The 213,435-nt window shown below is 38.9% G+C and overlaps 1 protein-coding gene across 1 annotated transcript; it reads right to left on the bottom strand.

Moving 5' to 3' along the window:
• Positions 1-3,145: 3,145 nt before the first annotated feature.
• Positions 3,146-172,553, bottom strand: ESR1 (estrogen receptor 1). Its single transcript, XM_074580420.1, is given in 10 exon segments — positions 3,146-8,201; positions 8,204-8,415; positions 9,836-10,019; positions 15,316-15,449; positions 34,226-34,364; positions 60,006-60,341; positions 77,587-77,703; positions 91,503-91,693; positions 117,324-117,828; positions 172,515-172,553. Coding segments are annotated over 10 exon segments (1,884 nt in total). The 5' UTR covers positions 172,540-172,553; the 3' UTR covers positions 3,146-8,160.
• Positions 172,554-213,435: the final 40,882 nt, after the last annotated feature.

Here is a 213,435-nt window from a genome sequence, read left to right as displayed (position 1 = left end):
ACTTCCTTCTTGAAAAATGTCCAGCCTTCTTGTACACCTTTGCCCTTCAAGACTGCCTCCCAAGGGACTCTGTCAAGCAAGTTCCTAAAAAGACAAAAGGCTGCCCTCCAGAAGTACAAGGTGGCAGGTCTGCTGCCTTGCTTCTCTAAGAATTCAAAACACTGTAATTTTGTTATCACTATGCCCAAAATGGCCTTCAACTATCACATCCCCCCCAAGTCCTTCTCTGCTTACAAACAACAAGTCCAGAAGGGCTCCTTCCCTAGTCAGTTCCCTCACCAGCTGTGTCAGGAAGTTATCCTCAACACGCTCCAAAACCTCCTAGACAGTTCCCTTTCAGCTGTATTGTATTCCCAGCAGATAATCTGCTAGGTTGAAGTCTCCCACGAGGACAAGGGCTAGTGATCTTGAGACTTCTCCCACCTGCTTGTAAAATATTTCACCTAGCTCTACAGCCTGGTTGGGTGGTCTATAACAGACTCCCACCATGATATCTGCCTTGTTGGCCCTCCCCCTGATTTTTGCCCATAAACACTCAATGCTACTGTCACAATCATTAAGTTCTTGACAGTCATAACACTCCCTAACATACAGAGCCACCCCACCTCCTCTCTTTCCTTGCCTGTCCCATCTGAAGAGTTTGTAGCCATCTAATTGCAGAACTCCGGTCATGTGAGTCATCCCACCACGTTTCTGTGACGGTGACTACATCATGGTTTTCCTGATGCACAATGGCTTGCAGCTCCTCGTGTTTGTTGCCCATGCCACGCGCATTAGCGTAGAAGCACTTCAGTTGGGCTCCTCGTCCTGCCACCTTTTTGCTGGGAGAAGCCTTAATTCTACCTGTCCGTTCCCAGGCACAGCCATAGTTTCTAACCCATCAATGAGCCTCGCATCTCTGCTGCTGCATGAATCTCCATCCCCTGCCTTCACTGAGTCAGCAGACCAAGGGACCTCACTAGCATCTCGTCCCACAGACATTGGCTCACCACCACCAGGCTTACCTCTAAGGAACCTGGTTTCATCCCTTTCTCCCTTCAACACTAGTGTAACGCCCGCTCAATTTAATGCCCTGCCAACTCCTGTGCAAATATCCTTTTCCCCTTTGAGACAGGTGTACCCCGTCTTTCTCCAGCAGGCCTGTCATGTAAACTAACCCATGATCAAAAAAACCAAAAAGTCCTGCGACTGACACGAGGCTCAGAGCCAGGTATTGATCTCCTGTCTCTTTCTGTTGCTTCCCTCATCCTTCCCTGCAACTGGAATGACAGAGGAGAGCACTACTTGCACTCCTGACCCCTTAACCAGTCGTCCCAAGGCCTGGAACTCTCTTTTGTTTGCCCTTGGGTTTCTTACGATCAGTTCATCACTACCTGTCTGAAAAATTAGTAGTGGGTAGTAATCTGGAGGGCTTACCAGGGAGGGAAGTTTTCTTTTTATATCTTTAGCCCGGGCCCCAGGGAGGTAGCAGACTTCCCTGAGAAGTGGGTCTGGTCTGCGTATTGAACCTTCCACTCCCTTCAGGATGGAGTCACCTATGACAATGACCTGTCTTTTTTTCTTAACTGAAGACATTCTGATGCAGGGTGTAGTTTGACTTAACCTTGGCAACACCTCTGTGGACATTGAATCATCTTCCTTGGCATGACAGGGTTCCTCTTGCAAAGCATCATACCTATTTTTTAAGGGTACCTGGGAAGGTGGGGGAGTCACTGGGGAGACACGCCTGCTTCACCAGGCAGGAATATGTTCCCATAGCCCCCTATCCTCTAAGTTACCTTGTTCAGCTAGACAGGGAGAGGACAGGGAATCCTCTGTATCATGTGGCCTTTCTGCCTGCGGGGCCTGGTTCAGGGAAGGCGGGGTGTGACTCCAGCAGTCTATCTCCCTCTCTCACTCCTTGGTGATTCTCAACCTCCTCCTGGAGCTCCATCACTAGGCAGAGGAGTTCCTCTACCTGCACAGATGTCCCGCAGGCGTGCAAACTGCTGCCATAAGGGTAGGGCACACCCTGCAGCCTGACGCCTGGGTGGCAGCGTGCTCCCACCAGAGCTCCATCTGGGAAGCTGCCTCAGTCCTGCTGGATTCAGAGCCTGGGGAGGCCAAGGCTTCCTGCTGGGTGGATATCATAGCTCCCTGGTCAAGCTGGTACAGCCCTTCATAGTCAGTCAGATGATTGGGAACCATTGCTCAGTTCTACTCTGCACTCACAAATCCCAACAGTCCCCAACTTTCTTTTGGAGTCTGCATAGGCTATTCACTTTCATGTTTCACAAGCTATTGAGTGAGGTTTCACATGGACAAAGTATGTAGCCTGTCTTGTCTTAATCATTAACATGATAGTTAGAATTAAGGTAATAATCACCTTACCGTTTTTTCTTTATATATTACGTACAGTGAAACATCACAAAAAACCAAAGAGCTTTTACATATATATTCATGTCAGGAAAGAGAAGAACCTATGAGCCAACAGTCCCACTCAGAACCAGCACAGCATAGCAAATAGATCAAAAAAATCAATATAGGGACTATATTCTCTCCATATAACTGACAGATATATATGTATCTACAGTTATCGAAATACCTACATACGTATGTCAATGCTATAGATTATTGGTTTGATTCTTCGCAAAGACCAAATATAACTTTGAGAGGATTTTACAGAGTAGAGCTAAGTTTAAAGTGTTTTTATGTCAATAAAAGTATCTCTCATTTCCTTTTCATCCCCTTCCTGACAGCTTAGCCAAGACAACTTTTTTCCCTGAGGACTGACTAGCTTTCACTTGGGAAAGCAGTGCTATTTTACTTGGTATTAGCTAACTCACGGTAAGAGGAAGTCAACTACAGAAGGCTAAATTCACACATTTTGTTTTTTCCACCATAATCTGTTTCACAAACCAAAATAAGAAACTTAAAGCATATAAAATACTAGGCATATTAAAGTGTCATTAGGTCACCAGACCTAACACATTGTCACTGATGATTTTTGGGAAAGGCGAAGAAACAGTTTTCACTTAGATGCACAGAAACAGACACATTCTGTTTCTGTAAAAAATAGTGTACCATTTTGCTGGCTACTGGAAAAAAATAAGCAGAGAAGCATATTTTTAAAGCTATGCAAAAGATAACTAATGAAACAAAGTGCTCTGGTTAATTCTTTATTTTCAACATCAAATACATTGATAAAAATCTTGCACCAATCAGGTAGCCTACCAGATTTTTCATTTAGACTTTTTTAGAACTTTTTTAGGTGCAAAACAAAGGGAAAAAAAAACACCTCACCAAAACAAAGACATCAATAATTTTATATTCATCAGTGAAAGAACAGAATACTTCAACAAATACATTTTGGCAGCTGAGCCTATATCAAAGAAAGGACTTTCCATTGACAGACTACATAGTGCACACAAAAGCATTAGTTTTGTCGTATATACAATAAGGTGATACATAAAGTGGCTTAATGCGAGTCTCGTGACCAGCGGTCTATCCCTTCATTTTCCGATGGGCACTTTCTGAAGAAACAGACTTCTAATTATAGGCACACAGGAGTACAGAGCATACTAATTTGCAAGATGGCAGCATATACATTTTCTTAATTTTTTTTGTTTGTTTCTTTAGGCACATTTGAATGCAAAGGATAATTATTTTTTTTAGATTTTTTTTTTTTTAAGACAGTGCAAAACCAAATACCCTTATGGGCAACAACCACTTCGAAAACAACTTTTGGGATATAAGGCTATCTACATTTGAAAGATGAAAGGGAATTGTGAGTAGAAATGGTAGGACATTAATATTAGAGAAATTTAATTTAAGATTCTCAGATCAAGTTGAGATTATTCTATAATTGCAGGTGACAGCCAAGACTGTTTTGTATTACAATACCGTCATTAACATGACTCTTCTTTTACATGTGTTGAATTTCTATCTGTAAAGCTATATTACAGTTGTGGATAGCATCGAAAATAGCCATCTCTTTGTTGAAAGTAAGAAATGCACTTCACATAAGTTCAGCTGAGAACACCTTATATACAAAATCCCATTAGCTTTAGGTTGGGCTGCATTCTAATTTTAAAGCAGGATATTATATACACAAGAGAGGCTTGCTGTGTTCCTATCAAAGCCTGTGATAAGACTAAGGCCCTAGTGAGGCAGAATTTTTACTTTGCTGGTAGTTTGTTTCATTTTAAACATTTGGCACAACTCCTAAGGAATCAGTCGGCATCAGAATGGATGGAGGCTCTAACACAAGCCCTGGCTTGGATGAAGGGAGTCGTTTGCGTTTTCTTTTGTTTTCTTTCTTTACAATTTAAAAGTGGTAAATGTCAGGTACCAGTGACCTGCTGACAGTCCTTGCAATATCCTTGGGAGCTAGGTTCAGATATTTCTTTAATTACGTTTTTAAATTATTAAACCCATCAGTGTACAGAAGGAGAAAAATCATCAGGAGACGTCACTGAAGCATAATAGTAAATTTACCACAAACACACACCAAGAAACTGTCATTAAATTATTTTACCCCAGCACAAATCTCACTGCCCCAACTGGGAGTTTTACCTGAGACAAAGTCTGCAACATCGAGACGTGGCTCGAACCACTACAAACCAGAGCAGCTTTCACGTACTGTTGGAAACGCAGACACCGCTAAGTGCTACACGTCACCCTGTCTCCTCTCCTGTCTCCCAAGCTTTTTGTAACAACTCAGTAACAACCATATTCTCAAGCAAAGCAAGTTCATCTGATCTGTTTCTGTTTGGCTTGTTGCTGGTATTACATTGCCTGTGTTTCTAGAGGGGTTTTTGGTTTTTTTATTTTTTTTTTTTTTTTTAAAAATCCACATATAAACATTATAAAATAATTCTTTCATTAGCTGTCCAGAGACAGCTGAAGGTTTTGGTAAAAGCATAATTAGCTGCCTTGAATAGTTTTCTTTTGTTTTTTTTTTTTTTACATGCTATATATTTTTATTTAATATCCAGCACCAGGTATTCAGGTAGTACTGGTTTGTCAGCTGCAAATATAAAGTATATATGTATATATATGTATATATATACACACACATAAAATAGCATCCTGTGAAATAAAAATTACCAAATGTCAGGCACAATTGTTTGCATACGTGAGAGCATAATTCAGAATTACATATGAAAAAGTTGCCATTTTTGTGTCATAGAACTTTGTTGAATCAATTGAATAGCTACATTCAGCTGTCTGATATGTGGACAATCATCTTTATAGATAACTATGGGAAGGTTACTATATTCATTAAGGTGCTGCTTCATTTAAAATCTCATGAACAAGTTAATGACACAGATCCTAAAACTGACCCAAGGTAAATGAATGTATTACTGGGAACCACTGTTTTTCTTTCTTGGGTGCCCTCCACTGTTGCCACCACAAACATGGGAGGACTGGTTGAATCTAAATTACTTCCTTGCAAGGGCTGAGCTAGGAAAGCATTCGTAATTAAGATCGTGAGCTGACTGATTCTTCCTTATGTTCCCAGACATATTACGATACCCCGCTGTCTGCTGCATACCACTTCAAATCACACTAATCCAGCTTCACCGGGAAAATCTGTAGAGTGTAGTGGTACTTGACCTATGTAAGTACCATCAGAATATGACCCTCTGTTGTGAATTGCTCTCCATGAACTACTTTTACCTTCTAGGCCAAATTTACACTTGAATCGATGTAATGAACTGTTCTGGGATGTAGGAAGGCAGGCATTCATTTAAAACAATTTGCCTTGCAGCTTATGAGCTTGATCGGTGTGTTCCATCGTAGAGAACAGCCAGTCGCATGCACAGTATTTAAAGAGCAGCTCTAACGCTCACTGGGCTACAAGTGAATGATCACGGTGTAAGCACATAAATGTAACTGCAGGGATTCCTGTGCTCCATTCAGATCTTAGCCTGCACTCACTTCAGGGCATTCATGATTTTTCTAACACATTTGAAAACCAGCTACTAAACAAAACAAAAAAAAATGTGCACTTTCTTTCAAGGCATTTAGGAGCCCCCCAAAAACCTTCAGGTACCAAATTTGCACACACACATACACACACGCACACTCTTACTGAATACACAAAAAGACAAATCCTTCAACACATTCAGAAAAAAAATGACATTATAATATGCATCAATAAAAGGCCTATTAACTTACAGTGACTGCTTCACATGTTTAGGCTTGCACAGTTTTTGAGGAATCTTCTCAAACGTAGGTAGCATCTAGCTTCTAAGCTGCGCATATCCTCGGATATGTACATGAAACTGTTATAGACATCATTATGTACATTCACTAAAGAATCAAATCCTTGACTCGAGGAGCACAAACTCGTCCTATTCCTTGCTGCTTCACAATTGCTATGCAACTCGGTCTCACTGCACACAGACTCTGCTGGTGTAACAGGGAGCATGATTAGACATAGGCACTCCTGTACGGCATTAGTTGCCCTGTTTCCTATATTTAGTTGCTACAGGATATTCCAATCAGCATAATCTAACATAAAGGTTTCAACTATAGCAGTAAAAGAAGCATCCCTGAACCCTCCTCTAGCAGTGTGCCCAGCTGCTGTGGAGCTGCCAACGCGCGTGCTACGAAACGTCCTTACTGGCAGGGTGGTCGCTTCCAACCAGCTATTGGAATAGTCCCTGGTCCGTGCTAACTCCCAAACTGCACCTGTAAACCAGAAGTGCAGATAGCACAGGCAAAGTTTATCATTAGACTAATAAAATATCCCTGGCACATGTAATAACCACATTCCAGTACCCAGCAACGTTCCCTGACACATGGAATCTTCTAGCATACAGGCAGTCAAACAGCAGCACCGACTCCTACTTTGAATAGCACATAGTATGGATTTCTTCAGTCTCTCTCCTTCAAGTCTTGCTGAAACTCTTGATGTCAGTGGACCTTTTGTATATTTACAGTTGGTCTGAAGAATCTGACTAACCCTTATGCGAAACAGTTACACATGTGCATGGAGAAAGCCAGGCTGATCTTCCTGGACGTGCAGTCCCAGAGTCTTCACCATGTCTGAGGCTTATTGCCAGTTCCGGTGTCACAAGTGAGGTGGCTCTTAACAGTGATTTCTGAGCATGCCCCAACAAGAGCCAAAGAAAGCCAAGGCGATGCACAGCCTCCTGCCCTGGCTGGGCCGCCAGCTCTCCCATGCGCAGCTTGGCCACGCTCTGCTGAGTGGGACGGGACCATCCCACCCTGCTGTGCCAGTCTTGCACTGGCATCATCACCCCTTGGTTTGTAGCACAACAAAGCAAAGGACAAGGGGATGACTTTTATAAACTAGTGCTGGATCATGTATTTGTGTGAACACTTTTGGGTTTTTTTAAGACCTGATGATTTTTGTAATCATCTGGTCTGATTTAAGAGTAATTATCTATGTTATCACTGTTTGCTGTGTTGCCCTTGATTTATGCACTGCCAAGCAACAGAACAATTCAGCTTTGCAGGATCAGACAAGATAGAATGCAATTCGGCTAGAGGATATGGCAAGGGGACCTAAATTTTGGTCAGTATGATCTCGAGAGGGAGTTGTCTGCTGATGTAAGCCAGCAAGGTAAAACTCTTATTATTCTCAGACAGGGGTTCCTTTCTACTGTAGGAAGAAGAGAGACGGGAATCTACCTAAACTACCAAGGCAGCCACTAGCACTACAGTTTCACTGTGGCACACTAAGATGCTGATCAACTTTCCATTTACCCACCCAAAAAAGTAATCCAGAATCTCTACCAAACTGCTGCAAAGTTTCGAGCAAGTAAAGCACTAAGCAAGCACAGAATTTGGGGTGGATATCAACAAAGGCTACCACTCATGAAGATACCAGTATGCATGGGTGGTACGGTCTATTAATTTATAGTAAAATGAATGTTCGGTTTAGATTAGGACTTACCCAACTTACTTACATGCAAAATTAAATAAAAACACTGCAAATTACAAATCAAACTAGCCTGACAATCCTTGCTGGCTGTCCATAGCGATGAAACGTCACCCGTTAGGATAAGTAATCAATTTGGGCAAGTGCTTGACAAACACTCAAATGGAAAATGCAGGTGACTGTTGTCATTGGAGTGTTTACACAGGTGGCACTATAGACAAAATGAAGCATGAGCTAGGTAGTACGCTGCTGGGTTTCTCATACCATTATACATGCCGACTTTTGTTTATATTGTATTCTGCATATTCTCCTCTTCTTTACTGTTTATATAAAAAGACTGCAAGGAATGAGATGAAGCTGATGCAGTTGTCAGCTGGCTCCGGTTTTCCTCTTCCATCGGCCCAGCGCTCCTTGCTGCCGGGGCATGCAGCCGGTGAGCGTCCAGCATCTCCAGCAAGAGATCATAGAGTGGAACTACGTTTTTACACTTCATATTGTACAGGTGCTCCATTCCTTTGTTGCTGTGGGTTGTAACAAAACAACAGTTACTTCCCAAATATGTTAGGGGAAAAAAAAAAACCCAACCTAATAGCTAATAATATTTGTTAGTTCACATAAGTTCCACCTTGTAAAAAACAACTGACTGTACACTCTTGCTACAGTTAGCAGAAGGCAGCACCTTCAAAGAACCCTTCAGACTGCCCATGAGCAAGTTGCCTTCTAAAGGTGGCTCTTTCGCTCTCCTTTGCCTAAAAGGCAGCCTAGAGCCCACGGACTCCTAATTCAGGCACTGTGACAAAGTGGATGGGATGAATCTTGGCTTTCTCATAATAAAACCTAAAATATCATTATTCTTTTTTCCTAGAAAATAACCTCAGCCAATTAGTTAGCAAATGCTTGCCTGTAATAGCAACCATTCACAAAACTATGAAACTATGGAAACAATAATTAACTTCACTGTGCATCTGGAACTTCCTTAATTGTACAAATTCTTCTTAAGGAAATAAAAAAAAAAAAAAGAAAAAAATGGATGATTAACATGAAGACAACGAAACTTAAGAAAATTCACAAAAAGACAAAAGTGAAAAAAACCCCACATGCACACACCCCTCGACTTTTTCCTGAGGACCTGTATATCAGCCCAGGAGGTAAAATCTGTATGATTCAGCTTTAGTAGCTATGATGTGCTGTGTACTCTAATTTTATTAACTGAAATAATGAAAATTAAAATCTGTGTAACAACATCTCTTGTTCCTTCATAAAAATAAGATCTATACTGTATCTTTCTATAGACTTGTTATGCTGTTAGCACTCCAGCCACTGAGCAGCTACCTTAAGAGTTAATTACATTTGGGAGAATCTTTGCTGCGAGTACTAACAGAGTGCCTCAGACACCTCACCTCTAGTTAGCAAAGGACACAGTCCTCTAGATGGGGATTCAGCAGATCTGCATTTATCCTCACCCATAAAATACACATAATGATCCTAATCTCTTCTCTAAATTGGTTTGCAATCAAGCCACTTGTGGAAAGCGGCTACATAAAAGCGATAGTTTTATTAAATCTTATCTTATAGGAGACTAAAGTTTGCAGAACTAGGCTACTGCTACGTTAGTATTCTACTTGTTACTTTTCAAACCACATACAAGATGCAGTAACATTAAAAGTAGGTACTGCTTACAGCACTATCAGAACAAGAAGCAAAGGAAAAGAGAACTAGAAGAAACAAACGGGGAAAACGTTTACTCCTTTCACACCATAATCCAACGGACTGTTTAGCGCTTATGTTTAATACATCTTTATGTAAAGTAGCCTTTTTTTTTTTTTGTAACAACTCTACGCACAGTTTGCACTCCCACCTGTGAAACGCGTGTGTGTGCATTTGTGCAACCTCCCTTGCACGGGAGCCGTGCAGGGGGGCTGACTGCCCGCTTGCTCTCACCTCATGTGTCTGATGTGAGAGAGGATGAGGAGGAGCTGAGCCAGCCGTCTGTGTTGCTGCTGCAGAGAAAGACCCGACTTAGCCATTAAGTGTATCAGAGTGTCTGTGATTTTGTCCAGAACACGGTGAATATAGTCTCTCTCTTCCAGAGATTTCAAGGTGCTGGAAAGAAAAGTGTACACACCTGGAGTAGGAAGGAGAAAGAAAACAAACAAACCACAGACAAAAATTACTTTGATGGAGTCAGACACTTGCCCAAGGTACGCCTTGTGGCTGGCCTCTTTGGCTTTGGTGTTAAACCATGGGAGCTGATTGTGTGCGAACCCTCCTGCTTGCCAGGCAGGCCTCTGGTTTGAATGACCCTGGAGCTTGGATTTGGTCACTGTAGGCAAAGCAGGAGGAGGAAGACGATGTCTCTTCCCCTCCTGGGTCCATCCAAGGTCTGGGCCAGGTGGCAGGTGACACCTACAGCCTGCAGCTAGACCTACCGGCGGGCTGCACTCTTCTCTCAGTCACTCGGCTCCGAAACTTTGAGGAGATGCTGTCACCTCGCGAGAGCTCTGCAATACTGACCAGCCCAGGCCTTCGGAAGTTTTTGCCATTTTCTCTGCTGTTTAATGTTTGATTTTTGGTGATTTGCTAGTCAGTCTAGAACTGAATGTGTTATCACAAAACACGTAAACAAAATCAGGGTTTATTTACACACACTCGCCTCAACAAAACCCTCCCAACCAGGCAAGAGCCTCAAAAGGTGTGCTCCTTCACTCGCAAACCTGACTCTCCTTTAAAAACCATGTCCAGAGCAACCTGTGTAAATTTAGCCATCTTACATTGCTTACTGCTGAAAGTGAGCAACCTGAAGATTTGGACCAGAAGGAAATTTTCCAGAGATCAAAAAACCTCCAAACTCCCCCTCCAACAGCCCCTCTACGTCTCCTATAAAACACTCTAACCCAGGCACGAGAGCTTTTGCCAGCAGTAATTCTTGCGTGCATGAAGCACATCAGCTCTCTAAATGGGAAATTCTAAACTATTTTGCACATTTTTATCTTGAATTTGTTCTGGACAACACCACACAGCCAATGTGAATCAGGTCACAAGAGCACTGTGCTTCCGAAAGGCAGCTGTTGCATTCAGCAACAGTTTTTTAATCTTCTGGATTAAGCCAATAACTCTAAACAGGTTGTATTACTATAATCCAGTCCCGAGGCAGCAAAAGCTTAAGATGTGTGTACAGTATCTAACTAACTGGCTTAATCATGGTGTGTTCGCTGCCCTGTGTCTGTAATGTACTTGGCAAATCCTGTGCTTTAGCCGTTCTACATCAGCTCACAGAGACAAGAAGAAATATGGATTTTGTCCTTGGAAAAAATTGGTTCCTGGAACTACTTCTCATTTTGTTTTTCTTTAACGCTTCATATACAGCACAATACGCAGTGCATATTGTGAATATGCAATATTAAGAAAAAAAGACACACATACACTAACATGCACACGTACACAGGCATATATACTCTAGCTTGTTTGTATTGCTTGCAGCCTGAGGAGCTACACCATCAGATTTGAAGATAAGACTATTTTGCCATGCATCTGAGCAGTCAGGGAAATTGAGATTATTTTTTTTCTGTCTTCTTGGCATACCTCACCTCCTCATAATCACCTTGGTAGTCCAAGGGCCTGACACCTAGAACTACTGTAACCTGCAAGTAGGTTTTATGACTCTGGGTGTTCTGTACTAAAAAGAAATAGAAATTTGTGGGTTTGAATGTCAGAGTGAGTGTCTCTGAGAGACAGAGTGAGTGAGTGAGTGAGTGAGAGACTGCTTTAAAAAAACAAAAGGATAACTCAAAGAAAGCACAACTTCTGAAAACCATCAGTCAGAGCGCTTAATTTTGGTAATGAATATTGCTTCAAATTTTATATAGCTAGATAATACAATGGCCTCTTCTCACAAAGCTTTTTATGATTATTATTATTTTTACTGAAATCAATTCATCAAAGAGAAACAGTTCCTGGGGCTTCTCTCAGCTGAATGACTCAACCACCCACACATATGCCTACTGACAATACCAAGCTTTACAGCTTAGCAGGTACCTGTAGGGGCAAGATTCTTAAATATTAGTGATAAAACAGAGTCCATTAGAAGGAAACATTAGTCTCATAAACCCACAGTGCCTCCAGAGCAGCTTCTTCCAGCCCGAGGATGCTATTGTGCCCTTGCAGCAATGCCCCTTAGTTTCATAACTTTGAAACCAGAAAAAGAAAAACATCTGTTAGGAGGAATTGTTTCTCACCCAGGTCTAGTCCAGAAGCTATTAAAAAGTATAAATCAAAAAAAGCACTCCCCTAAAAATGTAGAGACTTCAGGCAATTGCGAGTCAATAACTGCCAAGAAAAATGACATTTGTTTTCCCTTTCTGCCCCTCCGGTGATTGCTCCTGCCCCAGACCAATGACCAGAAATTTCCCCAGAAGAAATGCCAGCTATTTATCACACACATACACACATGAGCAACAAGCATAGTTTGGAACAAGAGTGCAGAAAATTGTCTTAGCAAAGTGAAATTTAACAGTCTCAAGGGTCTTTCCGAGCCCTGAAGCTGAAAGTAAGCCTAAACTGAATAGCTACCAGGTTGTTTTCCAGCTCTTTCTGTAGGTCAGTACTGTAAAACATAATCGGCGCAAGAACAGAGAAAGCACCACTCTGCAAAGAAGTCTATTGGTCTGAGCCCATGAGACACAGCACAGGGTCCCTCGGGGACTGCAGTGCTACCGTGTCAGCTGTTTGCATAAAGTGATATAATTTTATACGTGTCACTATACATAGTGATATATTTTTGCGTATTACTGTAGAGGAGAACGCCCTCTACATCTTTTCTGTCACAATAAACGCCAGTTTAAAATATCTTTACATTTAGCGTTCAGGCTCACAAAGCAATACCCAAGGCTCTTCTTCCCCTTCCATCCTGCCCCACTGCTCTGGATCTGTAGCAAGTCAGGCTGAGCTACGAGCAAATTCAGCTCTGGGCCATGTGCTCCTGTGATCATCAAGCCCCCGAAGTAAGTAAAAAACACAATTCAACAGGAGATGGAAATTCAGGAGAAAAGAATAACAAACAGTCACATGGAACCATGTATCAGGATCCATAAAATCAGCTAAATCTTTCCACCTCAATGGACTAACCAGCTAAGTAATTAGGCAAATCAGCTGCTAAGGCAGACGTGACCTACATCATCATCTCCAAAACAAAACCCTGTTGCTTTGCCACATCGCACCACTCCTCTTTTCACACTCAAAACTAAAACATCTGGCATCATGTTGCCCTTTCATGTTTCTAATATTTATGTTCCAGTATTAAGAAACAGCCCTTTATTATTGAACTGAATGTGTTTTTCAAAAATATAATTTTGCTTTTTAGTCAAAAGACTTATTGCTGCAGCTTTAGAGGGGCACCTTCTGGTTTGTTATTTAGTTAGAGACAATTCTGTCCTTGTTGTTACAGACATGCTGTCTCCTTGATATCTCAGGAAAAATTTGGAAGTAGCATAAACGTATATTTTGCTTTACAAACAAAACCTTCCATCTTTTCCACATGCAGTGAGAGCAAATAAAAAAAAAAAATCACTTGCATTTTGCCCAAGACCACACAGAAAAGGAGTGTAAAGATATTAAACAGCCTTGAAAGATGTTGCAAAAAAAAAAAGAGAAAATAAATGTCCAACAAAAGCAATAAACAGCACTTCCTCATGTGAAGAGACTAACAGATGTCCAAGGATTTAATAAAGAAATGTTTGTGTACACTCAGTGAATTAAACCCACACAAAGCTTTAGAATCCAAAAGCAGACTGCTTTTAAATATGAAATGTAGCATAACTAGTCCAATTTGTTTAATTAGTCCACTTGATTAAATCATTTTTAATCGTATGCATGTATAGTACAGATAGCATAAGGGCCAAAAATTCATTGTGTATTTATCTGCTGTTTCTTTAGCAGAAGACTTGCGTATATTTACATGTGCAATTATAGAAAAAAATCAGGTTAAAGGAGGCTTGGAGGTCATCTAGTTTAACCTCCTTCTCAAATAGCAGTAACTTCAGGGTTAGGTCAATCTGCCCAGAGCTTTGTCCAGCTGAGTTTTTAGTATCTCCAATGATGGAGATCCTACCATCTTTCTGACCAACTTGTTCCAGTACTTAACCTCGCACTGGGAGGATTTTTTGTTCTGTTCATCTAGTCGGGATCTGCCTTGCTGTGGTTTGTCCCCATTGCAGCTTGTCCTGTCCTCTTGCACCTCTGAGAAGAGTCTGGCCCTGAGAAGAGTCTCCATAACCTGTTCATCAGCCGCCTGAGGATTGCTGTTAGACCTTCCCTTAGTCTTCCCTTTTACAGGATGAGCAAACCCAGCTCTCTCAGCCTCCCCTCATACATCACGTGTGCCGTGTGCTTCAGAGCACATAATATTTCATGTGTGTCCCAACACTTCACCTAAGGAGGCTGGCTGTATTCTGTGAAGAAAAGCATCTCCAGACGACATTTTAGAGTATCTATGCCAAACAACACTTACACAACTATTACAAATACCCCAAATTATGTTACTTATCTCTGTAATGCAGTCTAGCCTCCTAATTTGGGCATCTAAAGGGCCTGACAGTCAGAAACTCATGTCCACATTCTCATCACCTAGTAGTTAACTCCTCAGACAGTTATAAAATTAGTTGGTTATAGGAATGCAAAAACTGAAATGTAAATTTCATTACCTTTATGCATAAAGGCAATTACAAGCAATACAGACTTACATTCTGTGGCCATATATACATACACATTCAGGTTACAGTGTACTCAGATACACTGCGTAAGTGCAGTATGCAAGCCAGAGTAATACATGACGCTCTGCACAGCAACGGTGTAAACTGCTTTCATCGTGAACCTGTAACATCTCAACCCAAACCATGCCCTCTGATCTATCACCGTCAAGAGTCTTGTAAAAACGCCAGACTTCCCAGCAGCTATAAACTTTCATTTAATGTAAAATAAAACTCCACACCCAAAACCAGACCACTCATCCAGATTATCAGATCAACTCTGACCTTCTACCGCACAAAGCACCACTGATTCGAACCTGCTGAATATGAGCCTTGAAGAAATGAAGATTTAATATCTCCTAGCCTCAGTCAGTGCTCCCATCTCTCTTATGTGCAGAAGGAGATTTGCCTCTGATTATCACTGACTTCACTTGCTGTATTTTTTCTTTTACAGTCTTTCCTTAGGGGAACTCTCCAAACACTGCGTTAATTGCTGGGTCCCACCTACACCACTGAACAGGTTTGCCCACTTCCATCCCTGCCTGCATCTGTGTTGACAGCCCCCTTTTGATTGCTGCGGTCTCAAAATGAAAGCCTCAATTGGTGACAACAAGCAACGTTCAACCACATGCAGAAGCAATGACAATTACCCGCGCGAGGGCAAAGCACACCACTTACCGGAGTTGAGCAGGATGATGGACTTAAGGCACACAAATTCCTCCCCTTGAAGGTTCATCATGCGAAACCGAGCAGCAGTAGCCAGCAGCATGTCAAAGATTTCCACCATGCCCTCTACACATTTTCCTTGATTCCTGTGTGAATACCATCAAGGGGGAGATATTCACAGCTTTAACGTGGTGGCAGTGTGAGCTTTTCATCCCCCTGGATCATTCTCCTCCAATTTGATTTCCCCAGTGCACTAGCTGGCCTGTGACTTCCTACTCTATGCTCATTTGGTGTATGCGCGATTACAAAATCATAGTTCTCAGTACTCCACATAAAATGAATAAATAATTAAATACTATATTCCGCCCCCCCCCAAATGTCGATTTCATAAACTCATCACCAGGGAATTACTGTGTTGGAACATAAGAGATTGACACAACCACACTTTTACATTGAGGAAAAGATTTATTTAAAACTACATTTTGATTTTTTTTCCTGTTCCGTTTGTATTGCTTTGTTTCCTCGTTCTTTATTTTTTCCTTTAACTGAATGAGTCCCCGTTCTTTGCATTTCTCCCTCCCTAATGTTTTGTACTTGTTTCTACCTGGCCTTGCAATCTGTAATGTTCCGACACGCTTCTCCCATTTTTCTTATATCAGCATAATGCCTCCTTAAAGAATAAGCTTATTCACGAGCTCAAGAAGGACTTATGAGGCCAAAATATCGTCTGTATGACTGACTCTGATTAAAACTATCACTTCACTCCACAAATCAGATAACTTTTTACATTACAGCATTAAACAAAGCTAAAGTTTGGGAAATCTCAAAGTGTTCATTAGTAAGGGCAATTAACCGCCTCCCTCTGCTCACAATACTATACAATAAGAGTACAATACGTATACAAAGAATACAATAAGTATTCTTACTCACTTTTTTTTTTCATCTTGCACGCCGAACCCGGAGTTCAAGAATTAATGCAGATTCTAGTTAATTTTTATGGAAGTTTAGTCTGCAGATTTCCAGGTCATGGATTTTTAGATCATTTATATTGCTACCTTTTACCAAAAACTACCTACTTGCAATTTTATTAGGTCTTTCTGAGTGAAACCATAACATGTAAGACTTAACGAGTGATCAGATCTGCTGTCTAAAAATATAGTATTTTTTAGATATGGCTTTTATGAACAAAATTTTTAAGATCATTTCCTTCCAAGTTCAAATCCCAATTCAGTTTAATTCGGTGCTTGAACCTAAATCTACATCTCCCTTATCCCAGAGCAGTGCCTATGAGCCAGTGACTATGGCATATGACAGAACGTGTGCCATCTGCTTTCTGAGACATTTAAACAAAGCAGGACAATGCCAAGAAAATAGAGGTACTTCCTTAAAACAGCCAATAGGGTGTTGGTTAAAATACAGTAATGTTTGAAAATGTGGGATCCCAAGCAACTTTTCTAGTCACTGTTACAACAGCGCATGTTCTCTGATTTTTCTGTAAGACAGAGATGATCCAGCCTTGGGAATGGAAATAGTAGAAAGGCATAAGGAGGACTGGTTGCTCCTTCTCGCCTCTGTCCCTATGGGCTACCACGCAGCTGCACACTGAGCACTCCTAAGAAGTGCCTAATTTGCCCCATACATTTCACTAGCACTTAACTCAGAATTTGATTCCAGCAGGCACGCGGTACTGAGCTGCAACATTTGTCAATGCAAATTGTTTGGCCTTTTCTGGCTCTTTAAATTTTGCTAAAGTCATGGTGGTTTAAGCTCTAGCAGCTTCTCTGGTATGACCAGCAACATTCATAATTTCATCTTAGGTTCCCACAGCCTATGGTAACAAGTGCAGTGTAAAAGGTCACGGACAAAAGTCTAAGTCTTAAGCTTAGCAGGCAGGCTCAATGCCATCTTCCATGTAAAGTGTGCGATGCCTTTTGCACCCTCATTTACAATGCCTTGACTGAGGAGCTGAACTAAAGGACTGATCTCAGCCTGGTATATCTGAACTTTGCTGAAATTCACATTCTGTCTCTTTAGCCTGAAGGCTGAATCTGAACTCAGACAGTGAGTTTTCAATGATTTGATGACCAATCAGTTACACTGTTCAGAGCTGGATGCAGAGAGCTCTTCAGCAACGACCATGTTGCTGCCCTGCTTAGGTAGAATAAAGCTGCAAAACTGAACTGGTTGGATTCAAGTATATTCCTCCTCTGCTCAGACACCAAAAAAATAAACAAAGGAAAAGTAGTATTTAATAGCGCCATTGTCAAACAAAAAACAAACAGAAATCAGGCACTCAAGGCATGAGAATACGAACAACTACTATTACCTCAAAATCTATTTTGCGTGCTAAAATTTAAATCCTATGGAAGTAAAATAAACACGAATTTTTACAGTGGGAATAGTTCCACTGCTTCTGATACAATATTTTTGTCTACAACTAGAGAAACATTAACTTTGCGTATATAGAGTTAAGCACAGTTTCAGAGGTCTAAAAGCCTTTAATAGTTTTGCATTAACTTAAATAATTCCCCAATTATGAAATGCCTTATGGAGACTCATAAAATGGAAAAGACATTTGATAGCAAGTAAGAATAATTCTCAGGTACTTTTTACCAAAATAGTTCAATGGACTGTAGTTTACAAGATCAATATTCCAATCCAGATCCTCTTGCTGACAAATACAACCTCTGGATAAAAATCTCTAGTCCTCCAACACATAGTCCATGTGCCTAAATCTCTGTGCACGTCTATTTCACACCAACTGAACTTATATGGTAGATGATAAATAAAAATTATGTAGATTTAAGAGATTCTAAAAACTTTCTAATCCCATTTGCTTTGCTATCTGCAGTGGGTGAAATACCAGGCTACTTCCTAAGAAAAAGAAGACTATCTCTTTACTAGATAGATAGACAGATACCTAAAGCTAGGTATCTAACTTAATCTAAAGTATTTTACCTGTGTGCAAGAAACAATTTAGAAATTTCTGCTTTATTTTCAGAGTTAGGCAGCAGATCCAACTCCACTGAAATCAGTGGGAACTGCAGGAGCTTAGTGTTTTTGAAATGCAGGCTTCTAATCAAATTTTTTTATTATCTAGGCTACAATACCGATTTTCTTTGTTAACCAACAGAAACTATCTGAAATAGGATCTCCAATTCTCTTGAACTGCCTTCTAACTTTCTAACATAAGCTGATAGTATTATCACATCTTCACAGCTATATGTCCAGTTGATAGGAAGGCCTATCTAGGAAGGCCTAGATAACTTTCCTGGAGGACAAATTAAGCAATAGATCTGAAAATTATCCTTATACCACCATCATGCTGTTGTCTTCGTGTACTCTCAGCTTACTGAAAACAAAACAATAAAAACTTGTTTACTGCAAAGCATCAGAGTGTATTCTCAGAAGAATCCTTAAAACTTGGCTATTGGGAAATGTTTAGGAAAGTTAAAGCGTGTGAATTAAAAGTCTTAAGTTACTGCATAAAAGTTCTATGTGCATTAACTTTAGGAAGTCTACAGTATCACAGCATCTTCCAGGCATCAGGACGTCTTTAGTCCAACCTCCCACTCAAAGCAGGGTCAGCTAACTCAAGGCTTTATGCAAGTCTGGTTTTGAAACACTCCAAGAATGAAGACTGCATAACCTCTCTCAGCTTAATTATTTTCATCATCATGGGTTTTTTTCTCCCCTATATCCAGTCAGAACCTCCTCTGCCTCAAATTATGACTCCTGTTTCTCAGTCTGCCATCAGGCATCTTAATAAAGAGCCTTGATAACCTCCTTGTAGATTTTAGATTAGGCATGCTCAAAAGCCATTTCTTCTCCAGGCTGAAGAAATCCACTTCTCCCAGCCACAAGGCATGTGCTCCCACCTTGATGTCTCATCAGTAGGTTTACTAAAGTTCCTTAACATCTTTCCTGTAATGAGAGGTGAAAAGCTGAATGCGATATTCCAGACGTGGTCTAATGAGTGCCAAATAAAAGTGGAATAATCACTTCCCTTGCTCTGCTGCCTACACTGACACTGATACAGCTGTGGATACTGTTGGCCTTCATTGCTGCCATGTTGCAGTGCGGGCACACGCACAGGTTGCTGTTCACCAGCATCCCAGGTCCTTTCCAGCAGAGCTGTTCCCCAGCTTGAACAGTAGCAGTGGATTAAGTCCATCACAGGTGGACTTAACACTTCGCATTTCTCCCGGCTGAATTTCATGAGGTTCCTGTCAGCACATTCCTCCAGCCTGTCTGTGTCCACCTGTATGGCAGCTCTGCCCTTGAGCATATCAACTGCACCCCTGCTTTGGTGTCATCTGGTGTTATCAGATTTGAAGACAGCGCACTCCATTTCTTCCTCCAGGTCATTGTCAAAGACATTTAACAGGACGCATCCTAGGATAGACCCCTGAGGAACTCCAACTGTAACTAGTATCAGGGTAGAGTGTGAACCATTAACAAGAGGCCTAGTCATCTTATCACAGAAGGCAATCAGATTGGTCAAGCACAATACACCCTAAATCTGTGCTAATTCACACTCACCATTTTCTCCTTCCTATTCACACAAACAACTTCCCAGAGAACTTGCTCTATGATATTCCTTGTGATAGAAGTGATGCTGACTGGCCAACCTGTAGTTCCCAGACTGTTTTTCTTTCTTCTTTTGGAGATGGGTGCGACACATGCCTTTCTTCAATAACTGAGGACCTCTCCTGGTCTCCACAGCCTTTCAAAGATGACAGAGAACAACCTCACAATGACATCATCCAACACTCTGGGATGCAGTCCATCCCATGGACTTGTACGTGACAAGACTTCTTGAGAGATTCATGTCTCAGTCCTCTTTTACTAACTCAATCGTCTCCTCCTCAAACCCAGTATGTAGGAATAAGAACTTAGATTTTTATTTCAGTCTTGGAAAACCCCTGGATCTCGGAAATGTCTTTTACAGAAACACAGGATCACATGACAGACAAGTAAATATTAACAGTGAAGGGTGTTTAGGTGAGGGGAACAGGGACTTGGGGGATATTCTTATCAAACTTTCCATTCAAAGGAAAAAGCCCAAGTAGGCACAGATGCACCCATCAAACCAAAGCCGGACTGTATATTTGTTGTCTCTCTGGCTTCTTTGATCATGGTACTTCATTTGATGACGAGGGACTGGCAAGAGCAGATGGGATCCACCAGACTAGGAGAAGGAAGGTCGTCTTCACAAATGGACTTAGTAACTTGGTGAGGAAGCCTCCAGGCAAGGCTTGTCACAGGATGTGTTCCTAAGACTAAAGGTAGGTTAGGAAATAGGGGAGGCATGATTGAGAGAAAGCTGCAGGGATAACATTCACATCCCCATTTAGATGGAAGGGTATTCACAGACTTAAATCAAATGCCTGTGCTCTTACACAGAAGGAGAATTGGCAGTCTGTACACAGTCAGACAGCTGTGATGAGACTGGAAACACAAAGGCTTGGTGGGATAGGGCACAGATCAGACCAGAAAGCACATATGATTGGAGAATTGTCATGGATGGGCACAACTTCATTAGGAAAGACAAGCATGGAAGAAGAGAGGAAGAACTTGAGGTCTACATAAAGGGAGAGCTAGATTGCACAAACCATAAGAAACCAGAACCACACATGTCAGGAGACTGTATAGGTCAGATCAGAAATTAACACCAACGACACAGGGGCAAGAGGGCGGGGATTGTTACAAACTGTCTGACAAAGAGTATAAAGTCTTTCTATAAATAGCTCATAGAAGTCTCCCAATCTACAGTCTTGTGGACGATTTCTACATGGATAGACTGCAGTCATTGGCTGGAAGGTCAACATAACATTGTGCAAGTAATCCAGGGAGTTTCTGGACTGTGTTGATCATAACTTCCCAACACAAACAGCACAGTGGCCAACCAAGGGCAATGCTCTATTGACTCACTCCTCATTGCTGGTGAATGTGGACACAGATAGGAAATTTGGCTGCAGCAACCATGAGATGTGATTTAGCTCAGGATCAAGAGGTAAGCTGGGAATGCAAACAACGGAACTATGACTCCGGGTGTCAGAAGAACAGATTTATTTCGTGAATTTCTAGGCAGAATATTCTTGGAGACATGATGGGGAAAGTGTCAATGGAACAAGACGATATTTTAAGGAAAACTTATTGAGAGGTCAGGAACAAGCCCATCCCAAAGTAGAGGAAGACCAGGTATTTCAACAGAAGATCCACCTGGCTAAGCAAGGAGCCCCTTAATGAACTAAAATGCAAAAGAACATATAAGAAATATAAATAAAAGCAGTCAGCAAAGGAGGAGTACCAAAGCACTGTTTGAGCATTTATGTCTAAAACTAGTGAAGGACACAGGGTAACGAGGAGTGATTTTACAAGTATGGCAGCAACAAATGGAATTTCAGTGAGAATGAAGAGTTGACAAATGGGGGAGAAAACCTCATGAATGACTACATGGAATAGATGGAAACACTCAACAGCTTTTCTTTTTTGTGTGTGTCAGATTTCACTGTCAAAGCCAACAGAAGCATATTGACAGGTTAAGGAATTACTTAGAGAATTAGTAATTACTTTGAAGAGTAATACCAATCTTTGAGGCCAAATGGGGTTCAGGGTGCTGAAATAGTTGGTCAATGTATTCATTAGGTTACTATCTGTCACTTAGAAAAAATCAACAGAAATTGAAAGAGGTCACAGGCAAATAGTAGAAGGATAACACAACTTTGACAAAAACAAGGAGGATCCAGGAAACCAGATTGTGCTTGACCAACCTGATTGACTCTATAATAAAACAATTAGTTAAATGATCAAAGGGAAGCTGGTGGATGCAATATAATTCAACCATAGTAAGGCTTTTGGTTTACAGCATTCTTATCTGTAAGCCAGGGAAGTACAGGCTGACCAGACAGACAGATATATGGGTGGAAAATGGGCTGGATCAGCAGACTGAAAGTATACATTGATAGCTCAACACCTAGTTTGTGATAGGTAAAAAGTACTTCGAGGTTGACTCTGGAGCCAATGCTGTTCAATATATTTATCAATAATCTAAATGATGATAAAAAATTAATCTTCAAATTTGCGGATGATACTAAATTGGGGCTGGAGGGAGGCTGATATACTATGTAGCACAACTTCAGTGTTAGTGTCATCCTGGAGGAATGAACCAACAGAAACCTCATAAAGTTCAACAAGGGGAAGTACAAAATTCTGCACCCAGGGCCAGATAAACCTGTGCATCAGTACAAGTTGGAGAACACTGGGCTGTGCAGCAGCCCTCCTGGAAAATGGAAATAAAAAAAAATATAAGCCAACAGCATTCTCTCTTTGTGGATAAGGCAAATTGCATGCAAATTATGTTAGGAAGAATGTGTCCAGAAGCACAAGAGAAATTATTTTTTCCCCCACCTCTACTTGGTCCTGCTGAGGTTTTGCCTGTGTCCAGTTTCAGGCCCCTCAGCTCAAGAAGGATGTTGGATGTCTCCTCCTGTTGTGGAGTTGATCAGAGGCATGCAGTGCATGGCCTGCTAGGAGAGGTTGGGTGACTGGGTCTGTTCAGTCTGGTGAGAAGGAAGCAAAGTACGTAGGGAAAGGGACAAAAAAACCTGCAGTCTACAACTGCTTGAAGAGGCATTACAAACAGGGCGTAACCAAAGTCTTCTCAGGAGCAGTGAACGTTAAATCAAAAGGTAATTAACAGCTGTAAGCTACAGCTTGGAAGGTTTGGGCTGGATTGTAGGAGGGTGGTGCAACCCTGAAACAGGTACCCAGAAAGGTTGTGTGTTCTCCATCCTTAGAGACTTTCAAGAAAGCTACACGAAGTCACAGCTGGCCTAAGCTGGTGCTTCAAGAAGCAGGTTGGACAAAACGATCTGCAATCAAAATTTTTGTTTCTAAAGTAAATTGTTGGACAAGTTCCTGGAAGAGTTTAGTTTCAAAGGGTACCATTAGAAGCAAGGATTTATTACTGGTGTGGAGCTTTTTAACCAAGAATCCAAACATGCAGTCAGCACCTGAGTAAAGAATAAAAGCAATCCTTAAATCATATAAATAAGGTTTGATGTACTAATGCAGTTGTAAAGAAACACCACCACCATATTACAGCCCTCTGGCCTCAGTTTATGCATAAATCTGGCACAGAATATAAAATAGAGAAGAAAAAATAAAATTTAAAAGTTAACCCAACTTTCTAATACTTCAAAATCTCTTAATCCGTGTAAACTTGGATTGTGTTTTGGAGAAAGTTTTGGAAGGAGGACAATCCTTTCTATTCATTATAGTCTTTTCATTCTCAATGCATATCTTCTTGGCGTTTTATCCTCCTTACATCTCATTCTCATACTTCTGTTATAATTGGTTAGGATTTATTTCTAATTCATTAACTTATTCAGTCGTGGCATAGGCAAGGAAGAATGTCTACCTGTCCAGAGGCAAGAACACAAATTCAAGTGAGAGAACGTACTTTTTTTAGAAAGTTACCTTCAAGTATTAATTTTCCTTTCTTTTTTTTTTTTTTCTTTTTTTGGGGGGGTGAGGGGTAGCTCACTAAAATCTTTTTCAGTTGATTTACAACCCTGTTGCAATAATTATTTCTTGTTGTTTAAACAAATACAATATTTTTGGCTACTTACTCAAAAATATGTGCCATTAGTGTCAATGCATGAATCACAGTCTGAGAATCACTCACAGCTGGGCAACTGGAGAATAATTCAACATAATTCAACATGAAATCACAATTTTTTCCCTTCAAGAGTTTCTTGAAACAGACTTCTGCCAAATAAGAAATGAAACTGAAATATCAGTTCCAAACATAATTTTGAGGGAGGAAAAGAGGTAGAAGGAAAAGGGACCCCTAAGTGCAAGGCTCTCTTTTCCTCCACCGAGCTGAGCAGTTATGTTTATACCTTTTCACATAACCCACCCTTTGAGTTACTTCTGTTGGCCTCATCACTTCCCCAAAACAGGTTGAAAAAAGTGGTTGCCCACGCATAGCAGCAGTTTTCACCCAGCACCCATGTTTCCATAGCAACAAAGCAACAATTAGGATTGAGCCTGAGGCCCAATTAGGCAATTCCTACCTCTTCCAGTGCTGACAAAATTACCAGCCCACAAATTTTTTATGGTCTGTCCATTAGAATGTTATTGCAGGCTTTATGCCTTTCATCACCTTTCATCAAGACGAGATGATTTTTATATACATTAATGTGTTTTATATATATTACTTCTATTAATAGACACTGATAAACACTTACTATTTGTATGCAAAGTCATACACTAAAACAGCTTAAGGAAGAGGGGTGTCAGGAAAGCTCCATCTCCAAGGTTTTAAGACCAAATCAAGAACATCCACCGGCATGCCTTAAGTACTGCCAGATGGGCGTTGGAGGGCTACTGAAGTACTTGAGGATTCCCCCTTTTCTACAATGCTATCCTTTATCAATAATTGAAAGATGAGGAAATTGTTATCAGCAGTGAAATTTTACTTCAGACCATCCTGCATTTAACCAGTAACTCTGGAGATTGTGGAAAAGGGTAGGGAATAAGTAAGCAGAGAAAAAAATAAATCTGAAAAAAATTAGCCCCCCAAGTTCTGGAACAAAACAACAATCTCCAAAGACATTCTCCAATCTGCATGGCCTGCTGATGAAGAGAAATGCCTAGCTTATTTATTGTTCTGTGTCATTGCTCATGAGGTTAAATAGCAGTTTGCTTTAAAAAATGGCTCTTTTGATCACAACAACTAGGTTTGTACTGTCACAAAAATTGACCAGTAAGTGGTAGGTGGGCATGAAGGTGAGAGTTTCAGAAAGAAATAAATTAAAAATACAAGCCTTGCTCTGTAGTGGTTCTGTTGTGTTGCTTTCTGTGTGATTTTTCTTTTTTTAAATTGACTTGTTCATGAGCCTTTGTTACTAAAGGTGGTAGCAAATTCATTTAGAGGTAGCAACATCTTTTACTCATCCCATTTCTCCCTGAATGCTGTCTTTCAAATGACACACCCTGAAGAACTTAATCGACTACAGTCGATTAGTGGTATTACAGCCTGCTCTTCCTGGAGCATACTATTAAGAGCCCTTTTTTCTTTTTCAATATAAGCTTATCAGAACAGAGGTTTGGATAAATTGCTGGCTAAAACATACTCAAAAGTTTTAAAGTCCAAGCTTTAAAAGTCATCACTGACACATTTTTGCAATAAATATGGACTAGCACATTTATAAATTAAAAAAGAAATAAAAATCTAGTTTAAAGTTGTTTTCACCTACAGTTTGTCACCAAATACTGGAATTGCTGAAGTTGGGAAGGCTGTCTAGAGATCATCTAGTTCGATGCCCCTGCTCAGAGCAGGGCCACCTACAGCAGGTTGCTCAGGACCATTGGGAGGCAGCATTGCTGGCTAGAGAGCATCCAGCTGTGCTGACTTCACAGATGTATGGAGCTTCCCCCATCACGCTGTCCTGTAGGTGCTTCCATTTTTATGTGCCTTACGCACACTTAAGGGAGTCTCCTACTACTACATTTCGTTGATTACAACATCTCTCCTGTCCACATCACCCTGAACCCTTTCCTTGCCAGCCCAGACTACCACCTTCCTCACTTGATTGTGGGCCATCATCTCCCTCCCCTGTAGTTCCTAGTTTAAATTTCCTCTACCAGGTTGGCCAGCCTGTGGAAACTGTGCTTTTGTTATGCTTGGTGAGGTTGATCCCATCTCCTCCTAACAATCCTTGACCCTCAGAGCAGGTTCCATGATCATAAAAGTTGTATTCCCGTTGTTAACACCAGCTATGCAACCAGTTGTTGACCTGCAGGATCTATCCACTCTTCCCCAAGCCGTTTCTCCTCAGCCACCCCAGTGGATTGCCCACCTGGGCTCCCATGCCCTTAACCCTTGCCCTCAGAGCCATATAGTCGGGACAAAGTGTCTTTTCTGACTAGATCAACAGAGGATTCTCTACCTAGGCAGATAAAGCAAGAATACACTACATATTTCAGCAGTGGTGAATCAGGTCTGAAATATATAGACAATTAACTTTTAGGTACCTTTTAATTATTTTTTTTCTTGATAAAATACAATGTGAAATGGATCCACAAATATTCAGATAGGAAAAATCTCTAAAATGGTGCTATAATAATTCTAAGAAAACTGATATTTAATTTTTTTGTCACATTTGAGACATTTAGATTAGAAAATTATTATGAAGGCTATCCATTTGGGAATAACAAAGTTACAATAATTGGCTGAAAAAAATGTTATTCTTGTTGACAGGATGCCCTTTTTCAGTTTAATTCATATTCAGTCTGAACCACCTTAAAGCCAAAAAATATTTCAAAATTCTCTTCATATCATAAATGCAAAGAAAGTTTAATTTTGGAAAGATCAGCATCGCAATTCAACATGACCTAGAACTGGTGCCTGAGCTTCCAAGGTCAGAGCGACTAGATGAACAAGCAATCTTAGAATTTGTGTAGGGGCTATGTTGAATCCAGAAATGATTTCATTCTCTCTGAAAAATTCTGTTCTGTGCCTACAAACCCACACAGGGAGCCTCTTTTTCTAACAGCTGAAAATTGGGAAGATCATAATGAAAGGAATTTTTTTTCTTTTTTTTTTTTTTTAAAGAGTTCATCACTTTGAGCACCACCAACCACTTCCGCAAACTCTGGAAGGGCCCTCATAATTTATGTTTAGGTTGTTTGAATTACAAAATCAGGTAGTCTCTGACTGTTGCTCCAAGGCACAGAAAAGACTGATTTACAATAAATAGAAATTATTGCTTTTGCATTATTTTAAGATGTATAATTCTTTCTCTTGTAACATTTTTTTTCATTCTCTAGGGTCTAACAATATAATAATGCATCTCAAAATCCAACAATAAAGTGAAACATGAAAGAGAAATTCAATTATTTCAAGAGATTCCATAACTCTCTACAAGTTGATCTATTTAGCTCTATCAGGTAAGTAGCCTGATGACAGGGTGATTGTTTGAGTTGGGTTTCCAGCATGGAATCTATTACTATTAAAGATGTGATGAAAATGAAATGCACAATCGTTTTTCAAATTTATTTTGAAGTGCAAATTTAGATATACTTGTTGCCTATGCGTTTTTTCCCTTTGAAATAAGTAAGAGCAGCAGGTCACTAATGAAGCATTCTGAATCAAGCATAGGAATCTGGGCAGGCTGGATCAATGGGACAAGGCCAGCTGTATGAGGTTCAACACGGCCAAGTGACGGGTCCTGCACTTGGGGCACAACAACCCATGCAGTGCTACAGGCTTGGGGAAGAGTGGCTGGAGAGCTGCCTGGCAGAAAAGGACCTGGGGGTGTTGGCCAACTGCCAGCTGAATATGAGACAGCAGTGTGCCCAGGTGGCCAAGAAGGCCAACAGCATCCTGGCCTGTATCAGGAACAGTGCAGTGAGTAGAACTCAGGAAGTGATCATCCCCCTGTACTCGGCACTGGTGAGGCCCCATCTCGAGTACTGTGTTCAGTTCTGGGCCCCTCACCATAAAAAGACATTGAGGTGCTGAAGCGGGTCCAGAGAAGGGCAACAAAGCTGGTGAGGGGTCTGGAGAATAAGTCTTAGGAGGAGCGGCTGAGGAAACTGCGATTGTTCAGCCTGGAGAAAAGCAGGCTGAGGGGAGACCTTATCACTCTCTACAACTACCTGAAAGGAGGATGTAGAGAGGTGGGGGTCGGTCTCTTCTCCCAAGTAACAGGCGATAGGACAAGAGGAAATGGCCTCAAGTTGCACCAGGGGAGGCTTAGACTGGATATTAGGAAAAATTTTTACACTGAAAGGGTTCTCAAGCATTGGAAGAGGCTGCCCAGGGAAGCGGTGGAATTGTCATCCCTGGAGGTATTTAGAAGATGGTAGACATAGTGCTTAGCGATATGGTTTAGTGATGGTTTTTGTCAGTGTTAGGGTGATGGTTGGACTCAATGATCTTAAAGGTCCCTTCCAACCTAGACAATTCTATGAGTCTGTGATTATTTGATCTGAGATCACTTTGCTTCCATTTTTCTAATAAGTCAATGATAATTAATGCAGCCACAATTACATAGTGCCAAAAAAAATGTTGTGCATTTACTCAAGTAAAGTGTACTCAAGTACAAGTGTGATGTCCTTAGGCATTTGGAACGCTTTACAAGGTGAGGGACTAGCAAAACATACTTGGATTTCATCCTGATGCTCTTCTATTCTATCTAATCTTCTCTCTATCAAAACACTGGAAAGCACTATCTGCACAGAAAACTTAAAAGATTCTTTTCAGATGTGGTGAGAAACTTTCAGACCAAAGCCATAAAAGCAGTAAATTCTTCAGCTGCCATTCACTATTATTACAGCGAACGCTGTCTTTATGCTATTCATGCTAGCTGCTGTTTAAAGATATCCGTGGCCTCCTGCCATTACTCAGTATTAAAGTCAATCAAGGGAAAATTCTTCAATTTCTTCCAAAAGAATGAAAAAGTTCCATCAAGCACTGGAAGAGGAAGTGAACAAGAGTTTCCAAATTAAAAAAAAACAACAACTGAATAGCAGACTAGATTTCTCCACAGAAACAAGGAAATAACCTGGTAGAAACATGGAAATACTGATGACGTTTAACTGAAATTTTATAAGTCCCTACACTGATTTTTTGCTGCTAGACATTTTTTGCAGTCAAGATAAGAAAATAACATTAGAACATAACATGAGAACAACCATAGTGGCTCATATCAAAGGTATATTTATCCCTGGGCTAAGCATATATGCATTTGGATCTGCTGATTTCAAGTGATTACCTCTAGTGCTAGATTGGAAGAGATAGTAACTTGTGAATTACCATCTTCTCAATGCATTCATGACCTTATGCAATTTCTATCATCTCTATTTTGTTTTCCTTCTTCTATTGAGCATCGCAGGCAGACAAGTCAGTGTATTTAGTTATTCTTTGTACCAAAGCTTGTCTCTCCTTGAATGCCTATGCAACCCCTCTGGGTACATTTCCTCTTTTTTCAATATTCCTGTTAAGATAAGGAAAATCAGAATGGCAGAGTTTTCCAAGCACAGATGCCGCACAGATTTAAGCAGTGGAATAACAATGGTCTGTACTTTTTCCTCTTGTAACGACTCTTGGGGGAAAAGCTGTAGTCTATTTACTTTTCAACTGCTAGCGAGCAAAGAACTGCTGGTTTCACAGAACTGGCTACTGTTAACAGCAAGATGGCAAGATCAACTCAGGATTATTCTTCTCCTGTATGCATCAGTTCACATTTGTCCACATAAAATTTGGATATCGTTTAATACTTTTTGGAAATCAAACAAGATCTCCTTCGTCCATTTGCTTGTTAATTTCATCAAAGAACTCCAATGTATTGATGAGGCATGGCTTCCCCTTACAAAATGCATGGTGACTCTTTACTCCTGTGTCATGGTTATTCACACCTCAGCCAGTTCTCTTCTTTAGATGGTATCCCATCAGTTTCCTTACACTGGTCACCAGGCTTACTGGGCAGAAGTTCAAGGATGTTTCAGGTGAGAAGTCATCCACCTCAGTCAGCAATTCAACTATTTCTACCATGAGCTTCTCTACAATTATGTTTCAAACCTTTAAGTAACCTCCGATCAGCATGATATTTGAATGCAACAAATCCTTTACAAATATAATAAAATATGACTTTCTCATTCCTGAGGAAACATTACATTTTCTTCAAAATTATAAACAGCCTATTGTCAGGCCTGACAAATTTCAGTCCTGGTCTAATGACATTTTTAAGGTCTAGTTTCTTGGGAACCCTCCAGACAGGAAACATCTGGTTTGTGCCATTAGAAACATAAGCCTTTTCTTCTAGATTTGCCTTATGCAAGATACTAATTTTCAAACACAGAATATAAAAGATTTGCATTTATTCTGGTCCTTCTTTGACTGTATCAGACACTGTGAGTGTGCAATTGTATTTCCTATTTAAGTGTATTTTTCTAATCTATAATTATTGTCATTTGAGCTTTTTTAATAGCATCAGGTGTACACTGTAAAAACGTGCCAGTTATGTAACTGGCAGACTGCTACAAGTCCTGATTTTACACCAAGACTCAAGTGTTTAGGTAGTGTGTTAACTAAGATAGGGTGCATTATCACACAGAATACCCTAATTACAAGGCAGAGTGGGAACAGAAAGGGATAATGTGATGATACTCATCCATACAGAAGGCAGTAGTCTACACATACTGGCAGCTAAATTGTTGTATAATTATTTCTATAGGCAAAGCAAAATTTAAGAAGGAACTTAAAATGAATAACAAAGGGATGCTTTTTTGAAGGCGTCTTCCAAGTGTGAATTGCTACATAGGAAAATTATAGAGTTATTTATTCGAAAATGTAACAAGTAGACTCTCACAGAATGAGAAAAGACAGTCTCTAAAAGATCTTCAGAGACAAGACAAGTTCATGTTTAATATGACACAAGTAGGAGGAATGAGCTGGGAGAAGAAAAAATGGATTTGTTCAAAAAGGAGCAAAGTTGGAATGTTATTTTTATGGCATTTTGGACAGATATGAACAAGACAAGACTATTTTATCTAGCCAAAAGGTAAAATAGTTGCACAATAAAACTCAACGTGACCTGAGCTTTATGTAGAGATGTATACAAATGACTATCTATCTCCAAGATTCTAGACAGAAAGAATCTGTTAGAGACAGGAGAAGTCTGAATGTGAAAAATTAAAGGGAAGTACAAATCAGAGAGGATGTCTGCCACAGAAATGATCAGAGAGAAGTAGAGGCGTATGCAAATTGTGGTAAAGCTCCATACTAACAGTACTGAATTTGCACTAAGCCCAGAAGATGACAGGTTAGAGACAGATCTAGGTTTTACCACCTGTAGTTGGTGATTCTGGATTATAGACAGTAGCTAAATTAATACTTGTTAATGCTGTTAACCCCACAGATCAGGTAACAGGGAAAATGTGATGGGGATTCAGGACAGAAGGCTGTGGATGAAAATACTGAAAAGGAGTATCCTGTAAAGAACATGCTGAAGGGTAAGGAGAGAAGAACAGATGAAAGGAACTTGTACTACAGCATCCATCTTTTCCATTATTTTAGCCATCCAGTCACATGATTTAATTATTTAGATCAACAACAATAATGCACCAAACAATTTTTGCACGCTTGTGGTATTTGCCCAAATACTTGATCCAGCGGAAGGACTCCATAGGGTTAAACAGGCTTTGAAGTGGTCTCTGTCCTGCCCTCTCAAATGTGACAAACAATATACTTTTCCCCTATATGATTTTCAAAAGGCAACTTGCCTAAATCAAATTAGCACATCAAACTATTGTTAGTGCTACTTAACTAGGAAATCAACAGTTAGTTAACTAATTAGCATATCAGTGCTCCCCAGAGTACTCTGTCCAGTTCTGGAGTCCCTACTACAAAAGAGATATGGACGTGCTGGACCGTGTCCAGAGAAGGGCCACGAGGATGACCAGAGGGCTGGAGCATCTCTCCTATGAGGACAGACTGAGAGAGCTGGGGTTGTTCAGTCTGGAGAAAAGAAGGCTCCGAGGAGACCTTATAGTGCCCTACCAGTATCTTAAGGGGGCCTGCAAGAAAGCTGGTGAGGGACTTTTTAGGATGTCGGGTAATGGTAGGACTAGAGGGAATGGATTAAAACTAGAGATGGGTCAATTCAGATTGGATGTTAGGAAGAAGTTCTTCACCATGAGGGTGGTGAGACACCAGAACAGGTTGTCCAGAGAGGTGGTGGAAGCCCCATCCCTGGAAATGTTTAAGGCCAGGCTGGATGGGGCTCTGAGCAGCTTGATCTAGTGGGAGGTGTCCCTGCCCATGGCAGAGGGGTTGGAACTGGATGATCTTTAAGGTCCCTTCCAACCCTGACAATTCTGTGATTGTATGATTCTATTATTTTAGTTTTAGCAATTATCCCTATCAAGCAGAGGTATACGATGCCTTAGAAACATGTTTCTTATTATTTGAAGATGAGAAGATGTAATAGTTCTACAGTTTTAAAAACAGTCTTGTTTGAAATCAGAAAACAAAGAGCCTGTTTTGATTACGAAGTTAATTCATTTTTGAGCCCTAAAGAAATATGCGGTTCCAGTTGCATGCAATTGTTTTCTTTAATCCAGCAGAGTTGGTTTAAACTGTATGAATCAACTGCTCAGACTCCATTTTTATTCAGAGCACGGGCATTTTTATCTGAAGTAGACCAAAGTTTCAAGTGTTTCCCTAGCTGTTTTTCTTAGCTAAGAGGAGAAAAAATGGTACTCTGTCTCTGCTCTTCAGTTTTCAATTTTTTCTCACAACCTGTATTATGGAATGTGGAAGAGATGGAAGGTCTTTGGAACCTATATTGCAATTTATAGTAGTTTCAATATTATGCTATACTTACTTCCCTACAGTAGTAAATTTTACTTCTTATGTGCACTAAGAAATTATTTTAAAACTTTTGTTCTTATGAGAAGACTATACTTACATTTAGGCAAACATATTTTCTGTACACAAAATGAGAATGTGTTTTATATGTATCTAGTTCCATAGCTCACAGATCATATGCTTACACAAGTGGAATGGGTTTTTTTCTAAGGCAATAAATACTTCTCTATTCCTATGAAACATTATATTTTACACTGTTAGGCATTATCATTTATGTTTTACTAAAATACGGAAAGTAAACCAATAAAGGGGGAAAAAAAATCGAAGGATAAACACTGCACAAATGCAAACATGAAAACTCAGTACCCCATAGTTAACAGAGAAAGTTGCTCAAAAGACGTTTTTCTGCTAATACGAGTTTTGACTCATTCACCAGCTAATGGTTGCAGTAGCTGGAGGCGCTGCCCTTGACCTTTTGTTGCCACCCCTCTGCTGTAGCTTACTGCCCCCGCAGCTATGAGGTGAGATCAGAAGCATGCCCAGCTCTCAACTGCCTCACCACATCCTCAGCTCAGCTCTTCCTCCACCTTCAATTTACACCAAGAAGCCAAACTGCACTGAAGTGACCAGTGTGCACATGTAAGCTTCTCCAGCCAACTCTGGTATGTGGGCTGTGGTCTTCAACAAAAGAGGACTACTAATAGCTAGGGTGACTCTTTAACCAACCGTTTCTGGATTTGCCACAGTCATTTGCCAAAACCCCTGCTCACTGGTTATTCGCTCTTAATGCTCTTTCCCAAGGCTGAAATTTTTTGTGACTGGGAAAAAAGAGAACCTGAGTTTGCATTAAGATAAATAGAATACATCTTAAAAAATCTATCAATCTTCCTGCTTTTATTTGTGAAGACTGCCAGATAAAGTACAGGATATTGCATGGCAGAGATGCATATTTTTCTCTCTCACTTAGAAACACCTACTGCATATTAGCAAGTCTTAAGGCAGCAAGCAGGTATGTTTTACATATTTGACTCCAGATTTCAGGAGGAAAAAAACAAAACAAAACAAAACACTCTAATGTATTCTCTGCAAATAAGAGACTCCACCAGGATTTGCTTCCAAAATTTTGTCTGCTTGGATAAACCAATTCTAACTAAGACTAACTAGGAGTATTTTACGTAAGCAGAAATAATTATTTGAACAAAAGTGACTATGGTTCTGTATTTAATTTTAATTTAATTTAGGTTTGCAACAAACTACAGATTATAAGAGAAATTTTCTGCTGCCTTTGAAAGAAAGCACTTCCAGCAGCAGGCAACTTTCACATGTGTTACTTCTCTAATAAATGACCAGCATCTCTTTCCAGAGCATTTCTACATTTCTGATAGTTCCTTTTCCAGTCCAACCTACTATAATTCTGTTTAACTTGTGATCTACTGTCAAACTGTAGTATCGGTGGGATGACTACAAGCTAAAAATTAATCTCATAGCAGTAGAAATACATTCAATTAAATAATTCACAGCAACATGCAGACTCACCTGTCCAGTAATAGGTTAGGTGCAAATAAAAGCTTTCCTGGGTGTTCCATGGAGCGCCAGACTAAGCCAATCATCAATATCTCTAACCAGGCACATTCCAGTAGGTGGACCTGATCATGGAGTGTTAAATCCACAAATCCTGAAAGAACAAATAGGAGACAGAAAAACACTCCAGGTTAGTAAGTGGAACAACATTGTTCGGAGAATCAGGTTAAGAAGTGCACCACAGCTGGATAACCGACAAGAAAAAGCAATAAAAGATACTCGTCCTCTTTACGTTTTGGGCTGAGTTTTGTCCATTATTAGGTCCACCATGGCTCCATTCTACAGAAGTCAGCACTTTCTAGCCCCTGGTTGTCTCCTGGCTGCACCCTGCCCCAAGGGCAGGGCAAGAGCCAGGTGAACATCTCCATCCCCACGCCTGTTGTTAGTGGCCTGGGAAGCCAGGGGCATGCTGAGGAAAGGAGCAGATGGAGCGGTGGTCATGATGGAGGGAAAATGGAAACATGCCTTTTATAAAATAGCTCTGATTGGCTACTCCCAGACCACTTCTGGTGGAATGCTGTTTTACAGACTCCTGAACAAATCACCTTACTGTAAGTGCCATACCGATGTGGAAGAGGGCCCAATACAGCATTTCAAATAAACTAGCAAGCAAATGCTGACCAGTGCACAATTAGAATTCGCTGATGAACCACTTGCTTTTATTTCTATTGGACTACAGCACCTGGAGGAAGGAGGTGACTTGTCTTACTCTGTATTTAAACAATGCTAGAAGCAATACATGCAAAATTGTTTATAACAATACTAAAATATGAATATGAAAGAATAACAATGAAGGCAGACATTAAAGTATAATGACAGTGGTCATTCCTGTTTCCATTTCATGGAACAGATTATATCATTCTCTATTTGAGAGTCTCACTTTTCATGAGCGTTACTTTCAATCCAAAGACATAAGTGAAGAGGAGATTGCGTAATACAATTTGTTAGATCCTAGTGTAAGTTATGCTTTGAAAATAGCATGAATTTGCTAAAATGAAATGTGTAGAAGTTCCCTTAAAACAGATCTTATTTATCTTTTACTCAGTGTTATATGTGAAACACATTACTGAACTTTGGCATATTTTTTTCAATAGTAATTTATTCAAATTGGTCTTCAGAATACAAGTTACAGGGTAAACTACCTTACCAGCCCAGTAAATGGCATTGATTTTGCTTCTGTATTTTGTCCTTACTAAAGGTGTATATACTGAGTCAGTTTCAAGTAATATACCTGACATTCTCTCAAGTACTATCTTCAGAAAAAAAAAACAAACCAACACATATTTTTAAAGTTAAATGTTGTGCTATGAAATATATTCTAAAATAACAAAGAGGAAAAAAGGAACAAAATATAGTTCACAATAACTTAGAAATTATCACCTTCTTCTATTAATAAATTAATCTTCTATCACCAAAAGAGTTGTTGATATAATTATTTTTAATGAAAACATCTGAGCGAGCTTGTCAGTCTATTCATAAAGAATCATTCAAAAGAAGGAAACAGCTTTGACACATTTGAAATTAAACACATCTATCAATCATTAGGAGTGAATTTAGGCAGCTGTATTAACTGCTATTTTCATGAAAGAGGTGAACTATTTAAAAAAAAAAAAGTGTCTTCTCCTTTATTTTTTCTTTATTACCAAAATATGACCCTCAGGCTTCACAGACTGATGGAATGGCATTTGCCTGAGTCACCAAACAGCCTGAAACAATAGAGCTGAAACTTAAAAGAGCAACATTCTGAACTACAAAGCATTGATTACAGCACTCAAGAATGAAACTGGCAGAAAGAAACTGCTGTATATTTATGGAGAACAAACAATAAACACTATGTTTCCTATTAAGTATTGCCTTAGTATGACAACACATAATAATATAGTGTTTTTATCTATGCTTGAAGAATACCACAGCAATGCAGGGACGCAAGTCCCCATGTGGTGTCTGAGGTTTGCATTACAAGTCAGTTATATTGCCATCATTTCATGTGGCTGCACGCTATGATACAGCAGATTGGATTGCTTTGATTGTTTCAGAAAAACTGAGCTTGTTACAACTGTGGCAATTCACTGTCCTATAAAACTCTGCAGATTCTACAATATTCTGGATGCTAAAGTGTTTTGCTTTGTTCTCCACACTGTCTTGGTCTTTTTTTTACCACACCTATTCTCAAACCCCTTTGAAGCCCTGTCTCTTTATTAGCTCTGTTTTTCCCCAACTCCACATACGAAAATTCAGATTGCACCAAGGCTAAGTAATCTGCACAAAAAACTAAAAAGAGAAAGCAAAAAAGAAAGCTAATAAATAACCTCCCTAGCATTATAGAGGGGGGATATTTTGTTAGCCTGCTCTGAGAACACAAATATACTGTTCAACAACCCTAACATCTTTTAAAGTGCCTGAATGTGACTACTTTGCCTTAAAAAACTTAACAGGTTTGGCCAACAATATTATTGCTGTCTGGAATATTAACTTTTATTTCAGTGAAGCTAAGGAAATTGCAAAAAACTAGGATGAAAAAGAAACCTGATTGTGAGTCCATCGTTTAAAGCATTAAATGATCTGTCAACCTGACATCTACTTTGGGTTCTGTAACAAAACAGCTAAGACAAACCTTGATTACTGCAGGTTTAAAAGTATGTGAAATAATAATACACATCAACTGTAATTCATAGAAAACCTTATCAAATTAACTTGATGGCTTTTTAGGTGACACTATAAATTTAGTTGATAAAAATTATAGTTTTGATGAAACTGGCTTCTACAGAACATTTGATTTTGTAAAAACACGCAACACATTAACCAAATTAAAATATTTTAAATGACACATATTAGTATGGAATGGTAATGAACTGAACTGAAGTGTTTCTAGAGGAACACCATACAGTTTTCTTCTTTACCCTAGACTTTTTTTTAATGATGACATGGAAAAAAAAAAAATGGAAATCACGATTCAGATGTCATCCAGATGGCAGGTGGGAAATAATGCAAAAACTCAGGTTGACAATGTAAGCCATCTAAATCACTCACTAGCTTCATCATAAAAGATATAAAGGCATAAGTTTGAAACCAAGCACATTATGCATATATACCAGATGGAAACAGTAGCAGCAGTGAAGAGGACTTTGAAATGACGGAGAAAATTCATCCCAGTTTGAACTTCCAGAGGGAAGCTGCATCTAATAAAGATGAAAGCCAGGGAAACTCTGAGAGAGTAAGGAAGTTAAATTACCTCTGTGTCACCTGAATCTGGTAACCATTCTTCAAGCAGGATGAGAAGTGGGACAGAATGATAGAACAACGTGAAAATGAATTGAAAAACATTGAAAAACATGTCTTCTAGTGAGGAATAAGAGGAATTTAGTTACTCTTTGTGAAGCTAAACAGGCTAGAGGCCTTAAGGGACTGCAATGGGTAAATATCTAGAGAAAACGAGAAAGACATTATAAAAGGAAATGTCATAACACGCAGAAGCCCATGCTGGAAGCTAAACCTGCTCCAAGCCAGACTACAAATGAGAGGCCATTGTTAACAACAAAAGTAGTTATTATCTAAGCAACATACTAAGGTTCCATGAATTTGCTATCATTAGAAATGTTAATCAAGATTTAATTATTATTTTTAAGACATACTCTTGTTCAAGCAAGCTAATTCAGAATAATGTTACAGAAGGTTAAATTGATGAATAAATCATTAGTCACTTCATCACTCAGAGCATGCTGCACTTTAATGTCACTAAAATTATGTTTAGATGTGCACTGCATTCTCGAATATCAGTGTTCTTTTAATGCTGACAAGTTCTGAAAGAAAAGATATTTTTGAATTCTAAATGTTTTGTTATTGTGCTTTAAGGAAAAAGGAAGACCTTCACTTCACTGTTGATAAATTAATTAGGTGCAGTTTATGGATATAACCTACAGCTGACTCCTTATACCAGACTGACCAACTGTATGACCTCATGAGACATATCAACATCCTTGTGTGGCCAAAACCCACAAGACCTAAACTGCCATTAAACCATTCATATGTCATATGCTCGGCAGGAGAAAGTCACTTATGGAATAAAAGCCATGGCTGGACCATCCCTTTATCATATACAGAAAAATTAACAGAATTTTTGAGTGACTGCCAACACAGAACGCAATAATTGTTCCATGAACTCTGTATAAATACGGAAATCTGAACTTCTGAAAAGCCAGAAAGGTCTTCTGAGCACTAAGCTAAGAGTAGGTGGCAATTAAATTTGTTATATGCAGAATACCGAACAGTGATATTCAAACTAAACTGATTATCCTTTCTAATATAAAGCAGCAGTATGTGCCGCGTCAGTGACAATACGATACAAATATCTTTCTTCCAGACAATAAGACACCCTGAAGCAGCAGTGGATCCACGGAGGAAAAGCTATAAAAAAACTACTTCAGCAAGCATGACTTTCTAAAGGTGACATTACACTTGGGGATCCAAAAGTGCATGATCTTACCATCCTAAACAAGGAAGGCAGCAACCATCTACAAAAGGTATGAGCAAATCTCTTTGTACACTGGGAATTTGGGCCATTGCTCGAAGGGAAGTGTTGCCGTCAAAGACTCTGGAAGTAGAATTAAGTAAAACATGTACCCCTGACAACAACAGAGAAGTTGTTTATGCACAAGATTGTTTGGTTGCAGTAAGGAACAACATAAAGCTCAGATGGTTCTCATCTATTGCTACTGTAACATACATTGTGAACCCTGCAGTCTGAAATAACCAGCAACAACATACATATATATATGTCAAATTTTGCCAATCAAATATTTTGAAACTCATAAATTCATCATTTGCTTTAGTGACTTTTGACCTAATAAGCAGTATTTTTATCAGAAAAAATTTCTTCAGCAATTAACATTTTCTCTGAGACCCAATATCCAGTGTCCTTGCAGATTTAATCCTACAATAATAAATCCTCCACTGGGTACGTACTATCATTTGGGGATTATTTAATTATGATCATTTTGCAGCTTCTACTAAAATTCTTAAGACACAACTACAAGGTGCCCAAGATGTCCAGACTATTCCTCTTCCCACAACAAATGATAAAGCAATCTTCTTTGTAATCCTACCTATATGTTTATACCATACGTCTTAATTACCATGATGGGTACCTTAAATATAAATTTCATCCAATTTTTGCACAACAATAAACAACATTCCATAAAGAATGACTCTTTCTCCAGATGCTTTGAAGGAAAGCAAAGCAAAAGCAGTAAAAAGATTTAAAAGCAATAGCAAAGGTCCATCTAGCAAAGTACCCCATTTACAATATCAATTGTTACCAGATGCTTACAGCAAAGCATACAGCAGGACAAACACATGCTTCTACAGAAAGCTTTCTCAGGCTCCAGTGGTATGTGGCTCAGGGACTTCCAGAACCAAAGATGGTCTTTTTGTGCTTAATGTCCCTTGACAACTTTTTCCACCAGATGCTTTTTGAATCCACGTAGGCATTTAATCTACTTCAGAATTTTTATATACTCTGGAAGTAGTACTCTCTGCTAAGAAGTTTCACACTCGGAAAATAATAATCTGCTGTTCTGAAAAAAAGAAAAAACAACTTACTTTCATTTGATGCATCTAATTATTTTATTGGAAGATACCATTATTCCATAGGTCATCTCACTGATAATCTTCTCTTTTCCACAGTTTTAGTATATTCAGTCATTCCTCACATAGAATCAAAAGCATAGAATTGCCTAGGTTGGAAGCAACCTTTCAGATCATCTAGTCCAACCATCAACCTAACTCGGACAAAAAACATCACTATCCTATTCACCTGTGAACTCACCTTGTCCTTGGAGCATTTTCCAGTTCAACTATATTCTTTCAGAGACAGTGAGACTAGGACTGCACAGTTTTTCAGTCTGCCCTTGTCTTCATCACCTTAGTCAATTTAATATCATCCATATTTTTTAACACCACTATTCACTCCTTTTTTCCAGCTAACTTATGAATATGCTGAACAGCATAGCCCTAACTATTGCACTCCAAAGGTTATCTCTTTTCTAAATGTCCTGTCTGCTTTTATGGAAAGTCTTTACGTTGATAGCAACAGGAATTTCTGTAATGTCTCAGATAGATAGCAAAAAATATAGGATGTTATACTACATAAAAATGTTGTGGGAAATCAGAACATTCCTACATCGTGTGTCTTAAGTTTGCACAGATGAACCAGTATTTTTTTCTATCTTAATGCAGTGTTTTGAAAAGAGGCAACAACCACAGAAAAAGGCTGTTATTTACAACTCAATACAGTATCTCAGCTATGCAATGGTCATGTAATAGGCTACATTTGGAATAAAAGACCAATTAGGTTGGCAAAGACAGCAGGAAAATAGTGGTGAGTACTGCAACCTAATAGCTAGCAACCATTCAATAAAGCAACCAAATTAAGAGAGGTTTATATAGACAAATATATCTAAGCAGACGAAACAGACAAACAGAAAAATAATTCCTCCGACAAGTTCTATTCTCAAGAAACAGCCAAGAAGAGGAAAAAGAGCATCTGTTTCTCCTAACCCAGAGCAATTGGAGGACCAATAGCTCAGTCACCACAGTTTGACAAAGACATGAAATCTGTGCTTGTTGTAGTGCCACCAGCTCAGTGCCCAACCTCTCCACTTCAAGCAGAGAGAGGTGAGACCACGTCTACACATTTATCTAGCACATAAGGTGACATTTTGGTCTGAACTTGCATGGATCACTCAGCCTCTTCAACCCTTAAGGCTGAGCCCTGAAACTTCTTAGTTAAGAGGTGGCTAAAAGCTAAGAAGTGGCTAAAACTTGCACCTTGACTCTAGCATTGTCTGTACACAATGACAGCAGGGCAAAACAGAGTCCAAGGACAAGTGAATTGGAGAATCACAAACACTATTTTCCACGAGTCTCAGTATTCACACAGCTTTTTCTATAATGCTACCTATTCCTACTTCTTTCCACAGACCTTCAGGCCAAAATTGTAAGAAACATTCCAGTGTTTGAAATCACAACCTATTTTGAGGACTGAAAATCAAAAAGCTCTAAATCCAACATTTTCAGTCTAAATATTTTGCTAAAAAAAGTAGTCTTGTAATTTCAAATTTTTTTAAAGGGACATTACTTCTGTTTCTGTAAGTGGGGTCATAAAAAAATTAACTACAATTTGTTGAGTTCCAGGGAGGAAAGTCTGAAAGGCAAACACAGAGCAAGCGGCACAATTGTTAGAGCCTCTGAATACTTTGTCTGCTCTTTCAGAATTCTGTATTTTCACTGCCTGTATAATTATAATATAGCAGAAAAGCAATCCAAATTTATATACTGTCTCCCCTAAGCCTAAACAGTCTGTCAGAAACGAATCGAGATGAGATCAGAGAGAAGAGCATCTGCTCTTAATTACTGTTAATTCCTTTTAAAAAATTTACTTCACATTTGCCATTTTTGGCTCTGATGTTTCTAAACCTCTTTCTGAAAAATAACAATTACAATTTACAGGCGTAAACATAATATGAGTTAGGGATGTTTGGGGGTTTGGGCAAAACCCAAAAAGTCAGAAGGATCACGAGGCCCCTCTTTCACAGTCTGTATTCGTACTGAAAGTCAAGACCGAACAAGCGTTTGCGCTTCTCCTCTGCGGGATGTTTCCATCCTCCCTGAGCTCACCTTAGGAGACCTGCGTTACAGTCTGACGGGTGTACCACCCCAGCCAAACTCCACCCTGAAGCTCTCCCCAAAGCAGGATCCTGCAGGGATGTCACATTTGTCGCTTTTATTTCAGATCCCATTTCTAGGAGCTGATCTGTTCTTCTTCCACCTAAAAGCTGCACCGTGACAGTTCCAAAACGCATTCCTCAAGTGAATGAGAACAGTTTCAACCATTTTCCAGGAATCTGTAAAGTTATCACGACTTCACTCAATGCTTTCTGGTTGCACAAAAAGTGCATACTTTTTTCAGACCTGTCCAGTCCATATCTTTTCAGGATGAGGAGACTAAAAAGTTTCTGAGGCCATTCCTGGTCCAAACGGCCAATGCCTCGTTTGGGACAAGAATCTCTCCATCCCTCTTCAGATACACACCAGTCTAAACTACATCCGAATGTACTCTGCATACATCAGATCTAATAAATTCTGTCCTATTTCAAATTTCCTATGCCAAAGCAAGCTTGCAAAGAAGCTAGCCAAGTGGAAGCTGATCTACTCAAAGTCAGTACTTTGCACCAAGCACAATCTGGATTTAGGGCTGTGGAAACACTTCAAGGGTAGTGACCAATAATCGATGCTGGTCAGACATACATTCTCTTCTCCTGACAAACCGTTGCCACATTTTTATGAAATACTGCTGTCTTGCCTGAGAGAAACATCAGAAGCCCACAGCACAGCACCAGCTTGGCCGACACCGCTCCTGGGGAGATGGACCGTGGGCTGGACCAGCGGGGCTGTGGGAACAACCAGCCTGGGGAGCCAGCCACTCACTTTGGAGTGCTCCTGTGAGTTTTGGGGACAGTGAGTTCTCACTGAACAGCAGCCCGAGCAAATTATTCCACAGGATTTGATTGCCTGGGAAAATCTGTCCTGTGCTGGCGGATGGTCAGGCTGCGCGTCCAAAGCTTGAGGTTTCTTCCACGCTGTGCTCTCCCTGGCAGCTTGGAGAGAAGACAAGCTGGGTTGCGTTGTAGCTCAAGCCCATGGCTGACACACATCACAAACATACCCAGAGAAATTAAGTGCTTTCACGTCCTGACTTTCCTTGCATGTGTCACTGTGTCTGCCTTGTCTAAAACACAGTTTTTATTTTGCAACTGTTTCACTTCGTTAACCAAAGATTATTCCAGAAAGTGCATTAGCAGAACCAGTTAACAGAAATACATTGAGAACTTCCATCAGGGAACATAATAAAAGTAATCGGCACTCACATAGCACTTTACATTTTCAAAGGACAGTAAAGCCATTAAGTATTATTAAATGTATTTTATAGATAGAACACAGAGAGCTTAAGTGCCTCATCCAGGAGGAGGCAGGATTAGGCCGGAGGCATGGCAGGCTCTTGACCACTCTCTAGTCCTTTCAGCCACAAAAATCTTTGAGAGGGAGAAGCCTCCTCGAACTCAAGTGCAAGCTCTCTTTCTTGCAAATCAGTAAAAAAGGTAAAAAACAAAGAAAAAAAAAAAAAGAGACGCAACTGAACTTGTCTCAAAGAGAAAAAGGAAAGAAAGCCTTACCAAGTTAGACTTGGGGAGGAAATTGTTTAGAGTGTGAGCAGAAAACCTGGAGGCAGAGAACTAAACAAACATTAACTCTAAACTGCTTTTAAAACGCTCACTAATCTAGGCAAGGTAACTGCCTATATAAAAAATCCTAGGCCTAAGCCTTCTTCCCCCTCTAAACAAGCAGTTTTGAAAGTTATTAAAAAAATAACAAATCTTAATAATAATAATTATTACTATTATTATTATTATAACAACAACAACTACCGTATAACATTATTGCTAGTAAAAGCTGCCTGTCAGTTTCCTAGTGAAAATTTATCATACTGTTTTTATAAAGCAGGAAGGGAGACATATATATATTTTCTGTACAAAAAACGAGCACTTCAAATGATCACAGCCCAGTGACGTTCATTATTACATGACAAATTGCTGCAGCACTGTATGGCATTTATTTAAAGCATGTTGATTATCATTCATCCCTGGACTGTAATCCAGACATCCCAGACTCAGGCTGCGCTTTGACAACAGTAAGATGCTACTTTATGGTTCTTTCAGTGGTGAGAGCTGTGCTATTTCTCGGGGAGGTCAGGCTTGCAAATAAAATGCACAGGACATTGTCTGCATACTTAGAATGGGACAATGGCAGCCCTTCCCAGTGATTTTAAGTGTAGGAACAGACCATCAGCTGCACGTGAAGGCTTTTCTTTTGAAGGGTGTCCTCTGAATCTTTCCCTGCACAGGTGAAGAAGGATACCACGCAAAATTTATTAGCTGCTGACTAAATTACACAGTATGAAGTAATACATCTTTTCTCTATTGTCTCTGCAACAGTTAATTACATCACGCTAAATTTATACTAGTACTCAGGCCAGTTGCAAGTAGGTTTGAGGGTTTGTTTTTTTTTTTACATTTGTCATTTTTGTAAGAAGTCGCTGATATGCAAAATGTTTTCCATCAAAAGCAGATCCAGCTAAAATAATTCGTGGGGCTGGTTATGCATTCTTGCCTGACTTTTATGAACTCAAAAGACATGCTCATAAATACAAGCTGTCCTCTCTGCCTCATTCTTCCCCCTCCTCCTCCTCCTCCTCCCTGCCCCACCGGGGCTGCTGCTCTCTGCTGCCCTGTTCTGCTGGTTCAAGTGTTCAGCCAGCTGATGAAATAACCCGGCAAGAAGGAGCAGCGTGAAAGGTGAGTGACGGGCAGCTAGGGAGGCACCAACCACCTCGGATGGTTTACGCTTTATGTAAACCTGCCCCGAGACCTGAGGTCACGTCCAGCATGACTTGGAGGTTTTTTGTGTGTTCAGCTGCACCCGAGAGAGCATGAGGTTTTCAGCGTTTGTTTGACCTCCTTACTAAAGTACCAGGCTGTGCTCCAATCATAACCCAAATTTTGGGGTTTGTGGCTGTCAAGAAACATCATTTGAGGCAAAAGGTCTCTCTAAGCAATCATTCTTTAAGCAATCTCTTTAAGCAATCAGAGTTTTGAAGCAAACATAGAGTCGCTGGAAGGGGAAAAAGGAAGCAGAGTGAAGTGGACTCTTTCACAGCTTTTTTAATGACCCCAGCATGCCCCTGTGAGGATTCAAATGGTCATTTCAATATACAGGTATCAGGGGAGAAGTTTAAAAGCAAAGATCGGCCTCTGAGACTTGCCGGTTGTTTTCCTCTTTTGCGGAGTGCACCCACATGCTTTCGCTACATCCTTTTGCTAATTCCATAAGCGCTTGAGTTGGCAAAGGCGCTTTGGATGGGGCAGTGCTTTGACAGCAGCAGCGAGTGCAGCAGGGTGGGCTCTGCGCAGCGCTGGCTCGGGCAGCGTCCTACGCCTGCCCTTCATTGCCACCCCGGGAGACGGACCTGGCTAGAGGAAGAGGGCTCTGGAAAGCCTCAGGATGGACAAAGGCAATGCAGATACATCGCACGGTCTAATGGCCATGTGGGCAGCAGGATAGGGGTGACACGCGTACAGAACTCGGTTAAAGTGAGCCTGGAGACCTACTCTACCACAGACAGCTCACTTGTACCTCTCTACGCCTCATTTTTTCCACAGAAGTTAGGGTATAAAAATATCTTTGTTGTTCCATTTCTTATCCTTTTTGTTCCATTAATTATAAGAGCTATATGAAAGACCTGAAGGTCATCATAACATAATCAAGAACATTTTGGAAAAGAGATAAAATTACCTTTGCAAGGTAACACAATGATCTGCTTCAGCCACTCTTCTAAACTAACATTATTTATTTACTGAAGGAAGTAGAAGCTGAAATTAATTACTATTAACCCTGTTGTTTCTGAATCTCCCCAAAATCCTGTTTTTGTATTTTGATTATTTCCAATAATTTTGTTTAAGTCTTTAAGAATTAAAGTTTCACCATTTCAATTCATATCTCCACCCAAGCCTGGATGCTCGAGAAATGTCACTTCTGGATTTAACACCATTTTTGACTACAGCAACTTCCACATGATGAAATTGGGAGGGCTACCCTCTCCCCTTCTTCAGTCATAAAATCCAGTGAACGAAGCACTTAACTTTCTGCTCCACAGCCTATTCCACCCCAGGATCTACTGTACTCACCACTGAACCAATTAACATTCATTGCAGCAGCATCTGGAACTAGCAGAAAAGAGGATTATTTTGCAACCCAAGGAAAAGAAGGGAAAACTGTCAAGTCTGTAGTGAACTTGAAGATTAAAACTGCTTCAAGACTACAAATAGAAATTGCTCAGAACATAATGTGCTGTACCCAAGAAATGAAGCATAACCTCTGAGTTCATGGTCTGGTCATTCTTTATAGTCATTAGGAAATAAAACTAGCTTGACTAAAGCACCTGCATCCATTTTATTTCTTCAGATTGTTCACTTTTGGAGAAGTCATATTTTTGTCTATTGCACTTGTATGCGAGTAACCGAAGCTAGGTACGTATATGTAGTTTTATGTTCATTACATGGGCTGGCACCTACACCAGAACAGAAACACAAACGTATATACATAAGGCTCAAATGTTTATTTTCCCTCCTTTTCTTTTCACCCCTACGTGACTGGTTTTGAACAGAACCCAATCTCTGAAAAATAATCCAAGAAATTGTAATGACACATCAAAGAGAAGAAAGACAGCAAAATTAATTGCAGCAATTTCCTTTAACCACTACAACAACAAGAGCATTTTAGCAGCTGCGTGGGAGTGTCATCATATGACAGAGCAAAGGAATACGTTACAGGGAAAGCAAGACACTGGAATGCATCTGGCCATTTATACTCTTTTTCTTGCCCAGGGAAACCTAGTAAGTTAGCAAGCCGCATGTTTCCAGAAAACACATCATTCACTTAAGCCCCTTTTCTTGCACACTCTCCTTCAATGGATAACAAATGCAAGGTACATTTCAGCATCTGCAAAGCCTCAGGCAACCTCAGAAAACTGTTGCATGTTGGATGAACAAGGCTTAGGTGTATATATAAAAGACAGGTGTTGCTCTTGGAGAACCACCACGTTGTACTCAGGCTCCTATACTGGCTGCTGAGACATATGCTGAAGCTAGAGGTGGTTGGAAGCACTCTGTCAGAGCGTTTTACATTGGGAAGCGACAGGTTGAAAAGCTTAAAATACTCCGGAGAACATGTCAGATTTCAAAAAATAAAAATAAACTAATAAAACCAGACTGGTTTCTATCAGAGAACACAGAGTGTCCCTCTCTGCTACCTCATCTTAGTTTTCCGCATTCTACCAGGCACCTATTCCTAGTCAGCGTAGTGAAAGGTACCTAAACTTTTATGAGACCTAAGATCTTTTTTTCTAAAGTTATCTTCTTTCCATTTTAAGCGGGTAACTAAAATATTCAAAATCTTAATAAAGTGTATTCATTCATATTGAATAAAACATTTCATTTCACCTGAAACAGTTATTATCTAGCAAAAAGGTCAAAAAATGACATCTTGTATTAAGTGAAAATGATGTTTTTTTTATTGTTCGGATCTGCCAGGAAACAAGAAATTAATTACTCACACAACTGACGGAGACATCTGGAAAAGCTCTGGAACAGCATACGAGCTCATACAAACTAACTGGACCTATAAATCCTATTTGCCATCCTGTGTCAGGACTGGAAAGTTGCATGGAGTTCCATTACGTTAAGAAAAATCACAGTAGTATCTTCTAATAAGTACAATAGCAGAAATTAAAGATTAGGAGAAAAATGTGTAACTTAAAATTCAGCAGGTTTCTCCTGGAATTAGAATTTGATTTTTTTTTCAAACTTTTTAAGAAGTGGTAGTTTTCATCTTTCTCATTTATGGAGAAAATTTGATTTATTTTTATTTTCTTTCATCTGCATAGGTAATGTGAGTTTGATAGATTCCTCATGGATGAAAAAAACCCTTTAGCTTGGATCAGGAAATAGAGATGCTTCACACACTTCAGACACAGACTAGGAAATCATTTTATGAACAGTATCGCCACACTGATCCTCAAGGCATCACATACAGAAGACTTTTTCAGGGGGAAGGCTCCCATCCTCACAGGCAGAAGAACTGTGTTTAGTGTAGGATCCCTGAAGCAGTAAATACCATCTGATTGCTACCCAATGATGTTGCCCACATTTGATGGCATACAGAAGGTTCTTGGGTTCTTGTTATATACTTCCACAGCTCATATATATTTATAAGCATCTATAAACACACTTAAATATATTCCTACCCTTATGAACATTGGTTATTTTCAATCTGCTCAGAGACTCGGACCAAGGGACGCAGTGTCAGGCTGGCAGCTTGTTAAGAAGGGGAAAAGCAGCCTGTCGGCAGTATACTGAACTACTTCTGACATCCCATCATTGAATTATTTCAGAGCAGTTTCTGACATGCTAATACCTCTGTCTCCCACCTACTTGAAATCAGCACTTAAACGTTATTCCACAGCGTTACTCGTAAATAAAATATCTTCTGGGAAAGCTGGTAGCAATTATTCACTGTCAGCTAAAGAAGAGCAGATCTGAATTCATCAGACTCCAATGACGGAGTTTTACCAAAATCTCTCAGAAGCCCTACTACTGATAAAGAAGGCAAAAAAAAAGCCTCGTCTGGAATTTAAAGAAAAGAGCACACTGCCTGAACTGTCTGCTGAAATAAGACAGTAAGGGAAATGTATTTATAATGTCTGGCAGTGTTTCATTCAAATGTCAGGATCTTTCTCAAACAGTTGATTAGAAGTGGCCCCTTCAAAAAAAAATGCATAGGGTGGAACAAAGGTATAGAAACAGAGAAAAAAGAGAGCTGAGAAACATAACTGATTCCAAATAAATTATGTATTTTAATACACGACATTATTTCAGACCTACATGTAATTAATTTTCCTTAGATATACGTAGCAGTATCAAAGATCACTTCTCAAGATAGTGATAAAGTAGCATGTAAAACTCCTGCAAGATGTAAGCCACATTGTTGGGAAGAGAGGCATACTGGCGAAGCATAAAGCAGGAGCGTAATGAGCATTAAAAAAAAAATAGCAGATTTAAATAATATTTATACCTGTAGGACGAGAATCTTCAAATTAGTGTTCTGGTTTGGTTTGGTTTTTTTCTTTCACAACAGGGATATTTAGCATGCATCTCAGCTTTCCCATGCAGCAGATAAAGTCCTGAGATAGCAATTTAGGGATGGATACACTATGGCATATTATAAGAGAGTTATACCAAACCAACACAGGGAGGAATTGGCACATTCAGGAGCAAAATTGGTGTTTCCCAGTGGTAAGGCAACATTCTTCCCAAAAGGCCCAGTGTAAAAGAATACAATCATTCATGTATGCTTGGGGAAGAAAAAAAAAAAAAAAAAGTGCATTTGGTATTCATATCAGAGTCAATGATTCTCCATAGCCGTGTTTATATGAATACCACACGGAAAAACAAAAAAATGAAGTCATTGGTACCAGCATTAGTAAATACGTCAGGTTTTCATGGGCAGCTCTCCTCTGTCAGCTGAGAACCTGCCTATGCTTTTAAAATGTGCAAGACATTAACCAATCAATACCACTGGTTTATTCCACCATCACTGAATAAAATACACTAGAGCTTTCCTTTTCCACAGACCTTGCAAAATCCCACCCTGCAGGAGAAGAATAGAAGTCAGCTGCTGATTCCAAAAAGTCTACCACATGCTTCTCTTGCTTTGGGTCACTATTTACTACCTGTACAGGGCAATCTCAGCCCAAGGAACTTACAGAAGAATTTGCTGCCTTCCTGGAAGACAAAGACAGAAGAACAGCTTACAAAAAATACGCGCTAGAATAAGCAACGAACCACAAGGTAACTCAGCAAAAAGAAAGCCCCAGGGTTCCTCTGTCTTCCAAATGAGCAGCCAGTCTTTGCCTCCCAGGGAGGCAAGTCTCTTGTACCCCAGCAATGGAGGCAAACTTAGGAACTATGACTGTCTATGAACTAGGATGCACCTTGATGCAACTGTTCGGGGTCTTCCTGAACCTTTTAAAGCAGGGAATGAGGGGAAAATTACCGTGCTTCCTCTTTGACTCTCCAACCCTTCATAGCTCTTGCATCACATTACAGAAGATATTACAGATCAGGCAGAAATATGCAAAGTAGAACCTATACAACATATACTTCAGCAAACTGGATGGAGACTGTAAATGGTGCCAGTAACTGGAAGATTTTTGCCTTTTGTACAGGAGAGATTGGAAAAAAACTCTCTGTTGAAGCAGAAATAAAGAGACAGTAAATTAGAAAAAGGATTGAGCTAGAGCTGTATGTTACTATTGACGGTACTGATACATGAATATTTCTTTCCAGCACCCTCATATTAACACTTGCCTGCTCGTTCCTGGTGTACTGTCACCCTCACATTTCAACTGGCTTAACTGTTTTGCAAGGAACTGAACTGGGGAACTCACACAAGCTATAGACAACCCAAAACACACACAAAAAAAGAGGTTTATTTTTAACCCAGATCAATCCCCCTACTTGCACAGCCACTTCAACCCAGGAGGAAGGCGAAGGGTAGGAACCGCTCTAGCCAGCGTTGCAACTGGAAGAAATGCTTGTGAAACTACAATCCCACAAAGTACTCCCTACAAATGTATGTGAAACTCATACAAAATATTACCTTTGTAGCAATCAAAGGAGATTTCTGAAATAGGTCAGACATGCAAGACTACTATATTCATTTGTATGAGTATGTCAATATTACGATTTTTGCTTTCATCTGGTCAGTTGTTTCTAATACAACAAACATACCCAGTTAGAGACTGTTCAATGTTTTAGTAAACACTTGGCTCACTTGCCAGCAGCCCATAACCACTTCTCTATTTCCAGAAGTGTCTTCTGAGGTTCGGCAGCTGTTGCAGAAGATGCTTCATTATTAGGCTATTCATAACATTTAATATTCTCTGGAAAATGTCAAATTAACCAAGTATGCCATCTTTACCAATCAAGTAAAATGAGATTTCTTTAACTTTAATTTTCTAAATCACCTCAAACACTCCAGAATGTAATTTAACAGGGAACACAAAACATTTTGTCTAGAGTCTAAGCGAGATTTTGAATGGTACTTTTCCCCCTGTCTGTATATTACCCTTGCTTCTGGGTCTCATGAGTTCCTACTGGATCAACTAAACAAACTCCAAACCAAAAATCTCAAGCTGAAGAGACAAAAAATCACTGAAATTTCTGCCAAAGTGCATTTTCTTTTTCTGAGGTCAGCCTGCTCACAAGGAATACCAGATCATAGATACCCGGGAGAATCGCTGGGTACCTCCTGACATCCTGGGCAGTGCCCTTCTCGGGTGGGGAAAGAGAGCAGGACACAGAGCCAAAGTCAAGATCTTGAGTCCTCCCTCCTGTTTCCAGGACTACTCTTTTCAAGACACTTAACAAGCCTTAGGTCTAGACCCAGAGTCTATCTGCAGTGATAAATAATTCATCTTCATCTCCCTGCTGAGGACTGTGATGGGCAGCTACGTTTCATAGAAGGAACACAACTTTCCATAAGGAAGAGAGAAGGTTATATTTTTTTATGGACGCTCTTAGCTGAGAACAAACTCCTGGAGGGACAAGGCAATTACAGATTTCTCATTCCCCATCCCACTGTGGGATATGCTTTAACTTGCTTTCACTAGCTTAAATTCGCAGCAGTCCATAACTAACACACAGACAAAACAAAGCGCTCTTTACACACAAAGTTCATTTCCTGGAGAGATAATTAAAGAAAATAAATGAGCTGCATAACAGATGTGTCATATAATGCACCATTGCAGCGATACAGACAGGGTAAGAGCCCATCCAGGAGAAGTCTGCAATAAATCTCTCCTAATTATTTCTGTAGGTCTTAAAAACTCCTATATATCTAATGTTAGATTTTAGTGAATGACTCACTTGAACTGAAAACTAATACAGATGATATTAAAATAACCTCTAAACTGGAATTACAGTTGATTATGCTCAGAGATGTAGTACTGGAAAGAAAATAAAAGAATTAGGCTGAAGTTATTAAACATCAAGTAAAAAGGGCCAATTTATATGAATTATGTGAACAGGGAACAATGGATATGTGCGCATGCACATACATATCGCATCAGTGCTTTCCAACAATCACATATTCTTTTTGTAAATTATTTTAAGAAATAAATAAATCAGGAGGGATCATTACTTACTGTTTACTTAGACTGGAAATTAACGAGCGTTTCTTGGAAAGCTCCAGGGTTCAGCATAGCTGAAGACTCTAAGACAGATATGTTCATCCAAGAGTGTAAATTACTTATCAGCTAAAGAAAAATAGCAGGAAATGTTTTTATAAAAGGATCATTTCTTTTAGAAATAAAATATTACAGTTTAAGTATTTAATTTCCTTACGTTTTGGCTAAAAATATAAAAAAAATTACTGATGCTCATTTTTGCCTCTTTGTTTGCCAAGACCAATAGAATTTCATCTTCAAACATCTATTACAAAATGAACTAGTATGTTGTTGAATGCCCAATGAACTCCAATATGTAAGCAGTTCTTGTTAAAAGCTCCTTCTTACATGATGGGTGTTAAAATTACTTACACTAAGTCAATTTTGGTTACCGAAGAAATTTGTTCTTTGACACAGCTTGCTGGTAAGCCCCAAAATCCAAAACATTGAAATTCAAATATTTCTTACTCTGGAAAGTTCTGAACAGAGTCCACCTTATGGTTCATATACAAGGCTCTTTGGGTCTTGATTTTAAAACCACTGTGTACATAAGGAACTTTACATAATCTTAATAAATGTATCTGGATATGTGCATACTTGTAGAAACAGATTTACAGGCTGTTTGTCTTCAGATTTAAATTTAAACTTCAGCATAAACTCCAGGCAGGGATATTTAGATGGAGAGATGTGTTTGAGGTTCAGCACTCTGAAGAAGGGTGTTTCTTTGAAAAAATCACCTAGAGTAGAACATAGTTATTGTGCTGAGCTAGTAAATGGATAGCTTTGGATGCCTGTATTAATTGTTTTTCAAACTATTCACTTCCACAAACAAAGATGGGAACTAAGACATCTCTGGGAGAACAAATATTATAGCAGTTAAAAAGAAATATTGGGGTTCCAACTGTTATTGATTTATTGGACAAATGTTATGAAGAATGTAGTTAGCTATATCTCCTTTTGTCTAAATATACAAAACACACTTTATCTGAAAAAAAGTGAATTTTCATAGCATGTTACACACATTTACCTCCATCTTAACAGAAACTCATTTTCTTAAAAGAAAGCCACAGCCATTTTTTGATCCTGTGCACAGAAAACAACTACAGTTATGAAGCATAAGGAAAAGACAGTCACTGTCATTCTCTATTTGTTTATAAACTTGTATCTTACTACAGCTTTCCTAAATTCATGGAGGCTAGAAGGTTGGATAACATGCTTGATTCAATAGCTTTTGGCAGTCACCTTTCTATGCAAAGTAACTACAGCTGTGAACGAGAGGACAATATAGCACTCTCTATGAATTTCTCTAATGTTGGATTTTTGTAATATTAGAAAGAATTACTGATGTTTATCATGCTTTTGAATGAAATATCACCTGACATACGAAGTAGAGCTTTTAATTGTGGCCACAGAATGTTGCTAAAAGGGATATAGGCAGATGCACTCTCGTAACAGCACCAACACCCAACTTACTCTTCAGAATCTCTTTCTTCTGGACAAAGAAATAAAATCTGGAAACCTACATAATTAGCTTTAGGAGTTTGTAAAAAAAGCTAGTAAAAATAAAAAAAAAATTAATTATTAAATGTTGCAAGATATGTATTAGAAAACCCTCAAGGATATACTTCTGAGCTCATTCAAAGGTTCTCTGAAGAAAGATGTAAAGTGGTTCTCTAGCTACTTTTCCTTTCCTGACTCTGTTTCCCTTGACTGAAAATTTATGCAAATGAAGTGACCCTGTTTGAATAGATTCTTGTAAATCCCCACTGCCAGGAAACTCCTGGTGAAAAAATGGGGTGCGAAGCTCAAAGACTATGGCTGAGAAGAGGAAATACGACAGGGCTAGTAAGCAGACAACATCACAGGCTCTTCCTGTGGCAGGGGGAACAGGCGACAACCAGATCCTTCTGCTTTGAAGATCCCCTGAACAAATTACTGTCCTCCAGCAGGAGCCCTCGGAATGAGTAAGAGGCCCAGGACTGAGCTGCTGAAGTTACTCTTGGCTCATCTGACTGATTTCCAGTATCCTCTTCCTCTGGTTCTCTTGCATGTGCCCTCTACTTTTTCTCACAGTTGGACTCTCCTTGATGCTGGTCAGCTCGCTAACCCTAGTCATGATGCATTTATCTCCCCTTCTACATCCCCAACTCTAGGGACTCCCTAGGCTTTCAAAACCATTGCATTAGGATACCTCTTAAATTTCCAATCTCACAGTTGACCCTGATCCTTTTTCCTCCTACTATCTTTTTCTTCCAGTCTTCAGCTAGTTAAAGCACTCCCTGTATTTTTGTTCCCACAGATACCTGCAGCCAAAGTTTATATTCCTTTCCAAGCACTTCTGCTGAACTGTTCCTTCTCGCCTTTTGGCTTTTCCCTGTCTGACACAAGCTCCCGGTGCATATCGCTCTGGCAGATGTCTCCCTGTCCTTTAGAATCAGAGTCTTCCCCTCAGTTTCTTGCCAACAAACCATTGTGTCACATGGTCTTGTCCTCTTCCTCTCATTTAAATTTCTCCACAGGAGGAAATACACCTCACTGAGTTTCAAAAGCATTAAAAGACAATTCTATTTATAATAAAAATAAAAGCTACTTGCAAGAGTAGGTTTGTCTCATACAGCACCCAGAAGCTGGGGGAGGAGGATGGAAAGGGGGGTTGTTTGGTTTTACACAATATAGACATGAAAGACTAAAGATGCTTCCCAGACTAAGAAAATACAGGGACGGAAAGCTTTTATTTCATATTCAAAATTTATAACTCCACTGCCTTGCATAATCATGCTATTTCATGAGATACCTCTCAGTCTGATGTTCAAAGTCAAATGGTAACTGATTACCTTATTCCACTATAAGGATTGATTTTTATCTCTCACATTCATGGTAATGAATTGAAACTTCACAGAAATTAAATTAGCAAAAAGCAGCCGTAAAGTAAGATCCAGATGCTTGTTATCGTTTCTCTCTTGCTTGCAGATCTATTTGCTTCCTCTGTTTTTCCCCTATGAAGTCAGGGCAGCAGTTACGAGTATCACTTCAACAGATTAAACAGATAAGCAGAGGGCTGGTTTTTGAAATAACATTCTACAAATCTTCACAGCAAGCCCATTAGTCAAAGGAGGAGAGACTATAAAGGAGACATTTTGGAAGGTTTATTAAAAATTATTACAGGGATTGCAAGCCATTCCTTTTTTTAAGCTTTGAAGCTCTGTAAAACTGCCCTGTACCTAAAGGGTTATTAACACACACCACTCTTCTATAAAGACTTCTTTCCTTCCACTGCAAGCTGACTTTTTTTTTTTTTTCCAAGGTTTGGTGTCACTGAAGTGCAGTGTAAAATTGTGGCTATTGTTGGCCTCTTTACACACTGTTCCTAATTTAACAAACAGAGCAGTTTAGAAGGTCAAATAGGAAAACAATATCTTAAGAAAATAGCAACTTCTGTGGCTTTGAAATAAAAAAAAAATCAGTGCCAAAATGTTTATCTCCTCGGTTCACGAAGCCATAAAATAAGTACAGCACCGTGAATCATCTCAAAACTTCAAAGCCTGTATGCCCAGTGTACCATTTTAGGGCTATTAAGTTGTACAGCTACTGTACTTCTAGTAAATAGTTACACAAAACTGTAGCAGCAGTGCCAAAGGTTTCACCCTTGCAGCAAAATTTCCTTAAAGCTACACTCTTTACCATGAGCTCACTGTATAAGCTCATAATGTCTCTTACCATCTCAAGAGTTTCTGCACAAAAACGTTATTGATGATTACATTGAAAATACCAGCTTCTTTTAGAGAATACAGTACTCCAAATACAGATATTAAATGATATACATAGTAAGTGAATAATTAAACACAGTGAGTTGATTCCTTTGACGTATCAGCATTTCTGTAGAAAAGCAAAGTAATGGTTTTTGCTCATTGCATCAAAGACCACGGTGGAAATTCACTAAACTAAAAAACCTCATTCTATGTGACTGAAGGTGGTACCATAACCCCAAGATGTTATGTAAACTAAGAAGAAAATAGAAAGCCATATCTTTCAGGAATACGTGATTCAGAAGCGAGCAGAACATTTCTCCATTTACACTGATATCTTGCCTACATGTGATTTTTAGTGATTTGTCCCAATGAAATGGTAAAAGGCTCAGTTTACATGTGTATGTAAAGTCTAGCCCATCACAGGCTTGTTTGCACCCGCCTTATTCCAGCTGGCTGGGCTAATCAGAAGGCACCACTGGTGTCTTACAGAGGCCATCTGGGAGGACTTAAGCCAAAATGCCCATTAGGCCATGTACGGAGCAGGTCCTGTGGGGCATCCTGAATTTTTTGTATACGTCATAGGACACTGTACAAGATATTTGTTAATGTAATCTGGCAAACCCACTTGTATCAGTTGCCAAGGTTTCAAAGGAAAATTAAAAGAAGCTTTTATGCACTTGGCATATTATGAGTTGCATCGTCATGGGAGAACTTTGTTATGACCTCAGTTAACAATCATGTTATATATTGCAGATCATTTTTTAAAGTTATGCTGAAGAAGCTGCCACAAGTTCTCTTTCCCCAGCAGTTTTTAACACCACCAAGACTGCAGAGTCAATTTAAGCAAGTTTGAACTACTGCTGAACAAGTTACAATAAAGATTTAGACCATGTCAGGTCTGCAAGGGCTCACCTCATTTTGGAGATTATTCTCAGCATGTGTTTATAGCAGATCTCTGCCTGCATTATACTACACAGGCCATCATAAATTAATTTTAATTACTCCTTTTTGTAGAACAGATTCACTTGTATCCAGTACCTCTTCTAATTAGCTGTTTATTCTTCCATGCTCACCTATGCACATCATCATCAGACTGTCTGACCAAAACAATGTCTTTACAGGTTGCTTTGACACATTCCCTCTTCTTTAAAGCCTATGCAGCAAAATAAACTCCAAACATGTCCCTGAAAACCCTTATGCTTACTTGTAAGCTGTATCTTTATTCCATTTCTGCTCTGTTAATATCAATTTCTTCCTTCCTCAAGAAATATGCCACCCAGCCACTGGTATTGACTTTGCTCCTTGCTTTCTGTCAGCTAAGTGCCTGCATTCAGGTAAATGAACTTGTGCAATGCTTCCAAGGCTTGAGAGATGTGCATAGGAGAGGCTGTTTTCTGTGACTGCTTTTTAATACTGGTAAAAAGCACATCCACTTTTTAGAAAAAAGCTGGTTTTACCCTTGATTCTGAAGCTTGAGATCTTAGTAAATCGGCTGAGAAAATAACTGAGTGGAATCCCACAATGCTGTTGCACAAAATACTTCACCTAACAGAAAGAAGTTATTCAGTTCCTCTGTTCATGTGTAAAGTATACAAAAATCCTCTTTAATTAAGCAGTATTGCATAATTCCTAGTAATAATGGAGTATTCAAAGGCAACATACTGTGGAGGTGAAAATACGACCTATATTGCCAGACACACTTCTCTTAATATATATTGCCAGTACATTCCAGCAGAAGGAAACAGGCAAACAGTCCAAGCAAATGCCCTGTCTTTGAAAGGTGTTCAGTACTTCTAAGATTTAATATCAGCAACTAAGAACACTCAACCTTTTCTAGGGACCAAATGAGAGATTTAAAAAAAAAAAAAAAAAAAAAGGATTTAAGCACCTAGCTCCAAAATTCCTAGTCTAGGAGGACAGAATTTTAGAGGCAGGTAAACAATTGGTCCTGAATTCTTTTAAATCAACTTTCTAAAATACTTTAATTTCTGCTTTTTTGTCATGCATCCAAGACGCAACAAAAAGAGCCAGCTAGGTGTCCAGGACTTTCAGAATCCCCAAACTATTCATATTCTACCTCTCTTGCTTTAGGAGTTTCCTTTGGTACGATTGTTTGTGCGGTACCTAATAAGTTAAGCTCTGACTGGGAAGGAATTTATTTATTTTTTTAACCAAAGTTCACTAGTTTTATAATAAACCTCACCTGTTAGAGTACTTATTAATGCAGATACATAGAGTCATTTGGCCTAGTTTCTTCTTGGGAGCTATTTTGACAATTAACAGACACATATATTTCCATGTAAAATACATCAAATATACACAAATAGTTGACGAACTTATACATTTGATTTTACAATTTCAGAAGCTTGCTTGGGAAATAAAGCATATATTTGGTAAACCAGGCAGTTTTTTGATCTTCACCAGATGCAATCATCTTGCGGCAAGCAGTTTTAGAGAGATTTATGAATAAAAAATGTATCTGAGTTCCCTAACAGTGTTGCTTTTTATCTAAACACATTTTCATTAATTACACTATCAGAATCAAATGTCATAGAAGACAAATGTTTCCAGTTGGACAACATAATGAATTTAGAGTGTGGTAGATTCATTTTGAATGTAAATTAATGAATTTTAGCAGACTTAGACTAATTGCGTCTCTAAAATCAGTCGAAAGGTCATTTGAATTTAGCTGTTTTGATAGTGAATCGCTTTAACACTATGGACATACGTTCATTTTTCAAAAGCATTTTCTAAAAGCATGATCCAAGGCATACCTAAATGACCAGGAAAACCCACCCTTGACTTGAACAGACTGTGGATCATGTCTTAACCACTGCGATTTTGTCAAGAATGAAATTCTCAGGTGATTTCTTATAAGATACGATGAGAAATGAAACACACACAGGTTCTCATTGATCATAGCTGGAGCCCACAAAGTGACATGTGAAAAGTGGTAAAAAGGGAACCCATGAGGACTGGAAAAGACTCAGATTTTATGGGTTATTGATTTACCAGGAAGAGTCTTGCCAAGTTTAAATGCAGGAAACCAGAAAAATGGGACAACCCGTCTGTAATGCTGTTGAGGTAATACACTATGTGAGTGAGAGCTGTGGTAGTGTTCTCTAACATCCCTTCATAGAGCAGCTACATAATTTTAATGAAATAAATGGCTACAGTAAAAATTTAAGAGATCAGAATCCCAGTGAATTATAAAGTATAAATTACCATGTATGCCGGTATTTTTACAAAGCTAAAAGTACAGTATGTGCAATAAATTTCTAATAAATATTTAAATGTTAACTTATGAAAAGTAGTCTTGTAGACTGAAATTTTAAAAGATGATGAATTTTAATTGCAAAACTACTCTCTTGTTTCGTTGGTATAAATTAATTAAGCCACATGAATGAATGTGTAACATACGTGCAAACAAAAATGTTACATACTTCCCACAATTCTGTAATTCCCTTCCAGAAAAGAGGGGCAACCATGATGCACCAAAATGATAGAGATAAAAACACATAGTTCCAGAAGGAAAAAATTTTCATACAAAAATTGCTATTCTGGATCTGGTTTTCAGACCCAAAACTCATGGAAGATCTGTAATTTATGGTCAAGAAGATAAACTGGTAATTAAATAATAATACAAATTCTTATGGGCTCAGTAGTGATGCTGAATTTATGGCTTACATTACAGACATGAGAATAACCCTTGTTTGAAAAGGGATCTAAATAATTAACATAATTTAATTAGATCAAATTGATTAGATTTGTCTTTTAGCAATCTGTTTTTACCTTTAATTTTGCTGGGTCTTATCCAAAAAAAAATGATTTGCAATCAAAAAACATCAAACATTCTACAGTGTGGGGCAGTATCTTTTCTTGAATAAATTTTTCTTCAAAAGTCACTTACATTGCACTATAGTTTTTTATCAGCCAATATAACATAAAATTTGTGATTTTTTTATGTATTTATACTTAGGTAAACAATTTGCCCTAAATTAGAATATGCAGTGTGAAAACCGGTGTCTTTTTTCTGTTGTTTTGCCATGTAGAGGCCTTTATAGTCCACTGGGGCATTTTTTTTCCTTACCTGGAACTCTCTTTGCCCAGTTGATCATATGCACTAATTCTCTGTCTGCAAGGTTGGTCAACAGCGTCATCATGGAGGCTTCGTTGAATGGTCTATTTGGGTCATATTCAGAGTAAACTATGGGTGGCTCAGCTTCCAGCAAGGCACTGACCATCTGTTCTGCCGTCAGGGACAGGGCTGGACTGTTCTTCTTGTTATGTTTAACCACCAGTGGACTTGTCCAAAGGGTGGGAGCTCGCAGCTCTGTAGAAGAAGCCTCCCCGTTTCGGGAATCCTGCTCTTCTCTTTGACGTTTTTGTTTCATCATTCGCCCACCTCTGCGGTCTTTCCGGATTCCTGGAGACACACAAGAATATAATGAACTCCTTTGCTTGAACATGTGTATTGTGTACACATGGCTTTAGCCAACCAGCAGCTGCTATTGATAGTCCCAGGTAGCATTAAATCTTGGTTTATCTTCTGAAGAATTCTTCCTATATATGGAATTTTACATGAGCAGTTGGAGAGAAAAACTATTTTTAAAAGTATAGTGTCAGTAATAGTGCACTCCTTCATAAACTTTAGATCAGTTGGGCTTACACAGGATTCTACACTAGTGACACTGTATAGCTGCCTTAGCCCTGCAAAAGGAAGTCAGTAATTAGGAATAAATATTTCTTCACAGCACAAACTTCAAAGTATGTCCCAACAGCTACAGACATCTATTCTACAAATGATCAATGATAACTTAATGATCTGGGTGGGCCAGATGGATCACAGAAGTAGCTCTCAAAAATTATACATGAAAGTTTTGCTCAAGTTCACCAATTATTTTAATTAAACATCATTGTATTACTGAGCCTGTGATCTTTATAATTACATAAAAAACATTGCAAAAAGTTCCCATTTTAAGATGAGCTTATACAGCCATAAAGAATGCCATCTAAGTAGATAAACAGAAGAAAAGGAAAGATAATTGTAACCTCAGAATCTAATGTGGGAGACCTACTGTCAAAAGGCTGTAATAACTGCAACAGAAACTGTCTTTGTCATTACTGCACATTTCTGCAATATGCTTAGCACTGTATGACCCTGAACCTTGGGATATTATCAAGTCAGCCATACCAATTAGAACAACAACATAAGACCTTACAGTGGAACAAAATCTCCCTTTGTGGAAAGGTTACAAGAAAAACATAACGATAAAGCCCACGTTGACTCCAACCATAAAGGGAAGATTAAGTCTGACTTAGAGTGGAGGAGGCACAGGCACTTTGAAGCTGAGTTAAAAACTTAAATCGATCATCAACTGGGGTGAGGGACAAGCAAGTAATAAGGGAAGCACACAAGGAACTGAGCCATGAGAAGGCAGCTTATGATGGGATTTATTCTGGAGTTCTCATGCAACATGGAAAAGCAGCACTAGTCCCAGTTTGAAAATCAAAAGAAGTATCTGTAGAGGAGGAGGCAAAGTATTCAAGAAACAGAGATGAGAGAACAATTAAAAAAAAAAATAAAGCTTTGAGAACTGCTGGCACTTGCAATCAATCGATACAAATCTTTCTGATCAGTGGGGGAGTGGGAAACACAATTTTTGCTCAGCTTTTTTCACACCACAAAAGTTTAAATCTTTAGATTCCCAGGCTTTATTAGCAGCATGTTCATTTCACATCCAATGTTCCTTCATATAAATGTTGGATCATATCAGCAGGTGTCCTTTCCCAAACTCAAAGGAACATAAGAAGATCTTTAGATCTGTTTGCCTCTTTCTTTGAATATGGTGATATTTTCCATGAATTAGTACTTGAGGATTAAGCACTTTTAAATCTAATTCATTCAAAATCTAGGAGGCTTCGGATTCAATTCTATTAATCTTTCCAGATAAAGCAAGTTCAATAAATCTTTCATCGCTCCTACTACTTAACCTCTCTGCGTTTTCCCATTCTTTCAACTCGTTGTAAGCCAAAAGTCTCAAGTGCATTGCTGCTCCCATTTTTCATTCAGCAATACCAATTTTTCCTACTACTGAACTGTTTCTGTTTAGAAGAGGAGGAGGAGACTCTTACTACTAAGGAGAAATGCAAGACTTACTTTGGCAAAACATCATCCTAGAGTTATTCTCATTGTAGCTTACTTCATTGCGATACTCAATAGCATACATGCTCTATCTGATATTTTTGTTGTATGCTTTCTATCAGTGTAATGTTTTTGAATTAATATTGCCCCGTGAAGCGTGCAGACATAATCATGTGAATAAAACCACATGATTCCTATACACTAAAGCATTTGTTAACTTTCTCACATCCCAAATTCTACAGCTGCTCATCTATCAGTTTCCTTTTGCGGAGTTAAAAGTATTATTTGGCCCTGTACTCTTCAACATACTCAGATGGACTCAGAACTGACATAATTCAGAAACAAGATCTTGGGGCTAAAATATTACTATAAAAACATCAGATAAGTTAGTTTAAAAAGTAAATAGAAGGCTAGAAATTACTAGGAGAGGAAGGGAGGACAGAGCATCTTCGTAAATCACAGATTTTATTAACTCATGAGGCACACTACAATGAACACTGTGTGTAGTTCTGTTCTTCCCATTTAAAAAAAAAAAAGATACAAAAGAAATGAAAAGAGGATAAGAGAAAGACAAGTGAGATGATTCTAAGTGTGAACCAAGTCTGGTGCAAGAAACAGCTAAATTGACTATGTCCGCTCGGCCTGCAAGCCAGATACAAGACTACAACATCAGGAGTAGCAAGAAGATGAATAAGGTATGAACACTCACGCTTCTCTTCTAACACAAGATGGCATGAAATGAAACTCCCCCATGCAAGGTTCAGGACAGACAAGAAGAGGCTCTTTTTCACACCATGCAGAAACAAAGCTGAATGTGTGAATATAAGTTGGTATATGTTAGACAACTGTAGGCCAAATTTAATGGAGAAAATAATCCATTAATGGTTAATAAACACAAATAGGGCACCTTTGACTTAAGTCTCCATGGCATAGATTACTGGAAGATCAAAAAGGATTTTTTTTGTTTTTCTTTTTACTTTTTACAGGCATTCCTTGTTAAGTAACAGCAGAATGTATGAGAATTTGACATAACAGAGGAAGGTGGCAAATGTAAGTACATTTAGCTGCTTACAAACCAACTCGATTCTAAATAAGAACAATAGCTTTATTTTTAATTTGTCTGCAAGATTCCCCCTGTCTTTTCCTCACCTTGAAAAAAAGTAGTGCATTGATCAGAGTTGAACATAACTGGTTTGGAGATGTCCCACACAAATTTATTTTTACATTTTTATTTTGGGATTAAAAAAACCCAACCAATCAGGCAAACATAGTAAGCTTACACTAGATTTTGTAAAGACCAGATCTGAGAAAAAAAAGTCACTAATAGTATGCATTCCTCCTGCATCACATCAGCAGCTTTTATGATCACAGACAGAAAGGTCTTTGAATCTGTATAAGCATCATACTCATCAGAGATTTTCAGAAATTACTACTAACTCTTCACCTAACCCCTTGATGGACAAGCAACACAGTGATTTTATTAGTCATTTTCTTGGACCAAACAGGAGTGATATCTCTCTGAAAAATGCAAGTGCCTTCAAATCTTCTTCAGCTTAGTCAATTTTTATCTCTGTTAAAAAGAGATAATAGTGATGCATAGTCACTAATTCCAAAAAAGACAACTCTATCAAGCTACAATTTTGTTGCCAAAAGTGCAATGATCCTATAAGGTTTTTTTAAATACATGAATGCATTAAATCTGATTCCACAGTTCAGCCAATAAAGGAATCTGAATTGCCAAATGTTACAAAAAACAATATTCTACCAAAAATGGAAGTACTATGTATCTTGCAAAAGCTCTAAAACAATTTCCACTTGAGTTTTAAAGCTACACGAGCCAAGATTTTCAAAGGCAGTTTTGTAAAGCTTCATATGTAAACTCAGTCAGCTTTTTAGATATGGAAGCAGGTTTCAAAACTGCTCAGTAATTATATATTCCAGTCAGTAGCACCTGATCAGCAATAAAACTGCATATGGACCGTGGAGGTAATGTTAACCAAATTAATCATTTCACTAGTGTTTTCCAACACGTGATTAAAACAAAACAAAAAATAAATACCATGTTATTAAAAAAAAGTAAAATCATTAATTAGGAATGTGTTGGATAAATATTGAATCTCAGTCACCCAACAGCCAGCTTCTTCCTACCTACTGCTAAGAACAAACTTCCACATTTATATCTTCAGTACTATATAAAACATTCAGGAATATTTTCAGGAAGAAGAGAAGGAGAACAGGTAGAATAAAATTTGCTTTTCTCTGTGTGAGCCACGGAATTATGCGTTTTAGATTTAAAGGTATATGTATAATCTCAAATTCTATTCTACTTAAATATATTTCCTATGAACTCCTTTATATAATATTCTTCAATTTCTTTATTATTAGAAATTTCGTAGGAATACTTGTCAAGTAAAGAATGCTTATTTTTTGTAATAAATGGGAACAGATTTGATAAAACCCAATAAACTTTTCTTGTCACTAACACTGAAAAAATTCTGGTTATTTGATAAAGCTGAAACAGCCAAGATATTTTTATGTCCTTCCTATTGTTCACTATTCTGGAAATCTGAAACACAACAGCTATTGCTTTTTGTCATGTTTGAAACACCCACCTGCTGTCTGGAACACATATTGTGCTATTTTCATTAATATGATAGAAAAAAAATGCAAAAGACCTTCACCTTCCCTTTCTCCCATAGGCACAACATTCACTGTGCTTGCTCACAGGAGGGGTGGGTATTAATATGGAAATTGCATCTGCCTGTCACTGTAACGCCTGTATTAACCCATCTCGTCACGCTCCATTTCAGTTGTGCTGGAGTTCCAAACAGCTTTCCAATAGCTGTACGCAAAAACTACAATAAAGTTACTTACTATGAATATTCGTTTTCTTTGACGGCTAAAACTCTCAGGTGAGTTGTATATTTAACCCATTCCCCAATATTTTTGGAATGAAACCTACCCCAAAATTCTACAGAGGTCTAGTCCTCTAACTGCATTTTAGCATACAGATTTTCAGCTAATCGTTTTTTGATTGTCTGTATCAGCGGTCATCAATCATTGTGAAGGCTCCAGGCACTTTACGTGTGGAGCCCAGCCTCAGGAAGACAAACTGTCCCTGAGATCTTCGATCTCCTGGATCACCTCAAAAAAGGTGAGACATTGGCCCTGAGCAACATCCACAACCTAAAAAACTCTGGACTTTCTTTAAGTTTCTGTTTCAAATGCATCTCTGTGCTTCACCTTGTAAACGATCTGCAAAATCAATTACTACATATTTAACTGTGGCAATAGAAACAAAGGTTTGCAATTTTCTGGAGGGCAAATGATACTAGTAAGATCATACCATAAGGTGGCTGAATATAGGTCACACCAATAATTCCTGTATTTTCTGACATTTGAGAATTTAACTTTGCAACTTTAACCAACTATGAATATACTTTATGAATATACATCATGACTGTACATATCATACACAGAAATTGATTTGCCATCAATTTAAGTGCAGCTGTCACTATGTGGCACACACAAGACACCTGACAATACTGTTCTAGTTTGGGAGAGGACATAACTACTTCATTTTACAGAAAAATGTAAGTAGGAAGAATGCAATTACACAATTTGTGAATTTAGGCAGAAACACTCTCTCTTGTATTGTGATAACTGGTACAGATGTTGCAGCTGTGGTATTTTTCTCAGAATATCCCATTCAGTATAATTGGCTTGGTCCAATGCTGTTTATCTGAGAAGAACCATACAACAACATGAAAATAAGATTATTTAAAATCATCACCTTCTTTCAAGAAATCTAAAAGTTCATTGTCATTTTCTCACCGGACCATAAAAGCATATTCACTTCTGAGTCAATTCCTTTCTTTAACTCTCTGTCAATAAACGTGCAAAAGCACATCAATCTCTCCAAGATGGGTGCAGGAAGCACATGTTGCACAACCAGAAATGGTGGCACATTTGACTTCAGAATTCCAGGTCCATACAGCAGGATGAGACAGTATTATATCCTAGAAATTAATATATAATGACTATTGGAAATAGGATGGTTTATTTCACATTTTTTAAACAAAGAAGTTTACCTGTTACTACATATGCTTTCTATGTGTATAATTAAGTAAGATTTTGGGTTGCTTCCTGAGGCACTATTTGGGAAAAGAAAGATGACTGGTGAAAAGTCCTCACTCAACCTCAGGAGCTGATATTTGCAGAAGAAAGGGAGAAGAAGAAAAACTTTTTTTTTTTTTTTGGTTACTCTTCCGTAATTAACACTCAGCTTTCAAGGAACTCCTCTGCTGCTTCTCCTTCTAGCCCTGGAAGATAGGGTTCTAGCACCTAAGAATTCACCAGGAAAGCAGAAAAGATATGAAGAAAAACTGAAACAATTAGAAAGAGAATTGTTGGAGATCTGCAGAGGGGAAGACAACTGATTTGATGTGGGAATGGGATTAATGAATGCTTCTAGTATATATTTAATAAGCATGACAATTACTGGATTGGGAAGTAATTCTAATCGCTGCCTGCATAATTTTTCAGCCCTTTATACACTTGCAGAGGTGATGTACTCCATTCAGGTTAATTACTAACACCTTTTTTTTTTCAGTGTATCTTTCTTGTTTCAGAAGGAAAATATGGTTATTATATTTTCTTTTTATGCAACGACTGAAACAAATAAGTCTATCTTCATAAAATATTTGCTTTATGATATAGTAACCAGTTATCCATGTGTCTTTTCCCTCAAAAAATTTTAACTGCATCCTTTTCTTGCACTTCCTGCATTTATCCTGCACTACAGATTTTTAAAAGTACTAAAAGAATAACTTTCTAATCTTTATCTGCTTTCGTGGGCAATACCTTGACGGAAAGAACTAGTCACTTGTCTCTCTTTATAGAAACACAAATTAGGGGCATATTATTTATTTGGGGCTTTTTTTATATATACGTATATGATCTACAGTAAAATTCATACAATTTTTTCATTGATCTACAGTAAAATTCTGCTTTTAGTAGTTTCTGTAGTTTTCATATCATATATCATCATAAATATCATGTGAATAGAAAAAAAATGTAATTGGTCATAGGCTGTAACTCTGATAAATCTGTGAGATCTCAGGTACTCTGTTATTAGAACAGATTTTAATATCTTTCACCTGATGATCTCGGGGCTTTTTTATGGATAATGGTTTTAGCTTCCCAAAAACCCCAGAACATTAAAATCAATGTACAAAGACTTAAAATCACCCAGTGAGCAAGCAAGAAAATTAAAAGCAATGTCCCAATCACCACTTACCCACCTCATGTTGGTACGCATGTGTGTATTACTTAACAAATATTTCAATCTAAAACTTTGGGCACACAAAAAGTTTTCTTTTTCTCGCATGTGCTAGCCCTGATGCATGCAAACACCCAAGTTATCTGTAGATACAATCTTGGCTTCCACACTGTGATTCAGTGACAACAGAAAGGCTCTTTAACAAAACAGCAGAAGATGATTTTAATATTAGTGTTTACACACAGTCACAATTTGAGTAATGGCATGGTAGTTTTCTACTGCTGGAAGGAAAACTTATATTCACTCCAATTGCATTTTAGCTTCTCTACTTCCTGAGGTTACCAGAAGGTATCAGATTGAGAGGGGGATGCCAGGGAAATGACAAATACACGAATTGTTAAACCCCATGCCCCCTTTTTGACAAAGTACCATCAGAGAAGCAGCGCACTGTTGGACTAAATGTTAATTTGTCAGGGCATTTCAAATCATAGACAAAAATAATCTCTGTCACAATATCTGGCTTTTTTTGTCCCCTAACTGCTTAGAAACCCCATAAATGTCACGGAAAATGTTTCACTATTGTTCACTCTCTTTCCATTACTATTGGTGCCTTGCCATCCTACAGTTCCCAGAGTCAGTTCATTCAAGTGATGGTAACGGTTACTGCTCCAGCCCTGGGCACAAGAATGCAATTAGTGCTCAGAAGTCATTGGCACATAACTTCGAGCTCTACCACTAACAGTCCACGGGCAGCACTCTGCAAATCCTTGCAATAGTCACTGCTCTACAAATTAACCTCCACTGTATACATGACAGACATTCAGATGGCATTTCAAGCATTTAAACTAGTGGAAACAAAGTAGATTCGGAAACTTGACAAGTCAGAACATAAAGGCAAGCTAAGTGCCAGAACTGGTGAACCAGAGTTCAGTTTCCAGGCAGCAAGCATATAAGCAATAGCTTTTAATTCACATCAGCGTTGTTTCATGTCTTACTGGAACTATTTTGCAAAATAAGTAACTTTTAACCCAGGGAATAAGCTCCTACTTAAAAACTGTTTGCTCAGAAATGAGATTTTAACTTTGAAGATTTTCTTCCCTATTTGTGGCTTCCTGATAATGCAGACGCTTCCATTTCAGCAACACAACTGCTGCGGCTCCTAGGAGGAAGAGGTTTAGAAGAGGGCTGGTGGAAACGTTATGGGAAAGGACAGCCTTATGCACAGGAAAAGACTGCAACACTATCCTGTTAACTAGGTTAAACAGGATTACAAAATTAAGACATCTGGCTCATAAATAAATTGGAGGAAAATAGTCAGAGTGTGAGGATGGCGTGGGAACTCTGCTGAAACCCCCTGTAGCAATCAACAGTTTGTGCCCACACCCTGAGGAGAAAAAAAAAATCATGGCAGAAAGGAAAAGGAATGACTTTGGGGGGTTTTGTAAAAGGACAATAAAAAGATGGATCTATGATTGGTTTTGGAAACAGTGGTTGGTAAATGCTTACCAGCTAACCTCCCAGTCTGGAGCAACCTTTGAACCTGAGACACTTTGTCCATAGTTCTGCTCCTCTTCAGCAGACTCCAGATGATGTTTGACACTTCTATATACACACACAGCCTTCAAACATTACCAGCCTATAATTTTGTCAGTTTGTCAAAGGAATATTTCAAAAGTGCTTGGAAACACCTTCTCTTCTAAACAATTTTGTTACTCTTCAAGACTGCCTCATCAGAATTATGTTGAGAATTGCCAGAGAAAAGGAATATCTGTTGTTTTGTCAAACAAACCCTGCTTGAGAATAAAAGACTAAACGTATGTGGTAAGTAAAAGACATTATAAATAAGAAAGCATCCTTCAGATAGCCAGAGAGTCTACAGCCCAGTTGACGATCAGAGTATTAAAGGAGCATGCAAAGAAGCCACACAAATCCTACACCAGTGTTCACAAATTTTCTAGGCCAGAAACTCTTTATGTGGGGAGTAGGGGAGCCTTGCTGAAGCTGAAGTGAGAGTTGAAGAGGCTAGAAATCCAAAAGCCTCTCTCAAATGTCCTAACACAGGAGGGATTCTGCTGCAGAAGAGCTCTGGGACTCAGTCCAGACTCACTTTGGTGCCGCTGCTGCTGTTGGCCAAAGTAAGTGATTGCAAAAGGAAAACAGTGTGAACAAGCTGCCAGTTCCCTTATGGACACAAACCCCAGTGTCATCTAAGCACAACTGGCTTTAGAGTCTAAAAGGTGGATGCAAGCAAGGTAGCTGTCTCCTAATGACCTCTTAGAGTAATTTTTCTTTGCAGATAGAGCTCATTAGGCACACCTCCACTGAAATCAACAGTTTTTTAATGCTTCATTGGAAATAAAATCCTACTGCTTCCTTTAAAACATGCTGTACATAAGCAGAGGTCAGGAATATAACTACATTCTGGATAGATTTATGAGATGGAGATTGCTGAAGCTATGGCTGAAATGTAGGTCCTAATATTGTAACGTATCTCAGCATGATGGCCCTTCCAAAGTGATTTTGAGAGCTTTTCTGCTTAGTTCTCTCTAGATAAATACATTATTTGGTCACAGGAAGGTAACACTACTTTCCAAATTCAAATTTTATAGGCTTAATAAATTACTTCTTTTGAATATGATTCAGACAATCAGCCCCTTTATTTCATATCCATTTCTCTTTTTAGAAAATCAAGCATAAATGTAAATTGTGCTGAAACCCCAGGTGGATTGACAATTACTTTAAATGAGAAACATTGTCTGAAACCTGCTAAAAAAAATAGTCAGAATTTAGTGTCTAATCTTGAACAGGCCTGCCTCAAGTGACAGTGCTTAATACCCTGGTTTCTGACCAGGATATCTAGACACTCAGTAGTATCAATAAATAACAGATTTGAATTTGGTCTGTGCACCTGGCTGTTGCGATTTTTCTACTCCTGAGTGGTTGATGGATGCTGTATGTCTGTCTATGTGGGTGTTTTTTTCAAAAAATGTCTCTCCTCCTTTTTCAAACTGGGGCTTTTTTTTTCTTCTGTAATCAGGACTACTTTCTACTGAAGGAGAACGAGAGAAGCCACAGTGGGGAGATGCAGGGCCTAGAGCTTGCATTCAGATATTCTGGTTCAACTCCCAGCTCTGCCACCAGTTTTCTCAGTCCTCAAGTCACATTACATATCACAGTGTCCCCGCATTCCTACCAGCTACAATGCAGACCATAAAACTGGTCTTCCCTGTAAAGTTTTTAAAGACCTAGTGACAAAAAAATGCTGTTAACAAGGAGGCAAATGTCATTTGGGGTCTGTAATGACAATTCATAACTCACGGTTTTAGAACCAATGATCTACTAATTAAAGACGAAGGTGCAAGACATCATTCATCCTAATCTGTATTTTGGCATTCAGTCTTTGGGATTCATAGCACATGTTTTAAAGAGCATCAGAGGACACATAGAAGAGAAGCAAGAAGTGTTCAATTAATCCATCATTCAACTGAATCCCTTTCAGTGCTGACACAAATCATACTAAGTTTTGGCTACAGAAAGTACAGCAACAGCTCCATTTCTAGGCAATATTTACAGTGAAGCCATATGCATTTCAGGGGTCACAATAAAGTTTTTACAGGAATCATACATCAACCATGATCTGGAAAAGCCAAGAAGCTTTAAGAGTAGGGCTCCATTAGTATAATTCTCAAAGACAGTGAGAAATTCTAACTGCTACGTTTTAGAAATTGTGTAGATTAATTAGAGTACTGAAGCTATTTGGTCTGATAGATCAGGACTGAGAGTGCTAGAATTGAACTGTAAATGCCTAACAAAGTAAAGAACCAGAAGCTCTGGTAGTCTAGATAGATAGAAATTTCCCAAGCTCAGCAAGGAGAAGACACCAGCTGTTCTGACCTGCATGGGTTTCCTCAAAACCAGTGAATGCACAGTAGCACCCTGAGGTACCCGTGGTAGGAACAAGTGGCAGACAGAGGTGGAGACACAGCAAGGATCCTAGACTTCATTTAAAATTAATCAGCAATTTAAACGGGGACTCTCTCATTGCTGTATCTATTCCCAAGTAATATCACAACAGAAATAATTACTAATTAGGAATTTTTAAGTATGTAAAGGACAAAATGCAAATGTAAACAAATATACAATTAGCTTTACAATCTCAAACAAGTGTTCCAGTAAAACGTCAAAAATTCTGCACTATTAACAAAAAATTTATATAACTTGTTATAGCATATAAATAAGCATAAAACAGGTTGTCCTTTTCCACCTGACTGTAAAAGGTCTTAAACAACCTTGTCTAAATTCAGTGTTGAACCTACTTTGAGCAGCTGGCCCGACAACAGACCTCCTGGAGTTCCTCCTAGCCCAGATCATTCTGTGAAGTGTAATAGGAAGATAAAGTATTTTTGGCAAAAGTGTTCAAAACAATGGTCTCTCTCTCTTATTTTGGGGGCAAAACTGTGGAATATTATATTTTGGGACAATTCAATGACAATAATACATTTTGCATGCATACAAATGGGAAAAAGAAACATTTCACTAAAAAGTCTGCTTTCAATTCCACCTTCTTTTCCAGGAGGCTGTCCTAAACTCACAAAACCTTGCTTCAAGTGCTGTTTGAGTACATGCTTTCAGCCCATCAACTACATCTTAAAAATGTGCATTTCCTCAAACATTTATCAGGCCCCACTTACACAGTTATTTGGCTGAGTACAGAACAGTATGTCTAATAAAAATCATAAAGGTTCTCCTCAAACAATGTATTTTCACGTTGTTAATCTATTTTACTTCATTCACTAATTTCTATTTTTAATATAACATTTCATTAAAGATAATTACATGGAAAACTAGGAAGTCTGGAGCCCTTCCAGTGGTTGCATCAGACACCGATTTACCTCTGCTTTTGAGAATGATTTTAATAACTCTCTGGACTTTCAGCATGAACAAATATAGCATTCAGCAAGAAAGCATAGCTCTGTCCATTTAAAGACAAAAATCAGCAAGGTTCTTCTCTAAAAGGATGGCAAATTTGCAAAATGTTTATTTCTTTTCCGTGTAAAAATTTGTCTTAAACTTCAGTAACATCATCACACTGAACCAGACTGAACAGAGTCTGGTTCTATGAGAACCAGAAAATGTAAGAGAAAAACTGAAAGCCTCCAGTCTCCAGACTCCAACCTTCAGACTCTGATCTCTAGGAGTTAATGAACATTTCTACAGGCACCTGGCACGTGGTTATGGCACACTGTTATGGCAAACATAAGCTTTTATTCCCTGGGCTGTACCACAGTAATCTCTGAAGGGTTCTCAGATACTTTGTGAGGGAAGCACTGAAGGATGTGGGCTTCAACTGCACCGTAATGCTGTAATTTCTTAATCACAAGAAACAACACTCAGAATCTTCTCTCTACAACATGAAATTTCAGACTGCTTAAAGACAGTAAATACCCCTGGTTACATCACCATCTGGATCTAGCCCATGAGCACTCAAATCCTTGATCACCCCATTTCCTACGACTTGAGGTTGGGAAGCCATCAACATTCGACAAGTGACAGAAGGTCTCAGGGTGGCTAAAAATGGACTATGTGGCAAATAACTGATTTTTCATTAAAGATCTAACATTTAACTTCACTGAAAATTTTTGCCATAGTCACTGATTCCACTACCAGTCTGTTGCTCTGATCCCACACGGCACTTGACGTTAAATCTGCCTTGTGGCATGTGAACAGAGGGGAAGAACGTAGCCTGCTAATAACTAGAAATCCCCATTCACTCACCACACTATAAAAATACTTCATTAATAAATAACAATAAAAATAAGGTACTTGTAATTTCAGAGAATGAGGTCCTTCGGAGCCAAGTCATCAGAAATCCATTAAAGCAATGAAGAAGTGGAAAACTACATCTGTATCAGAGCAGAGACCACCTGGACCATACACGTGGTTGGAGCTTCAGGATTGCAACTGCTGCAAAAACTCCATTTGGAAGCTGGGAACCCCCATCGCATGAAATAGTAACCTGGAATATACTTCTCAAAACCAGAACAGAAACTATCTTCAAGAAAGCATTAGTGGATCATAAACAAAAACAAGGCTACTCTTCTCTGCTACTCAACCAGAAGAAAGAGGGACATGACAAGGAGCTTATTCTGTGTGAGCGCTTTATCCACACGTACAAACAAGGGCGGACAGACTCAAATTAATAATAAAATATAATATAATAAGGTGCTTTTAGCTTATTCAGAAAGAGAGAGTGAAGCATTTGGACAAAATATAAGAGCCGTAAATTCTGTCTCAGATGCTGATTACATCAGCAGAGATTCTGGCAGTCTAATCGTCTGTTGTAGCGGCACGGTAACAGATGCAGAAGGAAACACTTGCAAACATAAGAGGAGAGAGAAAATAACTCTTCAGTACTGAAAGAAGTTTTTAAAAGATGAAAGAACAGTGGGATGAAAAAAATGATTAAATTTCCACAGAAACTCATAAATAAATGTTCCTACAGCATAGCTCAAGAGTCACTTGAAGCCTGCATTTTTTCTGAATGATGCCGCAAAACCATATTTCAGTTGTTACCACTCTATTAAAAATATATATGATATTTTTAATGCTGCATCAAGTGACCTTCTATGAGAAAAACACCAACAACCATAGCTTGTAACCTAAGTTTAAAATTAAACAGAGATATTTAATCAAGATTTTATCTAGCTTCCTCCATATTTACTGAAACTCAATAGTTAATAGCAGGTATTGCTCAGAAGTTAAACGATAGATAAAAGTCACGAGTTAGCAGTTTTGACAATTTGTTAAGAAACCTCAGCTAACTCAGTGCAGGAGGAAAACTGAGATTACATTTAGAGAAAAAGAAGAATACAGGTGTTTTCCATTATGTCTGAAAGGTATATCATCATAAGCAAATTGTGGAGACAGATATAGAAGTGGGATATGACACAACTGAATATTTTTCAAATGTATGATAGAATTAATGCCTTTAAACAAGTCAAATCCTTCAATATGAACAAAAGGAGATTACTTAAATTAAAATATTCAATCAAGACAACTATGAATTATTAGAGAAAAATGTGGACCTTGAGTTAACCACAGGACTACACGATTCAAGTATGCTGAAGGAAATTGCTATTCTAAGACACCTATTTAAATAGAAAATCTTAAGAGATCTTCTCAGAGAAAACAAAACAAACAAAAAAACCCAACCAAAAATATTTAAAAACATTAAAAAGTTAACACTTTAAAAGTTAACCACATGACTTACCAAGAATATTCACTTAACCTTTATCTTCATCTGAAAGAAATGTGACAATTATCAAGTACTACTTAAAGAAAAGGATTTCTCTCTCCCACAGCTACGTGGACAATACAGGATCAGTAATGACTCCAGCAGAACCTTAAACGCTTTACTTCATCCTACATTAACTTTTCTTTTTTTGACTACTTCATGTGCAGGCATGCCAGATTTATAGCCTGCAACTGAAGGATCTCGAGAAATTTTTCCCAGACTTCATAAAATAAATGTTCTTAAATTCTTGCATACGAACCAGTGAGGGACTTCAGTGCATTATCAGCAGTCTTTTAGGGGCACAAAGAGAAACCAAAACCCATAACATTGACTATTTTTGAACTACTGGTTGCTGTAGTGACTATAGAAATCTTACAGCGTTGTAAAAAGAAAGGATGAAACCCACAGGACTTTACCCAAGTGAGGGCCACTGTATGAAATGAAAATTCCAGTACATCTATATTAGAAAGAAAATTTGAAGAAAATTGCAATCTTATTTTGGACTTCTTTAATCTACAGAATACTAGTTGAGACTTCTGTGCACTTTTTTATGTGATTAAAACAATTACGTACAGAACAGTGAAAAACCTATTACAACACGTATCTTAGAGAAAAGATATGAAAAATGTCCAACTGGTACAGTGGGTCATTAATTAAATACATGCAAGTATAAATGGATGGAATAGTGCCAAATGAAAGACATAGCATCAACATAAAACATAATGATATATCTTAACTATGATCTGGCATATGTGCAAGGGTTAAAGCTAAAGCTGCGTGGTAAATTTATGTGTGGGATTTTCTGATTTTAGTTTGCCTTATCTGAAACTTTAACTTCTCCAGACCATAGTTGTGATACTAATTACATACATTTTACTTTAAAGACGTCTAGCCATATACACCAGGATGTTAAGGCAGAAACAAAAAACCTCTGGATCAATAACTAAATTTTACAAAAAAAATCAGCTACTGGCTTAAGTGTTAGAACCTTCTCCCTGCTTGTATTCCAAAACTGAGATTAACAAAATCAGTCTCAGCTGTCCCTTTATCCTTGTGTTGAGAAAAATGCAGATTCAACCTCAAAGTGCAGCAACGACTGACTAGTGTTTCTTTACTCTTTCCTCTCTACTCTTTCTCCCAGGTTTCCCAGACTTGGCCTACCTTGACCACACAGGCTGCGCTTATAAACAATCCTTTGTTGTGGGATGGATAAACAAAAATAAACGTAAAAGCTACTCCTCTCTCTTGCCCCAGATTTTTTATGGAATAAGTAAGCTTTAGGTGTGCCAGAGAAAGGAAGAACTGATCTGTAATATAACAACTAGTTCCTTTCACATGCAAGACATGGGTTCTACTCCTTTCTCTTATAGAATCATAGAATGGTTTGGATCAGAAGGGACCTTAAAGATGATCTAGTTCCAACCCCTGTGCCATGGGCAGGGACACCTCCCACTAGATCAGGTTGCTCAAAGCCCCATCCAGCCTGGCTTTGAACACTTCCAGGGAAGAGGCATTCGCAACCTCCCTGGGCAACCTGTTCCAGTGTCTCACCACCCTCACTGTAAAGAATTTCTTCCTGATATCCAATCTAAATCTCCCCTCTTTCAGATTAAAACCATTACCCCTCGTCCTATCGCTACACTCCCTGATAAAGAGTCCCTCCCTATCTTTCCCGCAGGCCCCCTTTAGGTACTGGAAAGCTGCTATAAGGTCTCCCTGGAGCCTTCTCTTCTCCAGGCTGAACAACCCCAATTCTCTCAGCCTGTTCCCACAGGAGAGGTACTCCAGCCCTCTGATCACCTTCATCGCCCTCCTCTGGACTTGCTCCAACAGGTCCATGTCCTTCCTGTGCTGAGGACTCCAGAGCTGGATGCAGTACTCCAGGTGGGGTCTCATGAGAGCAGAGTACTCTTCTAAGCACTTACTAGTTAGCTAAATTTTCCTACAAATACACGCTTCAATAAAGCTAGTGATTACTCTTCATTAATAAAAGCAATGTAAAATTTTTAGTAGGCTACAACATGGTTTTCTTCTGCTTTAGAGCAAATATGAAACTTTATAATTTCTTGTTCTTAAATATTCGTAATTCTTAGGAGCACAGCTTTTCCAAAAGGATTAAAAATAGCTAACTTCTGTCTGCTTTTGACAAACATAAGGTACTGTAACACAGAGGAGAAAGGCAGGTATCATAATCAATCCAAAACTATGTTACAAAAGAACTCTTCCATCTACGTACACACCGTAGCAATTGTTCAGTATTGTCATATATTTCTAATTTTGCCTCCAAAAGTTAAACACTGTATATATAAATAAAGTAATTTAGTGGTATTCCACTTCAGCCTCACCATTCAGTGTCTGATTTTTCTTTTCTGACATCATTATTACATATGTATGTTCCAAGAAAGTGGCATTTATCTCAGTTTTTATAAAATAAGTGAGCCTTTAATATTGTTGGGTGAAATTAAATTGCATACAAAATATGTTTACAGTACTGGAATAGAAGGGATTTGCTTTCCCTTCCAGAATTCACACAACAAGTATTACATATTCAGAAGTTTATTTCAATGAGTATGGACCGATCTGAGAGTATCAGTGCTTTTCACACTGAACTGCAAAATGCTACAAAACCTTGGGTTAAGTTTCATTCACCGTTATCTGGAGTCTCTCACGAGAGACCAAAAAAATACTGAATTAAAAATATTAACAGAAGAATACTAACTCCATTGAAGTCAATGTTCCTATTGATTTTGATGCAAATTTGGGCAAGAATAATACCATGGTATTTGGGAGGTTTTTTTTATTTTTTATTTAATTGCTCTTTGATTTAATACACTTCAGCTCAGTAGAATTAGTTGCATCCTCCTTTGGGAACCATATCAGCTGTCCAATGAACGTAAAAGACAGGAAGGCAGACACCAATGTTGAGGATTTGTTGATTGCTGTGTACATACCACCTTTCATCATTCCCACTTCATAGCATTTTCTTAGTCGGCAAGCCTGGCAACTCTTTCTTCTGTTCTTGTCAATGGTGCACTGGTTAGTAGCAGGACACATGTAGTCATTGTGCCCTGCAAAACCAGAAGGAAAGTAAGGACACAGTTATAACAGACCTAACAAAACTGCCTATAGTTCTCTCTTATTCTTCATTGAGTATTTAGTACAGCACCTAACATTTCAGGAAGAAGGTAGGGTTACCACCATAATCTATGACAAAAGTACTGATACAGACAGTGAAACTAACATCTATTCACAACATATTTATTCATGAGTTCTTTAAAAGTACTATTAAAAACACTAATTACAGCTTCTGTAGAATAATTAAAATAATGAACAATTAAAGCATTCACAAAAGAATATAGATTAATATGAACAAGTCCCTTGATTTCCGTGCTCTTAGCCTGAGAAATGTGGTGCCATCTGGTCCATGTGCCTGTGTTAATGTTTAACCAATAGACTGCACAAAATGGTTCAAGGTTTATAGAATTAAAAGGGCCTATGTACAGAAGATTTTTTAGTATCTATCACAACCTGGGGCAGTTAAGAAACAAACAACAACATAAAATAGAAGCAACAACCATTCATTAATTGTATCTCAGGGCTAAATCAATATCTAATTCCAATTGTATGTCTACTGATAGATGCAAAGGCTTTTTGTCATGACAAATTCTTAAATTACCATATGCTGCAACCAAGTTTGGTACTGATACCTTTTCCTTCAGAGCTCCACTTCCTCATTTACTACCCTCTGCATCTCAATTCTCATTGTAAACATTTACAGGGTACCATAATTTTTTACTGCCAACAAGCCTCTATTCCAATTTTCTCTTAAAATATGTGTGCTTAAGCATGCTATAAAATTATTTTCCAACCATAGACAAAGTTTATCAAGGATAAAAAAGACTATCCAAAATGATCCTATTGGTGCTGTGTCTTCATCTAAACACAACTAAGGTACAGCACACAACGAAACCGTTTTACTGCAGAACTGTTTGTTCTTTCTTTCAAGCCAAGGGATCAGCTTGAGGTAGAGTAGGGTGGAGGTTTGACAGAGGCCTTGGTCTCATCAAATCATCTATCCTTGACTAGAAATTAGAAAATAGAGTGAAAATTACTATCAGATTACACGAGGAACATCTGCTCTCTAATGCTACATAACTGGGATCCAATCAAAATAAGCAGCCAAACCATAAACTCGTTATTATAGTGACAGCTGACTACACGCTCTCTCAAATAGACAATAATAGGATTTTTTAGCTCTACTTGACAGAACAGTACAATACTGGAAAAATTTGAATCCATAGGCTTTGCTCTAGGACTGAGGTAAAGAGGTGAAACAGAAACACTACCTCAACCTCAGCATGAAAGACAGTTTTAATTTTCAGTTCCTCTGGTAGGATACAGACTGTTCTATATCTGATTCAAAACATTTCACATGTAGGGAAAAAAAAAAAATGAGTCAGCCTCATATAAAAACAGCCTCGACCATACAAAAAAGCATTATCTACAGGGAAAAGGAGCAAAAAGGGAAAGCCATGTTTTTAAGAAAATGCCCATTTATTAGGTTACACTAAATCACAGCAAAAGATTGTAGCACCTAACCTCAATCACCAGCCTTGTTTTATAAGCCAAGCTCTGAAATAGCATGAGAAAGACAGAAAACTTTAATTACTCTTTTTGACACAAAGACAGACTTTGACTATCTCATCTTCCTCCTAGTGAAGTTAAAAGGTAAATTGACAAGAGGAATGAACACAGGCTCTGAATTCGGCAAATAATTCAGAACAACATTTAGTGCTCTGTAAAATAAGGAGGTAACTGTTCTCACGTGGTCAAAGCTGAACACATGCTTCCCACCTTTGCTGGACTGGCTGATGCTCTTAAGGTTCAGCTCTCAAAAAGAAAAAAAGTAACAACACGCAAAAATCAGAAATCAAGTAGAATCAATATCAGCAGGGCAGCCACGCTTTTTCGCAGTGCTTATGTGGGTGATAACCTTTTCTTCTGCTCTGAACCTAGATTTCCTTACACAAACTGCAAGCATTTGGGAACAGGCATTTAGTTAGTAGAATAGTACATCAAATAATCCTATTTGTGATAGAGCTAGAAATTAACATGATTCATATTATCATATTTTTACATCTGTCCTGGGTTTATCTTAAATATATGCTTTAAAGGTTAGCATCATTAGTCCTTTTTCATGCACATGGCCTGTATCTTAGACAATCCACTCTTCTTTCAAAGACTTCACAGAATAAAACCTGTAAAATTGTGAATGCAAAAAAAGAAAGAACTGTATGTGAGTGGCATAGTTTTTCAGATTGCGAGTGCCATAGTGTCTTTGTTTAGACTTCATATTTGCTGTAAATCTAGGAAGAAGATAATACATTTAATATTTCACGTAATTTTTGGTTTAGTTTAACCAGTATGCCTTCAGGAGACTGGAAAAGATGTAAGCAACCAGAAGAAAATGTTTGATCATTAGAGCATACATTCGATATGATTATGAAATAAATTAGCAAAGAAGAAAGAAACAAAGGGAAGAAGGACAGCAGGAACCTTTCCTGCTTCTCCACAATACCAGCTGATTTCAAACACTCCGTCACAGGAAGTGAGGAAGGAAGTTTCCTTCGCAAGGCACAGACACAGACTAGGGCAGTCTAGCTTGTGGTGGCATGGAAGGGAAAAAGGTAGAAGAACACAATTAAGGAATAGGTAATATGTAAATACAAGTTTTATTTTAAAATGAAATAGTATAACTCAATAACTCTGCTGTGAAGTGTATTATCTTTTAAATATTCTACCCTTTATTTTGTCCTTAAAGCTCATCTCTTGCCAAAGCTGATTCTGGACAATCTGATTTATTAGAGAGGATTTCTCACTGTTGGGAATTGTCAACATTAAAGTGGCACACATCAACAGGTGCCTAGCTGCCCTACACTTTGCTTTCACGGCATCCGAAGAGTAATACATGCTAGAAGAGAGGCTAGTTAGGCCATTTTGATAGTTGGTAGCACATGCCACTTGGACTCTGTGGTCTTATTGTTGGGTTTTCAAAATAAATTATCAGATAACCTGCACAAAATTAAAGGCAGTGAGTTTAATAGGGTAGAGCCTCTAGTTTTAATCCCCCCATATCTATGAATTGCATTGTTATGAGCTACTAAAGAAGAGTTTAAGGTAGCTATTGGAGGAGCTTGAGGAGGGGTGGTTTGTTTTTCTTATGGTATCTCACACATTGTACATTTTAAAACTGTAAAAATAACATTAAGTATTTTTATAGCACATATTTGTTATATGCCGAAGTCTTTCCAGAACAGGGTGCAAAGATCTGCCTCTTTTCTCACAGCACTACCTTTAGATGTGACCATCTGTATGAAAATGACCAACAATGGGGCGGGGGGTGAAGGTTGAGGAAGCAAAGTGTCAACAAGAAGATAATGGCTGAAATTTGGATGATTTTGAGTTTATTCTAACCCAGCCTGTCATAATCAGAGCTTTTTCATACTGCACATGCAGTCTGACTTTCTCTCGTCGCCGTGAGTCACGTGGCTAATATTTATGTTCAGAGACTCATTGCTGTCATTGCTGAGGGTTCTCAAGGTATCTGTGGTGTATGCAACAGCGGTGTATGCAACAGCAGTGCGTACTTGAATCAGAGTGGGCAGATGAGTTATCTGTGAGGTCTTCAGTCAGCAAAACACTCCTTATTTTGTTAAAGTTAAGTGTTACTACATTCAGCAGAACATTTAAGCATCTGTGTACTTCTGGCAAGTACTGCCAGCATAGTATACATGGTTAAATTAAGTACATGCTTAAGTGTTTGTTTCACTGAATTGCAGCTTTGAAGAGCCGAATTCATTTTGTCCTTGACCAGCAAGGATGAAAACTGGGGTCATATTAATATATCAATGGCAATTAACATAACATAGAAATATTTTTTTCTTAAATGTGTAAACATTTGCCATATTATATTCCAATAACCATCAAGATGGAATAATTAGTTTAAGCAGTGCAAAAGTTTTACCAAAAAATGAACTTAAGAAACCAACATGTCAGCATGCCAGCTTAAGAATGCTCGATGACAATTCCACAAAGACAATAAAGGAACGTTTTTGTCAAGTGAATTTTGTATAACAGCTAAACTGATGTAGTTGAACTGACTCATCATAGATTTCAGACAGAGCCAGTAATAATTATTATCCTTTTACTGTAATTATTCTTTTATTTTCAATCCTCAAGTCACATAAATTTCTTAAACTATTCTTCATCTATCTGCATAAAGCATCTGCCAGGTTAGCCATAACCTGTGAAAGCACCAGGTCCCTCTATGATCTTATTCTGACTGAAATTGGCAGAATTTTATCCATGTAGGTGAAGGAAAGGCTCGAGTGTACACTTTATCCACATCTTAAGGTGCCAAGCAAGTGAGGAGTGGGAAGACTGCAGATGAGAAGCCAAACTTTGGAAAGAATAGGCTCAATAGCAAGTGGAAAGTTTTCATAAACAGTAAAAAGAAAAAAAAACAGCACCTGGGCATTGCATATGCTAACCCAGTATGAACAAATGTTGAATGTAAAATAAAAACTTACACCACTTTTAAGTTAAAGTGACCCAGTAAAACCTCACTGATTGGTTTTAAAATCTCACTCTTTCTTAACAGGCTTCACAAAAGAACAGAAGGTTACATCTGATTACTTTATAAGCACAGACACTCAAATTCACAGCTTAATTACTCTCAGACAAGGTCTTTGGATTTGAAATTTGAGTTCTGTTAGCAGCTACCCAGCACTGCTGAGAAGATTCATCATTTTCTGATTTTAAACTAGCAAGACATTACCACACGTGACAGCAAGGAAAAAGGCCTAGAAGATTGTAAAACATACTTCCTTACATCCAGTGAGGAAGCCCTCCTTCTACGCATACCTCAGAAAGAAGGATCACAGAACCACTGAAGAATGAGAAAGGAGGAAAGGCTAAAATCTGTACTCTGCATTATGTCCTTCAGCTGTGTCCTGTAGCTCCTACACTGAGTGTTCACCTCCTAGTGGAATCTTCTTGCCTTCACATATGTGTAGCACTGTTCACAATAGCAGTTAATTCAAGCCAAGTTATTACGATACCAACCTTTCCTTTAACCTTTCCATATACTATTTCAGCTAATAGGAAAAATTAAGAAAGAAGAATGAGAATGGGCATTGCATGAAGATACCAAACTTGCTGCCAACTCACCAGTTTAATAATGCATGAACATATACATTAAGAAAGGGTGACATGTAAGAAGTAAAACACTATTTAACTGTATAAATATATAAATATAAAATTATATTTTCTACTCCAGCAGATAATTTCAAAGTTTTTGTTATTGGCTTTAGTCCTAAAATTTCAATTGGTCTTTCACCTACTATTTCAGGAGTATGATATCACGTGCAAAGTCTACGTCTACGTCAATTCCATTCCCATCTTTTTTAATTTTAGACAAGATAACAAAGTAGGAAGTATATTTTTTCCTCATGGCAAATAAAAAAAGACGCCAATCCAGATCCCAATCTCTACAAAATCTGGCAAGGAGTGTGACATCTAGTTTCTGTTTCCCTATCTGATAAATCACAATTGTTTTAAATCCTTGGCACATGATTAAACCAACAGCTGTGTTAAAGGAAAACCTCCCACAATGTATTACTCACAACCACCTCAATATGATCCCTCCAGAGACAAAAAGCATTTTCAGAGAAAGTCGTAGGCAAGCCATGGCCATCTTATTCCCATCAACTTTGAATGAAATCTCATGTATTTTTAGCTTCCCAGTTTGAGCTTGAGCTAAAATGGGAAGGGGTGGAATTCTACTACAGAAAACTCCCACAACTGACATAAAGAGACCAAAACATTAAAAATATTGCAAATTACTCTTGTGCACTTAAAATCCAATCAATTGTTAGCAACAAGAAAATTAATATAATTCTATTTTTATTCCTGGTATAACATCAGGTTTTGGACTGTGGTGGGACCTATTGAATAAGCTTAGCTACTCTTATTTTGTATTAGGATCTTTGGTACTTGAATGGTTTCTGGAATCATAAAGTTTGCAAGGAGCTGCAATGCATTTATCCTCACAGTACTCCTGTAAAGGAGTGCTGGTATTTGTATTCTACTGGGGCAGGGGGGGGGACACAGGATTCTCACTGCACAGACCATCCTGTGGATGTGGGCATTTCTAAGCACAGTGAGTTTTCTGCATTGAAGTTTGTGAAACTGAAACTGCAGTACAGTCAACTCCTGGTTTGTTAAATTATAATATTAGTCTTTAACATCGGTATTTGACAAAAAGCCCCTTCTCTGCCCTATGTATCACCCTCTTATGCAAAGTAAAACCTAGTTATGCTCTTCTTTCATTTACTGCTATATATCTGTGCTCCTTGGTTTTCTCACTTACACCCTAATATCATCCATGCCCTATAGAAGATTCATCCATTTTACAATCCGAGAGGTCAGCAAAGATAATTTCATCTGTTGTCCTAGCCATATTTTCAAGTGGGGAATAACTGTGTTATTTATAGCAATGGAAGTCCAACTATTTCAACAATTTGTAACTAAATTAAATCAAATCTTTGAGAGAAATACATAATCTTATTCAAAGAATTACGACACTGAGATATTTGCTACCTCTGTTACTAAATTATACCAGCAGTTAATTGCCGTGTTAGTTCTTTTACAGTAACCCTGAACTAGTATGCATACTTCAATGAAGTTTGTGAATAGTCTCCTTTTGGAAATAAATTATGTCAAAGATCACTTGATGCACTTGCAATAAATTTATCGGTTTAGTCATCTTACGTAGTTCTCTCCAGTTTGATTTCCACTTCTTAAAAGTGCCTGCAAAGGACAACTTAACCTACAGAAAATCTGAAAGTTCATGGGAGTGAAACTTATGGAGCCAGTTTAAATAAATAAACCTACCTGACTTAAATGAGATTACAGAAACGTATTTCCCTCACAGTTCTAAAACCAAGTGGAACAGTTAAGCACTTTCCTGCTGGACAAACAAACGTTCTCTTGTCATTTGTAAATGTAAAGCTTTTTTTGCCTTTTTTTTTTTCCTTTTTTTTTCTTTGTGAATATTTTGAACTGCTGAAGGCTCAGTCCTGAGCTAGGAACAATGTGAGTTTCCAAATATTAATTAAATACTTACAAGAAGAAATACTGTTCAGGGTTTTTTTTGTTGCTTGATATGGCACAACAATCATATTCCAGAGGAAGTAAAACACCATTAAGGCTAATAATACAGGACACATTAAGTACGGCTTCTAAGGGCTAGGGATTTTGTCTAGGAGGTGTGAAAAGCTTTGGACTTGGCAGAGGAAGAAGCAGTGACCATTTGTAAAATTAGATAACAATCAGTGAGTGTTCTCTACTTTCTGGTAAAGTATGTTGCCCAACTTCAGAAAGTCTTTCAGCGTTGCTTGGGGTGACATTTCATATGTAAGCTAGAAAAATATAGTTTAGCTGATTTCAGAAAACCAGTTTCAGGGAAGAACTATCAGAGTTCACTGTTACAATGGAAGCTGATATTGAATGAGGCTCCATAGTGTCTGTCCTGGATCCAGTTCTATACAGTATTTTCCTCACTGATGGGAAATGGACTGGAGTATTTATTTTATTAAATATTATTCACTTGTAGATGACATTTATATGTGTTAGAAGAACAGAGAAAAGACCAGACTATTCTGCTAGTCAGACAGAAATAAATCTGAAATAAACGGCAGGAGGCTACAGGATGAGAATTCTAAATTATCTTGGCAAACCGGAGATAGCACATGGGGAAAAACATCACAAAAGTAAGGATCAGTACAAACCCCTACATTAAAACAGGAATAATCAGATGCACAAAATAAGATGGGAAAGAAGTGGTTTCTTCTACAGAAAAGTGTGCTTGAGTTTATTCCGCATTAAACACTGATTATGAGTGAACACTGTCATGTTTCTATAAATAAGGCAAACATTACACTGTGATGGATCTAGATAAATACCACCGGCTGGGCCTGTAAGGTAATCCTATTGCTCTGTTCAGTACTCGTAAAGCATGTTATAGAAGGAAATCATGCTTCAAGAAAAATAGAAAACAGGACCAAGTGGAGAATCTCCAAAGCAAAATAACTAGAAGATTAGAAGTCTAGAAAACAAAGCCCATGTGTTTCTTCAGGTTAGGTAAAACAGAATAATTCATTTTTTTAAAAAATGTCATAGCAATCTTCCATGTTTTAAAGGCTGTTGCAGAATGAAAGAGAACAATTTGTTTCCTGTGGCATGACAGACAGGAAAATAAGTGATGAGCTTAACCTGCAGGAAGAAAGATTCAAATTTCATAGTAACCTTCAGAGATAAGGAGAATAAAACATTGGATCAGGCTACAGGTTTTTAAGAAGCAGTTCAATAAACATATGTAAGGAATTGGCAACAGTTGATCCTGTCGCAGGACAGAAGGATGGACTAGGGCTCAAGGTCCACTGCAGCCCTATGATTTGCTTAGACCATGAAAAATAGGGAAGTATCTTGGATGCGAATATCTTCGGTCACTTCCACATCCATGCTGAACGCAGTACTTAATACTCACTGGAAAAGTACCACATTCAAAATTGCCTTACTAGGAAAAAAGAGATACTGACTCTTGCCTTTCAATAACACCCTAGTTTCTGAAACAATATCAACATCAATTAGACTGCTGCATTCCAAATGTTTTTTAGGGGACAAGGATCAGAGCATGTGTTAACTCAAGGGGCTCTAGAGAAAAATTACTAAAAACACAAAAATAAATCAAAAGAATTTTCAGAAGAACCCGGCTGACCACAGGCTGTTAGAGCAGTTCCAGTGATGGCTAAACCCTGGTGGACTTCCCAAACACAGTCTCTAGACTTTAAACTTCCAGCAGTCACCTACCTCTGTGTTTTCCACTTTGAGACTGAACACCTGTCTGCAGTCCCCTATTTATTGGCTGTGATTACCAGTGCTAGTCTCACTTAGGTTCATGTTTTGTAGTTTTGCTCTTTCTGCTGACAACGTAGAATCAGTGTACAAGCAGTCTTATTAGGGAGTTTCTGTCTTCTTGGCTGCAGGATCTGTGCAGCATTTGCAGCTGTTATCAAACAGATTACAAAAATACCATGAAAACAAAAGGCAATAATGGAAAGTTAAAGGGAAGATCGCAGAAACCTCCCAAACTGACAATATTGAAATTGCTGCACTGCAGCACTACCTAAACACTCACTTATTAAGCATGTTTTACCAGTGAAATTCTCTCCAACTCAAAAGAAAGTATTACCAAAAGAATGTACTACCACCACTCCTAGCATTAAAGTTTGAACTACATACTTTCAACAAAGTACAGCACTATCACTGTGAAATTAAAACAATTGATAACACTTAAAGTCTACTGCCAAAACTCTCCTACTTGATGGTCAGAACACATAACTGTTAAATAAAATCCATGTTAAGCCACACAATTAAAATACTTCCCAGCTTGAAGAATTCCTGGACTTCAGAGGCCACTATATCTCTGTGATCAAGACATTAATGGCAGGCCTCTGGAATGCCTCAGCATGCCTATTCATCCATTCTCAGATGCCAACCTATTCTTGCTGGGCTGGTACTGCCTTGCATCATGTAGTAATTCTTTACTGAATATTTGTGAAATATCCCAGATTTTTGTCTGAGCATACAGCTGTGAGAAAAGGCAGAGAAGGTGCACTTGAAAAACATCAGAAGGGCATATGAAGGAGGCAGAGAAATAGAAGTGTGGATTTCTAAAATACTTAGCAATTCTGAGATCAAGATATCCTCCAGTGTATGGAGTTACCCCTCATTTGTTCTGAATCCCTTGAGCTCTCACTGGGGGTTCTCAGCCCCACATACGTAGGCATTTGTTGGATGCTTGTCAGAGATGGTAAGAGTTATTCCCATACCCTTTGGTGGCTATCCAAAAAACATGAGAAGTAGACGGAGGGGGAAAGAATGTGTGAGTCACAAGGGGATTTTTAATTTGTAAATGGCATTTGTAAGGCTGATGTTGAAATACTTCATCTAACTCTGACATCCAAATTTTAAAGAAGCTCTTATGGGTGTGGGGGGATCAGAAAATGTGCAAAGAGAAACGACTCAGAAGATAGAAATATATACAGCAGGAAATTGAAACATTTTAGATCACTTAAGATATCAAGGTGATTTAACAAGTTATAAGAACTTCTCATAGGAGAGAGATACTAGATACTAAGTCTGCTTTGTGGATGTGATATAAAAGACAAAGTAATTCAAATTAGAAAGGCTATTTTTTTTAGCAGATGGGAGGAAAAATCATTAGAATAAGCAATCATTGTAAGAAAGCTCTTGAGCACACAGATCAAGGCTGAGCATCTTCTAAAAGATTTACCTCCATCACGTTACCAGGCTTTGTACGCGGATAGCACATAAAGTTTATATTGAGAAGACGACCAGACTTAATGACCTAATGGCCCTTCCTGATCTTAAAATCCATAAATATTTTAGTAGAGAAGTACAGAGTGCTGTGATGTGACTGCTTGTTATGCTTCTGGACTCAAGTTAGTTGACCAAGTACACTCCTGAAGGCTACATATGCTGGGCAAAGAATAAAGCACTCTTCTATCACCAAGCAACACAGTGTTCTTGGTGTTATGTGATTTTTTCTCTCCTATGAAACATTATACATTAATAGCAGTCTGCACAGAGTTCTCTCAAAACAAGGTCCCAAATCACTTTTGCGACATTAACAAAATAGACTGACATGGGGATTTTCAGGAGGCAGTTGTGATTTCCCACCAAACATCTGTTGTTTAAACAAAATTGAGCAGTTGCATATATTGAGATACAGTTACTAATTCAGGTTGCCTTTTGAGCTTTAATTGTTTGACAGCAAAGAAAAACAACTTAGCATTTAAAATTCACAAAATATTTCCAGAACCATTTCAGCTCCCCTGGATAAAAATGAAGCTACCCATCTCCACCTTGGGTTAAGTTCCAATGCAGATGTGAGTTTTCAAAAACTTTAAGTATATACTTACACAAGTGAGCATAAATACCTCAGATATTACTGAGAATAACAGATACACAGGGAGGAAATGGATTACCCTGTACAGCTTGTTCATTGTTCATGTCTGTACTCATCTTTTCCTGTGGTTCTATTAAGAACCATATAGAATGTTTCGCTACAGTCCATTAAGAACATCAAACTTCACTACAGTAATTCTCCTACGAAATCTCTGATGAGTAGTATTAAAATGACCAATCACCTCTGCATCTATATATGTATTAGAAATACAGGACAGCAAAGCAAAAAAGTTATCTTGCATTTAAAGAAAGACACAGAAGACACATTATAAACAATAATAAAAAACTCTGCCAAAAGCACTCTGTGTTACTTTTGTTCATACAAACAAGTCCTGTGTGCCTCAATACAGTTTAATCATATGATTCCCAGGAAATTGTCATCCCTGTTTTAGGAATGCATATCATATATACAATGCAAATTCAATAATATTTAGTCCATGTATTCTTCTACACATATACCTAATACTTTAGCAGTATTCATTCCTAGATATCCAACCACAACCCATTTAAAATTATTACCCTCTGCAAGGTAAATTGCATGTTTTCTCATGTATTCACAGTCTAAAAATCATTGTCATTTTCATAAATTGGACACATGTCCAATGAGAACATGAAATTGCTGAGGTAGACACCTCTTCCAGATCCAGTAGGTAATTCAAAAAGTCCTTCAGCAGACTTTTCATACCATCTGTGATCAACTGATCACAATTCTCTCATAAGTACTCATATTCTTGAATTACTCACTTGATACTAGCGTATGTCATTTTTTAATGTTAACCACAAAAGAGCTGGATCAATGGGAGAAAGCACAGAGGAGTTTAACAAATGGGATCAGAAGACTAGAAAGCATGTTCTACTGAAAGAAGTGCGTTTGTTTAGTCTAAAAAAGAGAAGACTGAGGAAAGATATGATAACAGTCTTCAACTATGTAAAAGGTTGTTTTAATATGCCTTCTTCATGCCCACAAGGGTACAGGGCAAGAAGCAATGGGCTCTAGATTAGAGCAAACATGACTTAAAGATCAAGAAAGGCATTTTACTGGACACTGGAAACTTAAGCTTTAAATTTTTAAAGCTTACCTACATAAAAATTATGTTAAGTGTATAAATGTAGCAAGAACTAAATTTACTAATTAGCATGTACTGTAGCACAAATAGATAAGAGATAGATCCACATGCAGACTAGGGCAAAACCACCCAAGTGCTGACACAGAACCATGGAACTCAATGAAAGAGTCAGATTCATTTCTTCTTCCATAGTGACCAAAAGCTGAAGAGCTGTGCTGTACAGTTACTTGTCAACTAATTCTTACTTTTGCTTAAGAATATTTCAATTTTCACTTGTTGCTGATTTAGTTCAGTTCGACAATGAGGACAGAATTTCAAAATTATAAGAATAATTCTGATCAGGTCAGGGGAACTCAAAACAAAAAATAATGGAAAACTCTCAATAAGGGAGTTGTTCTACCTACATCACAAGTTTAAGTAAACTATTCTGATGTTAAGAGTCAGGCATTTCACCCTTTCTCCCTCCAGTGTTGCTTATTATTGACCTCTGGCTGTAACCACTCTCTTTTCTAAAAATCATTTTGATGAGTCTGGAAAAGTAAAAATACAGCTATTAACTAATCACTGACATTCAAATCATTTCATCAATGTCCACCCCACAGCCAATCTTTCACTTTTTTCTTTAAGGCGGGCAAAATTCTGAGCTGAATGCTGGAAGTCTTATTTAACTCACTTCAGTGGTAGTCATGCAACAAAGCAGGCAATAATCACACTTTGTGATATGCGGTAAAACCTGTTCCTCACTATGTTTACTTCAAAAAAGGAGCAACAGGAATTTCTGTGCCTATATATCCCCTGGAGAACTAAAAAAAACTACAGAAACATAATTAAGCATAGTGCTTTGCTAGTTTTCTGTTTGGAAAGGAAGAAATCTGTTTTATTTTCTTTTACAAAATAAGACTTAGATATTGAACAGTACCTGAATTTTCAGTGGAATCATACTTTCTTCTTACTCAGTTTAAGAGATGTTGAACAAAGCAAAAAGCTATCCATTCCACAGAGTGGCATTTAAATCAAGAATTTTCTGGTCACAGTAATTAACATTGTTTCTGTTAGATGCTCCACTGGACACCCTTCACAGTGTACTTTTAGCCATGAAAAGACAGTGAACTAAAACATTCTGTCTATAGTTCAAAGCCCTGCTTTGCTGACAGAGACAAATACTATCAAGGAAACATTCCTTTTCAATATTGGTAGGTACTCAAAAGACATCTCACATCTTCAAGGACTTGGGATTTGAATTGAACCATCGTGCTAATGGAGCACTAAATTAAGATTAATAAATCAATCACTGTGAATTAATCTTCATCTGACAGGGAATTCTCAAAAAAAAAAATGATTGGATAAGAACTTAATTGCCGAAAAGAGATATACATAGCCTGAAAGAGTGGTCATCTTGATCCAATACAGATTTTTCAATTAGATTTCTCACTGCCTCCATGGTCAGACATACCTAAACCAAGGAGAACATGGAGAAGCTTTTCTTCCCCTCATTAATCACAGAATAAATAACATCTTATTATATACCTGCTAGAAGCATTCACCAAATACAGAGATGGGTGAGTGCAGCAGCTGCTAATGAAAACTTAATAGATGTCATTGTCCTGGTCTCAGTCAGCAATCTCAAGTAGCTTCACAGTTTCCTCAAGAATAAAGAGTAAAGGTGATTCACTTGAACAACTTATTACCTTGAATACTCCTTTTGAAAAAAGCTTTGCAGCCCTCACAAGACCAGACCCCATAATGGTAGCCTGAAGCATAGTCGTTGCAGACAGCACAGTACCGGGTCTCCTTGGTCGACTCCATGGACAGGCTCCCTTTCTCATTGGTACTGGACATCCTCTCCCGGATGCTGTGGCGCCTGTTATCAGAGCTTGCCCTGTTAATAGCAAAAAAGAAGCATAATTCTTTTAGCAGGGTTAAGTCTCATCCACTCCTGCAGATAGTAAGAAAGAAAAGCCGATCTAGTTTTGAAATGACAGATGGACCAAAAAATAATGTTATTTAGGCATTTTACCTTGAAAAATTAAAAAGCTATTTGATAAATTAATCAATTTTTCTCAAGCCGTCACACAGGAACACAGAAAATCAGCATTTTTTTGTGTACCTGCTCCTGTCCAAAGGGTTCAGAATGACTGCAGCATCAGTAGGTAGTTTGAGAACCTGAGGCGAAAATCACTTAATGTTTGTATTTGAATTTGCAAGTCACTTAAATTATTAACCAGGCTATTTTCAATTAATATTGCCCAATTAGAAGTGCGAACTCTTCTCACATTGTCAAAGATATAATACTGCATATAACAGTCTCTATTCTCATTACAGTACCACTTTCATAAAAATTAAGAAGTGGTTTTAACATAAGAAGAAAAGTCAGAAGGCATTAAAAATTGTTGCCAAAGAATTTTAGTTCTAGTAATGAGCTTGTTACTAGACATGCACTAGACATACTAGACGTGCACGTGACCCACACGTGCAGTATGTTGCTGAATGAAAACCGAACAAATCTGTAGTGTAAATGGCAATGAATTCACATCTAGTGGATGCGGCAAGAAGTTGTTATGGGTAGCTCCTACAGGCATGGTAAATAATATTCAAAAAGATGAGAGGATGTGAAATTACCAAGAGAACCAGCATTGAACTCTGGGATTGCTCCTGGAAGGCAAACAGCTCTTGCAAAACATGCTTTCCAGTAACAGTTTGAACTACAAGTTGTCCAGGAGACAAATACAACTGTGTGTGACAGCATCAGACAAGCTAAAGCATGAAGAATCCTACTGTTTACAGTAATTATCCACTTAACATGTATGTTTTAATTGATGGCTAACAAACAGGTGGCTCTTATCTCGCCAGAGTTCCAACATTTTCTCAAACAAACATATCCTGGCTTTGAGCCTAGAAGAATGTTGGCGCTCTCTTTCAGATTTCTTCCTACATAATTAATTTTGCCTTATTCCCTTCTTCACCGCAGCAAAATTTCCTTTGTTTTGATGAACTGAGGCACCTGGCACCAACAGCACCTTCCGGCACCAGCAGCAGCTTCCGGCTCCAAACCAATACCCCCCAGCCACTTTCCGAGTACTCTACGTACCCTTAACTATCCTCTTTCATCTAGCCAGTGTTCCCTGACATCTCCGGTTACAATCCGTTTCAATGCCCAAAAGCTTTCTACCCGACAAAGTCACCTGGACAGTCTCACATGTGGTGCCAGTGATCCCCTTGAGACCTTTCACATATATCATTTCTGTCCCCGAATAAGATACATTTTCATTGAACAGCTTTGAATGAACATCAGTTATTAGAGAAACATGAGGCTTCACCATATCAGATTGCAGAAACTGCTACTGGCATCATTCAGGAAGACTGCACTTTTTAAACCCAAAGTTCATTACCAAACCTTATATACCAGCTAATTTTGAACACTTATTTAAATTTATTTTTGTTTCCCTGGGACTTGGGCAAGACAGAACGAACTGCAAATGGTGAAGTGCTGACATGGCACAACTCTGGCTTTTTAGTGAGATGAGAAAACTGGAGAATGTCACAATGTGACAACATGAGTTTAACAAACTAAGCAGGGGAAAAAAGAAATCCTTGCATATTTTAGATGTTAAAATGTGAAAAAGTGAAAACAATATCATTAATAAATTGTGGATACAACACATACATTGTTCACGCAAGTACCTTTTCCAGCCCACCAAACCTAGGTAGTTTTTTTATTCTTCTCCAGGTCCTGAATCTTCCTTTGAATTTGCTTTTTCCCAGTGCCTCATTTAATTGACTTCTTTTTTTTTATGCTAAGTACTGACCAAAGCTGTTGCTTCTTATCTTCTCCACCCCATTCTCCCCTGCCTGCAGCTAGATCACCTAATCCATCTTCTCAGTATAACTGTAAATTAACCACAATGTGGCTTTTTTTAAAAAAATAGACCTGTAGGTGTATGTAACTACAAGAATGTTTTAAATATTTGAAGTAAAACAGCAAGCAAGCAAATAACTGACAATATAATTTTAACAGCAATAGACTAGCCTGTTAGGTATATGTGACCACCTGATAGGTATTCATAATTTTTGGTCTTTTTTTTTTTCAAAACTGTTACAAATATGCATGGTATACAAGATAAAAGTTCCCCAAATCATCTTCATACCAATATGAAGTACTAATAAATTACAAATTTATAAAGTCTAAATTTTAAGTTACCTTTTCCAAAAAACAGTGAAAGGGAAAAAAAAACAAGTTCCAAAACAATTACATATTTTTTCTGGTGTGTAGTAATTTTCCAACACACACACACACAATTACTAAAGCAATCCTAGTTTCCTGGTTGCATACAAAAGGACACACATTAACTAATAGGTAAAATTGAAACAGAGTAAAGAAATACCAAAAGGTATCAGCCATCATTCAGTCCAGATAATTTAATTTTTCAGCTTTTCCGAATATTTATCTTCACTCAGATCAAGGCTAGGTTCACAAATAATTTTTATTCAAATTATATTTAAGAATAATAAAAATGGCTGAAAAATAGCCTGAAACGAAAAAAAAAAATTCTAGGTTTTCTATCTAGAAGAGATAAGAAATCTTATGAAAACGTACACTCCAAAGAAAATAAGGTGCATAATCACAAACAAGAAAGATGTAGTAAAGACAGACATATTCTGCGACGCTGCTTGCGGGGAGTCTGTCCCACAGGTTCTGGCCATCCTCAGTGACACGAGGCCACTTTTTCAGAGGGAGTCTGGGGCTGAAGCAATGAGGCAGCATGCTCCCTGCAAGCACCCACAGGATCCGTGGTACAAAGGACAGGGGAGCAACGCCACTGCTCACCCCTGCCCATAATGCCCATGCACTTCACATTTGACTTAGACCTCTGTTGTTTTCCTGCATACAAACTCGTTACATTGAAAGAGCACCGTAAATCTGGTAACGCAGACCTTCACAAAGCAAAATGAATCTAAAGATGGCCTTACTGGCTTCCCATCCCCACCCCCAAAATCAGTGCCACTTGAGCAAGGTTTTGCAAACTGGCCTTGCAGAGTCTTCACATTCAGGTTCTCGTGAACCACAGTGGCAAGCACACTGAAATACCCCTAGCCCCATGCTCCCCAGAAATAACATCTTGCCACCCCTTTCCATTTATACAGTGGAAATGAAAGCTGATAATAAATAAACTCCAGAACTTATTAAAGGAGGTGAGGAGGAAATCCTTTTGGGAAAAGAGTATCCCAATAACACAGAACTTGCTCAATCCACATAACATCTCAAATTTTGTCCAGAAATCAGCTGCTTGTTAGTGCACATCACAGACCACTGATGCTGTGTCCCAACAAAAAAAATAACAGTCTGCTCTTCATCCAGTTTTCACCTAGGTTTCAAGGGTTAGCCTCCTGGAGAACATAGTGCAACAACCTAACCCCACTTTAATAACTTTGGCGAGATCATCATTCCCAAAATACAATAGCAGAACCTTTTCAACAATTTCCTTTGTAATCTACACAAACAATAACAACAAAAAAAACCCCAAAAGTTCTTGTCAACTATATTTACCAAAGAGAAACGCAAATCAAAAAGAAAGAAAACCCCAGATAAAGCCCTCCCTCCAAGACCCCCACCAAAACAGAATAGATTAGAAAGCAAAAAACCTCAGACCTTACTGCTTGTTTCCAAATGTAATAACAAAGCAGACATAAAATGGAGTGAGAGGCGTCATGGTGGTGTTTGCACACATGCCCTGGCCTTGTTTAGGTAACTAATATACATGGAGGCCTTTCTTGCCCCACCATCCTCAGTTTATTCCCTGATTGTCAGCACATTAATGTCTCTGTCTGCAGCATCAAAAATGGGAGTAATAAGCGTTTCCCTTGGACGACGATGATGCCCCTTCCAGCTTATTGGCCACCTCACTAAATGTTACATTTAAGTTCATCTACAATTTCTACACGGGATAAATATAGCCATGAAATTTTGACACTCCTGGGTGAAAATAAGCTGTAGGATGTGCGGGGGTTCCCTGCAATTCAGATCTCTATGTGGACTGCATGGCCAGCCCCTTCTCTTCGCTCTTCCACAGCCTTGCAAAGCTCCCTGTGCCTTCACAAGTCTTTACACTAGAGGAAATAGAGAGTGCAACCAGGAAGGCCACCAGAGCAGACTTGCACAGCAGCTCCCTTGCCACCGGTGACAACAATGCAGGAGGAAACCTTCATGCTGGAGAAATGCTCCTCTGGTCGCTTCATCTCACTTGTTTCATGGATTTGGCTCACATAACCTCTTCTCCTTCAGGGTGAGTGCAGGGACACCTTAACAGGACTACCTGTGTAGCAGACCCTAAGCTGGTGTAGTGAATGGATGACGTGAAGAAATAACTGACATAAAGGAATGAGGAGAGACAATATGAAGAACGACTTCATATTGTCTTCACTTCACTACTTCACTTCATGTGAAGGCCAACTAAGAAAAAAAATGGCAAGGAAACCAACTGAAAAAAGGACAGGCCTTAGTGCAGGAAAAAGAAAAAAATAAAGATAACTGACAGGAGAGAAATTTAGGAAAAAAAAATGAAAAGAAATTAAGTTATATGAAAGTTGAATAATAAAATAATCTTAAAATATTAACAGTATTTCTCGATGTATCAGAAAATATATTTCACAGTCAGAAGACATTGGAAAGTTTGCTTTGGAACTAGAATAAAATACAGTTTTATTTAGTAAATAAAGTAAAATAATTTAGGAAAAACAGCTCAGTATTGACCAAAAAACTGTAGTGTTGAGAACAGGCTCTGTCAACATGAAAACAAAAGCCTATCTTTTCAGGTCATCAAAACTTCTTATTCAACATGAAATTAAACATTTCCTTTGGCATTAGTTTTATCATCTTCCTTCATCCTTAACTCTGGTTAATTTTAAAATGAGTGATTGAATTACTATATTTGGATATGCCAAAATTAAACCATGCCACGTGTGAAGAAAAATCTCCTCTAAAGCTATTCGCTAAAGCCAGTATAAATTTGCACATCCTTTCAGTTCCTTAAAACTTCATTTTTGTCAAATTTAATTTTTTTCTCAGATCTGTCACTAATATTTGCAGGCTGGATTAAAGTCTAGAGAGGTGTGTCTATGCACAGTCACTGTGCAGTCGGTGGCATCTCCACCCACGTTCCCTGGAAGTTCTATTGAGGGGAGGGGATGGGAGCCCAGGCTTCTCGTTCATGTGCTTAATACCTGAATTTGGACGTTTTCAATATTTCCCTCTCCCACACTTCCACTCCTGGGATTGGTTTTCAATGGTTTATAAATGTGAGCTAATCATTTTGCAGCTGATCTCCTTGACAACACAGAAGTTTGCCCAACTTTCTGAAAAATGTGGAAGCTTTTTTGGGGGATGGCAGGAGGGTTGGGGATGGAGGGTGGGTTTAAAAGAGGAAAGAGCTCAATTTATTTGTCAGTTCAACAGTTCTGAAATTTAAATTAATACCAAAAAATCTTTGGAGTAAATACTGAGAAATTGGTTCTGTTTCATTCTATTTCTCAGTGTTGCTGGAATCTAAACTACAACTCACTGACAGGGTCATTTTCATTAGTCTGAAGTGAAACGTGGTGGTGTAGCTGTACCTCACAGAGTAGCCCAGAATTCAAACACCTCTGAAGCAATGGCAATTTTCTGATTTTTTTCTTATGTGCAGGAGGTTAATAATTTCTTTCTGTACATGAGGTGAATGCAGAAACACCCACACACATGCTTTATATGAATATACATTAAAAGAAGATTAAGATTTTAAATATAGCGTATGGCTGAACTGCACCTTGCAAATGTAACTGAAACCTTCATTTATTCCTCCTGTGCATATGTTCTCTTTAATTATATGGCCATACTTTTCACAGGGAAACAGCTCATCAGTGCAAAGAATAGAAAAAAAAAATTATTAAATGAGCAGCTATTCTGCCTTTTTTTCTTCCTGACAGTTCAGTGTCTGGTGCCTTACTATCAGCACACTATCCAAATTCAGCTATAACACCAGAGCTAATTTCCTTCCAGTATTTCCATGCCACTATAGCATTTTAGCAGTTGACAGGTGCTAATGAATGTATTTTTCCAATACTCCTGTGAGTTGAAAGGATAAAAAATGAGGCTGAGAGAGATTAAAGTCAAAAGTATATACTGAGCTATGTGCAACCAGAGTTTTTTAAGTACCCACCATTAAATAGCACTTTGAATGCTCAGAGTGCTAGTTTCCTTGTCTGCAATTGCAAGGGTAAATGTTCAACACTTACATAAATCAGACTGTAGGACTTCCATTCAGCACAAAGAAAATTACAATACACCACAAGACTACTTGTGAGGAGTTTGATTTAAATGATTTCTGAACTTCACAGAAGCATTTGTGGTAGAATTAGACAGAGAATTTAGTTCTTCAGGCCAGCAATCAGCTGCCTTCACATAACACCTCTTGAAATTTTTGCCTCAATCCTTTTTTCAGTTACGAGTCTTTGCGAGAAATGAATAGAGAATTTACAGTGACGTATATGAGCATGACATGTTCCAGAGTTGATCCTTTTCATATGTTGAAACAGCAGTCCACTTACGATTACCTCATAATTATGTAAATAATTATTATAATAATAATCACAAAGGCACAAAGGGACCAAATAAGACTTGCACAGGTGGCCTTAATTTGGGCTTATTAAAAATACAAGTTTGCAAATAACATTTTTTTTCCTGTGTGTAGCTTCTCACCTTTTAAAGAGGACATCTAGAAAAAACAAAAATGTTACCCTTCTGCCTCATATTTATAGTCACAGGGCTAGGAGATGTCGGTGCACCTCTCGCCCTAATGTAGCAGGCACTGGCAGGAGACCATTCTTGTTCCCAAGCAGCAGAGGATCTTGGTGATGCTTGCTAACAGCTGTAAATACTGACACTACAAGTCCTCTATTCTAGGGACAGGGACAACGGGCAGGATAAGGGACAATGGGAACAAACTGGAATACAGGAAATCACATCTCAATGTTAGGAAAAACTTATTTTCTTTGAGGGTGGCAGAGCACTGGAACAGGCTGCCCAGGGAGGTCGTAGAATCCCCTTCTCTGGAGACATTCAAAACCCACCTGGATGCGTTCCTGTCCAGCCTGCTCTAGGTGAACCTGCTTTGGCAGGAGGGTTGAACTAGATGATCTCCAAAGGTCCCTTCCAACCCCTACCATCCTGTGATTCTGGGATTTCCAGTTAGTGTTCCTACTATGCCACCTCTCAGCCTCCAGCCCTCCTTCCAGTCTCCTCTTTAATACTCCCATGCTCTTGCTGCTCTCATAACGACTTCTCTTGCCACTTAGTGGGCATAACACTCTGAAAGAGGCCTTGCCAGTCTCTCGTAAAACAGCATATTGACCTATTCATCTCTTTTTCTGCTCACAGAATAAAATCTGCCTTTTCTGCAAAAGATTACTTGCATTTAGCTTATGATTTTCTCTACCCCTTAGATTTTTTTATTATTATTATGCACTCCTTTTCCATACTTAGTAATTCCCCAGCTGGTGTACTTATGCATTAGATTTTTCCTTCCCAAAGGCTGGGCACTGCACTGACTCTTAGTGAATTTGAGAAATATTTAATATTTCAGATTATGTTGTGGTAAGCAGCACTAGAAAAATGTTCTCTTACATACTTATATTTCAAGTGGCCCATTTGCCGATGTCTGCTGCTTTTAACAACTGACAGATACCATTTGCTTATTTAAAAATTAATGGTACTATTGAATCTTTGGAGTAAAATCTCTGCAAATTATTGCTTTGATGTGTCTTTTGAATCCCTGATCACTGGATGATCCTCCTACTCTTTAAGGAACAACACCAGTGAAACAAATATTTTGATCCAATTCCCCAGGAACCAAAATAATGACAAGCCAACTTGCTCAGGGTTTCTCTGCCCATTTCTACCTCCTGCCAGGCAGTTTTGCCTGGGCACTATCTCTCTCTGACACTGTCTCTCCCGTTCAGTTAGGCAATCCCACATGCTCTGGTGTATGAAGAGTCATATGATCTGAGGAAACATCTTAATCCACTCTCTAAAAGTGTGCCAAATTTGATGAAAAAGCTGCTGACAGACAAAGTGTCTCTGGGCACTGCATAGATATGACTTCCTGGCAGCAAGACCGAGTTGGTGGGTGGCTGTGTGGCTCTGGGGAGAGCAGCAACAGGGGCCTGAGTGTGGCAATCAGCTGCGCCCACAAGTGTGTCAAAGTGGAGGGCCCGGGAGGCAAACACTCTGGAAGCATGGACACAGGACATCTCAATTTTATCTGGAGAATAAAATAAGTTTGAAAAGCTGAAAGCATGAAAAAAGCCAAAAGGCCAGCTTCAGCTGACAATCTCTGGTATGTATCCTCTACGGCTTTCACACTTTTAGAAAAAGTCAGCCTTGTTTCCATTAAAGTTATGCTAAGCCTCACAGACTAAGCTGAAAAGTTGTACCACTGTATTTCTTACATAAGTCTTAGAATTAAAATGTGGCTTTCGTGAAAAAGCTGAAGTTCAGCCTTTCATTTAACAATATAACACATCCAGAAGTCGTCCTTTGTCCAGGTTTCACTGTTCCTAGCAAACTTGCTTCAGAATTACTCAGTCACTAGGCTTTTTTTTTTTTCCCTAACGTTCAGATAAACTAGCACAATCCTACCATCTGAAAGGAAAAGGTTAAATGCACTCAGTAGATCAGAAAAGGGTGTTTAAGGAAGTGCTGTCAGATTCTTACACTTACCTCCAGATTATTTCAAAGGTAAATGCCAGCAAAAACACAGGAATCAGTCATAAATCTTCCTTCACGATGCCTTTATAGGAATTTTATGGGCTCATGTGTTCCTTTTATTCTTGGAGAAGCCCTCTTTCCAAATATTTCAGATGCACACTTTAAGACCACAGTTTAACCAATTACCTAAAGCTTCATTAAATTCCTAAGAAAATCTTTCAATGACCAACATTAAACTAGACATTTTTCAAGAATGCTTGAAAGACATAAATGTTCTCCTTCACACTAACCTCAAAAAAAAGGTTAAATAGGAATGCAGATTGTATAACACAACATTACAATTTAGATAACATTGTCTCAAAAATTCCAATCTAAACCAATCTATCATTTCAAATGGCTATTTTTCTTTAAAATTACATTTTAAACTGAAAGTGTAACTTTAAGGGGTACACTGCATTTGAAAATGAACATCTGAAACAAAACACTGGTACAGCCACATATGGTCCCAACAAGGAAATCAGAGGCCTCTAGGCCACAGGAAAATAAACCCTGGTGAAATTAAAGACTTCTTAAAGTAGTGCTTTTAAGTTCATCAAAGTGCACGCAGATCCCTTGAAGCAACTGATATAAAGCATCGAGAAGAGAAAAAAACCCTTTCCCAAGGAGCCTACCACCAAGGCCATCTACAAGCCACCCTACGCCAGCTCCTAGCAAGAATACAGGAAAAGGACTAGGCAGAGGCGCCAAGCCCAAAGACATGATATGGGCAGCAGGAAAGGAACTAGGCACTTGGGAAAATTTGACACCTGCACGTAAAAATCCTTCTATACTTGCCCTAGAAAATGTGATTTATCTGCAGCTCCTTGTTCTTGCCCCAAAACAGTAAACCCTAGGAACATAGCCTCTGCAGTTCTTGGACTAACAGCGCACAGTCTATCGCCCAGTGAACGAAATAAAGTTTCTAAACCATTTGCGTTTAAGTCAGTTTCTGCAAACAAAACTACTGGTACGTGGGACCCCCGTAATCCCAGTAATATGAGCAGATTAACTTCCTTGCAAGCCACAGCTAGCCTGCAGCATCAGCAGCAGATGAAAGCCAGTCCAAGAGTGGTACACGGCATGCTGTGGTGCGACACTTGATTGACAGCTGAAAAGACAGAGGCACCAGGCCTAGCTGATGCCCGTGTACAAGGAACATGCATCCCAGAAATTTAAATATGACTTGAAAGCATAAGAAGGGTAACAGATGGGACAAAAGCACATGGCTGAGTGTTACCAATCAAAGGACAGGTGACAAAAGCATGACAGAAGGCAAACAAATAGCTGGTCTGAAAACATGTCACACTGACCAGTCACTGCATAGAAGAAGGGCTGCCTTTCACCCGCAGAGTTAGGCTGCTAAAAGTGTTCAGAGCACTCTAGTGCTGTCAGGCCAACAGAATACCTGCTGTGCTTTGTAGCTTGTTATACACCCTTCTTCCTCTGTTAAGAAAAATTAATAACATATTATGTCAAGTTTCAGTCTTGAGAGGTCTGGACCCTAGTACGGAAGATGCAGACCTCAAAATAACATGCTTTAGTTTGTCCTTTCAGTCAAAATGGAGGCAAGACGCATACACAGAAATATGATGACTCACAAAATCTGGGTAGTTTGTGGGGAAATCTTGCTCCAGCTGAGGTGCTTGACTCATACTTGTTCTCTGGAAAGTGCTGGATTCAACTCTGCATGCCAATTCATTCTTTGACTATTAATGAACAGTAAACCATGTGATAAACATGTGAGAGTTTGAAACAGAGCAGTGAAGTCTGGCAACGCCAGACTAGGCCAATGGAGCCTAGTTGTTAGGTGTATGCTAGCCTTATAAGCCCAGGCCCCGTTGACTTCCAGTGAAATAAAATATAACTTATCTATTACATTTGTCATAGAGGATCTCCAGAAACAGAAAATTACATATTCTAAAAATATAGTTGAAAGTGTAAGAAATAGAAAATAAAATTAATCAGAAATAGAACCTGAACAGATTGCTATATAAAGGATACAATTTGAGACATCCTTGCCAAACTGATTTTCAAACTGATTTTAAATTTCTTGGATCCTACAGCTCTGCTTCCCTTCAAGGAGAGCCATAACTGCTCAGCATCTCTCTAAGTAAGCCCTACACATCACTTCTGAAAATTTAGTGTCAAAGGCTACAAAGGCTGTCATTTTTCTTTATGTCCAAGACGTAGTAACTTCAAACTTCTGCCAGACTGGGCAGTCTTGTTCTTCCTTCATTTCTGGTCATAGGCACTGAGGCCCAGAGTACCAAATTAATGCTGTTCAACACACAGTCACAAGACTTGAAGCAAGGGAGAAGGCCAGAAAATACCCAACTGTGTGGCCACATTGGCTTACTAATGCAGCCACAGGAACGGTGACCATAAATGTGACTGGGGAAAAACTCTTTCAGTGGCAGCTTTCAGTTGATCAGACTAATGGCTACATTACAACAGTATAAAGTAGTAAACTAGCAGATTGAAAAACTGGACTGTGTTCTTTTCCTCATTCCTCTGTATCTTCTCTTCCCTGACTGTAGTCTGCAGATCTTTCTGTCTTTCTTCATGGGCAGGTGTCTCAATCATCAGTACTAACCAAATAGTAAATAGCAAGTTTTACATATCTACATTATCTAAATTATCCCAAAGCAGCTAAATTACTCATTCAGATAATGTCCACAGATAAATTTACATATGCTGACTATGCAATCAATAGTAAGCAAAGAGAACATGGCTCATGAAAGGTAGGAAATACATTCATGTAGCCAACTGCATGTAATATGTGTTTGCAAAACTGCTTGACATATTTTTAGGGTAACCTATGTAGCAAAGAAATTAGGTCTGTGAGAAATGCATGCACTTGCCTTTTGTGTTGGTGATAATTTTGTTTAAAGACATTAAGAAGTTTCATTTTGTTTTGGCAAATCTATGTCATCTATTTGTGTAATTTCTTAATCCTCGTAGCAACAGAGAATAAGCTCAAATGCTTCGGAGGTGCCACAATATAGCACCTCATTAATCTTCTCACTTTTTATTGTTGGTAGACAGTAATTGCTCCCTGCCCTATAAATTACAAAGGAAGGAAAAAGTCTATTAGATAGACAAATTCACGCAGAACTAAATGGACGGTATTATGGGCACAGTAGCCGCACTTCTGTCATGACATTTAAAACCATATTATTACCTGTTAACATGGGACACACGTAATACCAGTGTACTAGACACAAGGAGCCCCTGCTGAATCTTACGGTTTTTTTCTTTTTGAGGTATGCATGCTTCTTATAAATGACGGGGGGGGGGCGGGAGCTCTTGTCCTAAGAGCTTAAGCAATTGTTACTACTATTTTGAAAAAAAAAAAAATAAAAAATTAAAAAATGGTAATTTCAAGTTTAGCCGCTATATTCCTAATGCAGTATTTTATGTCTCCTTTAAATCCATCAATTCCCCTCAAAGAAACTCTGTAGTAACTGCAAGGATGTAATAAGGTAACCTTGCTAAATGAATGAATCACAATAGTTCAATCTTTTGTTATGGAAGCAGTATGCTCTCGTCATTAAAAATTTATTTGGTCAGAAAATACAGTTGAAATGGGCTTATTGATTAGATCTATGAAAAATCATATTCAATAGGAATTAATTTTCTCTAGTGGGGTGCTAATTCAGTTCAGTATTAGACTTCAGCTAACAATATGAAGATTAATATCTGATTTTCTGTGTATCTGAATCTGTACTGAACTTCAAACTTATCTCAGAACCTCTGATTGCAAGTATAAATTAACTTTTTTACTGCATCATCTTGTACAAGGCTTCCTTCTTCCTTCTATACAGCAGCTGTGCACGTGTCTAAGGTAGAAACATAGCACCTCACATCCTCAGAACATCCAAGGATTAAACAGGCAAAGAAAACAATTTGAGAGTGCTGACAGTACCAAAATGGGAATCTAAGGAATAAAAGTAGCTCTTCAATTTAGTGTTCCCCGTGACAATTTCAGTGTAGAGCCTAACACAAACCAAAAACCTGGAAAGCACACTCCATTCATTTCCCAGTTACAGAATTACCTGTTCTAAACACTTCTGTAGTGATTCCCACGCAATGATTTACACCACGCAGTAAATAAAACCTTCATTCCTTGACTATGCTGAGATGACTGAGGTGTAAAGCTAGTGATTTCAAATTTATTAGGCACTGAAATACTTTAGTTCCTTTCCATTAGATACATATTTCTTCTTTTATCTCTACTTGGCATAATTTAGTTGGACTAACTTATGTCTAGCATTACACTTTTTAAGGAGTCTCAATTCTCAGAAAAAGTCTTGTATATCTCTCACCCTCAGAGAGGTAAAGTTGCAATGAAAATTCTGATTCTGAATCTGGGATTCAGAATCGGCCATGGGACACAAACTTTGTCCTTATTTTTTAAAATTTACCCCTTGATGTCATCAGAAAAGGACCGAGTAGTCAGCAGACAAAGACCTGAGGAATTTCTCGGGGAAAGGAGACTTTCCCCAAGTAATCTGGTGTCAAGTCTACCCTACAAAGACCACCTCCAGACTCCATTAGGCTGCTACATGACTTAAACGTGGGTCTCATCAGGAGTCATGAAGAGGAGCTTTTGGAAACCCGTTCTCACTTGTTTTTCACCGTATCTCCCCTCTAACAAACAAGACAACTCATTTTGCTCTGCTTTCCTGGGTTTTAGTTCTGGAACAACCTGGAGGGACAGCACAGAAGCAGGGCCAGTCTCTTAGGCAATGCAGCTGTCAGGTTGCTTGCTATTTCCAGACAGATCCACATTTGTTGACAATAGAGTGAGTTAGCGAGAGAGGAAACAAGGCATGTATGAGTCAGAAAATGGGTCATACATGAAAACAGCTTGAAGCTATTAATACCTAATACTGCCATTTAACAAATAATAAAGATGCTGGTGCTAGCCATACGGCAAAGTTTTAGATCTTCTTGTAAAGGCAGTCTTTGCCTCGTTAATTCTCTTAAATGCTTTTGGGGAAAAAAAAAAAAAAGGTACAGACAGCATTTAATATTTGCTTATGCATTGATTTTTGTACTGAACCGCATCGCTCCCTCTGAGGAGTAAGATCTTCAGCACTTTGCTGAAATGAAACCAGCAAAATCCTTCGTCTTAAGCAAGGAATACAATGAACTGAAGGTCGTATCTCAGAGTTCATGTCAGAAGCAAATTAGAGAACATGAAAAATTGGTGCATTAACCCCTTTCTTCTGTGCAGTTATCCCTTACCTACCTAAGAAATAAATAAATGCAAGGTAGCTGAACATAGAATTCCATATAAGGACTGAAATGGCAATATATTTATGCTGTATTTTTTCCAAGAAAAATGCTAGGTTATTTGTGTTTAACAAGCCTGTAAACCATTTTTGTTCCACTTCAGATACTGTGTTTAGTAATACCATTGTCAGTTTCCAAAATCATACTCACTGACTGAGCACCTACTCAATATTTTGGATGTTTTCAGTCTTGCTCATATGTAGCCTCATGTCTTCTTTCTTATTCAAGCCTGCCCTGAAAACAGTCTTGTCGATTTTCCCCCAGTGATGTTCAACAGCACTCTTCATTATAACTGTTGGGGACTTCACTGACACCAATGAATGTTTATTTACAGGGGTCCTGTGTCGTAAAGCAGCAGTATCTTCATTTCACATGTTAGGACTTAAGGCAGAGAAAGAGAAAGATATATGCACAGCAGTTTAGTGCTGTCATGTTTCAGCTTTGGGAAGGCTGATGTTACAATCTTATTGATGTAACTTTATTGTATTTTTTGTATGTGCATGAGAAATAACAAGGCTTTAAAGAAATTAAACAATCAACACCCAAACCAGGATCTCATTGAGTCCTGAGTGGCAGCTGGTGTTTCAGGAGTGATGGAAGCTCATATCTACAGCACTGACCTCTGCCACCTGGGCTACTGAATGAACCAACAGCCATGCTAATCCACTACCTTCTGGGTAAATCTGTAATAGAATAGAATAAAATGCCAGAGTTGCACACACCTGTTGGGAGGAAGACTGTTCTATGTAGACCCTGCTCCATGTTCCCTGTTTCTCCCTGTCAGCCTTTTTATTTCCCCATGCTCTCCAACATGCACTTGCTCTGTTTCGGTCCTGTTTAGAGCCCCTGTCCCCAAGCCAAGTCTCAATCCCTAAGTACCTTTAAATTCCCTCTTTATCTCCAGCTCACTCTTTTTCTGGAGTTTCTCCTTCAACTTTACTTTTTTGGCCCCCCCCAAACTCTTCCAAGTCCTTATACAGTATCTGCTTTCTCCTATTAGACCACTCCCTCTTTTCTTCATCTGTGTTCTATCTGCCAGTTCACAACAGCCTGCTACAGCACTTCACCAGAGATTCAAAGTTTCTACCTTACCAGACCCACCAGATTTCTCCACTGGTCCCATTCTGTTCTTCAGCAAGACCACTGTGATTTACTCCTTGTCCCATCTTCCCATACTGCAAGCTTAGTTTTTTACCGCATTTTGCTGGTGGGACTTTTGCCAAACCCTTTAGAACTCACAGATGAAACAGAAGGACACTAAAAGCAGAAGAGAGGCCACTTTTCTCACTCCCAGTGTAGTGAGATATGGGCTGCACAAACAAACTATAAGGTGGGTAGAAAATGCCTGGACTGACTGACAGGTTTTTGTCAGCAGTTCAAATCTGGCCAGGTTCTAGCAGCATTCCTGCGCAATCAATACTGAGGTGAATATTGCATTAACAACAGGGATGAAGGGAGAAATTGCACTCCTAGCAAATTAATGACCAATACCAAACTGGGGGGAGGGGGGAGCATGCAGAGTGGTGGATACACTGCAAAGCAAAGCTGCCAGTCAGAGGGACCTCAACAAGCTGGAGAAATGGCTCAACAAGAATCTTTGAAGTTCCACACTGGACAATGCAGACCCATGCACCTGAGATGGCATAACCCCCTGCAGAAATGGAGAAGGGGGTGGAAAGCAGCTCTGCAGAGAATGGTCTGTGGATGCTGGTGGACAATTTGAACAGGAGTCGGCAGCGTGCCCCGGCGGCAAGGAACGCCAAACACATCCTAGGCTGTACTCATATAAACACAGACAGGAGGCTTAGAGCAGAGCTTGTTTCCCTCTCCTTGGCACTTGCAAGACTGCTTCCAGTTTAGGGCTTGCACACTGAAGACAGTCTTTGACAAACTGGAGCAAGTCCAGTGGGCAGCCACCAAGATGAGGAAGGCGCTGGAACAAATTTTGTATGAGGAGATGCTAAAAGAACTGAATTTATTTAGTATTCAGAAGAGAAGGCTAAGGCAGGATTTTATTGCTGCCTTCACCTCTATCATGGGATACTTTAAAGGACGCAGAGCCAGACTCTTCTTGGAGGCTTAGAGGCACACAGTGAAAGGATAAGAGACATCTGACACAATTTTGGGCAAAGAATGTTGTGGTTATACATTAGGAAAGAGTTTTTCACAGTGAGAGCGGTATAGCACTGTAACAGATTGTCCAGCCTCCATTTCTGGACATCTACAAAACTCCATTGAATAAGGGCCTGAGCAACCTGATCTAACTTTGAAGTTAGCCCTACTTTGAGCAGGATGTTGACCAGATAATCTCCAGAGGCACCAAACTCACAGTAAGTTGCCTCAGCCCACAGTAATAATTGCAGGAAAAGTCCTGTTCAAAAGCCATGCAGCTGTGTGATGAAGCAACCTCACACATTTTGTCACATAAGGATGCCTTTGCAATCAAGTCAATATAAAATCAATGAGAGAGAATGACAATATGCATGACACATGAAATTTCATATAATTTAGCTACCAAATGCAAACAAATTCCCACTGTGAATAGTGAGATGCTTCAAGAGTTTGTAGCTTAAATTTCAGTAGGTTTTCTGGGGAAAATCAAACAAAAATAAACCTAATTTGACAGCATCCCAACACTACCAAATATCACAACTATATCTATAATACAATGGTGTCTAGGCTGCCCAATGAAAAAGTTTTGGTGTGTTTTTGCATGACTATAGCAAAATATTATTTTCCTTTTATGATACTTAGAAAGTTGAGTCCTTTTTTGTCATAATGTTAAAAAAAAAAAATTACTTGAAACAATCATGTAACGCTAAAAGTACGACCCAAAACTGGACAACATAAGTAACCATAAAAGAGAGGAACCTAGGCATACTTAATAATAAGCAGTGTTACTAGAGCTGTCTACAACTAAAGTGGAGTTTTGCTCCAGGGTGTTTCAAAATTTCTCTGCAGAATCGGATTTATTTCCACGTTGTTTGGGTTTTTTATTGCTTCCATCAAAAAGAAATAGTAATCCTAACAACTTACCAATGTGCAGCCTGCTTTAGCAATGTTTCACTTCTTAAGTTGCAATATCCCTGGCAGATATTCTTAATAAATGCCTCTTACAATTGTACTCATAGCATGGCAAGACAAAGCTATAAATACTTGTCAACCCATATGTTCTAAATAATCCAAACCATGCAAAACTATTGCAAGGTAAAAAATGTGCTACAGTGGCTCATACGTTGGCAGCACACACATTTTTCCTTGCTTGTGTTTATCAATCTGGTTGAAGGAGGAGTATCATTTTACTGCAGAATGGGAGCAAGTAGACAAAGCTGTTTTTTGACATACTAGCTCCCCAAAGATATCTAGATTTGGTGCACGCTCTCAGCCATAGTATTCTTCGCCAACGCTACAGTTTCCTGGATACAAGGATTCTGTAATATGTAATTTGAAACGGGGATCTTACTGTCAAGTTCAAGTTGTAACTAATAACCAAAGCAGGGAACACTTATTTGAATTAATTTTCTTTAGATAGCAGCTGATACAACTTACTGAATAATAACTAGATAGGACTTGATCAAGATAGCTCAGCAAAACAAATGTTTTAAGAATGCTTACTAACTTTATAAACTGAAACCACAGATGACAAGGTATTACGTGGCATTTTATTTTTGCCAAAGATCAGATTTTATGGTACATGTCTTCAGTAATAAAACTAAATGATGATTTTTAGAGTTAGCACCTTTGAAGCGTCCATCTGTTTACAGATCAACTTGAAGAGGAAAAAAAAAGTAAGTTGCTAAAAACTTGAATATTTTCCATGGATTTATGAATGAAAAGATCTTGTCTCACAAACTTGAATTACATTTAAACTGAAAAAAAATTAAAAGGAAAAAGGGAAATAGAAAAAAAGCAGTAGGTATTATATATTCCGATTTTAACAGGGCTATATGTAAAAATCGCAGGGGAGGCTATCTGCAAAGCATATTATGAGTTTCCCAGTCTTATGATTTATGATTTGGGGTCTAAATTTTATGCCACATCTTCTGCTGCAGCCGCTGCTTTCTGCGCAGCATCTTCCTAACTAATTTTATTTAGCATGAGCTCAGACTTTTCCTGTGTTGCCATAAATTTCCCTTCCCTTTTCTTCTTAGCTTTGACGCCCTCTTTGTAGCATCCTAGCAAGTTTTCCGTAGTCATGTCTTTGCAGCACAAATCAGTACCTAAGTAGGCTGTGGTGATCAAAGCAGTGTTTCTGCGTGATAGTAAGTAATAAAATAAGAGGAAAGACTGGAAATAGCAATCCAATTGGACATTCGCACCACAGATGATGAGACGCTGAAAAAATCTTCGAAGGAGAAATACTGCTTCTCCCTAGAAAATCAGTTAAAAGCAGTTTCCCTATTTGGATGAGAAGATCCTAACAGAAAAATACACTGCTTACTCGCATATCTTATGAATGGGAAGTGAAATGCATGGGCAATAAAGGCAGCCCAGTGCTACCTAGATGCTCACTGGTGTGTCATCCTCAAAGGGAGGGGAAGGCTGTCCCCTGACTCTACACAGATGATGCTGCCTGGGTCCTAGGGAGGTAGATTTTGACAGCTGGCAGCATTGTGAGACGGCAGCACATGGAAACAGCATGTGACATATTCCACCCGTGTCGTCTGATTGGAGATGGACTGCACTCCATCTGAACAGTTGTTGTGGACTGAAATTCCACCCACTGGACATGAAGTGGTTACATGCATGACTGTTTATGGTTAGTCACCAACCGTTTGTTGAAGAAGTCCTCTGAGTTACTTCTGCCTTTCAACCTTTACTGTTATTTTTCACTTTTACTAATGGCTTCCATGCAGTGAAGACAAGGGAAGCATCTTTTCTTACTTATATAAATGCTGGTTGTTGTATCATTAGTTAAGACTGTCACTGCAGTGGTTGGAAGACCGCTGGAGGAGTTATGCACGTCTATCAAATAGGATTTACGTTTATGACAGTCATACTAAAGCTCCATGTTTTGTGAGGTCCATATTTCCGTTTTCTAGTAAAAGGTTAAAATAAAATACCCAGATCACTCCTGAATCCAATATTGTTATCAATATCTTGTCAAGGAAGAAGATTATCCTGCAGATTTATGATCATCTTGTCTCTAACGGGTATCATTGTAAGTATGTGGTAGGTTAAATCTGGCAAGCAGTATCTCACACGTTTAGTCTTGCACCAGAAGAAGAAATGTCTTGAGTCAGATGATGTAAGAACCCTCCTAGCAACTGGAATCTGAGCTTGGCAGAAAAGCCTTGCCTTGCCCAGTGTCACATCGATCAGGGTTCCTAATGAGCTGTGGTAAATTATGACCTTTTGCAATTCCCTGGAAAGGCCATCCAAATACATAGGGACAGTGTACAACCTTAGATGTGACTTCTCTCTGTACAGCAAATTTTACAAACAGTCCCCGTAATGGATGCAATGAAAAGCAACACTTTAAATGAGAATGTTGAAGGACAACATCTCCACTCTAATCTCAGTTCTGATGTCTGAATAGACAACAGAAAACTGCCTGCAGACAAACCAGTGAGCTCATGATTAGTTTCAGTGTTTCGTTGTCAACAATATCAAGTTATCAGAATTATTAAAATCTTAATTTGTTAGAAGAAGTGGAAGCAATTCAGTTGCAGGACTCTTCGCCGCCACATTTGTTTGGAGCTACACCTTAGCTCTGGTTGGCCTTTCTTGTTGGTTTAATAAAAAATGCTGGCATTTGATGTTCACTTTGCAATTGCTGAAGGAACCGGTGCCAGCAACTAATGCTTTCCCTATCAGAGCAGATATGGCCAGCAGTGTTTGTTGTTTCAATAGCCTCAGAGCGAGAGTGATCAAGGCCAATGACACAGAGTCAATTCCCCATTTTCCTCCCAAGGGACATAGTGCAGCATCTATCTGAAGGGAGATTACAGGTGGTGACCACTTTGAGTCTTTAGAAACAGGAGACATATGGGTGGGATTAATTTCATGTAACTTTGGACATCACTGGGCATCCATCTTCAACCAGTAGATATCTATACCAGAATGAGTCATTTTAGCCATCTTTTATAGTACAGAAAGAGAAACTTGCACTTTTAGAGCCTCACACACCTGGTCTATTTTAACCAGGTACCTTAGAAAGAGAGAATGTGTGTGTGTGTTTGCAATGCCTCTTTCTCTCTGTCTCCACAGACTAAGAAGGGAGTCCATACGAAGGTTCAATGCTGTTGTCAATGCCACGTGCCATTTGAGGTGTTGTAGGTGATGACACTCACTGACACCCACCTCCTACTCCAAAAAGATACAGCTACACAGTAGGTCCTGTGTCACATCTGTTAGACCCATCTGACCCTACAGCCTCTCAAACAGCACCAGATGCATAAGGAATGGAAAAGTGAATAAAGACCTAGGTGTCTGCATTTAATCAGACGAACCCCATCCACACGGGCTGCCTGAACAGCCATGTTTTTAGCCACAAGTTTCAAATCCACATGGAAAGGATTTGGTATATGGCATATTTCCTGGGTCTGTGGTGTATGCAAAAAAATACATCTGCTAAAGGTGCGAAGAAAGTTTTCTTCAATAAGTAGAAAATTTGAAAAGGAAGCTTATAGAGAGCAGATGAGATCCATCTCCCTGCCTTGGCAGAAAGGAGGATAATGAGGAAGCATCACAGGTCCTTTACCCCTTTCCACCACTGCCTGGCCTTATGCAGGGGCACAAGGAGACACAGAACACATGTGCTCCTCAACAATATGGGTTGGTGACTTCATGGTGCAAGCACACTTGCAGCAGGATCCACACCAGCGCATTCTCTAAGAGCTGCAGAATCAGCAAAGTCGGTTTGTACAAGTCCCTCATAATTGTAATGTGTGAGTATCTCAGAACATTCAACAGGTTTACCTTTACGACATTTCCATGAGATAGGAAAACTCCATGTTTTCCTGTCTCTTTCATTACAGTCAACTATTGATGTAAAATTGTGAGAGATACCAGTACAAGCTCTGAAAACAGGAACACTCCGCGTGTTCAAGGAACTGCCAAGGAACTCGAATTGTTCAAGAGAGGACCTTAGAACAGACTGATGCTTTAGAAAAAAATAAAGAAAAACAAAAAAAAACCCCAAACAAACAACAAAAAAACTCCAAAATATTACATTACATAGCACTCCTTCATGTTATGGAACACCTCATACTACATAAAAAAAGAAAAAATATCTTTTAATTTTGCATTCATTTAACATTCTTTTAATTTTAAAATTTGGAAAAATCCTCTTTGTTTAGAACTCAACATGAGCAGCTAGAAAGATTCATAATGAATCAGATGGTAAAAAAAAAATACATATTAGGTTAAGTAACTGTTTTTCAGACTGATGGATTTATGAGTTACAGCAGGAGAGGGATGGATCCACATGTGTAATCTTTCTCAATTTTAGCAAGAGTTAAAAATTAAAGCTCTGATCATACTGATTGGAACAGCAGGTTTAAAATGTTTCAGTGTCAATTTCAGTATGATAATTGGGACTAAAGCTAAATAAATACTTATTTATATATTAGGCTAATAAATATATTAGCCTGAACCCAGAGCCTGAGGTACTAGAAGGTACTCACAAACTAGATACTAAAAGTGAGGGTGCGATGGCTGATTTTTCATTTCATATTTCTGTTTGTACACTCATTTACGCTGCCTCTGTCACTCACTGCAGACTGACAAAAAACGCTATCATCAGGTAGCTGGTAGATGCAGTCCATTTTTACATGGGTTTTGGCCAAATTTGGAAGCAGCACTAAGCGCAGGCTGCAGAGAGCCTGAAATACAAGCACGATTTTGCTTCAGATCTGAGAAGTGCAAACTCAGTGGGATGACACTGAAACACCACACAGGGGCAGAACAAAAAGGATTCATCTTTCATGTTGCTTAGAAGAATTTACTGAGGTAAATTAGCTACTGAAAGGCTTCTTGTTTTTTCCCCTGAATGAACAAAAACCATCCAAAAAGTACAAGGAAATAACCAGAAATGGCCAGAACTCAAATTTAATAGTTAAGAACAAAAGAAATCTTTCAATTAGTTTACCCTGATGTCCCTGAGCACTGGATTTCCTGTGATAATAAACCACTAGTCAGCATTTAATAAAAAAACCTACTATAAAATTGTTTGAGAAAATAAAATGTATTTTACATTTGAAGAGAATTAAAAACATAACTAGCACTATGCCTTCTCCCTCTAACTTGAACACACGGGAAAGGTATTTTAGTTTGGCTCCCTATAGAAACAGCCACAAGGTCAGACATAAAATGGGCCAAGTTAGAGACAGCACAATTTGAATTAATTACGTCCCTTCTTTTTTCTCAAATTCTGATGTCGTATGATTTAGAAACTCCAGAAAGGAGGAGATTGGTATATTTGTTGTATACTTTACAAAATCATTCTTTTATCTATCTATTGGTCGGTTCTTCAGATAGGTACAGAAGCCTGTCATTATCCTGCAATAGGAGACAAAGCCTTTTGGAAAAGGAAACACAATTTTAAAGAAATAAAATACAGCTTCAGAATTAATAGGCATGTAGCTATATATGTGGCTATAGTCAGCATGATTTCGAATACTTATTAACAAAATCAAATGACATTACATGCTTTTCTTATCACATATGGTAAGTTTTGAGTTTTGTGACTGGAGATTTTTAACATTCTATCCAAGTATCAACAGAATATAATTTCAGCTCCGATCCACACTGATTATTTATTGCCCTGGCCACTTGTATCACATAATGCATTATTTGCATCTCAAATCCACCGTATAATAGGATGATACAAAGCAAATATTTCAATCTTACAAGCAAAGCACCACAATTCTGTTACACAGAAAGGTAAATAAGAACTGCAGAGGAGCCTTTCTGGGTCTTAGGTTACATTACTTACTATAGAAACAAGCAGACATATTGTAAACTGATAGTGATCCATTTAAAATTTTATTGAGGCTTTTGGTTTGAGAATTTTTGCCTTTACAACTCCTACTGGTAGGCTGTTCCAGAAACTCACCATTTTGGTAGTTAGACATCTTCCAATCTCCAGCATCAATTTATTAATTGTCAGATTACACTGCCCCACGCTCTCTTTTCTCCCATAATCCAGTTGAAAGTTATTACATGAGCCAAATGATTTAAGAAAATTGCAGATTCATGCATTACAATATTTTTTAAAGAACTTATTCTTAAACCCTGTGATTAGATACTTAATTATTTCCCAGACACTGAATACCTATTCAAATTATTTTCACACACTATTGGTGATTGGATTTCTGCCAAAACACAAGAATAAAGACCTACTATTTAACGATGTGAGGATGATAACTTTGTAAATAAAATCTTGCAAAAATGAAAAAAAAAATAAAGCAATGCTTTTCTCAATTTAATTCCAACGGCATGCGCCTGTTAACAAGAGATAATCATAACAAGCACTTTGATGCACATTTCTTATTACCACATAGGATGCGCTTTACAGAATTACGTCTGGAAGGGGCCATTAAGTCATTTTTTCCACACTGCACGCCGGTAAACCACTTGCATATCCAGCATCATAAATTCACCTAATTACTGCCCCATCAATTGCATACGGCTAAAGCACATCTCCAAAGGAGACACCCATCCTTGATCAGAGATGTCAGGAAACGGGTAATCCAGCACTGCCCTTACATGCTTGCTCCAGCAGTTAAAATTTAAAAGTACATTAATTTTATTTTGAAGTGTCTCACCTCAATTCACTGTTTAAAAACAAAGGGACATTACTTCCATAGTTTGACTTCTATTTCCAGGTGATTCTCGGCTTTGATTCCTCCTGAAGTAAAATACCCCAACTATAGCACATTTTCTGCCTGTGTATTTCAACCTCACAAACTCACTATTCTGCTGTTTACATATCTAAGGTCGCTTACACACTTTTCACGATAGGTTTGCACTGGACGTTCGTGGAAGAAAAAAGAAAAAAAAGCTTTAATCTAGTGCAAAGGGCAGTTTCACTCTCAAGTCACTGGTAATCATTCAAGATCTTTATGCTCTGACATGTATTCACTCTTCCTAGAGGTATTGTATCTGGTTGCACTAAAACACATTTTGCTTGAACCAATTCAGTTAACAGATCAATGTATTGGACAGGCTGACATAACCGTTATCTATCATTTCACCAGTCTTTATTCCATCTGCTCCCCAAAACTGATTAATCACTTGCGAAAAGTGCAATCACATCATCTGTTTTTTTGGACCACATTCTGCTACCAGATTCCTAGCCGGACTGTTAGACTGTCTTTAAGAACATACGTTGCTGTTCCCAGCAACATGCTGCATTGTGCAAATAAGTCTGGCAGAGTCTGTCCCTCGACAGGGAAAGAATAACTTGCTTTTCTTTTTTCAGTCATTCCATTTCTAGCAAACTCACCTCTATCTCACAAATAAACAGATACAGACAGAGTTTAGGAAAAAAAAAAAATGCCTCTAACTGTTCGCTTTGATTCACTGAAGCCCAGTATAATGCAAAACTATGCTATTAATACTGCACAAACGCTAACAGTGCGGGCATTGGTGTATATTACTATATTTTCTTGGAAGCTACAGTTCTATCAATTTCTACGACTTACTTCAGAAATTATGTAAATGTTTACACAACTGACAACAAATATTTAAACCAAGGAAAATTATTCCCCCCTTCAAAGATACTTTTATCCTTCTGCTCCAGACAAAAAAATAACCCTTCTATTGAGGGATAAAAATACAAAAACAACCGCAAAAATCTTATATTTTGAAATGCATCATGCCTTATTTATGGTTAATATGTATCACCCTGCAATGAAAAAATGCAGATTAATATGTACACAGCTCTTAGGATAGCTCACAAAGTTGGTTACTGACAGAAATACTGTCACCGAGTCAGCTCCAACACTCTGATTAGGAAGGATATTGTGCTTCTGGACTACTTCCTATATAAGTCACTTCTCACACTATAAAGAAAGCCACAGGAGAAAAATACTCTTACTCCAGCTAAGAGCTGAACAACCAACCACTCACACCCAGAAGTGTGTGATGGTGGAAGTCTTTTTAGTATTTCTAATACATTACACAACAGGGAGGTTGTTTGCCATTCCTTAATCAATTATGGTTACAGGAAACATTTGTACCCATTATCCAATTTGTTTCTCATTTATGTACAGTTTTCAAAATTTACAGCTTACAGTCACAATGAGCTGTTAATTACAGTTTTGCTTTATTCTATGGTGTTTTTTATGGTCTAGGTATCGTGGATGATTCAATTACATCAGATGGTCCTTTACACAAAAACAAAAGATCAGGGCATGCAGATTTTCGCATCCTAATTTTCTCAGTTCAGCTGCTTAAAGGAGAAAGAAAAATTAGCTGTAGCATTTACCTGTAGAAGGCTGGAGGAGCAGGTTCCCTCATCCCAAAGCTGCCCTGTTCGTTTTCAAGGTAGTAGGGTACCTGTTGGCTGTGATGATGGATGAAGGGTGAGAGCTGGGGCGCCGTTTGCAAGAACACCACTGGGCTTGGTGGCACATTGTTCAGTGAGTGAAATCCTGCCAGGCTGCTGGACCCAAAGGATTCAGAAGTAGGGGCATAACTGAGAGTAGTAGAGCTGTACACTGGAGCCGTAGTACCGAAATCATAAGTGGCCCCTTCTGGGTAGTTAAAAACTCCTGTCTTGTTGCTCTCCACGTACATGTCGCTGAGCGATCTTTCCAGGGGAATCTTCAGCTGAGGTCTGCTCAGCGTCTCCAGCTCAGTGCCTTGAATCTGGTGCAGCAGGGTAACTCCAGAGGTTTTGGTGTGAAGGGTCATGGTCAGTGCTAATGGCAGTAAGCGAGGAACATATCTGCTTTTACTGTCAACAGCGAGATCGGCAGCTGGCAGTCCACCTAAAAAAAATACCAGAACCTATTCTGAGGCTCAGCAGAAATCATAATAAAGCAGCACTACACAGGTATTCCTCTAATCTCGGCAAGGAGGACGATACAAACAAATGCAGAGCGAGCACTGAAAACGCACATTCTCTCTCTCCCTCCCTCTCCCTAACTTTTGGGAACTCCTCATCTGCGCTAATATGCACTACAAGGTGCTGGCCGCGAGCCAGGAGCTCTTGCCTTGTGCCGACGTTGGTTTAAACATCACTTCAGAAACAATTAGTTTTGGAGTTATACCAAATAATTGTCCCACTGAATGTTACTTCATTCTTATTAGTCGTTTAATTTTTCACTTCAGGGTAGCCAGCGCTCTGCAGCAACTAACGGGAAAGAACACTTAAATCCAACCAGGAAGAGTAGTCCAGTGGTCAGGCAGATTACTGCCTTTTATTTCCTCAGCAGGCTCCGATCTATCTGCGCTTATCTCTCCCCCTGTTTGATTCATTTTCATGTTTGCTAGAAATATGTAATGTGTACATTGTAATGACCCTGGGTAGGACTATGCTGTAACCAAGATAGGGCAAAGCAGAATGTGTGTGTGTGTGTGTGTGTGTGTGTCGAGCCTCCATCAATAAAACCAAAATTAAGGAGTGTATGATATCTACGTAGTAAAAAAGGCTTATAATACACTTCCCTCCGAAATAGCAACCTGAAGTTACTAGAGTGTGAAAGTGACATTAAAAAGTGAGGAAAAGCTTTAGATTTGCCTAGAAATTTCTGTCTGCTTCTTTTCAGGCTGTGAGATGATGAAACAAAGCATCATTCAGACTTTGTCATAGGAAGATCCTAAAAGTTAGGAAAAAGTTATTGGATTGCACGACACATGAATTGAATACAGGAAATTCTTTTTTCCTAGTCCTGTGAACAAAATCTCAGCAAACCTGAATTTTTAAATCAGAATAGAAAATTGAGTAATCTAAAACAATCAAACGGGATCGGCTTCAAAATAAACTGAAATGCCTTTCGAAGTTATATTTAGAAGAAACAAAAAAAAGGGGGAAGAGAGAGAACATAATGAAAAGGTGTGGCATGCATGCTTCATCTTGCAATCTCCTTCCATATAATTTTAACTTTGCACAAACCAGTTGTCCTGAACCAGCTAAATGAAAACCTCCAGAAACCGTTTCAAGCTCGCTAGCTTTATTGCTGCGGTCTGTGGTTCAGTCAGTGAAATAGGTTAATGCCAACCCTAAACGCATTAATATATGGGCTCCAGTTACTGTGCTTTGAATACTAGCAAAGTCTACGCTATACTTAACTCCACAGTTATTCAGCTCAACCTTCAAAAACCCGAGAAACCGAAAAACTGAATATGCAGGTCACTAATAGCTTCAAGAAAAGTTTACTAAAAACGGTCTTATTTTAGTAATAATACAATGTTTTCAGAACTTCTATTAAAATGGCCGAAGTTATTTAAATTTGCAACATTACTCTGAAGCAACATACATTTGTGCCTCCGCAGGCACACAGCTAGGACAGCAGCACACACATAAATATGTACTTGATAGATTTCCTCACCCACCCAACCACCCTCCCCTACCCCGTTCAAATTTCAGATTGTAGACTTTGATCAGAGAGATAAGCTTGTTTAAATAACACCGGACTAAACATGTTTCCCAGTTTAAAAAAAAAAAAAAAAAAAAGATAATAATCAGACAATCATACCCAGCAGTTCAGAAAGTCTTCGAAGAGTTATTCTGAAAAGATGCCAGACAGTGTGAGAGGAAAAAAAGAGAGTGTGTGCGTGTTTGCATAGAGTGGGCGAACGTGCATCTGCAGAGACTCACAGAACAGCAAGCAAGCGTAGCTCTCAGCAGCCAGTCTGCTGGGCTACACAGACTGAAATGAATGGCAGTTACGAGTTTCAGGTCCGTCACACTTACAGATTTCATCCCCGCTTCAGCAATACATAAGAAAAAGCATTATCTCATATTAAACGGCATAATCTGAGAATTAACGTGAATCTGCCTGCCACAAGAAGTACCCACTTCTATAGCGTACTGCAAAATGGACTTTAAAATTTTATTTAAAGCATTATTCAAGATGTATGCTATGTTAGAATTACTATATTGACATGCAATAAAATGCTGCAGCGTAATAGTTATGCAGAAGACGGAAGATATAAGTGTGCACATAGAGACTTGACATCTGAGCGCACCCTGTGCAACCTCAGTGCTCCTTACATGCAGTTTTTAAAAACCTCATTAATTCTTTTGGGAGGGTTGTGTGTTTTCAGGGAGGCAAATATTTAAAATTACCCCTGTGTACAAACAGCATTGAAACACACTGCAGGCTTAAGTCAAAGCACGGTCACTTCTGCTCCGTACCATTTAAACTAGGGGCCCTGGGAGCAGCTTTCCTCAAGCCAGGGTGGAAAGTTACAGTCCTGCCCCCTAAAAGGGCTCAGCAATAGAGAGCGGCATTATTCCTGCAGCACACAGCCTGGTGCACATCTCGGAAGGAAAGATGTGAGTGCCACCAGCAAGATCTTAGGGACTGGTTGGGAACCCCTGCGAGAGCATCCTGTAATGTTTGGCTCATTTTTCCAGTGGAAGGGAGAGAGAGAGCAAGAGAACGCAAGGGTGAGGTGGGGGGTTAGTCAAGTCAAATCCCAGGAAGAAGGGGAACTTTTTGGTTTGTGTATACTGCATAAAATCAATTTTTGATTCTGCAGGCTGTGGGTTTTTTAGATATTTAAAAAAAAAAAAAAAAAAAGCTGTGAAATGCAACAGATTATCAGAGGGGGTTATTTTTCCTGTCCTGCATGGTGATGACTACCCTGCTTGCTCCAATTTAACACCTTGCAAATTCACCCTGCTTTAGATGCATCTCCTTGTGTGCTCACCCTCCAGAAAAATGAGATCTAAGTTTCTAAAACCAGGTCTTTGTGCCGACAGGCCAGGAATTACTCCACCACCCAGTTTAACCACTCTGATCTGTTAGATGTCAGGTTTTACATGTTATGAGCACAATATGGAAATAAGTACAGGATATAGCAATAATATTTGGTCCTTTTGACCAGTGCACACAAGATCTATGCAAAAACTTGGTTTTGCTTAATCCCACTTCATGTCTGTCTTTAAAAATACGCAGATCTCATACAGAACGGCTTGCCTCACTCACTGTGCATTTAAAAAAAAAAAAATCACATTTAGTAACAACAGAGAGTAAATAAAAACATTAATTGGCTGCAGCATCTTCATTTCCAGTGCTAGGCAGAGGGGTTCAAAAAATACTTAGTCAATGGGAAACCTACTTTTTCAGATTTGGTAATTTCTCCGCTATTGTGTATTCAACTGCAATTAAGCTGCCCTATGTATTTCTCTCACCTTAATGAAGGCCCAATATTGTTTTGGAGTTCCTGAGCACATACTACAGGAGAAAGTCATCTATCCCAGTCTTCCTCAGACACTCATAAAAAATAGAGGGAAAATGGTTCTACAAAATCTAAAGATTTGCTAAATATATCAGGTATAGATTGGGGTTTTCTCCTATATTTCTGAGGTTTGGGAATATACAAATAAAATTAATGTTGTCTTTGATCCATCCATATTGATGCATACACGGTATTTATGCATATGTAAAAATAGGGAAGAAAGAGAAGGAAAGCAAGAATAGCAATTAACAAATACGGAAGAAACAGGAGGGGACAGTCCATTGTGACTGAGTAGCACTACGGACACGTTGGCAAGGAAGGACAAAGCAGAAATTACTTCTTCGTACAGAGTGATTTTTAGAGAGAGTGAGTCAAGAGTTGAGTTTCTGAAACAGTGAAGATGCAGACACTATCCACCTCATGGAAATGAGAAATTAATTGACTAAATGAATGGAGGTGAGTGATTAAATCCTGTGTTCCTGTTTTTAAAATGTCAGCTCTTCTATCTTCCTTTTGTAGACACGTCACAGTTCCAGTGCCCAACTCGTATTTTCCAGAGTGAGGAATTTACTCTAAATTACACTAATAAAATACCAAATGTAGCAACATTAAAACTAAATCACATTTCTGTGGCTCTGTGGTTAAATTAGCATCATTTACAACTGAAGAATATTTAGATAAGTTTCTAAAGGCAAATTCTGCTCATTTCAGTTACTGATGAATAGTTTGCTTCTAGTTTTTACATTTTTGTCTTTTTTCTTTTTCTTTTTTTTTTTTTTGTTGACAAATGACTAGAGTGATCAGATTAAACTAGCAGAGTCGTGCACAGTGCAGTTTGGCACAGCTGGACCATCAGTCCAACACCTTTACCAGCTACAAACAGGAGGGTACTGAATCAAATTCAGGATTCTTACCGTAACATAAAACATGAATGTATCTTTCACTTCAAAAATGGAATATAGCTTAAAAAAAAAAAAAAAAGAGAGAGAAGTGGCTTCCTTCCACTGATTGCAAATAATGTGGCACCAGCAAAATGGAATCAGAAACAGGAAAACAAAAAAGCTAGATAACAAAAATTGTAGAAAATACTACTCTAACTTATCTAAATAACCAAAAGAAGGCTTAGGGATTTCCAGTGCCATCAGCCATTTTCTGTTAACTAAAAGTCCTGAAAGCCAGTCAGGGAATGGTATCAAAATAAGTTCTGTTCATAGGGAGAAAAAAAGAAAAAGAAAAGGAGGAAGAAACAGCTTCTTGATTCTGGACAAGATAAAACTGCAGTTTCAGGGAAAACGAGATGAAAGTAAAAACACTACACAAAGACTATTCGAATTACAGGAATCTTTAAAGACAGCAAAACTCCTGATCCTATAACGAGCCTTTTTCAGCACTAGTTTTAGTAAGTATTCTGCCAAAAAAATGGTAAACTCAGAACTGAGAACGCATACTATAAATTTTCCATAAACCTGCTGACAGTGAGAGACCATAAACTTCATCGCTTTGGTTCCACAGCTATAAAGATAGAAGCTTTTTTTAGCTGCTGCAATTAAAGAAGAATCTATTGCACATAACAGGAGGAACATTATGTTTTTCCAAGATTCCACTGTAACATTACAGAGAAATTATGTTGTCTTTAGTCCAGTGAGGAAACTCCTCAACATAGACAGCTGGAGAACAGCACCATCTACCCCACTGCTTTATAAATCTCTGGGAAAAAAAAAAAAAATTAAAGCCCTTGATACCACTAGGCAAAGCAAGAGGTATGCTTAAAAATTCCTTAGGCTCTTAGCAGAGATAAGTGCTTCGCCCTGTTATTGGGAGTTTTTAACTTTTAAAACTTTGTAAGTGGATACAAAGATGTATATCTTTTTTTCCCCCCCAGCCTCAAGCAATTTACCAAAACCAGCCATGGCACCAAAAGGCTGGACCCAAGATTTTTAATTTTAAATGTATGGTTTAGGTTGGTTTTACTGTTAAAAGGGAAGCTTCTGCTTTCACATGTCAAATGTAAGTAGAGAATTTGAGAACATTTGCTCAAAGTCGTTCTCATTCCAAACCGGGAACTGTGGAATACAATTATTCCACACATATATTTATTAATTTACAACATTTAAATACACATTCAGTTTAACCCATACTTTGTGTGAAGAGATCTGTTACGTACTTTGAAATTATCTGTGTAATCAACAGAAAAATTAGGCTGGGATGTCAGCATAGCTTTGTGGTAAACCCTTCTGATGCTTTAAATTTTAAGACTTCATTTACAGCTATTTACGATACTGTCAGATTTTAGCCATTCAGGTGGAAATTTTATATGCCAGCGATGAGCTCAGAGAGAATAATTTGGAATAATCTGAGCCAAAGAATTTTTTTGCTTTTCCCTCCTTAACTATTTCTAGAAACCCTTTTCTGAAACGAGAAACCCTTTTTGCTGTACCAAACGAGGGGTTTGGAGCAGAAACTTTGAATCTGGCAGGGAGCTGAAACAGCGTGTCACAAAACTGCCTTTTGCCGTTCCTCTGAAACTCCGTCCACATTTGGCCAATTTTTCAGCCCTTGAAAAATTGCAAGTTTTTAGGAGTCAAGATTTCTAAAACCTGCCTCTTGACGGAGCCTGCTCTCTCCTCGCTCAGATCTTAGTCCTGACTGCACTATGCACAAAACTTCCCAGAAGAGTGAATGACATGCTACCGTCCAGACTCGTATAGACACAAGACGTTTCCCCCTTTCATTACTCTTCTGTAGCAGAGTAAGAGTCTTGGCTTAAAGGGAGATTATTGTGTCAGTTATAAGACTGAATTTCAGCTCCTGGATGTACAGTCTGAATTTCCTGACACCAAAATGGGGCACCATCTGCCTTTTCAATGCAGCATTGGAAAACAGCATGCAGTAATGTATCCTTTCCTAAAAGAGTAGGAGACATGAGAAGACATGCTGTAATACAACTAGCTTGTGCATTTCTTCAGTTTTTTTGTACCTAAGAAAGATGGGAGAGGATAAGACTAAATAATTGTGCCCAACTCATACAGAATAAATTACTTACTACATATATAGAATGGGCCAAAATACCTGAGTACTCTGGACAAACTCAAAAGATATTAGCAAATACTGATATTTCAGAGAGTTAGCAGATGTTTTCACGGAGGAAGAAAAACGGAATAAAAAAGACATTTCTCTGCTTTCCTACACAAAATGTTAACCGCTTGTGACCAAAGATGTCCGCTGGTAGAAAAGCAACAATACTGTGATGTAACGTTAAGCAACATTTCCTGCTTAATTACAAACACAACATCTTAACAGACCATTTCTCATGGATGCAGCTTCATCTAAGAACAAGAATGAGCTCTGTAATGCAAAGCTGGAGTTTAGTATCCCATGTTCATGTTCATTTGTTGTGTTTATATCAAAGACAAATTGAATGGAGTGACTGATCACCACAACTTAGCGTTCTGAAAACAGCTTAGCAGGAAAACTTTGAAAGTCTTCAGAAGGACGACAGCTTTGTATCTATTGAGATTGGCTTAGAGGGCCAGGCTTTTTCAAAATGATCAAATATTACCATATCTGGGCTTCCAAAAATCATCAGAAATGAGCCAAATGCTTAATCCCATTTATGTGGTGACAGTAACCAAACTGAGTAGTTTTGTTTATGAGGTTCGAGGCATGAAAACTGAGCACAGAATTTCAACATTGCACAGCCAGGTAAGGCAACCGCTGTACAACTTATTTCTAGTTGCCAGAGGACAGTTTGAGGAAACAAGTGCTGAAACAAGCTCCTTAAATCTAGAAGTAGGGTATCCTGGAGGAGAGATGTGGGAACGGTGTGGGTAGAGGGAGAGGTTTGTATCTGAAGGAACTCTTAGGAAACCCTTAAAAAGACTGCTTATAAAAGCAAGCTTGCTTCCCCAACTTGAGAGCATAACCTTTGCACACGAACTGACCCTTTAGGCATGGGTTAAGTGTGTGTCTTAACTAGAACACGGCATGAAGAAGCCTCTCAGATACCATTATAAGTTTGTAACTGTGATACCTGTATTCCACATTTGTAAATTCTTTATTTATTTAACCTTGAGTACCCTGGGGTGATGGCAGGCTAACTGGCACACAGCCCAGTACACCATCCCTACAGAAGAGTAAATCTTTAAACAGATGAAGTACCACAAGTGTAACACATAACACAGTTCTTCAGATCACTTAAGCATTAGGTTGTACCTCTGTTTGAACTACACAGACCAATTTGGATGATAGTAATACAGGAATCTGTGTGGAAAAGACATCTTCCAAATAACAGGATTAATCCAAAAAATCACCTTTTTGACATGGAAAAATGGCAAATTTAACACATATAAGCATTTTTCTTCCCCCTTCCTTTTCCCCCACCCCTTCCCCCAGGGTCTTCCATTGTTTCAGCAGGTTTGCTTAGGGGATGTCAGCTCCATTTGCTAATCAGTCATATTTCATAATTAATTGGCCTCACTCACAGTATTATTTCTCAAGACTCATTTTCCTGCCAAACACTTGACTGTTTACTGAGCAACAAGAGGCACCCAGACTTCAGGTTTAAACATGTGTATGCAAGTGCTCTTGTGCAAGTGCACCCATGAGCATGCAAAATATGCATGATGACGTTCTCCTCAGGTAAACTCTCTCAGCCATCTCCTCTCAACTACTGCAATATAAGACTACTTTTTTCATATCTCTTGCTGTAGTTTCAAGTTACACTGCAACTGATACCCAAAACAGGTCCAGCTCTATTTTATTCAAAAGGCACATTTGCTAACAGATGAAGAAATAAAAACAAACACAAGTGCTTGGCCATTTTATAATGTCCACACTTATAGAAGAGGCCTCAGATTAGGCCTATCAGTGTAAGACTTGCTGTTACCCTTACTCTCTTTTGGGTGTCCCGGTGTTCCAGTCCAAGAAGCAAGCCCAGAGGCCCCAAGTTGGTCAGGATATATAGCAACAGCCTCAGGTAGCAGGGCCTGCTCAAACTGTAGTAAAAAAGCCTCAGGGAGACCTTATTGCTATCTACAACAATCGGATCAGAGAATACAGAAAACACAGAGCCAGGCTCTTCTTGGACGTACACAGTGACAGCCCAAGGGGCAACAGGACACAAGTTGGACTATAGGAAATTCCAGTTAGATATTAAGTATAAATTTTTACCATGAGAATGGTCAAAAACTGGAACAGGCTGTCCAGAGATGCTGGTAACTCCCTGCCATTTGAGAATGAGACTCAACTTTGAGTTCAAGACTCAATTACGCAAGTGCCTGAGCAACCTGATCTAAAAATACCTTCTTTGAGCAGGGGTTTGGATTAGATGACATCTTCACATCCCTTCCAATTTCATAGAATCATAGAATCTTCATGGTTGGAAAGGACCTTTGAGATCATCGAGTCCAACCAAACAATCTACAATCTCTGCCACTAGAGCATGCCCTGAAGTGCCACATCTAGACATTTCTTAAATACCTCTAGGGATGGTGACTCAACCACCTCCCTGGGCAGCCTGTTCCAGTGCCTGACCACCCTTTCAGTAAAGTAATTCCTCCTAATATCTAATCTAAACCTCCCCTGCTGCAACTTCAGACCATTTCCTCTGGTCCTGTCATTATTCACTTGGGAGAAGAGGCCAACACCCACCTCACTACAACCTCCTTTCAGGTAGTTGTAGAGGGCAATGAGGTCTCCCCTCAGCCTCCTCTTCTCCAAGCTAAACATGCCCAGCTCCCTCAGCCTCTCCTCATATGACTTGGTCTCCAGACCCCTCACCAGCCTGGTAGCTCTCCTCTGGACACGCTCCAGCACTTCAATGTCCCTCTTGTACAGTGGGGCCCAGAACTGAACACAGTACTCGAGGTGAGGCCTCACCAGTGCTGAGTACAGAGGCACGATCACTTCCCTACTCCTGCTGGCCACGCTATTCCTGATACAAGCCAGAATGCTGTTGGCCTTCTTGGCCCCAATTTATTCTATGATTCTATGTATCTAAGACACAGATCTGCAACAAAATACTCAGAAGATCCTAATTACTTTGATGATGGTATCTCCACATCATTCTCCATAGATGCCTTATTTCAAGATCCCATTTCATGGTTTCAACCTTTCTGCTGCTCTTTCATCAAGACATATGCCTTTTTTTTTTAATTGGCCTGCTGTGTTCCCTAAATTAGACAGGAATTCAGGAAGCTCCATGGCCAAATTCACCCTTTCCCTCAATTCGTCTATTCACTAACCTGATCAATGTATTAGAGTCTCAATTCCCTATCATAATCTGAGTTAGGAAAAAAGAAAATAATCCATTGCCCTCACTGTACCTCCTCAGCTTTTCTGTAAACTGCTCCAAAATACCTTTGCTGCCCATCGCCCCAGTAATGGGCTTACCTGTTCTCAGTAGTCAATGGCATACACACATTTGAACACCCATCAAAACTGAGGCAGTAAGTCATCAGCTATGTTTTGTGGCTTCCACAAAACAAAACCAGCTGCCTCTTTTGATGGAGATGACTGTCTTCATTAAAAGACACATTCTGAAGTGTCATTCCATGGGTTTAGTTCCTTCTTGTCAATGTTTTTCCATACATACATATGATGCAGGGACGTGTAGAGTGTCCAACTGTTTTGAAGGTAGAGCCTAACCTCAAACCAGAAGACAGTGTAGAATCAATCTTGTGGCATGACCTAGGTTTTTCACTCTGTTTCTCTCCAGTAATGGCATTCAAATGTACTACCTTTGATTTTAACACCTCTCACATTCACATTTCCTTCCTAGAAATTGATCCTCCAATTGAAACGTCCTTGTGGTGAGGCTAACCCTATCACCTCAAGAAATTATACTTACTATGACCATAAGGCAAGATAACTCTTCACCCAAATGGCCTGGAAAAGTCTTGGTGCTTCAGCATCCCATTCTTGTCTACTAGGAGTATTGGTCTTCAGCTACTGGTAGCAGAAGTACTTCATTTTCTGGGCATCTTTGGAGCATTGGATTTTCTTTACTTATTCCACTAATCATTGTCAATCAACCTTAGAATCATAGAATTTCCGAGGTTGGAAGGGACCTTTCAGATCATCTAGTCCAACCATCAACCTAACACTGACAAAAACCATCAGTAACCATATCTATAAGCACTACGTTTACCCGTCTTTTAAATACCTCCAGGGATGACGATTCCACCACTTCCCTGGGCAGCCTGTTCCAATGCTTAATAACCCTTTCAGTGTAAAAATCCTATCTAAACCTCCCCCAGTGCAACTTGAGGCCATTTCTTCTTGTCTTATCACCTGTTACTTGACAGAAGAGACCAGTCTCCCCTCAGCCTCCTTTTCCCTAGGCTAAACAACTCCAGTTCCCTCAGCCGCTCCTCCTAAGACTTGTGCTCTAGACCCTTCACCAACTTTGTTGCCCTTCTCTGGACACACTCCAGCACCTCTGCTGTTGCATGCATGGCTACATGTACCTGTGAATAATCTGCAGCCAGCGCATCAAATCCTGTTGCGTACCTTAGCTTCTCTCTATCCAATTAGAGATTATCACAGAGTCACTGGACTGTTGGCAGTGCCAGACAAGGAAGCTGTGGCAATTTACCTCTGGGCCTATTCACACAAACCTCAATTCCAAAAGGAAAAGTCCACAAGGGGTATAATTTGTTGAACTAATCAGTGTTGCTATACATTTTTCTGTATTCTCTTCTTGATGTCAAGAACTGGCTTGCTATTGCCACTACCAGTCCAGCAACAACTACAGCCACATCTGAGAGGCTCGATGCTGCCACTGGTCATCCATCTGGCACATACTCTAGAAAAGCACAGTCAGACAGTAAATATTCATTAAAAATGATAATGTCCAGCAGGGAAGGTACTAGCTGCAGCCATCCTGTGCAGACACCAAGTGAAACAACAAACTCAATATTCTCGACCAAAAAAAAGTGTGGTAGGTCTTATAGGGAAAGATGGCACGAGTTAATATTTCGTCAGGCCTTTGTAACTGGGAGCTGTGTCTTCTGTTCTGGTGTACTTTTTAAAATTCTCAATCACCAATTAACAAAATGTTTCTTAATTCTAACAAAAATTCAGCCCTTCTAGAAAAGAACCTCAGTAAGAGGTTCTCTCTGAAGATATGATTCCATTGAAGTATCAGGAATGTGCCATCTATATTAAAAGATGGATTTGGGAGCTAATTATCAGCTTCTTCCATAATAGTTATAGTGAAGACATGCAGGACCAGGAAGATCTTGAAATGAATCCTTATAAGATATTTTCTGATACTTTTACATTTTTTCATTTGAAAAGAAAATTATAGAGATTGTATTAAATATAAAGTCCTAAGTAAGATTCGGCTATATCATCTGTGATAATATGAATCAGTCACTGTCTCCAGTGGAACTGATCATGATGAGCTAAGTTAAAAATGAGTTTAAGTGCTCTGCTGGATCAGGGCCTAAGTCTCTGATCCTCACACACACATCATCTCCAGCCATCAGAGAAATCCAAAATTAACAGCCACAGAGGTTATATCTCATTCTTTTGGAATAACTTGCAAGTTTTCCAAAATTCTGTTTCTGTGATATAGCATACACTCCTTACTCCAGAGGATAAGTCCAATTTTAAAACTGACTTAACAAGCCTAAGCATGGCCAATGGAATCTGAACCAAAAAGCAATGTGAAACACTCAGTTCTATAGTGATTGTTATGTGTACTCAGGAGCACCTAAGATCACCATCAGAAATTAGGTTCTTGTTGTGCTAAGTACAACGTATACTGGGAACAAAGAACGTTTACTTAATAGCCCAGATTTAAATATCCAGGCTTATACTAGCGACTGAAAACAGCACCCTTAAAGAAAGAGTTTCTCCATTTCTTCACAGAATTCAAATAGACCTGATACATGTCTCCTGCCTATGAGGTTGCATTGTTTAATAAAACTGAAGTCTGCTTTCTAAACTCTAAATATAGAATCTCTTAATCAAACTATCAAACAATTCAACAACTGCAAATACAAGAAACCTATACAGACCTAAAAAATTAGCATTAACAGCAATTGCTTAAAAAAACAGGAAGTTACAAAGTAGGCAAGTGCAAATGACACTCACAAACTAGTCATAATGTACTGAAGTACCAATATATGTTACAGATGCTGAAGACTTCAATTCTTGCCAGAACAATCATGAGCAACAGCAAAATCATACAACTTCAGTGTTGTCTAACCAGCATCAAACACAAAATACAAAAACCACAATCATCTGCAGTATACTCTGTCTCCAGGAGATGACAAAAAAAACCCACCCACCCACCCCACCCCCCCGCCAAAAAAAAAAAAAGGGAAAGAAAAGAAAAGAAAAGCAGGGCAGGATAAAACCTAGGCTTCTGGTTGGTGAAAGGTTTCAAAGTCACTTCCATGCTTCTGTAGAAAGACAAAAATGCATTGTCATCTGTCGAGCGGAACAAATAGGACCTTAGTGATTCAGTAACAGTTGCACTCTCTTGGCAGATATTAGCTTGTTTAAGGCAGGGAAGATCAAAGGAAGGAACTGGATGCCAACAGAAAAAAAAAAAAAAGAAAGAAAAAAAAAAAGGTCAGAGTTATTTATTATTTCAGCATTCCCCTATCTTTATTTGTTCTTCTACCATTTTCATTGTTTTGTGCAACAAGATGGAGGTCTTCCTGAAACAGAGCAGTCAATAATTTAATGCAATGGTTCTTTTGCAATACAAGCTCTCCAGTAAGTTCAGAAACCCATCAGAGCATAGAATCATAGAATCATTTAGGTTGGAAAAGACGTTTAAGATCATAGAGTCCAACCATCAACCTAACACTGCCAAGTCTACCACTAAACCAGGTCCCTAAGTGCCACATCTACCCATCTTTTAAATACCTCCAGGGATGGTGATTCAACCACTTCCCTGGGCAGCCTGTTCCAATGCTCGACAACCCTTTCAGTGAAAAAAATTTTCCTAACATCCAGTGTAAACCTCCCCTGGTGCAACTTGAGGCCATTTCCTCTTGTCCTATCACCTGTGACTTGGAGAAGAGACCAATACCTACTTCACTACAGCCTCCTTTCAGGCAGTTGTAGAGAGCGATAAGGTCTCCCCTGAGCCTCCTCTTCTCCAGGCTAAACCACCCCAGTTCCCTCAGCCACTCCTCACAAGACTTGTTCTCTAGACCCTTCACCAGTTTCGTTGCTCTTCTTTGGACACGCTCCAGCACCTCAGTGTCTTTCTTGTAGTGAGGGGCCCAAAACCAAACACAGCACTCGAGGTGGGGCCTCACCAGTTCTGAGAACAGGGGGACAATCACTTCCTTACTCCTGCTGGCCACCCTATTTCTGATACAACCCAGGATGCTGTTGGCCCTCTTGGCCACCTGAGCACACTGCTGGCTCATATTCAGTCAGCTTCAACCAACACCCCCACGTCCTCTTCTGCCAGACAGCTCTCCAGCCACTCTTCCCCAAGCCTGTAGCGCTGCATGGGGTTCCTATTCTTAAGGGTGTGTGAAATGCACAGTTTCACCTACTCATTTAGCACAATGGTCTACAAGCCACAGAAGAAGCTATTAGCTATTAGTAATTAATGATAAATTATAAAAGCATAAAGAATGAACAGCAATCATTGACATTAGAGATGTCTAATATAAGAATATTGACATTTGATTTGAAACTATAGGAAAACCAGACTTAATATTAACTAGTTGCCATTTTTCCAAGGAAGTGAGGTTACAGCTGCAAAAGCTTTAAAAGTTGCAAATACTGCTATCACAGACTTCTTAAACCTGTGGTAAATTAATTTAAATTTTTGAAGTAATTTTTCTTGCCTGGAGAAATATCAAGAAAATTAAGTTTTTATTGTGTAACTAACGGATAGGCTTATTCCTAATAATTCCTGAATGAGATCTTGCCTTAATCATAATTTCAGTAACGCAGAGAGAAAGGGCAGATCATACGGTACTATGACAACTGGTACATAGACGCCCAAGCCATCTTTACATGTCTCAGCTCTGGAATGTGAAGAAAGACTGCTGCTGGCATGGTGCCATCCTCTGGATGATTAACCCCTATCTATCTCACAGATGGCGTAACACTAATATGGTTATATTGCTTTGAATACCCAGTTACTATATCTGTACTGCATAATATATGAACTAATTCAGGCAGTAATACTGCACAATTCTTTCTGCCACACTTCTTCAAATAGGATAGGTATGCTTCCTGCTTCTTGACAGGAAATAAAAATTCTTGATAGTATAGACTCTCCACTGTATTGACTCTGAGTACAAATAGTCCTGCCATCATTAGAGCTACATGGGCTGGTGACACATTACAGCCCAGAACCAACATGGTGACATCGCCAACAGCAGCCGGAAGGCTGGAACCCCTACAAGGAGGTTAGCATGCAGAGGCCATTGCCAGCCACCCTCATCAGAGGTGGCTGAGCAATGAAGAAGTGACAGTGAAGATTCTGAAAGCGTCTTCCTTAGGGAAGTACTGCCTTTAGTAAGCTACAGGTAGATGAAACTCCAGGCTGCTTCTATTCTAGTGAAAATATGACATACCTGCAGACTGTCTGCAATTAAAAAATTACAGGACCATTCCTATTATTTAGTTTGCATCAATCCACCACTTCATGGAAACTATTAGCACAGATGCAAGCTATTCCAGGATAATGGGTCCAACTGCCTGGGAGTAATCTCGTGTGTATTTGATTTACGTTTATAGCTAAAACCTCTGGCTTTTAAGTTTAATCCAAAAGATTGGTTTGCAACCTGCTTGTTAGGTGCCAAAGTTCAAGAGCAACGCAGACTGTTAAAGCCTGGGGATGCCTCACTCCAGCAGTTCAGCCTGACTTGAGCACGCACAGTGAGTGTCGCTGGGCACTTCTGACCTGAAATAGCCAAGGGAGCATTTGCAAGGCACAGAGGAAACACATCCTTGCTTCAGTGTTCAGGGAATTCAACTTCCTGAAAGCCAGCCCGGAAAGTCACTCTTTCCTGCTTGTCAGGGTTTTAAAAAGAATGGTATCGCAATACAGCTCAAGTGATTTAGCAGTGAACCGTTGACAAAAATGGTGGTATCCCTCCTCCTGCCGTTGCATTCCTGCCTCTTTCCACGCTTCCAGTCTGGAGACTGACATTAGCAAAAATGTTTGGTTGTTTTCTGAAAGGTAAATATCATGCTGCTGCAGCTCTTGAGCCAGCTCAGGAGAAGCTGCAGGAGCACACGGCCAGAGTGAAGAGGGAGACCACTTTGTTCAGTGGCAGCTAGCCCCTAGATTTATTTAAAAGGGCACTCAAAGAGAAGAAGCCAAAGGAGTAAGGATGCAAACTGCCAAAGGGACATTTGTCCACCACACATTCACACTGGGTATGATGAAACTGAATCAAATACATTACGGATTATATATACCTATTACATGGCTTATTTATTTTCTATTATCTGAATTATACTACTTACTTTCTAATAAATAATTTTCTTTTATCTAAAGATTCAATATTGGCAAAAGAAAAAAATCCTGTATGCCTATGTTTCTGTTTTTCAAAGACTGAATATGAGTAGATCAAATGACAAGAACATTAATTACCATATCACTGAAAGTCTGCATCTGCTCCTGAAGTAGAGAAATACTTGTATTTGCTTTCCACCATCACATGGTCACTGTTCGTTACCAGAAGAGCTCCAAAGCCGTAGTATGAACTCCAGTCTGCAAAATCTGCGCCACCCAGAAAGCGTGTACATAACACCCAGGACTACTCACTGAGGACCACTTCTATACTTTTACCAGCAATCCCTGCAATATATTTTAGTATTTCAAATAACAGAATGGGTATTACATAGCATTCTACCTAAATAACAGCTTGTGCACCAAAATGTACCCCAGATAAAATCCCCATATTTCAGTCTTCAGGGATAAAAACCTTCTAGAATGTCTTTCCTGATGTAGTCTTATGTAGTCTGTGTCCTGACACACGGTACACATCGATAAATCATTTGGAATCAGAGGTAAAAGTTACTCTTTCCATGCAAAACTTTATCCTACAATATTCACAATTCTAGTTTGGATGAAAATTAGTTTGTATTCTTTTACAAATGTTTCAGTGAACCATTTTTGAGAGACTGATCCACGGAATGTCTGTGTGTGGTTCTGAAATATATTTACCAAGATAAGCATTTTAGGGCAAGTACCTGGAATTTACTCAAACAGGTGTTTTCCTTGAGCTGATATCATAAATCAGTTTTATCACTTTTAGAAATGAGACATGAGTTAAATTAATTCATATTTTGTAATTTGACTATGGTTAACAATATTATATCAGTTTCAAGTCAAGAGTGGACGCTATGAATACTCAGAGACTGCAATGGAGCACCTCTCCTATGAGGACAGGCTGAGAGAGTCAGGGTTGTTGAGCCTGGAGAAGAGAAGGCTCCGGGGAGACCTTATAGCAGCCTTCCAGTACCTAAAGGGGGCCTGCAGGAAAGATGGGGAGGGACTCTTTATCAGGGAGTTTAGCGACAGAACAAGGGGTAATGGTTTTAAACTGAAAGAGGGGAGATTTAGATTAGATATTAGAAAGAAATTCTTTACTGTGAGGGTGGTGAGAGACCAGAACAGGCTGCCCAGGGAGGTTATGGATGCCCCATCCCTGGAAGTGTTCAAGGCCAGGCTGGATGGGGCTTTGAGCAGCCTGGTCTAGTGGGAGGTGTCCCTGCCCATGGCAGAGGGGTTGGAACTAGGTGATCTTTAAGGTCCCTTCCAACCTGAATCATTCTGTGATTCTATGAATGGTTGTCAGGTTGCATTTTGTGTAATATACAAAAATGGTTGTTCATCAGTCCACAATGTACATTGAACATTGATGACTTGTAAAGATACCTCCAACTGCACTGTGTGGGATCCATGCTCCAAAAATTTCCAGCATATAGTTTTACCAGTGGAAATTTCTGTTTCATGACTTCAGACACAACTTATTTTCCCAGGCAGTTTAACACACTCTTCCCCATGTAGTAATTCTTAACTTGCTGTTTACTGTTCATGATCAAATAACATAAAACATACTCTTATATGAAAAATAAAAGCACAGTTAAAAAATCTACGTCTTCTCTGTGACAAAACAGAAATGTATGCTGAATGCAGATGGCTGTTTATTTTATCTGAGGTATCCAAACAGCATAAAACTGCCCTTGATAAAACTGAATGGACTTTATCTAAACTTAAGAAGTAACTGACAAATTTGCATGATGAGCATGACCGTGTCTTCACTTAAAATCAATAAATAATCCCTGTAAAATTAGCAGAATTATTCATGAATAAATTTTCAACAAGGCTATGTTAAAATAATATGGCCCGTATTATTAAAAGAAAAAAAAATCCACTGCGAGGTAGTATTATTTTGCACTATTTCTGCTTTGAAATGTTGGTTATGAGAAAATACAGAAACAAATGTTGTTACAGAGCCTCTCTGACAGAATTAGCAGTTGATTTTGTGACAAGAATCTCTCACTGATTGCTTACATTCTACAAATATAAGCAAAAAACCCCATGAAAGATACTGTAGCAGCAATGTCTGAACTCCAGCAAAGCTGAATGACTTTTATTTTTACAAGTGCTCAGTTTTTCTGCTTTGAAGGAATAAACTGTCATTTATTTTAATTTCCACTATATTGTCAGTACTGGCTAGGGATATGGTATAACACCTCTATCCAAGAATGTGTGACTTCTTTCACTCTCATGGATCTAAGTCCTTGGAGGAAAACAGAAAAATCTTACCATTTTAAACATATTCTAGGCAAACTTGTTCGTTTTATGGAGTAGTGACAAAATTTTTTCATTCACACTTCATGCTCTCTTCCTTTAATAGGTGCAGCAACTTTAAAATAATATTTGGCAAAAATAAAACAGGCTTTCTATAAAAATGCATCATATTTCAAGAAAAGATTTAGAGGCAAGAAATCCCTGATCCTATAGTATTTTATTTATTTCTATCTAAATATATTAAAAAACATCGACATGGAGTTGAGTGCTTAAAAAAATTTACAGCTACAAACATTGTAATGAATAAAACCGGTCCTGAACTTTAGTTAGCACTCTACAAATATCCTGAAAATAACAAAAGCCTTTTAACATACTATTTTTTCAGCCTTTCTAAAAAACACCAAACATGCCTATCTTGCATTAGAGTTTGCGAGTCAATACATCTGGCCTACACAGGACCAATATGAGGGCATGAGATCGAAATAGTTGAGCCATTTACTTCATATTTTATCTAAGTTACTTAATTGCTTCATGTCACCATCTTCCTTTGTCCTAAGTCAAAGCAGCTCCATGAACACATCCTTCCTGGTTGAAACTACAGAACAACCAGCTTGAAGTGTGAAGTATTTTCTCAAATAAAGTTCCCTAGGTTCACAGTGAGAACAATCCCAGTGTGAAACTTTAGATACTATAATCTCATCTCAAAGACACAGAAGAACATGTAGCATCACAGAAACCAGCCTCTAGAAGATGTTACTGCCTTCAAGGCAGAAATGGAAGGAACATTAATTTTGATTAAAATTGAGGTCTGATCACCTCCCCAAAGCCAAAGGCTTGCAAACACTACCAAAGTTATCATCTCTTCAAAGGAACAGAAAGATGCCTATCTGCAGCTAAGTGGATAGTAGTAATGCCTGTCACTGCATTATCTCATTTGCTCTCCAGAACCTGAATTCCACACAAATTTCTTTTTTCATTTTAGATATATACTCAGATCTTGCTCCATTTACAGCCTGTCACTAGGTAATTACATGTTATGTCAACAGAAAAATTAATTCATTTAATGACCCATATTTTAAAGGATGCACAAGAAGTCAGCATTTTCAGATGTAAACAGAATCACAAAACATCACAAAAAAAACCTTTTATATTTGTAACACAACAAGAACACTTTGAAAATGCTAAAATGTTGTTCAATAGTCTTGAATTTACATATCTAAGTGTTTACAAACTCTTAGTTTTTATTTTCTTCAAAATTCTGAATCAGCTTGTAGCGCGAAAGATAGACTTCTGAATCCATGAGTTTTGGGGCTTCTACCATACAGTCCATAGAGTTAACAATCTGCTATAAGCAACAGTCCTTTTGAGTGCAGTTCGCAGACATTTCATGTCATTTGGCTCACTCTAGGATGCCCAAGACACTGCATGAGGCTGGCATATATAACCAAGTAGTCAGAGGAGGTCTATGATCTCTGGAACAGCTGTGTGCGGGCAACTGGCAGTTACATCTCATGCGCCATTGTGTTTCTATTGATAGATATACATACACAGTACCTATCCACCTTTTTAAAAAAAAGATATTAACACTTCAGTATTTTTTTAAATGCTTTTGTTTCTGAAATAGATATATCCATTATTAACTTTCCAAATGGAATCTATTTTCTTCTTGTATTATCAAAATATTTTACTTTAAAAATAGCAAATTTTGATAATTTTCAAATTGAAATTTGGTATAGAGTTCTCCTCTGTGGTCTTTCCATTTCATGAATCAAAGGCATAATAGAAGCATTCATTTTCCTTTTCCAAGTTGCTGTCAATGTTTTGCATTACATCATTCACATTGATTCATATGTCCTTTGGACACTTACGGATCTACAACTGACTGAAAGATATGCTATTCAAACCAAACTACAAGATATTTTAATCACCCTACTAGTTCTCCAAAATAAACACAAGTGTAGTGTTAGAGACACCAAGGAGGCTACTAAACTTACATGATTTGAATTCACTATATGAAGCAATGTGATTATCGGATATACAACTGATTAGCTGAAAACTGATACTTATATTTGAAACCTTTACTCAATAATGTTGTCTCAATGGGTCTGCAGAACTAATTGCAAGAGCACAACTAGCTAGACACAAAATGGACTGAGGGGACTGGAAGCGGACTGGAGGAGATGCAAAAAGATATCTAAGAACAGCCACATCACTTCAGACCCAGGATCCCTATAGCTCTGTAATTCCAGTTTCAGCAATAGCTGCTACAAATGGATGCTCAGCAAAGAGAAAAAACAGGACAAGTATATGGGATATTTCTCCTATACATTCTCCTAGCTTTTATTTTCTGCTCACAGGATTTGCTGAGCCCAATTCAGTTATCTATTCAACAGTCCTCGACAGAACTATCTTGCAAGTTGTTTTCATTCTCCCTTCAGCCTGCAACTATTTACATCCATAACAACCTTTCTCAAGGAATCTCACAAATCCCTCCTGTGTGTGAAATTACCTCCTTTTGCTTGTTTTGAACCTGGCTTCTTGAAGCTTCACTGCATGCTCTAGGGGTCATTCTCTTTTTGGAAAAACGACATGACACTCAGTCCCTACCCATTCTCTTCATTAAATCCAAAACTGGGATCCAAAAAGACCCTTCAAACCAACTCTGGAGAAAGAGACGCCTGGAGGAACCTAAAGTCATTGAACATCTCCCTTCTTGATCTGGAAGTCCTGGATATGGTAGCTTTTCTCCTTTGGCAGAGCACGGAGGATGTCCTCCCTTAGCAGCTGGCTGCTTAGTTTCATGACTAAGACAGGCTGGGACATGAAAAGGAGGCAGAAGAGCACTACAGTTCTCTATGGACAGTTTGGAAGGAGCATTCTGAGTATGTCTAACACATATAGCAAAACACTAAAGGAAAGCTTAACAAAATTTGTTGCTTATTTTATTTTATTTTTAAGTATGAGTAGAAGCAAGACTGTAGCTTTGAAGTTAGAAATTTCACTGGGGAAAAGGAAAATTTGCATTTTGGTCCTGCTCCCAGAACTATTTGTGTTTTATTCAAAGTCTGCTTTCATATAAAACTCACCAAATAAGTTTTAGATGAACAGCATAGTATGCAACCTCAAAAAAGACGGGAAGACATGATTTCTCTTGGGGTCTATTTGAACCAAACAGCTTCATGCAAAGTTTACATGCTATGGAGAACCCATAGCACCAAGACAGAAAAGCAGGTTCAGAAACCTACTGGGACAGGGTATGTAACCATCCCTTGCCAGCATTAAGGTAAAGCTGCTGTCTGTGAAAGAGACGGAGTCTGGAAAATGCTCATTAGATCATTAGATCAAAATCGTTAGGTACAAAACAAGATTTATACATCTGATAACCCTCTTTGGACCCGTCCTTCCTTGAAAACATATCTAAATGTGAGGTCAAAGAAACAGTTTCCACATTCTCATTATAGCCCTAGATGACAATGATACTAACACATATAACTCTTCCATTCCAAACATAGGAAGGCAATTATAAAGTGTTCTTTTATTTTCGGGGCAGAGGGGTTAAAGTACTACATTTACATGAATTACAGTGTTCCAACTAAAAAACAGAAACTTTTTTTCACCGGAATCTTTATCCTCTCTACTGACTACCTTCCTGACAAATTTTCAACTGATACTTATTTTTATGCCTAAATCACCAAGATAACTTTAATATTTTAGTGAGTGATAAAACCAGAGGAATTCACAAGTGAACCTGCCACATCACTCAGAGCTTAGCTTAGTTTTATATTTGTATGTGCAATTGCAGACCTTGGTTGATATATCATAAGAGCAGTGCTCTACTTCTATAATACCACGAAAAACAATGGCCAGCTTGCCCTTAGTTTGTTTACTTATCATCACTAAACTACACTGCAGTAATTCATAAAAAACATTAATCTATGACGCTTTTGTGCCTGACACAGCCAAAATTTTTCACTTCCCCTATGTCCCAATCTCATATACATCCTGTAAGCACATAACACCCCGCCCAATCTCACCGTACAATTCACACGCTAGCACTTAACTGTTTTCAGAGCTGTTTATCAACACCAAATGTTATGAATTTTTTTCCTTACACAACACAGGGAATTTGCAGGGTTTGTCCAACACGTACCAATTTAGTAATAGAGCAGGCTGAAACCTAGAAAAGAGATAATGGTTTATAGTTTCTTCATCTAACTATGTGTGTTTCCTCATTGAGTATCATCCACCAACAAAGTGTATGGCTGCTACTACGTACAATGTCAGTTTGCAGGATCTGAACTTCTGAAAAAAACTAAGAAACCTGGAGCTGAAATAAGACAACTTTTGAAAACAAAAAAATATTCGATTGACATTCCTGCCAGCCAGCTGTGCAATCTTATCTTTGCTGCTCAAAGGTGGTAAATATCAAAGGAAATGCTTCCTGTTAAACAGAGATGAAAGCATAGGAGGAGAGATACCACCGTACTATATAGCCCAGTCTGTCTCAGCATTTCACTGGAGGATCTGCAGCTGAACTGTATGAAACCGCACTGAGAAGTGGTAGGATTAGTCAAAATAGTCTGAGAGCCACTCCAAGTGGTTTAATAAATAAATAAAAAATATTTTTCCTTAAGACATATTTTCCAATTGTGCCATTTTCTTCTTGTAGCTACTTAGCAACAGCAGTCATTTTCTATACAGGAATCTTCCTGGTACAGTGAAAGAGCCCCAGGCAAACTACCCTATGCAATATTCATTATTCTTAATGCACAAGTGGAAAAAAGAAAAAAAAAAGAGAAAAAAATAGTACTGAGTTCAAAATAACACTGTATTGTTTGGTAATTGTTACAAAATATCTTTTGCCTATATTCCAGGCACAATTTTAAATTATTACTCATAATTGGCTTTTCTCAATATAAAAAAAAAGAAATTCTAAAAATCTGCAAATCACTGTCATCAGCCCATTGCCACAGCATTCAGCCACGTTGGGAGCCACTCTGCAGTTCAATAGCTCTGCAACCATTTCAGTCAACGTATTCTACAATCCTAGTTGGAATAAGTGATTCAACATCAAAAATGCTGGACACTTGCCTACCCTAGTGGGTCTAAGGATATCAGCAGCAATAGTATTTGGGAACAAAAATGGAATGTTTAGAAAACAATGTAGACAGAACCATACCACTTGATCATCAAAATATAACTATTGCAAGATCAAATCCATTTCTAGTTCATTATAATCTAGTAGCATTGTGATTACTCAAAGATACTAATTAAAATCTGGCTGTAATGTTTAAGGTCCATCTGTTCTCTCTTCCTTTCTTACCCTGTTGGGAGATTGGTTGGAATATTCATATCCACGAGAGTAAATCATGTCCTGTAAAGATGGGTATCTGATTAATACAAGGGACACAGAAAAAAAGAAAGATGTATTGCTACTGTGTAATGACTATGAACACTGTTCAGCAAAATCTTTAAGCATGTCTTACGCTTCTGTGAAAATTCTTTAAGGCTGTTACTAAGGTTTGAAACTTTGCTAAAACAGAGATCCTACACTCTCTTAGACTTTCCAGATTTCAAGTAATTTTTGTCTCTGTTTTTCAACTTTTCAACATCCTTTTAAAATCATAGACAAATGAAACTATTTTCTGTGCCAGTATACTTAGAGCACTCTTCTCAATCTTCATGTTGTTTTCCTGTTTCAACATCCAAGGACTACATTAGCTCTTTTTGTCACAATATTGCACAGGCAGATCACGGTTGCTTGGTTCCCTAAATACTCTTTCCAGAACCATTGTTTCCTGAGACACAGAATAAGACTGTAATAATTGTGCAAATACAACATTAGCTTGGCTCACTCTGTGATACACGCTCAAGGTCTGGCTTCCCTGATTGGCTTCAGTGCCGTACTTCTAAGCTCATTCCTGAGATCTCTGCTGGAGTCATCCAACCAGCTCAGGGCAAGGACTGCAAATTCTGCTGAGTTTCCCAAGAAACTCAAGCACAGCTGACAGCCCCAATTGTTGTAGGGTTCCCTTTAGATAGACAGTATGTATCCATACTCAGTTTAGTTCTCCCCTTCCAGAGCAGCTCTATTGCCCCAAACCCAGTCTTCTTCACCTGCAACCAGCTACAAAAATGCATGTCATCACTCAGGTACACTGGTACAACTCCCTCATTAGTCAGGACATAAAATATATTAAGAATTGTGCCTCAGCACCACACGGGTGCCATGACTCCCAACACTACGTAGGATGGATGCAATCAGCCACTCTAGAGAGAGCTAACTTTGAGTTAGTTCATTGGTGTGGTCCGCAAAGACAATATGAGAACAACCTAGAGGGCTTATGTACTTTGGTGCAGATGGATCATTGTACAGTCCAGTACAAATAAACAAATTTACATGGAGGAATACTGCTGCTACTCCAAAACATCTGATGATGATGATGTTTGAAATGAGATGAATGAAAACTTTCTTGGATGCAAATTAAAGCTTACTGAAAAAGGGATAAAAACAGCATTTGCAATCAGATTGAACAAACTTCTCTACAAATACGTTTGCCTCTACTTGATTATGAGTCACTATAGATAGGCAAATTGATTATCATACTCCTTTCCTGGCTTAACTCACTAAACCTCTGAAAGGTTTACAGGTTTTTACTTTGAAGACAATTCTAAAGTACTATTGTCACAATGATACCTCAATGACCACAAGATAATGAATTGAAATATGCAAAAAATTGCCCAGAATTAATGCTTTCAGCAGACGAAGTAGTACATCACTGCTACAATGCCCCTGCCATCAGCATTTATGACAGAGCATTATGACTAGTGCTAAAAGTCAATGTTGACATTGGAAAGCATACATGAAATGGGACATTGCTCGGAGTTGATTCATTCTGACCCCTTTGAAGACAGCCATAGTTTGGCTTCAAACTAAAATTAAACTTTTTAAGACCTTAAAAATGAAAACTAGGAAACAGCTCTGGAGCTTGTTTATAAAAGTAGTCCATTTGAACTGGAAAAAGAACATTCTCTAGAAAAACTGCAAAAGAGGAATTTCTATAACGGCAGGTAAAAGCTGACACTCACTGAAAGTACATCATAATCACTACCATTTGAAATACAAATTCAGGGGGGATAAAAACCCAAAACAAACAAACAAACAAAAAACCCCTCAGGCACATTTAATTATCCACTCAGAATAACTGTGGAACAGTTATTCCCATGTTATTTAAGCCACATCAGAATAAGGTAATTTTACTTGGGTGGAGAGGATTTAAGTGGGGAAAACCACCCATTAAAAAGCTTTAATGAAATGGCCAAAGATGGAAACAACTATTTCAGTAAGATTTCCTAGAGTAGACAGATTTGCAGAAAATACAACATAGTAGACTGTTCTGTTTCCACTGTAGGAAAGCAATGAAGCAGAAAGTGGTATGCCCTGGAGCAGCAGGGTTACAAAATTTAAAAAAAAAAAAAAAAGGCAATAAGCTGAGCTATTTTGTATAGGAAAATGGGCAGCTGTCCAAATTAGGACTAGGTAGATGCAATTTACCTCTGCTTACCTTTGATTTCATGACTGGAAAAGCTGTCTTGGAGTATTTAGTTTTAGGATATTCTTTTCACGGTGTATTGCAGGAAATTTAAATGTCCTAAAGATGTATTTTAAAATCAATATAAGGACAGAAAATGTTATAAAATTTGAGAAATCATTTCAGGACTTCACTATCAAACTCTAATTGCTATGGCTCTGCTAGTTGTATATTCTAATGACAATGGATGTTAACCTTCACTTGGACAGGGCAGGGAGGGGCTAAGTGATAGATAACCACTTATTAACCGCACGTCTGGTTTATAGAAAGAACCTTCTACATGCAGAAGAAATAAACCTCAACCTGTAAGAATATTGGTCTGAAACGACAGCAAATTTGAAGTTAAAAAACCTTAGTGAACACATTATACAATGTACCCTTTTCCAGTGCTTCCAAAAGAGAAAGCAAACATTAACAAGCATAAAAATATAGGCTTCATAGAGGAGGGTAGTCAGCCAACATATTTGGATATGTGCCAAGAATCAGAGATGAAAAAAGGAACGATGAGTGAGAATTTGTACAGATTCAGAGTTGTTGAGTGAGCAATGAAATCAGAAAGCTTTATGTTTTCTGCATTAGATGACCGCTGGTCCAAAATTAACTGAAGCATATGCTTTTTTCTCACTCAGCACTCTCAGTGGGTTTTGGCAGATACTTCGGCCCAATGTTGAATTAATACCATTTGGAAGAGTGTTTTTTAACCAGTGAACACCATTTTTAAACTGCCTCTTTAATGGAAATAAACTTCTGAATTCTGGAGCACAGTAGTAATAACAGTCGTTAGCAGAAATGTCAACCTTATGGGTTAGAGGGAAACAGGGTAGCCATCTTAAGGCTCTTAAGAGAAAGAAAATTGGCCTCTGACAAATAAGGCCTGTCAGATAAAAACTGCCATGGGAGACCCTGGAACTTCCCTCTTCTGAAACAAGATGCTACCTTCATTCTCACAGTTCAAGAGTAAGTTCATTAAGGCAGGAGAAAAAAAAAACCAATAAATAAATAAAAAACATGTACTCTGCTCCCAGATAGCTGCACATAGTACCCTTTCCATACTAATACTGTTATGCTCATTTGCAAAGCTATAGCATTTCAGAGTGTTTTAAGAACAGTATTACAAAGCATACACAGAGAGAGGTCTAGTCTGGCAAGACAATTTGTTTCTCTTGCAACCATGTTTTGGACAGCAGAGTGTATTGACATCTTTTCCTTTATTTCAAAATCAGGCAGTTCTGCCATCTTCTACCTTCCTTGAATACCAGTCACTAAAACTCAGCATACAGCTTTTCATTACCCTATTTGTGCTCCAGGCCACCCCTTATTCACGCTGCTATTAATACGTTGGAAAAGAAAGATACTGCCACTAACCAAGGAAGCCTCAGAGCAGTGAACTGATGGATACTGGAGGATTATTCTTGGGGAAATACTACCATGAATCAATTCTATTCTTACATCTTTAAATATGCATCCGCCTTTACCACTGCTGGAGACAAGACCTCATGCTACATAAACATTTGATCTGACCCAGTGTAGCCATTCTTTTGTTCTTGGAGCTCATTCGAATCAAACTGTTTGCTTAGCCTAATACACTACTTAACTTCTGTTCCAGAGATGAAATCAAATGTCTTTGATCTCATGGATTATAGGACAGCAAGGTATAAACAGACTGCATCTTACATATGTAAGAAAAGTACCTTAGAAATGTTCCCCATCCATTGATGAAAACACGTGGGAGAACAGCGCTTTTTAAAAGCCAAGTATATGGGCAAGACTTATCAGCTTAGAAATGCTCTACATCCGTTGATGAAAACGCATAGCGGAATAGCATTTTTATAAAGCCAAGTATGGGCAAGAATTAGCAAGCCTATATGATATATCTTTAACCAGTTTATCAAAATCAGAGAAATCTCAAACTAGAGGGAAACATGCCATAAAGTCTGTGTATCATCCACAGAATTCAGTCTGGCAGCTATACCCTTGTAACGGGTTGTAACCAACCTGTGCTCCTTGGGGCACAGGAAGAGTCTTCCCTCTAGCTTCTTCTTTTGTAGAAACCAGACACAATAGCTCAAGGTCCTGAACCATTCCCTAGAGAGAATCTTCTCTAAAGCAAGTGTAAAGAAATTCTTCTGGACACCTTTTAAGGGTAGCTGCAAACTATTTCTAAGTGATTATTACCAGGAGTTTAAAATTTTCAAAACTTGCATGGGATCCTAAAGGGCAGAAACAACGCCACAAAAGCAAGAGTATCGCTCAATGCAGGCTCGATTTCTGAGGGCCCAGCTAAACCCAGTCTTGATTACAGTAACTCATTTCCACAGCTACAGGTGACAGGCAGCCCAAAGTGACCCACGGTCATAATGACATTCTCACATTCAAGAGGACAGAAGACATAACCGCTTCACGTTTGCAAACAGTGCTGAACGTTATGATTAAAATTAAACAAGGGCAAGTGCTAAGTTAAGAGAAGTGAAATCAGGGGCATAACAATACACAGCTATATGAGCCCTTGAGCACAGAAAAGCAAAATGGCAACGCATCGTAAGAGTTCCCTTTATACAGCTAGCAGGACAGACTCAGATCCAAACTGGGGTCTGCTCAGCTGTGAGCATACGGTGGGGCAGGAGCACAAACACCTCACAACTAGAAGAGCTGATCTAGCCCACAAGAGGTCCTGCAAAATCCACACCTGCTTGTCCCTTTGGACTTACCTAAATAAGTTTTTGTGTTATATTCACTACCATGATGTCTGGACATCTTTTAAAACGTCAGTGTTGACCCAAGCCGTATTTTACTTCTCTCTCATCTAGTCTCTGTCCTAAATTTCTCTTCCTGTGTCTGATAACTCGGTCTTTCACATTACTTTTTTCCCAAGTGTTCAGCAGTATGTTCCTCGCCCACAATTAAAAAAGGGGGGAAGGGACCAAAGGATGAGAGTTAGCAAAAGAGTTATACCTTCTCCCTGGAAAACAGGAAGTAACTGCATCGCTTAAATGAAAGCAAAGAAAAGGGACTGGATTGACAAAAATGACAGACCACAGATACCCCTCCTGGGGGATAACTCTGCAGGGCACCCAGGAGCACACAGCAAACTTTCCATTATCCCACAGATTCTCACAAGATCAGCCCACATGGATTCTTCCCCATTACTCAGGGAGTCCTGCAGATTACCCTAAAACCAGGAATGTACACGTGCTATTTGCATTGCTTTAGAACCATGAGTAAGACACAGTTTTGGAAATGGAGCTAAAAATATATCCATCTTTCCGTCTATCGATGCAGAATATCTAGTTATATAATTGGCTGTAATGCAGAAAGAAGCCTGGACAAATTATTTTCACATATGACATCTAGGAGCCATGAAAACAGTCAGTGTGTATCAGGAGGCATTGAAGTGTTAAGAAGAATAGGCTGTAGGCAGTACTGGTAATATTATTGGGAAGGCAGCTGATAGGATTTTAGTCACTATTTGGTTACCAAGCCTTAGCAAAGGAAAACAACAGTTGTATTTTCATTTCTATATCTAAAATGGATCAAGATTAATTAAAGAAATAAGAAAAGTTAGATAGAAGTCAAGTTACCTTTTAGTGATGTAATTCCATTTTCTCTCTATAGGTGTTCTAACCTCATTTAGCTAAGTAGCAAGCTTTCCCTTTGTCCTTGAGGCCCTTTGCCAGCATCTTCTCTTTTCTAAATTATCATAATCCTTTGTGAACTGTAGTAAAATCTCAGACATTTGCACAACAATAGGATGATACCACTAAGAAGAAGTTTCTAGGAGTATACATGTAGGAAAAGATTATTTCAGAATGAGAAGACCCATGCTCAATAGCGTGTTATCACTTTCCTGCAAGATACAAAAAGGTGACTGGAAATTCACTGTACCTGCATGTTGGAAAAGCACAGGAGAAGAGAGAAGAAAAAAAAAAGAAAAAAAAAATTCACGTTTCATTTTCTTAAAGACCATCCCTTCTAAGCCAGGGATGCAGGGAAAATCAGAGAAATGTTCCTGAGACATAAGGTGATTCGGGAACATTCGCATATATATTTATGCACTTAAATAGCATCCTCCTTAAATATCTGAGAATTTCCCTAGAAATTAACTGGATTTGATCCTTTCTTTTTCCCCTTACCATTTTCCACATGCAAAATGGTGATGTTAAAGAGAGCCTAATCAAAACAAATAGATGAGCTAAGCACCTCAAAACGTAGCATAGGCTCTATCAGGTCTGAACAGAAGGGATGAGTATGAGTCTACCAACTGGATTGATGACATACCTTCTGATATGCTTAGGCACATGAGGTGACACATGCAGAAAATGTGATAATAATGTCAGATTTTAGCTATCTCTATGTAAATAAATAAAAACATATCAGGGTATAATACAATGACCAAATAAAAGACACTGTTAATTATTGTTTCATGAAGTAGATATTTAGATAGTCCACAATAAAAGATGTAGTGCATGACTTGGTTCAAAAAATCTCGCAGAGTGGAAAAGCCCTTCTGTAACAGCAACCATAACATTCCCAGATTCAAGATCTCTGCAGAGGTATGAAAATCTAAACACCCAGCACAAAAAGGACTTAAAATACAGGTTCATATTAAAAATCCACAGGGGGAGCTGAGAGAATTAAAGTCTTTGAAGTAGGTACTTGAAGACACACCATCACAGGAACACAGAACCACTTAGGGAAAGCTTGAGAAGGGCAATGGCAGGTCAGCAGGGAAGGGGAAGCAGATGAGAAGCAAGAAGGCAATCTTCAAAAAGCTGAAGTTGTGTCTAAAGGAAGAAAACAGAAAGGCTGATAAATTCTGGGAGATTAAATGTAAGCACACAATAAGACAGGCCAAAAAAGTGTTTGAGGAACAACTAAAGAAGCAAAATTAAAGCTACGCTTTTATTGAAACACATCAGGAGCAGAAGACTGCTAAGGTATCTGTAGGGCCAACTGAAGATCAGGGCAAAAAAGAGCAAGCAGAGCAAAAAGAACAATCCTTTGCAGTATTATGTAGAAGTAACTGGAAAGTTTTTAAAGGAAACCTGAATTTGCTTTGTGAGGAACTTGGAAAAAAATCTGTCTGAAATTCAGGTGAGTGTAGAATAGGCTATAGAAAGACTTGACAAACAAATTGCCAGGTGGCATTCACCCAAGATATCTAAAGGAATATGTAACTAAATTATAATAATGAGTGGTAGGCTCTCAAACCTGCCTTTGTAGATTATGATTGGTGAATGGCAAATACGGCAACTTTTATAAAACGTTGCAGGATAGGTCTGTGAAGCTGCAGGCTGACTGGCAATTTAATAAACATACGAGAACAAAATTACGAGACACCTGCATAAACATGATGTAGTCAAAAAAGTCAACACAGCTTTTGCTAAGGAAGACCTGTCTTATTATACAGCTGACACAATCTAGTTCAGTTTTCAAAAGCCTTTTACTGAAGTCTCTTGCCAAAACTGTGAGGAACTCCTGGAGGCCTTTACAAAACTGTAGGACTGGCCACAAGTTAGCAGATGAAGTTCAGAGTAAGTAAAGTTGAACGCACATGAGGAAAAATGATCCTAAATTTATATTTATGATGGCCCAATGATACGCACTGAGCTGACCATTACCATGAAGGTGCGATCCTCGAGTCATGATGGATGTTCCATGAAAACATCAACCCAGCGCTCAGTTTAGGTCAAAAAAAGGCAAATCAAATGTTGAGACTTCTTAAGGAAGGGACAGAGAACAGAACAGTGAACTCTACCAAAAATCTATGTATAAATCTATGTTTTGCAACTGGAATACCAGTTGCAGTTCTGATCACTTCCTCCTAAGCAGGATATAGCAGGACACAAAGGGCTCAAGACAACTAGGATGACCAAAGGTCTGGAATAGATGCAGAATGTTCCCTTTGTATGAGGGATGAAGGATAATGTAAACTGGGATTGCACTCTGAAAAAGATGCTAACTTAGAGAGAGTACGATAGAGGTCAACTGCATCATAAATGACATGGAGAAAATGGGTGTGCTTTGACTGCTTACTCTCTACCAGTAGAAGAATTGCAGGGAATCAAATGAAGCCATTAGGAATCAGGTTCAAAACAAGCAGAGATTATTCTTCATATGACAGAGAGCTCATTACTAAAGGATTTTGCAGATGATGTAAATTCACTTGGTTTCAGAGGGACACAGAGCAAACTTAAGAGGAGAAATCCACTAAATAACAGAAGATCCATCTGGATCAGGAAACCCCTAAACTAACTGAAGGCAGGGAGAGCATTACACTGAGATTATGCATTTATTTTTCCCTCTTGCATGGTTCTTACCTTTCTCCCTGCTAGCAGCAGATGCTGGGCTAAAGGGAAGGGGAAGTGCATTCTCATCATCAGCCTTTGAGCTTTTTCAGAATCATAACCTTCCCACGGTGCCTGAAGCAAGGGTTCCAGCGCACGTGTAGGAAGGTGCCACAACACATCTTTCACCTATTCAAGAGGTCTTTTCCCATAGGCCTCTAATAACTGCTGCATGCCCTAATTAGGCTGTGCTGTTAATCATGTGCAAACCAAATAATGTGCAGCCAAGGTCTGTCCAGATGCTGCGTAGACACACTAGAAAATGAGAAAGGCGAAAGAGGGTAGAAGTGCCTTTTTCTTTTCAGCAGCACTTCGTTAAAGTGCACCAGAACAGACCCTAGATTCAGCACATTGTCTTAGAACATTAGCATGCAAATATTATCATGTGCAGAGAACCATTCTAAATCCATATCTGTTTATGAAAATTCTGTCAAGTACAAGTGTTTAGATAATCAAAAGTCCTTCTAATAAACCTGGTTATCTTCCTTAAGTGCTCTGAAAAGCAGTGATACACATAAAATAGTTCTGTCCTGCTGCATACTGTAATTCTTACCACCTCACATATTTATGCATCTGGCTATAACAAAACATTATTATTTGATTTAAGATACATTATAGGACTGCATTATAGGCAGTAATTAAGGTTATGCAACAATTCTTTTCATGTTTTCAGATTCTTATAACACTTAGGGCTGAAATTTATCGCAGTGATTTGCTGTGCTGTACAGAGACTAATTTTTTCCTTGAATAATCTGCCATGCTCCCAAGGACAGTGCATCACTTTGCCTGCATTAAAAAATTCATTGTCCCTTTGTTGACCATCTCACACACTTCTGTATTTTGAAGCAGAGATCAGAAACATAGCAGGGTCTGACCTGTATGTCAGGAGGGTCTTCGGCTTCTTTGTGAAATTCTAATTCAGTTTGGCCAAATGAGATAGTTCTTATCAGCTAAAGTCTCTCAGGCTAAGAGAAAAATTATTCTAGAATCTCATTCCACATGTTTTAAAAATATCATCTACTTTTGTATCAACTTTCAGCTCAGTTATTCTAGCACTGCCTTTTAGCTTAAATAGCACTATCCATTACCTGAAGATTATGGTCCTTGACTCACAGAGTTCTGTTATATCCCATGAACCTCTTCCTTTCAAATTACAGTGTATACATTTTTTTGCTCATGCTCTAGTTCAAACCAATTTTCTGGCACACATGTGATGTGAACAAGGCTAACCAGGATTATATAAAATACAATTCAGAACTTTCTAAAATTGCACAGGTATTTCCCTGTATCACAGGATATAAGAATCACTGAGGTGGGAAGGGACCTCTGGAGATTGCTTAGTCAAGCAGGGTCAGCCACAGCATGTTGCTTAGGACCATGCCCAGACAGATTTTGAATATCTCCAAAGGTGAAGACTCCACAATCTCTCTGAGGAGCCTGCTCCAGTGTTTGTCCACCCTGAAAGTAAAAAAGCTTTTTTCCTATGTTTACGTAGAATTTCCTGTACTTCAGTTTGTGCCCATTGCCTCTTGTCCTCTCACTGGGCACCACTGAGAAGAATCTGGCTCCATCTTCTTTATTCCCTCCCATCAGGTATTTATACATATTGATACGATCCCTCTGAGACTTCTCTCCTCCAATTTGAACGGTCCTAGTTCTTTCTGCCCCTCGGATACCGCAGTCCCTTAGTCATCTTTGTAGTCCTGTGCTGGACCAACTCCAGTATGTCTATATCTTTTTTGGACTCTGAAATATCCACTGAAACACCTGAGCATCTCACCTTGATTACAGCTGCATTAATAGTATCAATTCAAAACCATCCAATTAACAACATATATTGACATATGCCTGCATACATCTAAACTTACCTAAGTCTACCTAAATTGAAGTATGCTTTAGTTGCTTTCAGGTGGGGTGATCTAAATTGACAATATTTCTTGCTAAGTATGTGATCTTTCAGTTTATACCATTACAATTAAGTTTTCCATTTCAGCAAACTCTACAGTTCAGTTACTACAGACTATGTTTTGGGGAGTTTAATCTTCTCCAATTTAGTTAATGCTGTGATTTCCCCCCAAATGCTTCAATTAATGTTGATCCTACTGATTGGGTTTTCTTCGTCTGGAAAATCTGTCATCAAAGAAATAATCAGGTCACCGTGTCACAATTAACTTTTGATAGATTAGTGTTTCATTTTAATTCATTTTCTCTTTACCACCTAGTTTTTAATCCCTCTTTCCTTCAAAATGTGGTCTAAAGCTTAGCATATAACTGAAGTCAGACTCTAGTTAACCACTCACCATTTTCCTATTCAAATAACAGATACTGTCTTTGCCAGCATATAATCAAAGTATTTACAACTTGACACATTATAAAAATATTGGGATTTGGAATCTCAAGAATAATTTCTTTCAAATTATTTCATCATCCTAATTTAAATATACTCAACTGTAAATTTTAATTTCACCTTCATTTGAATAGAATAGACCATTTCAATTGGAAAGGACCTAACAAAGGTCATCTGGACCTACAATGATCATCGAGTCCAACTGCCTGACCAACTCAGGGCTGACCAAGTTAAAGCATGTTATTAAGGACATTGTCCAAAAGCCTCTTAAACACTGACAGGCTTGGGGCATTGACCACCTCTCTAGGAAGCCTGTTCCAATGTTTGACCACCCTCCCGGTAAAGAAATGCTTCCTAATGTCCAGTCAGAACCTCCCCTGGCGCAGCTTTGAACCATTCCCATGTGTCCTATCACTGGATCCCAGGGAGAAGAGCTCAGCACCTCCCTCTCCACTTCCCCTCCTCAGGAAACTGCAGAGAGCGATGAGGTCGTCCCTCAGCCTCCTCTTCTCCAAACTAGACTATTGAATATTTAAAGTGCTTTATAAGGCTAGGTTCTGAGAAAAAGAAGGTCTCAAAAGTCTCTAAATTCTACTAATCTAATTTTTATCCCTTCCACAATCTCTAAAATAGAAATAATACTGCCCTCTTGGCCTCAGTGATTTTGAAATGATGTCTTATAGTAAACTTCCAAAAGACTTATAAGGAAAATAATAAACTTACTATGTCTCCATGATATTTTCATATCAACATTTAAAATAAGGACTTTACCATACATTACACAATGATGAAGAAACATAGAATAGTTGTTCATCAATTACGTAACTTCTACTTTGTGCCTGAAGAAGAGATTTTATAAGAAATATCATGCAATCACATAATTACAAGTCCATCATATGTTATGCATACACAATAAAGCTGAATTAAGAATGAAATTGCAGTTCTTAAAAATTTTGCAATCTTCATATTTTTTCCTTTGATGTTCAACATTTATCTGATGAACACATCTCAAAAAAAGTAATTAAAAGCATTTTTCTCATTAGGAGTAAGGCATCAGCTATAACAATCTAGGCATACTTTGCTTTTGATTTCCTAAAATACAGTTTCACAATGGAGGGAATACTTTAGCGTAAATGGAGAAAACACGTTGTTTCCCAGGCAACATGCTGGAACTTGTGCCAACAGACATTGTCTGATAAGCTAAGGAGTGTTGTGATATCTGCCGTTAAATATCAAACTGGATGTCAAAAAACATCTTTCCTTATTCTCATACAAAACAGCATTCCAAAAATAAATGGAAAGATGAAGGCAAGCAAGTTTATAGAGTAACCAAAACAAGCACACTGTTCTTTTTAAAATGTCTTCAAAATTTTCTCTTGACTTGTAGTTGAAAAAAAACCTACAGTCACCAAGAATTTATTTCAAACTATTTTGTCTACTTCCCCTCTTCTTTTCCTTGGTCAAAAAAGGAGAAAAAAAAAATGCCTCCAAAACACTAAGATGATGCAGTTCAGTTCTCCATGAAATTACTGCATATGTATGCATGTTCAGATACATAGAGAAAACAGAAAGAGAAGCTTTTAGATAACCTGGTGGTGACTTAAAGTCAAGGCTTTAAAGAAAAATCATTTTGGATATATTAAAAATGATATATTTTGTCTACAGAGCATCTTTAGGAAGTAATTCGCACTCAGACCAAAGACAGTTAAGTTGTGGCACGGAATGTAGCTAATACAGACTGCCTCCAGGGAAAAGGGACACCCACAGTCATCACAGGTCAGAGCTGAGTTTCCACACTAGAAACCCCTTTTATGCCAGTGTGACCAGTAAAATCAGACACAAATCATTTCTGTACAGATCAACAGGGAAAATTGCCTGATCTTGGGTTACGGCTTCATGTCAAAACGCTTCCATGACCAGTCGCACAGTGCATAACCAGATGCAACAGTCATCAGCCTAGGACTCTACTCGTGCAAGGATGGCACCTTTGTTTTCTCTTTCCTAAGGTTAAAAAAGAAACAGGGAGACTAAAGGCAAACCCCTATGTGAAGAAAATACGTGTGTTAGACTTACAAATCCAGCACGCAACATTAACTGTGACTTTCTTGCTGCCTGTTTTAAACCTGCAAGGCCAGGGTCAGCACCTTCCAACACCCCGAGAGGCCCACTGTCTTCAATGGGACTTTATGTTGCTCATCTGGCCCGGAGCACGAGGTGTTATTTAGACAATGTGTCTCCTTTTCTTAATGCTTATTTTCTGATTTACAGAATTCCTGACCTTCCATTTTCTGGTAGCTTCTTCCTAAACCTAAGCCACACCGTCAGCAGGACCAGAAGAACCATTTGCGAATTGCATGGTTTTCTGATCCAAAATTAAAATGAACATATACACACACTTCACACACTTTAACTCGGTGTCTTTAGGGAATGGATCTAATCTGAATTACAGTACAGTTCAACAGACAGTGGAGCCTGCGCTGCTGGAGGGGTGATAGAGTAACTCTGTGAGAATCACCAGCAGGAGGGCAGGAATATCTCAAGTCAGCATTGCTATCAGACTCTTCATAATGTGAAGCCACTGCCTTACTTATTTTCATGTAATGTCAACATTCATGTACTGTGCCTATAGCCTTTTTGGTTGAGTCCACTCATTTTTAAACAGGTAAATTAATTTTAGTACATGAAAGGATATTTTTACTAGCAACTAATTTTTATTATTTTTTAAATATAAAGTCAACTCCAAAACCCTCCACACCTGAAATGATTTTCAAATGCACATGAAAGACATGGAAGTCTGTCAAGATCCTCTGGAAACAAACCAAAACACTGGAAAAACCTCTGTGTAAATACACACATACACACACAAGCATATACAGACAAAACTAGCAGGTATTAGTCATGTCTGCAGAACATGTTCATGTGCTACCTTGAGGACAGGAATGAGATATACATTTAATCCTGCACTGTTGGCAGTGGGAAATAAATAAATTATTGTTTTAATAGCCGCCTTTTCAAATCAGATGTATTGTTTTCCAGTTGTAAGTAACACAATGTAGCATATTAAAACAGGCAATCAGAAATTATGATAAAAAGGTAATTAAAACCTAGAGTCCAGGATTTTATTTGTGCAGTCTCAAATAACCACTTCTGGGAAAAACATCGTGGTCTTGAAAAAAAATTGGCCTAGGGCTTACTACCCACAAACCATCTGTCCGATCAATTATTAGTTCATCAGAGACTCTAACACACAAGCAAAACCAGACAGGATATATCCTCTGTGTGAATTTACTGATGTTTCCTTTGCACTCAGGCTATATGAACATCCATTTATACTATATTATCACTTTATGAGAAACTGATTAGACTTGTAACACTTCCTTGCTGCTTACACATGTCTGAATGATTAGAAAGGGTAACCGGTAACAGGGTAACAGGTATTGGATGAACTAAACTGGTTTTGAGAATACAAAATTAAAATAATTTAGTCTTGCCAAATACTTAAATGTAGTAAAACTTATTTTCAAACAGTAGAGATTTTATTAAGGAAATTGGTTTTTTCAAAATTTCCCCACCATGAAAACAATGTAAAAATACACATAAGCATATACATATATATACATATACACACACACATATATACATTTATATATACACACACATATACGTATATATACACACATATATAAAACACATTTATATATGTGGGTTGTATCTGGGAAATAAAATATTTCTCTCCCATTTCATTCCATGCCACAAGTTCTCTCTTCTTAACAAAAGAAATCATTTTATCAGTATAAGGGTCATAATTTCCCAGGGCTGAAATCCCAGGCCTGAGCCCCATTTATCCATTCCTTCCTTCAGATAAAATGCATATATATACAAATTATAATAGAAAACTGAGAACCTGTCTAAAGCCAAATCGGGACATGCACACATACACATCCCTTCTGCTGTTGAAATAATTTCTTTAAGAAACAAAACACTCAGAATTCAGAACAGCAAGAAAATAAAAAATACAGCAGGTTTCATGAGCCCTCTATATTGACTACTAAACCTACATCGATTATAATGCATATAGCTATAGCACCCCCTGGCCTTCAGAATTAAGGGAGTTGATGCAAAAATTGAGACTGCAGTTCTTACAGAGAATTCCTCAGGAGTAAAATGAGAGAACAGTGAATTTCTGTTGTGTGACTCTTTTGTCTCTATAGAGGAACTCTGCAAAGTGACTCCTCTGGAGATTGCAATCCATAATATGCAATTGTACAAAATATAAGGGGGAAGATTTTCTCCATCCAATCCAGAGGCAGAGATCCTACTATACACAGTTGACTGTTTTTCCACTTCTTAATTCCAGGTAAAATTGCAATACCAACTATGAAAAACACAAATTAAGAATCTGTAGATCTCGGTGATACACAATATTAAATGTTCATGGTAATAGAAGGAACGGTGGGACTGAAAACTTAGATGCTCTGTCAAGTAGATTCTGTTTCTGATTCAATCACAGTGAGGCTACAGAAAGCCTTGCTATTTTTCCATTAGTAAAAGATGTTGCTAAGGGTACCCAGACAAGCGAACATGCAAGAGAATAGAGAAAGAAAAGGAAAAAAAAAAGCAAGCAAGGATGTCTGGAAATGAAAAAATTCACAACGGGTATAGAGAGTGCTTTCATCTGTGGAGGAGTTTGATACAGAAGCTGTTTTCCAAACAACTAGGTATCTTTTAAAAAGTAGATGGCCTTTTAAAGATAAAAATAAACTGAAAACATAAGGTTAAAACATTCAAGGATGTGTATGTGACTAGAACAACTGTGGCCAGTAATACTCAGACAACAAGATTTCACATCACTATAGCACTGCCAGCATGAAGATTTCAAGAAATCTGGCAATACTCATTAATTAAAGGCATATCACAGCTGTCTAGTGCTACCCCTGCCTAAGTAAGAAATGGCAACAGGGAAGGCTCCCAGGAGCAGCCAGAATTAGAGTGAGGGAGCAGTGGGTCAGGAGTAGTAAAGAACAAGACACAGGCACCACCTCTGCACGTGAAACGGACTCAGGAAAATTCAGTTCCGAGTCCTGTACTGCCAGCATCGATCTTCTTCCCGTACACAGCCCATTTTCATAACCTATAACCCAATACAATGACTTGTGTATCTGAATGGATTTTCTAAAAGATAATCTCTGCCTTGAAAATTAATTAGGGAATTGCATCTTTTCCAATGGTTAATTATTCCCTTCTTAAACATTTGCACCTTTTCCCCCAAACTTTTGACCATACTACATTTTCACCTTCTATCTCAGGGAAATTTCTATTATGAAAATATTGTTCATATACAGAAATTAATAAACCACCACCATTTATAATAGTTATTCCCTTTGGTTGGAACTAAATCAGATGTTCTCCTGGAGGTCTCCTACAAATTAAGGGTGAGGTTAGTCCACCAGCCTACAGCAAAATCCCCTGGACCACATCCAGTGTGGAGGTGAGGTTCCTCAGCACCAGCGGTCTTGCTTTCTAGGCCTGTTTCTATGCCGCTCCACTACTTGCTAATGTGGGCACATCCATAACATGTCAGGACAAGTGCAGTCTTTATTTCCAGACCAATCACCCTGTATGTGGCCCAAATAAAACATGAATTGTTTGTTTCAACTAAACTAACCAAACTGTCCAGATCATCCTAAACCAAGGTCCTCTTTTTTCACCAGTATTTTGTCTTCTGCAAACTTTGAGCAATGCTTTGGCATTCCTTCCCAAACACAACAACTTTTATTTTGTCCCTTGTTGAAATACTTCCTCTACTCTCCATAGTGAAGAGGAGGTGCTTCCATTTATCTACTTTTGCATTCTCATTATTTCCAATTTTTCAGCTGTGGTGTAGCAGGCTCACTTCAAAGTAAGAAATATATAAAGACAGCATGTGTCTCTCTTACTGATGTTATAAGTACTTTGGCTCTTTATAGCCAACAACGTTCAGCCTTCAATCACCTTCACAAGAAACAAGTTGTTATGGAATGAAAAAGGTAATTCAGGTAAAATATGAAACCCTCTGCCTATGCAAAAGAATAATCTGAAGAGACTCACATGTTCATGAATCCAACTGTCTTCACTGCTCGCCTAACTCATATGGCTTTGCAGGACAAGCCATATTGAAAGCCATACTGAACCTACGTAAAACACACAGAAATCTGCACTGAATGCATATTTGAGAAACCTGATAATTTGAGTATAGCAATGCTTTTCAGAGCAAAAGCAAAATATACTTTCAGACCTGAAAGATGTTGGGGGGATGGTAAAAGAGGCAGAGCGAAGCAGCCCCTCTCCAAAATTAAATTCTTGATATATAATTTTATCTCTGTGCTAATGACATATTAATTATAAGCATTAATATATAAATACGTATGTGTGTACAGACACACACATATATATGAATATATACATTATAGAATGAAGCTTAAATTTTTCACAATACTTGTTGAGACTCAAAGAAGGAAGTAGATATTCTCCAAAAGGGAAAAAAAAAATTACTTCAAAGGTAATTACAAAAATTGCAGCTTTGTGCTTCGCTTCTTTCACATAGAGTTTGTGGCAGTTTGACTGACTTTGAAGTGAGAATAAGCTGCGGAAATTGAAGGCTTTCCCTTCAGTTTCCCTTTTGACTTCTTTGTACTATCTGAAAACACTTTTGCAACCACACCCAACTTTGAACCATGAAATTAATCAAAGTTCCCTAATCCATTCTAGACTGAGGGGGAAAAAAAAAAAGTCAGATGCTTCTTCAACGCCTGAGCCATTTGAACATTTCACTGTCCTGGTGATGCTTCTCCTCCCTGCTCAAGACAACACGTGCAAACCTTTCTGCCACTCAGATCAGCTGCAGAGTGGTGGAGCTGGTAGCTGCAGGCTCTAGGGAGAGCTCCATATGGTCTCTGCCTTCAGCAGGCCCTGTTGTCGGGAGGAGTGAGGGCCATCCATGAAGGAATCAGGGAGCAGCAGGCACGCCAGGAGCTACCACGCGGGGCAGAGCAGACAGTGAGGTCTTGGTCAGCAGTGTCACCAGCTGAGAAAGTGCAGAGAGAATGGAGGGACAGTGCAGAGGCTAAAGCCTGGAGGAAAGGAGAAAGGGAGCAAAAAAAGAAAACAGACCGTGACAATGAGACGGAGATGAGCGAGAGGAAAAAAGTGGTGACTGTCAGGCAGTAGAAAGTTCATCAAAGGGACTACAGAGTTTCCTCCTGAACCGGGCATCGACTGGTAACTACAACCTTATGTTGAAGAGAAATAGCATGGAAACTAACAATACTTCAGCTAGTGCATTACAACTTGCAACAGCAAAGCTGAACACACCTCCAGCCTGAGCCCAGCCAGAGTGCTTAACACCAGGGGACCCTGACAGCAGCATTAGGAGCAGTTCAGCCGAGCCGGTGGTGAATTCTTCCTTCATTGCTCCCTGCTTCCAGGACAAAGAAAGCTACAAAGACAAAGGCAATATTACTTCACCTTTTCTTTACAAGAATTTGCTTTGTTACATTCTGCAGAAAGGGTGGTCTTGCCAGCAGACTGCAAGAAATCCTCCACTGGGATGGAGACGGCCCGTGCGTCTTGTTTGGGCTGTGCATCACATTACCTTATAAACTGACCCACAGGTCAAAGCCAAAACAAAAGATAACACAGACAAGGGAGATTTCTTTACTTCACAGTCTGAAACATCTGGATCAACTAAGACAACCAAGTTGTTGGTTCAAATACACACCATCATCGGAACAGAAAATCAACGTTCCTGTTCAGGTTGCCAAGAAACAGTGAATAAAATTGCTGAAATCAAACCCCCATGTTCTTTTGCAACTATTTTATTTTAATTAGTGACACCCAGAACAGGCTAACATCCTCTGAAGTTAGCAGGCAACTTTTAGAGAGGTGACTTATTTTGCTATTTAAATTTAACAGCCATTCTAGTACCAACAGAACAACTCTTACAAGGAAGAGAGGGAAGAAGGCGTCATGGGGGAGTAAAAGGTAAGGGAGGAAGAAAAGAAGGAGAAACAGAAAGAAAAAAAGCTGTCCTCAAGTAGGAAATAACGTCAATGTTCTCATGTACCAAACGGGGGTAAGGTTCATGGCTTAAAGTTCGAGTCTCAATGATTTTGCAAGAACCTATGAACTCTGACAACGCAGAACAGTGATTGCATTTTGTATTAGCTCTTCATTTCACCCATAGTATATCTTCATGTCCCCACTGACTGCTTTTTTAGGATAGCAGCATCAACAGTTCCATGAAGGGAAAGGGAACAGGTCATGAAAACGTTATCAATCACTGTATCCACAGAGTTTTCTTAATTCCAATATTATAATCCCAAAGTTATACTAGAAATAAGAAAAAAGAAAAAAAGTTGGATGTTAATAACTACATCCCTAATATTTCTAGACATTCATATCACTTCAGAAGTACAGATATTTTCTCAAGGTAGGCTGTTTTAATACTAGTATGACACTGGAAACGAATACAGTGCCAAGAGTAGTAACTTTGATAATGTAAATCATTCTTTGGAGCCATAAACTGTGTGGAGAGATGGAAAAGACTGAAAAAGGAGGGCTGGGGAGCAGAGCAGCCAAGAAAGGAAATTGCATGAGAGATGTGGGATGTGTAGACAAGGTAAGGAAATAATATAAAAAGAAGAACGGCTGATAAGAAAGTGAAAAACAAGATTAAAGTGGTCATAAAAATGAAAGCAGAGACAAGGGCCTAGATCCAGAAAAGCTCTTATGTTCTTAACTTCCAGTATGTTATTAAATATAAGAAGCACAGTACAAATAAAGTTAATGACATATTTTGCAAGACAGAGGAATTAACAATCAAAGAAAGAAAAGTAACAAATCAAAGAGCAATGATATCTAAAGAAAGAAATAAAAGGCTCAGCAGAAGACCAGAATGAGACTAAACACAGAATGTGAGCCATCCTTGTCGCAGGGGGCTGTCTTAGGACTTCTCAATATTATAGCATCTTTGGATAGCCTAAAAATCTAAAATATTTAGGGAATAAAAAGGAATCTTAATATTGGCATCAGACAATTCTTAGAACAAAACATTGGTATTCTCAGTAACAGCAATGCAAAAAAACCACAGCAGTGTTCAGCAAATGTGTTCTGATCTGGGGGGGAGAAGCCAGATGATGCTGTACCACCTTCCATCCTTGCAACAATTCACAAGAATGTTAGGCTGCAGTTACTGACATCACATTTTTTCAGCTAGTACGTCTTAAAAAATTGCTAGAAGACTTACGAGAGCTGGCCAGTGACTTCTCTGCACTTGAACTATAATATTCAATAAATCCTGAAACACTGAAAACTCGTAAGACTCAGGGGAAAAAAAGCCAGTATTATACTAGAATTTTGAAGAGATAAACAGGATGAACCAATTAGCTTGGGCCCAATATCTGATTTTACTCTCAAGGGAAATCAGGGTTTTAATTAAGAATTAGAGACTAATACAATATCAACCAATAAGGTTATATACGTGTGCAGTGATTTATCTGAAACTGAACAACTATTAATTCAAGATATTTGGCCAATGAAAGCAACAGCATTGTGAAATATAAGCATTTGATACAGACATCTGACAATTTGATTAAGGTAAAAGTTAGAAACAAAAACAAATTGTCATATGTTAAAATAAAAGAAAACTGTTTATTAGACTTTAAAAAAAGGCAACTGTGAATGGAGGAACATCACAGGGATGGAGGAACCAACTGCAGTTCACAGGCTGGGTATGGCAGCTATTTTGTATTTTCCTCAGTGTCACGTATGCAAGAATAATAGTATTACTAACCAGACGTACAGAAAAATACAATATTTGTAATAATGATAAATAAATACTTTTAACAATGAAAACCAACATGGATTGTTTTATAACCTTCTTTCAGGGAAACAATATGATTTCCATAATAGTTAAATATAAAAGCACATATCTAAGGTGAGGGGAGGGGGCGGAAATGTAAGCCAGTTGCTAGACACAGTGCTCTGTCCTAAGGAGAAGTGACTGACAGAAATTTGGAGTACTAGCAGGCAGCTGAACAGGAGCTGCCAATATCACCCTGTGCCCATAGGGTTACAGTAATCCTCGTCTACGGAAAGACAGAATAGCAATAAGAGTCACATTTGACTATTTGCCACAGACAAATCTACTGGGATAACACATATGAAGGCCAGAAACAAACAGCACTTTTTAACAGTACACATAATTATCCATTGGAAAAGTACTCTGTGCTTGTCCAGACTGATTTAAAGTAGTCTTACAACAAAGCAAAGAGTTTCCTTCCTAAACTATCTATCATTTCAAAAAGAAAATAATTCAGAGAGCTCCTACAGGTTGTGCTACCCAGCAAGTCAGCCAGGATGGTCAGAGCAGATTTCTTCAGCCATGCAAGCTGAAAACAGGACTGTAAAAATCCTGAAAACAGGACTGTAAAAGCCCAGTGTTCATACCGTGGGAATTATCCATAGGGCAAACTCTACACCAAAGAGGTGTTTTCCCCAAGGACCAAGGCCTTGCAAATCCTCACAGCATCCAGATGCCAAGAGCAATCAGAGCCAAGAGAAGAACAACATGTTTGGAACAGACTGAACAAACTTGAGCATAGGAAGTTCCATCTAAACACGAGGAGGAACTTCTTTACTTTGAGGGTGGCAGAGCACTGGCACAGGCTGCCCAGAGAGGTGGTGGAGTCTCCGTCTCTGGAGACATTCAAAACCCGCCTGGATGCATTCCTGTGCAGCCTGCTCTAGGTGACCCTGCTCTGGCAGGGGGTTGGACTAGATGATCTCCAGAGGTCCCTTCCAACCCTACCATTCTGTGATTCTGTGTGACTGCGCTCAGGGTTGCCTACCTCTGCTAGGGCTTCTCCAGCTCCTTCAGGTGGCTGTGAGCGCACAAGGAGGAAGGTGGCTTCTTTTTATTTTGACTACACATTCTTCAAATACACAGAATCCCCATCCCAGCATATCAAATTCAGTAACTTGGCCATCACACAAATCAGAAAGGTATTGTCAGATTGGAGGGGTTTCAGAAAAGAAAAACATCTGAATTAATAACCTATCAGTTTATAAAGTCACTAGGGTATACTCACCTGGCATATTTTAGAACATAACATATTGAGAATAAGTACAGGGGACACATGATACATCACAACTTATGAAGACACTTTCAGAATGAATAGCAAGAAACAAAACGTAGCTGTCAAAAAACATCCTTAGTAGAGGAAGATACACAGCTGCATGACACTATTGGGGGGGCAGGAGGGAGGGAAAACTCACTGATGGTATTTTTACAAAGCTAGAAAATTAAAAGAAACTTGCACTGAGAGGAACATGAAAAGGGAACACCCAGTATGCTTTTACTATACCTGACTTTTCCAACTCCGCCGTAGCTGATGACTGGCTATATATTCTAAAAACTTCAGAGACTAGACAAACTAGGCTGGTAGACAGAAAATGCTCCTATACAATCAAATAAATATCAAGTTTGTGCATGACTGCAAAGCAAAACCTTTAGACACTAGTGATGAACATCTCAGGGAGCAGCTAAACACCTAACCCACAAGATATGCAAATATTCATTTGAAAAGGCCCAGTATATAGGAATTTTGCTATCAAAGAGTCAGTTTGTAATAGCAATCATAAAGCTCTTAAATTAAGAATCTATGTAGGAGCAAGCCAAGAAATCCCCTAAAATACTGCTTGCTTGGAAAAATAGGAATTGCATAGAAATAAAGAAGTTGCTATAAAGGAACTAACAAGTGAACAATAGAAGAGCAAAATGTTTTTAGGTACAACACAGAACACTGAGGGACACAAACATATGGAAAACCAACACAGCTAGCTACCAATTTATGAGGTTATTTGAAGCAGCTCTTCAAAAAACTGAAGTTGGTGTCTTAACAATAGAAGAGAAGATAAAACTCTGCAGACTAAATGTAAAAATGCAATAAGGCAAGCCAAAAAAGGTTTGAGAAATATCTTGCAAGGTTGTGGGGGTTTTTGTGTGTAAAAGGAGCACCAAGAGAAAAAAGTCTATAGCATAAAAGCTAAATGAAGTTTTTGCATCCGTGATCATAGCAAGGACCTTAAGGGAAATTCAAGTAACAGAACCTTTCCTAAGAAGGCGGGGTCATTGAAGGATCTGTCTGAAAGGTAAAGTCTCAGTGAAAAAGGCTATAGAAAAATCCATAAAGAGAACAATAAGAAGTCACCAGGACCAGCTGGTGAGTTTTAATGGAATTCTAGGGTGAAATTCTCAGTATCAGAGGACAGGGGAAAAGACAAAATGGGATGTCAATTCTTAAAAGAATTTGGGGAAGGAGGAAGACAGAGGTAAACCTAAGGTAGCTGAGAACAGGTGGCCAGACTTCTCTACTGGGTAAATTAACAGAAAATGCTACAAAGACCACAACTGGAGCATCCAAAAATACAATATCTGGAGAAATGTCATCATGGGAGCCTCTCTAAAAGGATTTTTGTTTTGGAGACAATACAAATGTAAAAAGGAATTAAATTAATTGGATTTCTATAAGCAAATACAACAAGCTCTGTCTCCAAGAGCTCTCAGAGAAATGGAGGTGCCGCAGACAGACCCCATGGGGCTAAATAATTGCCTAAAAGGTGGGACACAAATAAAAATACTAATGTTTAGGCTTTTTTTCAATAGAGAGAGGTCACAAGGGAAGTCTTCCTATTAGTGCCTCTATTATTTAATATTTTAATAAGAGACCTGGAAAAGAGGTCTCTTTGCTGATGATACTATATTAGGGTAGTAAGGGTGAGAGCCAACAGCAATGAGTTGGAACAGGATTTCACAACATAAAGTAAGTGATGAAATGGCAGCTGGAATTCAATAAAGATCTGAAGGCTTAAGAGTATATTAAACAAATGATGGCTAAAAATTTGGCTTATTTAGACTAAAAACCAAAAACAACCAAAAAAAAAATAAAGAGAGAGGAAATCTGACTACTCTGTAAATAAAACACTAGGCATAACCATCAAGACCTAAAAGGTATTTAAGCCAAAGAAAGAAAGTCAGCATGGCAAACAAATTTAGTATGGAAATTACAGAGGGGTGAAGCTCTAGATCAGCCTGTCCACGAGAGGAAAAACAGCCTAACTGGGCTTTAAAATAAATGTGGATAAGCACTGTGAACAAATTACACAATCTGGTTGCTATGACAGCTCAGTACTGGGTTAGCTGCCCAACTTAGGCTGGATTCAACAGATGAAACTAAAGCAAAAACTTACCAGCAGGAAGCAGATGCACTATGACTTGTGGCTATGCAGAAGTAAATCCTAGTGCGTTATCTATGCAGAAATCAGCTTCTGCTTAATGACACGGTATGTTTCTGCGTCTCTTTAGATTAAGAGAGGTGAGCTGCTTTGCGTGCAAGAAGCCTTGGAGGTAACCAGCAATAACTCAGCCACGTGCACAAGACTTCTATCACTAGAGATGTAATTTGATTTAAGGTATTTTTGAGAGGGAAAGTATGTTCCACTTTCATCCAGAATGTCTGCTTTTCCCTTTTACTATGTTTCTATGACAGCAAAGGTAACTTTAAGTATAGAAAGAGAGAGGCTCGTAGGAAGGTCCAGTCTTTCGCAAGCGGCTGCCTTGCCAGAGCTGATCCAGTGCTGAGACAAATGAGTGACAGGTTAGTTAGTTAGCACAGAGAAGGCAAATAGTTAATACAAATAAGGTGTGTCTATGTTACCAGCTTTGTTCACAGCAGAGAGATTTTGTACTGATCTCCTCCAGTCTTGCAGTGGCTTGGTTTGCAGAGCAGCTGGGGTGTGCATAAAACGGATTCCTTTTGGGGTAAAAATAAACGGAAATCTCTGCTCCAAAAGGTGTATCAAATGCACCCTGGCCCCTCATGGGAACATTAGGGTCTGAACACAAGACTGGTTCTTTGGGCAGTCTCCAGCCACGTGTCTGGCATCATATGCCACCCGGGACATCAGGCCCTCACTGTCCCAACACAGCACTGCCGTAGATTCACAGGGATGGACACAGGTGGCTGGAAACCTGCCAGGAAAGTCGTGCCGGGAGAGCAGGGCACAAGGGGCATGGTCCTACCCCAACCCTGGCACTCAAGTGAGAGGATCTAAACCAGCCCGGCATTTACTAGAACTAGAAGACCCTGGTTGTTTTACAATGACAACAGGTTGTGTTCGAGGGTTGTATAACACCAGGCAGGTGATATGGGCTCATTTCATAACATATACATTTCCCAAGCACAAAAATTTTGCCTTAAACGAAATTAGTTGTCCAACGTTTTGTCTAGTTTGCAATCACTTAAGTTACCAAAGATCAAATTTGATAAATGGTTTGTCTTACTTGTCTTAGTTTAATCCCTGAGGGATGGAAGATCAGTTGCTTGTGCTTTTTCCTCATTTAAAAAAAAAAATAAAAATATCATAACTGACTCACCATCTAATTCATAAAGTTTCTTGAGTCTCTCTTGACTCAGCTTTCTCTAGCTTTTTCTGTTTTATTTTTAAAGGCATTTCTTCAAGTACATCATTCATGTTGCTAGGTTTCAAGAGAAAAGAAATAAAGGAAGAAGACAAATCCATTTATTTTTTTTCTTAAAGACAGATCTTTGTCAAAAGTCCAAAAGGAAGTATGAAAGTAATCTTCTCCTTTTTTCCTAAATTTACTGTTTCATTGTTTGTGATGGACACTTTGCATGTAAAAACGTGCCAGTGAGCAACAGCAAATGCTTTGTTAAGAGGAAGACTACCCAAGAAAAAGAAGTGTTAAGGAAATAATTATGAAGTCATACAATTCATCTGTCATAAGATTACAAAATTTCATTTAAGCGGTGCCTTTGGTGTCCTCCTGCTTTAAAGTGTGCGCATGTGCAAGCCCTTCTGTGTCTAGTATGCCAACATAGACAGGAACATTATTGAAACGTCATCACGTTTGGTGCAAAGCAACTGCTCAACGGGCCATAGCAACATATATAACATATATAGGACAAAAAGCAAATCCACAAGAAGCATGCCCAATTTAAACTACAGGAAGAGTTTAGGTTGACCAAACAGAACAAATTCGCTGGGACAGAATTATTATTACTCCTTATTCTTGTGAAATGTGCCATCAGCTTTCTCATGATCCCATGAAACCAAGGCCTCAGGGTTGCTTTCACATCCAAAAGCGCCCAGGCAAGCTATCAATGGCTGCACAGAAAGTGCCCTTCAGACAGAGCCGGAGGCAGTCAACACAAGCAGAAACTGAGTCATTTCTTAGGGTGGTAAGGGCACAGCTTGGCATCAGTTGAGGATATATTTGCATACTGGGCACCAGCACTATCTGAGATCAATGGTATTTTGGAATGAATAAGCAGATTGTTGATTTATAACAATATAGCAAGATGAGCCCACAAATACCATTTGAGACCATTACCTCAAAATTGGTGACACCAATAAAATGAGACCCGGCTATGAAATGCTGTATCTCTGCAAATCAAAATCTCAATGATCTTATTTGTAAAGACACAACCAGTTTATCTCCAGTTGAAGAACGTACAAGGCAAAATGATACGCAGTTACACTAAAGTTACCCACAAACTTTCAGAGAACAAACAAAATCTAAAGAAGATTTTAGGTCTCTGTTGGCTTGTATTTACAACAAAGTGCTTTGAAAAAATTGCCAAAATTCAAATCTGACCAATTTTGGCTTCACAGTGTTTATGTTAAACTGCCATAGGTGATACAAAGACTGAACAGACAGTTACAATAGTTCACAAGCTATCTGGCAGATCTAACCCGTAACTGCTGTGCTATTGAAAACTATAAAAATTGTAAACAAACGCTGTTGAGAACTGAATAGACACAAAACTAGTAGCTCTATATAGAAATGTAACTGGACTCTTCAAAAGCAAAATATTTGAAACATATCTGCATAATTCCATACTTATTTCTTTGTAGACTATTCTCCTTTAACTATTCCATTTCTTAAGATAATCAAACACAAGATAGATGGTATTTTTATTACCGGTAAGTCCTTGCACTGAAACAATTAGTTATATTTGCCCATTAATAAAGATACAGAAAAATTATTTTCAAAACCAAAGATTATTTTCACTTTAAAAAATAAACCAAGTTTTATCATTTAGACCCTAGAACATACTTAAATGGTGAACTGGCAAAATTCTCTCCTTTCGTCTGTTAATCTACCTTCTGCACCTTCTGGTTAACAACAGAAATTATTAAAAAAAAGAAAAAAAGAAATTGGAGAGACAATCCAAATTACAGATCTGGAAAATTATAAATTAAATTTACTTTTAATGTCCAATACAAAAAAGGACTTTTTTCAGATCAAAGAGATCTGCAAATTCCGAAAGCTGTAATACATAAATGCTAGCCACTGAAAAAGCAAAAGAAATAAATATATCTTGTAGAGCTAGCAAATTGTTCAGTATTGGGTAATTATTTAGAAATCTTTTCCTCCAGTTTTATCTTCTTCCTCAAACTAGTTACTAAGCATCAGCTGAATGCTGCCAGACTGAGTTGCTACAGCTACTGGCTCCTTGGAACGTGGGACTTTTTCCTAAAATTAATAAAGAGGATTAATTTACTCTTGCAAAGCCAAATTCTCATTTCCATCCACAATAAAGCATCGCCCAAGTTTCTTCCGCATTCATTTGCGGTGTTGCCCTCCAAAAAGTAAGAAGGAAAATGAGGGGGGGGGCGGGGGGAAGAATAATTGGGTGAGAAAATATATGGTCATATTTTTAAACTGTGTCATCTTCAGGGGAAAATACTGCGTTTAAATTCCAATTACGCTATTTAGCCAGAAATGGAAATGGCCGCCTGAGTCACTGAGTGTAATCCTTCCTACCAAGCCTTCACCTCCCGCAGCCAGCTCACCGTGCCTCTTATAAACAGGGACACGTCCTGGCCTGCCCTTCCCCTGGAAGGCTGAACCTGCCTGCGTTTCCAGCTCCAGCCTGCATTTATTCACCGTCATACCTGCTTGGTTTTGTGTCATCAGCAGTCTTCAGGACAAGTCTTCACGTCTCATCAAGATAAACAATATTTAAGCAAAATCAGCACCTAGAGCGTTGTGGCAGAAAGATTTAAAATCATCTTCCCTAAGCACAAGTCAAGTTATTACCTTTTGCCACTTGTATTTAAAATTTATAGTCATACGCTTGTGTGAAAGGTATTAAATGAACTCGCTACACTTTAATGTCTGGCAAGTGCATTTTATGGTTTTATACATATATATATATATATGTATATAAACAATTTTAAAAACTTTTGTTTTCACTTTTCAGTATTGTTGTACTCTAATTTACTACCAAATAATCTCATGTTTCCCTGCACCACTCACCAAGCCTCTAGAGTACCACTCCATGTACAGTATAAGGATTAATTTTTTTTCCGTAGCTTCCGAGGGCTCCCACGAGGCTTGCTTCTTCCTCCCTTCCTTCCACACCCTCTGGCGTGGCTTTTGCAAGCTCCTGTGCCCCTTCCTCAGCTTCTGGAGATTCCACAGTGAGATCTGAGTACAGCAGCGGGACACGTGTAGGAACCCAGCGCACACTGGCTCTGCACCTTCGCTTTCTACTTATGCCTTTCCCACGGCACTCTCATTAATTTTACACTCAGTTTTCTCATTCTCTTCCCACCAGGGTCTCCCCCCACCACTGCGGTGCCCGAGGAAGCGGCGCAAAAAAAAGACAATGGGATAAGAAGCTGCTGCCAGAAGTAACTCTGGATAGCTGTGAGGAGGAGGTGTACGAGGAGCCCTGCCCACTGGCCGCAGCCGTTTGCTTGTCAGTGACATTTCAGGTGGCGGTGCCAGCGAGACGTGCACGGCCGTCACTCCAAATCAATGATTAACGACTGAACCAAGGCAGCAAAATGACAAGGTCTAAAATATGAGAGTGACAGCCCAAGATTAAAATCCACATGTAACATTGCTCTCTGCCTCTCCAAATCGCAGGGGGAAATTCTCCGAGACTCACCGGATCCCTGTGGCTGGGAAGGACCTCGGGGCCCCCCTCACGTAGCACAACCCCCATGCACAAGCAGGGTCACCCACAGCAAGTCGCTTGGGGCCGTGTCCAGTTGGGATCCGAATATCTCCAAGCACAGAGACTCCACAACCTCTCTGGGCAACCTGTGACACTCTTTGACTCACAGTTAAAAAACACTTTTTTTTTTTTTTTTTTTTAACATTTTCTTGTGTTCCTTTTCAGAAACAAAGACAACAGATGAGCATGAATGAAGCTAAGTAAATAAACCACTAGGTAAAACAAACAAAAAAAAACCCAAACAGGAAAAGAAGTGATAATACAGATCCTTTGACTTAACTAGTTGTATTTTACCAACTGCAATTTCTCTGGTTACCAGAGAGATGGACGCATTTCTTAAGCTGGGGACCCATGTTCACAAGCACTAGCATTCAGTTGTGGGACACATCAGGGAATCCAGCTCTGAGGCAAGCTCTCAAAATTCCCGTTATGTCCCCGCCGGTACTGTGCAAACTTATGAAGCAAAGGCAAATAGGCAACACTGGATTAGAACTCGCTTTATCATCTAATGAACATACATAGTCTCTTTTTAAAACCATTATAAACACTCTCCTCTCCTGCCCACGCAACACTTTAGCAACAAACCCAGCAAAGCAACAAAACTTTTGAACAAAAATGGCTGTAAGGTCGGCTCCTAAGTTTCATCCAGTTTGCATAATAAGGATGGGTTTTTTTAAATTGTTTTCAGTTTCCGAGTCAGGTATTTACACACAGAGCTGTCGTGCTTCTGACACTGCAGCAATCCAACCAACACAGAATTTGGGACACCAGTTTCTGTCGGCACCTATGATGAGGAGAGGAACTGCACTGAAAAACTAGACTACGGCTCCTTGTACTTCGGTGTAATCACTAAGTGAAATGTCTCTGTTCACAATGGATTTTTAGAACAAAAAACACCCAAACTATTTCAAACAGGTCTTTCATGTAATGCCTGGTCATTAGCGTATAGATCAGCAACACACAGAAAATAAAGAAATGTGTGGTAATGGCCTCTGCACCTCCAAGTGATTCAATATGGGGTACAGACAGAAGGCCACAAAGGGAAATCGGGAGATTCCAGCTTATTTCATTACATCTTTTTCACAAACACTTGTTCTTAAACTTTTATAAGTTATCAAGACATACCACTTAGGCATCCAAATTTAAAATAAGCCTTTGAAACTGCAAAGTAAACTCCAAAGAAAGCACAGGTAATTTGGAAGAAACAAAAATAAAAGAAAACTAAACCAAAACAAAACCAACAAAAAACCCCAGTATTAAATCGAAAATAAGTAAAACATGCGTATACCCTGCTATGGAGGAGAAGGATTTTTGGAAAATCATATTTATCCAAGGAAAAAAAAATATAGTTAAATTAGGCAAAAGCAATACTTAGTAGTAATTACCAGCTAAATTTTACCTACTGAGTTTAGACACTGTCTTAAAAAATGGATAGGCGAGACTCTCACTTTGTACAAGGAAGAGCCTCTATGATAAAAAGAAAATTACAAATCTCACCAAATATGATTTCAATATCATGTAAAATAAGCAAGGCTCAGCATCGGCCTAGATCAAAATACAGTATTTCATTCATACCAGAAAAATTATCCACTGCCTCACGTACATGACTGCCCTTTAACTGAATTAAGTCCTTTCACCATTACGTCTCAGCCAATTGGCCAAGGCACCAGCATGTGATTTCAGATTATTTTGTTAACCATTGTTCTTCTAACTAAATGATCAATTTTGGCTATGGGGAGCGGGGGGGAGGTCACATCATTCTTTCTCGAGTGCAGCACAGGATTTTTGACACCACCTATAGCACACGTTAAACGAAGTACTGGTACACCTGAAATATTCCTTATTAAACTTAAAACGCATTTCAGGCGATATTTGGAATGCATTTGGTTTGTTTTCTGTTGCTTTTCTAGTCTTCTCAACTACATCGCAGGACACAGGAAAAAAAGAGCATAGTAAGAAAAAGTAACATTGGAAAGCGTAAAACATAAATCAAACAAACAAACAAAAAAACCCTAACATCTAAGCATTCCCATAGGTATTACTAGGGGTGCCCAGCAAAGGTTCAGCGTAAAAGCAGCGTTTAAAATTGAGTGTGAGGGGCAGAAACTGCAAAAAACCAAGAGTTTTTTCTGACTTACATTGCTCCCAGAAGGCTGTTGCCATTCCCTGTGCGGGGCTCTCACTGGCCGGGGGGATCACATGACACGGGGAACCAAAATAGAAAAGTCTCGGGAGCGAGGAAGCTGAACCAGAAGCACATTTGCAAGAAAAGACCTATCGCAGGCACAATAACACGCCCTTAGCAGCAAAAGGTGATAAATTCGGACGGGAACCTAGCCTCTCCTGAAAAACAGGCAATGCCTTGAACCTTGCAGCCTGGCATCAGCCACCTTTTCAACACATGGGAAACGTTTTCTGGTATAAATCTCAGTTCGTGTCTCCACATACCTAAACCTGGTAACTGCTCTAATAAATCTCAACAAATTACCAGACCTTAAAAGCAAATAGGATCTATTACATTCAAAAATAAATCTATTATTGTTTAAAAATAAACTTCCACTGCTGGAACCTTTTTCATCTCCAGGCTGAGGTTTTTACTAGTTTGTATCTAGAGAGGAAGCAATTTTTTTAAAAGCATATGCTCTTAAGATAATTGGGAGAGCTGTAAACACATTTGGAAGATTGCTTTCAATTCTTTTACAAGTAAAAAATACAGTTCCAGACCTATAGAGCAGTAAAACATGCACCGTAAATCTGCAATTATAAATAGAGAGAAGGTTCAAACAATCCGAGGCAAAAGCTGAGCAGATGAATTAGTGTCCAAATGCAAGTTCTATACAACGATAAAATCTGGTCTGATTTCAAGGCTGCTGTTTAATTATCCCAGTCAGAAGAGCAGCCCTTCCAGTTTCGTAAAGCTTTTAGAAAATAAGTTCCAGCAAAATACTGTTGTTTGGATTACAGGAAATACATGTTTACTACTTCATTTGAAATTAGATTATTATAGTTTTACGTTCAATAAAATGTCAGGCATTTCCTTGTTTCTAGTGCATGTTGGGACAGTTATTGTAGAAGGAAGCTTTACTGAAAGATGTAAACAGCAGTACAAAGGAGACCATGATCAAGGAGAAGGGAGATAATGCTGCATATGTTAACAGGACAAGGGCAGGAAGTAATTTCTTGTTCTAATGCTTAAATGCAATCACCCTCACCTTGCAGTTAGTTATAAGGCAAAAATATTGAAATGCCCACCCTTTCAATGCAAATGGCTCACAAGGACTTTTGAATAAACAGAGGAGTAGAGTATGCAGTACAAAATCCTGCATGTCAGACCCCCCCTGCACAAGAAAAATGGAAATAATAAGAGGAGGAGTCAAGAAAACGAATTATTCTCCTTTCATTAAAAAAAAAAACCTCCGCAAAGGTAATTTTTCTTAATAGTAAAATCTCAGATTAGGTTTCCCAAAAAAAATTGTACATACGTATCAAAATATACACAGAATTAGAAAATACCTTCAATCAAGACAGATACTTTGAGATTACAAAACCAAGACCTATTTTATTCTACAGGATACCCCAGTACTTACACTGAATTTTTCACAAAGTGAGGTACTAGTCCATGTAAACATGGTAGCATAAAAAGGGTCTTTGTATCTTCCCTGTTCTTATTTTCAGTTGTGAAAGGAAAAATGAACATTGGCTCAAAGTAGTAGAATAGAAGAATACACCAGAGCTGTTGACGTTGATTACTTAAACATAAAGGAAATCTTTCCAAAACTACTAAGTCTGAAAGATTTGAAGCTTATGTTTTTCCGGAAAAAATGCTATTTTAGATCCTTAGTGCATATTGCTGTGTACATACTTCTAAGTATTCTACCAGGTACACAATTTTTATCACCGTGTTCTTAGAAAAAGCTTTGCATCACTTAAATTGTACCATTTTGCAGATAATGTGACAGAACTGAAGCCAATGGAAACCACCCATTGATCACAATAAGGAACATATTGGGGCACTGAAGTAAGTACACAAAACAGTGGATTCTGTTGTAGCTCTCAAAAAAGTGAGTAAAGAAAATTGGCTTCAGCTACGTACTGTTCATTGATTTAAGAAGCCTGGATGAAAAATCATCTCTTGGATCTATTTTAAATGTAACAATGGCATTCTTTGCCGTATTTCAGAGGAGGCCTAGGTAAGTGCTTATACCTTTCTCAGAGGATTGTCACTGTATTATCCAAACACACTGCAAATCATCTCCACAGCCCCTCTGTGGCTGAGTATATAGCTTATTTTATACAGTTTGTGTTATATTTTCCCATGCTTCATTTTTCAGTTTGAAATTATGAAAGCTGCTGCAAAACACGCGGGGTGGGGGCAATGTTACAATATTCCACTACAGACAACTCAGCGGGGCAGAAATGTAATCAGATGGAAAACAAACCTACGGGCAAAGACAGTGAATTGAATGGCCAGAGGGATGTCAAAGTTGGGAAAGAAACGCAGCCTTGTGGGGAAGGGGAATGGCAAGGAAGAAGTACACCATCTACCAGACAGAGTAAAGAGCCTTGGGTAAAAACAGAAAGAGTGTCAGTAAATCCTGGAGCTTAATGAGAGTGAGCAATACTTGGAACAGAGTACAACATCTGTTTACACGGCTGGAACCAGAGCATCAGGTCTCTGTTATTCTGCATACCTGCTTTTTCGCCCATTTTTCTTAACACAGATGTATATGCACAGTCATGCAGTGATTGAATAGGCATTCATCAAATGAGCAATTTGACAAATGCTGCGTTTCAATACTCAAGTTATTTAGTCAAATACTGTCCAATAATATATCTATTTCTATTTTATAAAATTTCTACTGAAAGTATAATAGGGACAAACATTAATATATTGATCTGCCCTGATAGTACATTATGATTTTCCAAAAAAAAAAAAAAAAAAAAAATCATAGATGGTTAAAGAATGCTGTTAGAAGTAGCGTGCAGAACAGTTTTACCGATTTAAATTGCTAGAAACATGTGTCCCTATTTCACCTTCTTGGTAGGAAGCTTAATTCTTGAGCCAGAAGAAACCAAGTGATTTTTTTCAAGCATGGGGCTCACTTATTTCCCAGAGGCGTGACTAGGTTGGACCAATTTTCTGAGAGAGTCTCTTCATAAATTGATAGAATACTTAAGCAAAATATCAGGGCCAGCAGGTTATTCCCCTTTCTCTTCACAATTCTAATACTTCCTCAAACAAGTTTTCTTCACCACCCGCAAAAAATTTAAATCTTACTGCTATCACCAAATTCCCATATGTCCTAAAGTGACATTTTTCTGTAAAGTTAATGGGAATTTTCAGTATAAATATACAGAAATAGATTCATAACATGTTCATCCTTCCTTATGCACTTAGTGCATAAGGCTGTTTATTTCCAAAAAAAACAAAGTGCAAAAAATCTACTACCCATTTCAGTCTTAACTGACATAAAAACAGGAGTAAATTATATCACTCTTTTTTAATCTCTCTTGTGTATAACTGTAATCCACAGCCATTTGAACAAACTGTAGTTATCCCGGTGCTAAAATTGGCCTTTAAGAGCCTAAAGATAATCCTCTGTAACAGATGGCTCCCCTAATTTATTTAAATTCACCACACACATCCCTGCAAATTTGCTAGTATCTGGTGATACGTCTGATCTAAACGCTAACATGCATGTTACTCACAAACTGTTCCCCTGGAAAACACTATCCTCATGTAAGATATTTAAAGCCATTTAGTGACCTTCTATGATTGAAGATACCAAGTAGCAATATAAAACTAAAAAAAAAAAATCATACTCCATCCCTCCTGGAAAAAAATTAACCATTCTGTTGTAATGGAATAATAAAACATAACCCTCCTACTCTAGGGATGACTGCTTCTACTGAAGACTTTTTTTTCCTCCTTGTTTAAAATTCATTCTAAATTCTCATCCCTACCAGATAAAACAATCCCTAATAGAAACACAAACACTAATTGAGTAATTTTGTGTGGTAAGTAAGAAGAAAATGGAAATCAGTGGCATTTCTTAATCTGTTTACATACATAATAATACTTCACACATTGAAGACAATAGCTTTGCCACCACCTTTCCACTAGTATTCTCAATAGACAAGGTAGTTTTATGCAGTTCTTATTTCTGCTCAGAGAAACAGCAAAAAGCTGGGAAATGTCAGGTGATGTAGTATTATTCACTGCCTGCTACGTCAGCCGTCAGTATGTCACAGCTACAGTCCATTCCACTGAACTACTGCAGAGACTAGAGATCCACAATTCATGTCATTTTTGAAGACTGCTACCAGGTTAATTTTTAATTAAAAAAAAAAAAATAAAGTAAAAAGATAAATATGCCATAAGTATTTTAAATGTAACTGAGACTTTAACTTTGGGTGATTTTGATACAGCGCAATTGCACGAGATATTTTGCTGGAGTAACTCATGCAAATTCAGTTTTTTTAATAAGGAAGGTCCTTACCCACTTCTTTTCTGTCATATTACTAATCAATTTAGCATCTGTACAACTAGAATTTAGCGTTTAATACAGCACTAAAAACATATCTTCAGAAAAACATAATCAGAAGAGTATGCACCAAGCAACTACATATCTAAGAGACTAGTTGGGGTCAAGAGCATTGAAACTTCCACAAAAATCTTCAGGTTGCAACAGACTTATTCAAATGAAATGTCTTTGTGATCAAATTAGGTTCTTGCTTGATCACCAGCAAGCAGATATATTATTGGGGCCTCACATTTCCCATACGCTATTCAATAACAATCTCATTGTCATCGTTATCACCATCTGTTCAAGAAAGGTCAGGATTTATACGAACAAATTAATTCCTAGAAACATAATATTAGAAATGGTTTAAATCAAAAGGTTAAACAAATTAATTTTCTTGTTACAGCTGTTGAGCATTAAGAGACACAAAGTCCATTCAAGTGAGTGGACAGATTCCCTTCTCCTTCAATGGGCTTTATAATGGGCTTAAGAGTACCCAGAAGCTCTTGACACATATTTTTCTGTCCCCTAACACCAAGATTGTGAGTGCCTAATAGCAAATCAGAAATACACATTGGTTTTAGCAGAGATATCTTAAGCAGGCCAGTCATCATGATTTACATTCTTTGGGTTTAACTTCTGAAGTGTCCAGCTACAGTGTATTTTTTTTCCTTAGTGCCAAAACTTTAATTCAAACCCGAATCAACTTCATTACCTTCCACCGAAAGGTGATGGGCATAAACTGTGAAAACTTTTCCTCGCTTTAAACTGATGTTCCAGGAAATACAGTCCTATTTGATTTAGCAAATCTAGAAATCACTTTACCACTAATGGAAAAATCCCGGAGGCCTACCCAGTAAGACAGTAGACATTTGTGATTTTTTTAGTACTTCAAAATCTGTGTGTGATTTAGCAGGGAATTCCACCATTTCTAAAAGATTTTTTTTTTTTAAATAGAGAATATGTTCATAAGAAACTGCCTACTGTTGCAGGAAAAGAGACCAGTTTAAAATTTTAGACAAATATGATCTACCTTCATTAAATTCTCTATCATCTTTGAGTACATCTGTCTTTCTAATATTAGGAACTGTCTGAAGTCATGAAGCTCAAACCCACATTGTTGACCTCCTGCCAAAACCAGATATTGTTTGAGTGACAGGCTAGTAATAAATCGAGGCCTTTTCAGCTGTTTCAATACCTCCATGTTAATAAAATCTTTAATCAAAAGAACATTTTTCAGATATTCACTGGTAAATAAAATAAAGGAATTGCAGACATTAAAGAACATAGATATTACAGGTGCATTTGTAGAGATGGAGAACACGTATAAGCGAAAAAATCTTGGAAGAACATAGAATATGAGAGAAACAAAGGAATAGATAAAAGTTCACAGGGATGTATTAAAAAACTACTGCTTTCTGGTAGTCTTTATGGTTCCTATATTATTACCTATGCAAGGCTGAGTTTTCCTGACGGTCACTACAGCTGTGTAGACGTGCTCAAAGCAGTAATATTCAGGTCATGTTTGATAGACAAGTAGACACAGTAACAAAAGACATTCAGCACAAATTACAAAATCTACTTTGGGGCCTGGATATACACTAGATGTGTAATTCCAAGTAGGCTACATGCTGCCGTGGCTGCACGAGGTTCAGCAGTTTGAAGTTATTGCAGATACATCAACATAGTCTTCAATCCCAACTTCCCATACGGTGCAGAACCACCCTAAGAGAGCTACTCGCTCACACAGCTTATTTGTCTGTAGTGAAGAACCTAAAGAGCTTTACAGAAAGACCCCCATTGAAAATCCAATGTATGTGACCGTGCAATTTTCTAAGATCTATTAGATAGGCTAAGCAAAGCCAATTTGCAAAGAATATGCAAAGAATATCACTGGTGGAGATTAGATCGTAATTTTTTATCTTAAAAAATTTCTTCCTTAGACATAGAAGATGCAATTTGCAGGCCTACTTATTATGATTAAACTATATAGTTTTGGTTTTCTTAACAAAATACATGAACAAATGTATTTTTCCTCTAAATTTCTAACAAGAAAGGAAGAAAGAAAATCGAGAAGTCATCTGTTCCTAGGCATCAAATAGAGGAAATTTCCAGCTAAAAAGTGAAAGGTTTGTACAGTGATAAGAAAATTATAAAAAGGTGTTATAAGATATATATAATAACAAATCTTAATTAGAGCAGGCATCAGAATTCCCAGATAAACAACAGGGACATTAATTCAGTGGCTTATATGGGTCAGTAAGGGAAAAACAAGGTTTGTTGTTAAGTATTTTTCAGTTGAAACTCACATAATGATCACATTTGATTACCTGCCCTTTTATACTAGTAGCACAATCTAATAACAGAGTTAGTTTCAATTGCGTAGATACTTCTTTAAAAAGGCTTAGCGAAGTCAAGGCAAAACAGACCTGTACAAGTAATTATTTCTTTTTATGATTCGGTGGGGGGGGGAGGTGAACAAAAGAGAGAGAAGAGGGAAGATCAAGAGATATGGAAGAGGTATGGACTACATGTTTGGTAGGAGAATATTAAAAAGACGCAAAAGAAATTTCCCTTTACACTTCTGTCCTGATTCTTCCAATTTTTCATTTAAATATGACCACCGCAAGTAAATGTTGAAAATGTTAGGATGCAAAAAGAAACTATCAACAAATCATCAAAACCATTTTGATTGACAGAAAGGAAGTAGCTACTGTCAAATATTTGAAAAAGGAAAGCATTTACTGTTAAATATCATTAAAGAAATTTCAAAATGAAAGCTGATTTTCTGTCAAAACATCAGAATATTTTATCATAAAATAATAAACCAGAAAGTTTCTGATTTTTCAAAATGTTTTTTCATGTTTTAATTTTAACTGGAGAAAAAATTGGTGGAACTGTGATGAATCTGTAAATATTTTTTGAGAAGCACAAGGGGTGCTTTTTTTTTTTTTGCCATGAATTTCATCCCTCTCTAAATGCTAGCTAATTCTAGGTACCATGTGCCCGTAAATCAGAATTAAAGCATTGCATACTCCACGCAGACTATTCCAACACACAGGCAGTTAGCCCAGAACAATATACAGCAAGATGATGATCCTTGCATAAGTTCACTGTCTTGCAGAATTAAAACAAACACAAATTACTTCAGAACTACAGCAGCACAATAGTAGTAAAGCACTTTCGACTCAGGTTGCATATTTAGGAAAAGGAAATTGTCACTAGCTATTACTGTCAACAGTTAGGTCAAAAGTAATTTTATTACTGTGATCATTATTTAGCTTAGCCTCTCCTGGATCAATATTTAGAGGACAGGATCTGATTAAAATGATTGATAGCTTGAGGTTCCAAAATAATTTGATCAAAATAAATGCACCAACATGCAGCACAACCTCCAACACGTAGCAGAAAAAACTTTGGGTTTAATTATTTTGGTTGTGACAGAACTATAGGCATTTGTAAAACATATATTTACCTGCTTATGGATTGTATGGCAGTCTCCAAACTCTTTCCCAGCATCACTGGTAGTGTTACCAGCACTTCTGCCCTTACAGTCAGGGCAGGATGGGTGCAGCAGGACAGACACCTCACCCACCTGGGTCTTTCCTCTGCAAGGATGAGTTTTCAACAGCAGCCCGTGCCTTCTTTCACTGGCATGAGGCACGTACTGCCTCTCCCACTTCAGACCCACACCCTTTTCAGCCCTACTACTGTTATAGAAGTGGGGTGTTAAAGGAGAAGAATGGGTCCGCAGATAAAGAACAGTAAGAGGATTCATGGAAAAAAAACGTGTTGCCCGAGTTTTTAGTGGAAGAGCTGAGAAAACAGTGAAAAAGGAAAGCTCTCATCCCTCTCTAGTTCCTCTTCTCCTTCCAAAACTTTGTCCATATGCGCTGAATGTAAATCTGACCAGTTGATATATTGTTGTTGCCTGTCACTCTTTGCTTATGTCCTCTTCAAAAGGAGGGGACGAGCTGTGATGCACACTGCCGCGGGTGTGCGCAGTACGCAGGTTAACCTGCGACTTGCCAACCCGAACAACCAAACTCCACCCCACCCCTGAACATGGAGATTCCTGTGACTTCTGTGAGGGAAAAGAGGAAATATAGACTATCACCCAGAAACACAGCTGAGGCAGCAACCTCCTAAGCGGGATGAGGAGCCAAACGCGCACAGGGAGCCAGGAACCAGGAAACACCCACATTTGTGAATCTCCAGATGACACGGCATTGCCAGCTTCCGCTGCACTGCGTCAGTTTGCTAACACAGGCAGCCATGAACATCAGTAAAGCTCTGAGTCTCTACCTGTAGCTTCCACAGCCCAGCGCTCCATGCCCTGGGTATCAAACAATATCTAAACCTTTGGGGGACAGGTGAGAAAAACTAAAAGCGCAAGAGGTCAAGTTTCTCTGTAGCCGGTTGAAGACTGCAGAATAAATTCCTAAGAATATGCTCTTGTTGCTTGAGCCAAACCGTATTTGTAACGATTAGATCTGGCCAATGTACTGGCAGTCAGATGATGCCGTGAAATGCTTCAGTCGCACCCTTCCTCTTGATAGATTGAAGCTATCATAGCTATTGAAGCTCTTTAATTCATTTTCCCTTTGATGATCAGAAAAAATTAATTGCCAACAGCTGAGCCTCACGCACACACCTTGGTGCCTGGTTCCCAAGGAAGTGGGTTTCCAGTTGGACACCAGGGATATGCTGCTGCAACCCTCACATGTGAGTCACCTCTGGAAGCAGTGCCGGGGACCAAACCCTGTCCTCCATATTCAGAGAAATAAAGGCCAGTAGATAGGGCAGGCCATGCTGGGTCAGGCAACTGCCCAGTAGCCAGTCTCCAACACCATCCATAAGCAGATGTCTAGGGAAGAGTAGGAACAGGTAAGCACCCGTGACATTTCTCCCTATACTTGCCCAATCTCCAGCTGTTTACATTTATGAAGGTTTCCTGAGCCAGATGCAGCTTCCGTAAACCAGAAGCAGCATATGTGTATGTCTTTGGGAAAGGTTATTCAAGGAAAAAGAACAGGAACACAGGGACTTCCGTCTTAGCTCTAGCTTAACATGCTGTATTTTCTGTGATCGCACTCTGGAGAAAAAACGACAAAAAAGCCATAACCTAACAGAGAAACAAGAAAGATAAATTAAACAAGGATCTTCTGTCCTATTCTCAGTTCTACTTTGCAAAAGAAATCATCAGCAAATTTATCCTTAAAAGCACTCTATATTTTAATACATATTTAAACCACATTTTCTATTAAGAAGCGGGAAAAAAATCAGATACCTCCATACACATAAAACAGGAAATAAGAAAATTAACTGCTTTTCATTTCTACTATTGCTGGTTTTTAAAAAAAAAAAAATACCATCTTCTCATTTTGAGATTCCATAAAAACCCGAATCAGAAAAAAAAATCATTTTGAGACTTCAAAAAAATAAAACTTAACATACTGACAAATTCATGAGGACATGCAAACTGATTTCTAAACTTGTGGGACTGTGCACTCTTTAAGTGGTAAGAAGCAGTCAGTGCAACGAAGCAATGAATGTTTCTTTAACACACAAGCCAAGAACATTCCCTGAATCCTGTGCCCTAAGTAGTCATTGCTGATGGAAAAGAAGCAATCCTTGTTCTTCATTTGTACTTCTGGGCCTGAAATAAAGGTGAATTGAGAGGGGGGAATAAGCTTATTACGTACTAATAGGTTAATTCACAGTACATTAATGTAATAGCCATGTTGCTCTGGGTTTGTTACACATCTCTGTCCATGCAGCAATCCCACCGGGCTGCTGAGTGGTAAACTGATCCAACGAAGCACAACTCAGGCAAATTTCCTCAATCAGCAGCGACCCTGACACACTTATCTTTACAAGGGAATCTATCAGAGGTAGTGAATCCTTTGATGGCATGCTACCTCAACCATAACACTGTCTTTTCTCAAATTCAGGGGTTTTCTTCTATTTTTTTTTTTCTCATACTCAGCTATCTGCCTTTCACACCTAATCCTGTAACAAAATTGCCTGAAGGCTTCACAGAAACACAGGCGAGTGGGCTCTGCAAGGGGGAGGATAAGCGAGTGGGTAGAAGTGCAGGGAGAGAGGGAGGGAAAAGAAAGGATAAGGCAGAGAGAGAGAGGCTGAAGTAGAGCCCTAAATAACCAGCCTTGCTGCTCCTTGGCTGACAAAATATCCAGGTGAGCCTCGCCAGCAACAGCTGCTGCCCGCTCAGGTGTTCCTTCCCTTGTGGGTGGGCAGCAAAAACAGCAGTGTGATTTGGTTTTGCTCTTGTAGGTCTGCACTGAAATCTGTGGCTAAATTCTACCTGAAGTATAGGAAAGGCCTAAAAAATTAAACTCGAAAACTGGGAAAAATTGATAAAAGGGAGCTATTAAGTCAGCCCTAATGTGAATTGTTTTTAAGTGTGTCCTTACAGGTTAAAGTCAGGTATGGAGTTCAGGCAGGCTGCAGTTAGTGGGCTATAAACACAGAGCTCCTGACTTATTTATTTAGACAAACCGTTCGTTACTCTACAGATCAGCAAGCTGCCCAGCCTTATGATCTAACTCATACAGAATTCAGAAATGCTGCCTTTGAAATCTTAATTAATGTAGTGGTAGTAGGTTCTTTCTCCAGTAGTACCGTACCATGCAGGTCAAAGAGCTTAATGAAGAACAAGGTGCGTGCATCTCAGCAAGCACGGTAAGATGATGTAACTCTGTCCTTGTGCCCCGTGTCCTTCCCTTCAAGCATATTTCTGACCTCAAAAGCCACCTCAAAACAAACTCTTCATTCTTCTTGTTCCTGGTCTTCGGGTGTTTTTCCCCCAGAGCAGTCATTCCACATGACTGCCAGTCCTAAACATCCAAAAGTCGTGTCTTATTTCAGAAAAGGTATGGCTTGGGTTTGGAGTGGTTTGGTGGGTTTTTTTAACTTATCTTCACTTTTTTTTTTACCTTTGGGACAAAAATTTCTAACTTTTCTCTGCATTTGTGAAGAACAGAAGCTCATCTTAAACAAAAAAGGAACATAATGTAATCATATGACTCTGCTTTTTTAAGTCTCCATATTATGTACCCTGCAATAAAAGCCGGAGGTAGCTCACCACAGAGCCCACTCCCTGTGTCTGCCACTTGCCAGAAGTCCTGTCCTTCCAGTCCCTCCGCCCCGCAGCAGCCCATCTCAAGCTTATTCCCAAATCACGCTCTTCAAGCCCCTCATCCACATGCTTCCCTCTTCCTCACCTTTCCAATTCAGCGCTTGCTCACTGTCACATGTGGGTTAACACCCCAGAGCAGAGTGCATTTCAAGGCAGATACCAAAGCACTGTAGCAGAGTGCTTTTCTGGATTTCACTGGGAAGAAGAAACTCATCCTGCATGGAAGCGATGCTCTCGGTGGGGAGAAAGCACAAAACATCATCTGCCTGAAAATTTAGTGACCACGCAGTACAGTCTAGTGTCAGAGCCAAGATAAGATTAGAGATTCATTTGAATGTACTTAATTATTTTTATTAATTTAATTTTAGTTAAAGGATTTGATTTCAATCAGTGATTCAACAGGGATGTCCGAACCAAAGCTGACACTCAGGCCTGAGCACCACAAAGGATGAGCGCTTTCTGCACCATGATCAAAAAAAGAAGTAAGGGTGATGCAGGGACATGGAAGAGGAAAAGGAAGAAGAATGAAAAGGATGAAAAGAATTCTGTTTACTTAGAGCTGATGGTCGAACTTCTATGAGAAATGTGCCAGGATTTTAGATTAAGCGGAAAGGAGAAAGAGCTGAAATAGAAAAAAAATATATCAGGGCTTGTTCTGTGCTCCTCCCCTTCCTTCCACTCCTCCCAGGAGCACTAGAAAATAGTGACAAAGAGGAAAGAATTAATTGCGTGGAGAGGAAAGTGCAGAGAAGCGCTAAAAAAAGTTGAAAACTTCAGGGGAAAACCTATGGATTATTGCCAGATTTAAGGACTTTTTTTTTTGTTTGTTTGCTTTCCAAACATAATTGGAAATGATAAAATTGATAACTGGGAAGAAAAGAACAGCTTAGGAGAAAAAGCATAATGATGTGCTTGCATAAATTGTAACAACAATGAATTTTTAAATCCATTAGTCATTGAGGATAATGTTAAACAGCAACTATTAGAGATAAACACTTCATAGGTTGTACCCTAGGGCACGGTTTGAGCAGTCGAAGCAATCTTTGGCTTGCTAATGCAGCAGCAGAGCAGTTCCAAAAGGCACTTGGCACTTCTTGGCAGTTCTCAGAAAATTTCCACCATGATCTGTGCACATCGCCGTGGCCTGCTCACACCCTTATTCATCAGAGATGGGGAAGTAAAATCTCAGAGGACAACACTTGCAGAGGATTTAAAGATTGGTCATCGTACAGAGATTTGGATCACTTCACACATGTTAGTGCTTTAGGCTTATTGAAAGCAAATGTATCTAGGAATGTAGGTCAACTGTGATTGAAGAGAGGGCTTTATCCCGTAAAATAATGACTCTGAAAAGGTTCAAGACACTCGGCGTAACTGTCGCCAGCCGTATATAAACACCCAGGCCAATATCCTAGACAAGCTTGCTCTTCAGCTCACCCAGCCTGAGCAGCATGAAGACACTACTTATGCTTCTGGCCATTTAGCTACAACCTCGGGGATAATGACCCAGCACAGCAGCTGAGTGATTGGCTACACCGATACCAAAACTTATGCTGGATCTCAGCTTCTGCAAGAGCATGGGACCGCTTTGTTTCCAAGATTATGGACTCTTTGGTTCTCTGCTTCTACAGTGAGAAAGAAAGGCCTGCTGGAAAGTAGGAGATAAACGGAAATTTTATAACATCTGTACATGAGTGCAGGCAATGAACCCCATAGCAAATTCTGAGAATTATCTCGTAGGGAAGAGCTGCCAGTCTTTCTGAAAAGTTATTAATATCCAGGGAGATACTGAAAGAAAGGATAAAAAGAAGGAAAGTGCTCCTTGCCAAAAAAAGAAAAAAGGCAAGACAGTGTTTCTGGTGATCTTCCTGTAAATTTATCTTTACTGTTAAACAAAAAATGGAACAAATACTGAAAAAATATTTACTGGCTAGCAATAGGTTTGTGTGAATCAAACAGTATTAAATTATAAAAGAAAAAGCTCGCCAGAAATCCATGACTCTTTCCAAAAAAACAATTATAAAATTAATGAAAGGAGTGAATTACCATGTGACAGTAAGAAAGGCATTTGATATATTACAAAAATCATAACTTAAAAATTAAATCCAGCTGACCTGGAAAGCAACATTGCCAAATCAGTGAAGTTATCTATAGTTACATTGTTGTGACCATTTAACATTTGTAAAGAACAGAGAATGCAATCTATAATCAGGTAAGTTTTGAGACATGTTTTACTTAACATCCACAAGACAGAGAAGACGGCATATTTGTTTAATTATTTCATTAATACTCTTCCAACCTTAGAAACATTTTTCTTTAAACCTTGTGTGAATGGACATAACTCAATCTCACGCTGCAGTTTTCCCACTGCATAGTGGTGTTCTTCCTTGGACCCGTAAGCCATGCACTAACCTCTTGACACACTAACCTCTCGCTGGCGAAAATATCTTGAATTCCCCAGTCACCTTCCCTTCGCCTTTGGTTTTGGGATGATTCAGCCCAGCTTGTCCATAGTTACCACCTGCTCACCACAAACTGTGTCAATGCTCCCAGTAGAAAACAATAGGGGAGGAAAAGGAAAAAAAGAAAAAAGAAACAAAGAAAGAAACAAAGAAAACAAAAACAAAAACAAAATCAGGACAGCGTCCTGTACAACCTCTAGAGGGGACAGCGTGTGCCTGACAACACTGGCTGCACCCTGCACAGGGTGCCCTGGCCCACAGAGGGGTGGAAGGAGGGAGGAACTGGCTGCTGAGGCATAATGAGAATATTTTGTTGAGAGTACATCTTTTGGATCACCTGGATAATGTCCACCGGAAGTCCATGCCACTGTGACACCTATAAGAAATTCGCTAACCCAAGAATTGCCAAATCAAGAGGCAGACAGTAAAGAGAGGCCTTCACTGCATGGTCTGAGCTGCCTCCTGTTCAGCTCAAGCATTGCTCCTCTGACAAACTGTGAGCCTGTACGGGGAAGGATTCGATCTTTTCAAACGCGTAGCAACAAACTGAAGAAATGCTGCATTATATTGCAGACATCTGTAATGGGACAGTATTCTCCTAAGGGCTTTGGGACATTGAGACATTATATGAATTCAAGGGAACCCTTTTTGCCATAAAGATGTTGGCAAGGAAAACTCCTCGGTGGAAGAAAAAGAAAAACAAAAAGGTGCTGGCATGGATGACCTACAAGGAAAGATATAAAAAGTCACATAATCTGTTTTGGCTAAGTGAAGTTTAAGACCAATTCAGTGGTCTTCAGAAATTTAAAAGGTACCAAGAAAGAAGAAATCATCATGCAAAGAAGCATAAAAATAAAGGGTGGGGTGATATTAAAAGGAAAAGGTAGGAATAATCCTTGTTGATTAATGAAGTATTCCTGGCTCTGAAGAAGTCTCCCAAAGCAGTCAGTCAGCAGCTAATGTCCTGGGGTTTCCAAATCTTGTGCAGGTCAGACACTTAAGAACAATCAAACCTATGGAAAATATGCCTGAAGATACTGAAAACCATCCAAAATAGCTTTTCTTCTCTCAATTTTTTGTTTTGTTCAAAACAGTACTCTCTAATCCTGAACTAAACAGTGGCCTAGGAACACCTTTTTATTATGAACTTAAATATTTTGAATTCTGTTATAGGCAGGATTATAACATAACTTGCACTGAATCTCTGTAGAGCAGCTTTGCTATTTCTAGGACCTTGGGTTCTAAATTTGAAAGCTCCCACAACCTCCGTATGACCAGGAACAGTCTCCCTCTTATCTGATTGCTGAGGAGTAGCCATCCTGAGCTCTGCTTTCTGTCCCAAATTTAAAAATACACTCTTTTCCAAAAATTCGGTGTGAGTATTCTACCTTGTGCTGTATGACAGGCCCAACCTGTTTGTCCTTTATGCCAGACAGAAAAAAAGCTGCTCCTTTGAAAGATTTACTGCCCTCTCTGAGTTTTCACTGACACAAAAATTACTTTCTTTGGATTTTTTTAAAGAATCTTTATATGCAACTCCTCCATACCCATGAACAAGCTTAACGAGCGCAGACAAATGCTTTAAAGTGCTATCTCCTTTCCAAGGTCTGAAACACAGATGTCTCTTTTTGGTAATGCTGCATGCCATTGACCTCACTGCAAATTTGATGTCTTCCATTGGTGCGCCGTCCAGGCATGATTCGCTAGGTAAAGGAGGTTTTTTAGAAGCTAGTTTCAATTCCCAGCCTTCATTTAGAGGGTTTATCTTAATATTGTTTCACTTTTCAACAAGTGATTTATACACAAAGATACAGCCTCCTGTCAGATTATAAAGGATATTAACTAGTGAAGAGGGAAACATTATTTTAAATTTTCTTTTCAGCTTCAGTCTTTCTAAGTTTTCTGATTCAAGCAGGAGTTTCTTTCCCTTGCCTTCCCTTCTTTCCTGTCCCTTCCTTTGTCATTGTATCCATATTTTGCAGAGAAAATCTGGGAGAACAGGTTAGGTCCTACATGTACGATATGTATATCACAGTTACACCTAACTCTGAAACGCTGACCTTTGTTTGAATAAAGCTTGCACTGAATAAACTGGTATGTTTGGGGTTTTATCCTCTTCAGTTTCTCTTAATTTTTAGCGTATACTTCTTGTTACCTCTTAAACCGCAATACTAATTCTATTTCTGAAGGAGGGACCATTTTCTTTCCTGTTCCACTAAATCATAATGGTATTTAATGTATTTGATTTAATTCTATGCCACTCATAGTTTGCCCAAAAACTTTCATCCTGGAATATCTCCTGAAAGAAGGTTAAAAGACAGCCTGTTGAAATAATGTACAGAGGTGCCACTGGAAGGGAGATAGTATTTCTCCTCTCAAGTGAAGAAAAAAAAAAAGTCGCTTTCAAACCTGTGGTAGCATGACAGCATTGGAATTGGCCCATTGGTTCAGAAGGTCTATTTCTTCTACTGTCTCATCTCTAGCCCTGGTCAGAAGCAGATGCTCAGGGAACAAGTACATATGACATTTTTGAGTACATTACCATCTTCCAGCTATTGTCATCTCAGGGTATTTCCTGAAATGGATCTGGTTTATCCATTTACTGGCATTGGTTTATCCACTTACTAACCCTGTACATAGTCTTTTCCATATACTTATCCCCTTGCCCTTGAATATATGTAAACTATCCCACATGGGGATTATCCATAACGTGCTTTGAAATGAACTCCCAAGTTTACCAATTGCTGCATAAAAACAGAACAACAAAAGGTATGTGTTCTGTTTGTTTTGAACCTGGCTTCTGTTAGCTTTGGTGTACTGAAAGAAATGACAAACAGTCAATGCCACTCGCAACTTTGCAGAGTTCTGTCAAACACCCCCTAATTCATCTATTTTCAGAGTAATGAGTCTTAACCTACTTAATTGTTCCCCATTTTATCTCAGAGCGTGAACAAAACTGAGAAATTTGTGACTCTTAAGACACACTGCTAACACAATTCCTCCCTGCAGGTGCATAATTCTGTTTTTTAACAAAAATACTGTTAACAAAAGATATTTTTTTAATGGTCAGATCTGTTTGTTCAACAGTTCCTTTTATTTAGACCATAGCCAAGGGGAAGATACTAATTTCTATGTTCTACATTCATTTTACATTAGGGAAAACTAAACTATGAAGTACCAAGTTATATAATATAATCAAATGCACAAACACAAGACAGAGAGTATTTGGCTAAGCAGTCAAAGCATCCCATGTATCCATAGAAGCCACTAGTTTGCTGTATTTGTCACTGAAAGATCCTCATCAGATGAAGAATTAATTTTATCCAATTTCAAGAAAAATATAAACGAATCAGAATCTAGAGGACTGTAACAGTATTAGAGGATTTGAACAGAAAAGGTGATGACAAGATAAAAGAAAAACGTGTACTAATTTGGTTTCTTTTCTCTGAAGAAGAGGAGGCTGTGAACAGACTTGACGATGATCTTACAATAAGTAACAGAGTGCTATAAAAGAGCAGTAATCAATAGCTTACAATGTCCAGCATGAGAAAGAAGATTTGCAAAACAACTTTGACTGGATATTACAAAGAGCTGTCTAACTGTCAGAGGAGGGAAACGCCAAAACAGTCTATCTGAAGAGATCTGGAATCTCCTCCCCTGAGGGCTTTTAATATCTTCCAGGGTGGCATGCTCGATCCTTTCCCAGTCTATGGAGATAAGTGAGTGATCGTCTAAAATCCCTGTCAGCTCTGCACATCTATGGTTTCTTATTGATGTAACATGTGGCTTTAATGGGACACAGCTGCCTAAAAGCATTTTACGAGTTTTGGTAGCTGGCCAAAGGACCAATATATGGACCTGCAAATAGCAGGAATAGGACACAAGAGCTATTGTTCATAGTCATATGGTTTTATTTGTATGTTACTTGGTTTGAAAAAATTAAATCTTGCCTATTCATTTTTTGCTGATTCTGTCTAAGGCATACAAAGTGGGGAAATAACATAATTGAAGCTCTTATTCTGAATTCAAAATTTCCAAATTGCTAAGTGCATCAAGGGGCTCTCAGCACAGTGCAAACAGAATTTGCTTTTAGGAGTAGGTATAATCGCAACTTTGTTCCAATTAAAACATATTTTTGGGTTGTTGTTTCTCTCTGCTTACCATTACAATCACCATGACCTAATGGGAACTCAAGCTTCAGCATGTGCTCCAAAATTATAACCATTCCACTTCCTCATAAATTATAAAATCACACACCTTCCATTTGCTTGGGGCAGAATTTGCTCCGATTCCGCGAGCAGAAGTATATGAGCACTGGCTGCTGCGTCTAATGAAAACAAGGCTCATAATTAAGGCCTTCTCACGACAGCTCTGCAGCGATAAGTGTGAACAAGACTGTCTCGCTAGACTCTAACAGATGACTACCGGAAGATATCACGCAGGTGAACTTTAATTTGACAATGTATCTTTATTCTTGGTATGCATATCTCATTTTAGCTTCCTATATAATTAGTGAAAAGAGGTGGGTCCTAAACTACAAACTAAACCCTCTCCACTGAGCAGACAACCAGGGGCCATTCCTAACAGGCACCCAAGTTAGGTGCCTTAATTTAAAAGCACAGACCTTCTTCTTTGGGTGCAAGCTGCTAGCGCCAGTTAAAGAATATTATTATATGTGAGGGGTTTGTTCTATCGGGAGCTCATTTTCTGCTCATTAAGCAGGCAAAGTCTTCCAACAGAAACAGGTGCAAACCACCTAGTAAGAAACACGAAGAATAAAGATCTAGGTAAACACTCGCAAAAAATGAGATACACAAAACATTTCATTCTCCTAAGCAGATTCACAAAGTAGAATAAAACTATATACACCTACTGATATTGTGGGGTGGGGGGGAAGCACGGTATTTTAATGTGCTTTAATTAAATACTGATCTTGTGGTTAAAAAACACTCATCAGACACCATGGTGGTAATTCAAATTCGCATGGTAGCTATAACACAGCTTTTACACACCCTTCAGTAGCGTCTACAGAGACAGTCCAGTCACTGCCAGTTGCACTCGTGGGTTCTGATCCACTGCCATCCATTCTGCATGCATACCGTAACATTGCCAGGCTGTCTTGTGGAGAAAACCAACTAATTTCCTCCAAGACAAAAATTAAAAGAACATTATCCAGGTTGCAAAGTCAGGCATTCAAGGTAAAGGCATATCAAGGCTAAAACCGGTTGTCTTTATTGTTTCCATTTGTACTTTGCATTGCCACTTTGCTGCTTACATCTTAACATCAGATTCGTTTTCCTCATGATTCCAACAGAATAGCTCAGTTTTAAAAATTATTTCTTTCATAATTTTTTCTAAAATCTGACATGCTATTTAGGTCAGAACAAGACGGGGTTTGTCGCCCTCTCCCCTCTGCTTGTTTTAAATATAGGTGTCCTACTTGGTAATTCTCTAGTGAAAGTACCAGCCAGTGTGGCTTATTTATTAAAATCCTTTGCTATTGGCCTTACATTAACATTAAAAGAACTGTGGCACGAACTTTCACATTCAATCCCCCTATTTTGTGCATGTGTTTGGCATATTTTCAGGATAAACAAGTCTAAAATTAAGGCTGCACAGGATATTTTATCTCTGGAATCTACACATTCTAAGTTTCTGACACTTCGGAATTGCTAATGCATTTAAAATAGATGTTTTGTACAGTTTTTTTGATTTGAAAAACAATCTAATATCCCTCCTTTCGCGAAACTTGTGCTGCTTTCTGACATCCTCAATTCATGTGAATAACTAAGAACTACGGATCCACCACAAAACCGTTTTCTGTCCCTTCTCTTAGAGCCTTTCTTAGACTGGTGCTTTGTCGCATATAACTCTTCTCATTTTGCCTTTCTTAGCTGATTTTGGTCTTAACTGCTTAGCCTTCTGATTGGAATTCATCCCCTCATAGATACTAGAGTGGAACATTTTTTTCACCTTTCCACTCCCTCCCACAGGAAACACCTGCCTGGGCTCTACGGCCCATCCAGTTCCCATTTTTTTCTGTTCAAGCCTTGTAAAGGAGCCTCTGGCTCCCTTCCTCATTCTTTACCCTAATCTCTTTGTCCAGGCTGATCCTGACTGCTAAATCCTGGGGTTTTTTACCCAGCAGAGTAACCCAATTTCCACTGCCCCGTAAGCCTCCAGCCCCTGTATTTCATGATCTTCTACAGCCGGATCCCTTGTCCCAGTCTCTTGTTTTGGTCCCTGGGCCAAGATCAGGCTCCCCTCCATTATTCTTTTCAATTTTATAATTTTACATTATGATTTTATAAAACATAGGCAATGAAGAGAAGGAGCCCCTGATCTTCAGAGTGATGTCCAAAGCCATGGTAGCCAGCAACACTCCAGGAACTTCAGTTACAGGAGAAGTCTGCTCAGCCCTGCACTGTCCCAGCCTGGGCACGCAGAGATAAACTTCAGGGAATAAGGCTGAAAACATCTAGCAAGCATGAGCATTCTTGAATTATGCGTCCTGTAAGCAGCTTACAGTTCTGCCAGGTCTGGGCTGATTGGGCTGATAAAAGCTGTCCTTTCGCCAATGGCCACTTCTCTTCCAAGTGTCAAGTCTCCACTCAGAAAGCACAGACGCACTCAAGCAAGAAAGTTTCCTTTAATGAGGGCCAAGCCGGACTTGAAAATACCCTTGGCAGCCCACACAGTATACATGAAAAAATCTGTTAGGGTCCACATTTTCTACATTAACACAAAGCCTACGTTGACTCTCCTCCCACTAATGAGATCATGAAACAATGACCTGGACATCAAAGATCCCACAGCTACATTTAGAGTTCAACAAAGAAAAGATTATCTTCACTGTGCGAAACAGTTTCTCTAGTCTCATTTAAAAAAAAAGATAAACGGGGGCACTAATTTTTATTCATTTCTACATGAAGCATTTCAGCCAGAATTTTCCCAAAAGACCTGTATCAGTCATGCACCCCAGCATAAGGAGAAGTCAGATTTCAACTCAGACGGTTATAGTTTGACTACATTATAAGCATCTGAAAACAAAGTCCATAATGGGAAGTGTCAGGCAACTTTAATAATAGGTGGGGCTGATGTAACCACTTTATCACAGGGAAACACACTACAGATGCAGGGAGATCAGCCGTAAAATAACCTCCTTCCCGTTACTGCCCTGCAGATCCAGTAGCTCCCACACTTCAAGCCACTTGAATTTTGGCAGCCCAGTGAATAACAGCCAGAAGCACAATTTCAAGCTGATGATAAAACACGAACCTCTCAAAACAACTCGTAACGGCTTTTCCAGCTTGTGATTTTCAATGAACGAAATTAACAGTAGTTGTACGCTTGCCGCTGCATTAAGTGTTCTAAGTCATCAGTAATTTCTGGAAATTTCTCCGAACCTAAACCTGTAGCTGGTACATATTTTCTGGTATACTTCATAAAAACACTTTGAATCTAGGCAATAGCTATTATGTATTACTAAGGGTAAGGTCATCTCATAGGTACTTCCCCAACCCACTGCACAATGTAAAAGACTATTACGATGCCAATGGGTATTTCTGCATTTCTGCAACATGGAACTTCACAGTGTATTTTGCTTGGAGTACAGTAGATAAGCTGTCATTGCTGCTTTGGGGAAAGGGCACCCTACATCGTAATGATTATTGCTCCAGAAGCCAATTCTCCCAAAAGCAGGCTCAGAGAGAGAGTCCTGCTTTCATAGTCTAGGACACAAATGCACAATAGGTGCAGCACAGAAAAACCTGCATCGACGTACTGTACATATAAATATAGTCATGCAATTAAGTCACAACACATATGAATCAAAACAGAAACAAACCAAAAAAAAATCAATTACCTACTTCGACAGGTTCATACCTGCAGTCTTCTCATTTTAAAGCAAAAAGCCAGGAGAGAGAATATTCAAATTTCTTGCCCATTTGGGTGGCTTCTTTGCACATGTTCCTGAATTTTCAGCTATGATGAGATCCGCTCATTGGCAGTCACCAAGAGGCTGATATGACCATGAAATGAGGAAACACGGTGAAGGAAAAATAAGGTACTAGCACCACCGTTTGCTGAGGACTGGAAAAACTAGCAGAAACTTTAAGAGACTGTGTAGACCTATTTCTATAATGCCAGCTGCATTTAACTCACCATTGCTGCTATTGCAGATGCTTGATCAAAACATATTTTCAGCATTAATTACTTGCCAGGAAAATCTTAATGAAGTCCAGACGATGATTTTTATTCCCAGCACTATAAATCTTCATGTGTAGAAACAGTTTCCATACAAGGGTGGGTTTTTTTGGTTGTTTGAGTTAAACAAAAATATTACCAAGAGCTAACCATATACTGGAAGTGAACATACAGTGGCTGGCAAAGGTGGACGGAAACAGGACCCAAACAGTTATTATGCCCCTGGAAAACACGTATTTTATTGTCACCCCTTGCCATCCCAACACTACGAAATATGGGGTTGCTGCAAAGTGACCCTGGAAGGGGTGAGCTCTCCTCGTCCCGTGGAGCCCTTCCCCGCTGTCACATGGTGTTTCCATTTCTGCCTCCAGTTTCCTGAAGCAATTTAGGTTTGCTTCTAAGAAAGAGGAGGTCTGTGAAGCAGAAAAACAGCACAAATCTTATTTAAGCAATTTAAAGGAGTGCAGTCTGATTTCAAAAGATACTTGTTAAGAAACAAATTTCAACACCTGTATTGCAAAGTATAAATGAGATCAGAATTTACGTAAACTTTTAAAATCTATATTTTTTCTGCCTTCTCTGCTGTCTGCTAGTTTCATTGTGCTCCTCTTGATCAACAAATGTAGCTGCTATAGATGACAGCCATCAAATCAATTCATAAAAATGGATGCATTAAACCTTTCACTGTTTCAAGGAAAAACTACTGTGGAGGGGACATGCTTTAATGTGGGACAAAAAATAGCTCTACAATTACTTTTTTTTTTTTGCAAAATTAATAGAAACATTTCTATTGCACTAATATGGTGATAAACTTTTCTGTTATCAAGACATTACTGTTGGCCCAAATGACCTAGTAAATGTCCTTTTTACAAAGATTTTAGTGTCACATATTTAATTCCTTACTCTGGTTCCTCCTTTCCTTATTAAAAAAAAAAACACCTAACAAAAATAAACAGTTTCATTAGATGTAGTTCTGTGAAAAGGATAAAGAGCAAGAAATAACTATTCCAGCTCATATAATGTTATCTGGTATCTGCTCAGTGCAAATTAAGTTCAGAAGGGGGCGAGGAAGAAAAACTAACGTATATCTTCCTCTGTTTTTTAACCCTTTCCTGAAAACTATTTAGACTAGGCTCACCACCCCAAGATTATTGTTGCAAATTTGTAGTTTAATTTCTTCCTCTGCCAAGTCTGTCCACAAAGAGCACACTTTTATCGTCCAAAAGCTACCAAAACTGCCCGAAGCTACCAGGTGGGTTAGGGTCCACGTACCAGTGTGGATTCTGGTTCCTCAACATCTGAAGATCCCTAAACCATTTCTCACAGTCACAGCCTCAATTTACTTGGGTTAAGAAAGCATCATCTGTGTTTATAACAGGCAGAATTGAGACATAAAATAAATGTATGTTAGGTGATACAGGACAAAGACGGGAAAACAGTTCTTTAGAGAACTATTAATTATGGCCTCCTATTTGGCTGGTGTCCGCCAGGATAACCCTACAGAAGTTAACAGAAACCACTTTGATGTGCACAAGTTGAGGCCTTTGCATTAGATACACAAAAAGACACAAAAATATTGATACTGTTTATATATAGACACAACGAAAAAAAGCAAGAAAGCACAGGCCCATTTTTTTTTTTAAACTGATTTTTTGGATCAGATAGTTTCAAGTATTTTGTATCTTTTTTTCCAACTTGTGCAGTTTCATAGCGTAAAAATGGATTTTTTCTCCACCCCAGATTTCTCTCCACTGTGTAATGACTTTTAAAGCCACCTTAAAAACCATCCATTTCTTGGAGAAGTATTGTCGGGACTTGTCAGGCTCCTTATTGTCATGAACGTTTTCGATATACAAAAGGCATTTTCCAATTTTAGCATCATGCCGTTTCTTCTGGTTCCGTTGGCTGAGCAGTTACTCTTCTCTTAGGTAGTTCTGGCTCAGAAATTGTATTCACACAATCCAAACCAATTCAAATCATAAAGAATTGCTGCATGCTTTCAATTATATGTTGATTTCACATCCTCACTGTCAGTGACATTCGTTTTCCTCAAAGGGTAGGAAATTCCTCAAACCATCATTTCCCAAATATTTTCAAAAATTTTGAACCCCTGCCCCAAGTCACAGCTGACAGCCATATTTGTCAAACTCTTTAATCTTTCCCAAACTGATGGGGTTTTTGCATCACTGGTAAGTGTATTCAGACCTGACTCATTTCAAATGTGACTAAGCCATGCAGGCAGCTGATAATCAGACTCCCTGGTCTATGGTTTCACATCTATATAATATACATAATATGTATTATATTTTATATATGTAAAATAGACACAATATACACATAATATATATTATACATTTTTTTATATATAAATATATTATATAATATACGTATTATATAATATATATATTTTTTCTCCAAGTAGGCAGGACCCAGACAAACATGGTATAGCGGTATATTTTTTGTGTTTCTTCTTTCTAACCTTTTTTAGATTGTTTCTGTAGTTCTTTCCACTCTTCAGCAACCGCACTCTGACCGAACTCTAACATATCTAACTATACTGTCACTCTTACACACACACACGCACTCGGACTCCGAAGGAAATCAGAAATCAGGCTAAAAAAAATGTGTCATTAGGAGCTTCTGAACTGTTGCTGTTTTTTCTTTCTCACTTCAGGATTTTTTGGGGAGGCCACATGTTGCTGACCCTCGGGGATTGGCGAGGGAGATACGATTGCAATGGGAAAGATGTGTTAGTCCAAGGAACCAACTTCTTCTAGAAGGATCAGGGTGACCAAGCCCTTCCTTCACAGCCGCATTGGGACAGTCCTTGTGCGACAGGAATCATGGGGCCAACATTCACCTTCTCCCCCCACATCCCTTTGGTGACACTAAGGACAAAGATGGGAAAGGAAGGAAGAAAAATGGCACAAAACCTCAAAGGTCTATCGGATAGTGGAAAACTGGGGTAGAGCAAGCTGCCAGACAGACGTCCTCTGTGTCCTCCAGGGGTGCAGAAAGAAAGAGACTGATGTGATGGGCTAAAACTGTAGGCTTCAGTCCTCAAAATACTGCCAGCGTGACTCCTGTCAAACCACTTCGGAGAAGCTGACATCTCCTTAGAAAAACATACAGCTTCACACACACTATTCTCTCAGTGCCACACACATGTACACGACGTACTGCTAATACGTGCATATATACTCATGTGTACGCATTCATAGCACAGCGTCAGTATATAAACTGGGGGAAAATACCATCTTGCTTGTTCGGCAGCCTACAGGTATCAATATCTTTTCTGCATTAATGCTGACATTAGTAAAGGTTCTGCTCGCAGGCAAGCACATAAAACAAAAATACTTCTGTTTGTCTCCAGCTTCATAAGGCAACAGACGCAGAAAATAAAACAAGCATAAAATCAGGATTTAACAAATGACAATAAACTTGTATTTTCAAGCTGCTGAAACTGGCACCATTTGAGCAATGGAAGAATTAGGAGGCATTTTCAGTAATCATATTTATTTACAGGAATCATGTAAGCAGATACATGCCGTGTTATTACTGAGGAATTTTGTGCAGTACTTTCACACCACATTTCTGTAATTTATTCTTTGAAGCCATACATGCAATTTCCATCTCTATTAAAAGATGCTGATGTCCTATCTTAAAGACAGAGTAAATCTCCAGTCCTTTAAGATCTTTGTAAAATCGTGGAAGTGGTTCTTGCTTTTATTTGAAGGAGAGAACATAGATGTAAAAACCACTGTCCTTATGAAAGAAGTGACTGCAGATAACAGATGCCAGAACTGTGGAAAGCAAGAGGACAAAAGTCATGGCTAAAGACACCAGCAGCTTAGCGGGGGGAGCAGCTTCACCCTTTCAAATTAAGAATGTACATTTCTGGTACTTTATAAAAGAAAAACGAATGTTAAAAGAATAAATACATAATTTACCTATTAAGATAGAATATCTAGTTTGCATGGTAGTTTTACTGGGAGCTGTGGGTTCCTGAAACTTCTAGAAAAACTAGAGCTATGTACATCTTGAAATATTATTTGTTCCCTGGTATGAGGAATGCTGCAACAGACACAAAATACTCCCTCAGGGCTGACATGGCAGGGAGAGATTTAGATCAGCGTGGTGATGCAACTACTCAGGCTGACTCTGGAGTTAAATGTGTGTCCAGCTGATGGTATCGCAGGCAATCGCCTTTAGACGAGGACTTTCTTTTTATTTGTTTTCTTAAAAAGGATATACGCAAGAGAGCGATAAATAAGTCAACTCCTAACCAAGAACATGAGGGAATTTCTTTGTACCGGTGAGTTAGTCCTGTGCAAACTTCCTCGCGTAGGAAAGTTATTCTGCAACTGTCCCCTGCCTGTGGCACCCAGCGCTGGCCCTCTCCTTCGGGGGGCAGCAGCCGTGAGAGGGAACCCATCGGCTCTGCTGCGGCGGGTCACGCACTTGTGTTTTCTTGGCCAGCTCTCCGTAGAGAGTTAAACCAGCTCAAAATCCTTTCAAATTTAGGTAAACAAAAAGCCGTTCAAGTTTTATGCCACAATCTGAAATGTAAATCTCCACATAAAATAGCTGCCTCTCTTAGGAATAGCCTCCAAATTCCTCCTTTTCGCCCCTGTCAGTTTTATTCAGCCCGTTTTACTGCTGGGATGAGTTGTTTGACTAAAGTAAAAGTAAACAACGTTTTAAAGGGATTAAGACACACCATTTTATTTAAACCAAGTTTGTGCTGTCGAGGTACCCAAAGAACCCCCGATGAACAAGAAGTGACGCTAGGAAAGCTGATATTAGTATTTCCGCCACAAAATTTCATTAAAGGTTTTGTAATGGATGCACAGCAGGTGCATCTATGAAAATAGTGTATTTTCCTTTCAAAACAACAAAGGTCACTTAGTTTGTGTACCGACAGACTGGGTTTTCAATAGTTGACCTTTATCAGATTGGCTGACCGACAGCCATTTGATCGGTCATTCTGTTTAAGGCAAATGGGTATTTCTTGGCCCCAGAATAAAAATGTTAATTGGTTAACAGTGTATCAGGCCCTATTTCAGTTCAATACCCTTGTGTTGTTGTTGCTAGAATCAGGTTTTTTTATCTTGGTATTTAGCTAAATTGCTAGCAATAAAGTTAAAGTAAATTTAAATCAATAGTCGCGTTAAGAACGTTTATACCAAAGCTATAAATAGAATCCAGTCATATGGGCTATTTCCAACAGGGACTAAAAAACGCAGGCTACTCAAAGAAAATTTCTACTTCACTAATAACTGGGCTATTCTTATTAATGACCCCATTTTCTCACCACAAGAAACAAGACTCCACCACTGAACTCTTTTCAGTGCCCACGTTGGTACATAACATAGTTTGATGTTTTCATCGGGTTGAACTCACCTGGCCATAACAGGGCAAATTCTGACGTCCTTGGGACTACATTCAGCTCTTCAGGACGTTGCCCTTTCCTGAGGTACACGCACTAAGTGGCCAGCCAGGGCTGGCTAACGATGCTGGACTCACTTCTTTGCATCTGATAGATGATCTAAACCAAAAGCAGCTAGCCGGTATACCATGTAAAATACGGTGATCTTTATAGTTCTGTGACAGCGACCAACTGATTGAACTAGTTCGGCAACCCGTTGGAGCACCGACTGAGCGTCCTCGGGAATCCGACATGAAAATGTTAGGCAACAGCCTCCAAACCTCACTGCGTGATTGCAACGGCACTGGTAGCGTTTTGTCTCCCGATTCTTTTGGCTCTTGTTTATTTTTCTGTCAGTTGTTCTGAATTTGCGTTGTGCCACTGACAGCTGCTGCCTGCTTCCCAAATAATAGCATCGTGCTGACTTTGTACCTCTTAGCTGGTTTATTTGAGTTGAAAATTCCCGCAGATGTGTGCATCGTCTCTGAAAACATATTAGGTAAAAGAGTTCTAAGGCTTTTTCCTACACAGCCAACTCCTAAATTGTGTTATGCACTGGCATTCATTTTCCGACATTATTTCTCACATTAGTAGCACATCTCCCTGTTTCACAATAGCTCTTCACACTAGCCTAGCCAGTAAAATATGACATCTGCAGTAAGTACCCATTTTAGTTTCCTGCTAGTATTTAGTAACAGAATAAAACATACAAGTACACCTATAATGTAATATGCTAAAAAAGCTGCACTTGAAAATTTAAGGGATTTTGTATTTCACTTATTTTGGACTACCTAGATTTCTGAGCAGGGCAAAGAACACTTAGAAGCAGTTAAATAAGAAATCCCACAATAGCCAAATTGCTCAATTTATTGCTGGAATATAATTTCCTCCATTTTCTATTTGTCAGCTTGTTTTGTATCTCCCTAAAAAGCTGAAGTGTTACTCTGTTATGGGTAAGAATTTAAAAATAACTATAAACAAAATACTGAACTGTAGTTTCTAACTGCAAAGCTGAGGATAGAAACAATAAGGCAAAATACTGCTATAGCTAGTTACATTGTTGAAAATATTACCAACCTTAGACAGATCTCTAATACATAATAATAATTCTGGATGGAAAAAAAAATCCATCTAGCCCAGTCCCTTTCTTGTGACAGGAATGATCAGATTCTCTCCAGGCGCATACGCATCTGTCCCACTGATAGCCCTGTCGCATCTTGATCACAGCCACCAGCACGAGTTCATGGGACAGGTTTTCCCAGCCTAACGAAGATTTCAGTCAATAAGCCCCACCTTTTCTGCCTGTTTGTTACTGGCCTACTGGTATGCTCTTTACTGATCTTTTTGCAAGCTGTTACCATTCCTCTACTACTTGTCTTTTAAAGACAAACAAGAATTGACCATTACTAAGTGAAATGCCTTCAGTGGGAGGATGAAAGCATTTTAAGGCACCACGAGTTACTGAAAAATGCCATTTGTTTCAAGCAGGCATTTTATCTGGATTTCAAGAACAATAAAACACCATATAATTGATTTTACATGTGAATTGACTATAACTGAGTTCGATATGGCAAACGTCACCTTATCCTATTTGATGAGCACTCACCACAGTCTCATGACTGCAATCATTGTATCATGTTAAAAAGCAATGACCATCATGCGACTGGATGTATATAAGGAATATACATTATATCCACGTGGAGACTCCAGTAATTCGGGAGGGTTTTCTACGCCAGCATCATTTTATCAGTTTGCAATCTGATCCTGTTCCCTCATTGCACATGAGGGAAGGTACATGGAGATGCCACCAGCGTCCTGATCCCTCAGGCCAGCCGTTCTCACCCATCCCACGGCGCTTATTCGAGGGACCAGTCCTCACTTACCTCCTGCTTGCTGATACTTCGGGGCTTTTACAACTCTTCTGGTTTTTTTATAGACATATTTGGGAGTGAAAGATGTAATCCCTTCTTTAAATTGAAGATGTTGGGCCTTTTGCATTTTTTTCAGAGCTCATATATTAAAATTATGTTGTTCTTCATGGGGAACCGTGAAAGCCAACATGCCCAGCTGGTAAATTATGGTGAGCTTCCAGGAGACACAAAACGAAATGTATTCTGAGTTAATCAGAAGAACTGGGATTTTGATATTTTGAATACTTTTGATTATAAATTCCGAGTCCCCTCATGTAGGTTGTAAGCGGGTTGCTCCAGCTAAGACTGTCCCACATGGGGGACTTTTCTCTTCGCTGCCAGTGTGGAGGGCAGCAGCAGTGACTACCGGAGTGGCCACTGCCCGGCGTGGGCGCAGGTCTGGTCTGCCCTCACCCACGCCGCCCGCCCCACCGCTGCCCTCCTTGCGTCCCACAGCATCTCTCCCTCCTCTCCAAAGGTCAGGTCCCTTTGCCTTTCATCTGCCTTAATGCATTTAGCTTTTATTCCTTCACTCTCCTCTTCTGGTTCTTTTATACATGGCTGCATGGCCCATCATCATCTGGTCACTGATCGCTGCCTGAGTTAACCCCTTCTTTGCTGGACGTGGCTTCTAAACTACGCTAAGAAATCTAAACTTACTTCCAACTCCCTTCGAAGGCACTTCTGCATGGAAATAGGAAGCTTTCCAAAATGTTCTGAAGGCTATTTTCTGATTTAAGAACACTTGTAATTTTTTTCCTAACATTCATCTGAGAACTCCTGATATAAGCTTGTGCTCGTTTCAGATGCATTGCAGACCCTTTACACTTACTAGCGCTTAATGAGTCACTTTTGACATGGTATGGAACTCACCAATCCATACTTGCTTTTTTAAGAAATTATATTTCTCTATCATTTGGTCTCCAATTTCTTGCCTGTGACAAAATACCTCTTTTCACTAAACTGTGAATCCTGTTCCAGTTTTCTTCTCTAAGAAGCATAAGCACCATTTTTTAAAATAAACTGGATTTTATTGTATCTCCTGTTTATATTTCTAATTCCTCTGGGCCTACTGATGTTGATAAACACCCTCTATTTAGGATTATGTACAAATATTTGTGACAATGCTATTCGGATATTTTACAAGGGAGAGGGAAAGCAACATTAAAATTGCTAAATCCTGTTCCTGCATAGCTCTCATCCCCTTTCTAAACGGTCTACCAAACACGCTGGAGTTTAAGTGATGGCATTCAGACTGCACCCAAGCTGAACTGCTTTTCATATGTTTCATCAAGAAATGCATTTTGTTTCACTGAAGCAAACGTAGTTCCTTCAGCAATTTTTAAACCGGAGGTTTTATTGTACTGCAGGAAGATCTGGGCTCTGTAATAATTTCATGTCAGGAAAGGCAGGACCCCAGGAAAAACAGTGAAGGATCAGGTCCAGATGCCACACAGATGTGCGGCTCGGCACCAGGACAGAACCGGAGGATGCAGCGATCCATCCGCCTTGCGTTTCGCTGCTTTTTCCAGCAAGTTACTTCACTTTGTTGTAGTTTCCCTCTCTGTAAAGACAGAAACAATGGGGCAGCAGTCCTTTGCCAAGCACTTTGAGATCCTGACATAGAAAGTACTATGTCAGAGCATGGTCTTATTATTAATAATTAATAAATCGCAAGCAATTATTAATGATTTCTTTTACTGCAATTTAGTATAGTTTAATTATATTTGTAGCTATTAGTAAGTTATTGTTAAAACATTTGCAAAGAAATTTGTTTATTAAGTCAGCATTATCATTTTGTTGTCATCATCAATGTGATTATTATTTGGTGGACAGCACAGGGTGCATTTTCTGTTCATCGCATCGTAGTATTTTTGTATTCTGACACTTTTCTTTACCATGTTAATTTAATTTACACTTGGGCAATGGTGGTGTTAAACCTGCACTTAAGGTCTACAGAATAGGCACCAATTAAGGGAGTACATTACCACGGTGTTCATTAGTTAGAAAGTTGCCCTCCCAGTAGGTTCTCAAGAAGTAAACAAGGTGGTTAAAAGGAAAATATTGGCCAGTATCACACCCAAGTCCCTTGTAAACCTTTATTCTTCTCCAGGAACACAATTTCAGCTTCCCAAAGCACAAGAGAGCATGGCAGAGGCTTGCGCAGTTGCTCTGCTGCTGCAAGTTTTCACTCTTATTTTTATAAAAAATATGAATGTTACCATGAGAAGGCTTTTTCTGATTAACATTGAATAACAAGGGCATTAACCTGTGCCTAGCTGAGAAACAGTGGAGTGGTAAAACCAAAGGAAGTGTTAACTTCTAACTACAACTCTAAGACAAGTATAGTCTCATTTGTGAAATATTTATTTCAAGTGTACTGTGTTCAGAAATTTATTCTGCAAGTTAGCCCGATTCGCCATGGAAAGTATGTGGTCATCTATAAGAGGCTTTTCAGAACAGCTTAAGCAAGGAATCTTTTAACATTAAAAGACTGCAATTTTCGGGATGTAAAAATTACAGTCCATTTTAGAAATAAATGTCATTACTGTTTATTGTAAGCTAAAAGCAAAGCTGGAAGCAAATAACACAGAATAATATTTCCAAATTTTTCTAAAGAAAAAATTCAACAAATTACAGGAAGTCTTATATGTAACCAAATATAAATCCTAATGGTCTAGTCCTTCATCTACAAAATTTTAAAGAACTTTCTAAGGGTGGATAGGCAACTGTAATTACCTTCCTTTTAAACAGAGAATAAAGAGTTTAGTCCTTAATCTTTCCAGAACTGGAGTCTTGCACCATAGAGCAGAAAGGAATGTTCTCCTATTATTAAAAAAAATACTTTTTTCTCTGGAAAAAATACACCAGCTTGCAAATGTATTTTGGGGGGTTAACTATGACAGAGATAAAGGCCAAAGTACATAAAACCCTCCATATTTTTACACATTCTAAAATGTAAAATATTTTGGATATTCAAAGAGTTTTGCAGAATCTGATTTATACAAGTGCTAATTCATAAAACAGGTTTGTAACTAAATATCTGGCAGGATCAGTTTGTAACTAACTTGCAGGATTTGGGGTGGCAAAAGGGAAATATCTAGTTACTAGAGCACTGGGATTTATAAAACGAAACAATAAAATATTTGACATTTATGAAATTGTCCTTTTCAAAACAGTAGTGCAAAGAGTAATTTTATATTGTGTGAACTACACCATTAAGGATGTGTAGTAATCACCAGTATTTTTTTTCTTCCTGTAAGAAGCATTAATCTATTAAATTTACTAGTTTGTTTTGTTGAGTAGAGTCTTTGTGATGGTCTAATTATCTTTCATTGAAGACACATAGAAAAGACTTTTAAAATCCTGTTTCATTTAGAAACTATAAAACAAATTTCTGTATGGCATGGAGGAGACACGGGATTCTCAGCTGCTATCCAAAGCTGCAATTCCTCCTGTCTTCTGGGTTTAATAACGTGACTTCACTTCGGTGAAGTGTTTCATCCAGCCGACGCGAGGCAAACTCACCGAGACACCAGCTACAAATCAAAAGCGACGTCTTTATGCTCTTGCTTCTCCCAACCTTCTTCCACCACTGGAACAGGGAAGGGGTGGGAATTCTACCAGTGGGGAAAGTGTCTTTTCTTCATGATAAACCTTTTTGTGTGGGTGTGTGTGAAAAATGCCACATTCTGAACATTTTGCAGTTTTCCAAGTAGACGCATCGGTCTGGCTGTGTCCTTGGGAGACTCCTCTCCTGCAAGGGCCAAGCAGCGGAGGGCAGTCGGGGACCAGGAGCCTTGCCGGGGAGAGTCAAACCACAGCGCCCTGCTACCACGAGGTAAAACTGTAACTTAGTGGCAGTGAGGGGCAGGAGGGATTTCCCATTGATTTCTCACTTTCTCAATATGACCTAGCAGTTGCCATTATATTTAGCAAGAAGCTGAGACATGCTAGGTGAGATAAATAGAATTATTTCTGTCTTAGGAACTCCTACATTTCAAAAATTTGTATTTTTCACTCTTGTATTCAGACCATTTCCAAACCTACTTTTTCTTCATGTTTTTTCCCTGGCCTTTGTTCCCCCCCCTTCGTTTTGACAGTATTGCTGAAGTCTGACAGAGGCAGGAAGCACATTATTTTGGTTTTGGTCGTATCTGCTTTTCAAACTCAATTTGTGTCCCTGAGTTTCAGAGGATATTCACCCTCATAATTCCAATTGATCTTTAACAGCCATTCTATGTTCTCTTCACCTCCAAAAACCAGATATTAAAGCCACAAAATGCACGTACAAAAACACAGTGGAAGAACTTCATGAAGACCGCGTGTCTGGTCTCCCGCTGGTGTGAAAGGCTGGGGGCAGTGCTGTTCCTGCAAACAGATTTGACTCAGGACAGTCCCTGTGAGAGGTGGACAAGGAAGCAAACAGCACTTGCCAAGCAGTAGTCTGGTGGCACACACCATGGCTAGAAGGCACTTGTGGCCACTGCAGTGATGCACACAAAGCGAGACAGTCCTTGCACAACAAAACACTGTTTCACATGGTTTTTCCATCCTGCATCACCTTGCTTCCTCCCACTCTTCCTCCTTCATTTGGACATGCGAGTGATGATTTTCTCGTGCTGTTCCTGGATTTTCCCCTTGCTGCACCCAACACTCTCAGCTTCAGTCTCCCTCCCTTGGCTCCCCGCCATGTCATTCATCCCAGTCTCCCTGACCAGGAAGCTCTGATGAGCTCCCATCCTCACTGCTACCTGCTGCTGGCTTCCCAAGCTTCAGCTCTCCCAAACGCTCGTCCCCACATCCCTACCCAGCTACTCACACCTCTCTTTTTTTTTTCCCCCACAGCTCACCTTTCCTGTATCTGTCCCATGAACCTTCCTTTCTCCTCCCTCTCCTGTGAAACCCGCCATAACTAGCTCTTTCCCCAGTCTGTCCCTTTTCCCTTGTGGCTTTGAGCTGGACCACTCCTTCCACTCCCACTTGTTTCCAGTGAAAGGAGCACTGGGAGCAGGGAGATGTGTCAACCTTTGTTCTGGCCCAGAGCGGCCAGGAACACTCATTATAAAGAAGGGCATTTTTTACTCTGCTTTAAATTGCCAGATTTTTATTTATGGATATAGGTAAATTATGGGTTTTCCATTAGTCTTATTCTTGGGAATCACTGAACCATTTTGTCTTGAATTTTCAAATGGATACGTTCTGCCAGCTGGCATGGAAGACCTCGCTCCTCCTGTAAATAAAGTCAAAGCATCACGTTGCATTACAGGCAATGATACTAGTGCTACAGACACACGTATAAACTGAACTCCCCAACCAGTCAAGAATTTCTTAGGAAAACCACAAAGGGAACATTTTTGGAGAAATACAACCTCTGCTTTGACTTTCAGGCCAGGAAGCCACTATAAAGAACTATATTAGAAGCATTTGAAAGCACACTGCTTAAGAATAAAAAAGCTGTGGTGAAAAATTGTTATCCTAGCAGCGGGGATTTTGGATCTGTCACTTGCTGGCGCAGGTATTGCCATGCGTCTCCTTCAGGAGACCGAAAGGAAGCTTACCTACCTTGATTCAAAAACCAGCTGGGCAGCAGTCCTCGAGCACTTCATCAGCCCTTCCTCCTGCTCCAGCTTCCCTTTTTCCCTCTACATCACAGGCAGATTTCCAAGGGCGACTAGCTCCTCTTGTTTCTATCCTGAAGCTCATCCACAAGTCAGGAGAAGTTTATAAAGCCTTACAGTTAAGAATGATCACCAGAGAATTATTCTGTGCAGCTCTGAACCCATAACATTATTTTCTGTTTAGGTCATTAGTCTAAATCAGTCTCTGTTTACTGGTTGCTTTTTCAAATATTTATTCTTTTTTTGATTCCTGTGCGCTCCATGGCCTGCTGGCTTGAACTGTTGAGATTAATACTTGCTAATAGTAAAAAAGGGAAGTAATCTTCAATCTTATTTTTAGCCACTTGAATCAATCCATTTTAGCTCCGTGACTTTGTGAGAAGCATCTCAAATACTCTCTGTCCCCACCTCCTTCCACAAACCCTCAGGCAGCTAAATGTCATCAATACATGCTCAGAATACACGCATCCCTAAATGTTATATGAGCCACGCTACTTCTCCATTCCTGCTGGAGCCTCCCCAGCACTGTTGTCTATCCTCTGTTCAACTGTTCCCAAGCCATATTCTCAAAGGCAGCCAGACCCAGCTAATGGTGTTACGCGCTGAAGGGACACCATCGAAGTATTATTCTAAATGTTTCTAATAGTAAACAATATCAAAATGATTAGGCATTGATATTAGTGTGATAATCTCAGCACTAGTCTAGCACTTTTCTGCACAGCCTGGCTTGGACCAACCTCCAAGGAAAGCTCTAAAGGACTTCTGCGCTGTAACCTGCAGGATTCCTTCGTCTACACTGATGGCCATAGGACTTCTGCTATAAAAATGATTGCAGTCTGCTTCACAAACATCTGCACCGGCACCTGTCTCGTTTGTCTGCTGCCATCGTTTTACCCTTGTATTACTCCTTCTTGCAGCTCCACCTCCCCCGTCACGAACCAGCAGCACACATCTGTCCCCTTGTGGCCACACACCCGACATAGTCTTGCGATTTCATAGGATCCCTTTAGCTTGACCAAAACCTTTCTGCTCTTTCTCCTCCCTGCACAAAGTCATACATACTGCCCCCTGCCCCAGCAGCTCCAGAAAACCACGTAAAAGGGGTATGAAGCATCTTCAGGTGTCCACAGCAGCCTAGAAGGCTCTGCAGGCTTACACAAGAAAGTGAACTGGATCTCGGTATCTGCTGAACTCCACAGCACTGCAAAGGTCCCATCGCAGCCTGGTTAGAGGTGAGGTGCACAGCGCCGGAGGAGGCTGAGGCACAGAAAGTGGCAGCCGAGGAAGTGCGTGGACAGATTTCTCCAGCAGCCCAACGCAACCCGGCTGACACTGGGGCTCCTGCAGGGGACAGGCTTGAAACCTCGCTGGATGGAGAACAGGGCCGGCCACCGAGGTTCTGCTACAGATAAGTGATCTGTGAAAGATCAAGGTGAGAAAGATACTGTTAATGATAGAAAATGCAATGGAGCATGTGGAGGCTAAGAAAAAACAACAAATGACTTCAAAGAAAAGTCGGAGAGTTGCCTGCCAGCGCTGTGTTTCTGCTGATCCTTTGGGATGCCCTTTGGGTTAATTGTGAGCCTCTGACCACCCCTAAGGGCAAGAAGCCAGGCAGAGCAGCTGCCCATATCAATTTATACTGCTACTTTATGACTTACACTGCATATTTTTCCACTTTTACTGCAGTACGGAGGATACACACAAGAAATGCTTCGAAATACTTGTTGTAGTGCTTCTTAGTTCTTCACTGTGCCAGCCTGAGCCCGGGGGGAGCCTGGCCATCACTCAAAGGGCAGGTTACAGACTGCAGACTCCAGGCTCTTCGATCTGCCCAGATTCACAGCCCTGGCTTGCCAGCCTGTCTGTCCTTAACGCCCCACCGCAGCCCACGGAGCTGCTGTGGCCCTGTTCTCCCTCACAGGACGAAAACGCGACCAGAAGTGGAAAGGGCTGAGTCAGCTCCACTGGCGCGCTGCTGCCTTCACAGCAACACCGGGGAAGGTCTTCCAGCATCCCGCGGCCACCGCCGGCTGTTTGTGTTGTAACGAGAGCTCCCAGCCCACGGCGTCCCAGCTGGCCAGGGTCACGGCTGAGCCTGGAAGGCACTTGGCAGCCGATGAGGGGACAGACAGCAGGCATGAGCGTGAGCGCAGCCGCAGGGTCCGCCTTGGCGGTGGGCTCTGCTGCCTGCAGGGCGGCTGCAGGGCAGGGGCAGGGGCTGGCTGCACCCCCTGGCAGCAACAATTGCCCCCAGCAGTCAGCGTCCCCGTTTTGGAAGGGGAAACTGAGCTTGTTCTTTTGGAAGAAGTTCAGGACTCTTAATCAGTGCCCTAAATGACGTTTCTCACTACTAAGGTGTGGTCAGAAGAGTATTTTGTAGATCAAGGTTCTTCTTTTCAGATTAAATTACATTCAATGGCCCACTTAAAAATAATATGAATAGAAAATTGAATGTTTGGCTTATGACCAAGCACACATCTTCCCCACCCAACACCCTAACGTTACATTTAAAAAAAGAAATCATATTTTAAACACAGAATCATAGAATAGTTTGGGTTGGAAGGGACCTTTAAAGGTCATCTAGACCAACCCCCCTGCAAGGAGCAGGGACGTCTTCAACTACATCAGGTTGCTCAAAGCCCCGTCCAACCTGACCTTGAATGTTTCCAGGGATGGGGCCTCCACTACCTCTCTAGACAACCTGTGCCAGTGTTTCATGGTAAAAATTTTCTTCCTTATGTGTAGTCTGAATCTACACTCTTTTAGTTTAAAACCATTACCCCTTGTCCTATCACTACAGGCTCTGCTAAAAAGTCTGTGCCCAGCTTTCCTGTAGGCCCCCTTTAGGCACTAGAAGGTCTCCCTGGAGCCTTCTTTTCTCCAGGCTGAACAACCCCAACCCTCTCAGCCTGTCCTCATAGGAGAGGTGCTCCACATACATATCCAGGGGCCTGATCCTGTTCATCTCCCAGCCTGGAGAGATTTGCTGCTCTCCAGTCCCATCCACAGCATTACCAAAAGCCATCTGACAGTTGGTTTCTCTACCTGGGACCACCTGAAAGGTAACAGTTTGGGCCCCATCTGCTCACACTGTAATCTTCTTTTTCTTGTTTCTCCTACTTACCAAGAGTATAAGTAATCATCGGGAAAAAAAAATAAGAAAACATCTCTCAACTGTTTTATTTATTGTCTTCTGAAAAGAAGTGTTATTCTTCGTCTCATGGCTCATTAGCTGATGCTGAAACTGTCAGAAAAGTTCTCTGTTTTGTTCAAGCAAATTGTCTTGTTTTGTTGATCTTTTATTTCTGACTCAGTTATTCCTGAGTAATTATGAGTACAGTCTAATAAAGTCATCCTCCTTTCTTCCAGAATTGCCATAGAGGATTCTTACTTGTTTTGACAGAAGAACAAAGCAATCTGAAATCTCCCATTCAAAAAGGATTATGTTTGAATGTTCTTTCCAATTTCTATTCTGGCAAACTATCATTTTCTCTATTTTCCACATAGTTAACTAATTTTATTTTCTATGCTTCAGTAATATCAGAGATCCGTTTTCGCTAAATTCACAGAGAATTTCACTACTTTTTGTTCCGTTCCTCCCCCTTTTTCTCTTTGATGGTCAAGAGAAATGGTCAGCAGCTGTAGTCTTAAAAAATACTTCTATTTCTTATGAAAAAGTTTGGGAGAACAGAAGATCCCCTAGTTTTTTTCCCTAGAAATGTGCCTGATTCACTGCCTACTCTTTTTTATTTAAATTCTATTATGACTTGGGTCATCCATATTTCCCCTCCCCTGCACCATCATAATGTGCAAAATAATCCAGGACCTGAACAGCCCTGGGAAAACGCGGATGACGCACACATCATCCACAGAAAGAAAATGAGGAAAAGCAAGCAAACTGCTTTCTGCAGTAATAATAAACTTTAGCACAAAATAAGTTGAAGAGTAATTTAATGTGAGCTGTGTTTATGCTTCCCAATTCTAATTCAGCGAAGCATTTTAATGCTTTTGCACTTAATTTCTTTGAGGAATCGTGGTTCTACTGCATTAAATCCTGTGTTTTGAAGAATGCATTATCAACAATATGCTGTACTGACAAAAATTCAGTTGTATATATTTTAATACACTTATGTTACAACACTCATTTTTCTATGGGCATTTTCATTTTATTATTACAATGTTTATGGCATATAAATTATTTCAATTAAATATCTACAACCGCAACATTTTAATTTGCCGCATTTCTCCTTTTTTAACACTGCGAATGTGAAATAATGAAGTTGTCTTCATTGGAGTTGGTTCAGCTATTACATGGAGGAAAAATATCTAGCCCTGTAACTGTACCATTCTGTGATTTCATACATATTACTTTTTTTTAATATGTATTCTGTTGATAAATCCAGAATCCTTTACCACAATAAAAGAGTAATTATGAAGAGACAGCAAATTCTTAATCCCATACCTTTTATCAATACAAACAAACAAAGTAAAAATAATCTACTGGAAGAGGGGTGTCCGCTGACACAGCCTTAATGCACACTTCCAGAGTTCTATCAATCAGATCTGTCTTGTGTTGAATACATCTTGGTTTAAAACATAAGAAAACGTTCAAAACAAATGTTGAAAACATTCATAAGCCTGCTTTAGTTTGGTTTTTTTTTTCCCAAAAGGAAGATTAAGTTCAATGTTGTATAAAACAAACCTTAAAGAAAGATTGCAAGTCAGTTTAAACTTTGTTCAGGGGTTAATTAAATTACATGGGTCAAAAATCACCTGAACTTTGTTCATGTCAAATTACTTCTTTACTTTTTTTTTTTTCTTCAGTATTTGCTTTGGCTAAGTGAACACAGATGTCGGTACTCTTCCAAAAGCAGAGCAAATACAGGGAATATTAATAGTCAGCTAAGAGGCCATATTCCTTGATGAACATTAGCATTAATATCTCAAAAAACACAGATCCGCTGTGTAAAAAAAAAAAGAAAACCAAGGCATTAGAAAACCCTTATTCTACTTTCTGTTGGCTTAATAGGCAAGACAGTAATCAAGCTTTGCTACCAACTCCATGTGAAAACCTGCCTCCTCTGAAGTAATTCAGAGAACTTTGCTGGTGGCTTCTGTGGTGCTGGAACTTCACTGCTGGTGCCACGGCTGCTCAGGGGGCGGCAGGATACAGGACTGCGGAGCACGGCAGGAGATTTTCAGTCTCCTGGGTGACATTAGGAAATCACCTCACAACCATAAAATATGGCCAAATATGCATACTTACTTTATGACTGGCATTCTCAGAGACTATTTCTTAAAGTTATGAATGTATTATCTAGGCTGAACGGACCTAATTTTGTAATGCAGTTTATTTAACTTTCAAAATATGGTAAAATATGCTTTGTATAATATTTATTAACGTGGGTTAATAAATATTGAGAAATGGGTTTTGTTGTTTAGTAATACCTCAAGGAGAAGTGCCTACAGAATGAGCAAAACACAAGCTGAAGCTACTTGTATTCTCTCACAAAGAATTAGAAAATTATGACATCCTTTTCCATCCTCTATATTACAAACCAACACATCATGACTAAAAATATTTACATTTCAATCTTTTATTTTACTTTGAAATTGTGGTGCTTTCCTAAGTTTAAGTCTATATAACTTAATATTAACTTCTTTTCCTTTATTCCATTCACTTTACTTGAAAAAAAAAGTTACATTATAAAACAAGAAAGGAAATTATTTTTAATCTAGGTAGC

The sequence above is a fragment of the Larus michahellis genome, chromosome 3, assembly GCF_964199755.1.
Source record: "Larus michahellis chromosome 3, bLarMic1.1, whole genome shotgun sequence".
Taxonomy (NCBI): Eukaryota; Metazoa; Chordata; class Aves; order Charadriiformes; family Laridae; genus Larus; species Larus michahellis.
This window is presented reverse-complemented; position numbering and strand designations above follow the sequence as displayed.